This window comes from Lethenteron reissneri, chromosome 51, assembly GCF_015708825.2.
Source record: "Lethenteron reissneri isolate LAM-NWPU_2019-01 chromosome 51, ASM1570882v1, whole genome shotgun sequence".
NCBI lineage: Eukaryota > Metazoa > Chordata > Hyperoartia > Petromyzontiformes > Petromyzontidae > Lethenteron > Lethenteron reissneri.
The window spans coordinates 2,265,133-2,553,490 of record NC_083829.1 but is presented as its reverse complement, the minus strand read 5'-3'; the positions used below and the strand labels follow the sequence as shown (position 1 = coordinate 2,553,490).

The 288,358-nt window shown below is 47.9% G+C and overlaps 5 protein-coding genes and 3 non-coding genes across 12 annotated transcripts in view; 3 read left to right on the top strand and 5 right to left on the bottom strand.

The window, feature by feature from the left end:
- The window catches only part of LOC133355588 (class E basic helix-loop-helix protein 41-like), a 13,969-nt gene extending 7,195 nt beyond the window's left edge, over positions 1 to 6,774 (bottom strand). The window contains 3 exon segments of the mRNA XM_061572934.1: positions 1,284 to 1,391; positions 6,344 to 6,407; positions 6,515 to 6,774. Of these exon segments, the coding sequence (XP_061428918.1) occupies positions 1,284 to 1,391; positions 6,344 to 6,407; positions 6,515 to 6,591 (249 nt within the window). The 5' untranslated portion in view covers positions 6,592 to 6,774.
- Positions 6,775 to 96,614: 89,840 nt separating this feature from the next.
- RPS23 (ribosomal protein S23) lies at positions 96,615 to 100,845 on the bottom strand. Its single transcript, XM_061572989.1, has 4 exons — positions 100,761 to 100,845; positions 98,525 to 98,684; positions 97,807 to 97,927; positions 96,615 to 96,831 (listed from the first exon to the last, which is right to left on the bottom strand). The coding sequence occupies exons 1-4, from the start codon at positions 100,762 to 100,764 to the stop codon at positions 96,685 to 96,687; spliced, it is 432 nt and encodes a 143-aa protein (XP_061428973.1). The 5' UTR covers positions 100,765 to 100,845; the 3' UTR covers positions 96,615 to 96,684.
- A 689-nt stretch (positions 100,846 to 101,534) lies between these two features.
- Positions 101,535 to 119,837, top strand: LOC133355402 (V-type proton ATPase subunit S1-like). Its single transcript, XM_061572675.1, has 10 exons — positions 101,535 to 101,703; positions 105,546 to 105,669; positions 106,159 to 106,230; positions 107,291 to 107,484; positions 108,639 to 108,679; positions 110,540 to 110,625; positions 111,433 to 111,713; positions 112,901 to 112,963; positions 113,960 to 114,251; positions 115,804 to 119,837. Exons 1-10 carry the CDS (start codon positions 101,567 to 101,569, stop codon positions 116,017 to 116,019), a joined length of 1,506 nt encoding a protein of 501 aa, XP_061428659.1. The 5' UTR covers positions 101,535 to 101,566; the 3' UTR covers positions 116,020 to 119,837.
- A 721-nt stretch (positions 119,838 to 120,558) lies between these two features.
- LOC133355672 (U4 spliceosomal RNA) lies at positions 120,559 to 120,699 on the bottom strand. Its single transcript, XR_009756729.1, has one exon. It is a non-coding gene; the product is annotated as a U4 spliceosomal RNA (small nuclear RNA).
- Positions 120,700 to 121,034: 335 nt separating this feature from the next.
- On the top strand, positions 121,035 to 137,169 carry LOC133355580 (uncharacterized). 4 transcript variants are annotated; one of them, XR_009756702.1, is made up of 10 exons: positions 121,035 to 121,261; positions 124,544 to 124,975; positions 125,364 to 125,596; positions 126,225 to 126,334; positions 126,465 to 126,528; positions 126,873 to 126,940; positions 127,506 to 127,636; positions 129,662 to 129,780; positions 130,693 to 130,841; positions 132,431 to 137,169. XR_009756702.1 is itself a non-coding variant. In XM_061572925.1 (9 exons), exons 2-9 carry the CDS (start codon positions 125,533 to 125,535, stop codon positions 132,534 to 132,536), a joined length of 783 nt encoding a protein of 260 aa, XP_061428909.1. In that variant the 5' UTR covers positions 124,588 to 124,975; positions 125,364 to 125,532; the 3' UTR covers positions 132,537 to 137,167. The 4 variants fall into 4 exon arrangements, 1 of the variants encoding a protein (XP_061428909.1); XR_009756701.1 differs by having other exon boundaries at positions 121,037 to 121,261; positions 125,369 to 125,596; positions 127,534 to 127,636; XR_009756700.1 differs by having other exon boundaries at positions 121,039 to 121,261; positions 127,534 to 127,636; positions 132,431 to 137,168.
- On the bottom strand, positions 122,769 to 122,909 carry LOC133355692 (U4 spliceosomal RNA). Its single transcript, XR_009756749.1, has one exon. It is a non-coding gene; the product is annotated as a U4 spliceosomal RNA (small nuclear RNA).
- Positions 123,848 to 123,988, top strand: LOC133355671 (U4 spliceosomal RNA). Its single transcript, XR_009756728.1, has one exon. It is a non-coding gene; the product is annotated as a U4 spliceosomal RNA (small nuclear RNA).
- Positions 137,170 to 157,131: 19,962 nt separating the features above from the next.
- On the bottom strand, positions 157,132 to 276,353 carry LOC133355403 (semaphorin-3D-like). Of its 2 annotated transcripts, none has more exons than XM_061572676.1 (18): positions 275,873 to 276,353; positions 208,336 to 208,503; positions 195,790 to 195,950; positions 191,154 to 191,216; positions 190,332 to 190,451; positions 189,044 to 189,137; positions 188,172 to 188,300; positions 186,374 to 186,516; positions 185,918 to 186,032; positions 184,655 to 184,724; positions 182,121 to 182,265; positions 181,163 to 181,382; positions 177,834 to 177,922; positions 175,967 to 176,008; positions 173,943 to 174,100; positions 172,365 to 172,426; positions 166,641 to 166,774; positions 157,132 to 163,950 (listed from the first exon to the last, which is right to left on the bottom strand). In XM_061572676.1, the coding sequence occupies exons 2-18, from the start codon at positions 208,475 to 208,477 to the stop codon at positions 163,435 to 163,437; spliced, it is 2,403 nt and encodes an 800-aa protein (XP_061428660.1). In that variant the 5' UTR covers positions 208,478 to 208,503; positions 275,873 to 276,353; the 3' UTR covers positions 157,132 to 163,434. The 2 variants fall into 2 exon arrangements, with proteins under 2 accessions (XP_061428660.1, XP_061428661.1); XM_061572677.1 differs by having other exon boundaries at positions 173,943 to 174,097.
- Between the last annotated feature and the right edge of the window lie 12,005 nt (positions 276,354 to 288,358).

The following is a 288,358-nucleotide window of genomic DNA, read 5'->3' as shown; positions in this document are numbered from 1 at the left end:
TTAATAACATGTTCATTATTTTTTCCAGTATACCTAGACATTTTTTAAAGACCTTAAGACACTTCGTGCATAATTGCCAACTTTTAATAAGACCGTGACCTGCCCTTTAGGCAATTATAAAATTAGCTGTCTTGTGTAAAATGCCTCATGCATAACTAAGTCGTCTACTGTGTGTTTTATGCCTCGCTGATACAAATATTCTACAATCTACAGCAATGCCAAGAAAAAAAAGCTAATATTTCAAGACAGCATAATTACTTTCAAAACTGTAACGCAAGCAAATAAAAAAAATTCAGAGGGAAAAAAAAAGAACACTTTCCATATTTTGAGAGAGAAAAAAATGTGCATGCTTTTAAAATAAGTATTAATTTGTTCTCCTTCTCCTCCTCCTCCACATGAGGTGCAAAAACTCTGCGCCAGCTGTGCTTTCCCAATGAGGTAGAGTGGGAGGGAGGGATTGGAGGGAGAGAAAGTAGAGTGAGGGAGGGAGGTAGTGTGGCACAGTGGTTGTTGGGAAACGTGTCCATTGCTAGGAAACGGTGGCAACGGTGGGATTTTGAGTCGCCTGCTGAGTGGAGGACAAGGGATATCAGGGAGCCACTACGCACTCAAGACAATTTTTCATTATGCGACAGCCACTTCTCGCCTGCTTTATAATAGATGTGCTTTCATGCAGGTGGCTGGCATTTACAATAATTATCTGAAATTGATGTCCATTATTGAGATGTCCTTTTTGTGCGAGAAAATCCATCTAAGGTGAATTCTATGGTTCATTTCAATGCATCATGAACTCACGTGCAGTCAAAATACTACATTTATATCTGAAATAATGCTTCTGATTACAAACATTATTATATAAGTGTCTGAGTTGAATTCGTATTGACTTCTGTTCTGCATTTGTGTTTTTGCTATATGTATATACTGCTGCCTATATACAATTACAACATTTTAATAAGACTGTTCTTTTACTTAAAATTTCCAATCATGTTTCAACAGTTTTACTGATAAAAAATATATTATATACTATATAAAACAAACATCATACAATTTCCTTCTCCTTGCATGAACTGCAAATCCAAAAGTAAGTGTCATGTTTGATTGAACAAAAATAATCGCATACAAGTTTACAAAACCATAATTGTAATGAACAAGTATTTTAAGCAGTGGAAAATGAACATACAAACCTCAGCAAAATCCAATCAATACAAGCTCATATTATACTCCGACATATAAACAGACACAGGTTGAAGTAATATTAAACACAGAATTTGTGCAGGACCTACTGATAGTTTGAGATGTTCAGGGAGCAAATCTTTAAGCTGTGCGATGCACTCATTAATGCGATCCCTCCTTTTCTTCTCTATGAGTCGATGTGGTAGCTTGTATGCCTCCTGAAAACAAGCAAATCACAAAACATTAATTTGACATGTATAACAATAACAGTTAACTTTTGTAGATACTTCAGATGTAACTTTGAAGAAAATAAATGCTGCTATTGGGTTTAGTTAAAAATACTCAAAGAAATCTTTAAAGACGAGGGAGAGTTCGAAACTTCCTTTTATATTGAAAACAGCTTAGAATGTTTTCTTACTGATTTCTATCTTTCAAGGTTATTTCTATCTTTTTGGGTTGCAGGAATAGGCCATAGACTGTCTAATCACAGTACAAGGGGTGGCCAAATTTATTGACAATACACGCCACATATCAACAACGTCATATAGCTAAGAGCCATGGACGCCATCCACTAAAAAGCTGTTAAAATGATAAAAAAATATGAAAAATGAAGTGCTCTAGCAGAGCGTGTTTAAATAACACGGTTGGCTACGTATGGCGCGAAAGAAGTTCAACATACAGGAGATACAATTAAGGGCACGTTTTCTGAGCAGGTCATGCGGGGTGGTCATGCGGCCGACTTTCTCATGGTTTTGAATTTCTGAATACATATGGGAGCAGTGTACTCGTGTTTGGCTCTGCTGCCAGGGGCACTGCCCCTGGGCAACTCCTAATTCCATAGGTTGTTCCTGTTTCTACAGAAATAAAGGTACATTAAGAAGTTTAAAATAAGCTGTGGTATCTACCAAGCCACAATTGAATTGCCCGGAAATTGAATGCGGCTCATGAGCCATAATTTGGCCACCACTAATATTGTACAAAGTAGTATTCTCTACTCAGTTATCAAAATGGTGCTATACATTCCACAAGCACAGTTATTAAGCTGTTTGAATAGAACGTGTTAAAACTTGTCTGGAAATTTATGCTTGGATATATTTGGTTGACGTACGTAATTTTTTAAATTTAACTGCATGTTTTATTTCGATTTAAAGCTTTCGTGACTGCAAGGATTCATATTCTTGGTTCTTTCGGTAAAGTCATGTAGAAGGGAAATAATAAAATAATGAAAATAAAAAATAACATTTTCACGACGTTTCGATTGCAACACAAGCAATCATCATCAGGTGTGAAAACCACAGCAAGAAAATTTGAAAAAAAGTGGCGTTTTATTATTATTTTATTATTTCCCTTCTACGTGACTTTACCGAAAGAACCAAGAATATGCATGTTTTATTTTAGCCATGAGGGCTTTTGGAGACAGTGCGTGTAGTTTTGTTATTCCTCCGTTGAAGGAGCGCAGGATAACAGTGGTATACTAAAAGGTCTATAATTTGGGTTGCATTGGCCACAATCGCACTGTGCTTTGTCTCTGATTTCCATTTATGAAAATTTGCACATTGGCCTGTTGATGTTCTGATGTGGTTGTCCAAGCCAGGATAAGCAATGTATGAGTCTCAACTGAGGTGTTTATTCTGACCATCCACATTCATCCTACATCGACAGTAAAATATGTCCAGGGTGTAGCAGTAACCATTGTGAAAATTGCTCAATGTAACTACTTTAAAAATGTAACCCAATGAAAGTACATAGTCATCACCCTGGACGTCTCAATGAAATATGTAATAATGAAGTGCCACGATGACTGTAAAAGTATGTGTCTCACTTTGTAAATGACAGTAGCCTAATAGCCCCTCGTGCTTGCCAACTCCCCCCAGATTTAGTGGAGAGCTTACAGGGCTTTAAATTGACGGGCATCTGACCCCCGAGGCAAGGGCACATTTATTTAGTTTTTTGCTAATGGCACCCTCGATAATCCATGGGTGTTTGTGTCAAAGGAAAACCAAAGGATTACCCAGCACTGTCCCCCGTACATGAGTGAAATGGAATAAAGCGCTAAACGAGCACACGTCACACTCGTTGCTGCAATGGATCAATGCTCTCAGTGTACGCAAGTGGTTTGCTTGCAGTCGACACATGTCCACCGGTATACACAACCGGTTTAAGCTTTGTAAAATAATGTAATGTAAGCAAGTCATTTTATAATTCGACATTTAATTGAAGAGGATAATGTCGTTATTCCGAGCCGTTAAGTTATCGTTTACCGAGTTGTTGTTTGTGTACAAATAAATAGTTTCTGGGCCACTTGTTTCACAGGCACTTTTGGTAAAAAAAAAACAATCCCAAGACGACTGAAATGTATGTTTCAAGCAGAAATTGTTCAAGCAATTAATTTATTCTCAAATCATTAACTTTTTCTCTAGCATACCTTTGCATTAATTCACAAAATGTAGATTTCATTATTCACCAATACATCATAAAAACTCTTGTCCAATATTTACTAAGATACTATTAGAACTTAGGGGATGGGTGAAATTATATTTTCATCAAAATTTCATTCTAGTCAGTTCAAGTATTTGAATATAAAAGTAATTCCCAACGGTCTATCTGAAAATTATTTTCAGTAAATGTAAAAAGATTACTGCTGTGTCAAATGCGTTTTGAAGAATATTAGGAAAAAGCTAATCTCATATATGTGCACGTTTGTAATAAACTTGCAGCTATTTGTTTTTTCAAGAATGTCTTTCAACAACACAAGTGGTCTGGATGAGCCTCATGATTGTGTGCCAATTTTTCAATGGCCACACACCTGCTGTTTTAAATGAGAAACATCTTTCTCACCTGCATCGTTGCTCTTACATTATAAATGTGCTTTCCTAACTATGGTGGGACGTAAAACTCCGGCGACCATAAATTAGCCTGTTATTGTGCATCACTTCAGTTCTTTGCAAATAATCTCCTCTTCTGCAATGTCAAATTCCACAGTACTACTTCTGCTTTTGCCTCTGACCAAAGCACCCATAATGTGAACTGATCTCATCAGATCTTGAAAGCTAAGCAGATATTATTACACTGTTTTTGATGGGCAACGACCATGCATAAAACCGGTAGTTATAGACTGAGGGGGGGACACTTTGTGGGCAGCAGAGAGCAGTGCAGAGATATAAATTGTTGTACTGTATTGTATCCCCATGTCTATGTTCCACATCATCATAAACCCGCATAGACCAGTGTCGTGAAATATCGTCAAATAACCCCCACGACTCGTCCAATGTGGGGAGGATTTACAAGCAGGGTAGATTCATGTCTATATAGTCTTGTTTTCAAATTGGTAGTGATTCATAATTCTATAATATGAAAAATTAGTTCTGGTTAGGGGTTGGTTATTTAATTTCAGGGTATTGGGTTTGAGCCACAGTCAAGGTCACCACTTTTTTTTAAATGCCACACAAGGTTAATTACGACCTTTATGTCTGCAGGATATAATAGATCAGTTGCTAAAACATGAAGCTGCACAGCTAATGGGGAAGAGTTTAAATCTTTGCCAGGGTCGACTCAGGTCATAGTATATCATATCCCTCTGAGGCTTAATGTGATTGTTTAATCACGAGATTTGGCTTACACCATTGGGAACCACCACGAATATCGGCTCAAGACTTCTCACCGTTAACAACGCAGATAGGAGACCCGCAAAATTATGCCCAAGCATTATCCAGGCTCAATCCAAGCATTATCCAGGCTCAAAATCTGCTTAGCTTCCCAGATATCTGAGACCGGGCGAATTGCGGGATATGTTCATGCACAGCTTTAAGCAAATTCAGAATTTAGAATGTTTATTTAAACTTGAGGAATCCGATGAGCTGTAAAGCGGTGGTCCAGTCGGGGCGGGTAAGAACGTTCCAACAAACAATACAATTAATTCTAGATTTGAAGCTTTCGTGACTGCAAGGATTCATACTCTTAGGTTTTTTCGGGTAAAGTCACGTAGGTAAAAAATAAGTAAATAATAAAATAATAGAAATAATAACAGAAATAAGTTTTGTAAAGATGTCTAATTAAGTATTTTTTTCAAAACATTAAATTACAGCGATGACGTGCCATGTATATTATACAAAACATCATCATTATTATTTATATTATTTACTTACTTTTACCTACGTGCCTTTACCGAAAAAACCTAAGAGTATGAATACAATTAATTCCCTTCCTGTTTGTATCAATCTCTCTACAATGCTACCAACAATCCCCAAAGCATATCTCTTCATATAGCAATAGGTTTTTTTTTTAATAAAGGTGTCAGTTTTTGTACCAGTTAAAAGGGTAAAAACCTATTGCTATATTTTGCCACTGGTAAAGGAGGTCTCATAGTGCATATCTCTTCATATTGGGCACCAAAGCGTGACAGCTGAGCCCCTATCTTAGACTTACGAACACTTACTGCGATTTTGATTTAAAGCTTACTGCCATGCTTACGTGGGGCATTACAACAGCACAAACATGCTCCAATGTAAAGGAGCATTGCGTTTAACAATTTGCTATTCATTCAATGAGATTTATGTAATCGCCTGCCACCCAAGGCTCCCCTTGCAATCGCGTGGGTTCTCTCACCCGAGTTAAATGTATTTGTTTTAAACAAAGGTGTTCCATAATGAAAGGCCATAGCCCGAAACGTCGGGCAGTAGATTCGTGTTGAGTTGTTTACGGAAATTGTGCATCGCTGCCGAATGTTTAATAATAAAAAATGCATTAACTTAATAGAAGTTCAGATATGTTCAAATGTATTATTGTAATTGTTGCAAACTAATAAAAAAATACACGTTAATATGTTAATGTTGTAAATAAGGGAGGTCAAAAGTTTTGTAAAGATGTCTAATTAATTTTTTTCTCAAAACATTAAATTACAGCGATGACGTGCCATGCATATTATACAAAACAACACATTACACATATGAAAGCATATTTTATATTTTACAAATGAAATATTAATTCACTATTGAAAAAAAGCATCAGCCATGTACACAATTTAATTCGCTTATTGTTTGAAAGGGTACAGTCTGGCAATTGCCATCAGTAAAGAGTGCATATTTGTGGTTAAATTGCTTGCTTATTTATAGTTAACACAGTACACACTTTAAGGTATTTAACTTAACGATAAGTAACGTAAGAGGCTCACTTTGCTGTCTTCTCTCCGAAACGCGAGGCCGCCTTTGCAGATGAACAGCGGCGGGAACTCCACGCTGCATTAAACAAACAAACAACTTAACACCATCAACAACAACAGAGCTAAAATCCTATAACGTCGTTAACTTATTAACGAAACAACACCAAACACTCGCACCCCCACCTCCTCAGGTCGTGCAGGTCCAGCTCGTCCCCCTTCACGGAATTAAAATTCGGGACGCGGTGATCCATGTTCAACATTTTTTTTTCGCGCAATCGAATTGCGAGTTGAATTCTGAGGGAAAGTGAATGGCTCTCCGTTAATATACTCTATTTTAGATATATTTCGTACATGAATTGCAATTTATAACCCCCCCCCCCCCCACTATTTGCTTTGCGCGGGAAAGCGAAGAGGCGCCAACGCTGCTGCTGCTGCTGCCTCGGCTCGCCGCTCTCCTCCTGCCGTGTCCGACTCGCGCGCCACACGGGGAGGTGGGGCACGAGGGGGGGGGGGTACAGAGGGGGAGGGGTAGAGGGGGGGAGGGGTAAAGAGGGGGAGGGGACGTCCCCCCCACCCGTCGTTACCCCCCCCCACAACCCTCTTTTTACCCCCCCACCCCTCTTTACCCCCCCCCACCCGTCTTTACCCCCCACCCCTCTTTACCCCCCCCACCCCTCTTTACCCCCCCCACCCCTCTTTACACCGTCACGTGACCGTCCGCGCGCGCCATGTGTGCGACCAGACGAGACGCCCGCAACACGTGACCCCCCCCGCACTCCCCCCACCCGGCTCGCCCCCCTTTCCGCCCACGACCGCAGCCCCCCCCCCTCATCACACCCCACCCCACCCCCCCGTTGCCCTCAATCAACACAGCTAGCCCCGCCCCCTCACCGTGGGCGAGCCCCGCCCCTCGGCTCACGTGCCCTGAACGTGCGGTGCCTCGCGTGCAGGCGGGTGACAGTTATATAATTATTTAGCTACTTTCTCTCTTTTTAAAGAGGCACTGCACAATGTCCCCACACCGCACTACGCGTGCGTACGTGTAGCGTAACAATTGCACAATTACATAACATGACCATGAAAATAAAAAGGCCGTCCAGTATTGAGTATTATTGGGGTTTTTATTTTCTTTTCTTTAAGCCATGGTTGCTGAACTCGGTTCCAAAACGTTAAGCGCCAGCAACAGACATTATCACTTTTAAAGTTCTATTCGTCAATTCCGAAGAGATTGTTCCCGCTCGCTCGAGCACTGAGGTGGTGCTCATCTGCTCTTTACACACCCGAGGCAGTGGTGGAAATTGCTCATTCCTACGGTGGGGACGAGGACATTCATAACTAAAATGTTGACTTCACCACAAAGTGGTGTTCGTTTTATCGACCTCGGAGAAATGATTGGCTCAGTTAATCCCCCGACCGGGAATTTAACTCAAAACCTTCCACATGTGGGATTTTTTTTATCGAGCACTGAGCCACCTGGCCGGTTTTCGATAAGCGTTAATGCTTTCTTGAATTCAGCAAGGTTACTGTAAGAACTTGGGCAAACTATTATAAAGTTGAGCAGAGCGAACGAAGGAGCAGCAGAAAGAGAAAGTGTTGTGGCCTGGAGTGTGATGAACGGGTGGGCTGGGTGTGAGTGAGTTGTGGTCTCAAGTATGGGGAGCGGTGGTGCAGCGGTTAGCGCGCCGCGCTACGAACCCAGGGACCCGAGTTCGGATCCCCGCTCACGGCCAACACCAGCGACGATTATCTCAAATGGTCCTGGGCCTCCCTTACTCAGCCTCAAATATGTACCTGGTGCGGTGTTTAAAAACATCTCCACTGGGGAGACAAAGGCGGGCCGGCGTAGTGCTGGGAACTCACCCCTCGTGTACCGTGCCAGCCTTCTTAGGTGCTCGCTAATAGCACTTTCCCCTACAGCTTGTTAAGGCGATACGGAAGATCTTTATGCTTGCAGTGTTGTTGGTGGTGGTTGAACACAGTGCGGACGAGACGACAGTCTGGTAGACGAAGCCCTCCACATGGGTGGAGGAATTAATGAGTATAGTTCCAAAACGACAAATGGAAAAATAATAGTGTGCCAAAATCATCAGCCATGGTTATTCCACTGCTGAATGAAGACCTCCCCAAGTCACCCCATCGGTAATTCTGCGACGTAATAATCCACCGAGCACCTGAAAACGAGCTGATTTCATCACTCCATCTCCTCGGTGGATGCCCTATACACAGTAAAGTACTTTATTACACCGTTAATACACAACGTGTGCTCTTTAATACCCCCATAGCAGGTCTTGGTTCAGCAGAGCCCCAATTACGAATGGTAATTTGTACGAATAGGAATATGTGGATCACCGCGGTGATGTCTCAGGCTAATGGACCAATCAGATTCGCAGGGTTTTAATGAAGAACTTCATAATGCTGATACACTCTGACAGCCAGACTAATGCCAACTAACAAGACACTATAGATATATTGTAATCCAAGAAGACGCGTTAAAAAACACATTAAAATAACAGGGAGTCAAAATAGGGTATGCTGGGAGGTGGATCATGAATACAAAATTTCACCCAGAGATGTCCATTGAGTCTCAAGACCCTTTTGTAAGGGTCCTGTGTTGGGTGGTTTGGCCAAAAATATATTGACAAATGTGTGGCTTGATGTGGTAGGAAATCAGACTATTATTATTATGAGCACTTCTATCTATATAACTCACCTTAAATCTCAATGTCATGAGATATCAGAAGCTATACAAGGCTGCTAAGCAGATCGTTACCATAAAAGCATAAACATTATCATGGCAACATCAATAGCAGAACTGACCGCAGTTGGGGTGGGAGAGAGGGATTTTTTTTAAAAATAATAATAATAAAAAGATCCATGTGAATGTCAAAGATAAAAAAAATCAAACCACAAAAAAACTCATTGAAACTGCCCCTTTAAAGGCACACGTGAGCTCACGATAGCCATGCGTCTGCATGTGTTGGCCCAATCGTGATTACAAAAGGGAAGCCAAATCTAGATTCGCAGCACGTGGGGAGCCAGTGGAGCAGAAATAAACTGGCCCTAAATAAATATCCCACAGACTCGTCCAGAAAACTCTCCCTTGGAAGGAGACACGACACGAAGCCGCCCCACAATGTTGGCGACAGCGTCTGACGTGTGTGTGCCTGCGTGCGTGTGCCTACGTGCGTGTGTGTGTGTGTGCCTGCGTGCGCGTGTGTGTGCCTGCGTGTGTGCCTGCGTGCGTGTGTGTGCCTGCGTGCGTGTGTGTGTGCCTGCGTACGTGTGTGTGTGCCTGCGTGTGTGTGTGCCTGCGTGCGCGTGTGCTTGTGTGCCTGTGTGACTGCGTGCGCGTGTGCGTGTGTGCCTGTGTGCCTGCGTGCGTAAACGCGTGCTGTGGTCACTGCGGTCAGCGCCGCGCTGCGTTTACGAACCCGACGACGCGAGTTCCCTTCCCGCTCACGGCCCACGCCGGTGACGATTTACCTGAAACGGTATTGGGCCTCCTCCCCGAGGTCGACTCAGCCTCAAATGAGTACCTGGTGCGGTGTGTAAAACATCGCCGCTGGCAACTCATCCCTTCGTGTACCGTGCCGGCCTTCATAGGTGCCTGCTAAGAGCACTTGCTATACAGGGGTGTTTGTAACATCTGAATACTGAGAGATTCATTATCCTCTCAAGCGATCACTTTTAGGCTAATCAGTGTTAATTGGAAGACATGAAACGCAAGGAAGCAATGGCTAGGGGCCACATTGCCCCAATACTCCAATCGCTTCGCTAACTCTCAATCCAATCACATATCAACTTGAAGATGGCACTCGTCATTTTAATGGCCGTACCTTTGCCTACCTCCCATCTAGGGTTTGCTACCTGCCGAGATTTTACCCGGTACAGTGCAGGAATTGGCATCTGTGTTCAGGTGGCAGGAATAGATTTGTACGGAGTTGTGGTCGCGGTATAGTGTTGGACTACATTACAGTAAACTGGACAGGCGTGACTGAGACATACTGCCGGGTTTTGTCTAAAATGGAAAAGTTGACCACCTTTCTTTCACTTCTCTTATCACTCTGATATACTCCCCTCCACACACTCTCCGATCTCTCTCCTCCCATCTCACTAGACTCCCCTTCGCGCACTCTCTCCTCCTTACCTCTCCCCTCTCATCTCACTCAACTCCCCCTGCACGCCCTCTCCTCCCTCTCGCTCCCCTCTCATCTCACTTTACGGTACTTGCTTCCACGCGCCCAAGGGCACCAAGTCTTTGTGTCGACAGACAACTTTCAGTCTGTGTGGGAGGCTTCTCAATCTCCTCTGCTGTCCACATATCTTTGAACACCCCCCCCCCCAAGCCGCCCATGCTATCGACTCACTGGCCCTGTTGAAGCCCAGTCTCAAGAACTGCCTCTGTCTATGACTAACCACCTCTGTCTCTCTCTCTCATGTGTGTCTGTGTACAGCATTTTGAGATGCGGTCGGATTTAGACGCTTTAGTTCCATTGAGATCTGACGGACGTCGTTTTGCGGAGTGGCACGTCACTCAGTGACTCAATTCTCAGCAGCAGCAGGAAGATGTGCATTTTGTGTGCCTGCTGGCCCCTCGCTAGAGGGGTTTTTTCGCAATGATCCACCGCGTGCTGACACTCGTACAAGGCGAAAGTCGCTTACGTCGTTTCATTCTGGTAGGAACCACCTGGTTCCACCAGCCCACAGGGGATTATTGTGTCCGTCCGTCGTGCATCCAAAAATGGGAGGGGTGGGGCTGGGTGGAGAGGGGAGGGTGGGGAGAGGCTGGGTGGGGAGGGCGGGGAGGGGCTGGGTGGGGAGGGGAGGGTGGGGAGGGGCTGGGTGGGGAGGGGTGGGGCTGGGTGGGGAGGGGCTGGTCACCCCGTGGTGCCCTTATAAAATTCAACGTTTAACCTACTCACGCCGGCTTGTGCCCGCCCTCACAGTCGGGCATATTTGCGGAATACACCACGCCGCCGTTGACCCTGGCCATTGACCGAGCAACCCAACGTTCCTACCAGCTCCCTCCGCAGGAATGTGTTTAATTTTTGCCACCAATTCGAGTTGTGTCGTGTGCAGTGTAACACTGGTGGCTCCGCGGGAAGGTTGTGAGGTCAAATCGTGGCCAGGGCGTGGCCCAGCCCCTCGTCCCTCCCTGGGGTGATATAAATGAGTAGCGCTTTGTGAGAAAGATCAACAGTCGTTGTCCTATTTAAAGACTCGCCCCTTGCCAACAGGAATTTAGAGTATTTGCCTGCTATACATTTCCACATGGTAAGCCCACTTCGTGGCGCTATCTTGTATGATCGCCAGGTCGCTTCTGAATAAGAGATGAATATCTCAGTGGGGCTTACCTGGTAACATTTTAAATAGTTTTGTTTTCGTTTAGTCATTACTCATTTTGAGCTAGAAATCTCTGAGCACGCTCTCTGGCATGCTTTAAAGCCTGGAGTGGAGTGAGTGCCAATGTGGAATGGGATTCCATGAAGACTACGAGGATGTTGATATTCAATGCGCAATACGTCCACTGTGTACTTTCGCCTCCGAGCTATTCCCTACTCAATTAAACCACCCTGATAAAGCGATGTTACAAAAACACCGAAATAAATAGGCCTGCCAAAGTAATTTACATAATGTACATTGAATTAACGTTTTACAATTACAGTCATTCATATCTGCAGTGCATTTTTACATACTTAATTATAACTCTATGTGTTTTACGATGTTATGACCATATGCATTACAAACACAAAATACACGCGTTCTCGCATGATGTACGTGTTCACTCTTAGTATGTTTGTACATATAGACTTGGGAGAGTGGTGGTGCAGTGGTTACCTCACTGCATTACGAAACCACCTGAGCTAAATTTCAACCATGGCCACGAGTAATTAATAGCCCAACCTGTCCATAGCATCTACTAGATCCACTCTCTCTGGTTTTTTGTTTTCTCTCTCTGCCTGTGTCCTCTCTTTGTAATTTTCACACTTAAATTCTAACTTAGCAATCTTTGAAATACGTAATCAACCAGGCTATGCGTTAATTGTGTGTTGACCGACTCTCTGTGTTGCATTACATTACATTTCGATATTTTGCTAGGTTAATTAATTTGAGTGTGTCTTTCTCCTAATTTTCAAGCTTGCGTACTGTACCACGTCGTCGTCCACTCATTGACATGCTAATTTTTTCTCTGCCCCCTCCCTCTCTCCGCCCCGCCCCCTCTCTATATTTAAGGTCTCGTCACAGAGACGATCTCTCTCTTTGTGCCGATACGTGTTCTCTCTCTGTGTATCTTTGTGATATCTGTCTGCTTATATGTCTGTCTATAGTTGTCTGGTTGGATTTTTGTTGCTATTTATTTTATACCTGATGATGATTGCTTGTGTTGCAATCGAAACGTCGTAGTATGCTATTATTTAATTTATTATTTTATCTTTATACGTGACTTTACCGAAAGAACCAAAGACTTAAATGAGTTCTTATATGTATGTATGTTGAACTGCTTTTGCAGTTCAAGCGCGCTAATCGGAGGTGCGGGGGAAGGACAGCAAAGGGGCCGTTCATAAATGACGTCACGCACCTAAGGGGGGGGGGGGGGGTCAGACATTTGTGACGATGTGTGACGAGGGGGTGGGGGTGAGAAATGTGACGTGACATCAAAATGCGCAACTTTAAATAAATATAGACAAACACGTTCTACTTAATTAAATCGACCTTTTAATAAATGTTTTCTCCTACAACATCAGAGTGCAGCGCCACATTAAATACGCACTACAATGACAATAGTTTAAAGCGACTTGAAGAATGTTTTATTATTTGTGGGTGAGGGGGCAGAGCTTTGTGACGTCATATTTGAGGGGGGGTCTGACTTTTTGTGACGCCGTTTGACTAGGGGGGGGGGGGTAAAAAATCGTCCAAAATCGCGTGACGTCATTTATGGACGGCTCCAAAGCAGTGTGTCATCGTCGTCAGCAATGGGAAGACAAAGGCGGCTGGGCCAGGTGCTGGCCACATACCACACGTGTCGTTCTCGGCTTAATAAGTAAACAAAAATAACAAAACACAAAAAAACTCAACGCACTTTGTTACTAACGCTGTGGCATGAAACAAGAAAAGCAAGTATATGGGGCGACGTTTCAGGCAATGGCCCTTCTTCACAGCACATAGAGATTCCAGAGGGAGGTCGTAGAGAGGTCGTGTTATTGCCGAGTCATCGTGGCACCTCCAATGAGCAAGGTTGACGACGTACGGTGCGAAAGAAGTTCAACATACAAACATGCGTGCCAGTGCTATTGACGAATGTGTCGATTTATTATGTTACGTGTGTTTCTGCACCGTTGCGAATGTAGTATCACCAAATATTTCGTATGACTATTCGGGCGATCTTTATCTAAATATAAATATTCATATGCAGTAGAGTACTGTAATTCGGGATTGAGTGGTGGCGATGTGGTTGGCCCTCTGTGCTCTGAGCCCGGCGAATGCAATTCCATGTCTCGATCACGGCCACCATCAGTGGCGAGTGATATTGGAACTGATCTAACCCCCCCCCCCCCTGACCCACTCGCCTTTCTCTTCACCAACCCACACTGACCAGCGTGGTGAAGTATGGTCAAACAACACCGATGACTGACAGCTTTGTAGAAGCCCTGGTCCAGCAGTGGATTGACAAATGTCTGTGGTTGGTTTATTCGTTTGCACTGCAATTACGCGGCTATGTCAATGATAATCGGTGACTGCTCTGAGGTTGACGTAAGGGGCAACATATGATGACTGTTGCGGGGTGTTAGGTTTCACCTCGAGCTTAAAGGGTTTAATATGAAGCCTCCACTCCCTAGGCATTAACATGGTTATACTGGACACAACACACACTTGATTCTTCATCATCATCATCATCAGTAGCAGCTACAACATTTCATCGTTCAGTTCTTAAAATATGTTTGCCTATCCCTTTGATTATGACTCCCAAATTCGTACACAATGCAAGTTGGTTACTTGACCTGACCTGAAAAGCGGGCAAATATGTTTATTGGAGAGAACCCCTAGAGGCTGGGGCCTGCCACTGCCTCACTGCCATCTGCGAGTCTCAACTCAAGCGACGTGGAGTGAATACCATACACAGAGTGCGTGTTCGTACAAGCTATTGGAGAGTGGTTGAGGGGGGGGGATTGCAAAATGCCATTCATCATCCATGCAAGGTGGTGGCAAAAACGGAGCCGGCGATCATGGGACACGTCCACGGTTAAGTGAGAGACGGTGAGTTGCTGAAAGAAAAAATATATTCATTTAAGGTGCATCAAATATAATGAGTAATTACATGTGGTGGCATCACGTGCGCTCAGCCATGAAACAAAACACGAAGACGAAGATCCCCAGTATAGCCTTAACAGATTGTTGGGGCAAATGTTAGCGAGCACCTATTAAGGACGGCACGGCACACGAGGGGTGGGTGGCCAGCACCACGCCCGACCGCCTTTGTCTCCCCAGTTGCGATATTTTGACACATTGCACCAGGTAACTCATTTGAGACTGAGTCGACCTAAGGGAGGCCCAAGACCGGTTCAGATGATTATCGTCACCGTGAATTGAACTCGGCTCGCCCGGTTTGTAGTGCAGCGCGCTAACCGCTACACCACCGCTCCCCATAGTTTAGTTACATCAAATATAATCGGTAATTACACGGAGTGGCATCACGTGCGCTGAGCCATGAAACAAAACACACGCAGACACAGAACCCCCACCCCTTCAACACAACGTTGTTTTTGTTGGCAGCGAAAAATGAAAAATAGAAGATTGTCAGAAGGTTTCTGCACATGTGATGTGCATAAGGGATCAGTGTTGCCGAGGGCTGGAGTCAAGTGACTCTGACAGCGCCGGTCAGCCGCTCCCTCCTCGTCTCTCGCGAGTGCCGAGATGTTAACTACCTCGCCTGGTATGCAGGAGGCCGTGGGTTCGAGCCCGACACTGGCGCATGTGTTTATTTGGAGTTTGCGTGTCTCCTCTCTCTCCCCGTGGTCGCTTGGATTTTTCTCCGGGTCCTCTGGTTTTTCTCTCCACATTTAGAATCAACGTGCAATCTTGACTTGAAGCTTTCGTGACTGCAGGAATCCATACTCTTTGGTTCTTTCGGTAAAGTCACAAGCTTATGTTGTGATCGAAACGTCGTGATTTGTTTTATTTTCGTTCGAACTACGTGACTTTACCGAAAGAACCAAAGAGTAATCAACATGCATTTAGAGTATTTGGCTGTGACACATTTCAACATGACTATCCCACTTCGTTCCGCTATCATTTGTGATACCAGGTCGCTTCTGAATAATGGATAAATATCTCAGTAGGGGCTTAATTGGTAAAATAAAAAAAATAGTTTAGTCATTGCTCATTTTGAGCTAGAAATCTCTGAGCACGCTCTCTGGCATGCTTTAAAGCCTGGAGTGGAGTGAGTGCCAATGTGGAATAGGACTCCATGAAGACTACAAGGATGTTGATATTCAATGTACATCCACTTTGTACTTTCGCCTCCGAGCTATTCCCTACTCAATGAAACCACCCAGATAAAGCGATGTTACAAAAAACATCAATAAGCCTGTCAAAGTAATTTGCATCATGTACATTTAATTGTATGTTTGGATTTTGCGTGTTTTCCCTTGAGATTTTTCTACGGGTTTTCCCTCGACGTGCGTTTCGTGTATTTGTCCGCAATACGTGTACACGTGATGATAAAACACGTCGCTCAGTGGGTCTTTCTTACCTGGAAAAAAAAAGTTTCGTTTTAGGGGAGTTTTAGTTCGGCACCACACAGAGAACGACACTCACGCAGTTTGATTGCTACGAATGCACAATGCGATTTGACTCTGTACAGGCAGACCTCGCTTAGCGCTCAGAATGCGTTCTTGGCTGCGTTCGACCTAGGGGAGGCCCAAGGACGGTTCAGATAGGGGCCAGACATTTGTGACGATGCGTGACGAGGGGGGGGGGGTTTGAGAAATGTGACGTTACATCAAAATGCGCAAATTTAAATAAATATAGAATTGTTATAACAACACAAATTGTTATAACAACACTCCTACAACATCGGAGTGCACCGCCACATTAAATACGCACTACAATGACAATAGTTTAAAGCGATTTGAAGCAAGTTTTATTTTCAAAATGACAATATGGTTTAGGGGGGGTGGGCAGAGCTTTGTGACGTCATATTTGATGGGGGGGTCTGACTTCTTGTGACGTCGTGTGACGAAGGGGGGGGGGGGGTCAAAATTCGTCCAAAATCGCGTGACGTCATATATGGACGGCCCCTTAGGGATGCCTCGCAAAACAGACAATTTGTTAAAATATCGATGTTCGCGAAATTCACCACGTTCATTTCTCAGAACGATCTTGGGTCCAGATCACAGCCACGCATGGTCCCGAGGAGCCGTGAAGCTCTCATTCACAGCTGCCACAGCCCAGTGCGAGAGGTCGGGGGGGAGGGGAGGTGAGGGCATTGGCGGAGATAAAGGAACGTGACGGACGAAGTCACGATGAAGAAAGTTCATCGATGAGCGAACACTTGGGCGTGAAATGCGAGAGGCTCGACGATGCGAAGCGACGTCAACCCCGACGCGTGCGCAAGGCGTGAAGGCTTCAATCGGCGCCCGACTGACCGCGAGTGCTTTTGCGACGGCGCATCAGAAACCGTGGGACTGGGAAATAATGGGATGGAACGAAAGCTGACGAGAGTCGCCAGGCACCATGGAGGATGATTGATGACGACGATGACGACCGCCGGGATAAGCCAGCGGGTCGGCAACCACGATAACAAGGAAGAGACATTTTAGTTAGAATTCGCTAAACAACAACACCCCCCACCACCACCACCGCCACCACCATCGCCACCTTAATGTGTCAAGAGCCGCAATGCAATGTGATGAATACGAAACGTCGCGAAGCAGTCGCTTAAAGAGCCGCATGCTGCCGACCACCCTGATCAAGGGGAATGGGGGTTAAACAAAAACAACAAACAACCCCTTAGCTTTCGATTCAAAGCTTTCGTGACTGCAGAGATTCATATTCTTGGTTCTTTCGGTAATCACCTGATAATGACTGCTTGTGTTGCGATCGAAACGTCGTGAGAATTGTATTGTTTCATTTGTATTATTTTATTATTGCCCTTCTACGTAACTTTACCGAAAGAACCAAGAATATGAACCCCTTAGCTATGAAAAAACAAGAATAGGGTTTACCCTTTCTGGCAATTAAACAGGTGTCAAGATGTTCAACCACCAAATGGACACCTTTAATTGAGCTTCTGTCATGATATAGCTGCTCACCACGAGCTATGAATGCGCTAGTGCGTGCATTGTATTTGTACTGGTCGCCTTTTGGCGTTCTCTGGTCTAACACTGGCAGTGAGACTAGGCCATAAAGAAGGCTGTCTCTGATGTAGGCCAATCCGTTTCAAAGACAATGCAGATCTTATACTCGTTGGTTCTTTCGGTAAAGTCACGTAGGTATACAATAAAATCAATCACGACGTTTCGATCGCAACACAAGCGGTCGTCCTCAGGCGGAAAAAAAAATCTAATCCAGCAGTGGAACTGCTGAATCGCTATTTTATTTTCTATTTACTTGACTTTACCGAAAGAACCAAAGAGTATGGAGTCCTGCAGTCACGAAAGCTTCAAATCAAGAATGCATTTCTTATCAGAACGTGTTTGTTCGCATGTTCACCGCAAGTACGTGGGGTTAATGCAGAAACGGTTACATGCAAAAGGTTTCTATTTGGCGTTTGAACATCTTTACACCTTTTTAGTGCCAGAAAGGGGCCGTCCATAAATGACGTCACGCACATAGAGGGGGGGGGGAGGGTCAGACATTTGTTACGATGTGTGACGAGGCGGGGGGGGGGGGGTGAAAAATGTGACGAAACATCAAAATGCGCAATTTTAAATAAATATAGACAACAGGTTCTACTTAATTAAATCGACTTTTCAATAAATGTTTTCTCCTACAACATCAGAGTGCAGCGCCACATTAAACACGCACGACAATGACAATCGTTTAAAGCGATTTGAAGCATGTATTTGGGGGGTGGGCAGAGCTTTGTGACGTCATATTTGAGGGGGGGGGGGTCTGACTTTTTGTGACGCCGTGTGACGAGGGGGGGGGGGGGTCAAAAATCGTCAAAAATCGCGTGACGTCATTTATGGACGGGCGAAATAAATGTTTTCCTTTCATACCTTGATATTGCCAAAAATAGGGTCCAATAAGAACCCCCCCCCCAGCTGCCCTCTTGTTTCGCAGGGTGCACGTGAGGCTTGTGGGTAAAATGGATTCGCTTATTCCCAGCTCAGTGTTGTTGGGTCGTTACGCGCCGCGAATTTCGACAGCGCCTTTGCGTAACGCGCAAAGTGCACAGAAGTGCGGAGTTATCCACCGCGAGTTGGCCACCGAATACTGAGTGGGTGCCGCCACGGCCCCAGCTTGGAGGGAACTTCAACACCAAAGACAAAGATCCCCCGTATAACCTCAACAGACTGTAGGGGCAAGTGCTGTTTGCGAGTAGCACCTATGAAGGCCGGCACGGTACGCGAGGGTGTGGGTGGCCAGCAACCACGCCCGGCCGCCTTTGTCTCCCTAGTGGCCATGTTTACACACAGCACTCATTTGAGGCTGAGTCGACCTCGGGGAGGCCCAGCACCGTTTCAGATAATCGTCACTGGTGTTGGCCTTGATCGGGAATCTAACTCGGGTCACCGGGTTCGTAGCGCAGCGCCTTAACCCCTATACTACCGCTCCCCACCCACACACACACAGCCTGCTCTACACACACTGCCACACAACACACACACACACACACACACACACAACACACACACACACACACAACACACACACCACACACACACAACAACAAGAACGCACACAGAGAGAGGGGAGGGGACAGCTCGCAAACCAAACGCGTGCGCTTTGTTTATTTAAGTCGAGCGCTTCTCAAAGAGCAACACAAATAAACATTAACTTTTTTTTGACAAATCTGGGAAGCGGAATTGAACCGCAAATTGCATTTCAATAATAAATGAGGACAAAATATAAATAGTTGCTTGATTAGGAATGTGAAAGGTGGTATGTCAACTTTGTTTTCTGAACATCTTGCCACGACGCTTTCCAACAATGGGAAATATTGAAATTGTGCTTTGAATCTAAACACGTGTGTAACTTATATCAAACGTCATCAATACATTAACATTAGTAATATTAGCCTACATACCATGATGAGGGTCTCTCCTCTCGAGATACTACATTGTCATTGGGATTGTTCGATCATACTTTACCTTGCTCGTCAGAGCTGCCCTGTGAATGCGAAGAGTGTAGACTTGGTAGAGATATCACAGTGCAAGCACGCTAACCACTGCACCGCCGCTCCTAACCAAAAACGATTCCATAGTACTACGTGAGCCAAGATTAATTTATGGTTAGACCCATTCCGGAATCATGTACCCTTACCCGTCTTATGCGAATTCCTGTTGGGGTAAAACACATTGCTTGGAAACTGCCACAGTTTTAATTACAATGGCGAGGTTATATGTCCCGTAGCATGCACAGCCGTGTATATCGGAATCAGAATATTCGTTTATCCTGGACGAATTCGATGAGCTATGAATATCTTTTTCACAGCTGTTCAGTAGGGGCAGGTCAGAACGTTACGACAACAAACAATACAAAAACAGGATAAGAGTGAAAAGCATAGGAAAGGTAAACAAATCACTTGAAAATACAAATAAAACGAAGCTATTATTTGTTATCTTATTAGGTGTAAGGCCCACTGAACTATATAGCTCTTATTCAGAAGCTGCCTGGCCACAAATGATAGCTTCGCGAAGTGGCTTATCACGTGGAATCAATCTTTTGATTAAAAAAATCAATCCTGCATGCTTTCCTTTAAACGTTTTTGGGAATGTGCTTCTTCATTTCGCGTTGCCGGGATTTGAGCGCAAAATAGCGCAGACGTTGCTTTTACTCCCGGCGTTCTGTCCGCTCGGAGCCGTACCTTCTTGCGTTACGCTGTAAATCGACCCGCGCGTTACATCAGAGTTCTTCAAACCGTTCCAGCGACTGCTGCTCACCTCAAAATAGCCGGTCCCATTCTATGTATTACATCACGCACAAACAAATAATAAAATTAGCACTCAATGTTCCAACTAGTTTAAATATAACAATGCTACGTAAGCCCAAGAAAATATTCATAATACTTTACAGCTGTTTGTCCATCCACGCCGAAGTGTTGAAGCCTGCCCCGTGCCGTTTGTAATTGAGATTGATTGACATGCTGGTTGGTGTGTGTCGGTGGAGAGGCAGGGGCCTCTGCGGGTATCACTCGCCACTGATGTTAGCCGTCGGTTGGGGCATTCAACTCAGCTCACTGCGAATGCGGTGGATGTCTCAACCTGTCCTGGGCCATATCTCGACTTCACCAATCTCCACTGACCAGCATGGTGAAGTATGGTCAAACGCAGCCTCCATGACTGGCGTGGCATTGGGAGGCCTTCTTCTAGCAGTTGATTGACAAAAAAAACGCTTAAAAGTATGACATTAGTATTATTATCCCTGCCATTGCAATATTATCATGACATTCCGTGCAAGATCACGAAGAATAGCGATGACTTGGGGAGGCCTTCATCCAGCAGTGGATTGAGCATGGGAAATGCTGCTGATGATGATGATTGATGGAGTTGTGGCTTTTTGTGTTTAGTTTGTTGTCCTTTCCCTGCTACCTCCAATTAGCACGGTTTGCTACGTATGGTGCGAAAGAAGTTCAACATACAATACCCACCCATCAACCATGCACCCTTACAAGGTGCAGGCCAGGATCACATTGTTACTCTGCACATGTCACCCTCTGAAGATGACCCGTGTACTTTTTCACGAAACCTCGTGCAACTTTAATTTCTGAGAATGTCACGAGTCGTCCTTGCTGGTGTAAAGACACACCCAAGGTCGCAACGCACCGCGTTGCTGAAATTTCTTGCCCTGAATCTTGTAAAGTCCCGTTCTCCCACGACGCCGCGTGTTTTCACAACGCGAAATTAGATACAACGGCGATGAACGTATTAGGGAACGCATTGTTTCTTTTACTGGTAGGAACCTCCTGGTTATACCAGCCCACAGGGGATTATTGTGTCCGTCCGTCGTGCAGGAAGGGGCTGGGTGGGGAGGGAGGGGCTGGGAGGGGAGGGTGGGGAGGGGCTGGGTGGGGAGGGAGGGTGGGGCTGGGTGGGGAGGGGAGGGTGCAGAGGGGCTGGGTGGGGCGGGTGTGGATGAGATGGATGGGGAGGGTGGGGAGGGGCTGGGTGAGGAGGGTGGGGCTGGGTGGGGAGGGGCTGGTCACCCGTAGTGTCCTTATAAAATTCAACGTTTAACCTCCTCACGCCGGCTTGTGCCCGCCCTCACAGTCGGGCATATTTGCGGAACACACCACGCCGCCGTTGACCCTGGCCAACGTTCCTACCAGCTCCCTCCGCAGGAATGTGTTTTTATAACGCGGAAGCGAATACGATATTTAGTTTAGTTTCATTTATTAGGTATAACCCTGTGAGTCACGCAGCTCTTTACTCGGGTGCAACCGCACAAACAAAAATATGAACAAGGAACATCTCAAAATGACTACACGCAAACAGAAAATTTCAGGAAAAAAAACAGCAAAGTCTTCCAGAAAAAGCACCGCATATCAACGCTGTGAGCAAAAATCCCAGTGGGATGCAAGTTAAACAATAACAACCATAAGACAATTTAGATTAAAGTGATCAGTCTTACTCTGCACTACAACAAACAAATATGGCTAAATCTTAATTTGAAGCTTTCGTGACTGCAGGAATCCATATTCTTTGGTTATTTCGGTAAAGTCACGTAGGTAGAAAATAAAATAAATCACGTTTCGGGCACAACACAAGCGTCCATCATCAAGTGGGAAAGCATGGTCTGCTCCTGAGGCAGACTGTTTAAAAAGGTTTGAAATGGGTGTAGCTCAAGGGTCATAAAGAAGTGGGCGGGGCTAGTGATGTTAATGTGAGAAATTAGCATGATGTTAATGTGAGAAATTAGAGGGCACGGAAGTGGCTATGTTAATGTGAGGGATTAGCATGATGTTAATGTGAGAAATTAGAGGGCACGGAAGTGGCTATGTTAATGTGAGGGATTAGCATGATGTTAATGTGGGAAATTAGAGGGCACGGAAGTGGCTATGTTAATGTGAGGGATTAGCATGATTTTAATGTGAGAGATTAGCATGTAACTGTAGAAAAGAATGAGAAGAAGAGCGGCCTCCTCGACGAGGGAGTGCAACCCAACGGGTGTAATCCGAGGGGCCTGTGAGTTTGAGAGTGCAATCCAAAAGACATGTGAGCATGAGAGCGCATTTCCAAAGGCACGAGAGTGCAATGCAACGGACATGTGAGCTTGAGAGATCTAAGAGAGAGGCAGAGAGAGAGACGCACACACAGAGAGTCGAAATAACAGCTGACATCAGCAGCTTGGATGACCAAACTAAAAGTTTACGAAATCACCAAAATGAAGCTAAAAAACGCGACCGAGCGAACGGCACGACGTCGCGCTGTGTAGGAGGAACACGTGACTGCGTGGCTCCCTCGGCGTAGCAACACACGAGGCATCGGGACGCTGCTGGAAGCTTCTAGATGCTGCTACCCACGCGCCTCACTCTTTGTTCAGCCTGTGCGGACGCATCCCACGTGTTATCTTTGGTCTGTGCTTTAACCATATTTTATTTATTATAACGCGATTTTTCCATAAACGCGGTGTTCTTTGGGAACGCAACTGCCGCGTTGATAGGAGAACAGAATGTACTTTACATCTCCTAAGAAACAGGACCAATGGTGGCAGTACTCAAATAAGAGCCATTACACATTCCAGGCACGGAAAACCATCAATTTCAATCAAGGAAGTCACCTCACAGACACTTTGTAGAGGAGGCCATGAACCGCCCCCCCCCCCCCCACGTAAACCACGTGCAGTACTTTAATTAAAATGCAAATGCATCAATTAGCCGGACTAATTGGGGCCGGAGATGGAGTTCAACGTGATTTGCAAATCGTGGCATTATACATTGAAAGCAAGACAGAGAGCGATAGAGCTGTTAAAGAATCATCGAGCACCGAGCGTGAAATTTTCCAGAGGCAGTTTTTATTTTATTTCTTTCTTTCATATATATTTTATATATATAATTGGAATGGTCAGGAGGCGCCTTTGTGGGTTCGTTCTGGGTTTTTGTCGCGTAATTTCACGGCCAAGGCGAGTCTCAAAACGAGCAGCGCGTGATGTTTACTGCCGCGCTCCGACGAAGAAGCCTCCAATTCGATCACAAAAGTCTGGCCCCATCACTTTAAAATAAAAACACGTTGTGTGTGTGTGTGCGTACGAGATTGCATGCCTCGTAACGGCTGGCAGCACGCGTGACTTGTACAGCCCGAAGGTCGATGGGCAGTCAACAACCACTGCTGCTATGGGGATGACCGGAGTGATGGGTTTATGCTCCTTGACGAGACCAGCAAAGCATTGTGGGTCATTTGTGGCAAGTACTTAGTGTGTAGTGAGTGCGACCGTTTCAGTCCTTCTCCCTCCTTGAATCCCTCCGCTGGAATCAACTTCCCTTGAACATTGAGCAACACTACCCATAGTCTCAACGCTACCCATAGACTCAACGCAACCCATAGACTCAACTCTGTCCACATACTCAACACTGCCCATACTCAACACTGCCCATAGATTCAACACTGCACTATAAATTCAACACTACCCACAGACTCAACACTGCCCATAGACTCAACACTGCCCATAGACTCAACACTACCCATAGACTCAACACTGCCCATAGACTCAACACTACCCATAGACTCAACACTGCCCATAGACTCAACACTACCCATAGACTCAGCACTGCCCATAGACTCAACACTGCCCATAGACTCAACACGGCCCATAGACTCAGCACTGCCCATAGAATCAACACTGCCCATAGACTCCACACTACCCATAGACTCCACACTACCCATAGACTCAACACTATCCATAGACTCAACACTGCCCATAGACTCAACACTGCTCATAGACTCAACACTACCCATAGACTCCACACTACCCATAGACTCCACACTACCCATTAACTCAACACTATCCATAGACTAAACACTGCCCATAGACTCAGCACTGCCCATATACTCAACACTACCCATAGACTCAACGCTGCTCATAGACTCAACACTACCCATAGACTCCACACTACCCATAGACTCCACACTACCCATAGACTCAACACTATCCATAGACTAAACACTGCCCATAGACTCAGCACTGCCCATAGACTCAACACTACCCATAGACTCAACACTGCTCATAGACTCAACACTACCCATAGATTCAACACTACCCATAGACTCAGCACTACCCATAGACTCAACACTACCCATAGACTCAGCACTGCCCATAGACTCAACACTACCCATAGACTCAGCACTACCCATAGACTCAGCACTGCCCATAGACTCAACACTACCCATAGACTCAACACTGCCCCTGTCCATTAAGCAGTCCCCCTCCAACACCTCTTTAATTTATTCTCTTAAAGCCTCACCTCTTCTCTATTGCCTAATCTCTTCCCTCCCCTCCCCGTCGCCCCTCCACTCCTTCCCATCCCTCCCCTATAGCCCTGTCGTGATCTCTAATCACCCCTCTATCGCTGTCATCCATTCTTCAATCCTCGCAGCATGCCACTGCCAACTACATCATGCTATTATTCTGCCATTGTTTTGTCAACCATGTGAAGCACCTTGAGTGAATGTGCTCTCTATATAAATAGTCAACTGAAATTAGACGAGTCAGAGCTCGGCTCTGGATCAGCCCCTAACACTAGGCTCAGCTCAAGATTGAGCCGCCCAGCTGCTTGCAAATAAGCGGCTCAGACGTGGCTCGGCGTAGGCTCAGCTCGTAGGGAAATCTCGAGCCACGGCTGGGACCGTGGCTCGTGCCGTCTCAAAATTAAGCGCGCGGTGGGTTTGAGCCGGGTAACTTGAGCCCGAGCCTGAGCCGAGCGGTGACGGTGGCGAGATGTTAACTCCCTCGCCTGGTACGCAGGAGGTCGTGGGTTCGATCCTGACCCTGACGCCTGTTGTATATTTGGAGTTTGCGGTGTCTCTCTCCTCGTGGTCACGTGGATTTTTCTCCGGGTCCTCCGGTTTTTCCCTCCAAATTTACAAACGTGCGTTGAGAGTATTTGGCTGCTAGACATTTCCACGTGAAAATAAGCCACTCCGTTGAGCTATCGTTTGTGGCCAGGTCACTTCTGAAAAAGAGCTGTATGGCTCAGTGGGCCTTACCTGGTAAAAAAAAAACTGCTTAAATAGTAGAAAAAAAATCGAGTTTTAGTAAAGAATTTCGGCCTAGGTCAGAGAGAGCCGTTAGCCCAGAGCTGCTGTACCACGTGTTGCTGAGTGACGGTCACTAATTGCTCATTAAGTATAGGCCCAATCACGTGACTGGCTCAAGCTCGACAGGACGCGGCAGTAATTTTTATTTTTAATTGCGGGGAAATTTGTGGAGGACAATTTTGCGAGTTTTTTTTTTACGGTTGGTTGGGTCTGACTTAATTGCTCGTTTTCAATGTCACAAACATTCTTCTTATTATTAGTAAAAAATACAAGTTACGTAATTATGTGAGTGAGGTTTTTTTTTACCACAAATTCCAGCTGATCTTATGTGCCAGGGCAAGTCTAGTTAAGTATTATTTATTTTATGCGGGCGTTTCTGCTCCGTTATTTCTATTGGAAATAGTGATGCCTTCGATTAACACGGTTGGCTACGTACGGTTCGAACGAAGTTCAACATATACACAAATGAAATGTAACTATATGTAAAGAGTTCATTGCCCGCTTCATTCCTCACCCTTGACGCACTCAAACTCTTCGAGATGTCATTGTCCGTCCATCCTGGTGGCTGCGCTAACTCAGTGGCAAGATGTTAACGTCCTCGCCTGGTATACAGGAGGTCGTGGTTTCGATTCTAACCCTGATACCTGCTGTATATTTGGAGTTTGCATGTTCCCCCGTGGTCGCGTGGATTTTTCTCCGCGTCCTCTGGTTTTTCCCTCCACATTTAGAATCAACGTGCGTTTAGAGTTTTTGTCTGCTATACATTTCCACGTGATAAGCCCACTTCGTTGAGCTATCATTTGTGGCCAGGTCGCTTTTGAAATAGAGCTGTATAACTCAGTGGACCTCACCTGATAAAATTGAAAAAAATCGTTTAGTTTAATAGTTTATAATAGTTTAACACAGAATTCCAGCAATGAGTCAGCACCATCGAGTCGCTGAGTACAAACCACAAGAGGATTGAAACCAGCTTCGTCTCAAGTGTCGTGAGCTGATGATGGTCTCAACCCAGTCACGAAGTGGCTGCACACAAGCACATTACATTTGGATTTCCCTTCACTTGAATTTTTTTTGCCATCCATGTGAGTTGATTGACATGAAAAAAAAAACCTCTCCAGAAATTATTTGCCACCAAATGTGGATGACAGGCCTGTTGTGATGCGGCCTAGCGGTAGCCCACTCGCCGCTTGCTTCGGAGGTTCACGGTTCGATGCCAGTGGCCTCCCCGATTAACACTGCGGTGTGCAACAACCACAACAATACCACTCGCAGTGAACGCGAAAGACCCCGTGACGTTTTTCGCAAGAGTGGGTCGTTGTGTGCCAGCCGGCGTTGGTGACACATTCGGAAAACTCACACCACAGATTACTCAATTTGGGATTATACACAGCAAGTCGCCAGCCTCGACTGCGAAAACTTGGCAACAACCTCCTGGACACCCCCCCCCTGTAATAAGCATAATAATCATAAAGCATTTCGAGAAGTACAGTCATGCAGTTCTGTAAAGATATCACCGTTCGCGGGCGTGTTCTCTGACATTCATTGCCGTAAGAGTTCGATACACATGTAAGGGATGTCAGCGGAAGGATTCCCGCCAAAAGGAGGGGGACAGTGGAGCGGCAACAGTGGAAGGGGCAGGAGCAGGCGAGGAGATATATAAGAGAGAGGGAGGGAACGGGCGGGAAAGAGAAAATAACTGGCGGAAAACGGACGGGGACTTTTGACTTTTCAACAACTTTTATTGCCACCAGCAGCAACAGCACCGGAGGCGATTTCGATATGAAACACAAAAAGTCACCAGAAAACAGAAGAAAAAACCCGCTACAAATCCACGCGCTGTGGCGCTAAAAGCACCGCGCACAACACGAAAGAAAAAGTCACGTGGTGGTGGTGGTGGTCATTGCGCACGCCACGGTGACGAGCGAGCGCTTCAGAAGAAGGCTGGGGACGAGTGTGGACTGGGTGAAGCAGTCAAGGACGAAGCCCCTGCAACCTTGTGTCGCCTCTCCTTTACACAAATGCGCGTGTGTACACGTGTGTTCATCGGTGCCACGACATGACGTTCAAGGCGCACGTGCGATGTTTAACGCGGGGCACCGAACGCTGTTCTCTTTTAATTTGCGGGGTTTTGTCCCAGCAGCACTTTGGAGCGATGCCAGATTAAAATCACGCACCAGTTGCTGGTGGTGGGGGGGAAGCGCGATTAATTTCCCCTGCAAAAGGGCAGCAGCAGTCAGATTCCCGTCGCGGAGGTGGTGATTGCGGTGATGGTGTTAGCGATGTTGATGTTGACGATGCCGTTCTACATACACAGTGCTGTAGGCCACCTACGGATGCGTGACCTGCGCATTACCCTTCGCGGCGGCTTCCCAGAATTCGAATCGCGAGCACGCGCGCCCGAGTGGCCACAAAACACGCACGCGCCGACACGCACGCACGCGTGCACGTACACACACGCACACGCGTACACACACACACAACAACAGCCATTCGCCAATAAGTGGCATGTTAAGGCCACGTGAAATGTCGAATGCCCGCTGGCACGAGGTCACGTGACAGACCCAGGTTCTATGGATTGACTGAGATGACTGGCCGATGCACCACCGTGCCCCCTACCGTGTCAACTCGCTGTGTTTTAGCTACCCGGTGCTTGGCTAATTGTTGTGAGCGTCGCTCCTCTGCCCTACGTTGTTGCTGGACGGTGACTGCCTCCAACTGCCCAGCAATGTCCTTTACCGGCCTCTTCCACAGAGGCCGACCTTGATACCGCTGGTACCAGTCATCGGAAAGTCCACTCAGCTCCGCATCCTCTTGTACCACATCACTCCATCTCTTCTCTAACCCATGCCGTTTCGGCTTAGCCCCCTCTGTGCGACCATAGATAAGCTACTTGGGCATGCGGTGGCTAGGCATGCGGGCTACATGACCCAGCCAATGCAGTAGAAGGAGCTCACCGATGAGACTTTGTCCAGATCTTTCAAGAACTTGTGAGCTCCTCACACAATCCAGCCCAGTAAAACCCAGGATGGATCGCAGGCAGGCCAGCCTAAATGTTTCTAACCGGCGAAGATGCTCCATTAGGGGGGTCCACCTTTCAAAAGCATAAAGAAGGGAGGGAATGACTGCGGCCGAGAAGACCCGAAGCTTCGTGCGGGGCGACAGACCAGGTAGCTGACACACAGCGTTAGGCAGGCCATGAAAATATAATGCCGCTCGACTGATTTGGAGTGAGACCTCGGCTGTCAAACCAGAGCCGGTCATAAGCACACTGCCCAGGTATGGGAAACTCTCCACTCTCTCCACAACTGCTCCATCACCAACGGAGAGCTGATGGGGGGGAGTGTCTGATGGCACAAAATACCCAGGCAGGTGCTTAGTTTTCGTGGGGCTGTTGGTAAGTCTCCACCTCTTAGTGGCAAGCTCCAGGTTCAGCAGCAGCGCGTCCAACTTCTCCTCAGAGTGAGCAGCAATTACCAGATCATCAGCAGACGTAACGTGGTTGACCAATAGGGAGTCATCCCTCGACCGCACCCGGGGCATCGATCAGGCTCCCATTGTATCTGTACCAGATGGAAATTCGTCTGGTACCAGCTATTGAAGGCTTCACGAACTACGTGGTCGAAATAGATGTTAAACAATGTCACCCTGTCACACCCCTGTCGCACCCCAAGGTGTACAGGGAATGGCTCTGACTCCCGGCCACGTAGTTTTACCCGGGCCCTCTCACCATCATGAAGGTCCTTAATGATCGTGAGCAGCGGGTCAGGGACTCCGAAAGCACGAAGAACAACCCAAATCCCAGGCCTATTGATGTATTATAGGCCTTGGCCAGGTCAATAAAGCAGAGATGTAGGTCTAGTTGGAATTCACCTACACTTCTGCTATAGTAGACGGACAGAAAATATGGCATCAGTGCAGGACTGCCCTTTCCTGAACCCACATTGGGGCTCAGCAAGCCTCTCCTTAGCGTGCCTAGCAAGGCGATGTTGAATAATCCTTCCCAGGACCTTTCCAGGCACACTGAGGAGTAAGATGCCCCTGTAGTTGTTAGAGTCTGTGGGGTCCCCCTTCTGAAAGAGGGGAGCCACCAGGGCATCCTTCCAATCCTGCGGAACCCGTCCAGTGGTCCAGACTGTTGTTATGATGTCATGTAGGGCAGTCTGTGCACAAACGTCACCCTCCCTCAGCATCTCTGCCCGGTGCCTTTCCTGGTCTCAGGCTCTGGATCGCCCTCAGTACATCCTCAACAGATGGCACCTCAGCCGCCACTCACAGGGGGTGACTTCTTCCCATATTTGAGGCACACACAGACACACAGATCCCCCGTAAAGCCTTAAAAAACTGTTGGGGCAAGTGCTGTTAGCGAGCACCTATGAAGGCCAGAGCGGCACACGAGGGGGTGGGTGGCCAGCATCACGCCCGGCCGCCTTTATCTCCCCAGTGGCGATGTTTACACACCGCATCAGGTATTCATTTGAGACTGAGTCGACCTAGGGGAGGCCCATAACCGGTTCAGATAATCGTCACTGATTTTGGCCGTGAGCAGGAATTGAACTCGGTTCGCCAGGTTAGGTAGCACAGTGCGCTAACCACTACACGAACGCTCCCCACACACACAGACAAAGAGAAAGATCCCCCATATAGCCTTAACAGACTGTAGGGGCAAGTGCTGTTAGCGAGCACCTATGAAGGCCGGAACGGTACACGCGTAGGTGAGTGGCCAGAACCACGCCCGACCGCCTTTGCCTCCCTAGTGGCGATGTTTACACACCGCACCAGGTACTCATTTCAGGCTGAGTCGACCTAGGGGAGGCCCAGGACCGGTTCAAATAATCGTCACTGGTGTTGGCCGTGAGCGGGAATCGAACCCGGGTCGCCAGGTTCATAGCGCAGTGCGCTAACCGCTACACTACCGCTCCCCACACACAGACACACACATGCGCGCACGCTCGCACATTAAATCGACAATTCCAACATTCTACACAGTTGTGCCTGCACGTGGCAGCCGAATAGCAGCAGCCTTGGAAACATGAGGACATAACAACAACAACAGCAACATCAGCAGCTGCACCAGCAGCCGTTGTCATTCATTGCCAATAACATCACCAGTGTTTGCGCCAGGGTAGGTACACTTTGAGGCCACACTAAGTGGCGAAGGTAATACTGGCAGGTGACAGGACTAATCCTAAACAAAAATCCTGGATCATCGTATGCATCAACCGACTAAGGTGACAAAGAGTCCCCGTGTAGCCTTAACATACTGTTGGGGAAAGTGCTATTTGAAGGTCGGAACAGTACACGAGCCGATGGGTGGCCACCACCACGCACGGCCGCCTTTGTCTCCCCAGTGGCGATGTTTACACACCGCACCAGGTACTCATTTGAGGCTGGGTCGACTAAGCTTACACACACACACCTACACACAACGATACAGGCGTTCGACTTAGCCACACAAACTATCGGGTGAAGTGCTGTTTTCCGAGCACCTCTGAAGATAAGTAAATTCCGTGCAACACCGAATGTGCGTCTCCAGTGCTGATGTGCGCGCACCGCACCGCACAGTTCTTCATTTCTCGCCGGGTCTAGCTGTGTTAGCGACTCGTCGCACGCCTGCTAATCCAGTCGATCAGCAGCCACGGAACGCAATCATGCGAGAAATGAACGTAATCAACCAGGCTATGCGTTAATTGTGTGTTGACCGACCCTCTGTGTTGCATTGCATTACATTTCGAATTTTTTGCTAGGTTAGTTAATTTAGTGTATCTCTCTCCCTGCCTCCTAATTTTTTCAAACTTTCGTACCGTACCACTCATCGTCTTTTTTTTCTTCTTCTAACGGAGCTGACCTAAGAGGGGTACAGACCACGGTTCAAGCTGAGAGGTTCCACCCAAGGGCTGAAAATCATCAGAAGTGTTGTTTTTTTGTTTTCGAGTAAAGCTAAGGAGCTATTTTTCAAGGGCGACTCGGTATAAGCAGGACGTCGGCAAACTCAACAACAAGAAGAGCCATTTCCTTCGATTTCGGTAAACAAAACTAAATATTTGGAGAGCCGCAATGCAATGTGACTCATACAAGACGGTACTTAATGAACGACGGCAAACCCATATTTTTGGTAATCACTTTTTGTTGAAGAACGGCACGAGCGCACAATGATTTGTAATGCCGCATTTACAAATAATTGTTGGGCTTCTTGACGTGTATCGTTTATCGAAAATAATTAGGAGCTGTGTGTGTTTGTTTTCTTTTCATAACTTTGCAATTATTGTGTCGGCAGACACGCAGCAGTCCTTAAAGAGCCGCAGGTTTTCTGATCCCTGGGGTGTAAGGAAACCAACCAAAGGACTCAAATGTGGCTTTTTGTTGGCAGTTGTCTGGGTTCACAGCGCGGGCAGAGCAGTGCACCTCCGATTAGCATGGTTGACTCCGTAGGGTGCGAAATAAGTTATCTTCTGTTAATGATATGTTTTAGCTTTACAGCAATTATACAATTGTACATAGCACGACGATGCTTTGAAAAAACGAATTGGGTTATTGTACGTGGTGTAATTTCGATGCAGCAAAACAAGATGGTTTGTACTCCTTGGTTCTTTCGGTAAAGTCACGTAGGTAGAGAAATAAAATAAAAAATAATATATCACGACGTTTCGATCGCAACACAGGTGGTCGTCCTCAGGCGGAAAAAATAATCCAGCCTGATTATTTTTTTTTATTTCATTTTATTTTTCTACCCACGTGACTTTACCGAAAGAACCAAAGGGTTTGGATTCTTGCAGTCACGAAAGCTTCACATCAAGATTCAAGATGGTTTGATAAAGAGGTCGTATTGTTGGGGGGGGCGACAGAAAGCTGGCGGGGTGGGGGGGCTGAAAGGTAATGGGCCAGCGTTGCGTTGGAGAGACAAAGGGGGGCGGTCGAGGGGCTAGAGGGAGAAGGGGGCCATCGCGAGCGAGTCCTCGGCTCCCACGACGCAGACGCCGACGTCTACAACGCCCGTGCAGCGCAGCAGCGGACAATGGGAGCCGCTCACGAACGCACGGACGACCCTGGCCAGCGGCTACGGCCCTCACGTGGGACTCGCGCAACACGCGCGCTCCGCGTGCGGGTGGAGGAAGCTAAAGACAAATAAATAAATAAGTATGCACGCCTGCGTGCTGGGGGTGGGTGGGGGGTGAAAGGGACAGAAGCGGCGAGCTCCCAGTGAAAACACGGCCAGGTTATGTAACCGTGCTCTGAGCGTGCCGGTCACAACGGAAACGAGGGATATCCTATCCCGGCAGATCAGTGGCTCTCTCTCTCTCTAGACCACCCTCACTAGCCCCCACAAGTCTCCACCCCCCTCGTGCACGCACACGTGCGCGCATGCAGGCACAAAGACCCCCCCCCACCACCACCAACCCCTAACACAGACACACACACTCCCGTGTTGCCTGTAACAAACTGTTGGGGCAAGTGCTGTTGGCGAGCACCTATGAAGGCCGGAACGGTACACGAAGGGGTGGATGGCCAGCACCACGCCCGACCGCCTTTGTCTCCCTCGTGGCGATGTTTACACACCACCCCAGGTACTCATTTGAGGCTGAATCAACCTAGGGGAGGCCCAGGATCGCTTCAAATATTCGCAATCGTTATTGGCTTTGAGTGGCTGTTTATATTTTTAAGATATATATTTTTTATTAGATTTTACCAGATGATGTTGATATTTACAGCAGCCAAATACTCTAAATGTGGAGGGGAAAACCAGAGGACCCTGATCAACAAAATCCAAGCGCCCGCGGGAAGACAGACACATGCAGACTTCAAATGAACAGGCGTCGTCAGGGTCGGGATCGAACCCGCGAATCTCCTCCGTAGCAGGCGTCATGACTCGCTCAGCCCACTCCGAGTCCAGCCAGCCCCCTACCTCGTGCCCAGACACGTGCTCCGGCACACAACGACACTGTGCGCACGCACTTGGGCAGGCCAGCCAGCCGGCCAGCCTTCACTAGGCCCCCCCCCCTGGGCCCCCGCCCCCCCCACTGTCATTCCATCCAATTACTGTAATGGAAGTGTCCCAGGTCACAAACACGACCGCCGAGCTGCAAACAAAGACAAAGATCCGCCGTGTAGCCTTAACAGGCTGTTGGGGCAAGTGCTGTTCGTAGCGAGTAGACACGAAGGCCGGTACGACACCCGAGTGGGTGGGTGGCCAACACCACTCCGGGCCGCCTTTGTCTCCCCAGTTCTGATTATTTACACATCGCACCGGGTTACTCATTTGAGGCTGAATCGACTCAGGGGAGGAGGCCCAGAACCGGTTCAGATCATCGTCACCGGTGTTGGCCGTGAGCGGGAATCGAACTCGGGTGGCCGGGTTCGTAGCGCAGCGCGCTAACCGCTGCGCCACCGCTCCCACTGAGGCTCCCGCGTGACCCCCCCTCCAGCCACCCCTGTCGCGAGGCGGACAAACACTCCTTCTCCTGCTACCGCCGCCACGCACACTCTCACTTAATTATTTACACAGTACTCGTATGTGCGGCGCACGTGTACGGCCTGCGTGCGTAGTAGAAGTCGATTCATTTGTGTGTCTCTCTGTGTGTGTGTGGGGAGCGGTAGTGTAGCGGTTAGCGCGCTGCGCTATGAACCCGGCGACACGGGTTCGATTCCCGCTCACGGCCAACACCGGTGACGATTATATCCGGTCCTGGGCCTCCCCTAGGTCGACCCAGCCTCAAATGAGTACCTGGTGCGGTGTGTAAACAGATCGCCACTCGGACGTGGTGCTGGCAACCCACGCACCCCTCGTGTGCCCTTCCTGCCTTCATAGGTGCTCGCTAAAACTACTTGCCCCAACAGTCTGTGTTGGCTATAGGGAGGATCTTTGTCTCTATTCTTGACTGAGGATCATTGTTTGATGCGATCATCTATTCTTATGTTTACATTGTGATGTGTACAGCTGCCTCTCGTGGCTGGTAGGGTAACATGAACTCATTGTATGCAGTATATATGAATGATAAAACGCATATTCTTCCTTCACGGAATGATTATGCAAGAAACACGTGCTTTAATTTTTTTTATTTCCCAATGAATATTTCGATGCGTCACATTATTTCTCATTTTCAAAGCATACATGCGATGAAATACCGTTATAAATCTTGCTATGAAGTTAGTTTACACACGTGTATTGTATCATGCACCATCTTTGACTCTTTAAAGAATAACACCGTTATGATTGCAGCGCAATCACCACGTTGTTATTCAGACAAGCTTGGTGGGAGTGCCCACATTTTACCCCACCACACGCAACCCTATCATCATTTAAATAAAAAAATATTGATAATTTGACGTATGAGTCCCATTTGGGTCTGAAGACTCTTTTCTTTTGCCCGATATAATTGGCCGCAAATGTATTTTTTATTCGGCCCAACATTCTTTGCAAATTCTTTCCTCCGTGTGTCTGCCGACGTATGCACGTACAGTATATCCCACTTACAAATGGATGTCAGTGTATCAAATATCGTTTATGCAGTGTGGAGGGTGCGAAAGGTTAAGTGTGTGTTTGTGCTTTTCAATATATCCTGTACGTAATCCAGTTTCCGCTTCCAATTTACTTTTCACGTTTCATTTCCGCTCGCCCCGTGACTGTTCTAACGCAGCGAGCGAACGCAGTGGCCACGTTGCCTTACCCCCCCCCCCCGGCTGTTTTGGCAACGCCATCTGTAACAAAAAAACGAAGGTACCTTTGGGAAAAAAATAATTCTGCTTTCTCGGCCCCAAATATGCCAAGGAGAACAAAATGCAAGTACTAAAACACCCCAAACTTCCACAAATAATACCTTCCTTCTCAAAGAGGTCAGAGAAAATCGAACAATGGTGAAGGTACTTAGCGAAAGCGGGTGGCGTTGTGCATTGCGAGAATTATACAAAGCATCTAACACTCATTTCTTTGGGAACTGCTTTTTGTGTTTAGTTTGTTGTCCTCTCCCCCCGCACCGCCGATGAGCATGATTGGCTACGTACGGCGCGAAAGAAGTTCAACATAGATGCATGTAGTTTTGCCGCACCTCAGGGCACCGTATTTACCTAGGTATTTGGGTGCCGCGGTGGCTATGAGATGTCAACTACCTCGCCGGGTCTACAGGAGGTCGTGGGTTCGATCCCGACCCTGACGCCTGCTGCTGTATATTTGGAGTTTGCGTGTCTCTCTCTCATCATCATCACGGTGGCTAGGAGATGTTAACTACCTCGCCTGGTATACAGGAGGTCGTGGGTTCGATCCCGACCCTGACGCCTGCTGCTGTATATTTGGAATTTTCATGTCTCTCTCACCACGTGGTGGCGTGAATTTTTCTCCGTGTCTCCTGAGTTTTCCCTCCACACTTTGAATGAACATCACGCGTTTAGAGTCCTCGGCTGCTGCTGTATATATTTCCACATGGTAAGCCACTCGGATGAGCTATAGTTGTCGCCAGGTCGCTTCTGAAAAAGCGCCATATATCTCAGTGGGCCTTACCTGGTAAAATAAAAAAAAGATTGATAAAATAATAGTTTAGTTTAAGTCGAGGTGGAGGGGGGTGGGGGACGTAGCAGGGACCCATTTCATAACGCGTACTGAGCTGTGTAGCTCTTTTTCAAAAGCGAACTGGCCACAAATGATAACTCAACGAAGTGGCTTATCACGCGGCATTTTAGAGCAGCCAATTACTCTAAACGCATGTTTCTAAATGTGGACAAAAATCCACACGACCACGGGTAGGACACGCAAACTCCAAATATACAAGCGTCATGGTTGGAATACGAACCCGCGCCCTCCTGTATACCAGCCGAGGTAGTTAACATCTCGCCACCGTGGCGCCCCCGATGAAGACGATTCGTGGACAGTCAGTCACAGGCAGCGAAGGAGAGCGACGTCTTGGAATCGTGAAGGCCAGCAGGGGGAGAGGCTCAGCGGCACGGGTGATCAGGACCAGGACATTCCCGACGTTGGGAGCAGCGGCAGAAGCACAGACACGGATGCCCTTCGCACCCGCGGCTCAGTCAGCCGCGCAGCTTCCACTGCCCAGGCGAAGGAGGCTGCTGTGGGGTCATCTTCAGCGCGACTCGACTTGCGATGCAGAGGTCACGGCTTTGGGTTTTATCTCCCGGAGCGGCGATTGAAACGATGGTGCAAAGTCGTTTTTTTAATCTCTCCGCGGCGATGGCTTTGGCGAAGGCCTTCATGTAGCAGTGGATTAAACATGGCTGGCAATACAAATATTGTAATGAAATGGCACATTAATTGCTGTGGTGTTAATTATTTAGTTCGAGCGAGCGAGCTGCGATGTTTGGACTCGGCTGATAGTAGCTCACTCTGACAACGAATGATTTGGTAACACAATGTCGCGGTCACTTCAAATTATTCATTCCAATCACTTGAATCTATCTGGCTTAATATCAAATGTGTCTTGTTGGCATTCCTGTAATGTATTTACATCGATCCCGACACACACACATACACCTTGACCGACGAATAGATTCATTATCGCTGTCACCGATGGAAAAATAACAGATTTCATTTTTTTTACATGATACAAAAACGGTTTATGAAAGTAATACGATTTTGAAAACCAATCACACGGGAGATAACGTTTCCCTATTCATCTCGGCACACACACACAAATAAAACGCGCGCGCGCTTTGTAGATTTAACGTTTCAAATATGCAGTACATCGTGGGGCAGACAAGGTTCGGAGTGGGGTCGTTAAACCATCAGAACCCAAAGGACAAATCCACAGGGGAGTGGGGGTGGTCGGAGGAGGGATCATGTCGCCTATCACCGCTCGTCCCCAGCATCCGTCAATGTTCTTTGGGTCTTTCGGTAAAAGTCACGTAGATAGGTTCAAAAAAGTATAAAGTAAACAAAAAACTACGACGTTTCGATCGCAATACAAGCGACCGTCATCACATGGATGACGGTTCCAATTCGATCTCCCGCCGCTGCAAGTCGAACGCTTTGTCCCTCGGTAATGCCAACAATTGAGCTATTTAAGTCTTTCTTGAACACTCACCTGTTTCATTAAAGTGGGCCTTCTTCCCCTGTTTGGCTCCGGCTCTATGCCCCGTAGGCTCTGTTGAGCCGACTGGGCATCTCTGAACAAGAGCTTTATCGCTCATTGGATTCCTCCAGCATAAATAAATAAATAAAATCTGATTTCCCGCTTTGCATACAGAGCGTATCGGGATCTACGGATGAAATGCGCCGTACAAATGTTAATTGTTATTATTGTTGTTTTGTATTATTCGACGCAAGTTTCCCAGCGGTGTGAACGTGTTCACCACTGTGACGCCGATCGGCACAGGCCGCGTGTGGAGGGGTAAAGTGTGGGTGCTCCCTCCGCTCACCAAGACGTCTGACCAGCGTGGAAGAGTAGGCCAAATGTCAATGTAACTGCAACGTGTTTACCGCGTGCAGAGACGCCCCGAGGCTAACGCGGAGCATCTGGGACGCGCGCGGCACGTGCGGCCTCGCCGTCGCCCTGCGAACATGGCGCGCGTTTCCAGGTCTCGCTCGAGGTGAGACTCAACGTCAGAATGATGTTTATGTGCCCTGGAGAAATCCAATGAGCAACGTAAAGCTCTCTTCTTGTGTAATATAATTCCTGAATTGTGAGCTCGTCAAGCCATGATCGGGGGCTCCTCTCGATGTCCCCCACCCCACCCCTCTCCCCCCACACTCTACCAGAGCACGGCCACCGTTCATCTTCAGCCGGGGCACACTTTTAACGATCGACAACGAGAACAAAAAACCTTCACCACCGCCCCCCCCACCCAGAACGTCGACCTCCTCAGAACTCGGCCCGCTGGAGGAGTCGCCTCCCGCGGTAGCAGCAGCAGCAGCGGCGGCGGCGTGAACGAGCGAGCCATCGATCTTAGACGTCTCATCGGCGCAGCGCTGCTCCTGTCGCCGAGACGCGCACCGTTCCGTGTAGCGCGCGTCGCAGCGTCTCCACGCTCATAAAGCCCCCCACCTCCTGGCCCCCCCTCCTGTTTTCGATTGCGTGCCGGGTGACCCAAGTCGTAAACCAACAGCGAGACCGCGTGTGCCGGCGGCTTGCCTCTCGCGTAACTCCGCAGCGCTCTGCCGACTGTGCGCGCGTGTGTTCGCGTGTGCACGCGCAGTGGGGCAGTGACTCCGCAAGGTCAACTCAGACTCAACGGGTGAGTTGAGTTGCACGACAACGGGGAGAGCATTTGCGATCTGGGGCGGTGAAACCAAAAGGCGGCGTTCGCGTGGGAACACCGTGGACAGGAAGGGCATTTGTCCTCTAAACTTTCGGACTGATGGGGCAAGCCCCTTGCCGTGAGCTCCCCTCAATTAAATTCCATGATGGACCCCCACGCATAGCCCATCAGCATGGACCCCACGCATAGCCCATCAGCATGGACCCCCGTGGCCAAGTGCCCCCACTCGCCCTTCTTAAAATTGCTCCCGCGAGACCAAACTTGGAGTCACCTCGCCAAGCGCAGCCCAGATGGTGTCGTGCCACCACCCCCCTCGCTGGCGGAGTGAGGATACAAAGTAAAGGGTTGCTGCTGCTGTTAAGGTGATGGGGATGAGCGCAAATATCGATATATGTGGGGCTGAAATACCGGAACACTTGGGAAAGGTGAAGGGGGGGTGCGAGACCCTTTTTCGTAAATTAGGTTCGTCATTTATATTTTTAATGAAAAAAAATGTGGTTTGAAAAGAAGCGTCCCCAATGTGATGTAGCCACTGGCAGAGCACACGGGAGACTCGTCCAGCCAGAGGGCTGGCGGGGGGAGGGGGGAGCGGACGATCTGCCCCCGGCTTCACACTCAGCATGGGACCACGAAGAGCGCAAACTTTTTATGTTTTATCACGGCCGAAAGGGGGAGGCGGGGGTGGGCACGTTGGGGTCTGGCCCCGGGCCCCGCGGCGCTTTCACATGCGCTGCGTCTGCGGCCGTCTGGAACGCTCTTCCTCCCGATATTAGGACGCCACCGGGAGCCACGCACTTTTAAATCGTCATCGAGATTGACGAAGTCATCTCTTTATAAAGTGATTTTCGTGTTTAGTTGATTTTCCTTCCCCCGGACCTCCGATTAGCACGGTTGGCTACGTACGGTGCGAAAAAAGTTCAGTATACAGTACATACTCAAGCCGCGGGCCTCTAGGAACCTGTGGGTGGACCGATCGGCCCAAGGTCACGGGGTGACCGGCTGTGTGAGTCCACCACTGGCTGTGTGAGTCCACCACTGACTGTGTGAGTCCACCACTGGCTGTGTGAGTCCACCACTTGCTGTGTGAGTCCACCACTGGCTGTGTGAGTCCACCACTGGCTGTGTGAGTCTACCACTGGCTGTGTGAATCGACCACTGACTGTGTGAGTCCACCACCGGCTGTGTGAGTCCACCACTGGCTGTGTGAGTCCACCACTGAGTCCACCACTGGCTGTGTGAGTCCACCACCGGTTGTGTGAGTCCACCACTGGCTGTGTGAGTCCACCACTGGCTGTGTGAGTCCACCACTGAGTCGACCACTGGCTGTGTGAGTCCACCACTGGCTGTGTGAGTCCACCACTGGCTGTGTGAGTCGACCACTGGCTGTGTGAGTCCACCACTGGCTGTCTGAGTCTACCACTGGCTGTATAAGTCCACCACTGGCTGTGTGAGTCCACCACTGGCTGTGTGAGTCGACCACTGACTGTATAACTCCACCACTGGCTGTGTGAGTCCACCACTGGCTGTGTGAGTCGACCACTGGCTGTGTGAGTCCACCACTGGCTGTGTGAGTCTACCACTGGCTGTATAAGTCCACCACTGGCTGTGTGAGTCCACCACTGGCTGTGTGAGTCGACCACTGACTGTATAACTCCACCACTGGCTGTGTGAGTCCACCACTGGCTGTGTGAGTCGACCACTGGCTGTGTGAGTCCACCACTGGCTGTGTGAGTCGTCCACTGGTTGTGTGAGTCCACCACTGAGTCCACCACTGGCTGTGTGAGTCCACCACTGGCTGTGTGAGTCTACCACTGGCTGTATGAGTCCACCACTGGCTGTGTGAGTCCACCACTGGCTGTGTGAGTCGACCACTGACTGTATAACTCCACCACTGGCTGTGTGAGTCCACCACTGGCTGTGTGAGTCCACCACTGGCTGTGTGAGTCCACCACTGGCTGTGTGAGTCGTCCACTGGCTGTGTGAGTCCACCACTGAGTCCACCACTGGCTGTGTGAGTCCACCACTGGCTGTGTGAGTCCACCACTGGCTGTGTGAGTCTACCACTGGCTGTATGAGTCCACCACTGGCTGTGTGAGTCCACCACTGGCTGTGTGAGTCGACCACTGACTGTATAACTCCACCACTGGCTGTGTGAGTCCACCACTGGCTGTGTGAGTCCACCACTGGCTGTGTGAGTCCACCACTGGCTGTATGAGTCGTCCACTGGCTGTGTGAGTCCACCACTGAGTCGACCACTGGCTGTGTGAGTCCACCACTGGCTGTGTGAGTCCACCACTGGCTGTGTGAGTCCACCACTGACTGTGTGAGTCCACCACTGCGCGTGATGATGATCACCTTGTGACCTTGCAGCCTCTCTCGCCAAGTCCGGATTCGAGGTCTGTTGATGAATGCGACCTGGTGGCTGTGTCTGAGAGCGGATGAGCCCCGTGACCTCTACAGGGACCCGATTGCTATGGTCGCACTGGACAACGATTTCCCAAAGTCCATTTATTCAGGGAAACGTAACGTCAAAAACGCAACGCATCCGTCAGTTACGCTGTGGCTTTAAAAGGAGAAATGCGCGCGCGTGTGTTGCGCAACGTTTCGGGCAATGGCGCTTCCTCGTGGCACATTCTTTTGAGAAAACTGGCAGACAGTGAACTGGCAAACAGTGACCTGGCAGACAGTGACATCCGAAGTGCGCTCGGCATCGAGTCGTCACCGGAGACTAGACTGAGGCTCAGACCCAATGCAGGCAGGGGGCACGTGTGGATTTCAACGGTGGGGGGCGGGGGGGGGGGTCCTGACTGCTACCACCGTGGTGGTGGTGGTTGGTGGTGGTTGGTGGTGGTTGGTGATGGGTAGTGGTGGTTGGTGGTGGTTGGTGGTGGGTAGTGGTGGTTGGTGGTGGTTGGTGGTGGTTGGTGGTGGTTGGTGGTGGGTAGTGGTGGTTGGTGGTGGTTGGTGGTGGTTGGTGGTGGGTAGTGGTGGTGGTTGGTGGTGGTTGGTGGTGGCTGTTGATGGGTAGTGGTGGTGGTTGGTGGTGGTGGTGGTTGGTGGTGTGAATGTAACAGCATTGGTGCTTGAAGCAGCACTCCACCGACCTGGGTTCAGGTTTTCCTGGGCCCCAAGCCAGGACCGTCCGAGTTTTGGGCCTCACCCATGGCATGGCTGCGTGTCTGGCCCACGGCTCGCCAGATCCACCAGCAAGGTGGCTCGTCTGGCTACCGGCGGACTCGTGATGGCCAGCGATGGGGCAAACGTTCACTTCGCGTCGCTCGCGCTGACTTGAGAGCTGAGCTGCATCGTGACAAGTCTCGTGGAGCAGGAGTTAATCTCGGGTCTGCTGCAGGAGCCAGACGAACGATGCAACAGACATCACGGATGGTAATAGCAGATTCAAGGCCGTAATTATAATATATATTGGGGGGGGGGGGACACATCCCCCCCCCCCCCCCCAATATTCAAATATGCTCAAAATGTCCCCCCCAGTATATTGCTATAAAATAGATTTCTGTTTATATAATTGTGGTTATGGTTGTACTTTGTTAATGCCTCATTTCTGCCATTACATACAATGAAACAAGAAAAGGTAAAAAAGTAAAAAACAGTAATGTAATACAATACACTATTAGACATTATTGTAAAAAAATATACATAAAAAGTAAATCCCATGCGTTAGTGAATTTTTTAATATTTTAGGCAGGAAATTCGTTTTCAAATTTAGATTTTTTTTTCTGGGGGGGGGCAGACCCCCTGGAAGATTTGGGTCCCCCCCAATGTTGACTCCATGGCTATGGCCTTGAGCAAATTGTCTAACATGACCTGGGAAATGTCCTACAGGGACTCGATGTGTCCTCCACGTGTGACCTGGCTTTGCCTTCAGGCCACAACTCTCACCGCTGCCAACTCTGAACTGAAACAAACCCAGGAATGAGAAACGAGAGAAGAAATGTGTACGATCCCCATAATATCAGCATGCGGGTGGAAAGAAAATCAAGTCACGTTCTTATTGATCTTGATCAAGGATCATGGGCCACACTTAGCCCATCGTCGAAACCACCACTGCCTCGTTCCTTCTGATCACGGCAAGTCCCTTCTCGACTGGGTGAGACGAGAGGGACACACACGCTCACTCACACACACACAGACATACTCGATGGTTCTTTCGGTAAAGTCACGTAGGTGAAAAAAAACTCAATTAAATCACGACGTTTCGGAGGCAACACAAGCTTCCGTCATCAGGTGGGACAACCACAGCAAAAAAAAACAGAATTACTGTAGTGGAGAGAGCTATTTGTAACAAGCTCACTCACTCACAGACACGCTCACTCACTCACACACTCACTCACAGACAGACACGCACAGACACGCTCACTCACACACTCACAGACAGACACACTCACTCACACAGACAGACACACTCACTCACAAACGCGCTCACTCACACACACGGAGCTTCTCACACAGGAGCTGCTCGCACACTAGAAATCAACCTTCCCCCAATGATTCCAGTATGAAATAGGCACAGCGAGCGGATCGTCGGTGCACGGTTTTTCTATTCGGGAAGCGAGGGGGGAGAGAGATGGACCTTTGCGGAGAACGTGCCACGTGTAAAAGTTGGTCACCCCCCCTGCCCCCCCCCCCAATTCTCCTCCCCGCGAGATCTCCAGCTCCGCAGGGAAGGGGGCAGAGGTCTTCACGAGTACAGTGCTGCTGCAAGGTGCAATTACATAAGAGGGCTCTGCGTGCGTGCGTGCGCGCGTGTGTGTGTGTGGCACAGAAGCCGGAATCGAGACGGCAGACAGGGGGGCGATGCGTGGCGGCTGCGTGTGGGTACGGGTGGTTGGTTGGCACGAGTGGAGGAGAGTCGGGCCCTCGCCGCTGCAATGGCATTGCTGGGGGGGGGTGAGAGTTGCCGTGAATGGCGGGAGAGACGGGGAGAGAGCGAGAGAGTGGCCAGGAGGCATGGGATGATGATGGTGTTTGTGGTGGTGGGTGGGCGGAGGGGGATGATGATGATGATGAGGTTTAATTATTTGGTTTTGTTTATTTATTTATTTCCCGTCACGAGGTTGACACGTGTGGCTCCGCGCGTGCGGCATCTGCTCCTCCAACTCGCACAAAGACAAAGATTCTGCGCTCCCCCCCCCCCCACCGGTATAGCCCACGCAGGCGGTTGGGGCAAGTGCTGGCGGTACGGAGCGCACGGTGTTGCCGCCGCTGCCCCCAACACACTGCCCCCAGCACGAGGTACTTATTTGAGGCCGAGTCAGCTGAGGGGAGGCCCGGTGCCGGTTCAGATGAAGCCGTGGCTTGGTATCGAACTGGAGGGGGGGGGGGGTTCGGAGAGCAGCAGCGCGCTAACCACGACACTACCGCTCCCTACGCATGGAAAATGGCAAAGACAAAGCACCCCCCTGTAGCTGTTTCAGGCTGTTGGGGCAAGTGCTCTCAGCGAACATCGATGACACCCAACACAGCACACGAAGGGGTGGCGTGGCATGCACCACGCTCAGCCGCCTTTGTCTCTCCAGTGGTGATATTTCGCACACCGCCGCAGGTAACTCATTTAAGGCCGAGTCGATCTAGGAGATCATCCAGGACCGGTTCGGACATTCGTCACTGTGATGTAGGCCACGAGCGGTTATCGAACCCAGGACCACGGGCTCGGAGCACGGCGCACTAACCACTGTGCCACCGCTCCCCGCGAGCGCACGCGCGCACACACGCACAGAAGACAAAGATCCCCCGTATAGCCTTAACATAGCCTTGGGGCAAGTGCTGTTAGCGAGAACCTATGAAAGCCGACACGGCACACGAGGGGGTGGGCGGCCAGCATCACGCACGGCCGCCTTTGTCTCCCCAGTGGCGATTGTTTCACGCGCGCACACACGAGGCTGTCACATGCGCGGTCACATGCGGCTTGGGTCTCTGCCCTGCAGTTTGGGTGTTTTCCAAGCCCCCGTGGGGTTTTGCTGGGACTGAATCTATTTTTTTGGATCGTTGGGAACATGTACAGCCATGGTGCGTGGCGGACTAAACATACATCGCTCCCAGCAGGTTAAAGCCCAATCCACCCCCCAATCAAACGCATCATCCTCGGGACACCAGCCTGCAGGATGAGAATGCATAATTTACAATAGGCGTCAACACGTGTCAGTGTAAATATTTGCACTTGTTTAACATTGGCAGTGTTTGTGTGACACAAACTATTGCCCCTGCCATAGCTTTACAATACAAATAAGACGCCTTCAAAGAAGAGCAAATATAATTGTATTAAACGGTTTTGCATGTTCTTCTATATTTGTTATAAAACATAATCTCTTTACCAATGAATACTAATAGCCTGCCTAAGGCTAAGAACCGTATGAGCGTGTAGTGAAATATAACAATGGACCATCATTTGACAACTGCAACCTTTTCAGGATTGATATTGATGCGTTTCATTGTTATCCAGACCACAAGTCATAGAGGGACAAGTAATTCAATTAGAATTAGTCCGTTTTAAAAAAAATGGGTAAATATGATGAGAAAATATATTGATCAGAAATGGAAAATAATATTTAGATAAAAAATTATGATGAAATAGAATCCAGTGGAACTTAATCATGAATTTAAACCGCATGTGAGATTACAATTATAGCGGTGAATAGGTTGGTGGCGGTGGCATAGGCTGTGGTGGTGGTAGTGAAATAAAGGTGGTGGTGCATGTTTCACTGTGGTGAATTGGTGGTGGCAGTAGTGGTGAACTTGTCGTGGTCAATCAGTGGTGGTGGCGCTAGTGGTGAATGGTAGTGGTGATTGCTGATGATTGCTGGTGGTGGTGGTGGTTCTCGAACACATTGGCGGTGACGGTAAGTACGTCGTGTTGAACTTCTATCACACCGCGAGTAGGCGATCATGCTAATAACAAATGCGTCGGCTGGGTGGGTGGGGAAATTACAACATAAATAAACACGAAAAAAATCAGTTCTAAAGAAATTCGTATTTAAATCGAGATTGCGGTGGTTGACGTGCGCATGCAGGCGGTGGCGCGCATGCTTTGGGGCACAAGCTGTGATGATACACCCACATTCTCCCGTCGCTGAGTCAGTGTCCGTGGAGAGGGGGGGGGGGCGAGTGGAGTTTCATGCAGGTGGCCGGTGTCTTCAAGGCTACGAGCGAGCGACCGGCGCGTTACCGGAAGGGAATGCGCCTGCGTGTGTGGACATCGCGACGACGAGATACGTCGGGGGAAAATGCGAATACGTTTTGCGGTTTGCGCATTTCCCACGGCCCCGAACGTCCCTCCGTCACTGCCGCCAATGCCGACGGTCTTGGGCATGCCGGTCATCTTTGCTAACCGAGCCGCTCAGCTCGAAGGGCCTCGCCAGCCAGACTGAAGCGTGAGCGAGGGTGCGATGTCTGCTCATAAAACAATTTCTTGCAGGATGCAAGCGTCTCCGCGTTGTGATGGGGGGGTCCTTCTGTACGCGTGCGTGTACGTATGTTGAACTTCTTGCGCACCGCACGTGGCCAATCGTGCACATTGGAGGTGCAGGGGAAAAACGACAAACGTTTGTGTAGGTGGTAGATGGTGGCGCGTTAAGGGATTGGTCTGCCAGGCTACAGTGCTGGTCCCATCAACCTAACAGGGGCCCCAGCCACCTGGGTTCGTGTCCCGGACAAGGGGAATTTCAGTGGCATGTGGCGAACTTGTCCTGGTCCACGCCTGCCGTCAACTCGGGCTGCAATGAGTACAACTGCGGTGTGTACGCATTTCGGCTGACAGGTCTGGCTGGGCATGGTGCTGACCACACCACCATCAACGTTTGCCAAGCTGGCTGTAATAGAGGCACTCCCTGACCGTGCTCGGCCCCAACAGTCCAATGTGGATAGCCGAGTGATAAGGAGGCAATGGCTGTTTTACGTCAAATAACACGAAATACAGGGAGGGAGGAATTGGGTGCCACACCCAGATACGGTAAAAAAAAATTGACATGGACAATTTTGGGCGGGTCCCTTTCCCCACTGGACCCATCTGTCAGTAAGCTGGTAGCCTGACTGGTCAGTCCCCCCCCCCCAACACCCAACCGTGTAACATGACTTTGTTGAATGAGAAGTGAGAGGAGCGCCGTTCAACAACTCAGGGGGGGGGGGGCACAACACTGTCAATCGCAAACAAAACTGTTAAACGCGAAACGGAACGAGTAACGTTACGTGCTGCTACTATCTATCGTGCATTCTACCCCAGCGCTCGCCCCCAGATCACCCCATTAGGGACTGACTGTGTTCCCCATTTAAAAAAAATGGCGCCCTCATGGTGCTAATCTCCCATGAACACTGCTGTTGTGTGCACATGCGGGGACGAAACTCTGATGCGACGACGGAAGCTCATTTCATGCTGATCTCTCTCCTTAATCCCTCTCCCTAATCTCCCCCATTAACACAACTGACGTGCTTGCGTCCGGGGATGGAATTCCTTTCCAGCTCAGACTCTGCTTGCTTGCCCATCGCCACATAAATAACAACTTGTTGTAACAGCTCTCTCGCTGGTTCAGCAGTTCCACTCCTGGATTATTTTTTTCCGCCTGAGGACGACCGCTTGTGTCGCGATCGGAACGTCGTGATATGTTATGTTTTACTCTTTGGTTCTTTCGGTAAAGTCACGAAGGTAGAAATTTTACCGAAAGAACCAAAGAGTATGGATTCCTGCAGTCACGAAAGCTTCAAATCAAGATCATTTTTAATTTTATTTTTCTACCTACGTGACTTTACGGAAAGAACCAAAGATTATGCGTCCTCTGGTGTTAGACCAGAGAACGCCTTTTGGCACCTTTTGGCGTCCTCTGGTCTAACACCATTTTGAGACGAGGCTCCAAAGAAAGCTGTCTCTGGTGTGGACCAATCAGTTTCAAAGACAATGCATATATTATCAGAGTATGTTTTTGTTTGCATTCTGACCACAAGCATTGTGGTTAATGCAGACATGATTCCTTGTAAAAGGTTTCGGTTTGGTGTTTTAACATCTTAACACCTGTTTTGTTGCCAGAAAAAAGGGGAAACCCTATTATAAAAAAATAAAATCCCGAAAATTAGGGCCAGATATGAAAGCTAAGATTGATCCGAAAATATGACGCCACCAGAGGTGACGGCCCTTCAATGACTTTGACCCACCAATAGTGAGTGTCGCGTGGCTCCGGATGACGTCACTTTTGTAAGCACGGAGAGCACGCGATAAATTAATGTACAACTCAAACGATCCGAAAACACGAATAATTTCCCAAGATTTTCCTTAAAAATCTAAAATCTTATCATTCTTTGGAATCCAAACCCGGCAACCAGAGTAACAAGAGGAGCCATTCTTTTCGAATTTGGTAAAAGCTCAATATTTTGAAGAGCCGCAATGCATTGTGTGGTGAATCCGAGAGACGGTGGTGGTCCCGAATAAATCACGGCCACGAAGCATTAGGATTCGTAGCACCCCCTGCCCTAGCCCTCTGGTGTACGCCAGGAACGGGCTGCGACGCTCCATTTAGAAGGGAGGCTGATCCTTCAGCGGGCGTGGATGCTTAGCCACCTCTTGCCCCTTCGATACTAGGGTGGGGAGTGGGGGAGGGGGGGCGATGGGGAGGCGGCCTTGTCCCCTAATGTATCTCCTCCGGAAAATGCAGTTTGCAACTTGTGGTGTTTATTGTCTGGAACGTAAGAGACTCGTCCCACGCACGCGGGGAGGCTGGAATGTCTGCAGGCCACCCGTCGCGTCCCATTGGCACGCACGTTGTTGGCATGTCGCCTGCCTCGAGAGTTGCACAATTTCGCCGACCACAATAACCGCGCCATTACAACCGAGGGCGGATTCGAGCACCGCGTGACACTACAGCAAAGGCACTCGCGGAGAGAGAGAGAAATGACGACTATTATGACGATTATTTTATTGACTTATTTAAATAGAAAATGCACACTGAGCCCAAATATTTTTTGCGGGACGGTCCTGCATTGTTTTTTTCAAATTTCACCATGTTTGCAGACAATTCATGATGAGCAGTGTTTATGCACGTGGCAGTAATTCTGAGCACGCGGAGAAACCCCCACGTGTGTCCGAGGAGGCAACAATGTATTGCCGTACAGATGGCGATCAGTCCTCCTGCTGTCCCCACGGGAAAAGGGAGTTTGGCATCAGCTGTGCGGTGGTCCACCAACCCTGGCTGCTGCCTCCACAGTGCTGGGTTACAGGCAGCCGCGTGCAGCAGCAACGTAGCACCACCACCGTCAAAGTAGAGCCGTTTCTGGTGGTCCGAGACAGAACGCTACCTAAACTAATTTTTTATTTGCTTTGACCAGGTAAGGCCCACCACTGAGATTTCTAGCTCTACTTCAGAAGCAACATGGCTACCGCAAATGACAGGCCAATGAAGTGGCTTATCACGTGGAAATGTATTGCAGCCAAATACTCTACGTTTCTAAATGTGGATAGTAAACACCAGAAGACCTGGATACAAAAAAATCCACGCGACCACGGGGAGAGAGACACGCAGACTCCAAATATACAGCAGGCGTCAGGGTCGGGGTAGGACCCACGACCTCCTGTACACCAGGCGAGGTAGTTAACATCTCACCATCGGGACACCTGGGGACCCGCTTGTCACGCCAATGTACAGGCCGACTATGGGTCCCTCTTGACCTCGCTGTGAGCGGCCCTGGGTTTAGAGCGGACGGCTCTCAGTGTCTTCTACTGAAGGGCAGGCGACGTGAAATGGCTCGCTCATTTTTAGGGGTTCTTCTGCAACTTTGCGAACTTTTTCCCACCAAAAGTATTTTATGAACAAAACGATATCAGGTACACAACACAGAGGATATGAAAGGGGTTTGACACCAGTACAGACACATTAAGAATTGCAGTGCAATGGAAACATGTCTTAAACCGCATACTCTTTGGTTCTTTCGGTAAAGTCACGTAGGTATAAAACCGCATGTCTTAATAAACTCTACAACCCCCTGGTGTCTTCCTAAGCTCTGATACCCCTGTAGGAGAAGGGGGGCAAGGGAGGGGGGGCAGGGAGCGGGGGAGTGCCTCAATGCCCTCATGAATGATCTTCAGAATCAATGTCCACTGGAGGAGAGCTAGTGAAGGGGTTCTATGTTTGGTGGTGAGCTTCCTCCCTGCCCCTTAGTTTTGCACTTAGATGCTCTGGAGCGGCACTTTTTGACAATCTATTGGCCCATTCCTGCAGCGTCGGGGGAGCGTGCTCTTTCCAGTTGGCTATAATGGTGCGTTTTGCCATAACATTGAAAATTTGGAAGAATGTATTTGAAAAGGCCTTGAGGTTTCAACCCCAACAGGAACGTTTATGTTGAGGGCGAGATGCTTGTTTTGTGAATGTGGTTAAAGTAGCAAAAGTAAGCATTTGAACATTCCCAAAAGGCAATGTCTGTGTGTTTGAGGGTTGTCGGGGGGGATCGTGGGCAGTTGGAGGAGGTTGTCTTGTCGATTTTGGCTCTTCTTTGGTTAGTTAATGATATAGTCATTGATACATTTAAATTGGGGTTCTCTGAGGGGGCTGAGTAAATATTTCGTAGCACACTCACCCAGATGTTGTCTCTTTTGACACCCTTTACTGGGGCACCACTTTGGGACCTTTTAATTGTGGAGAACCATCAGCAGCCGTTCCTCTCACGAACCTGTACATAACATGCTAATCTCTCACATTAACATCAGGCTAATCCCTCACATTAACATAGCCACTTCCGTGCCCTCTAATTTCTCACATTAACATCATGCTAATCTCTCACATTAACATAGCCACTTCCGTGCCCTCTAATTTCTCACATTAACATCATGCTAATATATCACATTAACATATCCACTTCCGTGCCCTCTAATTTCTCACATTAACATCATGCTAATCTCTCACATTAACATAGCCACTTCCGTGCCCTCTAATTTCTCACATTAACATCATGCTAATATCTCACATTAACATATCCACTTTTGTGCCCTCTAATTTCTCACATTAACATCATGCTAATCTCTCACATTAACATGTCCACATACGTGCCCTCTAATTTCTCACAGTAACATCATGCTAATCTCTCACATTAACATATCCACTTTTGTGCCCTCTAATTTCTCACATTAACATCATGCTAATCTCTCACATTAACATGTCCACATACGTGCCCTCTAATTTCTCACAGTAACATCATGCTAATCTCTCACATTAACATAGCCACTTCTGTGCCTTCGTCGAGGAGGCCGCTCTCCTATCTTACAGTTACACGCTAATTTCTCACATTAACATCACTAGCCCCGGCCACTTCTTTATAACCCTTGAGCTACACCCATTTCAAACCTTTTAAAACAGTCTGCCTCAGCAGCAGACCACGCTTGTGTTGCGCCCGAAACGTCGTGAATTGTTTTATTTTATTTTATACCTACGTGACTTTACCGAAAGAACCAAAGAGTATGGATTCCTGCAGTCACGAAAGCTTCAAATAAAGAATGTACATAACAGTGCACTGATTTGTTGTTGCTTGAATTATTTAGACGCATTGTTCATGCAACCTCAACATTACATGAATGCATGTGTAGAGGTGATACGCGCTGGGATTAAGGATCGTATGCACAGTGCGTGATGATTGGCTGTGTAGGTGGTGACGCGCGCTGACGGTGGAGGATCAGGGGTCAGCGCGGGGTCGTGGGTTACGGGGTACCGATTGGCTGTGGGCGGTGACGCGCTGAGAGGGAGTGATCAGGTGGCAGCGCAGTGTGATTGGTGGAGTAATGTTAACACGCGCTGGGGAAAGCGGATCGTAGAGAGAGTGCGTCGTGATTGGGTCATTAAGGAACGACGCTCACGTCGACGCCGCATCAGCTCCGTCCCTCGTGAGCAGGGGCTATAAAAGGGGATGCACACAGGCGTAAGGGCAGTGTGTAACCAGCGAAGAAGGAAGACGGGGATGAAGACCTAGAGCCCTGCGGTACCTAGCCCCGCTGTCCTAAGGGGACCGGGACTCTGTGTAACCCAGAGGCGAGTGTAGTGGGTGTAGCCATAGGTCTACACGAGCCGAATGTACTATGTGTAGCCAGGGCATAGGGCTTACACGAGTCGAGTGTATTGTGTAGCCAGAGGCATAGGGCTTACACGAGTCGAGTGTATTGTGTAGCCAGAGGCATAGGGCTTACACGAGTCGAGTATATTGTGTGTAGCCAGAGGCATAGGGTCTACACGAGTCAAGTGTATCGGGTGTAGCCAGAGGCCTAGAGCTTACACGAGATTAGTGGAGTGTGTCGGAGGAAGAAGAGAGACCACACGTTGTATTGTGATACCTAAAGGATTTAATAAAAGTGTGTTACCCGTCAAGAAGTTCCTGCCGTCAATTCCCATACTTCAACTGGCGTCAGAAGTGAAACGGTCCTCCAAGCATGGATACAAGGAGGAACCGTCGGACCCACGGGATTGACCACGAGGACAACCTCGACGACGCGGGCCAGCGGGCATCAGGGGGTGAGGAAGAGGAGCTGCCCACGGGGCAGGATCCACCGACGGCGCCGGTCGAGCGACGGGGGACTGACACCGTGCTTCGCGAGGCACACTCCCGTCTGGCGGAGCTGCTGCTCGCCGCCGCGTCCATCTTGGCGGAGATCAGCTCGTCGGGAGGAGCGGGGACGGCGGCCGACGTGCTACAGGGTCGCCCTGCAGATTCCCGCCAAAACGATTTGGCGATTCCCGCCATTTCATCCGCTCCAACTTTTGGCGGGAACGGCCATCACCACGTGGCAGCGGTTCTCCATGCGCGGCCGCTGACGTCACCAACGCGCGCGGCGGACCGCCATCACACACCCGCCACTGGGGCCGCCATCTTACACACCGACGGGGGGGCAGAGAGGAAGCACGAGGAGGAGGACGACTTTATCTTTCAGCAGCGCCTTCCCACGTTGTCAGCATTCAAGGTGGAAGGCGGGGATTGGAGCCAATTTCAGCGCAGATTTTTGGCGCATCAAGAGATGTCCGCCTGGTCCGATGCTACGGCACTGCGGGCACTGCCTGCCATGCTGGACGACAACGCGCTCGCGGCCTTCACGTCCGCACGCAGGTCGGACCGCTCCACGCTCAAGGATGCGCTGGCTCTCATGGCCAAAGTCTACGGTCCTCCCTCGGCGTGCCGCCATCATTTCTACGCAAGACGGAAGGCGGACACGGAGACCGTGCTCGCCTACCGCACGGCGTTGCTCGCTCTCGCTGACGCCGCGTTCCCTCGTATGGACGAGGAGGGCCAAGATGCGATGGTTTTGGAGCAGCTGCTCAAGTTGGCGCAGGACCTGGGGGTCCCCATCAACACGGCCGACGACACCGATATTTCTTCATTACGGGTCGCCACGAGCATGCAAGCGCACGAGGTCCTTCAACGAAAGCAGGGGGTCGTCTGCAACGCTGCCGTGGCCTCAACTCCGGGTCCGGTTGACACCGTGCCCCAAGTCGTCAGCCCACGAGAGGACGCGTTCATCGCGGGACGAGCGGGGGACTGGAGGTCGGGGGGTCGTTCGCCTCTGCGAGCGGCCCGCAAGCTGGAGCAACCGAGATCTCCGACTACTGTCATCACCTGCTATAACTGCGGCCTTCGTGGCCACGTGGCCTCCGGTTGCCGCGCCCCACGTCAGCGCGCCATGGGACCTCGGCTGGACGACGACCAAGGCCCCAAGTCATCACTGCAAACCCCGGCAAGTCGCGGCACCTCACATGCTTGGCCCGCATACTCGACACGTATGGGTCGTCGCGTTGCGACGAGGGAGAGCCGAGTAGAGTTCGGGGATTCGGTTCGGAGAGGGGGGTTCGGCCGGGACCGGGGAGACATTAAATGGTCGGAATTGGGGCACAGAATAGTGGCTGCCTCAGCGGGTTCATCCGTCGTTACCGGATCGATTGATGGGGTCGAGGTCAGGGTGTTAGTGGACACGGGGGCATCGGCGACTATTATTTCGGATCTCATTTATAATATTCTCCCGGTACAATGTCGTCCGCTTCTTCCGGTGGATGTGCCATTTTACGCCGCTAACGGGGGATCGTTGGGCATTATCGGTCAGATTAGGGCGTCCATTTGCATTGGTGATATCAAATTGTCGGGACCCGTTTTCGTTTCATCTTCCCTGGCGGTTCCTTGCCTATTGGGCACTGATTTTTTGGCGAAAATGCCCATCAAAATTCTCATTGATCAGCGTTGCATTGAACTACCATCGGGTCGCCGTATTTCATTTTTGACGAGCCCTAATGTAATTCGGACGGCGTGCGCTACCATTCAGGCGTTAGCAACACAGACCGTGCACGTGCCCCCGGGTTCACAAATGTTGATTCCCCTCCGGTTACGGAAGCCATGGGGGAAGGAGGCCTCGGAACAGGCCATGCTTTTGGGTCCTTCTAATAGGGCTGTTGGAGGTCTCGATTTATCGGTGGCTCACACTTTGGTTGGGGCAGACAGGGATCCGTTTGTCATGGTTTTAAACGCTGGGGCGCGGCCGGCCGTCATTCAGCAGGGCACCGTGCTGGCTCACGCGGCACGGGTCCCTGCGGAGGAGAGGCTGGTTGCGCAGGCTGATCCGAGCCCCACGAATAGCGTACCATCAAAGGAGGACCTGGATTGGATTGATATGCTGTGCGCGGACTCTGACGATTTGTCAGCGCTACAGTTGGGTGCGTTGCGCGGGTTGCTGATTGAATTTTCGGATGTCTTCAGTAAACATAAGTATGATATCGGATGCACGGACCTGCTACGCCACCACATTGAAACGGGCGATGCGGCACCGGTCAGGCAAAATCCCTTCTGACTGAGTCCTGCTGAGAAGGAACATGTTCAGTCGGCAGTTAACGATATGCTGGAAGCCGACATTATTTCGCCTTCTTCCAGTCCTTGGGGAGCACCTATTGTGCTCGTTAAAAAGCAGGACGGGTCCCTGCGATTTTGCGTCGATTTCCGCCGCCTGAATAAGATCTCGGTGGCCGACGCGTATCCGCTCCCCAGGATGGACGAGTCTCTCGACGCATTGTCCGGTGCGCGATACTTTTTGACTCTTGATTTATTGTCCGGATTTTGGCAGTTGCCACTCGACGAGGAGTCTAAGCCTAAGACTGCATTCCGGACTCCAGGGGGCCTGTTTCAGTTTAACCGGTTACCCATGGGACTTCACTCCTCTCCTGCGACGTTTCAGCGTCTTATGGAATTGGTTTTGTCGGGCTTGCAGTGGGAGACGTGCCTCATTTACCTTGACGATGTCATTGTTTTCGGTAAAACGTTCGAAGAACACCTCCAGCGATTGAGAGGGGTGTTCTTGCGAATGCGATCGGCTAAATTAAAGTTTAAACCGGCCAAATGCCATCTTTTTCGTAAATCCGTGAGGTACTTGGGTCACATTGTCGACTCTTCGGGGATTTCTACCGATCCTGCGAAGACGGACTGTGTCAGTTCGTGGCCGACGCCCACGTCAGTGTCAGACGTGCGCAGTTTCATCGGTTTTGCTTCGTATTATCGCCGATTCGTTGAGCACTTCGCCACCATTGCAAAGCCCTTGCACGCTTTAACGGCAAAAGGAGTGAAGTTCCGGTGGGGACCGGAGGAGGAGGCTGCATTCTGCTCCCTCCGGGACGCCTTGGTAAGGGCCCCACCCTTGTGCTATCCGGACTTTGAGAGTCCCTTCTTGCTAGACACGGATGCTAGCAACACGGGCATTGGGGGAGTGCTGTCCCAAGTCGTTGGAGGGGTCGAACGGGTGGTCGCCTATGGTAGCAGGGTGTTGTCGCCGGCAGAGCAGCGCTACTGCGTCACCCGTCGTGAACTACTTGCCATTGTTTTTTTTGTACAACAATTCAGGCCATATCTCTATGGTCGTCATTTCACGGTCCGGACGGACCATGCGGCGCTCCAGTATTCATTACGGGTTGCCCAGCCCTCGGGCCAATTGTCGCGGTGGTTGGAAGTCCTCCAGGACTATCAGTTCACGACTACGTACCGTAAAGGGTTGCGACACACGAATGCCGATGCCCTGTCGCGGTTGTTGCCTTGTCACAAATGTGCGTGCTTATCGGGATCGGCGCGCTGTAAACCTCCGGTTACGGAAGGTAGGGAGGCGTTGGTTGCGACCGCGAGCACACCAATTGGGGATGGTCCCGCTACCCCAGGGGGTCAGGACTCGCTGCTCTCACTGTCGTTGATTGAGTGGGGCCGTCTCCAAATGGCGGACAGCTCCCTGCTGGCATTGCGCCGAAAGACGGAGGGTTCCGAAGGTAGCCACGACCGAACTGGCTCCTACGAGCTTAAGCAGGGCCTGTTGATGAGATGGGACAGTTTGTCCCGGCGGCATGCGATTGTGGTGCCTTCTGCTGTGAGGGGGAAGGTTGTCTTGGCCGCACACGAACGCCTCTTGCATTTGGGAGTTAACAAAACGCTTGCCCTGCTTCAGCGTGACTATTATTGGCCGGGAATGGGGGGTGACGTGGTGAATATTCTGAAGGGTTGTGTTGAGTGCGCCAGACGGAAACCACCGCCCGTGGCAGCTAATCCACCGCTGCAATCTATTCAGGTCTCGCGCACTAACGAGCTCGTTGCACTCGATATTCTGGGGCCCTTTCCGGTCACGCCTAGGGGTAATAAGTACCTGTTGGTGGGGGTCGAATATTTTACCCGGTGGCCTATGGCGTGGCCACTCGCCAACCAGTCGGCGGCGGCTGTGACGGACGCCTTTGTCCAGGGCTACGTCCTGGACAAGGGGGCTCCCGAACGCTTGCTGACTGACCAAGGGAAAAATTTTTCGAGTAAATTACTGCAGGAGGTGTGCGACCTGTTGGGTACCAAAAAGGTGCGTACCTCCCCGTACCACCCGCAGACGGACGGGATGGTGGAGAGGCTTAACAGGACATTGACCTCTATGCTGTGCCAGCAGGTGTGTGAGTCGCATGTTGATTGGGACCTGCAGGTCCCTGGGGTCCTTGCCGCGTATAGAATGGCCCCCCATGCAGCTACGGGGTTTTCCCCGTTTTTTCTAATGTACGGTCGGGAAGCCGACCCGCCCATGGAAACGCAGCTGGGTCTGCCCGCACCACGAACTAATTCTAAATTGGCAGAGCATATTAAATTTAATATTCATAAACTGACAGAGGCAAGGGAGGCCGCACGGCTTAATTCGCGGGCTCGCCAAATTGCGAACGAGCGGTTGCGGGCACGGAAGGTGTCCGTGCACAATTGGGAACCAGGTGACAAGGCCTGGCTGCATTGCCCTCAGGCACCTTTGGCCACGTCGCCTAAATTGTTGAAGCCGTGGCGGGGACCCGTGGAGGTCGTGCGGGTGGCACGCCCCCAGTGCGTTCAGATAAAATGGGGGAAACGCCGTTGGTACGTCCACCCCTCCCGACTGAAACCGTTCTCGCCTCCGTATGGCCTCCCCTTGTGTCGTGAGGGCCGAGCATGTGACGTGACCGACGACCCTGAGGGGGAATTGTCCTTGCCTGCTCCTCACATGTCTCCGCCTGATCCGCTCCCAGGTGTCTCGGAACTGACTGCTGCCGACCACCGGCGGCCGGATCTTCACGGCGGGGCCGGTCCTTCCAGGCCCGACCCGTGCCGTCTAGAGCTGCCGGAGACACCGGACGGTCGCCAACGTCCCGTTCCATACGACGGACCGGCCAGACGGACTCGCGCTAGGTCGCGCTACTTTGTGTAACCTACCACGTGCGGAGTCGAGGCAGCCGGAGCGCCTCGGCACTGCGTGGGTCACAGTGACACTTGGCGCGTTCGTTTTACGGTGTTCGCTTTTATTGTGTTGTTCGTCGGGCTGTATATTGCTTCATATTTAAGGTTGTGTTATGTTGTTGTTGTTGTGTTACGGGGCACACTGGGATGTGGAGTTCTTTATTACTGCGTTGCGTTATGTTGTGTTGTAGGTTAACAGCCGGGCCGGCTGCAAGCTATGTGGGAGGGGGTGATGCAGAGGTGATACGCGCTGGGATTAAGGATCGTATGCACAGTGCGTGATGATTGGCTGTGTAGGTGGTGACGCGCGCTGACGGTGGAGGATCAGGGGTCAGCGCGGGGTCGTGGGTTACGGGGTACCGATTGGCTGTGGGCGGTGACGCGCTGAGAGGGAGTGATCAGGTGGCAGCGCAGTGTGATTGGTGGAGTAATGTTAACACGCGCTGGGGAAAGCGGATCGTAGAGAGAGTGCGTCGTGATTGGGTCATTAAGGAACGACGCTCACGTCGACGCCGCATCAGCTCCGTCCCTCGTGAGCAGGGGCTATAAAAGGGGATGCACACAGGCGTAAGGGCAGTGTGTAACCAGCGAAGAAGGAAGACGGGGATGAAGACCTAGAGCCCTGCGGTACCTAGCCCCGCTGTCCTAAGGGGACCGGGACTCTGTGTAACCCAGAGGCGAGTGTAGTGGGTGTAGCCATAGGTCTACACGAGCCGAATGTACTATGTGTAGCCAGGGCATAGGGCTTACACGAGTCGAGTGTATTGTGTAGCCAGAGGCATAGGGCTTACACGAGTCGAGTGTATTGTGTAGCCAGAGGCATAGGGCTTACACGAGTCGAGTATATTGTGTGTAGCCAGAGGCATAGGGTCTACACGAGTCAAGTGTATCGGGTGTAGCCAGAGGCCTAGAGCTTACACGAGATTAGTGGAGTGTGTCGGAGGAAGAAGAGAGACCACACGTTGTATTGTGATACCTAAAGGATTTAATAAAAGTGTGTTACCCGTCAAGAAGTTCCTGCCGTCAATTCCCATACTTCACATGTGTACACTACACTTCTACCTGTGACCAAATGACCCGAACTGCACCCTATCTCATCACCTGCACCCCATCTCATCACCTGCACCCCATCCCATCACCTGCACCCCATAGCATCGGAACTCAGAAGCTCACCGAGGTTGTGCCTGGATAAGTGGCTGTGATGGGGCTATGTGGTGGGCAGCAGAGGGCAGTGCAGAATACGATCTATTGTTGTGCCGTACGTCATCTTCTGAACCATCGTTTATTCCACATGATTTAAAATGTAGGTGCTGTGGGTGGCGCAGTAGACAGAGCACCGCGCTCCTAACACGGAGCGACCTGGGTTTGATCCCTGGCCACGTTTACTCGCCAACACAAACAGACCAGTAGTGGTGAAGTACGGTCAAAATAACCCCCACGATCCCGTGCAGCATGGGCGAGGCCTTCATTCGGCAGTTGATTGACACAAGTGGCAGTAACCAGGATCTCTGCCGCATCACCGATTACCCGCGGCGTTAACGTAACGTGAACAGTAACAGGCATTCACAGTGCAACTTCCAGCCAGCGGGCAGCAAGCCTCGAGTTGAAATCCTGGTTGAGGATTATCTCAGCTTGCCTTCTACGCGCGGTGTTCCTGTCTAAACTAGTTTCTGCCTGGATTTTGCCCATGAGCGTTCGACAACAGCCACCCCGATGTTTACAGGGCCTATGGACCGAGGGAAAATCACTGGAAACAATCTTCAGATAACTCTCTCAAGGATTTTTAAATTTTGATTTAAAGATGTTTTGAGAGGTGCCGTGAGTCGGGATGCTGCTTCGTAGACAAATTGAAAAGCCTCTGCACTCGGCACTGAGGCATTCAAGCGGTTAACCCACGGGACAATAGGCTTGAGGCCAAGTGGTTCTTAGCCTGGGGTGCACGCTGTACCCCCTGGGGGTGCGAGACACGGCCAGATTTGTGTTAGAAGGTAAGGGGCCGTCCATAAATGACGTCACGCGATTTTGGACGATTTTTGATCCCCCCCCCCCTTCGTCACACGGCGTCACAAAAAGTCAGACCCCCCCTCAAATATGACGTCACAAAGTTTTGCCCCCCCCAATTTTTTTTTATAAAACACGCTTCAAATCGCTTTAAACTATTGTCATTGTAGTGCGTATTTAATGTGGCGCTGCACTCTGATGTTGTAGGAGAAAACCGTTTTTAAAAGTCTATTTAATTAAGTAGAACGTGTTGTCTATATTTATTTAAAGTTGCGCATTTTGATGTGACGTCACATTTCTCACCCCCCCCCCCCCCTCGTCACACATCGTCACAAATGTCTGACCCCCCCCATAGGTGGGTGACGTCATTTATGGACGGCCCCTCAGTAATCGAAAATACAAACTAAGCACGGGCACATGAGTTGCAACTACTTAGTTTCATCAAACCCTATGCATTAACGTTCTACATTATTTTAGTTACGATTGGAAGCCCAAGGGGCGCAAGGCTGCAGTGAGATGTGAAGAACCACCGCTCTTTAGGCTTTCACGTTTTGCGAGGCCTCCATTTGGCATTGAAGCAACAGGCGTTGGAGACGTTTTGCATTTGGATGACGGTGACGTCATTCACGGATGACTTTGGCCACAGCAGCTGAAGCTGGAGGGGAAGAGGAAGACGAACACAAGATGTTCTCTAAATAAACGAGCGCCGTGAGTGATGTATGCTTGCAGACTTTTCCTCGAATCGAATTGGTGTGTTGATTTCACGCGTAAATAGGTCCGTGCATATGCTTGATGACTTCATACATTTTTTTGGCAAAATAACCTCAAGTATTGAAACTAATCTATTTTTTTTACAAGGTAAGGCCCACTTTTTAGCTCTTCTTCAGAAATGACTTGGCCACAAATAACGACAAAGTGGCTTATTGTGTGGAAATTTATAGCAGCCAAATGCTCGAAACGCACGTTTCTAAATGTGGAGGGAAAAACCAGAGGACTCGAATAAAACCCACGCTGCCACGGGGAGAGAGAAACGCAAACTCCAAATATACAGCAGGCGTCAGGGTCGTGATCAAACGCACGACCTCCTGTATTCCAGGCGAGGTAGTTAACATCTCGCCACCGTGGCGCCCTTAAAATATAATCCAATACTTGGGCCCATTTCTCTCTGTTAGCCGTATGGCCTGCATACCCTAAATCCGACCACGGCTACAACTTCAGTCGTTCAAAAACAATTGCTCATCTGACGGTCAAACTGCAAACATATTTTGCTTACATACGGAAGAGGTGCACGGATAAAGATGCAATTACCATTGGCAAGTGTTGAACGGTCTGCGTGGCGTTGGCCACGGAAGCAAGGATTGAAGGTCTGACGTCATACATCTATATCTCTCGAAAATGCAAGCGACTTCAAACATCACGTCCTCGGCTCATGCATTGATCCCTCGGCCTTCGTTAAAAAAAGTTATCCACATAGATAGACATGAGTGAAACAGACATCAGACGTGATCGAACAACAGTAGCAGACATAACGCCTATACAGCAAGCGATGGCCGCCAATGTCAGGCATAACTGAATCCTCCTCTTGATGGAACGGACTTTATGGATAAAGTCCATTCCATTGGATACAGAGCTGCATTCATCTGCCCTGGTTGTACGTATGTTGAACTTCTTTCGCACCGTACGTAACCAACCGTGCTAAAACGGAAGTTCTGGGAAGGACAGCAAACTAAACAGAAAAGGCAGTTCTAAAGAAATGAGTTTCCAATCTCGCAGTGGCTTCCTCATATCGGAAGTAAGATCGTTCCAGACGGCCGCGTAAGGGCATCTGAAAGTGCGCGATGCGGTGACCCTCTTTGTTCGATGGCCAGCCAAACGAAGCTGCTGCTGCAAGGATGACCGGAGTTCGCGTGATGGTCGATGCTCCCTGACGAGATCATCAGGGTATTGTTGACGCTGTGTAAACGTATTTGACGTTGCATGAACGTACATTGAAGCTGCATGTGGTAGGTTGTTAAATATGCGTTTGCACCTGTCATGGCGTATTCACACTATGTGCGTGTCACTTGACATCCTGGCAAACTGAGATTTGCATGGTAACATATTTTTTAATGAACAAAAAAATATATATATTTATTTCCCTGCTGCCACTTCGTACGATGTAAACTTTGCAAGGATAGACTAGTCCGTTGTCACGTGAATATGGAATTCACCATTCCTGAAGATTGGCCACCACCCCTCCCAAGCCGTGTGTCCTGTCCAAGGCAACTTATCTTTCTACACAGATATTAGCGGAGATGTAGTGGCATAACGCGCTGGGTTAGCAAAAGGTTGAGGTGAGGTGACACTGGAGTGGCAGCAATTAGGGGGCGAAGCAGGGATTGTGAGAGTGCAACTGAGGCCGCGCAGGTGCAAGCGTGGGGACATGGATTAGGCACCAGAGAGGCGGCGGCAATTAGGGGGCGAAGCATCGACTGAGCGGGTGCACCTGGGGACGAGCAGGTGTGAGCGTTGGGGCACGGGGTAGGTACCAGAGAGGCGGGAGATGGAGGCGATAATTGTGGGATAGCGCGTGCAGGAGATGCCGTGGAGACGCCAGCTTAATGGGGGGTATGTGAGGACCTCAAATGAGGAGGGATATATAGAAGGGAGTATGCGGACCAGCACGGGGTCGGTGCTCAAGGGATGAAGAACACAAGAGTCGGGGAGAAGACGCCTGGGACCTCGCGCTCCCCACCTCGTCTTCCCCAGCAGTGTTGGCTGATCCCCTGCTGGGGGCAGGGACGAGAGCGGAGGTGTGAGGGATGCAGGACAGGATAGCGGAGTATAGAGTGAGAGAGAGAGTGGAGGTGAGTAGGGGGAAGTCGGGGAGTTCGGAACAAGGGTGTGTGTGTGTTGGTGTAAGTGAGGAGCATCCACACTGGATGTAAGGTAATAAAAGTGACCACGGGAGAAAAGTTAAGAGCGTCCGTGTTAGTACAACACTCCACATATATAACGTCTCGAATGTGTTCTCTAATCTACGCGTTCCTCTTTCTATCCGAGAGGGTAATTCGAAGCGTGCATTTATCCATGCTCCGTTGAGCACGATTTAGTTTTTGTTCCACTTTCTTTACCAGTGTCAACGTGTCTGATCCGTGTTTAAACTAAACTATTATTTTTTTTTACCACGTGAGGCCCGCTGAGCCCTCTAGCTCTTTTTCAAAAGTGACCTAGCCACGAAATGTTGGCTCAATAAAGTTGCTTATCACGTGGAAATTTATAGCAGCCAAATACTCGAAACGTGTGATGTTGAGTCTAAATGTGGAGTGAAAAACCATGGGACCCGGAGAAAAACGGGGAAAGAGACACCACAAACTCCAAAGATACAGCAGGCGTCAGGCTCGCGATAGAACCCACGACCTCCTGCATAACAGGCGAAGCAGTTAACATCTCACCATCGTGGCACCCCATGTCACAACAGGTGATGTTCACCGACTGAAAATATTCATCTTTCGGCACATCGGCGTGTGTTGCTTCTCGTGATCAAAATCAATCAACCACGAACACTCAAACCTCACTCGCTCACACTCGCTTAGACGCATGCAAAACGCTCCTGGGCAGTTTGGAGGCAGCCGTCCTCCTGCATCAACGGCGTCGCTGCTCATCACAACGAGCGGAGCGACAGGAGGATAAAACGCAGCGAGTAGACACAGTGGGTGGGCAACAGACACTGCATCTGTAAGTCATCTCAGTCAACGCACGGCACCTGGGTCTGTCCCGTGACCTCGTGCCAGCGATTCTTCGACACTTCACCTGGCCTTAAAGTGCACCTGGCCTGGCACGTGTGACGTGGTAACCTCACCGTCGCTTCGTGGCGAAGTGCGGATGTTGTTGTGCGTCAAGTGAGTGGGTGGGCGTGGGGAGCGGTGGCGGAGCGGTTAGCGCGCTGTGCAACGAACTCGGTGACCCGAGGTCGATTCCCGCTCACGGCCAATGGCAGTGACGATGATCTGAACCGGTCCTGGGCCTCCCCCTATAGGTCTACTCAGCCTCGAATGAGTACCTGGTGTCGTGTGTAAACATCGCCACTGCCCCAACAGTCTGTTCAGGCTAGAGGGGCGATCTTTGTCTTTGGTCAGTGTGAACTTGCCTTAACAGTCTGTTTGGGCTATACTGCGGGTCTTTGTCTTTGTCCTGTGTGTGTGTGTGTGTCACTGTGTGTGTGTCACTGTGTGTGTGTGTGTCACTGTGTGTGTGTGTGTCACTGTGTGTGTGTGTGTCACTGTGTGTGTGTGTCACTGTGTGTGTGTGTGTCTACTGTGTGTGTGTGTGTCACTGTGTGTGTGTGTCTACTGTGTGTGTGTGTGTCACTGTGTGTGTGTCACTGTGTGTGTGTGTGTCACTGTGTGTGTGTGTCACTGTGTGTGTGTGTGTCACTGTGTGTGTGTGTCACTGTGTGTGTGTCACTGTGTGTGTGTGTCTACTGTGTGTGTGTGTGTCACTGTGTGTGTGTGTCACTGTGTGTGTCCAGTGTGTGTGTGTGTGTCCACTGTGTGTGTGTCCACTGTGTGTGTCACTGTGTGCGTGTGTCACTGTGTGTGTGTGTGTCACTGTGTGTGTGTGTACACTGTGTGTGTGTCACTGTGTGTGTGTGTCACTGTGTGTGTGTGTCCACTGTGTGTGTCCTGTGTGTCCACTGTGTGTGTGTCCACTGTGTGTGTGTCCACTGTGTGTGTGTACACTGTGTCACTGTGTGTGTGTGTCCACTGTGTGTGTGTGTACACTGTGTGTGTGTGTCACTGTGTGTGTGTGTGTGTCACTGTGTGTGTCCACTGTGTGTGTGTACACTGTGTGTGTGTACACTGTGTGTGTGTGTGTCACTGTGTGTGTGTGTGTCACTGTGTGTGTGTGTCACTGTGTGTGTGTGTGTCACTGTGTGTGTGTGTGTCCACTGTGTGTGTGTGTCCATTGTGTGTGTGTCCACTGTGTGTGTGTACACTGTGTGTGTGTGTGTCACTGTGTGTGTGTGTGTGTCCACTGTGTGTGTGTGTACACTGTGTGTGTGTCACTGTGTGTGTGTGTGTCACTGTGTGTGTCCACTGTGTGTGTGTACACTGTGTGTGTGTACACTGTGTGTGTGTGTCACTGTGTGTGTGTGTGTCACTGTGTGTGTGTGTCACTGTGTGTGTGTCACTGTGTGTGTGTGTGTCTACTGTGTGTGTGTGTCCACTGTGTGTGTGTGTGTCCACTGTGTGTGTGTCACTGTGTGTGTGTGTCACTGTGTGTGTGTCACTGTGTGTGTGTGTCACTGTGTGTGTGTGTCCACTGTGTGTGTGTGTGTCACTGTGTGTGTGTGTCACTGTGTGTGTGTGTCACTGTGTGTGTCCTGTGTGTGTGTGTCACTGTGTGTGTGTGTCGCGCCCGTGTGTGTGTGTCCCTGTGTGTGTGTCCACTGTGTGTGTGTGTACACTGTGTGTGTGTGTGTGCACTGTGTGTGTGTGTGTCACTGTGTGTGTGTGTGTGTCCACTGTGTGTGTGTACACTGTGTGTGTGTGTGTCACTGTGTGTGTGTGTGTCCACTGTGTGTGTGTCCACTGTGTGTGTGTCCACTGTGTGTGTGTGTCCACTGTGTGTGTGTGTGTGTCCACTGTGTGTGTGTGTGTCACTGTGTGTGTGTCACTGTGTGTGTCACTGTGTGTGTGTGTCACTGTGTGTGTGTGTCACTGTGTGTGTGTGTCACTGTGTGTGTGTACACTGTGTGTGTGTGTGTCACTGTGTGTGTGTGTGTGTCACTGTGTGTGTGTGTGTCCACTGTGTGTGTGTGTCCATTGTGTGTGTGTCCACTGTGTGTGTGTACACTGTGTGTGTGTGTGTCACTGTGTGTGTGTGTGTGTCCACTGTGTGTGTGTGTACACTGTGTGTGTGTGTCACTGTGTGTGTGTGTGTCACTGTGTGTGTCCACTGTGTGTGTGTACACTGTGTGTGTGTACACTGTGTGTGTGTGTCACTGTGTGTGTGTGTGTCACTGTGTGTGTGTACACTGTGTGTGTGTGTCACTGTGTGTGTGTGTGTCTACTGTGTGTGTGTGTCCACTGTGTGTGTGTGTGTCCACTGTGTGTGTGTCACTGTGTGTGTGTGTCACTGTGTGTGTGTGTCCACTGTGTGTGTGTGTGTCACTGTGTGTGTGTGTCACTGTGTGTGTGTGTCACTGTGTGTGTCCTGTGTGTGTGTGTCACTGTGTGTGTGTGTCGCGCGCGTGTGTGTGTGTCCCTGTGTGTGTGTCCACTGTGTGTGTGTGTACACTGTGTGTGTGTGTGTGCACTGTGTGTGTGTGTGTCACTGTGTGTGTGTGTGTGTCCACTGTGTGTGTGTACACTGTGTGTGTGTGTGTCACTGTGTGTGTGTGTGTCACTGTGTGTGTGTCCACTGTGTGTGTGTCCACTGTGTGTGTGTGTCCACTGTGTGTGTGTGTCCACTGTGTGTGTGTGTGTGTCCACTGTGTGTGTGTGTGTCACTGTGTGTGTGTCACTGTGTGTGTCACTGTGTGTGTGTGTCACTGTGTGTGTGTGTCACTGTGTGTGTGTGTCACTGTGTGTGTGTGTGTCACTGTGTGTGTGTCACTGTGTGTGTGTGTGTCTACTGTGTGTGTGTGTCCACTGTGTGTGTGTGTGTCACTGTGTGTGTGTGTGTCCACTGTGTGTGTGTGTGTCCACTGTGTGTGTGTGTCCACTGTGTGTGTGTGTCACTGTGTGTGTCACTGTGTGTGTCACTGTGTGTGTGTGTCACTGTGTGTGTGTGTCACTGTGTGTGTGTCACTGTGTGTGTGTGTGTCCACTGTGTGTGTGTGTGTCACTGTGTGTGTGTGTGTCCACTGTGTGTGTGTGTGTCCACTGTGTGTGTGTGTGTCCACTGTGTGTGTGTGTGTCCACTGTGTGTGTGTGTGTCCACTGTGTGTGTGTGTGTCACTGTGTGTGTGTGTCACTGTGTGTGTCACTGTGTGTGTGTGTCACTGTGTGTGTGTGTGTCACTGTGTGTGTGTGTCACTGTGTGTGTGTCACTGTGTGTGTGTCACTGTGTGTGTGTCACTGTGTGTGTGTCACTGTGTGTGTGTCACTGTGTGTGTGTGTGTCCACTGTGTGTGTGTGTGTGTACACTGTGTGTGTGTGTGTCACTGTGTGTGTCACTGTGTGTGTGTGTGTGTCACTGTGTGTGTCCACTGTGTGTGTGTGTCCACTGTGTGTGTGTGTGTCCACTGTGTGTGTGTGTCCAGTGTGTGTGTGTGTGTCCACTGTGTGTGTGTCCACTGTGTGTGTGTGTGTCACTGTGTGTGTGTGTCCAGTGTGTGTGTGTCCAGTGTGTGTGTGTGTGTCCACTGTGTGTGTGTCCACTGTGTGTGTGTGTGTCACTGTGTGTGTGTGTCCAGTGTGTGTGTGTGTGTCCACTGTGTGTGTGTCCACTGTGTGTGTGTGTGTCCACTGTGTGTGTGTGTGTCACTGTGTGTGTGTGTCCAGTGTGTGTGTCCACTGTGTGTGTCCACTGTGTGTGTCCACTGTGTGTGTGTCCACTGTGTGTGTCACTGTGTGTGTGTGTCACTGTGTGTGTGTGTCCACTGTGTGTGTGTGTCCAGTGTGTGTGTGTGTGTCCACTGTGTGTGTGTCCACTGTGTGTGTGTGTGTCCACTGTGTGTGTGTGTGTCACTGTGTGTGTGTGTCCAGTGTGTGTGTGTGTGTCCACTGTGTGTGTGTCCACTGTGTGTGTCACTGTGTGTGTGTGTCACTGTGTGTGTGTGTCCACTGTGTGTGTGTGTCCACTGCGTGTGTATGTGTCCAGTGTGTGTGTGTCCAGTGTGTGTGTGTGTGTCTCTTCTGTGTGTGTGGGTGTCCACTGTGTGTGTGTGTGTCTCTCCTGTGTGTGTGTGTGTCCACTGTGTGTGTGTGTGTCCACTGTGTGTGTGTGCCTCTCCTGTGATTGTGCGTGTGTCCACTGTGTGTGTGTGTGTCTCTCCTGTGTGTGTGCGTGTGTCCACTGTGTGTGTGTGTCCACTGTGTGTGTGTGTCCACTGTGTGTGTGCATGGCGGACGTGCCACTTGCAGCACGGAAACTTTTCTGTTTGGTTTCTCCGCCCCCGCGGGCTGGCCGCTGCGCTTCCTGTTGAGCTCACAACCCCAAGCAAGCAAGCGGCGCGGATGAGATTTTACAAAAATAAAATGAAGGGGGGGTGGGCAAGGGGTGGGGGGGGCAGTGGGAAGGGAAATTTTAAAAAGCGGACTCCCTTAAAAACCATAACCCCACCTGCCCTCTCTCTCACCCAACTGAAACGTGTTTAGAAATCGTTGGAAGCTTAGAAATCCTTGGAAGCTCCCCAACCCCCACCACCAGTGTGCATTAAAGCAACGCGTTGCTTTGGCATTGCCTGTTGATTCACAAGACACATTGGGGATACAAACAAAGATGATCGAAAGTCGCCCTGCCACTCGCTGTTTCTGCCACAGTTCTTGGATATTTTTTTTCTAAAGATAAATTATTTTAACACCCCACCCCCCGCTTTCCCACGTAATAATACCGTTCCGTTTTAATGTGATGCTCAACGGAAAGATGTTTTATTTAAAAGAAAAATAAATACTTTGTAAGTTCCACCAAAGCCACTTGGCAAAACAAATATTTTTTTGGACGCGTTACAATATTTAAGATGAGAAAAAACTGAACTCCGAGAAATCGTGCAAAATCTATTTAAAAAAATTGCACAACATGGAATAGTATACAAGAGTAATATTGATATTGATACAACATATTTGTTAAATATTCATTTTACAGTATATGACTGTATTAAATGAAAGTATGTATTTACATTTTAATATACATTTGAAAGTGCATTAATAGTATAGCATGATATTAACTTAGTTTAAATTACACTTATTACCTACTTTATAGCTGATATCCATTTCAGTGATGTTACATATAACTGGTAAACGGATTGTGAAATTGTAGTAACTTCGATAACCTTCCCGATCATTTTTCTATTTTTAGTGATTAAAAACAATTTTACTTTCATAGTCTCTCTGTTTTTGGCTGATTAAAATATTCATACCGGCTTTATTTTTCTATTTTCTTCGTGTCAAACCAAATGCGATTCCTCCTTCGATGTTTAATATTCCCTCAATTCGCCTTGTGGACTTACTGTGCGCGCGTTAAGAAACAAAAACATCCTCAAAAGAACAAAAGTCGCTAAGCGACTCGCAAGTAAAACGAACAAAAATGTTGCCTTTCATTCATATTTTCTGCAGTTTCCTTTTAACATGAGGATCAAGGTCAAAAGGTCATCACCGCGGCCCAAGGCTGCCCGTGACTGCCGCACGTTCGCCATCGCTTCCTTCTGCGTTCGAGCGTCTGAGCTTTAGTGTTTTTTTTTTTACTCGAGGATAATTTAAATGAAGCATTAATGCAAATCTTCTTGGTTCTTTCGGTAAAGTCACGTAGAAGGGAAATAATAAAATAATAAAATAAAACATAATACAATTATCAATTATCACGACGTTTCGGCCACAACGCAAGCAGCCGTCCTCAGGTGAAGAACAGGTCTGTCGGAAAGAAAGTGTCTGAATGAAGATGACCATTCAGACATGAACATTCAGACGCTGTCTTTCCGACAGACCTGGTCTTCACCTGAGGACGGCTGCTTGCGTTGTGGCCGAAACGTCGTGAGAATTTTTAATTTTATTATGTTGTATTTTTATTATTTTATTATTTCCCTTCTACGTGACTTTACCGAAAGAACTAAGAAGATGAATCCCTGCAGTCACGAAAGCTTTAAATAATCATTAATGCAAAGTTGACGTCCTCCCTGACCCGTCCGCTAATCCTGGCCACAATCACGCCACCGTGCAAACTACCAATGGTGCAGCGTGCACGGTTATTGATTCATTTACTTGCCTTCATTTCCGTAATTGCTCTAAATAGGAACCAACACACACAAAAAACTTGCACCCCACCCACCCACCCCGTCATACTGGGAAGTTGGCGAGGCACTTCCAGGGATTTTCGCGCGACCCCTGCGTGACCCGCTGCACACTCACCCGGGTCACTTAGGGCGCTTGGCGTGGGCAACTGGCGGGTCAAGCTGAGCTAGATGGGTTGTGGGATATTTGTAGGGGCCGGTTGCAGTGAGTGAACTGCCACGGAAGAGGGGCTGGGCGGGCGATATTTGCCGTGAGAAGTGTTTTTTGTTGTTGGCGTATGTTCTGCTCCCCCCCCCCCACTCGTCTTGCAGTGTGTGAGTGCGAGAGTGTCTCTGCGCGTGTCTCTGCGTGTCTCTGTGTGTGTGTCTGTATGTGGGGGAGTGGTAGTGTAGCGTTTAGCGCGCTGCGCTGCGAACCCGCCGATCCGAGTTCGATTCCCGCTCATGGCCAACACCCAGTGACGATAATTATCTGAACCGGTCCTAGGCCTCCCCCTAGGTGGACTCAGCCTCAAATGATTACCTGCTGCGATGTATAAACATTGCCACTATGGAGACAAAGGCGGCCGGGCGTGGTGCTGGCCACCCACTTCCTAGTGTGCGGCGTCGACCCTTCACAGGTGCTCGCTAACAGCACTTGCCCCGACAGTCTGTTAAGGCTACACGGGCGATCTTTGTCTTTGCGCAGAGCAGAAGTATTGTGATGAGCTCTCTGCGTTGTGAACCAGGTGACTCGAGTTCGATTCTCGCTCAGGACCAATAACAGTGGCGAATATATGAACTTGTCCTTGGCCTCCCGTAGGTCGACTCAGCCGGAAAATATCACCTGATGCGGGGTTAAAATGAGCACTGAGGAGGCAAAGGCGGTTCGGCGTGATTCTGGCCACCCACCCCCTCGTGTGCCGTGCTGCTCGCGAACGGCACTTGCCCCCACAGTCTGCTGAAGGCTATACGGGGGATCTTTGTGAGAGAGTGAGAGAGAGAGAGTGTGATTGTGTGAGAGTGGAGTTAGTGCATTCTTCCGTTGTTCTGCACGAGATCTACAATTCTCCTCCCAGGGCTGAAACTAAACGCCGGTTAATTGGACAAATATCCCGATGGTGAAAAAATAACCCACGAATGACTCAACAAGGATTGCACGCAGCTACTTAGCGCCCCCTACCTGCGAAAACTTGGCAGGACCCTCCTGAAAAAAGAGAGAACTTCCAGATGATCAGTGAGGGCGTTTCTGAATAATGTCCGATTTTTCAGATTAGCCGTGCACGTGAGATATTTAACATGAATTAATAGCTGATGGATTTTCCCTTTTAAGACTACATTAATAATCTAAAAACAGTGATGCATTGTTATTGTTGTTAATGTTTATTACAAGTTACGTGCTCAAACCGAACAAATATCTTGCTTCGGTTAATCAGAAATCCTCGTGATCGCCTCTACAGTACAGTAGTTGCATATCTTTACAACAGTGGGCGGAGATTGATTGATGCTGATTGGCGTGGCTCTGCTGCTGTCCACTTAGTGGGCCGAGTCTTCTGCGCGGGAGCAGGAAAGTGTCATCACTGAGCACGCGCATCGATCGGTCGATCGTTAGTTATCCATTCTAGAGATCCGCGGAAAATGTACACGTTTGGATTATCCGCGATTTGTTATTTTCCGTGGCCATCCTCCCTGTCATCAGCACGGATAATCGAGAGTCTAGTGTAGTTACCAAGCAACGACAGTGGGAGGAAGGGGGGGTATGAAACCATCATCAACTCCGAGGTAACAGTTACAAACATTCCTTAACACGTGTAGCCCCCCACCCCGACTTACGAACCGTTCTACTTACGAACGGTCTCAGTTTTTATTTTAGTTTACACCGAGACACGGAAAGAGGAAGGCAAATGCATTGGAGGGCATTCGCATGTTCATGGCATTCAGACTGTGTGAAAATAAATAAGTGGGCTTGGCCAGGACACGCGATGGGATGATGGCCCGTGGTCGAGAATAATTAATCTGCAAAGTCTTGATTTTTATTTTACCAGGTCAGGCCCACTGAGCTATACAGCTCTCTTTCAGCTCAACGAAGTGACTTATCAGGTGGAAATGTACAGCAGCCAAATTACTCGGCACAGATGTCGATTCTAAATGTGGAGGGAAACACCGGAGGATCCGCAGAAAAAACCCACGCGACCACGGGGAGAAATATGCGAACTCCAAATATAGAGCAGGTGTCGGGGTCGAACCCACGACCTCCTGTATACCAGGCGATGAAGTTAACATCTCCTAGCCACCGTGGCGCCCCTAATAATGGAGTGATAGCCAAGGGATGAAGCTCCGTCCGAGAGCACGTCTACCGGGGAGATGGAGCGATGAAATGAGCTCATGTGCTGGTGCTGGGTGGATCATTACATCATCGCTTGATAGGGATGGCAAGCGGCTTGGCAAAGCCTTCATCTAGCAGCGGATCGACTATGACCGATGATAATGATGATGATGGCGATATTGAAATTGGGGCAATATTTACACATTGCACGGAATGTCTTCACAAGACGAGAAAGAAATATGAACATCGATAACTCGTCTCCAGAGAGCGGTCGGACACTGGGTTGCACACGTGAACCAGCATCGCAGTCGATTGACAAAAGACCTACACAGTATTTCGCAGCGTTTTCCTCTCTCTGGCAACGTTTCACGATAGACGCCGCTCGTCGACAGCCTGCGGGCACTTCCGTCGGGTGAGGACGTCTCGTGACCACCTTTATTTTGTGTGTGTGCGTGTGCATCGCGGGTCACCGTGGGGGGAAGCGGGGTCACATGCGTCGTCACTGCAGACGGCAAACCACACACGCGCGCGCGCGTGCCCGCTGCTCCGATGTAATCTCACAGAGTGAGTCACGCCACTCGGAGGGACGATTGAACCGACGCGATACGCCCACCATCGTTGAACGTAGTTCTATGTCTCCCTTACTCGGGAAGGGTGGCGGTAGCGCTGGGAGTGTTGGTCAACAGGCCTGCAATGTGGTGTTGTTTGGTGGCTTTTTTTTGGGGGGGGGCTGCTAAGACGAATGGACCAACAATGGCCGTCGCCATTATAATCCATGATGGAGGTTTGTGGGTTAGATCGCGAAAATAGAAATGTGTCGTTAAACCGCCACCACCGGACACAGCCGATTAGTACGGTTTGTCACGTAAACAAAATATGCCAATTTGTTACTTGTACAGCGCAGCGGTGTGTTGGAGAGTAAACCCACAACATTTGCAATTAACACACCGATGTGATGAACTAGTAACGAATTGGTTTGTTTTGGCATGTTGTGTTCACGTGACAAACCTTACTAATTGGCTGTGTCGGGTGGTGGCGGGTTTAACGACACATTTATATTTACGCAATCTAACCCGAACACCTCTATTATCGATAATATTGGTCACGAAAGCCTACGTTAGAAAAGATTTTCCCCTTTTTTCTGGCAACAAAACAGGTGTTAAGATGTTAAAACACCAAACTGAAAACATTTACAAGGAATCATGTCTGCATTAACCACAATACTTGTGGTCAGAATGCAAACAAAAAACATACTCTGATAATATATGCATTGTCCTTGAAACAGATTTTTGGCGTCCTCTGGTCTAACACCGTTTGAGACTTGGCTCAAAAGAAATCTGTCTCTGGTGTAGACCGATCAGTTTAAATGACAATGCAAATAATATCAGAGTATTTCTTTTATTTGCATTCTGACCACAAGTATTGTGGTTAATGCAGACATGATTCCTTGTAAAAGGTTTCAGTTTGGTGTTTTAACATCTTAACACCTGTTTTGTTGCCAGAAAAAAGGGGAAAAAACCTATTCTTATATTTTGATACTGGCAAAGGAGGTCCCATGATGAAAGCCTACTGACCATTGTTATAAATACCACCTCGTGGTCATGGACAGCGTTCACAAACTTGACAGTTGCTCGTTCGTGTGTATCGAAGCAATAATGGGTCAGGAAATATGTCGCCAATGCAGAGCACGGTTGGCTACGTACGGTGCGAAAGAAGTTCAACCTATATACATACAGCAGAGGAAGAGGATGACCGAGAATAAGATGGACTTATTCTCGAGAAAAGAAGAGTCATGGGTTCATCAACAACAACAACCGCCATTCGCCACTAAGGGGCGGTGACGTCACCACGGTGCTTGTGCCAGGCTAGGTGCACGTTAAGGCCACGTTAAGTGTCGAACGCCCGCTGGCAGGTCACGGGACAGACCCAGGTGCCATGGGTCGACTGACTGAGATGAGTGGCCGATGCACCACTTGCTGTGCTTTAGCCACCCGGCTCTCCGCTCGTTGTTGTGTGCGTCGCTCCTCTGCCCTCTGTTGTTGTTGGAGGGCGACTGCCTCCAACTGCACAGTAGCGTCCTTCACGAGCCTCCTCCACAGAGGCCGATCTTGACACCGCTGGTACCAGTCATCAGCAAGTCCACTCAGCTCCACATCCTCCTGTACCACATCACTCCATCTTTTCTCTAGCCCGTGCCGCGCCCATTAAGCCCCCTCTATCCGGCCGAACAAAAGCTGTTTAGGCATGCGGTGGCTGGGCCAGCCAATGCAGCCTTGCCTGCCGGAGAAGCTCACTGATGAGACTTTGTCCAGATATTTCAAGGATTTGTGAGCTCCTCACACACGATCCATCCTGGTTAATGGTAAGGCCCCACCTCTTAGTAGTACGCTCCAGGTTCAGCAACAGCGCCTCCAACTCCTCCTCTTAGTGAGTAGCAATCACCAGATCGTCGGTATACATAACATGGTTGAGCAATAGGGAGCCATCCCTTGACCTCACCCGGGTATCGATCCGCCTCCCATTGTATCTCTTCCAGATGGAAATTCTTCCGGTACAGCCTTCGAATGCTTCACGAACTACGTGGTCGAAATAGATGTTACATCATGTGGGAGTCGTCCCACCCCTCCTTGTCCAGCACCTCCTTGTCCCACAGCTATACGGGTCATCTTTGTCTTCATATGAGAGAGAGAGAGAGGGAAACTCGGGTATAAGCCAAAGTTAAAATGTGAGCCTCAATAACTATTCCATGTACACTTCATAAGTTTACATCAATGTTTTATTTTTTTCTCAGATGTAACATTTACATTTAAAACACCTGAGTTTTGGCGAGATCAAGGTCGGCCCTGTTAAATTTGCTGTGAGCGTTTCTCTTCGGATGCGATGGAAGCTCTTATTTGCTCTCTTCTCTTCTCGGATGTGAAGAAATCTTCAAAGTGACGTCTCGTTTTGGGAGCGAAAAGAAGCCTCCCCGTTGACGTGAGCTCAAAAGCGAAAATTGTTAAAAACGTAATCATTATTCCAGCCATTCCAACAAAGTATACAGCCATAGCTAACCACCCGGACGTTGTCATCATGCAACGGATAACCAAATAGTGAACGTGCTAACGTTAAGAAAAAAACGCCACTTTTTTCAAATTTCTTGATGTGGTTTTCACACCTGATGATGATTGCTTGTGTTGCAATCGAAACGTCGTGAGAATGTTATTGTTTTATTTTTATCATTTTATTATTTCCCTTCTATGTGACTTTACCGAAAGAACCAAGAATATGAACCAAATAATTCTTATTATTCCAGTTATTAAACAAATATCCAGCTGGAGCTAACGAACTGGACCTTGGTTATCATGCAACGGATAACCCTCTTAGTTGGCTGTGTCGGGTGGTGGCGGGTTTAATGACACATTTATATATTTACGCCATCTAACTGCAGAAGACCTCTATTATGTCTCATATCGCCGTTTGCATTTTGTTTGTTGGTGGGACTCGCTGAGCCCCCGTGCACATCGGATTCCTCAAGTCAAAAAAAAAATCTGATTCTGAATTCGACGGGAAAGTGTTTCGGCACCTCCGATTCGCACGCTTGGCTACGTACGGTGCGAAAGAAGTTCAACATAAGCACGTACATACGTTACAAGCTCGAGCAATGCTCGGTATCGCTGATCCTACATATGACGTTTTAACCGATCCCACGAACAATTAATTCCGGGAGTGATTCCAGAATCAGAATCTTAATTTGATATTGGAGGAATCCGATGAGCTATGAAGCTTTTTTCACGGATGTCCAGTAGTGTTATTAAAGCAATGGCATGTGTCAATATCAATATCAGAATATGTAATCACACAAAAGGAATCTGATGAGCTATAAAGCTCGTTTTCGTAGATGCCCAACAGTATTTGAAGTGTGTATGTTGAACTTCTTTGTCAACGTACGTAGCCAACCGTGCTGATCTCACTCATAAGCCAAGCAGGCTGGCCGTGGGATAGTGCTGGGAGAGGTAACGATCATCCACAACCGATTGTTGTTACGGGCTGCTGCTGGCACCATGTGGTGGGCAGCAGACGGCAGCGTTGCAACATGAAACATTGTTGTACTGCACTGTCTATGCTCCCCCCGCCTTCAACAGCCAGCGTGGTGAAGTATGGACAATTAGCCCACACGCCCCGCACGGCATCGGGGAGGCCCTCATCCAACAGTGGATCGATCACAGCAAAGCCGTAGCCATGGAGTCAACATTGGGGGGACCACATCTTCCAGGGGGTCTAGCCCCCCCCCCCCAGATAAAAATATAAATTTGAAAACAAATATCCTACCTAAAATATTAAAAAAATTCACTAACAAATGGGATGGACTTTTTTTATTACAATGTCTAATAGTGTATTGTATTACATTGCTCTGTTTTTTCTTTTTTACCTTTTTTTTATTGTATGTAATGACAAAGATGAGGGATTTATAAAGAACAACCATAACCACAATCATATGAACAGAAATCTATGCATTGTTATATGAAGGCAAGTCCAGATATTGTGGCTAAGGTTTAACTAATTTTTGTTTTTATTTACATAGCATAGACATTTTAAAAAACATTGTTTATAGCAATATATTGGAGGGGGGACATTTTTAACATATTTGAATATTGGGGGGGATGTGTCCCCCCCACCCCCCAATATTTAATATAATTACGGCCTTGGATCATAGATGATTTAATGATGATGGTGCCCCAGTCCGTGTGGGACGCTTTATCAGTCGAAGTTTTTAGGGAACGTCTGAAAACACGTTCATTTTCTCTTGCGTATCCGTCTGTGTCGGGTTGTTTTCCTCTAAGTTTTATCGTGAAGGGATTTCACTGGGATTGTGTTGTAGAGCGCCTCGGGGTCTTGCGTGACTGATTCTACGTAAAACTGAGATTTATTACCTACTTACTTGACTCTTGTAGAGGGGTAAGCCAAGAGGATGTGTCGATCAAGGAACAAAAGAAAAGCAGCGAGAACTTTCCGGTGTTGAGAAAGGTAAAAGTGGGGGAGCTTAAACAGAAAACATCACTGGACAGGAGTGGGGGATCACCGTTCGGGAGCGAGAGAGTCGTGGGTGATGATCCCACCGAGGGAGAAAGCGGAATTGGAAAACTCAACCTCAACATTCCTGGAAACTGCATATTCTGCGAGGCTTTTAAACTTAATAAAGTGGGGTTTTTTGTTTGCTAAAGGCGGCTGCTCTTAAGCGGAGGCAAACGAGAGTGTGTGTGTTAATAACCACTGGTGTAAGTGTCACGTGTGTGGTAGAATGGTTGGAGCACGCCCTGTATTGGTTGTAGTTGGCTCCGCTTCGTCTGTGAGGGTGGCACAGCGAGTGGCGCGCTGCCCTACGAACCCGGCGACCCGAGTTCGATTCCCGCTCACGGCCAACATCGGTGACGATTGTCTGAACCGGTCCTACCCACCCCCCTTCCCAGATCTAATCAACATCAAATGAGTACCTGGTGCGGTGTGTAAACATCACCACGAGGGCGACAAAGGCGGCCGGGCGTGGTGTTGGCCACCCACCCTCTCGTGTGCCGTGCCTGCCTTCATAGCTGCACGCTAACGGCACTTGTCCCAACAGTCTGTTAAGGCTGCACGGGGGATCTTTGTCTTTGTACCCGTCCGTGTTCAGACGTGGCTGGCTGTTAACGCAATCACGTGCCAGCATGCCTCCGTACTCATTAAGTCTTAATTAACCCGGCACACACACAAACACACACTCCCCCCCCCATGCGTTAGCGGTACATCAAAGCACTCTAGGAGACGGAGATTTGCGAGTGAGAGATGCAGAATAAAAAGGAAAATGAAAGTGACACATGGGACTGGGTTTTTGTAGGCTTGCATGTTGGTGCTTTCGACTGAAGGCGCGTCCATCATAAGTTCTGCCATGTCGCGTAATCTCAGTTGTGACATTAACGATGCACTTTTAAACATCACTTTACATCTCTATATTTGATTAGTTTTTCACTTTATTCGAGGAAGAACCGCTGAGGTGTATACATTTTTTATGAGATGCCTGTCGTGCTTATGAAAGAATGATGATGATGATGATGTTTTTAACGGAGCTGATACATTGATAGTGTACCCGTCACGATGCCACTGTCTTCCATCCAGGAACTCTTCACATATTTTCACGGAAGCTCTAAAATCCATCAATGAATTGCTATGAAACTTACCGCACAGCTCACCGACAGCGGTGTCCAAATGTGCGCATGTTTTTTTGTTGTTGCCGTTACTGCTTTCCAAGAATCTAGTTTTGATGGCGTAGTTTGACTCTTAAGAACTTGCGCAGACGACGCGATGCTTGTGGTGCCGGAATGGATGGCACAATTCAGAGGGTTCCCCGGTTCGATTTCATTCCACCTCCTCCCGGTGCGGGTATCACAGAACTCCCACGGAAATTCCTTTAAATGACCTCTGCGGTCCACACGCGCACAACAACAACAATAACACAAAACCTCAACACGTTTTTCAATAACACTGCATTAAGAGGAAGATCTATACCGAATAAAGAAGCAACGTTTCGGGCAATGGCCCTCATTCACAGCACATACATAATTTGCGAAGGATCATTACCCGAAACGTCGCCTATTGTTTAAATATTTCTAAGACAGCGTTATTGACGAAGTGATGTGTGTTTTTTTTATTGTTGTTGTGCTATGAAGGAGAATTGCCCCGAAACGTCATCTCTTACGTGTTGTGTATATAAGGTCCTGTTATTGACGAATGTTAGTTTAACACCGTAGGCTGTCGCGACCAATATTATCCATATGAGGTCTTTGGGTTAGATCTCATGAATATAAATGTGTCGTTAACCCCGCCACCACCCTACACAGTACTCGAATTGTAAATGTTGTGGGTTTACTCTCCAACACACCGGTGTGCTGTACTAGTAATGGATTGGCGTGTTCTGTTTAACGTGAGAAACCTGACTAATTGTCTGCGTCGGGTGGTGGCAGGTTTAACGACACATTTATATTTACGCGATCTAACCTCAAAAACCTCTATTATGGATTTTGACGAATGTGTTTATTTGTTTTGTGATAGTTAATTGTGCTCGTGCACCACTGCCATCAGCAGCACCAGAATAATAATGATGATCTTGACTTAAAGCTTTCGTGACTGCAGAAATTCATATTCTTTGGGTCTATCTGTGAAGTCACGTAGATAATTTCGAATAAAATAAGAAAAAACTACGACGTTTCGATCGCAACACAAGCGATGACGACTGCATATGCTGCGATAAAAAGTCGTAGTTTTTTGTTATTTTCTTTGGACCTATCTGCGTGACTTTACCGAAAGACCCAAAGAAAAATAATGATGATAATGATGATTACATTGTCAACACGGTAGAGGGCGGCACTTTCCCACCCGCTCTGCACATGTGAGTAATACAGTTCCTTTGCATGACGGTTAAAAATCTATTATTTAAATTATCATCGCTGGACTATAGCCACGTTATTTGAATATGTCCACATCTTCTGTTGTAGTCGTAATCGCCACGGTGATTGGGGACTACTCACAGTCACTGTTGAAGACAAGAGTCCAGTTGCGGCGCAGAGAGATTCCATCTCTCGGACTCCTCCGTGCCACGGACGGAGGAAGGCGCTGGCGAAATGGTAACGCCGAGTTGGCTGAGCGAGCCGAGAACATGAACTCGCTCCATTGGAGTTGTCTGTGTCTGTGGAAGGAAGGAACACCTCACACAGGCACACTGTCACTCGCCCGTCGTTTTCGTCGAAGGGCCGCGTTGCCGAATGGCGAGTGTCGGGAGAAATTAATGTGCGTTTTAATATTTCTTTGATTGTCTGTTATTTCCATGACTGTTGAATTAGATCAGTCAATTAAAAAGTTGCTTCGTGCGCTTTCATGATTGTTTGTTTTGTTTGGAGGGGGTGGAGGGGGTGTTCTTCAATTGTAAATTAAAACTTTCAAGCTGACGCGAAGTCGAGGACCCTAATTAAGTTGATTTCCACAAGGAAACAACACCCCAATACATCCGTGGTGGTTACGTAAAAAGCTTCACACATGGGCGATCAATAATGAAATAGACGTACTCTACAGACAAATACGTCAGATTGATATATATATAGCATCTTCGTTCGTGCAAATTGCATCTCTCACAATCGCTAATGAACCACAGACAACGCTGGGAGGAGGCAGGAGCAGCCAGGCAGTAGTGAGCTGGCGCTATCAACTTCTGTCCAAGCTTTGTTTAACACGTGGCAGACTTTCGCGACCAATATCATCCATAATACAGTTTTTTTGGGTTAGATCGCGTAAATATAAATGCGTCGTTAAACCCGCCACCACCCAACACAGCCAATTAGTAAGGGGTTGTAACGTAAACAGAACGTGTTTATTCGTTACTAGTACAGCAACACCGCTGTGTTAGAGAGCAAATCCACAACATTTACCATCTGACAATCTGATTGTAAATGTTGTGGGTTTACTCTTCAACACACCGCTGTGCTGTACTCGTTACGAATTGGCCACGTTCTGTTTACGTGACAAACCTTACTGATTGGTTGTGTTGGGTGGTGGCGGGTTCAACGACACATTTATATTTACGCGATCTAAAAAAAAAGATTATATTATGTCCAAGCTCTGGTGTGCTCTGTATGTTAAGATGTTTTCAGGCAATTTAATTAGTGTTTATACGTGAAGGTTTATGTGAATTATAGTATTATCTTTCTCCCTACCAGTCCTATAAACTTTCTGTGTACCCCTACCAGCAAATAGGTTCTATATTTTTTACAAGCCACGTTTTTTGGAATTTTTACCAGACTGCAAACATGATAATGCGGATTTGCTATGTATGTACTCAAAGCTCACTTATTTTCCCGAGCTCACACCACGACCCCGTAATCTCCCCCTCATAACCACCACCTTTAATGTTCCCTCTTCATAACACATCCCTGCGGAGGGAGCTGGTAGGAACGTTGGGTTGCCCGGTCAATGGCCAGGGTCAACGGCGGCGTGGTGTATTCCGCAAATATGCCCGACTGTGAGGGCGGGCACAAGCCGGCGTGAGTAGGTTAAACGTTGAGTTTTATAAGGGCACCACGGGGTGACCAGCCCCTCCCCACCCAGCCCCACCCTACCCACCCAGCCCCACCCTACCCACCCAGCCCCTCCCCACCCAGCCCCACCCCTCCCATTTTTGGATGCACGACGGACGGACGAACACAATAATCCCCTGTGGGCTGGTGTAACCAGGGGGTTCCTACCAGTATAATCATTACGTGACGATCACTCATTCCCCATTCGTCCATTCAATCCATTCATCATTAGTTGCTGTCAACAATTTCCCTTTCACCAATTTCCCTCTCACCAAATTCACGAATCACAGATTCGCCGATTGCTTCCTCTCATCTATATAATTCACCGCATCTCCACCAGTAGATTAATCTGGACCGTTGTTAATTATTTGTAAAGCGCCTTCATCAATGCGCTATATAAATTCCGTTTAGATAAGATAAGATCTTCTTGCGATGGAAATCCCGCGCGACCGCACCCCACGTGGCCACCACGACCGCGTGATTCGTTGAACATAACCCCCTTGGAGATGCGACGCGTACACCCCCAGGGGTACACCAGTAGGGGTACACCCCCAGGGGTACACCCCCCAGGGGTACACGTGCTTCCAGACGACGAACCGCTGGGATGGAGCGGTTCACATTGGAGAGAGGGGAGTTTGAAAACAGGAGAGAATGCATCTGAGCAGAGACACGGGTCTGCAGGGATAGGTATCTAGGCTGATTAATATAATTTGAGTATGTTTTAATTTAACGATGTACAATTACAGTTTATATTCATTTTAAGGCAGTGGTTCTTAACCTTTACTGCAGCCTGCAACCCGTTGATTCTCACTCGTTAACCACTGCATAATGTTGATACATTCATTGGTTCGTGGAAACAAACAAGTCGCAATTACGTGCACGTGTTTTCGATTGTTTACTTTATTTAAAAAATGTGGCCACGTCTCGCACCCCCAGAAAGGGCATCTCGCATCTTCCAGGAGGTGTTTCATGCACCCCAGGTTAAGAAGAAGAACCATTGGTTTAAGGCCGCAGTATGATTGTCGAATGTGTTGAGTTCAGTTAATTTTTTTCATTTATGCTGAACAAAGTAAGGGGTAAAGGTGATTTAAAAACTTAGTATTTTATTTTAACTGCCACGTCGGGAGATTGAATCGAACCCGTGACCCCTGGATTACAAGTCCAGGGCACGCAACGTTACAGCAACAGCAGCAGCAGCCCATTGCGTAATGGTGATGAACAGCATTATATAACCTTCATTAGAAAATAAAAAAAATTGCCCAGAATACATTGTCGCAAATTGCTGCAATGTCTACCCCATTTGTGACCTCAATCAGCCAGGCTCTGTCTCACACAAGGGATAATAAAGTCAATGGTGGCCGTCCTGGTAAAACCGTAACTTAATTATAAAAAAATCCCCATTCTCGCGTGCCATTCAAAGCGTCTCCTTTAACAGATCATTACAACAGGACACGGCCGCACAATCACCCACACCTTGGCAATGATGGCCAAACCACACCGTTGATTGGCTTGTCGATGCGTGGTTAATGGAGTCATCGGTGCATTTGTGGAGGGATGAATTGATGAAAAGCTGTACATTCACAATCACGCGAAGGAGTCATCTCTACATATACGGCATGCTTGTATTCATATTGATCGTTGTTGTTGTTGTTTACTACATTATTATCGAGTGGGAGACCTGTCGATAATTAAACTGGAAGGGCAGTGAAGCTGTAAGTTGCCAAATAAATCCACGATTTAGTTTCACTTTTGTCGGATTTACTGGGTCCGCAGTGAGGCAGACTCTAGGCCATGAGGCCAATATAAATAACGCCACAAAGACAAAGCTCCCCCGTGTAGCCGTTAGCAGGCCGTTAGGGCAAGTGCTGTTACCGCGTGCGAGGGGGGTGGGTAGGTGGCCAACAACCACCCCGACCGCCTTTGTATCCCCAATGCTGATTTTGTTTACACATCGCAGGAGACCCTGGTGTTGGCCGTGAGCCGGAATCGAACTTGCGTCACCGAGTTCATAGCGCAGCGTGCTGACCACTTCACTACCGCTTCTCAGACACACGCACGCACATGCAAGACGCACATGCACCGTGCATAATGATCACGCTACCGTGCGCGCACGCACACTGCCCATGACCACCACTGTGTACACATTGCCTCTGTGCGTTCCCAGCAACAGTACAGCGTGCAGACACGAACAATATTTGGCAACGTATAGCCACGCGGTCACTCCACCGTAGGACATCATCCCTCCTCGCCATTTACGTGTCCTGCCCGAGCCAGACTTTTCTTCGGAGTTTGAGTCATCGTCTTGAGTCTGCGTGCAAATTTTCCCCTAATCCACGCCATCAGTTTATTTGAATGACTGCATAATGAAAGATGTGTGAAGGGAGGGTCATTGCCCGAGCCGTCGCAGCATTAATGATGAATGCGCTATGTTTTTTACCCGGGCGTGTGCACCAATACCAATGCATTATCACACATTCAAAAATATGTATATATACATTTTTAAAAATAAAGACATAAATGATTTAAACGAATGGATGAAGAGGGGTCAGTGCACGAAGCGCCTGCGTATTGCCTGCGCCAAAGTGTCGCGAATATCCTCCAATCCGCGTCCACAGTTTACTGCGAATGGCAACGTGAACGAAATGCATCGTTCGGTGAACGAGGCGTCGACTGCGCGCGAACGAACGGACGGATGGACGGATCACGTGGGCACGAGCCATGTTTGTTTGTTGTAGTACAGAGTTAGACTGATGGCCTTAATCTAAGTTGTCTTGTGGTTGTTTGACTTGCATCCCACTGGGATTTTTGCACACAGCGTTGGTGTACGGTGTTTTTTTCTGCAATATTTTGCTGTTTTCTCTTGGATTTTTTGTTTGCACTCAGTCACATATTAACGTTAAGATGTTTTTTGTTCATGTTTTTGTTTGTTGCGGTTGCATCCGATTCAAGAGCCGAATGGCTCACAGGGCTACACCTAATACATGAACTTGAACTCGTGAGTTGCAGGTCGGGAGCTCGAGTCGACTTTTCGTCCGGGCTCGTGCAAGTGACGTCACCTACGTGACTTTACCGAAAGAACCAAAGAGAATGGATTCCTGCAGTCACGAAAGTTTCAAATCAAGATAGGACAGCGCCCTTCATTGCAAGGCCTCCGGGCCGCTGGCGGCTCCTGGCGGCCTTCAGTGATGCCGCTGACGTGTGGCCCCCCGGAAAAAAAAAACATTTAAAAATATACCCCCCCCCCCGCCCCCCCAACACCATCATCGTGCTGTCAAGTAAAACCCCAATAGTCTCAAATGATGCGTTGCGGCTCTCACATGTCTTATCGGCCAAAGTGCTCCCTCTGAAACGAGTGAAGGGCACTGATGTGGTAACGTGTCGGAGTCCGTGGCGTCCCCCCCCCCTCGGCCCTCACTGATCGTTGGACACGAGGCGCTGTAGGAACGAGCGCGCAGCGTGGCTCAGTCGTAGCGGTCACGAGTCGTTCGTGATCCACGTCACGCGCGGGCTGCGTGCGCGCGGGACACTTCCACAGGGATCGCGTGCCCAGCGATCGTCACATTGGATTCAATGCCCCGCGGAGTCATCCGGCCACTCTCGTGCGCCGATTGGTTTACGTTCACCTCCTCCCCCCTCCCCTCCTCGACTCTGCTGCCTGCTAGCCACGGCTGCCGTGTGCGGGATAATGATGACAAGCGCATTCGCTCTCCATTTAATTCGTTTCTGCACGCGGCGCTGTTCACAGAGCGCACGTGTCCCTCCGTGTGCGCGCCGTCAATATGGCACGCGCGTGTGGCTTGTGGATGCTGCTCGAGGTGATGGTGGTGTCACGTGGATGGGGGGGGGGGGCGCAGTGGTTTAGCGCACTGTCCTTCTTCACACACGCGTGTAATGGCCTACAGCCCTTTGTTAATCCAACTGCTGGACGAAGGCCTCCACATCGATTGAGTGGCGAACGCTTTATTGCGTTGTGAAGGAAAACAAATGATCAAATCCGTTCCGTCTGCTGAAGATCACGCGGCACCGTCGTGATTAGCAACTCCGATTAGAGCGCGGTTGGCTACGTCCGGTGCGAAAGAAGTTCAACGTACGTAACAAATAATTAGACTCATATCCGTCTCAACGTAACAAAAAAAAACGATTCTTATACAACTGCACGGCCGTCTGTGTGCGAATAATTCCAGCAGCATTGTTTCAAGACAAGCAACAAACCACTCCCGACCGGCTGCTATAGAGGCGCCCTGCTGTTCGCCTTCGCTCGTGTGACCACGCTGCAGACATGGCAAGCTCGGAGATGAGTGGGAAAATATAATTAGCCATCACGGCCTGGGCCACAGCCCAAACCAAGAGCTCGGCTCCATCCGATCTGTGTTTTACGAGCCAAAGGCAACGGTCCAAAACATTCCCCCCCTCCCTCCAAAAAGCAACGTTTACGATGCTCTAAAATGAAAAGTCAACAGTTGTGGCAACGTGCCCTCTAGATACGCAACAGCCGCACGCGCACACGCGTTCGCGTAGCCCTCGGAGTGGACTGTGTTCACGCGCCCGCCTCTATACCGGTCCGAGTCGCGTGTTCAGTTGACGCCACTCGAAGGCGCAGCCCTGCAACTGCCCGATCGCGACACTGCTGGCGGAAGGGCCTTCACTGGAGAGGGCTCGAGAGAGTCGTGTTCGATCTACTTGGTACGTTGGCCTACTTCTTCCACGTTGGCGAGCTGTCTTGGAAGAGGGTTCCAGCTACCCGCAGTTTACCCCCCACCGTACACAATCAGACCATCAACGAATTGTCGCGTACGTTTATGCTTCTGGGTTGACACAGTCGGAGAGGGGGGGGGGTTAAGATATCTTCCCGCATTGTTTGCCGTGCCGAGTGAAGATGTTGCTGTGGTGTGAATGCATTATGAGACTTCCTTTGCCAGTAGCAAGATATAGTAATAGATTTTTACCCTTTTATCTGGCTACAAAACTGACAAATTTTTACAAGGGATCATGTTTGCATTAACCACAACACTTGCGGTCAAAATGCAAACAGAAATACAACTCTGTGCATACATTATCAGAGTTGTCTTTTTAATGCAAACTGATCCCTTGTAAAAAGGTGTCAGTTTTATTGCCAGATAAAGGGTAAAAACCTATTACTATTACTATGTGGTGTGAATGGTTTAGCACGGTGGACTGGCGTCGCTTAAATAGATTATTAAGTTCACAACACAGGCATCGAATCGTATTCATCACACGCAATTGCGGCTCTTAAAATATTGCGGCTTTTTGTTACCGAATTCAAAAGAAAAGGCTTTTCTCGTTTTTATTGGTTGACGACCCCTGCCCTCGGCATGCAGAGAAACGGCGGCTACTTGCAAAGTGCCGGAAAGGTCTCAACAGAACGCAGCGCGGTAATCCGCCTTACCCACGCAGCACTTTGCATTCGCAAGTATACGCACGCGGGGTTGAGTACAACTGAACGAGACGAGGATGAATCCCATCTGCGGTCGCCTCTCCCTTTGTCCCACCGATTCCTCACAACTTTGCTTGAGTTCCGTGGCCTTACCAATGCACAACACCACGGCCGCCATCTCTCTTTTGAGCTGGTGGTCGAGGCAAGGCTGAGAAGAACATGGCGCGTGTAACAGTGGCGGTGGTCGCACGTACGCGCATGCAGCTGTCCAAGGCAAATGCAGAAGGGTGTCGTGCCCCCTTCCTGATGTTTGCGAGCAGCACCACAATATTTTTCCGTGCGCTCTTGGCTACGCACGTGGCCTGCAATTCAGCACTGTGAAGGATGAGGAAGGAGGATGAGGCGGCGTGGGTTGATGGACCGCATTCAATGTCGTGCAACTCCCAAACTCGATGGTTGTCGAGGTCGCCATCTCCTGGTTTTGCCAGGGAATGGCAGTACAGCCAAGTGAAATGTCCAACGCAGAAGATCCCTTGCGGGGTTTGATTGTCCACGAAGCTCACGGTCCACCCTAAACCGCACGCGCTGCACAAACCATGGCAGTAGATGCGGATACCTGATGCACACATGGAAACATGTTAAACTCTCCAGTTGTGTGGTCGCTCTGGACGGCGCCGTACAACGTGTAACGAAGCAATGCTCGCCGATCCACAAATACGAAAGAGACATCGCAGCCCATACAACTCCACTACTCCTGACCGCGGTTATCTGGGCTTGACCACGTGGATGTGAAATTCGAAGTCGTTGCTCTGCATCTACATCAGCAGCCGTACGAAAGGAGAAGAAGTACACCAAACAGATTTCTCTGCATTGTTGCCTCCCACTCGTATGAACACTCATTAAGTTGCGTTGGCCAACCCTTCAAGTATAGGACCACAGAACTTGGGGCAATTCATGGCGCCGGCTCCCGCGTGTCTGTAGTTCCCCGCCCACCTACTGGACATCTCTGAAAATAGAGCTTCATAGCTCATCGGATTCCTCCAGGATAAATACAGATTCTTGATATGGATTCCTGCAGTCACGAAAGCTTCAAATCAAGAAAGATTCTTGATTCTGAGTTTCCCGCACCTCTGAATCATCCTCTCTTTGAATCATTCTCTATGTATCCCTCTCACTCTCTCTATGAGAGTGAACGAAATCTGTGCGTTACGCATGTGCGTATTTGTATTTGCATTCTTTAATTTTTTGTGTTCAGCCTGCACGCATTTCTCCGCTGTGATGGGGCTTTTTTTCTCATCGTTTACAGAAAGTTTTTTAATTACACGTGGCAAATGCGGTAGCGTCATTCTGATGTAGACGCCAAATAAGCTGAGACTTTACGAGACTCGTCTTTAAAATGTATCCAGTGTGAACATCCTTGGGCAGTAATTAAATACTCATGCAGCAACACGATCATCACGATCATCATCATGTCCCATGTGTGGCTGATGATCCCATGTCTCTTCTCGAGCACGAGCTTCATCCGGCACTGACTACACACCTACACTCCATCTGCTACTATACACCTACACTCCATCTGTACTACACACCTACACTCCATCTGTACTACACACCTACACTCCAACTGTACTACATACCTACACTCCATCTGTACTACACACCTACACTCCATCTGTACTACACACCTACACTCCATCTGTACTACACACCTACACTCCATCTGTACTACGCACCTACACTCCAACTGTACTACACACCTACACTCCATCTGTACTACACATCACCGTGTGGTACGGCACCTGCACCGTGTCCTGCCGCAAGACTCTACAGCGCATAGTGAGAGCAGCTGAGAGGATCATTGGTGTCTCTCTCCCGCCTCTACTGGACATTTATAACACCCGCATCACCAGCAAAGCAATCAAGATTGCAGGTGATCCCACCCACCCATCTCACAGCCTCTTCAGCCTGCTGCCGTTAGGGAGGAGACTGCGGAGTCTTCCAGCCAGGACCAGCAGGCTCAAAGACAGTTTCTTTCACCAGGCTGTCAGGAGACTCAACTCCCTCACTGCTCTACCATCACTCCCCCCTCTGCCCACCCACCCCCCTTTGCCCCCTGACCCTATCCCCCACACACACATTCACTCGTACATCCTGATCTCTGGACTGAACATTGCACTACATCGCACTATCACACTGGTTTAAATATCTTATTTCTTTAAATACTTTTTTAAATAATATTTTACATTTAAAAAATTCTTGACTGTTGTTTATTTTAAGTCTATTACATTTTTGATTATTTATCTTGTGTTGATCGCCGATTGTTTATTGTTTATTTATGTCTGTTAATTGTGATTAATTTTTTAATTGCTTGGTTGCACCGTGGGACCAAGAGAGAGGACTGTAATTTCATCTGTGTTGTATGTCATGCATGTAACACACTTGACAATAAAGTGACTTTAAGACTTTAAGACTTAAGACTCCATCTGTACTACACACCTACACTCCATCTGTACTACACACCTACACTCCATCTGTACTACACACTTACACTCCATCTGTACTACACACCTACACTCCATCTGTACTACACACCTACACTCCATCTGTACTACACACCTACACTCCATCTGTACTACACACCTACACTCCATCTGTACTACACACTTACACTCCATCTGTACTACACACTTACACTCCATCTGTACTACACACCTACACTCCATCTGTACTACACACCTACACTCCATCTGTACTACACACCTACACTCCATCTGTACTACACACTTACACTCCATCTGTACTACACACCTACACTCCATCTGTACTACACACCTACACTCCATCTGTACTACACACCTACACTCCATCTGTACTACACACCTACACTCCATCTGTACTACACACTTACACTCCATCTGTACTACACACCTACACTCCATCTGTACTACACACCTACACTCCATCTGTACTACACACTTACACTCCATCTGTACTACACACCTACACTCCATCTGTACTACACACTTACACTCCATCTGTACTACACACCTACACTCCATCTGTACTACACACCTACACTCCATCTGTACTACACACTTACACTCCATCTGTACTACACACCTACACTCCATCTGTACTACACACTTACACTCCAACTGTACTACACACCTACACTCCATCTGTACTACACACCTACACTCCATCTGTACTACACACTTACACTCCATCTGTACTACACACCTACACTCCATCTGTACTACACACCTACACTCCATCTGTACTACACACCTACACTCCATCTGTACTACACACCTACACTCCATCTGTACTACACACCTACACTCCATCTGTACTACACACCTATAGTTCAACTGTACTACACACCTACACTCCATCTGTACTACACACCTACACTCCATCTGTACTACACACTTACACTCCATCTGTACTACACACCTACACTCCATCTGTACTACACACCTACACTCCATCTGTACTACACAGCTACACTCCATCTGTACTACACACCTACACTCCATCTGTACTACACACCTACACTCCATCTGTACTACACACCTACACTCCATCTGTACTACACACCTACACTCCATCTGTACTACACACCTACACTCTTTTCGGTGACGTCAAGTACGGATGTAGCACTGTGCTGCGTATATTTATCTTTGACCGTCACTTTCTATAAAGAAACGTCGTCATATTTGAAGCGACAGTGCGAAAAAATATATCTTTCCAATCGACCTTCTTCCGCGTGAGTGTAAAAATCACCCGCTCATGATTATTTTATTATTAATGACGGGTGGGGGGGGGCATGTGGAGTGACGTCATGCGCGTTACACACATTTCTGGGCTATTATAGTAGCAATACCCTGAGTCGTTCCTTTCGTGTCTCGTCACACCACCTCAGTCGGATCATGGTCCCGCAAATCCTTCCAGCTTCGCACGGCTCTTTGGATGATTCGAAGCGCCGTTAATTCCTCTTCATGGACCCCCCCCCCCCCCCCACGTACGTTGATTCATTTTAAATCGTTAATCGGCAGCTGTTGGGAAAAATAAAGGACGCAATTTTGGGTTTCGTGTTACGAGACCCGTGTCAACGAAAGGTGGGGCCGGAGGAAATACGACGACTCGTAATTTGCACCCATTACAGCAAAGTCGTCTCCAAGCGCAGAGATACGACGGAGGAAACGGGAGGGAATGCATACTACCGTGTGCTAGCGCTAGCAATGCTTAGGATGGGGATGGTTTAGTTGTATGTGTATGTTCTATATTGGGGGGTTTGTTTGGCTTTCCTGTACTTTGCACGATCATGTTGTTGTTTCGTTTGTTGGTGTAACGTTATAACCCCGTGCCCCTTACTGGACTTGTGAAGAAGAGCTTTGATTTGAAGCTTTCGTGACTGCAGGAATCCATAATCTTTGGTTCTTTCGTTAAAGTCACGTAGGTAGAAAAATAATAGATCACGACGTTTCGATCGCAACACAAGCAATCGTCATCAGGTGGGACAACCACAACAAGAAAAAAACCTGGTGAAGTATGCGGGGTAAAGAAGAGCTGTATTGCTCATCGGATTCCTCCAGAACAAATACATATTCAGACTTTCTGATTATTGGCCCAGCGACGGTGGCTACGCAGGTGGCCTGTAACCCGACCACGTCCCGTCCAGCGCCCGCTGAGATGAATTGGCTTCTAGCTACCGAACGAATACGTTACATGAGGTCGCGCTCACTACACACGAAGCGCTTGCCACAAATGAACCACGATACCTCGCTGACCTCGCCAAGGAGCACGAACCATCATCACTCGAAACCGGGTCATCCTCGCAGCAGCAGCAGCGGCTTTAGGCTGGCCATCGAACAAAGGCGGTCACCGCATCGCGCGCTTTCAGATGCGCTGCTGCGGCCGTCTGGAACGCTCCTGCTTCCGATATTAGGAAGCCACTGGAGCTATGCACTTTTAAATCTAGATACATACTAATTTCTTTACAAGTGCTTTTTGTGTCTAGTTTGTTGTCCTTCCCCCGCACCTCCGGTTATTGCGGTTGGCTACGTACGGTGCGAAATAAGTGCAACATACATGCAGTGCATTCACTCCAGCTCTGTGGAGGCAGCGAGGGTTGGTGGATTACTGCTCCAATGCTGCAAAACTCCCTCCCCATGGGCGTCGAGGGGCCATAGCCTGGCTAGCCAGGAGAAGCGGTACAGCAAATGTGGACTTCAGCTATTCCACGTGCTGAGGAAAGTGTTGCGGGCACGTCTGCTCTGGTCTCCACACACGTGTAAACACTCAATAATTGGCTGATGACACCTTCATATATAGAGGACGCGGGTGGAATCTGACGCCGGCATATCACGTGGGGCTGCCTTCCCGCCTGTCCGCACTTCCTTGCGCCTCTGAGTTGAATAACGCTGTGAGATACAATTATTATTATGAGCGTTTCACATTAGGGGCCGTCCATAAATGACGTCACGCACCTGGGGTGGGGGGTCAGACATTTGTGACGATGTGTGACGAGGGTGGGGGGTTGAGAAATGTGACGTCACATCAAAATGCGCAACTTTAAATAAAGATAGACAACACGTTCTACTTAATTAAATATACTTTTAATAAATGTTTTCTCCTACAACATCAGAGTGCAGCGCCACATTAAATACGCACTACAATGACAATAGTTTAAAGCGATTTGAAGCATGCTTTATTTTTTTAGGGGGGGAAGGGGCAGAGCTTTGTGACGTCATATTTGAGGGGGGGTCTGACTTTTTGTGACGCCGTGTGACGATGGGGGGGGGGGGGGAGGGGGAAAAATCGTCCAAAATCGCGTGACGTCATTTATGGACGGCCCCTTACCAATGTCCCCGACATTTCATTGTGACTAAATGCCCCCCCTCCACACCAGAATGAGATGTTGGAGCCCACTCACTAAACCAGAGTTAAAATAATTCTCACGACGTTTCGGCCACAACGCAAGCAGTCGTATTTTATTATGTTTTATTTTTATTGTTTTATTACTTCCCTTCTAAGTGACTTTACCGAAAGAACCAAGAAGATGAATCCCTGCAGTCACGAAAGCTTTAAATCGAAATTTAAACCAGAGTTATTTAGTTAGATGTTGGCCCGTAGCCTTCTTGTCTATTGTGTACCGTATCTGCTCATCTCACTGATCTTGTGTCTCAGTGAGCCGTAGTTCGGCAGGTCGCTCCAAGACGCTTCGTGGGACACATCTGGGCTGTGTTGGGCCGCAATGTCGTTTTGGTGCTCTACGAGATGTTTTTTTTGTAAACCTATATTGCGCCCTGGAATGGTAGCGGAGGTGTTGTCGTTCAAGTGCATTTTGTTTAACCAGGTGACGCAACTCAATGGACAAGGGCAATCTGATTTCCATGTGTGACCTTCGCCATGGTAGCTAGATGTTAACTATCTCGCCTAATATACAGGAGGTCGTGGGTTCGATCACGACCCTGACGCCTGCTGTATATTTGGAGTTTGCAAGTTCTATCTCCCCGTGGTCACGTGGATTTTCCTCCGGGTTTTCTTTGCACATTTAGAAACTTACGTTTAGAGTATTTGGCCGCTGCTATACATTTCCACACGATGATAATCCACTCCGTTGAGTTCTAATTTGGGGCCAGGTCGCTTCTGAAAAAATAGCTACACCGCTCAGTAGGCCTTACCTTGTAATATAAAAAATATATAATAATAATAGGGTTTCTACCCTTTTTTCTGGCAACTAAGGTGAAACCTTTTTACAAGGATTCATGCCTGCATTAACCACAATACTTGCATTTGACTGCAAGTATTGCGGTTAATGCAGACATGAATCCTTGTAAAAAGGTTTCAGTTTTGTTGCCAGAAAAAGGGGAAAAACCCTATTATTATATTTTGGTACTGGCAAAGGAGGTCTAATGATGAAAAAAAAAGTTTAGTTCAGTTCATGAGTCTACCAGTAGGGGGCAGTGACTGCTGATTGTTAGCGATCAACGCACCGCAGTAATAACCAGGGCGGATGCTGGATTCGATCCGCGTGAACCTCTGTGACAAGCGATGAACGCTCTCTCGCTAGGCCATGCGTGGTCACTTTTCCAGCGGTGGGGAGGGCTCACGTGTTGACATATGGAGGAGGGGAGTGTTTTACAATTGTAATCACATGGTGACACCTGCTGCCTAGGAAACAGAAGCACAGGTACGGCCACGGTTAAAGTAACAACCAATAAGAGAAGGAGGTGTATCTGGGGCAAAGGAAACAGGTGGCGTTAGCCGAGATACTCAGAGAACCTGATGGAAGGTTCCACGAGAGGGCGTGGCCGGAGGCGGAGCTTAGCCACGCCTGGGGGGATATAAGGGGGAGTAGACCCGGGGCCCGAGGTTCGTGCGTGGATTCTTGGGTCCTGGCTGCGTCGCTGCTCGCCGACATCTCTCTCCGTCGTCTGGCCACGTGGAAGATTCCCTGCGGGGTTTCCATCGCCGTCATCATCACGCCGCCAGCCAGCGGCGTGGCCGAGGGGCGGTGGGACCACGCCGAGTGATCGGCTGTGTGTAGCCAGTAATATCGAAGTGTTGTACTCAGAGTGAAAAGAATAAGGTTGGTCCTGTGTTGTGCCCAGTGTGAGAAATAAAAGAAGTACCCTCTACTTGATGTGTCATGGAAGTCGCTCATTACACAATGATGCAGAAGGCTCCTTCTTCCACTCGCTGTGATATTGCATGTTTGAGCCGCGTGTGTTGGTGCCAGTACTTCCGTCTGTGGCAGCTGTGTTCCACTGCGCGGTGGGGGGCAACGTTCCGCTACAACTCTTGAAGCACGCGCAGTGCTTGTACATGGCAGCTTGACTAACAATTTATACCAGCTGCTGGGATGCTTACACAAAGGGAATTTTCCGCTCTCCGTCTCTAAACATTCAGCTTGAGTTAACACCGCAGTCTCCCAATGCAGTTAGGTGATTTTCCGATTTTTTTTTTCGGGGGGAGGGGGGTGAGATTGCGTAAATATAAATGCGTCGTGAAACCCGCCACCACCCGACACAGCCAATTAGTACGTTTTGTCCTGTAAGCAAAACGTGCCAATTGGTTACTGCTTCAGCACATCGGTGTGTTGGAGAGTAAACCCCCAACGTTTACATTTCGAGTACGACGTTTCGTTGGTGATTGCAACCAGCCTCGTCAGGCGATTTGCCAGAACTGTGAAGAGGTCTTCCTGTTTCCGGTCTTCAATAGAAGGCTGTTGTCATCACGTGTCAGCCTATCATGTGGGAAGATCAGAAGAAGGTTTCATGTGATCATACAATGCAGTGTTCTTCTTCAACGCAAGGTCACCGGGGGCCACTGTGGAGGCCCCTGGTGGCCTTTCGCGCGGCTCCCGACAATTATAATACACACATAATACACAAATAATACACACATAGTGAAGGCACCCCCTATTATCGTGCTGCTGTCAAACCCCCGATGGTTTCAAATGGTGTGGCGGCCCTCACACTGATGATGTCTCGTCGGCGAATTTGCCACCCCTCCGAAATAAGTGAAGAACACTGATATAACGTGAACTTGCAGGGAGTTGGAGCTGCGAGGCTGGTTTATGGTGCCCTCTAGTGGCAACATTAACACGGGAGTGAGGAGCCTTTCTGGCTATCAGGAGTGTTCGGCATACCGCCGGTCTCTTCTAAAACAACCCGCTTGTTTGTCTGTAACGCACACCGGGACACACAGGAAAATATAACAAAGTTTGGCCGGGTGATGAAGGGGGTTATGACGTCATACCACGCTGGTGAGGTGGGGGGGAGGGGCTGATGACCTCAGAGGCACTGGGATGTTGGGGAGCGGAGTGCCGACGTCACGAAAGATTGCGATGAAGATGTGAGGAGTGATGACGTCACACCTCACTGGTCGAGTGAAGGGATGACGTCACGCTGGACTTGGGTGGTGGTGAGAGGGGTTGAGGTCACGTGACAACGGGTAAGTGGACAGGTAGTGATGACGTCAAGAGACGCAGGAGCGGTGAGCGGGCGGTTTATGACGTCACGCAACATTGGTGAGGTGTCGGAGTGATGATAAAACGTACATTTTCACCATCCTTTTACTACAGTTCCATGGGTTCCTACCATAGTGATTACATGACCCAGGTTGTAATTACAAATACATATATAAAAACGAATTAATTTAATAAACACTTAATGGGCAAGCTAATGGTTCATTCCGTGTTGGGTGCAACATCTCTAGAGGACCTACAACTTTGAGTAACGTCAGCCACTGGTACGCATATCACTCGACAACAGGTCGCAAACGGGTTTTGATTCCTTACCCGTACCCGGCCACACCAGGGTCCCTGCCCATACCCTACCCGAAACCAGTGACTCACGGCCTACCCCTACCCGGCCGCACCAGGGTCGCAAACGGGTACGTTGAGTCATTGCATGTCGACTTATGACTATTCACACAGCTGGCTGTCAAGTTACACATTTGCCAGTTCACCGTTAAAATGTTGGCCATTTGAAAAACAGCCTCGTTGCCATTAAGTACAATGTCGACTGTTGTCCCGGGTTTAATTTCACTCACTTGTTGCCCTAAGCCCGTTATTTTCAACTTAAAAATGGCTTTGAAAAATAACTTTTTATCCACAAACATCAAATTGCAAAACAATGGTCAATAAGTGTATACAAAGCATGAGACACCCATGTGTTAACATGCCCTCGTGTGAATCATTAAAAAGACCAACATTATTCTATTTCTTTGGATAAAATGACATGTTTTAGATGTGCATCGGGTGCCGCAGTGGTGGGATGTTATCTGCCAGGCCTGGTAAACTGGAGGTCGTAGTTTCAGTCCCGACACTGATGCCTCTATATTTGGAAGTTTGCATGTTCTCCCCTTTGATTTTTCTTCACATCCTCCATTTTTTTCCTCCACATTTAAAAACACAATATTTGGCTTCAAAACATTTCCACAAGCCACTTCGTTGGGGTATCATTTGTGGCCAGGCCACTTCAGAAAGAGCTTTACAGCTCAGTGGGCCTTTCCTGGTAAAAAACAAAGTGGGTCCTGGAAAATTAAGCTGATCACATGTGAGCTGGAACCAAACAGTGCAGAGCTTCTACAAGAATTACAGGGCAAGACCTATTATGGGACAAGACCATGCCATGTGGAGGTACTGGGTTGCCCGGATGTGTCAATGACTACTAAGTGTGTGTTACAGAACCATTCGCACAATGACCACCAAGACATGAGTAAACTGTGTCCATGGGTTTATTGATGAAACTGCACAAACGCGCCTGCGCACACATGGCAGTGTGACGCTTTATGATCGGGGCCGCTCCTTCTTCTCCTTGTAGAGGGCGAGCAGCGACACGTTGGCCACCTTCACCACCTTGAAGCGAACGCCGGGGATGTCTCCCACGGCGTGGCCCTTTCGGCCGAACCCGGCCACCAGGACCTCGTCGTTTTCCTGCGCGAGGGCGAACGGTTGCGGGGATGGAGAAGAAAAAAAAGATTCACAATTAAAGTCAGAACAATCTCAATCGCCAATAGAGCCAACGGATGCTGCAGAGAGCACAAATGCAATTCGAACGGCAAAATAATGCACGCGAGGTCAGCATGGTGATATTTCCTACGTTGATGCTGTTGTCGATGAAAAGGGACATTTGCCAAAATGTACATCGGGACCAAAGGTTTGAACTGGCAATGTTGCCGAGACTGTAATTTGGGCTGACCAATATTGACATGTACATGCGTATGTTGAATTTCTTTCGCACCGTACGTAGCCACACGTGCCAATTGGATGTACAGCAGAACAATATTAGATACAAAACGCTAAATATATATCTTATACATCTTGGATATGTATTTTGCTTGTAGCTTGAATATAAGATATATTTTGCTTCTTGCGTATTCTTGCCTATTGCTACAACTAGGCAGCATCCCAAATGGGACCCTGGGTTTGTATCACTCATGAGAAACTAATTCCTTTACATAGTAACGCTATTCACAGCATTGCAATGCCCTTGGGACATCCAATTATGTAAATGAAAGTAATATCACTCTCGCACGAATGGTGCCTTTGATGTCTTTTCTTTACTGTTAAAGCTGTGGGAAAAAAAAAGATTTGAGTTTTTTTGGTTGTATCTTCCGAAATAAAATGCTTGCCAAATTATTCTACATCGAGGATAAAGAGCTGAAAACAGTGACCCTTAATCAGAATACAAATCTGTTGCAGCAGTTTTGACCATAACCATGAGTTACTAAACTCCCTTCACAGAGTTATCTATGTATTTAAGAAATTTCAAAATGAATTTTTTTTTACATCGCATTTTAACGAATTTAATTCGTATCAGTTGCACGCATGCAGTGTTATTATTTTTCAAGTAAAGAATGCATAATTGTTAACATGCAGTAAACTGTTTCATCGACCGAGCCTGGTTACCTCAATGAAGTTGAGGCAACCATCGTTGGGGACAAAGGCGGTGATCTTCTTCCCGTTCTTGATGAGCTGTACACGCACACACTTGCGGATGGCGGAATTCGGCTGCTTGGCCTCAACGCCGCTGTCAACGGAAAGAGATAATAAAGCAGAAAATCATTTTCAAGGTACAATTCAAGTCAAAGAAAGACAATCATTATTGATTAAGGTAACAAGTGCAAGTATATGACCATTGTATTCACAATGACATGGTACAAGTTTAACATCTCCCTCTCAATATTAAAACATGACCTAAAAACTCCCATTAACCTACCCGCACCCTCAGATTAGCATGGTTGGCCCCGTATGGTGTGAAAGAAGTTCAACATACATAACAGCGTGCTACAGATATTTTTTTTGCAGAAAAGCTTCACCGAATCCAAAGACTTTCACGAGGAACCTGCATTAGAATGTAAGGCCAATTCCATTCGGAAGTTTCACAAGTGGCAGAAAACCAGTGCCCAGTGAGAATTCACTAGTCTCCTATCATCTCCTGGTCATTATTCCAGTTACTGCCTGTGCTCCCCACCCAGCCACTACAACCTAACACCATGCTAATCGGAGGGGCGATTGGCTACGTTACGGTGCAGAAGTTCAACATCCACACGTACATAGGCACAAACACACGAAACGCACGCTTGACATTCACTCCACTTCACTCGCTCCCCCCCCAACCACGTACATCTTTTCGAGGACGATCCCCTTGGCGTGAGAGGCTCCGCCAAACGGGTTGGCCTTGAGCGCCGTGCCCAGGTGAGCCTTCTTGTAGCTCTTGTCGGACCAGCGCTGCTCGCGGCGCAGGTTCCTCAGCTTCCTGGCGGTACGCAGACCTCGGCACTTACCTGGGCACAACAAATAAAACGCACATATGATCACATTACACTCGAGGCATTGGGTGGAAGTGGCAAGTGCTATTTACGATTCACCTACAGTGTGTCCTCAAAATACCATGACAATTTAGGGGTGGGCTTCCCTGGTATATCCATTTTTTAAAAACAAAACCCCTCTTATTTCAAGTCCAAATATGGTCCATTTACAATTTCATTTATATTGCTTGTATATTATACGAATATATAAAACAATATACAAATGTAAATAAGCAATTAAAGTACCTAAAATCACAAGCCAATTCTCGCTTTCTTCACATAGCCACCTTCTATTACCAATAGCACTACCGACTTGCCAACTGGTGGCACGAATTCCACGTTAATATGGCAAGACCCAAACTCACTGTTTTACTACTATCGTTAGTTGTGCTTCCCCCGCACCTCCGATTAGCACGGTTGGCTACGTACGGCGCGAATGAAGCTCAACATGCTGTTCGCATGTTAGGCCTCTACCCAAGCCGCTATCTCGCACGATTCTGCGATGTATGAAACTGGCGTCTGCACACGAGCTGATTTCATTTGCTTCACCTCCTCGTCAAGACGTCCTCAGAAGCGTTCCATTACTTCTCATTGCAATCGATACGTGTTAATATAATAAAAGGCTGCTCTATACCTAACAAAGGCCGTTTTCATTTTGGTTGTCCTCTGGAACGCGTTCCATTTCTTGGCTGCCACTTGCATCCCACTGGGATTTTTGCACACAGCGTTGGTGCCTTTTCTCGAAGATTTTTGCCATTGTTCCTGGATTTTTCTGTTTGCGCATAGTCACTTTAAGATGTTTTCTTGTTCATGTTTTTTGTTTGTTGCGGTTGCACCCGATTCAAGAGCCGAATGGCTCACAGGGCTACACCAAATAAATGAAACTGAAACCTCCAAATAGTCCGTGTTAAAAATGCAATAATCACAGCACGCGTGTACGATACTTGAGCACTGGCCCTGCCACGTGCATGAGCGCATCGCCGCCACATGGTTAGCAAAGGAAACGAATGCCCCTTAAAATATATACCCGCAGTATCAATATATTGGGTCACGACATAGTCGGTAATATGATGAACGTGCACAGCTCTTTGTCAACCAAGTGGTAGATGAAAGTCCCCCCCCCCACCACCGGGGCCATTCAGGTGGGTTGCTATAAGACCATAACTCATCCCACTGGTTTAACACGTAGACTTTCGCCACCAATATAATCCATAATATAGTTTTTTTGGGGTTTGATCGCGTTAATGTGCCCCTAAACCAGCCACCACCCGACACAGCCAATTCGTTTCTACAATCTGAAAACTCAAGATTGTAAATGTTGTAGATTTATATTCTTGGTTCTTTCAGTAAAGTCACGTAAATAGAAAACAAAAAATCTAAAATAAAAGCAAAAAACCACGACGTTAAGATCGCAACACAAGCGATGTGACTTTACCGAAAGAACCAAGAATATGAATTCCTGCAGTCAAGAAAGTTGTAGATTTGCTCTCCAACATACCGGTGGTGAGGTTGTAGTAACGACTCGGCGTGTTCTGCTTACGCGACAACCCTTACTAATTGGCTATGTCGGGTGGTGGAGGGTTTAACGCCACACTTATATATTTACGCGATCTTACCCCCCAAAAAAACCCACATTTACGGATTCTTCACCACTCTAGTCAGAGAGGGCCTAGTGAAGGCGGCGCCGCATAGACGCTTGTGAGCATACCACAGTCCACACAACAAGCGTTGTGGTGGTGGTACCACCTCTCCACAGACGACACAACTACGACGACGCGAGCTAGAATCGCGACAGCTGCTCGCGGTAGGGCGAGGCGGCCTCTTCAGCGCGCCTGCTGGGCGGGTGCAAGCCGCCATGTTGAGCGAGAACTCCACACACACCACGCGGCCTGGCTAACCCACGCACGCACGGGTCTCTTTCACCGCCTACTTCGCTAAAAACATCTCGCGCGCGGTCGCCAAGACTCGGGCGTCTCGGCGAAGCGTTCTGAGCGCGGCGATCCGGCGCCAAAGTCGCGTTCGTGGCGCTTTTCCCGCGGCGCGGATGCTCACCCATGGCGGCTCCACGTTCTTCACGGGGCGGAAGAGAGAGATCCCAGAAGCCCTTGCGCCAAACTCAACCCCGAGGACCCCCCCCCGACCCCCACCCCCTGACTCCCCACCCCCCACCGCCAACTTTAGGTGACTAAAAAAACTCCTGAGCGTACACCACAATTAAACACAATTAAACTACTGCTTTTTATTTGAGCAGGTAAGGCTCACTTGAGATACGTAGTTTTTTTTTTAGAAGCGACCTGGACATTATAAATGGTGGCTTGTTGTGTGGAAATTTATATCGGTCAAATAATCGAGTACACAAAAATAAATCACACGCACCCGTACTATATCTTGACATAAGAATTAACAGTTATTAAGGTCCTATTTTTGTTTAATTTATTCGGGAGGAATTGATTAAATTTGATTTTGATTAGTTTAATTAAATTAATTTAAAACTCACCTGGGTCCTTCGGTTAAATTGAACAGGCACTTTCTAGGAGCGCGGCGGATGCCTATGACCTCGTGAGCGGCACGTGACCGACAGCAGGGAAGTCGACATCGGAGCAGATTCGAATCACTGTCATTCCGAATTGCGCGGTTCGATTCACGATCCCATTCCTGATTATCGCCTGCACTTTCAAATCCATTCCATCCCATTCGTTGTGAATACGTATCCTAAACGCCATATACGGCGCGAACGATCTGAATAACCACCCCCCTCAAAGTAATCGATTGTTTTGCGCGGTTAATTGACACGAATCGCTAACGCAATAATCTAATAACGCACGATTCCGCATAATCGATTCTCGCCCCACTGAACCATGGCGTCGGCTGCCACTGCGGCATCAGCGTCCGTGGGGAGATGGAACTTCGCCCTGAGTCTCGTCCTTCTCGTGCTGTGCCTGCAGCGCTGCCTGTGTGTAGACCAAGTGCCCGTGCTGCTGTGGTCCACGCAGAGGCGAGTGACTTTGTTTGTTTGTTAAGTTGTTGTTGTTGTTCTGTGTGCGAGGTTACCGGGTGTCAGCGGGTCCATTACCGCCTTTGGCCACCACCAACATCGCTACAGGAAATCCTCACACGAGTCGCTGATGTTGGCTTGTGTGTGAAACGTCGCCGCCGGGGGAGACAAAGGCGGTCGGGCGTGGTGTTGGCCAGCCACACAGCCTTGTGGCGCCGTGCCGGACTTCATTCAGAGCTCGCTAACAAGTTTTTTGTTTGTGTATCTACGTGTACAGTGCTAATCGATATGAATATTGATTGGAAGCTTTCGTGACTGTATGAATCTATAGTCTTTGGTTCTGTCGGTAAAGTCACGTAGGGAGGTTGCTTGTGTGTGTTGCGATCGAAACGTCGTGATCTGTTATTGTTTCTACCGACGTGACTTTATTGAAAGAATCAAAGAGGATTAATCGATATGGTTAGAGATGTTAAAATGTTAAAAGTCCCATTGCTGGATTAGCGTCTCCCTCACGGCACCATCGGTGGTTAACCACTGATTGACTTTTTATTTAATTGTCGTTTATGTCATTAAGCGCTGGGAGTGTGTTCGGTTGTTATATTGAAGTTAAACAGTTTTTTCTCTCTCGACAATACTTAATTTAGTATGAATGTTTACTACCTATGAGCCATTCGCCCGGGTTGTAGCAGATCTCGTCAGAACTTTAGCAAAGTTGAGAGACTTGATGGTGAATGAGCGCCCGCCGTACCCAACGCGACGTAGGAGTTGAGTGGTGGGCACCAGGGGGCGATGTAAAACAATGTTGTACTGTACGTCTATGCTCCCCGCATTTAACCCAGACTGGCTTGTGTAGTTCAGTGCGGTCGATCATTTTATTCCGCACCGGACCGTCCATATATGACGTCACGCACCGGGGGGGGGGGGTGGGGTCAGACATTTGTGATGATGTGTGACGAGGGGGGGGGGGGGTTTGAGAAATGTGACGTCACATCAAAATTCGCAACTTTAAATAAATATAGACCACGCGTTCTACTTAATTAAATAGACTTTTTAATAAATGTTTCTCCTACAACATCAGAGTGCAGCGCCACATTAAATACGCACTACAATGACAATAGTTTAAAGCGACTTGAAACGTGTTTTTTTGGGGGGGGCAGAGCTTTGTGACGTCATATTTGAGGGGGGGGGGGTCAAAAATCGTCCAAAATTGCGTGACGTAATTTATGGACGGCCCCTAACGCGGGCTGATGGTTAACACCACCGGTGTCTACACGGTAGGGATGTCAAAGCCAGGGGGGGTAACAACGTGCGGGGCTTGTGGTCTCCAATGAGGAGCATGGCCAGTTAATCGCTGCGAATCAAGCAAAGTCGGGAGGCCTTCATCCAGCAGTGGATTGGCAGAGGGGCTGTCCAAGTACAACGTGCACAGATTGTGGATCAAGTCGGCCTGGTTGGGTCGATCCATGGCCGAGTCTACTCGCCCTTGACAGAAGAGCCGTCTAGCTCAGCGGGTATTTACCACGGGAAATAACACCGTGACACTTCCTTGTATGGAATCAGAAATCATTAACGCGAAATCTTGACTTTAAGCTTTTGTGACTGCAAGAATTCATATTCTTTGGGTCTTTCGGTAAAGTCACGTAGATAGGTTGAAAGAAAATAACGGTGTTTCGATCGCAACACAAGCGGTCGTCATCAGGAAAAGAGGTTAGCCTCTAAAGGCAAACTTTATAAAGGTACATCATGGGACCTCATTTGCCAGTACCAAAATATGAGAATAGGTTTTCCCCTTTCTTCTGACAACAAAACAGGTGTTAATATATTCTTGGTTCTTTCGGTAAAGTCACGTAGAAGGGAAACAATAAAAAAATAAAAATATCAAACAATAAAATTCTCACGACGTTTCGACTGCAACACAAGCAATCATCATCAGGTTTCCCTTCTACGTGACTTTACCGAAAGAACCAAGAATATGAATTCCTGCAGTCACGAAAGCTTTAAATCAAAATGTAGGTGTTAATACGTTAAAACACCCAACTTAAACCTTTACAAGGAATCATGTGTGCTCACCCCGAGCTCTCATTACTCTGATAGTGCGTTGTCTTTGTGTTGTACGCCTTTTGGCGTCCTCTGGTCTAACACCGTTTGAGACTAGGCTCGAAGGAAAGCTGTCTCTGGTGTAGACCAATCAGTTTCAAAGACAATGCATATACTATCAGCATGTATTTTGTTTGCATTCTGACCACAAGTATTGTGGTTAATGCAGACATGATTCCTTGTAAAAGGTTTCAATTTTGTGTTTTAACATCTTAACACATGTGTCATCAGCATAGGCGGGACAGCTAATGTAAGTGATGGTACTCGTAGAAGGCAACGACGGCGCTGGTGGTGGGTTTCCACTAATTAAAGGCTGCCAAGTAATTGCTGCACCTCGCTTCACACACTCGCACTGTGAACGGTGGAGGTTGCTGCTCGAGGTGATGGTACTCGTAGAGGGCCATGACGGCACTGGTTTCGATGGCTAGACAAAAGCCGCTGCTGCTGCTGCGCGGATCACCGGAGTTCGCGTGTCGGTTTACGCTCGTTGACGAGGTCAGCGAGGTATTGTAGTTCATTTGTGGCAAGCGCTTTGTGTGTAGTGAGCGCGACCTCATAACTTATTCGTTTGGCAGCGGCACTGGACAGAACACGGTCAGATTACAGGCCGCCTGTGTAGCTACCGCCGCCGGGCCAATAATCAGAATTTGTATTTATTCTGGAGGAATCCGATGAGATATGAAGCTCTTTTTCACAGATGTCCAAGAAGGGGCAGGTAAGAACGTTACAACAACAAACGAAACAAAAACATGATTGTGCAAAGTACAGGAAAGCTAACGAACCCCCTAAAAAACATACAGATAAAACTAAACCATCCCCATCCTAAGCATTGATAGCACACAGTGGCATGCATTCCTCCCGTTTCCTCCATCGTATTTCTGCGCTTGGAGACGACTATGGCGTACTGGGTGTGTAGTGACTGGGAATGTCACTGTGTGGTGCCGGGCCTGCGAGGCCACGGCGGGATGTCTACTGTTGTGTGTACACCCCGGACACGGGGTGTAGTACCAGCCCTAGTGGGGGCTTGGGGGAGCGCTGGTTAAGCGCGGTGGCACCACGCACAGCGTGCAGTGCGGGCTCCCGTTGAGAGAGCGAGAGAGTGTCAGCCAGCTAGGGTTACGTTGGGGGCACGATACTCTGGCTGACCTGATGATACTGGAGGGGGGCCACCGGTGAAGGGGGCCAATGGGTGGTCACATGGTCCTGGAAGAACTCTCAAGAGCCGTCGGGCAAGGGGGCGAGAGAGATCGAGAAGGTGGGCGGGGCGAGAGGCAGAGCCAGCCCCAGCCCGGCCCGATATAAGGGGGGCCCTGAGAGGGGCTCGGGGTTCTTACTGTTGGAGAGGCAGGAGATCCACGTCAAGCTTGAAGAAGCCTCCAGCCACGCGGTCCAGGACACAGCTTGTGGTCCGGACCGGGATAGTGGAACCGTGTCTAGTCCCGCCGTAGCTTGGTTAGTTGGGTGGTCACCACCCGCGAGTTTGTTGTGTCAATAGCTTGGAGTATGTTGTGCTGAAAGTTTAATATAACGTGTTGCTCCCAAGACAACGTCTGCGACTCAGTTGGACTCACTACAGCTGCATCATACATTTTCAGTCGTCGTTTTTCCTACGGCTCGCCTTTCGTTGACACGGTCTCGCATGGGTAACACGAAACCAAAATCGGAGGTGCGGTATAGTGGACACCTTGTTGCTATGTTATTTTAATGAACTGTTCCTGTCTGTTTGCGGCCTGCTCCTGTTTCAGTTCGCTGTGGAGCTCTGAGCCACCACCACACGTGGGCCACATCGTGTCAGAGTCACAGCTGGAGCAGCAGTTCCTCAAACCAGTGCCTCGGAGCCAGCTCCTACTGCTCTTCATTCAGGACAAGGTGATCCGTGGGTCGCGAGTTGGAGTGGCCATAACCAGAGGCCTCAAACCTCTCCTGCACCCTCCTGAGCTCTCTGGCATTTGCAGAGGAGTTAAAAAAAAAATTTACCCACTGAGCTATATAGCTATTTTTCAGAAGCGACCTGGCCACAATAATTGATAGTTCAACTAAGTGGCTTATCACGTGGGAATTGATAGCAGATAAAGACTCAAAACGCACGTTAATTCTAATTGGGGAGGGAAAAACCGGAGGTCCCGGAGAAAAATCCATGCGACCATGGGGATGAAGACACGAAAACTCCAAACATACAGGAGTTTTCGTCGGGGTCGGGATTGAACCCACAACCTGGATACCAGGCGAGGTAGTTAACGTCTCGCCACTGTCGCCTGGATCTTTGCACGTCTACTGCCTGCGACCTACCGTGTCCATCAGTTTACCTGTAAAGCTTGACCACAAACTAATTTATGTTTCATGTTGGTTTTTCTTCAGCTGAGCGTTGACGACTTCACAAGATTTGGTGCATTTGCTAAAAGGAATGAAAATGCCTTCTCAAGTGTACAGGTACAAAAATAGGCTACTTTTATTTTTAGGCTGAATTGGAAGCGGAGCTTTAGGTGTGAGCATAGCATTTCTATAATACAAAAGAGTACATTTATTGCATATCTCCTTGATGGTGTTATTGAAATAAAATATGAACAAAAACTTTTATTGCGTGACTTTTGTACGACCCATATTTACACATCCTGTTAATAAATTTAATACACTGCTTATATTTCTATTCAGATTTCATTAATGATAGTAATTGTAACCTATGATGAAATAACCAGCAGTGCTCCCGATCTCATCAGATCTCAGAATCTACGCGAGGTTGAGCCTCTCCAGTACTTGGGTGTGTGACCACCCTGTACAAGACCAGTCGTTATAGGCTGCAGGACCACGATATGAGAAATAGCCGGCAGTGCAACAACATCTATAATGATAATTGGTTCTTTACCCTTCTATCTGGCAACAAAACTGACACCTTTTTACAAGGAGTCATGTTTGCATAGACCGCAATACCTGCAGTCATAAATACAAACAAAAGACATAACTCTGATAATGTGCACTGTCCTTGAAGTTGATTGGTCCACACCCGAGACAGCTTTCCTTGGAGCCTAGTCTCACATGGGTTGGACCAGAAGACGCCAAAAGGCGCACAAACATGACTCCTTGTAAAAAGGTGTCAGTTTTGTTGCCAGATAGAAGGGTAAAGAACCAATTATCATATTTTTACTGGCAAATGAGGTCCCCATAGTGTAAACATCTATAATGTTACCATGCGTTCAGTGCGTCCATGTTCATGCTCCCCACCTTCATCAAACCCCTCTGACCAGTGTGGTGACGCATGGTCAGAATAAGAATATTTATTTATACTGGAGGAATCCAATGAGCTAAAAAAACTCCTTTTCACAAGATGTCCAGTGGTCCAACAGCCCTTGCAACCCACACAATGTGGGGCAGGCCCTCACCAAACAGCGGACTAACACGAGCGATAGTTAATTCCCCTGGCAAATGTAATTAGCAGCATGCACACTTGTTAGCCTTGCCTCATGCGAGACGCCGCACTATTCTCCTCGGGCAGACGGCGCTCAAATCGTCGCCGTCCTCGCTCGTGCTGCCCGCCGTCGATTGGTGGGCCGCCAACGAGCTGGCGTCGAAGCTGAGCCAGCGCACGGCCGGTGCCGTCACGGAGGTGAAGGACTTCCCTGTTCCGCTGGCGTCCCTGACTCGAGACAGTCCGGGGCTCACCGTCGTACATCTCCCAGCTACGGCAAGGTGATCGCTCGGGACGATTCTACGCGTGTGTGTGTGTGCGTGGTGTCTGTGTGTGCGTTCGTACGGGGAGCACATAGCCTGGCACAAGAGTTGTGGTAACGTCACCGCCACTTAGTGGTGAATGGCAGTTGTTGCTGATGTGTGGGGAGCAGGGGTTGGCTACATATGGTGCGAAAAAAGTTCAACATATATACTGCGCTATGGACCTGACAACCCGAGTTCAATTGCTGCTCATGCTTAAGACCACTCACAAATACCCAAACTGGTGCTGGGGCTACCTGATGTTGACTCAGACTTAAATGAGAACCGGGACCAGATGTGTAAACATCAGCATTGGGTAGACAAAGGTGGCTGGGCATGGTGCTCGCCATCTACCCCTTCATGTGCTATGCTGGCCTTGATAAGTGCTCGTAAACAGCACTTGTCCCAACAGTCTGTTTAAGGCTATACTGGAAGCAGTCATGATTTTTGTCTTGTTGAAGTGTAAATATTAGATTGCATTGCAATTACAATTGCAATTTTCATATTGTCCAAATGCAATCGCGTCTCGGATGTGTCACAAAATAAATGTAATAAAGGTTAAATTTATCTTGAACAATATTGAAATAAAACATCAGCTGGAAAAAAACGATCTATCAAGACTCAACCCACCAGGTCAATAGAAGTCAAAGAAATGAATATACAACATCAGGAAACATTTTTTTAATTTAAATGGAGTTAATACAGTGCAAATGTAATTATAACGGAGAAATGTTTCAATAGTTTACTTAAACATAAAACGGATATATGTTTGTAGAGGTACACGACAAACTAAACGCATGAAACCCCTGGGGTAGGAGGTTGTAATCGAGAATCACGCTCGCAGAAACAGATAAAACAACAGATTGTCTGCAACTGAGTATGACACTTTCAGAAGCAGATGGACAAGATTATTTTAATTGAAAATCACTCTCCCGGAAACATTACATAGAACATTGTTTGGAGCTGGCAATCGCACTTGCAGAAGGGAATAGGCATAAGCCGAGACAAACGCAATTGGAGGTTGGCCATTTGTCAGCCCATGTGGGTATATAGCCAAGCCATTGCTAAGTCCAATTAAGTGAATGAGTTTTGTGAGTTTGTGCAAAACGTCGCATTCATTTTTGTGTTCACAGTGCAAGTGAGGAGGCACGTGGAAGGGCACTGGCGAAAAATGGTAAGTGCTGTGTCCAACTTCCTCTCATTATAAAACACGGTCACGTCATTAGAGGTGTATAGATGTATGAATAGACGCGCGAGTGAGTCTTAATGTTGACATCAATATTTTGTCAAGTTCATCATTATTGAAAAAAAAAATAGGTACATATAAATCACTTGCCGCTAACCAAATCACCCAAAATGCACCCAGTCTTATTCGAATCTCAGAAGCTAAGCGGGTTTTGAGCCTGGATAGTGCTTGGATGGGCAAACAGGCACAAACCGGTTGTTACAGACTGCTGCGAGGCTACATTGTGGGCAACACACGGCAGTGCAGCAACATTCATTGTATTGTATGGGTAGGGTGAAAGTATGGATCATTAAAACGTGAGTACAGAAGTACAGTACAACAAATAATGTTGCTCCGCTGCCTTCTGTTTCCCACTGTGTAGCTTTGCAGCTTCTATAACATATCTTAAGTATGGTGGTCGTCTAGCCAACCACTATCCAAGCTAAAACCTGCTTGTTTTTTGTTGCCTGGCAAGATCTGGCACATTCCGGGTTATCTAGTGATGTTTTAAACACATGGCTTGAAGAGTCTAAGCTACCGTCGAGTAGTATGCGTGTTGCGATTATGATGTAATACGGCGCTCATGGGTTAATTGGAATGAAGGCAGATAGCAATGAATGTTGCCTATTGCACAACTTACCCATTACCATGGTGCAATTTTTGTATGCGGTAAGGAGGAGCGGTGATTGCGGATGAAGATTTAAATGCATTACTGCACTATGGCCCTTTACAGCTGCTGTAAATGTTTAGACAAATTTACAGCTGCGTTACAAAAGTCTTTTCACAGCTTCTTGGCTTTGCCATGCAGCAATGATAGATCATTCATCAGCGGGGCAGAAATGACAGTCAGCATTTTTAGAGCAATATTGTCTGCCTCGCCCCTTCCTGTTGTGTACGTGTTGTTTGGACACTCATTAAATAAGGAATAGTGCGGCAGTGTTGTGGCAAAATCAATGTCAAGTCTGCATCTTGTAAATGAGCTGAAAGCAGCTAGATGGAGCCAAAGTGTGAAATGGATTCAGAGTACAACTCTATCACTTTCCACATTCGCAACATCAAATGCACACTGACTTTCAGGAAACATCTAAAGGCCTCTGTCTGTCTGGGTCAGGCTTACGAGCATCCCTGAGCTTGGCTCCGCGCCTCCGAGTTATTGACTTGTCTGCAAAATCTGGCACGTTATAAATATCATTATATTAAGAAAATTTACAGCGCTTTATATACTGCTGGACAAAGGCCTCCCCTCCCGCACCTTCATGGGAGTTGCTTCACCGCGCTGGTTAATTTGGATCCGTTCATGGGCATATCTAGGATCAGTTCAGATATCAATTGCCACGGATGTTAGCCGTGGATAGAAATCAAACTCAGGTCACCGGGTTCATAGCGCAGTGCCCAAACCTCTCCGCCACTGCTCCACCCCAACATCTAAGCACTAACATGGTTATTTTGTGTTATGTATAAAGAAAAGTTTGCGTAAAGGTGTGCTTGAACTAAGTTGTTTTACATTTTAATATATATTTTATCTGTGGTTAAGATGCCCATTAACGTAAAACGTGTTTGTGAAAACTTTAAATGTATTCTATTGCACAGCGTCATTTGGTATTTATAAAGCGTTATGTTAATAAACACAGAATGTTACACACATTCTACGCCTTGATGTGATGTTCGCAAGTGGGCGTAATAGCCATGATATTATAGCTTAGCCGCGTGTGTGTGTGCAACGCGCACGGTCAAAGTCCCAGGCTGTTTATAAACAGCTGACCAAGTCATTGAGTGCCGAATGTCGGGTATGGGTTGTCATTTGCACAGATAAAATCATTGGCCAGGTGATGAAACTGCTTGAGGAAGGGGGCCAGTCCTTCACAGCCGTGTACACGGCAAGCCGGCCGTCCAAGGTTTGTTCCCGCATCACATCTTCGTGTTAGAGAGAAACGGCCCACGGAAGCAGCTGTCATGGAGCTACTTCTGAAATACCTTCAAGTGACCTCTATTCATCCTCAGCCGTGGTCTATTCACTGCTGGATGTAGGCTTCCCCATGCCGTCGCCACTCCTCCTATAGCGTTGACATACTGATGGGGCAAGTGCTGTTTGCGAGCACCTATTAAGGCGTGCACGGCACACGAGGGGGTGGGTGGCCAACGCCCACACCCCTTGTCTCCCCAGTACTGATGTTTTTATACACCGCACCAGGTACTCATTTAAGGCTGACTCTACCTAGAGGAGGCCCAGAACCAGTTCAGATAATTGCCACTGGTGATGGCCATGAGCGGGAATCGAACTCAGGTCACCAGGTTCATAGTGCAGTGTGCTAACCGCTAGCGAATTTGTTGTCCTTCCCCCCCCCCCCGCACCTTCGATTAGCACAGTTGGCTGCGTATGGTGCGAAAGAAGTTTAACATACATATGAGGGGGGGGCGGGGGAAAAATGGCAAGGCAATGTAATAAAACACCACAAATGAAATAAATTACACGTGACATGCGAGCTTGTGAACTCACGTCCCTCTGAACAATAATCCACTCCCTCCAGTTCCCGGAAGAGGGGGGCACAACCCCCCCGAGGACACCCGTCCCCTCCTCCCGACTCCCACGCGCCTCACACTCGCCTCCGTAAAAACTGTCTTCGAACGCCCGTGTAGTGTAGAGTGTAGTGTAGTAGCGTATAGTGTGTAATAATTTTTTGTTATTTCTTTATCTCGATCAGGTGCCAACGGGCAACGACTGGGGACGGGATGAGCTGGCGGCCGACTGGCACGTCAACCGCCAGCTGCTGCAGGCGGCGACCAAGGCCCCGCCGGCGCCCGCCGGCTCCCACGCGCCGCTCGTGGTGCAGAACGGCACGCAGCCGTGCATCGCCTTCTGGGCCCGCCGCCTCCTCGTCGGCTTTGGCAGCTCTGCCGCCGCCACGTACGACCTCACGAATGCCACCTTCGTCTCGGGGCTGGTGAACAGCAACGCGTCGGTGTGCGACACGGACAACTCTACGTAAGCGCGCGCGCTCCAAAAGCTGCGAGCTAAAACATTGTCTTTGTTTGTGTTACCAGGTGAGGCCCACTGAGATGCGTAGCTCTTTGTCAGAAGAGACCTGCCCACAAACGATTGCTCAACGAAGTGGCTCATTGTTGTGCGGAAATGTATAGTAGCAGCCAAATACTCTGAACGCGCGGTGTTGATTATGTGGAGAGAAAAACCAAAGGACCCGAAAGAAAAATCCACGCGATCACGGGAGTGGGGGGGGGAGAGAGGTTATGCAAACTCCAAATATACAGGCGCCAGGGTCGGGATCGAGCCCATGACCTCACTAAGCTTCATAGACCCACTTAGCTTATATGGCTTTTTTTATAAGCAACCTGCCCACAAACGATAGCTCAACGAAGTGGCTTTTTGTTTGAAATTTTATAATAGCAGCCTCATACTTTGAATGCGTGGTGTTAATTCTAAATGTGGAGGGAAAAACCGGAGGTGCTGGAGAACCACAGGGATGGAGACACGCAAACTCCAAATATACAGACGTCGGGGTCGGGATCGAACCCACAACTTCCCGGATACCAGGCGAGTTAGTTAACATCTCGCCACCGTGGCGCCTGAGGGAAAGTGAATCCCAGTTCAAGCAAGCCCGGGACTAATCTGAGTGGTTTCCTGGTAAAAGGAGTGTGGGTCAGTGCCCGCCGTTGCTTAAAATGTTAAGGCCCAGAAAATCGTACTTCAGATGCTGAACTGGGGGGCACAACATTCACTGGGTTCAAGTATCTTGGTGGGTGAATATCTGAAATAAACATGCTAGTTATTATATGCCGAAGACAAATAATGCTAAACATTAACATGCAAAATGCAAGCGTTGAATTTGCTGAATTAACTAAAACTGGGTTTTTGCTTTTTTATCGGGTTATGTTTACAATTTGTAAGTATTTGGGAAATTTCAACAGGTTTACAATAACCATTAAGTCATAACAATACATGGCAATTAAAAGGGGCTTTTTTAGGTATTGCATAAAGCCTGCCACGAAATAATGCTGAGCCACTATTAAAGTCCTATCGATGCCTCTTACGAATTTTTATTGCCCGTTTCTGTGCCCTATACATTTATAGCGTATGTGGAAACAGTGTCTGATAATGAATAACCACTGTTATTAGAGATGGCGCTGAGCTGTGTTGTGTCTCTTTTGTCTCAGGCTGGTCCTATCTTACTCAAACTTGAGAATCTCCAATCTGCCGGTCACCAACTTGAACATTGAGTATGTATCATTGCCACCTTGCGAGCACCAGAGTGAACGTGTTCGAAAAGTCACGCGCACGTGCATACATTTTTATCGCTTTGCAACATTTATATGCCTTCTGAAATATTTAGTTGGTGATAATAGCGTTACATTCAGAGCAGGTTTATACGATAGTTGAGTTCATATTGGATCATCTTTCAGAGCATTATTGTGACCCCGTAGTACAGACAGTATCACAGAGCTAATGCATGAACACTTTCAAGCTGAGTTGGAAAGCATTAAAAAGTATAAGTTAATGTTACAACAAAGTTAGGAAAAAGTATTTGCTTTTATATGGCATTTTTTGTGACTCAATTATAAAGTCAAAGTTTTCGAAGCCAGCCTAAATGGAGAGCCGTTACGGTTTTGGCAGATGTCCGGCACACTGAAGGTAATAAAGTAATTTAAAACATGTCCGTTAAGTTTCATTACATTTATACTGCAGTTTAATTAGATTTATGCAGCAGTTCTCACACAGCGCTATCAACTCCAGCTGCCCAGGTTCGGTTTCTGGCCACCGCTAACATCAGTGGCATGCGGTATGAGAACTGGTCATGCCCACCCCTACTGCTCATAAACCCGCACTTACCAGTGCGGTGAAGTATGGTCGAAAAACCCAAATCACAGACACAGCATTTGGAGGCCATGGTGGATAGAAAACTGCTGTAATTTAATATTATGCTGTTATATTCCATTTGTACATTATTACCACGTAAGACGTTTAACGCTTAATAGCTTACAATTGAATGTTTACAATTGAAGACCCAAAAAATTACAGAGCACATCAGCAAAGCATACGGTGTCAAAGGAAACATTTGACTAAATTCAATACAATAGAGAAGTACAGTGACTGTATACATTTAAAGTTGCTAGTGCCTATCAGTACACGCCTGCCACCAAGGGCAGCTTAATTAGCACGTCAACAGTGTTCCGTTTGGAGGTTTTAACCGCGTTTCAACCATCTCCCGGTTGCAGAATAAGGCTTTCCCAGCGCCATTACCCGGTGTCCAACCGGAACTGGATGACGGTGGAGCAACTCATCATGGAGGCTGTGAACGAGACGGCGGGGGGCGGCGCCATGTCGTGGAACGCGACGGAGCAATACGCGGTGCGCTGGGCGTCCAACCCCTCCGAGTACTCCTACAGCTGTGGCGCCGTTGACTCGGAGCCCCGGCACAGTGGCATGGTGCTCATGGGCAGCTTCGGCCCGGATGCCTCGCCCGCGGAACGCCAGAGGCAGATCCACTTCTCCATCGAGGGATTCCAGGTACCCAGGCCAGGGGGGGGGGGTGAACGCATCACAAAAATCGGTTTGTTTGTACGTGTGTAGAACTTCTCTCGCACCGTACGTAGCCAACCGTGCTAAATTGGAGGTGCGGGGGAAGGACACCAAACTAAATACAAAAAGCAGTTCTAAAGAAGTGAGTTTGTTAATTTAGATGATGTAAAAGTGCATAGCTCCAAGTCGCTCCTAATATCGAAAGGAAGAGTGTTTCATACGGCCGTATCATCATCATCGCCATCATACACGTATGTATGTTAAACTTCTTCTTGGTTCTTTCGGTAAAGTCACGTAGAAGGGAAATAATAAAATAATAAAAACAAAACATAATAAAATACAATTCTCACGACGTTTCGGGCGCAACACAAGCGTCCATCATCAGGTGGGACAACCACAGCAAGAAACAATTGTTGAAGTGGGCAAATGGGCTGCTGTGACAAGAGGCTATATACAGTGAGTATGTTGAACTTGCCACCGTACGTAGCCAACCGTCCTAATTGGAGGTGTATTGGAAGGACAACAAACTAAACACGAAACGCAGTTCTAAAGAAATGAACTGCTTATTGGGATCTGGTGAGAGACGCCTCAGGTTAACCCCTTTGCAAAGTAATTTAATCAGAGGAGATAACTCATGCGTACGCATGGATTATGAAATGCATTCCAACTTTGGGGTATTTAATTAGTGGGATGGAAGCCAATGTGTAGCTGTCAAAGGAAACGTCTCTAGGTTTTAGATAAACCTTTGGTGAATGTGGCCACTGGCTTTATGTTATCACAATTCTAGTAATTTTTCAGCAGTGGGGGTGCTATGCATTCCTGCCAATGTATCGATCAAATTCTGACCAACAAAGCTGGTGGCTTAAGATGTGAGATGATGCATGGATGAAGTTAACATTTGAATATTCGGTGTTTTGCTCACAATTCTTTTGAGCTCCGTAAGGCTGTGAACTCAGGGACATGTTCGCTATCAGTGTCTGGAACGTTTTGATGTTTACGCTGGAAAAAGTTTTTGTTTTTACCAAGGTCCTTCTGCGCGTCATTCTTGTAAAACAGCTTTAGATTGAATATTTCTTACCCACGTTGCTAAATACGACCGAATCGCTACACGCTGCAGAAACAACGACGGCACAATGCGGCTGCATGCATGCCGAGCGTTATAATGCTATAAAAATTTTTTTTTTATTTTAAGGCTCACTGAGCCTATGCAGCACTTTTTCAGAAGCGACTTGGACACAAATGATAGCTCAGCGAAGTGGCTCATTATCACGTGGACATTTGTAGCAGCAGTCAAAATACTCTTACGCGCATGATGATTCTAACTGTGGAGGGGAAAAATCTACGCAACCACGGGGAGAGAGACGTGCAAACTCCACGTGATACAGCAGGCGTTGTCAGGGTCGGGATCGAACCCACGACCTCTTGTTTCACAGGGGAGGCAATAACATCTCGCCAGCGCAGTATTCACCGTGTGACATTCTGAGGTTGGTATCCTCATGGTGCGCGTGTACCCCACACCCCACGCCCCCACCCCACACAGATCCAGGGCTCGGCGGCGATGCGTAACGGCACAGCGTTCGCCTACGCCAGCGACTGTGCCTCCTTCTTCACGCCCGCCATCTGGATGGGCCTCGTGTCGGGCTTTGTGCTGCTGCTCGTTCTCACCTATGCCCTGCACATGCTCTCCTCCATCAAGACCATGGACCGCTTCGACGACCCCAAGGCGCCCGGCCTCTCCATCCCGCAGACGGATTAACCGCTCGCTTGCGCGCGTGCGAGAGAGAGTTAGAGAGCGTTAAACCCAGACGCTCGCCGTTATTACGACCCACCCACCCCCCTCCCCCACTCCCTCCCCCCTGTAAAATGCGGCTGATAATTACACTCCCAAAGTTGCCGAAATTTAGTTCGTGTTCAGTTGATTGTTGTATGCATTCAATTTGTAACAGATTAAGGGATGTGTATATATGTATACAGGGTGATCCGTTTATAGATACTCTGCTGATTAGTTAAATTACCCTCGTAATTATGTTCAGCACGTGATGGGATATTGTGAAAGCGGTGTCTGTCTGCATACCTTACAGGGAGGGGAGTTGTTAAGATTCAATTTGTGTATTGGTGAGAGATGCGCAGACGCCTTGAATTAAATCGAACGGTTTCCCTAGTCTCATTATTTTGGTGGGGTATCTATACATGGATCACGTATAATACAGTGTTGATTGTAGGGGGGGGAAAGTCAAGCCTTTGAAAGATTCAATTTTGTTTGTCAGTTGGAAAAGACTGACCTTTGCTCAAAGGTTGCTGCATTTATTAATTCGGTCATGCTCCATGAATATGGTGCCATCAATTTTGCTGTGAGCATAATCAGTGTAACCCAGGCTGCGAGTAACACACGGGTGAATATTGACTTGCCTAAATTGCCTGGGTGTCGTACTCTTGGGTGACCTGGCTCAAGTGTACGAGTCAAGCTACTTTTGTCCGCTGTAGCAGCAGCAACAGCGTGGAATCTGTCTTTGTGGGCCGGGTGTCGTTTGGAATGGGAAAACCGGACCAGATTCTGAGGCCAGTGACCTGGATGCTGATTGGGACTCACTGCTGCCACCGCCGCCCGCCCGCATGCTTGCGAGGACAACCAGAGGTGGTCAATTTGCAGTGCTTTTGACCTCAATCCACTTCAGGTTTCATCGTCAGCCAATCAACGTGTGTGTGTGTGCAATGATGAATTGAGTGACTATACATTTTATGAATGGGAAATACTGGTAGGTAGATTTGAGCTGAGCAGTGAGGAGGAGAGAGGATGTTTGCAAACGATTTGGAAGATGAGTTAATTAACTCGGCATGCACGGCATGTCGCGTAGGTGGCCCGCGTTTATTGAGAAGGGCACAGCACGTGGCTTGGCACACCCGTCCAAACATTTGTGCTTGGAGGCAGCTGCGTCCCTCGTCCCCACAATGTCTCACCTAAAGAAACCTCGGCAATGGGTTCGCTGCTCGTATTTAAAAGTTAAAGTCGCAATTTGTCCATGAGAAAAGTTGTACACAAAATAACCAACATTTCATGCTTTAAACGTATCGGAAGGCTGCAGGAAGAACATTTAAAGCATATTACAGTTGCCTTGATGATGAGCGGTGATTTTGTGAGAAGCCGTTAAACCAGTGCGCAGCATTGACGTGGTACATTGTGTTACAGGGCAAACGTTTTGAATTGCCACTCGTTTTAATTTAAGTGTACTCATTATTTGCTGTGTTGGCACGCGCCAATCCAGGAAAACACCCCATGCCGTTTGGTGGTACGAGCAGAGTACAAGACAGAGTCGGCACTTTAATTGGTCGTGCCAATGGCTGGTGAACCGAATTGGAGAGATGTACGATATTGTGTTGATTACATAAATGTTTGCGTGCTTATGGACCAATCACTGTCTGCAATTTACCTGGCAATTTTCCTCCCCCAAAATGGCCAACCCGTCACTTCAAAAGTTGGAGTTAAAAAAATAAACTTGACCCACTTACGTCATCGTAATGATACATTTACAGCAACATCGGTGTACAACGCGTTGAAGGAATAATTCGGATGTTGAATATGCCATCTAAAATTACGGGCTCCAAGTCCCACTGCACTCAAACATCAGTTGTAAACAACATTCTGAAACATCGCCCTCTGTTGGAATGGTTTTAAACTGCAGTGTTCAAACTTGGCCAGCTAGAATTACAAAATCAATTGCATTGCCCAGGTGACACCACTGGCACTTAGAAATACTAAACTACAATGCTTACAAGGCGTACGTGCCAGCAGCTTAGGAAAGATTTTGTTTACAATTGAATGCCTCTTCCGCTGTTGTATTGGGTAAAATGTGTGCCTTTTGAACTGTCAGAATGTGCCTGCCAAGACGCAACTTGCACGCATGTTCCTTAGTGTGATTTATTTTAATTTGCCACATGACGTTGTTTACTCCTTGGCAATGAATTGCCTTTTTTCCTAATCAAGAGTTTAAATAAATCCAACTGGAAAGGCAAATATGCCGAGAAATTTGACAGGTTTTTTTTTACGCTGGCAAGTAAATATGTTTAAGCCATCGTTGGCCCACTTATATAGATGGGTGTGAAACGCATAGTTTTTTTGGAAAGGTGCCTTATTATATGAATCGGAATCCCTAATAAGCAATAAAAAAACCTAATTTGTGATTGCTGGTGTGCCAAATTCATCGGAGGTCCCATTTGAAAGCTGCAAAGACCCCGATATTTAATAATTATAATAAAACAGAGAATCGGCCTTGCCTTCTGAATTTTTTTTCTAATCTTGTGCTTATGTCGCACGATAATGTGATATTGTTAATTGTGCTGTGTTTAATTGTCAGTTTTTGCTACGGGTTCCTGATCTATGCAGATGCTGTGCTTTTACGTTCACTGTAGAATGTGCTGTAGTTTATAGGCAAACAATTCTTCCCAGTGGCTTTGGGGGAAACACGTTTGTGTATTTGCGTGGCATTGCAATACTGCACTGTTTCGTGTGTGTAGCCATACACGGCTTAAACTGATTAACACCAAAGGTGTGCTTTCACTGGGCAGAGCACTCTGTCTTGGCGCTTCCAGGTGGAAGTCAGCTCCTGTGTACCGATGTTGAACTTCTTTCGTACCGTTATGTAGCCAAGCACGCTGATGGACGGTCCCTGAGCGTTCGGCGGGCATTTCAGTTTGTTTCAAGACGGCGGTCATTCTCTACAAATCAGATCTTGAAACGATCTTGACACTGTCCACCTCGTGCTCAGCGAGGCAGCTCCGTGAAAGCGCCCTGTGCCCTGTGGTGAGCTGTGCGCTCACGGGTCGCTCGGTAGAAAAAGCGCTCCGAAGCATTCCGGGCCATTAAGCGCAACAACCCTTGCCAGTATTTGCATAGCGTAGTGGCACGTAACGCATCACCTAATTGAATACAACGTCGCATACGCACCCTGACCAAATGAATCGTCAACAGCCCTGTGCACTAATTGTACGTGGCAGAACTGTTAGTTTCTCTACATGTTCACATATCTGACGTTAAAATATCCGCCGAAACGTCAGGCCCCATCGAGTCCAAGATGCGACATTATACCGCTCTACGTAATGAAATCTTGAGTATCCTACACATTCACATTGCTTTGAGTGATAGTGCTGTGCTCGACTTTGTGAAATTTAACTTTAATTTCTAACATTTCACTGTTCACCAATCCTAACAGCAGATGATTTAAACGTAAATATGTATTGGCTTGCAAATATAACGTTTAGGCAATTATCGTTTGCGGATCCATGTGGATTGTTTCTTATGCAGTGACCTACTTTGAAAAGATTTTAAAACAAAGTAATATGTTGTAAATGTTTTTTATGCCTAAGAATAACGTTTGCAGATATGATTTCTTCATTTCGCATCACTGTACTACTGATTGTCACTGTAAATGTGTCCAAGAATGTCGTGTCTTGTTTTACGTGTGTCCTGGTAATTCTGCTAACAAGACGTGTGTTGTCAATGTCATTTCTGTATTGCTGAATTGCCTCTTGTTTAATCCAGGATGAGTCGGATGTAATAAAAATACAGGTTCCATGTGACTTTAAGACAATTTATTCCTTCCTGATCGTTGTTGCCTTCAAATGCATTTGCAACGGTGTAACCTCATTACAACAACAGTGCCTTTGCCCATAGCAGAAGCCAACATGTAGCATATAACCAGATGATCCTAAACTTATACCCGATCCTGTCAAATGGCAGAAGCTAACCTGCATTGAGCCAGGTTAGCACGTACATGGGTGTACTGCATATGTGAGGCTTCGTGGTGGCCAGTAGATGAGTGGTGAATTGCCTCCCTTGTGTATAGGTGGAGGGTTTTCTTCTGGTTAACAAAGTATATATTTGAGGAATCCGATGAGCGAAAAAGCACTTTTTCACAGGTGTCCAGTAAGATTGCACTGTTATCCCACGCATCATGCCGGAACCTAATTAATGTACTTGGCCAAACATCCCAATGTAGCCAGGCACTCTTAAAATAATGAGACTCGCATCAGTGAAGCGATGAAATGCCTGCTCGGGATGGAACGAGTCGGAGCGGATTTAACCCCACGGCGCATTCGACTGTTTCAACTGCTGCACCGGAGTGAGATTTGAGCCGGAGAGATTGTGATAGCAATTCGATGATGAAAACTAGTAAACATCGCAGGTACCACATTGATTTAGCCCACCGCGTCTGTTGTCAGATCGTGTGAGAATACCTGGTTGATTGCAAGACTATTTCGCCACGCTAGAACCGCATTCTCTTTTTTGTTAGAAACAAAGCTCTCGAGAGAGCTTGAAAAAATTGCCGACACTGACTATATTGCAAGTCAGCGTGGCGGGGTATTGGGAAAAGTTTTCAATTAGCAATAATCGCGCCTCGGATAAACCTCATTGGCTACGATACTGCCACTGCGCAAAGCTGGTTTGTTACAGCCCCGACCGGTCCCTCTTAAGTGACGCGTCTCTGCCTTAACGCCATGGGTCCAGTCGAATGCGTAACGAAACGTCTGTAAAAAAACAATTATACTTGCTGAAATGCTACACGTACGATTTAATTGTATATATTATAATATTTGTATGTGAACCATAATCCATTTACTATTCTAATTTGATGAGAAACTGTGCTGACAATTTGCGTACGTCTTCCCGCATGTGGTTGCTGGACAGGATGTGACGATTGGGCCTTGGTGACGTAATTGGAATGACCCACGTGACTCCAAAGGCGTGTCTGCTTAACAAGGAAGATGGTTCTTCTTGGTTCTTTCGGTAAAGTCACGTAGAAGGAACGTAATAAAATAACAAAAATAAAACATAATAAAAATAATTCTCACGACGTTTCGGCCACAACGCAAGCAGCCGTCCTCAGGTGAAGACCAGGTCTGTCGGGGAGACAGCGTCTGAATGAAACACCACCACGCTTGGAGCGTCTATTTAAGCTGGGTTGGAAGGGGGGAAGGGCTGCTTGCGTTGTGGCCGAAACATGGTGAGAATTATTTGTATTATGTTTAATTTTTATTATTTTATTACTTCCCTTCTACGTGACTTTACCGAAAGAACCAAGAAGATGAATCCCTGCAGTCACGAAAGCTTTAAATCGAAAAAGATGGTTGCCCACAACATTATTGACGAAAGCGTTGAGTTTGTTTTGTATAACACCGCAGCGGGGAGTTAAGGAGTTGTAACGTCTGTGGCTAAACGAACCTCGAAATTGAATTTTACCTTAGCACACGTAATACGCCAGAAGATGTAGTAAAGCTTAGGGGCCGTCCATAAATGACGTCACGCACCTGGGGGGGGGGGGTCAGACATTTGTGACGATGTGTGACGAGGGGGGGGGGGGGAGAACTGTGACGTCACATCAAAATGCGCAACTTTAAATAAATATAAACACGTTCTACTTAATATACTTTTTAAATAACAATGACACTAGTTTAAAGCGATTTGAAGCATGTTTTATTTTGTGGGGGGGAGGGGGGGCAGAGCTTTGTGACGTCATATTTGAGGGGGGTTTGACTTTTTGTGACGCCGTGTGGCGAAGGGGGGTGGGGGGTAAAAAATCATACATGGCGTGACGTCATTTATGGACGGCCCCTTCGTACAACGCCGCTTATCATTTGCTCACGCCGCTGCCGTCTCAAATCTGTTTTGTACTTTGGCTTCCTCCGCGACGCTGGCCAGAACCGCCAGATGTTATTACGTTCGGTGAGCCCCATAAACGCGCGACATTTTAATCGATAATCACTTGGGGCGGTTATCGAGTTAAGAAAGCAACCTTAATTCTGTACTCTTAGGTTTTTTCGGTAAAGTCACGTAGGTAAAAAATAAAATTGAAAGTTAATAAACGTAATAATGGAAATAAAATAAAATAATAAATCACGACGTTTCGGAGGCAACACAAGTCTCCGTCATCAGATGGGACCGTCACAGCTAAAATTACTGCATCAAGTGAGGAAAATTCCAAAAGACCAGCCCTTAAATACAAGTTAGGGGGGGAGGGGCTTATCTGAATGTGGTAACCAAGAAATGGAACGTGGGGGTGGTGGGCGGGGCTACAAGAGAAATTGGTCAACGTCGTCATGTGCAAGAAAACAATCGGTGTACCTCGACCTAAACCGATGTTGGTTGAGAATCCCAAAAAGCAGTATTGTTAAACGCTGGGGATGTCCACACTCGGTAAAGTAGAAAAGTACCTGTCAAATAAGATGGTACAAATATGTGTAGTTAAATCTTTTTTACATGGTTAATAACATATTTCCAATGATTACTCAGTTTGTACCCATCATCACGGTTTAGCTGTGACGGTCCCACCTGATTATAGAGAACTTGTGTTGCCTCCGAAACGTCGTGATTTATTATTTTATTTCCATTATTACTTTTGATTTTATTTTTTACCGACGTGACTTTCCCGAAAAAACCTAAGAGTACGAATCCTTGCAGTCACGAAAGCTTCAAATCCAGACTTATTTCTGTACTTTGTTAAGAAAATAAAGCTCCCGAAGGAGCTTGCAAAAATTGCCGACACTGACTATATTGCAAGTCAGCGTGGCGGGGTATTGGGAAAAGTTTTCAATTAGCAATAATCGCGCCTCGGATAAACCTCATTGGCTACGATACTGCCACTGCGCAAAGCTGGTTTGTAAACCCCGACCGCTCCGCTCTTAAGCGACATGGCTATACCTCAACGCTATGGGGTCACTCGAATGCTAAATTAAACACGTAAATAATGCACATGCAATTTGAATGAGTACTTTAATACAGAAACTATTTCGGTGCATATATATCCACTCGGAAATTAAAACTATAGGTGTTCAATTATATTACTTGCAAGGAACTTGCAATTGTATACGAGGCCATTGGTCCAATGGCTTCTGGGAGGCATGTATTCGCTCCGCCACCTACCGGATTGCATTGGGTACAGCAACATTTGGGACACTTGGTACAGCAACGATGTTAACCTACAGCCGAAACACAAACGCATCGTTTGTACACGGCAATGCGCATTTGCCGGGCGGACAATATCCGATTGGTGGGGTAAAGTATGAGTCCGTAACTCTAAACATCACTGCTGGCGTGTGGGCTATAGGTGACGTGTGAAAAAATAAAGTTTTATATTTTTGCTCATGAGCAACATACAGCCACGGTGCAACTTCTTGGTTTTAAGTAGTGTTGGGACGATAACATCTACTTACATTTTTTTGCTGCGAACAAACGACATTCTTCAACACTGCCACGGCTTTATTACCCGCAGACCTTTCTAAACAAACAGGAAAGCGAACACCCCTTTGTAACGTGCCGATTGAGTCACTAAAGCAGCCCCAACCATCACCTCCCGCCTGTCTAGCGGCGACCTTTCAGAAGAGGTACGGGACATAATCACATCAAATTAGTCGAGTAATTGACGACGGTTTTTCATTCAGTGTCGAAATATATCAACTCAAAATCTTTAGTGTACTATGTAAGCAAGTGAAATGTTTTTTTATAGATGTTTATTTTTGCATTCGCGACTGACCCCATAGCGTTAAGGCACGACCGCGTCGCTTAAGAGGGGAGCGGTCGGGCGTTACAAACCAGCTTTGCGCAGTGGCAGTATCGTAGCCAATGAGGTTTATCCGAGGCGCGATTATTGCTAATTGAAAACTTTTCCCAATACCCCGCCACGCTGACTTGCAATATAGTCAGTGTCGGCAATTTTTTCAAGCTCTCTCGAGAGCTTTGTGATCTAATAAAGTGAAGACTGTTCTGTTGTAGTGGTGCATCCAGGGCGCAGTGGTTTAAGATCGTGTTCTCGGTCGGGTTAATCATTGAATTGCTTGACTTAAAGCTTTCGTGGCTGTAGGAATTAATATTCTTTGGGTCTTTCGGTAAAGTCACGTAGATAGGCTGAAAGAAAGTAACAAAAAACTACGACGTTTACATCGCAACACACGCAGTCGTCATCGTAGTTTTTAGTTATTTTGCTATTTTCTTTGACCCAAAAAACACTGAGTTGCTTTGAGACTTTGGTGGACTGTAACCTAAGTATTTTTTATTCTTTTATATATTTTTTTATTTCCCTTCTACGTGACGTTACCGAAAGAACCAAGATATTAATCCCGGAAGTCACGAAAGCTTTAAATTATAATTTGTAACTTAAGTAGTTTTTTAATGAAACATTGCCGGATTTAAAAAATACGTAAGCAAAGGCTTTCTCATCATTTTAAGACTGCCAACCCGAGGACGTAATTAACTATGTTCCAACTTGCATTGTCTTTGTTACTGCCTTTAGGCGTTCTCTGGTGTGGCACTGGTGGCGAGACGAGGCCATGAAGAAGCCTGCAGTACTTGGTGCCTTACAAAGGGTACCTATTTGGTGTTTGAACATATTAAGAAGTGTTTTATTGCCAGAAAGGGACAATTGTTATACTTTTCTTCATTATTTGATACCGGCGAACAAGAAGAACGTCCCATGGATAGAAATCGTTTCCCAAACGCGACGACCCGAAATGGACTCGCCGCGTAATTGGTCGAGCAAGGGTCACGTGGGGTCGTCACTTTTCGAGTTGCCATGACGACAGAGGACCCGGCCCACGTGACCTTCACCGGGCCTCCTCATTGGACAGAGCCAGCGCCCCCCCTCCCCCCGCGTGGGGTTGCCACGGTAACGCGCAAGGCCGATGGTGGAATGCGTTCAATTGCTTAAAGTTCGTCCTAATTACGGGTAAATCGCACGCTTCGCCACGTTCGCGTTCTGCACGCATTGTTTATTTCTCACCTTTGGGGTATTTTGCCTGCAATTCTTAACGTGGCGCAGTATAATCGCTTAAAATCCCCGCAGGCCTTGTCTAGGATGCTAGGCCTGTGTCTATTCTGATCGCCGCGCTGTGCAAATCGATACATTGTCGCGAACGGAGCGTCACGTTTCAGTGCAATAATAATAATAATTCAGTGCAATAATAATCATTTACGCCGCGGTGAATGTAGCTGCCTCTCGTGGCTCCAGTCGGGGTGCGGGTAGAGGAGAGAGGGGGGCGGTGTTGAATCTTTAACAAGCAACGTGCGAATGGCCAAGCGTGGGTTCTTACACTTCGATTCTCCTGCCGTTTCAGCGTAGAAATCAACATTTAAGAGACGCGTCCTCACCGTCGCCAATAGCCAAGCTATTATCTCCTCCACCGCCCTACCGGGGGGAGAGGGCAGGTATCCCGCAAGCTCTGCGGGCAATGGTTGATCGCCTAGACTTGTTGTTGTTGTCGCTGCTTTGAGCTTCACCTCGCCATGACTGCAATCGCCAGGAGCGACCCACTCAGAGTGCCTCACACCTACGACGCTCATTGTCAAGGTGAACCCCTCGGCCGGTCGGCCGGTCGCAATTCAACGTCTCCCCCCCCCCGCTTGCCCCCGTCCCGAAACCATCGCTGAGTGCGACACATGGTGATGCGTTTGTTCCACTTTGTGTTTGATGCCATCTCAGTTGCTGCTGATTGAACCGCACTTGGCAATTACCCTCGTTGTTTGATTGTTGGACGGGACTTTTTATGGCATCATAATGATGGCCAGATTAGGCTCACTGAGTCTGATTTTGTGTTGTTTTTTTTCAGGAGGTTCATGTATTTGGATATTTGCCCAGTTCCATGAGTGAAAGTGTGTGGCATTGTGTGAAGATTCTGGAGTAATCCCGGAGATTTACCCTCCCATACACGTTTTACAGTAACGGAGCTTAGCCGCTTTCCTTCTGAGATGTGATGAGGTCACGGTGATTCTGTCACGATTAGCAAGGTGCCTAAGGCAGTGTGTGTAAAGTTGCGTGCTTAAGCGTCCGCGTTTGGTTGTTTGCGAAGCTGAATTGAGTATAAAAGACGCTTAGAACAGTCCATGAACGTGGTGGGTGACAGGCCGATCTAATGTCGTGAGTGAGTGAATGATGGCTATGTACTACTTCTGACTGCCCGTGTTCTGCCCTTGTTTAGTGGAGGTGTGCATTCAGGAGCCGTGCTCTGTCAAGTATCTGGACGAAAATGAAGTGTCCCAACGTATTCTTGCACTTTGCTTCAACCTTGACCTCCTCATCCGCACCGAGGTCTGCTATGTTTATTAACCCTGTACACTTGGTAAACATTTGTTAGTAATTTAATGCGACCCTTGGGGGGGGGGGGGGGTACGTGTACCCAAGAATAATAAGTGTTTCATTGGTTGATGTCCGTTCATAGCTGCAACAACAGCAATCGTCATTGGAAACCAGCCCTATAGAGTCAGATGCTTTTCAAGCGGAGGGTGAGTGCATTGAGTCCCCATTTTTTTGGGCATTAACATTTTTCACGCGTCTGGCAATTCTATGAATTGTTATGGTTTTGAATAATTATTTATTTAAAAAAAATGTGTTTCCTTTTCTTCTTGAACATTTTACTGTTTCATGTTATTTCTCGTATTTGTAGCATTAGCATATACTTATCATACATTCTTACACGTGATTTGATGCATGTACCGTAACGTGAGTTTTCAGAATCAATAATTCTTAAATCGAAGACGTCACATAGTTGCATAGTGCTAACAAATTGTGCCATTTGTTATGTCATTAGGTATGTTCCATTGAAACACTTATTTTACCTGTTATCTAGCTGCGGATGTTTTAGAAAAAATAACAAGGACACTACAGCATCTGCCTCCACCGGTTCCTGAGCTTGAGGTAATATGTTCATCTTTTTATGGCTGTTAAAATGGTGTTAAGAAATGTAACATCAGTATAAGTACAATTCCAGGAGATGGAGCTGTTTACATTGCCATTTCATGGGTTTACAATGTACCCCTTTCTTAAAATTAGTGGGCTTTATTTAAATAGAAATTGTATAATCAATAGGATAAATAATAACTTATGTTTGTGGTTGAGATCAAGGGAGATTTAATTTGGAGATTAAAATTCACATTGCCTTCTTCCAGCTGTCTAATTTATCTTAAGTTTTCCAAACTTTTTTCCCACATAGGATACGCATAACATCAAAACTATTATTCTCATGACTGTCTAAAGGTTAGCGCGACTAAGCTGTGTGTGTGTCTGGTGGCATCTGTGTGCTAGCATAACACAGCACAAGACGGGGGAGCGATTAATGCCCACCAAGTGTCTTCCGTTCAGTTTGTTAATTCATAACTACAGGTCATATTTTATCTTTAAAAAGTCGTTATCAATTAACATTTTTTTACATTGCAGCGTTATTGTCCTTGCCTTTTCCATTTAATGCCTTGTGTTTGAGAAGAGTGACATTTTGGCACTTGTAATTTCAGGATTATCTGGACAGCCGTGGTCTCTCGCTCTTCTTCCCCCGAGTGGAGGTTTACATCATCCACGGCCGGCCTGTAGACATGCTGGAGCAGCCTCCACTTGACGGTGCAAACTGCAACATTTCGAACGTTGGCTTGAATCGGTCATGCCCGCTTTTAAGTTTAGTTACAGTCAATTCTCAGATTATCTGGGTTAATTTAGTCTATTTTTTACGATTTTTATTTTACCAGGCAAGGTCCACTGAGCTATTATATAGCTGTTTTTCAGAAGCGACCTGCCCAAAAATGATAGCTCAACGAATTGGCTTCTAATGCAAATGTATAGCAGGCAGATATTCTAGACGCATATTGATTCTAAGTGCGGAGGGAAAAACCGGAGGACCCGGAGAAAAATCCATGTGGTCACAGGCAGATAGACATACAAATTCCAAATATACAGACATCAGGGTCAGGATCGAACCCACGGCCTCCTGTATACCATTTGAGGTAGATAACATAATGGGTGGGATGACCCAGAAACATAAGTAATTTAAGCTATACACATATCTTAATTGTTTACATACGTAGAAGGGAGGGAGAAGACAGGACGTGGTGTCTGATTTTATTGTGATGGGCTTACTTGAAGCGTTTGTGCTCACGTGGAAACTGAGTCACAGGCCCCCGAGGAGTGAGAAGCATCGAATTAATAAGCGCAAGAATGAAATGATAATTGTTTTTTAACCTTTTATCTGGCAACAAAAGTGACACCTTTTTCACAAGGAGTCATGTTTGCATAGACCACAATACCTGCAGTCATAATGCAAACAAAAAACATAACTCTGATAATGTATGCACTGTCCTTGAAGTTGATTGTCTTGGGTGTGGAGTTATGTTTTTTGTTTGCATTATGACTGCAGGTATTGTGGTCTATGCAAGCATGACTCCTTGTAAAAAAAGGTGTCAGTTTTGTTGCCAGATAAAAGGGTAAAAAACCAATTAGCATTTTTTTTACTGGCAAATGTGGTTCCAATGGCGCAAAAATGAAGTTATATACGTTTCTGCAAGCACAGTTAATTTGCAACTTGTGTAATGTGCCCATGGGTAACCTAGACTTAACCGCACTTTGTGAACCATTTATGAGGGAACACAGCATTTTTGGCCAGCTGTCAGTTTTGCGGCATATCTCTTGGCATCATGTGCAATGCTTGCACATCATTTTCCAGTGTGTGGTGTTCCATATTCTTTGATGTGCTGCTCGAGATGCTTGATGATTGATCCTACGCGTTAAACTGTGCTTAAGGTTGAAAATTAATGATCTTGCACTGTATTGCATTTTGAGCAATTTATATGTGAGGATTTTGTAGTCTTTTTTTCACAAATCTTGACTTAGAGCTTTCGTGACTGCAGGAATTCATGTTCTTTGGGTCTTTCGGTAAAGTCACGTAGATAGAAAAAATAACAACAACTAAATAATAAAATTGAAAAAATAAAGTGAATGAAACACAAAAAACTTTTATTTTTCATTCACGTTATTTTTATTATTTTGTTATTTTTTTCTATCTACGTGACTTTACCGAAAGACCCAAATAATTTTTTTTACAAATGTAATGGTAAATGTTATATAGGCATTGCTTTATGATGTGTTTTGTTGCGTGCAATCATTGGTGAGATCGGGTTATAAGACCTTTTGATTTGCTACACTTGAGAATCTAGTGTCATTCTGAGTGGTCGCCTGGATTCGAAACCGGATTCCAATTTCAGCGGCGCTGCCTTAACCACCCAACAGACTCAAGGCACTTTGTGTTATAGTCTACATCATAGTACAGTAAAACCTTTGATTGCGAGTAACTTAGTCTGCGAGTGTTTTGCAAGACGAGCAAATTTTTAAAATAAGTATAAATTTGATAAACGAGCGAGGTCTTGCAATACGAGTAGTACGTATATACGTTTTGTCTGCCGAGCGTCACGTGATCACAACTGATATACAAGTGCTTTGATATACGAGTTCTTTGGATTACAAACACGTTCCCGGAACGAATTATGCTCGCAATCCAAGGTTTTACTGGACCTCTTCAGTTGCGCATCTTTTTTTCATGAAGCTTCAAAATCTCCACGATTAACTGATGGTGTTATGTAAAAAATATTTTTTCAGATTACTTTGAAAACGTGTGCAGACTAAATCAGATACTGGTTCTTAGTCAGCAGTTGCAAGGCGATGTATATCAACTCAATAGGCATAAATATATCGCACATCGCATCGCCGTTCTCTATGTAAGTATGAAAAGTAACTCCCTACATTTTACAGGGTTGTGGTTTAATGAGGTTGAAATGGTCTCGTTTTTAAAAGAAATATAAATATATTCGTCTGTATGCACAAAAAAGACATGGAACAATTGAATAAAACCAATACTTATGTTGACCAAACATTTATAAGATTGTGTGCATAATAATTGATTATTTATATTTGTAAATGTTTTATGCGCTCGGTTCACGAGAGATTTTTCATGCACCAGAATAGCAAACAGAAATGAGTTTTGAATCGTTTTAAAGTGGGACAATTCATCAAATCTCTGGGGGGAGTGAGGGGGTGCATGCGTACATGCCTTCTGCACAGCACATTGCATTCCTTCATTTATCTTGGAGTAGCTATTCAGATCAGTAGGGAAATACGTTGTAAGGTAGCACTCATTACACACAAAGTGCTTGCCACAAATGAACCTCAATACATTGCTGATCTCGTAGAAGGAGCATACACCATCCTTCGAACTCCAGTCATCCTCACAGCAGCGGGTTTTGGCGAACCATTGACCGAAGACGGTTACTGCATCGCGCGATTCCAGATCCGCTTTTGCGGCCGTCTGGAACGCTCTTCCGATATTAGGAAGCCACTGGAGCTGTGTACTTTGAAATTTGGATTGAAAATGCATTTCTTTAGAATGGCATTTTGTGTTTAGTTTGTTCTTCAAACCTCCGATGAGCACGGTTGGCTACGTATGGTGCGAAAGAAGTGAAACATCTATGCATGCTGTTTAAAATCCAAGCATTTAGGTCAGGCATTTTACATCAACTCCACGCACGTGCATGTGCTACCGATACGCATGGCTGCATTTTATAGTTCACATAAATTGATATATATAAAAATAACAGTACGGAATGATCAATAAATGTGTCCGTGCTTTTCAGCGAGCGATGCACCAGATGGGAGACGTCGCCCTCCTGGCTGCCTACAGGAGAGACGTGGAAGCTCGCTTCCCCAGAATTAAAGCCTGCCTCAGTGTGGAGGAGCCCGGGGAAGGCCCACCACCGACGCTCCCAGACCACCACGCCAAATGGTACGTCGCGCTGTTAAGGTGAAACGGTTGAACTTTTCTGCGCAAGAGTGAGTGTTCGGATCGGGGATCAGAATCTTGATTTAGACTCGGGGAGGAATGCGATGAGCTATGAAGCTACTTTTCACAGGTGTCCAGTATGGGCAAGTCATCAGGTTACAACAACAAACAATACAGGAGTGCACAATAGAGAACATGATAAGCATATTCTTGGTTCTTTCGGTAAAGTCACGTAGAAGGGAAACTAAATAATAAAAATAATAAACAATAAAATTCTCACGACGTTTCGATTGCAACACAAGCAATCATCAGCAGGTGGTTGCTTGTGTTGCAATCGAAACGTGAGAATTTTATTGTTTTATATTTTTATTATTATATTGTTTCTCTTCTACGTGACTTTACCGAAAGAACCAAAAATATGAATCCTTGCAGTCACGAAAGCTTTAAATCAAAACATAAGCAATTAACTAAATCTAAATGAATAATACATACATTCATTACACGAACAAAGTACCACATTTTTATAAAAGATTTAATAAATTATTTATTTATACAAGTCCGATTTATCAAGATTGGGCAAGGCAGCAAAAACAACAACAAAACGGTCCCAGGCCACACCAAGATCACACCACACAGCAGGAGCCCCTCAATTAAATGGCACACGAATGGCCGTGCACACCAGGTGCTCTCTGCTGGAGAACCTCGTGTGTGGCGGAGGCCGAGCGCCCGGGTCGAGCTCAGGGCCACACGGCTGCGTCAGATTCCACCGATGCTGTTGAGACTTGGGGATGGCAAGGGGGGGCTCGCTTGGGAGCCGTGCCAGAATGATCCCCAGGGGTTGGCGCCAGAGGGTGGGTGTTACTGAGCGCCGTCTCGGCATACGCTTCCACACTTGGCTTTCCTGAATGTAACTTTGTTGTACTCTCAAAATGTTGAACATTCCGTCGATCATAAACTCTGCTGTTTGTTGCTGCTGTTTTGCAAGCCGGTTGCTCATGAATGGCCGATTCAGTAGAGGCTAGGAGGCCTTGCTCTGTCATTGTGCCTGTGTGGCCCAGCCCAAAGGATGTTCACCGAGCTTGGGAGGGATCTTGGAAAGGAAGTGCACGTGTTTAACGCCTTCATCTACCTGCTGATAGTTGATAAGTCATCTCTAGTGAGGAATCACAATCGGCCAATCCATTCAACAATTTAGCCGACTCTTAAGGGATGCTTATACTGTGCTAAAAAGCGTACGGTACTTCTGTTTTGGGGGGGGATTTTTTTTTTATTCTTGTCTTATCCTTGCACTACTCGTTTCTTGAGTTGTTGCTCTGGAGACCCGGGGAGATCGATGATCGATGTTGGGTCGCCGCGTCTGTGGCATCTGTTGCGATTTCTCACTCAGCCGAGCGGGTTGCGTGAAGTTGCCATCTTCCACACCGTTGTTTCTTGAGTTAGAATATTATTTTAAGACATCATTGTTGTATTTTTTTCATCACAATTTTTCAAAGTGCAAAGAGGCGTTGTGATTTATTTTATTATAATTTTTTACTGACGTGACTTTACCGAAAAAAACTAAAAGTATAGGCCTTGTCCTGTTTGTATTGCAGGCTGTTACAGCTGACAAGTGGGCTGGTGAAGAGTCTCCTGTCCCTGCCCTACGAGCTCTCTGAGGGGCTCTCTCCAGCAATGGCTCTGCTCTCTCACACCTCCTGATGGTTCAACATTGGTACTGTGGCTGCTGCAGTGGTGGCTGCCCGTTGTGCAATGCGAGACACCGGGTCTTACGCTTGTGAGAGGTAGAAGCAACACATGATAATGCCACTGCCCTCTGATGGACATTCACACTGCAAGTAGACAAATATGCATGAGATGAACAAGACAAGCCACACAATTTATTTGTAAAATGGCTATGAATTGATAATTGCTTGTCTTCAAATGGGGAAAAAGCCTCACCACTCATACTTGCAAACATAATGTTGGCATTGATATTCATAACACTGGTCAACAAAAAAAAATTCTGGCCTGGACTTTTGCAGCTGTTTTAAACTAATTTCAGGGTGCTGATTCCAAATCTGATCTCAGATTTGCTCTATCACATCATTTTTATGCTATCGGCATACCCCATTTTCATTGATTTTACCCGAAATTAACTCTGTCACTTATGATTGAAAGTTGTTGTGAGTCAGTGACTGCTTTAGTGTTAAAAAATGGTGCTGTATTTTTAGGATAGTGTGTTTATAATATAATTTTATGTAGATATCCACATTTATTTAATATTTTTCTTCTGCAGTTTTTATTGAAAATGCAATATTTGATATCTCAAAAATCTGATGTGATAGACAAAAACTGATGCCAGATTTGGAATCAGCACCCCAAAATTACATTAAAAGCGTTGGGAATACCTTATGCCAGAAAAAGTGTGTTGACCAGTGTATAATTTGTCATTGTGGTCCTTTCACCACTTAGCGGGATTTATTTAAAATCAATGTGCGTGAAAGTGCTACCTCTAGGCCATGTAATACAGATTAGTGAGAGGAGATATGTATGAGCGTAGCCAGCAACTCCGTGCAGTTGTGCAGTCACTGCACGTTGCTGTGTTATTGTAAGTATAACATTTCCGAATTATAATGCAGTACAATTAAAGCAAGTTTTAGATTGTGAGTTCAACTATTTTTGCTAACGTTCCCTGACCGGTGTGTTGTGTGTGAAGGACTGGGTGTTTCTGTGTGAGTTTAGTTTCTTGTACAGTGAGTAGAGTGCAGATCTGGCAGATTGAGAGAGTGGGGATTTGCCACTTGAAGAGGGTGCAGGTTAGACCTCTTAAAAGGGAACTGCACTGCATTAGTGTTGACAAAACCTCGACAAAAAAAACGAGGGGCAATTGTGCATTACTTTAGGATAGTTAGAGATATGCTTTGAATTCATAAAAAATAATATTTTACAAATCCTGTCAACAAGGTAATAATGGTTTGTCATTTAGTATAGTTTAGTATATACGAATACACGATTTTGTCGTCAAAATTTGTGTATTTTTGTTCTTATAAAGGCCTACCTACACGCACTGCAAGGAATGCAATCCTGTCACCAGTAGTAATTTGCACCAGAATTTAAGTGGATAGGATCCATCATCAGACCCCAGTACGTGCATGTGCACAGTATCTGCAGTGTAAAATTGTTCCACTAGAGAGCAGCGTGGTGTTACATTGCTGTTGCTCTCACACTCGTATGTGGCCATTGGTTTCCAAGCGGTGAATTCACGCGCTCTGGGTGCTGGAAATTTCACCCCACATTTGAGAAGATATAAATTTGAGATAATGCAATGTTGAGGTGCAAGCTCCATACACTGTCAGGCTTAAAGAGACCCCCTTTTGTCCTTTGAGGGATGTGTGTAAAACTCTGTTCATGGAAAATAATGTTCCGTGCAATTTTGAAAAAATAACATTCTCCGACACTGATTTGTTAGCACTGATGGGGCTTTGTGTCTTACATTGATTGCACGGTATGACGTTTGTCATTTCCTTACAGGAGTGTTCTTCGGCTATGTTTTTTTGTGGGCCACTTAATCAAATACGCGTGTGCTGGCAATGTCTCGCACAGGCATGACATCGTACAGTATCTTGATGGACTGACATCCGTATGTGTGACTTCTAATCTGTGTCTTATCGCCAGGACTCGGCTCACTCGTTTATCTCGCTTTCATTTCATCTTCATTTCTTGTCTACAACTCTATTGTCTCTTATCTCTCGTTTATCTCCTTCATCTAACTCATCTGTATTTCATCTCACTCGCTAATCTGCATGACATTGCCACGCGGTAGCATGTTTCTCGCCACTTCTTGCAGAAGTTCGCGGCTCGGTTCCAGTGGCTGCCCTGATAAACACATTCCTGCGGAGGGAGCTGGTAGGAACGTTGGGTTGCTCGGTCACTGGCCAGGGTCAACGGCGGCGTGGTGTATTCCGCAAATATGCCCGACTGTGAGGGCGGGCACAAGCCGGCGTGAGTAGGTTAAACGTTGAGTTTTATAAGGGCACCACGGGGTGACCAGCCCCTCCCCACCCAGCCCCACCCCTCCCACCCCCCACCCAGCCCCACCCCCACCCAGCCCCTCCCCACCCACCCTCCCCACCCAGCCCCTTCCCACCCTCCCCTCCCCACCCAGCCTTCTCCCCACCCTCCCCACCCAGCCCCACCCTCCCCACCCAGCCCCTCCCCACCCTCCCCACCCAGCCCCTCCCTCTCCACCCAGCCCCACCCCTCCCATTTTTGGATGCAGGACGGACAGAATAATCCCCTGTGGGCTGGTGTAACCAGGAGGTTCCTACCAGTGTAACTGTGGGTGTCATTACCGTAATATCGCTTTACTCCGTCAGCTTCGCAGTGGACGTTAGAGAGATCCCCCGACGTCATGCGCAAGAGTCGGGTCATTATGTCAATAACCTGCAGATCGTTCAATTGGGATTGTACGTAACAATCGTTGCACTCTTCTGGAACACTGTTCCAGGTTACTCTTGCAATTGAGACTATCCTGATTACTCTCTTCGAGTCCTCACCTGGTGAACAAAATTAACTTGAAATGTAACTTTGTCTTGGTGAGCGAAATCTCTCGCTGGGCCAGCCCACAGGCCACCATTTCGAGAATCTTGCCTTATGCAACATTCACAAGTATTTTATCATCATATCAAAATGTCTTAAACTGCACTTGTAAATATGCAAACTGTATACTGTAATGTACGTATATTCCTAAATGTTGATAATCTTAATGTAAACATTGTTGTAAACATTCATGTGTATATTTAATAAAATGTTTTTTTTTGTATTATTGCCCATCTGTTAGTGGCGCACAATCACGCTCATGAAGTTCAATTATAAACTAAAATTACCCTAAAGTTGTGTTGCTCTTAGGGACTTGCCCAATAGTAAACTGGTCATTTGATGGTAGGTTTGCCCAAAACGTGCAGGCAGCCCAGAGTACCAAGGATAACATGTATTTGCAAATGTCAAAATGCATTTTGCCCTGACAGCAGGCCCGTTGGCTTCCATCCTGCTAATTCAACATTTCTGAGAACCAACCCACTTGGGAAAGTGTTTAAGAATACATTCATATGCATGAGATTTCTTCCTTGTTTTATTTGAAAGGTAATATTGATTGAGCAGCCTTCAAACAGCGTTCGGAAAATGCGCGGCAGCTCCTGCGTAATTTCTAATTTTATGCTATCACTGTTGTGGGCCAAGTGCAGGTCTCATCCCAAGGCAATGCATTGACTGTGAAAAAATTATACAATAACTTAAAGTTACGGAATTATTTAATTCTTACACCTCGAGCAGTCAGCATCTGCCCATAGGTTTACAATGTCTCCCCCAATGTTCTTAAAAAACGATTATATGAATGTTCCAGATCATTCCAACAGTTTTTCTTATTAATGCTCCTTTGACCTGACCAACGTAACCATTTAATTAAAACAAAATGATTCACGCCATTAAATGTCTGAAAAACAATATGCACGAAAATATGATAATATGTAACAAAAAAAATTATTGGAAATATAAATGTGACCTTTGCATGTGGAGCTACTGGGAATATATTAGATTTTTAATACCATTTGACGACTCCCAAATTGCAGTCCTCATGCCCCCTTATCACCAACCACGCACGAGCCAAGAACCTCTTCGTTTGCTCCCTCCCACCACTGCCAATCTCACTGCTCGCACTCACCAATCTCATCACTTCATCTCGCCACTCGCTCGCCAATCTTAATTACCCTCTCCGCACTCACAAATCTCACCCCATGCATCTTCTCACCACTCGCCAATCTCGTCAATACCCTGTCATCACTCGCTAATCTCGTCACACCCTCTCCCATCACTTACTCTGACCCTCTCACCACTCATTCGCCAACCTAATAACTCACCACTTACAAATATCACCGTGCACCAATCTTGTCCATACCCTGCCACAGTTCACGACTAATCACACCCTCTCTGCACTCATCAATCTAGTTGCTCGCTCTCAACTCGCCCATCTGCACCACTCATCTCTGCGCACTTGCCAAGCTCACAACTTGCGTGGAGGCAGGAAATCGTGGAGTGGCTCCTTCACAACCTCAGCTCCGGTTCGGGACTCTGGAGTGTACCGAGTGACCCCAGCTGAGCGAGTGACCCCAGCTCCACTCCAGTTGTAAAAACTCCACTTGCACCTCCAGGGCATCGGAGTCAGAGCTGGAATCTGTCTGCCCATCCCAAATGTGAACCAATTCGATATAAACAACGTACACGAATTGGAAAAAACCCGTCGATTCTGACACGCAAAATGTGATGCATTTATCGTGAACGAGAAGAATCTGTGTTGATGAAGAATCAACGCTGATGTTACACATGTAGTGTTAATGTTATGCGGTACGGTACAAAACTGAGAGACTGGGTTTTTTCCCATCAAGAAATAAAATAGAGAACATCGTGTCTTCTTCTTCTTGGTTCTTTCGGTAAAGTCACGTAGAAGGGAAATAATAAAATAATAATAAAACATAATAAAATACAATTTTCACGACGTTTCGGCCACAATGCAAGCAGCCGTCCTCAGGTGAAGAACAGGGCTGTCGGAAAGACAGCGTCCGAATGAGACGGACGCTGTCTTTCCGACAGCCCTGTTCCAAAAAGATGAATCCCTGCAGTTACGAAAGCTTTAAATCGAAATCGTGTCTTCTCTAAATGTGGAGTCGTGTTTTGACAACACTGGGCAACTATAATTTTCAAAGTCATTACACGTATCAAATTCACATCGCAACGGAAAAGAATAATGTTCCAGACAAACGTGGAGTTAAATCGAATGTGACAACCCGTAACCTCGTTTAGCAGTCCATTACATTTGTATTATTGTCATTGTATTACACATTTATATATTACACATACTTTTAATATCGTTGAATGGTCGGTGTGAAATCTTTCCACTAACAGCCAAAATCCGGGTATCGGATCTCAGCGCCTGGAAGCGTTAACGATAATATTTGCAGTGGCATTGAACACTCGTCCTGTGCAAGCAAAGAAGCCAACCCTTGGTCATTTGCCGACTTAAGTTTTTGGCCAGACGGTGAATGAGCCTTCGTTTAAATTAAACGCTCCCAAGTAATATGTGCTGCACATACACCAAACGTAATAATGTGCTGCTTTACCACGAGGCTTTCTTACGTGTTTTTTTTTATTCTGCTCTTACTTTAACCGCTCACTTTCTTGCCCAAATCACAAGCGAGCCTATTTTCATCGTCGTGTTATAGCTTTGCCTCTGAGCAAGTCGCCTTGTCAACGCCACATCTTGTCAGACCTCGGAAGCGAATCAGGATTTTTGAGCTCGCCTCGTGCTTGGATGGGCGACCACCACGCGTGGCAGGCGTGATGGGCTGTGGCCCCGTGGATCGAAGAGGGCCGTGGAACAAAACACGTTGTTGCAATGCACATCTATGTTCCCACATCTGCACCGGCCCACCTTTACGAACCTGCATTGGCCAGCACGGTGAAGCATGGTCAAACAGCCCTCCAGACAAGCAAGGTGTGCGGGGAGGGGGGTCAAAGGGCTGAATTGTACACTGTTTAAACCTTTAAGCAAGTGTGTCCTCCATCCACTTTGAAGAGTGCACCTTTATATTTACGCGATCTAACCCAACAAAAACCTATTATGGATAACACTTGCCCGCTTCACATACAGTCTCTGTTATTTCTATTTCTCCGTGAAATCCCCGCTATAGACGTGGTTCAAAAACATGAAGGCAGCTCTGAATAATTCAGTCACCAGTGTCAGGATGATTTTATTGTTGAAGTCAAGTTGCGTCGTGAATGCGAGTAATGGTCCTGCTACTCGTGTACAATATTTATTTTCCCGAATTTGCCACAACGGCGTATGGCAGTTCATATCCTATGAACAATTGTGACAACTTTACGAATCTAAGTAACGTTCACAAATGGGTGGAAATTGCTCTGGCGTGTTATACGCAGCCGGTGCTAAGTGGTCACGTGTTGCGAAGGCTCTCGGTCTGAGCCCAGAGGCCGCCCCGATTAATGCTGCGACCGTATTAACCGTGAATAGACTAAGCGCCGTCTGCTCCACGACGGATGTTAACGATCATGTGGCGTTATTTGAAAAGGAGTCGGCTGTCTGTTTGCTGAGTCATCGTCTAAATCAGCGGTTCTTAACCTCTACTGCAGCTTTGCGCCCGTTTGGATCGCAATCTTTAAAAAAAAAGATGTATAATGTTAATAAATACATAGGTTTGGTGAAACAAAGTAGTTGTATTTACGTGCCCGGGCTTAATTTGTCTTTCGATGATTTACCTTCGAAAAATATCCGGCATTTCTCGCACCCACAGAAAGGGCATCTCTCACCCCCAGGCTGCGTGATACACCCCTCGGTTAAGAGCCAGTGATCTAAATTTACCAAATTAAACAGCAATATATATGCAATTAATTGGGTGAAAACACGAAGCAATTTTGTTCCCGAGTCAACATTGTACTCATCTGCGCTAAGAATGGCACGAACACCAAATATGCGAATCACAATAAACGTCTCTCCTTGTACCAGGCCACCTTGCAAATTCCAGAGGCTTGAAATTAAATTGCATTCGAAACTTTATAATTGCAGATTTTATTGCATTCGACTTTTTTTCCAAACAGTCTGCGCTGACCGCTATAGAAGCCTTCTCACAATAGAGCCATTCATAGCCTACATTTAGAAGCATTAAATAGGCAAATTGTATTTCACGCAGAACATCGACCATTGACATCCCTGCACAAAGGGAACCAATTTTTCCCCCGGTAGCGATAATCATCGGTGGCTTCTCTTAGTCGAGACTGTCAGCCCGTGTTCCCATCACCATGCGCAGGATATATGATGGACTTTGACGGGATAATTGCATATTCGCTGAGGAGCCGTGACTGTTCTTCACTCGGCCGTGAGTGGCACTGACTGAGCTCAATAAAAAAAATATACATTTTACGGTAACTTAATAGGAATGTAGTTACTCGAAGCCATAATCTGTTGTGGTAACATTGAGTTTCATTCCTTTGCCCAGGCTTTTTTTTTTTGCGTTTGTGCGGCGCAGCTCTCCGATGTGTTGACACGGGCGTCGTACGGCGCGGTGTGTGTGTCACGTGTGGCAGCAGCGCGTGTTGGGAGCTTCTTCAGGAACTCACATTAAAAACCGACACTCGAGAAACTCGCTCCCAGAAGGTGCAGTAGCAAAAAATTCACCCGTAAAAACAAAGTTTTTCACTATAAATCATTTATTTGCGTGGCATCGGTTTTATTTTATTATTCATTTCTGTTTTTCTTGAGTAAGAGTTTAATTTTTATCACATTGGTATTTTAAATAAAATATGCATTTTTTTTCTTCCTAAAAAGTGTAAAATTTTGGAAAAAATTTTTCACGAAAATTAATTGTCACGCACAACGAGTCTGTGTGCAAAATGTTAGCTCGATTGGATCACGGGAAGTGGGTTAAAAAACGACCGAAAGATTTGCACAGTCATAAGCAAGCAAGCACCAAAGCACGCAAGCAAGCAAGTAAACTTAATATAAAGGATTTAAAAACGTCGGACATTGTGCCAACCGAACCCGGTCCAACCGGAAAACCCATCGGAAGGCGATTGAGATTCATTCAGTAGTAGACGGAACATGACCCGTGATCATTAAAATACAAGTGACCTCGGATAGTGTCTGTAGCACGAAGCTACGCGTGTACCAATATGTGGAAATAGATGTCTCCCGGCCATATGAATGTGGAATTTTCACCCAACGGTTTCAGGGCTGCTAAGAGAGAGAGATCAGCGCTGCCCCGTTGCTCACCTCGGCAAGGCTCTTCGACTTATTCAAATTGGCTGTTGGAAACAAAAACAAACGCGAAACGAAAGAATACATTCAGTGACGCTTGGAGGAAGCGACAATGCCTGCAGATGTTTGGTTAATGCACGGCAATGCAAGGGCTCTTGCGGCTGAGTGCTGGTCACCTGATCCAAAAACAACTCTGCTGAGAATCTAGTGTCGACAAACTCATCACAGATTGCGGGGGGGGGGGGGGGGTAGCGGTTAGCACGCTGCGCTACAAACCCGGAGACCCGAGTTCGATTCCCGCTCACGGCCAAACCAATGACGATTATCTTAACTGGCCCTGGGTCTCCCCTAGGTCGACTCAGCCTCAAATGAAAACCTGGTGCGGTGTGTAAACATCGCCACTGGGGAGACAAAGGCGGCCGGGCGTGGTGCTGGCCACCCACCCCCTCGTGTGCCGTTCCGGCCTTCATAGGTGCTCGCTAAGAGCACTTGACCCAACAGTCTGTGAAAGCTACACAGGGGATCTTTGTCTTTTGGGTGCACTTACATGGGACACTACACAAAGTCATCTTCACCGACATCTAATAATGATTATAATTATTATTGTTTAACGCATTCCATTATTAGTTGTAGCAATGAAAATCGGCCCATGCGGAGATCGATGCTCGAGGTGAATCGTTTCACTGCAGGACCGCGAGAAATCGCTTCGCCTAAAGTCGGCCTTCATTCAGCAGTGGACTGACCAGAGCTGCTGCTGCTGATGATGATGATGATTATTAATCATTGGAATTTTTACAAAGTCATACATATAGTGCGAAAATCCTTAAGCATATCGAGGCAATCTTATCAAGCAAATAGCATGTTCAGGGCAAAATTTAAAATACAAAAAATCAATAAACAAAAGGAGTTGGGCAGATTTAGCAGCGGCACGATTCTGGGACACAAATCAAAATCGGCTATCGGCAACCCCACCGATACGATGATGACATTAAATACATTGGCTGGATGAAGAGCAACGTTTCAGTCTGTATCCAGATTAGTTTAGCAAGAAAAATGGCTTCGGTTGTGCGGTGGATTGCTTCAATGCCTCCGTTGATTTTTTTCGAGTTCAGAGCAGTTCATTGCCATGCATGCGGTGGATGGTCCGTTCAGTGTTTCCACAATGCCGTTGTGGTCCGTATGAATGCACTGTGATGTGTGTATGTAGGCTGAACCTCTCTCGCACCGTACGAAGCCAACCGTGCTAAGAAATGAACTTTCAATATAGATCACGTAAAAGTGCACGTAGCTCCAGTGGCTTCCTAATATCGGAAGGGGAGAGCGTTCCAGACGGCCGCAGAAGCGCATCTGGAAGCGGTGACCGCGTCTTTGTTCGATGGCCAGCCACACGCCGCTGCTGCGAGGATGACCGGAGTTCACGTGATGGTCGATGCTCCTTGACGTGATCATCGAGGGGTGCAACAACGGAGGCAACAAGTTATGTAGCCAGGGCGAGAGTAACGGTGGGGGGGGGGGGGGGGGGTGATGCGTTGGACGGAGAAGGAAGGACAAAGGCTTGGGGTGAAACTCTGGAGCTATTGATAGCTAACTACTCAACAACGGCGGAAGAGGAGACAATGGAAGGAGGCCTTGGGTCTGGTTGTGGAGAGGAGAAAAGATTCAGCGTTGCGGATAACCAGGAACTGGGGGGGGGGGGGGGTGCATTCCATGCATCATGGGCAGCAGAGGACGTAGTTCAGGCTGGGTAAATACACATTTATACTTACGCGATCTAACCTAAAAACCTTTATACTGAACTAGCGGTAAGTAAGTACCCGACTTACACACAGACATCGACCCACACACATAGAAACACATCGACTTACACGTACACACGCACATCTGGACTCACACAGACAGACATATAATGAATAGGTAAATACATAACGCCTTTCTTAGTTGTTCATGATATTCTACGCACATCTCAACACGGCCAGTTAACTTTGAACAGATGCGGCTGTCTCTGTGCATGCTTTTAACTTAACTCGCCCAGAACATGCCCCCCCGATCTCATCAGATCGCAGAAGCTAAGCAGGGTTGAGCCTGGATAGAGCTTGATGGGACACCGCCGTGCATGGAACAGGAATAAGAGGCTGCGGTGGAACTACATCGTGAGGAGCAGAGGAAAGTTCGGTGACACGTGTTGTTGTGCTGTACTTATATGCTCCGGCGGCTCCATATGCTCTTTATCTTTAGCGTGGAGAAGTTTGGTCCAATAAATTAATGTAACCGACGTGGAGTGGGGAGGCCCTCATCCAGCAGTGGATTGACATCCCTGTATAGATATAAATATTGTTCTTGGTCCTGAATTGTAAGCGAGAAAACCCCATCGTAACAGAAGAGAAGTGCCGCTGCTGCCGCTGGAAGTTCATGGACTCAGCTGCCTCGGCTACAGAGGCTGGATGAGGATCAGGAGGCTGTCCCGGTGATGATGAACATCAGGTGCAGATCCAAGCGATTGAGAACAAAACGAAGAAGCATGGCGAGGAATACGACTCCTAGGTCGCAATCATTTCGACACAATACGCTCGACCAGGACTCGCCAACACGCGAGGCGCGTGCGGCTCTTTCAGGGATTGCTTCGTGACGTTCATTAAGGACCCATCGTCTCGTATTCATCGCATGCATTGAGGCTTTTGAAATATTTAGTTATTTTTTTTTACCGAATTCGGAAGTCAAATGGCGCTGCTTGTTATTTTTGTTGCCGAGCCCTGCGCTAGACAGACACGTATCAATACAGACACGGCAGGCAGCAGATATTCATATGTTAAAAAAATATATGAAGTAATTTAAGACCCTGTGGTTTCTTTGAGGGCCTCGGTTCTGGCCACCACGTGCGTGTGTGTTACCGAGAAGCTTTTGGCGCAGACCGTAGATTAAAGTGGGAAATCGATGACCCCAGGATGGAAGGGGGATCCGTCCCAGCATCGCGCGCACACGGATGAAGGATTTCCACGGTGTGTGTGCGTTAAGGATTAAAAACTCATTACGCGCATAATCACAGCTTAGGCACGTGGAGTCTGCGGTAGGGGGAGAGTCGGGGGGGGGGGGAGACGGAGGCACGGGTGAACATTTAAGGAAAGTAGAGAAGAAATTTGATGGTCCGATTAAGGCCAGACATTTTTATAAATTTAAAACGGCGCGTGGAAGCTTCTGAGAGACGTGTTACTCGTTAGGGAGCGGTGCGCGTGTGCGCGCGTGCGCTTAGATGAGTGGACGAGGTCCTCTCGGTCATAGATTTTAATGTTTCATTTGTGCTCCAAAAGTCGCACTCAGTAGCATCACGTAACCTCGAGTGGGGGAAAACTGAGACGTGAGTGGTATCGGGATATAAAAAGTGAATGGTATTTCGCCTATAAAATGTAAACTGTTAGCAGCGTTGGCACGCCGTGATTGTTGCCATACTCGGCTTGCAATCCAGAGGTTGCTGGTTCAAATTTCTGCATGCATGTTGAACTTCTTTCGCGCCGTACGCAGACGATCCTCCGCCCACCCAGCAGTAAGAAATGGGTGGGTGCACCGCAATCGATGGGCAGAGCGCATGAGTGGGTATAGTACTCTCACCTCTTACAAGACGTCTGGCCTGGCTGGAAACGTTGGCCAATTGTTTGTACGTGTGTATGTTGAACTTATTTTGCACCGTACGTTGCCAACCGTGATAATGTGTTTGTCCGAAATACCGTCTAGATCAGGGGTGGGGAACCTTTTTTCTGCCAAAGACCATTTGGATATTTATAACATAATTCGCGGGCCATACAAAAGTATCAACTTAAAAATGTAGCCTGTTATATTTGGTCAAACATTTAATTAACTCACCCCTAATGTGATGGCTGGAACTGCGTCTCTTTGGCGAGGCGTGTGATGTTAGCTGGTATTGATGATGTTGCTGCTACTCGAAACTGCTTTTTTAGGTTTGCTCCTAGATTTATTGAATTTCGAGTCCCGCCTGCGGTTGCCTTGGCAGGGCCACACCAAATGATTTCGTGGGCCTCATACGGCCCGCGGGCCGGACGTTCCCCACCCCTGGTCCAGATAGAGGGGGTTTCTTCGACCTCCCCCTAATGGGGGACCATCCCACCAGCAGTGGCGTGAGCAGGGAATTACAGGGGCTGCGCCTTTACCTTGTAGGTGACAAGATCATTATGGGCCCCCGCCCCCCTCCAACCTAACACACCATCCCCCCCACCCACCCATCCGCGCCCATCCGGCGGCGTGCTTTGTAAACATCTCGCAGCATTCATTAACAGATGGCAGTGGCATCCGATCCTCCAAACCCCCCTTTGTAATTTGCCACCTCGGCGATTAAACGGCGTGACCCTTCAGGGCCCCAGACAAACCCCCACCCCCTTCTACCGTGGCTGTCGTCTTTTCAGGTGATGGAGACGACGATGGGGGTGGAGAGAATCTCACAAGACAATGGCATGAGCTCATCTCTTCTCTCATAAAATACCCAGATGTCAACGTTCGATCTTAAGCCTCCGCTTTAAAAAAACAAAACCTAAAAAATCTAAAACACACAGCAATCACGTTTCGTCGGCTTGACCTCCTGTGTTTTGATTTCGTGTGCTGATATTAAAGGTGCATTGAAAAATTATAATACTCCGATTGATGCTCCTGCTGTTGTGGAGTGACTCATGCAGCCAGCTATGGCTGCAAGGTTTTGGTAGTACATGTTGTTTATGTCATTTATTGTGAAAATTCCGTCACAGTTCCTATGATCACTGTTACATTGCTTTCATGGCTTTATTTTGGTGATTTCGAAAAGTTTATTCGTTTAGCCATGTTTGTTTGTTGTAGTACGCAGAAAGACTGATGGCCTTAATCTAAGTTGTCTTGTGGTTGTTGTTGTTTTACTTGCATCCCACTGGGATTGTTGCACACAGCTGTTGGTGTACGGTGCTTTTTCTGCAATATTTTGCTGTCTTTTCTTGGATTTTCTGTTTGCACTCAGTCACATATTCCCTTTAAGATGTTTTCTTGTTCATGTTTTAGTTTTTTGTTTGTTGCGGTTGCACCCGATTCAAGAGCCGAATGGCTCACAGGGCTATACCTAATCAATTAACTTGAACCTCAAACGTCGCAATGCAGCGTCAGCTCGGACGCGAGTCGAACGGCGGCTGCAAATTTCCTCCAAATTTCGCGGTCGTCAGTCGGGGTGGATCCCTGTGCCCGCCGAAGCGACGGGCATCAGATGTCACGTGGAATGGGGCACGCGGTGGAGAGAGCGTCAGGTTTACCGGCCCCGTGGAAATGCGGCTCAACAGAAGTGTTGCCCCCATTCTGCCAGTGATGGCGGAACACAAGCGACAGGGCGGACACGCGTGAAGCAGTAGGTCACGTGGGTTCGTAACAAGGCTGTAATTAATATATATTGGGGACATCCTCCCCCAATAGATTGCTATAAAATAAATTTCTGTTTATATGATTGTGGTTATGGTTGTACTTTATTAATCCCTAATCTCTGCCACTACATACAATGAAACAAGAAAAGGTAAAAAAGAATAGAGCAATGTAATACAATACACTGTTAGACAATGTTGTAAAAAATAAATAAAAAGTCCATCATCTTCTTGGTTCTTTCGGTAAAGTCACGTAGAAGGGAAGTAATAAAATAAAAAAGAATAAAACATAATAAAATTTTATTAGTAAGAAATAATAAAAATAAAAATAAAACATAATAAAAATTTATTATGTTTTATTTTTATTATTTTATTACTTCCCTTCTACGTGACTTTACCGAAAGAACCAAGAAGATGAATCCCTGCAGTCACGAAAGCTTTAAATCAAAAAAGTCCATCCTATGTGTTAGTGAATTTTTTTATATTTTAGGCAGAAAATTCGTTTTCAAATTTAGATTATTTTCTGGGGGGGGACCCCCACACCCCCTGGAACAATTGGTCCCCCCCAATGTTGACTCCATGGCTACGGCCTTGGTTCGTAACGTGTCTGTTTGGCGGACCTTCTGCAGCGTGTGTGTACGTACCTATGCTGAACTTCTTTCGCACCGTACGTAGCCAACCGTGCTACTTGGAGCCTGGCATCACCTCTGCGCGCACGGGATCTGTTTGCACCGCGTACGCGCGAGCGAGGGAGCTTGAACGCGAATCGACGACGTTTGTACAACACACCCTTCATCGAACGCCAGCAGCAGCGGCAGCAGCATGCGGGAAACCTCACACGGTTGAAGGAGAACGTGAGCTGCTCCATTCTCAGATCCTGAAGTGGCTCCTAGCGTGCGGGGAGCGAAACGTCGGACCTCGTGCACAACGGCAGCCGGTCACCATCATCATGATCACGACCCATGGACAGAAAGCCCGTAGGTGTCTACTGCACTCTTCGTCATTTTCTTGGTTCTTTCGGTAAAGTCACGTAGAAGGGAAATAATAAAGTAATATTTATTTATTTGTTTTATTTCATTATGTTTTATTTTTATTATTTTATTATTTCCCTTCTATGTGACTTTACCGAAAGAACCAAGAAGATGAATCACTGCAGTCACGAAAGCTTTAAATCGAAACTTAGTCATTTGTTTCCACTTTCCTCTCCGTCTTGTGCCAAAACGCTCAAGTAGCGGCCACATTATGAGACCTCCTTTACTAGTGGCAAAATATAGTTGTAGGTTTTTACCCTTTAAATTGGTACAAAACTGACACCTTTATACTTACAACTATAGCGGCCACATCTTTCTGGCCCCAATCTCTCACGTCGTCCTCAAGACATTCTCTGTTAGGTCTTCCTCTCCTCCCGGTCCCTTCCATGTTTTGTTTTTCCCCAAACAACACTTTGAACATTTTCCTGTCGTGACCCATCCTAAAGCACGTGGTCAAACGGCGACGACACGCGGCACAACACGAAAACGCATCAGCAGAGTCCATTTTTGTTTTTGCCTTGAATTCATCTGCCGCACATCTTGCGAGGTTCCTGTGAAGTCAGCGACAGCAGCACCCCCTGGGGGCCACGTGGGGGCCTCGTGGGCCACGTGGGCCCCCACGTGCCCAGCGGAGCGGCGGTGGCCTCCACGAGACGCAGCGGCTGCATTTCTCTCGTGCCCGCTGCTGGATTGATGGGTCCCACGTTACCGAGACGAGGCCAACATCTCGACCGGGCTAATAGGATGGTGAAAATAATATAGACCAAAGTCAAGTAGAAAAACGATATTTTATTTTATCAGGCAATGTCGGCTGAGCTGCTGGATGGCTCTCTTTCAGAAGCGACCTGGCTTTCACAAATGATGGCCCAGCGAGGTGGCTTATCACGTTGAAATTTAGAGCAGCCAAAATCCTCGAGACGCGTGTTTCATGAGGTCAAACGCGCATTCATTCAGTTGGTCAAACATCCCGATGCATGGCCAACCAGAAACAAGGTTCCTGAGATGCATTCGATGAGTCTTTCCTGGGTAAAGAAATAAGAATAAGGATAACCCACCATCCTACGCAGTTAGAGATGTGTTCTCCTCACTCCTATAACGTTTATCCGCAAACGCTGGTAGCGAGGAGTTGAAAGAAATCCTAAATGGCAAAGGTCAAAGTTGGAACTCCTTCATTCCAACGAACGCTTAGGACCTTACATTGAATTACAGCAGCTATAAAGGGAGCTGGGGGAAGCAGAGAGCCACTCACACACACACGTGCGCCCATGCTGTACGTGAATACACCTACTACAAAAATCCCCCGTATAGCCTTAGCATGCTGTTGGGGCAAGTGCTGTTAGCGAGCACTTATGAATGCCGGCACGGCACACGAGGGGGTGGGTGGCCAGCACCACGCCCGGCCGCTTTTGTTTCCCCAGTGGCGATGTTTACACACCGCACCAGGTACTCATTTGAGGCTGAGGCGACCTAGAGAACGCCCACGACCGGTTCATAAAAATCGTCACTGGTGTTGGCCGTGAGCGGGAATCGAACTCGGGTGATCGGATTCGCAGTGCAGCGTGCAAACCACTACACTACGGCTCCCCACACACACACACGTGTACACATGCTGTATGTGAACACACACACAACACGTGTGCCCATGCTGTATGTGAACACACACACACGTGTACCCATGCTGTATGTGAACACACACACACATTACATGTGCACCCATGTTGTATGTGAACAAACACACACATTACACGTGTACACATGTTGTATGTGAACACACACACACATTACACGTGTACACATGCTGTATGTGAACACACACACTTGTACCCATGCTGTATGTGAACACACACACACACGTGTCTCCCGTGTGAGTGAGTCCTGCACCGTGAATGCGAGCCAGTGTTTAACCAGTAAGAGGAGGTGGTGGCGGCGACTGGTTTCCAACACGTTTAATTGAGGTGGATGCCGCCTGCACGGAGGGCTGTACGTCTGCACGATGGCTCGATCCCACGTGTATAATTATCCCGAGCCGTGCCGCTGGAGTTATTAACGATCGCTGGAGAGCGGCGATGCAACGGGGGGGTTAGAAAATAAAATCCAAACGAAACCTCCGTCCCAGCGATTTCCCAGCCTGATTGTACCAACGATTAAAATATTTTACTTTTGCACGATGAAACGTTTGCATCATTATTACAAAAATAAATATTAATAACACAAAATAGGTTGATTGATTTGGGAGCAACTGCAAACCTCTTTTTTACATTTGAAATTGACATTTCACGCACATTTGGCTGCACAAGAAAGACATTTTTCGTAAAGAAAATGCAATTTTTTGTGGAACTGTGAGTTTCAAAACTCAGCACTCGGTAATGCTTCATTCAACACAATGGGTCTCAGGGAGCGCCAAGGGAGTTTCTCTCCATCAGCAGTGGCAATGAAATTTTTTTGCTAATTTGATGAATGCCACGGGTAAAGCGTAACAGGTAATGATATATCCAGAAAAGCCTCAACCAATCCTCAAGGCTTCATTTTTTATTGCCAGGAGGCTCTTGCTTGCGGCATTTGGTCAATACCTTACTCATGAAGCATCTTTACACGTGGACATCGACACCACAGCGCCCAATTTACAAAGGCAACGAGCCCCCCTTATAGCCTCAATAACCCTTTGGGGCAAGTGCTTTTAGCGAGAATCGAAGACTCACAATCTAGACCGGGCTACAGGAGTACTGCTAAGTTATTGGCAAGAAACCTCCATCTAAACGACGGGGCTCTATCCAACGCGCGCAAAAATATTGGATGGAAAAAATAAATCTGGGTTTTTGTGGAGAGACGTGGGTAAAAGCCGATCGAGTGAGAGCAGATACCCACACTTTACCCCACACTGCAAGATAATGGTGAAACTTGTCCCATATTACAGCCACCACGAGTGCATGGGCGATAGCAGGAATTGGTACCACCAACATCAGCACAACTTTTATAGTATCACTTGTACTAACTGTATAGCACAAGGAAGAGTGAACTCCTTGACAACCTCACTCATTCCAAACGATGAACACACAATTCACAATTCTTGGCAACGTAAGGAAATTGAAACCGCTAAAGTTGGATCATCTCAGGTGGTGCCGGGACGAGTCGAATGCCCCGGCTCTGGGCTCATGGACTCCGCATGGTGGAATGTTGAACCCAGTGGCTCAGTGCGGTGTTTGCACCGCGGACACAATGACCTCGGTGTCTGGTGCAGTGAGGCGGCTATCGTTCTTAGCAAACTGCGTCCGCAGACGCCTGGCATCATGGTGCCACTGCGAATGGACAATGAGGTGGACTGGGGTCCCGTGAGGACACGGGGCAGGCGGGGTTAAAGGTCGAAGGGCAGAGAGCAGGGAGCAGTGGGCAGAGGTGAAGGAATGGAGTAGAGCCAGGGGTAGTCTGTATCTTCTGGAATTTTTGGAAAATATGTTGAACGTTGCTTTTATTATTGTTGTTGTGACTAAAAAGACAGCCACGGACTAGAATGAATGTCTAGCGCAAACCAGACCCGTACATTTCACAAATCACTGAAACAATCAAACATTGTATCTATAACAACAATAAAATATTAATAAAGAAAACTCACTTTTTTAAGACACACCTACACAAAGATCCCCCGTATAGTTTAAGCAGAATATTGGGGCAAGTGCTGTTAGCGAGCACCTATGAAGGCCAGCACGGCACACGAGGGGATGTGGGTGGCCAGTACCACGCCCGACCGCCTTTGTCTCCCTAGTGGCAATGTTTACACACTGCACTAGATATTCATTTGAGGTTGCGTGGACCGAGGGGAGACCAAGGACCAGTTCAGAAAAATCGTTACTGGTGTTGGCCGTGAGCAGGAATCGAACTCGGCTCACCGGGTTTGTAGCGCAGCGCGCTAACCGCTACACTACCGCTCCCTCCACGCACACATACACACACACACACATACACACACACGTCCGCCAGATCAATAAAATCTGTAAATGATGAGAAATCCCGTCACAACGGAAAAATCTACGCAGGCCGGAAAACAACAAGTCAATCGGTGTCATCATTTGCCCAAATTTATTGTGATGCTGTTCTTCAGAAACTGCTGATTGTCTATTGCATAAAGTAGCTAAGGCTGCGTGCTTTTCGTACACGTTTCTGTGAGTTGTTTGAAACCTACCGGATTAACATTTTGCATTCATATGCAGTGGGGGGCGTGGGGGAGGGGTGGCGGGGGGGGGGGGGAATGCGTCTTATACCGGCAGAGAATAAGATAATCAGTTTGATTCAAATTCTTCCACCTGAACAGAAACACATGCGACGAAAGAGCTTCAGCCATTTGTGAAACAAAAGCGAAGGGCCGCCCCCCATGGGCCACGCGAAAATGTTAAATCCCTTCGGGGACCTTAAAGGATTTCTTTGATACACACATAGGATTTAATTTAATTTCATCAGCGGTGTTTTTTAAGTGGAAAGTCCTGCAGGAGTGAGTCTCCTCCCATCGTAAAAGAAACACACGACTTCACAAGAAAGAAAACACTGCGGGGAAAAAGGCTCCACCGTTGCTTCCACCGAACATTGTCGAGGTTTCGGAATTGCAAATATGCTTCCGTTCAACAAAACAAAAAGACCTGCGAAAGAAAAATATCATTCGTAGGTCAGTAATCAATCATCATTATCAACCATCAATCATTATCCAGTTCAAATGCCGTTCAGGGAATCCCACTTTTGGGTGTGGGCGCGACCGGCAGGGCACGTGTTTGTGTAGCTGATTTTGTTCTGAGCGGAGCCCAAATATCAAATTACATTTGCCCTGCGAGTTAACCGCATGTCAAACCACAGGCTAGAGATAACTTATCACGCGTACTGACATCTGCGTGCCTGACCAGGGCGCAGGGCTCCCGTCTTGATCTGTGGCACGAGGTGGTCTGCCACAACACCGCCAACACCACGGCACATCGCACGGCATGAGATCGGACAGTTTTAAAAATGTTTATAATATCACAACAATTAAAGTTGACAATCGTTGTTGCCAGGCTCACGGCTACTGCTGTTGACAATCTAAATGGCTGTTGGGGTTTTTTTTCGGCGCAAAAAAATGTTCGTGACCTTTACTGTCAGGGTGCGCAGATTATTATTTATTTTGATCACGGAAAGGTCACGAAATAAGGTGGGAGCATTGCCACGCCGACAAATCAGTTTAATTTCTTTAAAGAAAAAAACATTTGGAAAATCCGTTTCATAACCGTTTTTTACGTAAATATTTAAATTAGTACAAACATAGAGAACAAGCAGATAGGTTCTTATACTTTTTTTGCCATTTCGAATCGACTTGGATAGAACCGATTAAAAAATAATCTACAACGTAGGCGCCTTTCTTCCCTACCCACCCCATAGCCTCACACCACACGTGGGATATTGCAAGTCTGTGTTTTCAGCGCATTGTTTAACGAAACTAACTAAAGTAAATGCCTCATCGAATGTGTTTCACCAGCCGTGTCCAAGATATCACGGACCCCGTTCCAACTCTCGCTTTGTGTGACCACTGTGGCCTCGCTGCCGACATCGCAGCCTTGCCTGCCTCTGTCACCGTGAAGAGAAGCTAAGGTCCCCCCACCCCCCCGTGTTTCCACTCAATCGTCCATGGGCGCCAGACGAGATACTTCTCTTTGGCGGTTCCAATGTATTGATGTGGAGGCCAATCACGTATGTACTGTAAGCATGTATGTTGAACCTCCTTCGCACAGTGCGTAGCCAATGGGTGTAAGATGACAGTGAATTACGTGAGGAGTGAGTTCTCAAGTAATTCACTTTGATTAGCCGTATAAATATATGGGCGCCACTAAAGTGGTCGACCAATTTCTGCTCTGGCCCATGGATGATAGGCAGGTCTGGCTTTGTGCCCTCTAAAATGCCAGGCCATCCGTCGAGAAACGCTGTTCCGTGTGCGCCTGTCTCACATCACTCGGCGCGTACGGGGGTGGTTCTGTTCGAGGTGCTGCGTTATGGTGGAACCCGGCAGACGTGGTGGGAAATTAAGACGATTGGACATTGCTACTGCACGCTGCTACTCGTCGAGAAGGAGGGGGGTAGCTGTGGGGTGGAAGGTGGAGGGGGTGGCCCTGGGAATTGAAACTCAGCACCGTATGAGCCCGCTGTGACTCTCCCTCTACAGAAGAAAGCATCTGTGGCCTTGTTCAGCGGTTCGGGACTTTAAAGTCGTTGCTAGGCGGCAGTCCGACAGCATTGGCATCCAAAAAAACAAAGCGTTCGTTTAGGAGCAGAAAAAAATGTCCCGCTCGTGTTTAATCAGCTGCTGCTGCTGCAGCAAGCCGAGCGAATTTATCAGCCTTTGGGGGCCCTACGCAGAACACTCGTTTTGGGCCCTACGCTTCCCTCTTTTACGAGATGCGAGTGAGATGGCAGAAGAGATATATACAAGAGACAGAGGTCTGATTAGATGAGTGAAGGGACATTCATACGAGACAGAGGCAAGGGAGAATATAATCTTGATTTGAAGCTTTCGTGACTGCAGGAATCTATACTCTTTGGTTATTTCGGTAAAGTCACGTAGGTAGAAAAAACAATAAAAGATCACGACGTTGTGTTGCGATCGAAACGTCGTGGTCTTTTATTATTTTTTCTACCTACGTGACTTTACCGAAAGAACCAAAGAGCAAGAAAGAATGTTTATTTTATTTTAATTGGCCTGCTATGTTTATTGTGATCTTCGGTCAGTTTCTTTTTTTGGGGCGAGGACCATTGAACTAAGACGCATGCACGTTTCTCAATTCGAGTCGACATTCGGTGCATCCTCATTACTATCCATGATTCTGGAGGGGGCCTTGAGCCCTCTTTCGGTCCTAATCTCATCTTGGCTCGTGCCCTGCTGCCACCACTGCCGCCACATCCGCCGCGAGATGTAAAGGAACCAGGGACCCGCAAGTTGGAGGCAGAGGACGGCAGAGAGGGTTTGGGGCTCCGTTAATCCCCAAACTCTCTCTCAGCAGCTCCCCTTTCCCAGCAGCCGCTGTTGAATTCACACACGTGTCGGGTAGTCCGCCCCCCACCCCCCCACGAGCAACCCGATAGGCGGCTGGATTTTTTTTTCTTCCAACAGATGTCTTCTCGTGCCGCCGCGAACAGACGAGTCGAGGCTTCCACAACCCGCTCCGGGGCGTGTACGATCGACCGCGACCCCGCGGCCTACGCGGCTTAGCTCGGGGCATGTGTTGCCGGAGTTGTTTTTTTTTCACTACAAGCCATCTTACACGCCTTCCCATAACTCCCGTGGCAAAGGTGGGACACCTTTTATGTGGCGGTTCGGGGGGAGGCTCCCGGGGTCTTTCCCCGGAGAGGCCACGGTACCGCCACCCCGCTGCGGCTTCACGTCTTCGGAGGTCAGGCGAAGCAGCGCCCGACCCCGGCTGATGTTCGCCATCGATGGCTGCCGGGGATGAATCAAGTTGAGGTGGCCGCGGTGGCTCAGAGGTCAGAGCGCTCAGCCTGGTTTCGAATCTGAGCTTGAAGCTGCCCAGCCGTGGTTAAACTCGGGTTTCAAGACCAGTGAGTTTACGGTTTCTAATGACCGTACAAACAAGGCATCACAGGTATATAGTTTTTTTCTCTGAATGTGGCGAAATTGCAGCGCTGAGAATTAAGAATAATGGGTTGACTGTCGCGCAACAAACAATCTCAATAGCAGAGTGCGTTTGTGTGGGTGTGTACACGAGTGTGTGTACACGTGTGTGTGTGTAGTCAATGTGTGTGTGGGGAGCGGTAGTGTAGCGGTTAGCGTGCAGCGCTACGAACCCGGCCACCCGAGTTCGACTCCCGCTCACGGCTAGCACCAGGTGACGAATACCTGAATTGGTCCTGGGCTTCCCCTAGGTCGACTCAGCCTTAAATGAGTACCTGGTGCGGTGTGTAAACATCACCACTGCGGGGAGACAAAGGCGGCCGGGGCATGGTGTTGGCCACCCACCCCCTCGTGTGCCGTGCCGTGCCTCGCTAACAGCACTTGTCCCTACAGTCTGCTAAGGCTATGCGGGGGAATCTTTGTCTTTGATCTTCGTGACACGAGGTGCAACCGCTAACACCCCGGGTCTCACTCGTGAATCGATGCATCATTGCTCGCCTTACTCACGAGGCGCGCGCGCGCTCTCTCCTGTGTAAGGAACAATGTTAATTAAAGGACACCGATACATCAATTAATCCCACAACAGCGCGAGAGAGGGCACGGAGCCGTGAAAGCTTCCAGCTTGTTCACAGCCGCGGTGTCAAGCCGACGTTCAGGCTGCTGTCCGAACAGTCGTTAAGATCCCATCCCACGTCTGTCTTCGGTAACAGGAGAGGAGGTTAATTGTTGAGTTCCAGATGAAATTCCACTTCAGCTCAGTGAGATCTCTGGCGTGGAACAGCCAATTCATGAACATGTTGCCTTCTCTGTCGGGGTTGGATGTGCCTGTAAATGATATGCATGCGCCTCCGTGGGTGTTTCCAGTGCAGTTTGTGTTTTGATTCCAGTAATGAGCTCCATGCGGCTTGACACTCATTACCCCCCAACCCGCTGTTACAATTCGATTACTCCTCGTGGGTTTAGCTACTGGAAAATCCTGCAGGGCAGCCCCTGTCTCATCGCTTCTCGGAAACTTGGCAGGATTGAGCCCTCGGATGGGTGACCTCCAGAACGTACCATCTGTAATCGGCGCGGGGCTGCAAGGTGTCCAGCAGATGGCAGCACAACAATGGATCATTGGATGTATCTGTGCGACGTTTTTCGAGTGTTCTCCCATCTTTAGCATGCGATGCGATTGCAACGGTCAGCACACCGGACTTGCAACCCAGAGGTCACCGGTTCAATCGCTCTGGCGCGGTAGTTGAAGAAACGGGTGGAAGTCTTTTTTTTTAAACGTCCCTGACTCTTTATCCGACCAGCAGCGTACGTGGGTCACATCACAGTCAGTCGATTGCGAGGCCACGCGTGGTGGGGGAAAGTGTGGGTCCTGTGGCCTCTTCCAAGACATCTGGGCCAGAGTGGAAAAGTAGACCAAAATTACCCTTTAGAGGGACATCTTATCGATCCCTCTAGAGCAGTGGTTCTCAAACTCGTTTGTCTACTTACCAAGTTGTTGAACTTTGTTTCAACCGAGTGAACACCCCGCCCCCTGGCTGACCCAACATGGCTCTGAGAAATAAATGTATGAATAATGAACGTCGATATTTGAACCAATTGTCCATGTTTGTGAGGTATCATCCTAACTAGCTAAATACATAACGTCAAGCGAATAAAACTAAAATCAACGGAAGCTCTGCAAGCATCACGTGATGTGTTCGCGCTCGCTGGTTACCCTTGTAAACCAACATTATTTACGATCAATGACTTTACAAAGGTCTTTTACATCGTTATCGGTTACCACACGGATTTAAATAGTATCCTCGTCATTTTATATTGGCAGATGCATACGCGATTATTCACAAACGACTCTCTCGCGTACGAAATAATTTCAAGCATTCTATAAATCATCTCGTGTAACCACCCCCCTTGGGACATTGTCCCCACGTGGTGTATCCCCCGGGGGACCGCGTACCCCCGGTTGAGACCCACTGCTCTAGAGCCTGTGAAGATTTACTTTAGAACACTGACTTAATATGTGCCTAGTGCGGCTTTGTGTGCGTGTGGCGGTGACATCGTCCTTGGCCACCGTACGGATTTATATCTTATCGTAGTTATTTTATATTGGCAGATTCATGCAGGACGTGATTATTCACCGGCGTCTCTCTCGTGCACGATATAATTTCACACGTTTATAAATCACCTCGCGTAACCCTCCCTGGGACATTGCCCACGTGTACCCGTGCCTACCCCCGGCTGAGTTCCACCTCGGACACCCCTCCCGCTCCTAGTCGGGTGAGCGAACAATCTGCAGATTTTACCTTCAAAAGTATTCTATAAATCATTTTCTACAGAACGTATATAATGTTCTTGCCGAGGCTGCAAGAGTTCAACGAACAAAAGAGAGAGAGAGAAAAAAGACAAACGGTGATAATAATTTCAAGATGAGCGCGAGAGATTTACAGTTCTCAGCGCGAACTTTATTTTCCACGAGCCCCATATATTTACACACAGTTGAAGAGTGAAGGGGAGAGATAATAAATAATTGGGCACATCTGCTGCAAAGCGTATCCTGCAGTGGGAAAACCCCCGCATCATTCAATCCGCCGCAAGCCACAGCCTCTGTTGTACAGCAGCAGCACCCCCTTTGCCTTACGCAAAGCGACAGAGATTATCCCGTACAAGCGCTAATCCAACATGAGAAGTCGTGTCTTTATTTTTTAAACCATATGTGAGACACGCGATGAGTTGTTTGGTGATACTCCGTTGGCAGGGGTGCACAAGTTATACAAATAAACCCAACACATTCGTAAATAACGCTGCCTTAGACGATGATGGCAATGACCCTTCGGCTAGAACGGCAATAACACCAAAGACAAAGACCCCCCCCCATTCCCCCGTGTAGCCTTAACAGACTGTTGGGGCAAGTGCTGTCAGCGAGCAGCACCTATGAAGGCCGGCACGGTGGCGCACGAGGTGGTCGGCGGGCAGCACCACGCCCGGCCGCCTTTGTCTCCCCGCAGTGGTGATGTTTACACACCGCACCAGGTACTTATTTGAGGCCGAGTCGACCTAGGGGAAGCCCAGGACCAATTCAGGTGTTCGTCACTGGTGCTGGCCGTGAGCGGGAGTCGAACTCGGGTGGCCGGGTTCGTAGCGCGGCACGCTTAACCATGACACTACCACCGTGGCGGCATCCACTTGCATCAACATGCTCGAGAAAGTCAATGGCCCTATGAGAATGTAACACCGTTATACATATAGATGTATTCACCTTTTAACGCCACAATGTTATCGACGAATGCGTTGCGTTTCGTTTAGATGCTGTATCCACTGCGAGTGACGCACGGCCACGGACACCGGGAGCCCGAGTTTGACTCCCAGCCACGCCGAGTGACGAGTCACAAGCGATGATGACACATTCAGCAGCCTGATGAAGTGTGGTCAAACAACCTTCCACGACCCACAGCGGCACGGGGCAGGCCTTCAGCCAGCAGCGGATTGACAAAGCGCTGTCAATTATTCGGTCTTGTTCAGCTGCGGTGGGGGGGTTGATGGACCTTGCCCGTTAACTGGGTAACTTCTTCGTCCTGTGGAAATCTTTTGCACAAGGACGGGCCTCTGTGAAGCGTTACAAGCGGGGACGCCTGTCACGAGATAATCTAATAATAAAGCGCGCGGATGGATTTCTTCAAATTTCGAATTAGAGTCAAAATCCTGCAGGGGAACCAAGAATTCATTCACGAACGTTGAACAGACACCCGGCGATACAATAAAGACGTTACACAACGAGGGCTATTCATTCATTCACACGTTCCAGACCGGCCCCGGGTTTAATCCAGGTCTCCTCCTCATGCGTGGCTGCCTTTAGAATCAACACCACATCTTGTACTCCCGAGTCGGACCCCCCCCCCCCCCCAACTGGGCAAGGTTTTGTTCTCAAGCCAAGCTCAAGGAGCAGTATCGACGGAACCCCTCTGCCAAAGTCTACAGCGGCATTAACCGGCTGTGTGTGTGTGAGAGGGGGATTAAAAGTCAAAACCTGGGGGTGGAGTGGTGGTGCAGCAGAATCGTGCGCTGTGTTATGAACCTCATGACCTGAGTTGGGTTCCTCCTGGCCATGAGTAACGTGAAGTTGACCAGCGTGGTGAAGTATGGTCAAACAACCCCCCCCCCCCCCGACAGAAATGTATCCAGAGGCCTAAGCCATGCATTGATAAATGCCCGCAAAATTGTATTAATGAGGAAAATGGCCAGTACACTGGACTTGAAATCCAGGCAGCACAAGTTCCATATCCTGGCACGGCAAGTTTCTTAAATCCTCCCCCCCACGTCTATCCAGTCCACCCAGCCGTATACATTGGATGCATCATAGTATGATGATCGGCAAGTCGTTTGCGGCGGGGTAAAGCGTGGGTAATTCCAACTCCAAGACGTCTGGCCAGCGTGCAAGTGTGGGCCACGTGACCTCTCTTAGAGGGGACTGTCTAGAGCTCCCTTTCACGAAGGCCGTTCCGCCAGCAGGAGCGTGAGCGAGCAGTTGCAGGGCTGCGCCTTGACCTTTTATATAAGTTATCTTGTGATCAGATTAAGCCACGGTGCGTTCAATGCAGACAATAAGTCATCATGTTTCGTACCATTTGTGACACTTTCCAGCGTGACGCTTCGATGTCTTGCGTTTGATTGAGAGCCGAACGATTAATCAGTAAAATAATAATAATCATGTAAAACGGGTTTAAAATAGATCAGCAACAGTACCAATTTTAAATAATAATAAAAATTAATAGCAACAACTCCCATTTAAGAAATGTCTAATCTACTGGTAGCATTTAAATAAAGTTTTAAGCATATACAAATGAGAAAAAAATGCAAAATGCGTACAATTTTACTTTTTTTCAGTTTCAAAGTTCGCAGAAATTAGTAAATATGCTTGTACGTGCAATTATCTGTAATTATTTCACAATAAACTAGACGAACCCTAACAACTACGCCAGACATTCTTCTACAAAACATGAATGCTTATCTTTCAAAGTGATTTTTTGTTTAGTCTTTATGACTTTCATATTCTAATAATATTATAATTGCTCTTAATTACATCCGGCTGTTTCTATTATTTTAGCCGGAAAGCAATGTCTCTAGACTCGATAGCTATCATTACTTTTAAGTTACTAGCAGACTAATGCTCGCGCTGCAGGCCTGGGGTGCTTAGCCACTTTGTGTCACCACAGGGACAGATGCCACTGGGGATGCCCGTTTGGATGTTTTGAAATGCGACGTGAGTCGCTTGTTGAAAGTAAACCACTCCCGCTCTCTCTCTCTCTGAGACTCATCAGCTCTATCAAAACGAATCGTTCTTATCCATAAATGCACACTTACAATTGATTTTTTTCTGTGAGCTTCAAATAACATAGTAATATTATACCGTGCGTTTCCCCCGGAATTCTGTTTTAATAAAGTAAAACAAAAACTACCCCCTAAAAGTACGGGTAAAATATGAAACGTAAATTCAATAATTCAATAGGCTTGGTGAATCGCACAAATATTGCGAAAATCCCTTCCTGAGAGCATCGAGGTGCCATAGCCTGGCTCTCCAGGGGCAGGAGGTACAGCAAAGTGCAGACGAAAATCATCTGCGTGGAATAGTGTTCTCAATTCACTCTGAGGAGTGGGGGGTTTTTTCAGGCGCTCCGGCTTCTTTCCCACACGCATTCATTGGCCGAACGCACATCTTAACACATTCCTGCGGAGCGAGCTGGTAGGAACGTTGGGTTGCTCGGTCAATGGCCAGGGTCAACGGCGGCGTGGTGTATTCCGTAAATATGCCCGACTGTGAGGGCGGGCACAAGCCGGCGTGAGTAGGTTAAACGTTGAGTTTTATAAGGGCACCACGGGGTGACCAGCCCCTCCCCACCCAGCCCCTCCCCATGCACGACGGACGGACACAATAATCCCCTGTGGGCTGGTGTAACCAGGAGGTTCCTACCAGTATAAGACTGCAGACCTTGGGCAATTGTTGTTGGCACTGGCTCACTATCTGACGACTGCCTTGCAGCTTGTCGATGCTTCCTCAGCGATCGCCAGATGCGATGTGCGCGAATGACGGCGCTACATATACAACGAAACATTGTTGCGATTGTGAACCAAATCCAAAATACTGACGGGGGAAACTTTTTTTCGGAGAATGTTTTGGTGGTTGGGCATCACTGCTCATGGGCACCGAGTCCATCGCGAGCAGGCAGTAAAACGTCGGAGAAAACGAGGGGGCTCATGGAGCCGCACGCTCGATTAATATTGCCATGGCTTTTGCAGTTCAATCACGTGGCGCTTTATCTGCACCGCAAATGACCCACAACACCCCTTACAAGACACCCCTTCACCCCCAACCCATGTGCACCGACTCTCAACGGGTTGTGTGTGAGCCGCTCCGGCAATGCGCCTCGGGGCTTCGCGAGTGGACCTTGCGAGTCCACGCAACTTATCGCGTCGCCCGTCGCGCGCGTAACGCGAGGCCGCTCACGAGGGAGGACGACATCGCTTAAGCACTCACAATTGGCTGCAGGATTTCAAGCCTAAGACGTTGGCTGCAGAGACTCATTAGTTGCTCTCTGGGATTTTATTTTGACCAACAGCTTCCTCGCCCTCTCCCCCCACCCTTGCGTCACTTTGTGGTGGGTCAACAACAGTCGCCCCCATGGAGAAAATGGCCCCAGCCATGGGAACGTGGAATTTCCACCGCGAGCTCGAGGCTGCCGGCGGAGCTAAGCGCGAGCCCACGGCTCATTGGAGTGAGCCGGCGGACGCGGCCCTGAACAACCATCACCTCGTGCTGGCTCTGTCGGGGGCCAAGCTCACGCTGCCGCCGGCAACACTCGACTGCCATTCAGCCACGAGGATGCCACGCCGCTGACGACGCCGCCGCTTACTACACTGCTCGAGGTGATGCGACTGGCACAGCTTACCTCACCGACTTATCCCGTCACCAAATCGTCTCCAAGTGCCCGATCTCATCCGATCGGGCAAACCAAACAGGGTTTTAGCTTGGAGAGTGATTATTTATCACCATGAACCATGAGAAGATAGCCCGTAGGTGTCGACTGCACGTCTCGTCATTTGTTTACACTTTCTTCTCTGCCTTGTGCCAATATGTTCAAGTAGTGGCCACGTCCTTCTGGCACCAACCGCTCATGTCGTCATCGTCAAGCCATTCTCTGTGAGGCCTTCCTCTCTTTCCGGTTCCTTACATTTTTCTGAACGACAACAAGAACACTTTAAATGTTCCTATTGTTGTCCATCCTACATGTGTCATTATTTATGATTAATGGATTCCTGCGAACCCAATATTACAATGCTCATCTATTCCATGGTGATGTATGGAACCAATATATCCGATTATCCACATTATCACCCACGATTTTTCTCCCGTTATACGTGGGGGCGATTTTTTCTTACAAATTGCGGATAACAGGAAGAATGGGATTGCTGGTATTTAGGAGGTTTCTCGGACTTTATAGCTTCGGCGGATAACCGGAGTCACGGGTAATAGGGTCGTGGATTGGAGCTCTGAAGAATATCTACTCAGGAGTGCAGATTTATTACAGCAAGTTAAAGGTGAAACAATAACTTTTTGACTGCTACCATAGGTCACGATGAAATGAAGAGTTAATAGAAGGTAAATGTCTAACTCGTGAGGCTGTGTATACATATAATACTATTTTTTTATGTATTCGCCTTTCGCGTGCGTGCAGTGTAACACACCAAGTTGTAGTACAGGCAAGTGGACGTGCAGGCATGACATCTGTATAATCAGAAGTCTACGTTTCACCAGTCACCTTTTGCAAAGGCGTCCAATTATACGCAAAGTAGATTACAAACAAACAAAACATACCCGCTCACTTATCGTAATCCCTTCATATTCCAGTTGATAGAAACTTAATGCAAGGTTGAGGCACATGGAATGTCTTTGGCTAAATCTGATTCTTGTGCGTATTTGCCATTTGAACATGAATATTATTCGGTTATTAACTTAAAACGAATAGTTAATCATTACTAGTGTATCACTGTTGCTCACTTTCGTGAGTCTCCTTTAAAAGGATAGCGTATAGAGCATATATATATATTGTGTGCCGTGGTCAATGACGGAATTACACTTTAACTATTGTGCATAGAACACACGTAAAAAAATATGTTGTCATGCTTAAAAATATGTTTTGTTCAGACACAAAAATAAAACGTGCAATTCACGAGCGTTATAAATTGAGGAGGGCCATTTCCGACCTCGTCTGAATTTTCTATCAGACTCAGCAACAAATATCCTGTTGCTTACATTTAGTTTCGAAAGCACATATTGAGAGCTGACACGTGAAAGATGGGTTTGATAAGAAAAAAACATTCCTTTTCAAATATATTGCCCAAAAGTGTCCATTTTAATTGATCTCTTATGTTATTTATTCTCCAATTAAATTTACTAAGGCATGCTGTATCGAGATATTTATCAATAGTATTTTGTTTACCTGTCTACGAGGGAGAAAACACTACTTCATAAAAACAGACTAATTACGAATATCATCACATTAAATGTTATACAATAGAGCCAGTAAAAGCCTATAAGCCCCCCCCTCCCCGCAAGAACATCTGCAAATTTAATCTTACGTCCCCCCCCCCCTTATTTTCAGCATCAAAGGAATTCAGCCGCATTCATCAGTGACGTATTTTCTCTTCAAATAATTTATTTTGGAGCGCTAACCGACCCAGGCCTCCACCACCACCGCCGCCACACCTAACGCTGTCCGGTAGCCCCGGTCACCGCGGCAGACCTGTGCCTGTCGCGGCGATTCCTGCTCTTGATCTCTCTCTGCTTCGTCTTGCCGGCGCTGTCTCCATCGAAGACGTCGCCGGTCACCCCCGTCGGCCCTCCTCCTCCGCCGCCCCCCACCGCCGCCCCGACGGGCCTCCCCTTGACAGACCGCTTGCGCCACAGCTGCTCGCAGTAGCCGTCGGGGCCCAGCGAGGACGGCGCCCCCAGGAGCCTCATCACGTCCTTGTACCGCGCGCGCAATGGCGGCTTGCGCTGCGGCGGCGGCGGCGGGCCGTCGCGCCGACCTTTGACCCGACCCCCGAGCTCGTCGGGGGAGTCCGAGAGGTCGCCGGGCAGGACGCGCAGGGCGACGCGCGTCACCGTCTGCGAGAAGGACTTCTCGCGAGCGCGGCAGTAGTATTTGCCGGCGTCGCGGCGGTGCAGGCGGCGGATGAGCAGGCCGTGCTCCGTCTTGGCGACGCGGTCGTCGGACTTAACCTGCACGGCGGCGCCGTGACGACGGGAGGAGAGGGAGGAGGGAGACCGATCGCTGGGTGACCGAGAATGGCCCCGTCGTGGACGATACAAGCGACGATAATAATAAATAAGCCTCCTATGAGAATAGGGTTTACCCTTTCTGGCAATAAAACAGGTGTTAAGATGTTAAAACACCAATCTGGAAATTGTTTGCAAGGAATCATGGCTGCAATAACCACATACACTTGTGGTGAACATGCAAACATAAAACATGCTCTGGTAGTATACGATGTATTGTCTTTGAAACTGATTGGTCCACACCAGAGAGAGCTTTCTTTAGAGCCTAGTCTCAAACAGTGTTAGACCAGAGGACGCCAAATGGCGAACAGCACAAAGACAATGCTACTATCAGGACTTCTAGATTTGAAGCTTTCGTGACTGCAATGATTCATATTCTTAGGTTTTTTCGGTAAAGTCACGTAGGTAAAACATCAAAATTATTTTATTTTATTTTGATTAATTTTGATGTTTTACCTACGTGACTTTACTGAAAAAACCTAAGAATACTATCAGGACATTCATCGCTCGGAGTGAGCAGCTACATCCCTTGCCAGTATTAAAATATGAGAATAGGTTTTACCCTTTCTGGCAATAAAACACGTGCTAAGATGTTAAAACACCAAACTGAAACCTTTTTGCAAGGAACCATGTCTGCATTAAGCCTCAAATAAGCCTCCTTTCATTACCTGTTCCGCCCCCCCGCCCATATGAAATATAAATATATTTCAATATAAATCACATCGGCCATGCGACCTGCTGATGAGACAGCGAAATGTCGAAACTGGTCCAGCATTTACTTACATTTTCTACTTGTAATGATAGATATGAGAAGAAAGGAGTATTGTCTGCTGGTTTATTTTGTTAATTTGCCCTCTCCACAATACGAATTATACTCTCCACGATGACATCAATGGTTATTTTCGTACACAGGCGCGCACTTTTTTCCACGCTTTCCAACATGCGTTTGTCCGCCGAAGTGTTTGGTTAGCGATAGTAAACTGCAACGCTTGCGCCAGCCACGGGAAGCCTCGCCCCCCTCCCTTAGGCCGCCACGAGACAACGGGGAGCCGGGGTAGCGGCTCCACTGAGTGAGGCACGGCGAGTAAACACTCGGATCCACGTAGCCAGAGGCTCCGTAGGCTTAGTCCCTCATAGTTGAGATGATGCTTCCGGTCATGTCGGATCTTCTTTACGAGAGTTATTGTGCCCCTTTGATACAGACGGACGGACGGACCGAGATGCGTAAACGCTTTTAAGTTTAACTCGAAATGGCGCCGATTTGATTAAAATTGGCGCCATTTTTTGCGCCGTCTGTCACGCCGCTGCTCGATCTGCCCAACTCACCCTTTGTTTTTCTTTGGTTTGATTATTTACGTTGCCTGCATGTATATATATATATACAGTATATACTGTGTGTACGAACTCCTTGAGTTCACATGGCGAATTTGTACAGCCTCTAATACTATAACAGGATGCTGGCAAGACGGTTAGCACACTGGAACTGAAATCCCAGCGGCGGCAATCATTTAGAAGTTTCTTAAATCCCCCATCCAGCAGTACGAGCGGATGCCTCACAGTTAGTCGGTAGGTCCCGAGGCCAATGAGGAAGAGTAGGCCAAAAATACCCTCTATAGGAGCTTTCAAGAGGTCCCTCTAGTTTCGGTCTATTCTGACAGCAGTGCCGTGAGCAAGCATTGCAGGGCTGCACCTTTATCACAAAGAACGTTCTAATTATTATTATTATTTCTGGCCATGCGGGATGTGTTCGTAAGGAACATCTGCTGAACTGTGCAGTAAGCATTACGTGTTCCCCAGGGGCACAGGTCCCTCGGGAGCGCGGTTTTCTTGCAACGTAGCGTTTGGAAGACACTTTTCAAGCAAGACGCTGATCTTGCTCCGCTAATTTGCTCATTGATGTGCCCATTACAGCCACTTTTATTATTATTATTAGAATTATTGTTGCGTGAGTATTTAACTATTGTTAGAGATAGTCCAAGTGTGTTCATTTCAGGTCGGGTTGCAGGTTGAGCACTTCTTCTCTCAAGCGGTCAACTCGTGGAGGGAGTAAGGCCCAGTTGGTAGTGCGTCGCAAAAGCCGGAGATTCTCAAGACGACGCAGCCCAACCCGGAAATCCACACTTGGATTACAAGCGGCTACCGAAACTTACGCGTTAAATCGTTATAGATGGTTACATGAACATTGGATTGTAATGATGTCACGTCAAACTAAACAATGTTTATGTCACCAGGTAAGGCCCACTGAGCTATGTAGCTCTTTTTCAGAAGCGACCTGGCCACAAATGATAGCTCAACGAAGTAGCTTATCATTGTGTGGAAATATATAGCAGCCAAATATTGTAAACGAACGTCAATTCTAAACCTGGAGAGAAAAACTGGAGGACCCGGAGAAAATTCACAGGGAGAGAGAACATGCAAACTCCAAATATACAACAGGCATCAGGGTCAGGATCCAACCCACGACCTCCTGCATACCAGGCGAGGTAGTTAACATCTCGCCACCATGGCACCCACATATTCTTTAAAAGGAATAATATATTATTAAGATAAATGATTTCTTTTGAAGCCACAGGGTTATTGATGAGCGTGCTGGGTTCTTGTTGCTGTGGTTCGTGCTGTCTCGATGACCTCACCTCTTCCCACACCTCTTCACGCGGGTGCTGGACGAGCCAAGTGGTGGACGCTTGCCGGGATTTTGGCCGGCACTCCAGGAACGTGGCGTTGCTCTCTACCCCAAACACCACTTTTTCCTCCACGTGTTCTCCCTCTGTGGATGAAGCGGAGGATATAAGAAAAGAAAAAAAGTTTATTTTAAGTCTCCCTTTGTCTCTGCATCATCCGGCTGGCGATGTGGGTTTGAGCTGTGATTAGAGGGCTTAACTCACTATTGGATAACATAAAATAAACTTCACACACACAGACTGCTGTGTGTTATTGCGCACAAAAGAATACATGGTGACGGTATTAATCATAATCATCATAATAATGCCGTTTTCTTTGAATGTAAATGAAAGGTCTGCAGTTCACATAACGATCAAGAATCAACCCAGCCCATCAGCCTACCTATCCACGCCGCCAACGTCAAAACACACACACGAGTGCCACTTTGTGCGACACCAACAACAACTGCCCCCCTCCCCCCGTAGTAGCGTGGAATTACCACCGCTCCTGCCTCTGATCGCTCCAATAGAGATTCGCGCGCCACCAGCCCAGCGCTCGCTCTGAGCCAGGGGACGCATTTGGTTGTTTAACACGAATGCCCTCGGGGTTGGAGACGCTCGGCAGGAGATGGAGCAACGAAATCAGCTCACGTGAAGCAGCTGCGATGGATTTGTTCCATCGCGAAATCCTGAGAGACGGCAATGGCTCGGAGAAGCCTTCATCCAGCAGTGGTTTGATCTTAGCTGCTGCTGCTGATGATGATGATGAGGAAGTCCCAGTCGGTAGTCACTCGATCAAATCTGGATGGATATCGTACTGGGTCGACCGCAGAATGGGACTTGAAACACCTACGCTGTTGGTCATGAATCAACCCCACTCGAATTGCGGTGATTTTCGAACAGATTTCTCTCTTGCAATCGGTATTTACACCTGAAACCCATTATTTTTTTGGGGGGGACACTCAACCAAAGAAATAAATAAATTGCCAACTATTAAATGTTATAGACTTCAGTTTTGTTTAAATTCCAGTCTGATTGTGCAGGAATTCGCACACATTTTTTTTTTTACGCCACTCTTTTAACATTCGGTGGGATTCCTTTGGATTTTGGGAAGAGGATTGTCCTCCGCGATTGTGATGTGCTCCTGCCCAAGGGGTTGCTAATTGTGAATCATGGCAATGTGATTGCACCGTAATTGCTTAACAAAAGCGTTCCACGGCTTCCCCCGAGGAATAGGCGCGAGTCCCGCGCGCGCGCATACCATCGGCGTATTTTCACCATTACTCATTTTCATGCAAAAGTTGCAAGACTGTGCTTGGAAAACACTTCCACTGTATAGGAAACATTTCCAGTGAAAAAAGTGTCGGAAAAAAAAGAGGTATTTAAAGTATGCGCAGACCCACCAACGTATTTCCTTATTTATCGTAATAGTAATTGCAAACAAAATCTCAACATATTAATCAAAATCACTGTGACCTTAAAAGAAATAGAGTATATATACCAGGAGACGCTTTGGGCTATGGCCCTTCTTCATAACACATTGATGTTGCTATTCTTTAAGAGTATTCGGCTGCTGTACATTCCACATAAATCTTGATGTGAAGCTTTCGTGACTGCAGGAATCCATACTCTTTGGTTCTTTCGGTAAAGTCACGTAGGTTTAAAATGAATACATCACGAGGTTTCGGGCGCAACACAAGCGTCCATCATCAGGTGCTTTCCCACCTGATGATGGACGCTTGTGTTGCGCCCGAAACCTCGTGATTTATGTTATACCCACGTGACTTTACCGAAAGAACAAAAGAGTATGGATTCCACATAAAGCCACTTCGTTGAGCTATCATTTGTGATGGCAAGGTCACTTCTGAAAAAGCGCTACATAGTAGCTCAGTGGAGCCTTACCTGGCAAAATAAATGTAAAACAAAAGTTGATGGATGTGTTGCGTTGCGTTGTTAACTGTGATTGTGCACCACTGCCAACGCAGCACGCCCAATGAATGTGTTTAATATGTAAATAACAGCGCCCTAACAATGCACTTGTTGTGGGGGAGTGGGGGCGCAGTGCTTAGCGCACTTTAAGGAACTTCATTTGGTGCCAGTTCAAGGTGACCTCATGTCCTCATCACTCAAATGAGCTGGGAATCCCGTTTACAGCCCTGGGCCAGTGGTGAAAATTTTACATTCCTATGATGGGCGGCGGGGCAAATAATATACCCACAGGACGGCCACTGTTAACTTCCCCACAAAGCGGTACTCGTTTTATACATCCTGGAGAGATGATGGGTTGAGTCAACCCCACAACTCGGATTTGAACTCACAGCCTTCTATTTGCGAGGCTCTCGCTCTACCCGGTCCGTTCATGAATTCTATTCGTGTGGGGGTAGAGTGGTGGTGCAGTGGTTATCAAACCCAGCGACTTGAGTTTGAATTCCGAGCCACGGTGCTGTCTAAACTATTTTTTCTATTTAAACAATGTTTTATTTTAGCAGGTAAGGCCGACTGAGCTACATAGCTCTTTTTCAGAAGCGACCTGGCCACAAATGATAGCTCAGCGAAGTGGGTGGAAATGTATAGCAGCTAAATAAATAAATAAATACTGTGAACGGCCTGGTGTTGATTCTTAATGTGGAGGGAAATACCCGGAGGACCCGGAGAAAAATCCACGCGACCACGGGGGGAGAGAGACGCGCAGCACTCAAAATACAGGGTGTTTGAAAAGATGGACCAGATTTGACATCGCTATATCTCTGCAACCACGAATCGCCCATGAATGAAACTCTTACCACTTGAAAGGGCGGGGCATAGAGAGGGCGGGGCATAGAGTTTCAAATGATTACCGCTAGCTGCCTCTCCCAGCGCACAAACAGCCCCGAGCCTCAGTCATTCGCAAGACACACTGCCTCAACGTTGGATAGGTCGCACGGGACCCCAAGACTTGGCGCTACACTCTTGGCCACCCTTGTGGAGATACGTTAAAGACCGTGTTTTTGTGCCACCATTAGCGAATAACCTGGATGACCTCAAAAACAAAATCATGGCAGGGTGACTTCAGTGGAAGAAGACACTTTGAAAAGCGTTTGGGACAAATTCAACCGAAAAAACCTAAGAATATGAATCCTTGCAGTCACGAAAGCTTCAAATCTAGAATTATCATCTCGATGTTGTCTGTACAGGTGGAGGGCACATAAAGCATTTATAAAATGTTTATTAAAATGTGATAACTCATTAAACCGTTTGTAACTTTTTGTGTAATTGTAACGTGTTGCCATCGTGAAATATACTGCATTGAAATTGGGTCAATCTGTTTAAAACACCCTGTATACAGCAGGCATGAGGGTCACGATCAAACCGACAACCTCCTGTATACCAGGCGAGGTAGTTAACATCTCGCCACCGACCCCTGCCCTCACCAAACGCAACCCACATCGACCAGGGCGGTGAAGTATGGTTAAAACAATCCCATTGATCCCAGCATGCGGAGGCCTTCACGACAAAAGGCTGACCAAATACTCTCTCACTGCTCTGTCAACAATTCAGACCAAAGACTCTTTGACTTTGTCCGAGTTATAAATATACTGCAATTGGTAATGTTTAAATAGTAAATGAAAGTAGATTCCGACAAAATCTAAGTTTGCAAAAATATCCTGTAGGATCTATATAATGTAATTTACGATTATCTACAGCGTCGTAGTTGTTTTAACAAGAAAGAGTAAAATGTGTGTTTTTTATTTCGCTGGAAATGGAAGCTTTATGTACACTTCACAAGTTGTGTATTTCTTTCCGCTAGAAGAATAGTTCTCTCTAAAGTCAACATCGTCGATTGGGGGGGGGGAGGTCGGTGCAGGCGGGTAACACCACCACTCCACTCGCAGCATTTGATATAAACAGCGCCGCAAGTATAAACGTAAGTATAAACAGTGCCTCAAGTATAAAATAGTTCTTATTCAAGGCTGCGGTGGCCACACAACGAGTCACAGTGTTTGCCCTTTCCGAGGGGGGGGGGGGGGCATTTCGTTGACATTTCGTTGCCTTTCGGTGTATTAACGGACGACACCACGTGGCCAGCCTGCAGAGAGTGAGACGGAGGGAGAGAGTCTGGCAGCCGTTCAGCTAAAAATCACGGGTACACATTTACTGGGGGGGCCAAAGAAGAAAAACGAAATAAACAAAAAAAGACACCTCCGCCCGGTGAGAAATAATTCACGGTAAAAAAAAGAAGGCGCAGCCCCTGCAATAGCTGGCTCGCGCGACCCGCTGGCGGATCGGGCCTTCGCTCGAGGGAGCCCCAGACAGCCCCGTCTCAGAGGGTACTCTCTGCCCACTCTTTCACGCCTAATTGTGGTGAACCAATTGATGCCGCTGGGTGCATAGAGGCAGCGGGGTTGGTAGAGGGGGGTGGTGGTTTATAAAATATGCTCCAATGGTTCAACCAGGGAGTCGCACCAATAGATTGTCAGGAGGTCGTGGGTTCGATCGCGACCTTGACTGCCTGCATACTTGGAGTTTGCGTGTCTCTCTCCCCCGTGGTTGTGTGGATTTTTTCCCGGCTCCTCCTGGTTTTTCCCTCCACATTTTGAAAGATGCGTTTAGAGTATTTTAGCTGCTGTTGATTTCCACGTGATAAGCCACTTCATTGAGCCATAATTTGTGGCCAGGTCGCTTCTGTAAAAGAGCTGCATAGCTCAGTGGGCCTTACCTGGACACATAAAAAAAAAGTTTTTAATTTACTCTAAAAATATTTTAGTTTACTCTAAAAATATTTTCCAGCCAATCAAACCATTAAACATTCGCAAACCTGGTCAAAATACTCAAGACAAACCTAGAATCATGCTATAAGACAATTGATCAAATATTACACGGAGTAAAGCACTACATGATCGTTTAATCGCACTATCTAATTGTATATCGATAGAGTGCCTCCACTGAAAGGCGCTTCACGTAGTTTCAAAAATGGTGACAGAATTTAATTATTTAGATGGCAAGGGCGTACGAGGTTTGAGGAATGAGTGACCGTGACAGAGTACAATGTATCCAGTTCACCAAATATGTGCGCGTAATAATCGTTTATTATTAATACAAAGATCTTTGTTTGTGGTGGAAAATACAAAATTGCTGTGTTTTCCACATTGGGGATATTCTGTTTTTAGGGGAACTCGAAAAAGTCGCCAGATTTGGCGACAAACACCTCTGAGTTGGCAGCGCTGTAGAGAGACCCTGGGTGGTGGTGAATGTGTGTGTGTGGTGTATGTGTGTGTAGTGCATTGTGTGGTGAATGTGTGTGTGGTGCAGTGTGTTGTGAATGTGTGTGTGGTGCAGTGAGTGGTGAATGTGTGTGTGTGGTGCATGTGTGTGTGGTGCAGTGTGTGGTGAATGTGTGTGTGGTGTAGTGTGTGGTGAATGTGTGTGTGTGTGGTGTAGTGTGTGGTGAATGTGTGTGTGTGTGGTGTAGTGTGTGGTGCAGTGTGTGGTGAATGTGTGTGTGGTGCAGTGTGTGGTGAATGTGTGTGTGGTGAATGTGTGTGTGGTGTAGTGTGTGGTGAATGTGTGTGTATGTGGAGTAGTGTGTGGTGAATGTGTGTGTGGTATAGTGTGTGGTGAATGTGTGTGTGTGGTGCAGTGTGGTGAATGTGTGTGTGGTGCAGTGTGTGGTAAATGTGTGGTGCTGTGTGTGTGTGATGCAGTGTGTGTAGGACGCACCGTTGAGATCCCAGCAGTGTGTGGCGGGGTTACCGTGACGCACGTCCTGCCTGCGTGCCCGCCTGCCCATCCACACGCACGCACGCGGTCAGTCACGAGATCATCAATTACAGGAGTATGAACAGCGCACGTGTGTGCCTTTGTGTGTCGTGGGGGACAAAGACAAGAGGAGTGGTCAGCGTGTTGCGCTACGAACCCGGCGATCCGAGTTCGATTCCCGCTCACGGCCAACACCAGTGACGATCGTCTGAACCAGTCTTGGGCCTCCCCTAGGTCGGCTCAGCCTTAAATGAGTCCCATCGGTTTGTAAAAATCGCCACTAGGAAGACAATGGTGTGCTTGCACGTGGTGCTGACCACCCACTCCCTCGTGTGCCGTACCGGCCTTCATAGGTGCTCACTAACAGCACTTGCCCCAAATGTCTGTGAAGGCTTTATGGGGGACCTTTGTCTTTGGTGGTGGTGGTGGGTAGCAAAATGCACTAAGATCCTAGTGAAGTGGGCTCAATTCCCAGCTGTGCATGACAACATTGGCATTGATATATGGGTCTTCCCGCAAGTTCCCGCAGCCTGAAATAAGAACCCGGTGTGGTGTATCCAGTTTGGCAATGCAGATATGGAAAACACTATTTCTGTACTTTAAGAGAAAAACACACAAAAATATTATTAATACATGGGAGCACAGGAAAAACGTGTCCATTGAAGTTGCGTTTAACGACACGTGCTCCGCTAGAATCTGCATAAAGCATCATATCCATGTGCTCGTGTCTGTTGAGCTGGTGAATTTTAGGGCTTAGGACTTGGTGAAGGCTGTTTTAGTCTACGTTGATTTCGTTTCCCTTTGTAAAGTGCAAAACGGCTGGTTTAGTCTGGCATGGCTTTATCTCGACTGTTTGTGATGGTGTTTGGTCTGATCAACTCTGGCATGTCCTGAGAAAATCTGATCCAGTTTGGTCTGGTCCTATCTCGTCTGTACTGATCTGGTCTGGGCTCATGTGGTCTCAGCTCATTTTGCCTTATTGTTGACATAATGGAGGCTGTTCTGGGCTAAGCTAGTCTGATCTAGCCTGCTCTGGTTAGATCTGCTTTTCTCTGGTTTGATCCCGCCTGTTCTGGTTTGATCTGGTTTTCTCTGGTCCGATCCAGCTTGCTCTTGTTAAATCTGGTTTTCTCTGGTTTGATCCAGCCTGCTCTTGTTAAATCTGGGTTTCTCTGGTCTAATCCAGCCTGTTCTGGTTTGATTTGGTTTTCTCTGGTCTGATCCAGCCTGCTCTTGTTAAATCTGGTTTTCTCTGGTTTGATCCAGCCTGCTCTTGTTAAATCTGGTTTTCTCTGGTCTAATCCAGCCTGTTCTGGTTTGATCTGGTTTTCTCTGGTCTGATCCAGCCTACTCTTGTTAAATCTGGTATTCTCTGGTCTAATCCAGCCTGTTCTGGTTTGATCTGGCTTTCTCTGGTTTGATCCAGCCTGCTCTTGTTAAATCTGGTTTTCTCTGGTTTGATCCAGCCTGCTCTGGTTAGATCTGGTTTTCTCTGGTCTGATCCTCCGTTAGTTCTGCGCCACTCGTGGCTGGACTTACCGCTTAGCGGTGGGGAAGTATCGCGTGCAGGCGCTGCCGTCCCACGCGCAGTAGGGGTCGCGTGCCAGGCAGCACTCGGAGCAAGCGCGCCCGTAGCTGGAGCAGCGGTGCAGGGACAGCTGCGCCACGCCGGTGCGGGAACCCACGTACAGCTGCTGCTGCGCTCGGGACACGACGTAACGCTCGCTTAACTGCTCGACGCAGCGTACACGCAGTAGCGGTTCGTGGTTGCAGGTTAAAGAGGGCGACAAAGTCCACCTCGGGGTGCTTCCGGTCTTGGGAGATGATGCGTGCACGTGGATTCGCTAAGCAACTGGATTGAGATGGCAGCCGCTTTGCAATCAGTGTTTCCTCACGCAGAGACCCACAGACTGACATAGTGACCCATAGACTCGCATAGAGACCCATAGACTCGCACAGAGACCCATAGACTATCGTAGAGATCTATAGACTCACATAGACACTCATAGACTCGCATAGAGACCCATAGACTCGCGTAGACACATATATGGACCCACTGAGAAACTAGAATGTGATGTCACTGGATTTGTCATGGGCGTTTTCTCACATAGTGACCCATAGACTCACACACAGGGTTCCCACAGACTAACACCGCGGTAACACCTTTGCCCGCTTGCTGCAGAGATTGTTACAGAAGAGCCCACCGGTCGCCCCGGTTAATACCGCGGGTACATTGACCATACAATAACCATACATTTTACCATAGATTGACCATACATTAACCATACATTAACCATGCAATACGCGGTGCTGCCGCCTGCTTCACAGCAGGCGCTCAAGATCCCGCGACGTCATTGGGCCACGTGTGTCAGCGTCATTGGGCCACAGTTGAAAATTCTTTGCAGATCGCCTTGATTGGCGAACACCACGCACGGTAACCAACATTGCCCCTTCCACTACACGAATGGTGCGAATGGGAAATGTGCTCATGATTTTATTTGATCGACTTTTCCACCTTTACATGCATGGAGCTATGATATCCACTTTTTACGGGTGCCTTACACATCTAAATGAGTATTTATTAGTGGAGCGCTGACTGTTCAATGCAATGGTCAAATCCTTGCTGCATCCCTTGACCGTCACGGTTATTGCGAATAAAAATAAGTTGATTACCGTGTTCCGGTTAAGGGATACAGAATAAATATTTAATTCTGTGCTAAAATGTTAGCTTTTAGGGCTGAAAGTAAAATTAAAAATAAATATGGCACTTGCTTTTCTTGCTGCGTCTTAGGCATGAACTGTCTCAAGTGATGACAGATATTATTTGAGACAATACAATGCTCTTTCGACAGGGTTTCTTGTGAAAACCGCCGAATAACACTGTTCACATCCTGTTAACATTATCTTCATTTTAACATTACTGGAGACATCTAAAGCCCCAGTCGTGCTTTGGAAAATAACTCGGTTACATGACAATACTCTGCGTAAAACACATCTCGCATAAGACAGCACTATCATTCACTGCACTGCAATGTCTCACATTTTTTTTACAAATATACATAAAGGAGTTCATAATATTTGTCGCCTATTTTATTTTTTAAATGAGCTGCCCCTTGCTTCTAAATGTCACGTACGTCCAAGCAGTGCAGCCAAAAAAGCAGTTTTTCGTCTAGAGTGAAGGCACTCAACGTGTTTAGCTAACCAAGCAGCCAACTACCAGCATGAATACAGCTCCAGCAACACCGGCGTTAACTGCGTGCCACATGCCACATACGAGAGCTCAGCAGGGTGGATTGCTTTGCTTTAGTACGACAAAACAGGCCCTAGCGTCCATTAAACCAATAATTGACACGCGGGGATTTGACACGTGACCAGGGTCACTGTACTACTGTCTAGTCACGTGACCAGAGCGACTGTACTACTGTCTAGTCACGTGACCAGGGCGACTGTACTACTGTCTAGTCACGTGACCAGGGTGACTGTACTACTGTCTAGAGTCACGTGACCAGGGTGAATGCTTGTTACTGTCTAGTGATGCTGGTGGTGGCACTTGTGGAACTCACCCGCTTAGGCGATATTTTCAGAGACAAGATCGGAGTTGGCTCCTGCAATGTGTGCGCAACAATAGGGGTTATGGAATAACAACAACAATAACAACAAAACAACAACACATCGTCATACTGTATTAAAGCTGTGTTCGTGACTGTTTTGCCCCAATTGTTTGTTTTAATGTCTTGTCGGCTTGATGTCATGGGCGGTGTCTACTTCTTCCAAGTGTTGAGGCTCCGCAAACCCTTGCAGGACCAGCTACCTCCCCCCTCTCCCGACGATGTTGTTTGGGCTGAGGGGTTCTCGGTCCCAGTTGACCTGATCCTGGGGGGTTGGATACCAGATCCCCATTCTTTCCTTTAAGGAGGTAAAGGGCTTATACTGCTGCAAGCTACTAATTTGATCATATTGAAAGGCTGATTTAAGATGTGTGGTCTGCGGAGGCACTTTCTATCTCATCAGCACGTGACCACCACTCATGAAACGCTTGGGTGTTACCTGACATTTCGATTTAAAGCTTTGTGACTGCAGGGATTCATCTTCTTGGTTATTTCGGTAAAGTCACGTAGAAGAAAAGTAATAAAATAATGAAAATAAAACATAATAAAATTATTTGTATTATGTTTTATTTTTATTATTTTATTACTTCCCTTCTACGTGACTTTACCGAAAGAACCAAGAAGATGTTACCTGACATGTTTCCAGAGAGGCCAGGATGGTGTAGGAGTGTCAGGGGAAGGATTCCCAGGAGGGTTAGTGGGAGGGGTGATCGAGGAGATATAAGAGTAGAACGGGCGGGAAGAGGGGGCCTTTGGCGGGAACGAGATTGGGATGGCTGGGGACAGGTGTGGATGGGAGAAAAGGATTAAAGGACGAACCACCTGCAACTGTGTGTCTGCTCTCCTTTACAATGGTACTGATCCAGCTCCTGACAGTGGAATGGTAGCCTATCATCTCCAGCAATCACTTTCATGTTCTACGTGCACAACTTCACAGCGATCGCCTCGTGTGTCGCATTGAGGGGAGGGAGGGTCGGTCAGTCTTCTTCCTTTACCAAAATGGCCTTGGTCAGAGGAGGTCATAGATGGCTCCCCCATGGGACCTCCAGCACTTGATTATTTTAGTTTAGTTAAATAAAAGCGTGTAAATAAAAAAGAAGATGCACAGGATGGTCCGTTTATAAATAGCCGACTAAATTGCTTTAATAATTTTTAATTTATAATTTATAATTAATTTATTTTAAATTTTATCATTTTTATTTTTTGTTTTCTATCTACGTGACTTTACCGAAAGAACCAAGCAAATAGGTACTCTTTGGTTCTTTCGGTAAAGTCACGTAGGTATAAAATTAAATAAATCACGACGTTTCGGGCGCAACACAAGCATCCATCATCAGGTGCAAAAGCCAAGAATATGAACCGAGCATATCAATTCCTGCAGTCACGAAAGTTTTAATTCAAAATGTATAATGGCCCCCTTTTAATACTGTAAGCAAATCAGGCTGGCTTTCGTTGGACAGAGTGTATTAAACGACTGAGATACAGATTTAAGGGATAGAATGTATGTATTAAGATTGTCGAGGGCATTGAAAGATTATTGGAAAAATAAGAATAGGTTTTACCCTTTCTGGCAATACTACAGGTGTAAAATGTTCAAACACCAAGTAGAAACCTTTTGCACGGAATTCAGTCTGCATTAACTGCACGTACACGTGGGTGAAAATGCAAACAAACACGCTCTGATAATTATATATGCATTGTCTTTGAAACTGATTTGCCCATAGAAATATAATTTCTCTACCTTATTTTAGTGGAGTATCTATAAACGTATCACCCTCCGCACTCACACGGATGAGTTCACACAATCACGCAGGCTACACACCTTGAAGACTCGCAGCTCTTCCAGGATGACCTCCTCCGCCTCCCAGCTGCTCTTACTGATGCTGATCGCCTTCAGCACCGTGCCAGCATCTTATACCAGGAAAGACAAAGACAAAGATCCCCCGTATAACTTGAACAGACTGTTGGGACAAGTGCTATTAGCGAGCACCGATGAAGGCCGACATGGCGCACGAGAGGGTGGGTGACCAGCAGAATGCCCGGCCGCCTTTGTCTCTCCAGTGGCGATGTTTACACACCACACCAGATACTCATTTGAGGCTGAGTCGACCTAGGGGAGGCCCATGACCAGTACAGATAATCATCAATGGTGTTGGCCGTGAGCGTGAATTGAACCCGGGTGGCCAGGTTCGTAGCGCAGTGCGCTGACCGCTACGCGACCGCTCCCCGCACAGAGACACGCGCACACACAGGAAATATTTAACTACATTTAAAATGCGCACTTTATTTTCCATTCTTCTGCCCTATGCCTAAATGAAGTGAGCAACTTTATATATGCGTAGATATGGTCGGTGAATGGGAAGTGCAGGGGGCAGTGCTGGATCCATGGTCTGTCTACGCTGACTGCAGTCAAATTTTTTGTATAAATACGAACATACACGCCCTTCTTCCCCGTGTTGTATACAAGCGGACACGATGTCGCCCTCAATCGCTGTGCATCGCAGCCCCGATGACTCAGCGTCTCCATGGGGGTCACGGCGGTTCGGGACGGCGCGCCGCGGTGGCTAGGAGATGTTAACTACCTCGCCTGGTGTACAGGAAGACATGGGTTCGATCCCGACCTTGACGCCTGCCGTATATTTGGGGTTTGCGTGTCTCTCTCATCATCATCACGGTGGCTAGATGTTAACTACCTCGCCTGGTGTACAGGAGGACATGGGTTCGATCCCGACCCTGACGCCTGCCGTATATTTGGGGTTTGCGTGTTTCTCATCATCATCATCATCACGGTGGCTAGGAGATGTTAACTACCTCGCCTGGTGTACAGGAGGACATGGGTTCGATCCTGACCCTGACGCCTGCCTATATTTGGGGTTTGCGTATCTCTCATCATCATCATCACGGTGGCTAGGAGATGTTAACTACCTCGCCTCGTATACAGGAGGACATGGGTTCGATCCAGACCCTGACGCCTGCCTTATATTTGGGGATTGCGTGTCTCTCATCATCATCATCACGGTGGCTAGGAGATGTTAACTACCTCGCCTCGTATACAGGAGGTCATGGGTTCGATCCAGACCCTGACGCCTGCCTTATATTTTGGGTTTGCGTGTCTCTCTCATAATCATCACGGTGGCTAGGAGATGTTAACTACCTCGCCTCGGAAACAGGAGGTCATGGGTTCGATCCCGACCCTGACGGCTGGATATTTGGAGTTTGCGGGTCTCCCTCTCCCCGCGGTCGCGTAGATTTTTCTCCGGGTCCTCCGGTTGTTTCCCTCCATGTTTAGAATCGACATGCGCTTACAGTATTTGGCTGCTATAAATGTCCACGTGATAAGCCACTTTGTAGAGCTATCACTTGTGGCCAGGTTTTTTTGAGGCTTTGTGGCCAAAGCTTCACAGAGTCTCAAGACTCTTTTTACAAGAGGGTCCTGCCAAGTCTCTGCAGTAGGGCTGACGTTGCAATATATAATGTTGCATACATTTCAAAACACTACCATTTGATACACAAACCATTTATTATACTTGCACTGTCCTGATTATTAGTTTCTGTTTACGTCAGATCGTGAATTGATTTAACAGACAAAATACCTCACCTAATGCCAGTCATAAAATATAACTCTCTCTATGTTTTTGAAATAATGTAAATGTCACTGTGACAGAGAGGAGACCTTCATCCAGAGCAAGTGGATTCACCATGGCTGCTGCTGCTGCTGATGAACTCCTGAGAAATTCGTCATCATCATCACCATCACGAACCATGGGCAGAGAGCCCCGTAGGTGTCCACTGCACATTTCGTCACTTGTTTCCGCATTCCTCTCCGTCTTGTGCCAAGCAGTGGCCACATCTTTCTGGCACAAGCTTCTTACGTCCGTCGTCGTCGAGCTGATTCTCTGTTCGGCCTTTGTCCGACACGACAAAAAATCGAATCCAACTAAAATCAACGCGGCCGACTCCGGCATTGCGCTCGAGCCAACTGCGACTTAAACACCGACGTGACCTCACTTGACCGCGCTGGAGTCGGTGCCAAATTCTGGCGCGCTGTCTGCATTGGCAGCCAGAAACCGCCGTCCCCTGCCGTGCAGCACGGAGGCAAAATCAACACGCGTCTCTGCGTGGTGGGGGGGCTGTGGGCCTGGGAGGGGGGCGCAGCAGAGGAGACACCGGGGCTGCAGACGGCACGGAGGGGCCCAGCGGAGAGAGCAACTCATTCATAGCTCCTCAACGGAACCAGTGTGGGCCCCAAGGAGGGGGGGGGGGGGGGGTCTGCCCAGTGCAATGTGAACGCAGCAATCAAGATCGCGGACGCTTGGCCCGCCAACCCATTCATCAGATCGCTTGGCTGCACGTAAAGTCTAGCTTAATAATTCTAGGTAGAAAATATATACTCTTAGGTTTTTTCGGTAAAGTCACGTAGGTAAAAAATAAAAAAATAAAATTAATAATAATAAACAATAGAAAAAATAATAGAAATAAAATAAGAAATCACGACGCTTTGGAGGCAACACAAGCTTCCGTCTTCAGGTGGAACCGTCACAGCACAATTGCTGTATCAAGTAAAAAGAAGTCCCAAGAGACCCGACCTTATATATATACTGGTTGACGGGGGAGGAGCCAGGATGGGCCGCGGGAGAGGAGTTGTTGTGAGATGGTTAGTACGGCTGCTGCTGCTGCTGGGACTGAGCCTTTGTCATGTAGATGGCAGAAGCAGAAAAGCAAGTCAGGACCAAACAGCCCCTTGCTATGCTGCTGGGTGGGTAAAACTCAAGGCAGGCCACCAGCGTGTGAAAAAAGAAGCTAAACATGATGAAACAAAATTGGCTGTCTATCAGTAAACTGTACGGTAACTAAAGAATAGTACCTGTCAAATAAGATGGTCCAAATATGTGTAGTTAAATCTACGTGACTTTACCGAAAAAACCTAAGAGTATGAATCCTTGCAGTCATGAAAGCTTCAAATCTAGAATAGAAAATATATGTTTGAGGGATACGCTCCCAATTTTCCAGATTAATCCAACGTGAGGCTTAGATAGGAAATTTCGGACGACCCGAATTGTTTTTGTGCACGGGAGCAAAACCCACGACCTCCAGTGTACCAGGCGAGGCAGTCAACATCTCCTGGCCACGCGGCGACTGCTCCCCGCGTACCCGTGCCGAGGAAGAAGACGCTGTAGGGGCCGTCGTCGGCCTCCACGCGGTCCACGGCGATGGCGGTGACGCGGGCGGCGCCGGCGAGTGTGAAGGCCGGGCGGCCACGCGAGGGCCGCACGGCGTCGTGCAGGAGCGGGTGGGAGCGGGCGAACGCCAGCATCTCGTCGGGGAAGTCGCGCGTCGAACGCAGCTGCGGCTCGTACGTGCGGCTCGGGCACTGGTGGAGGAGGGGCGCGCGCGGAAGAGTGGAAACTGTTTTTATTGTGAAATGCTACGTTTGTTAATTAAGTACCGGCTTTAATTTGTGTGTGTGGATGCGGCCATGGTGTAAGTGGCCAGCAGCGCGAATTGGATTTAAAACTAGTAACTATTTTTGTTTTACCAGGTGAGGTCCACTGAGCTATACAGCTCTATTTCAGAAGCGACATGGCCGCAAATGATAGCTCAACGAAGTGGATTATGATAATTGTTTTTTTACCCTTCTATCTGGAAACAAAACTGACACCTTTTTTTACAAGGAGTCATGTTTGCATTGACCACAATACCTGCGCTCGGAATGCAAACAAAAAACATAACTCTGATAATGTATGCACTGTCCTTGAAATTGACTGTTCCACACCCGAGACAGCTTTCCTTAGAACCTAGTCTCACATGGTGTTGGACCAGATGACGCCAAAAGGCGCACAACTCGAAGGCAATACACCATCAGAGTTTGAGACTCTAGGGGTGTCAGAGGAAGGATTCCCACCAATGTGAGGGTTAGTGGGACGGTGACAGGAGAAGGGGGAGGAGTAAGCGAGGAGATATAAGGGGAGAACGGGCAGGAAGAAGAGGAGCTTTGGCGTGAACGAGATTGAGACGGCTGGGGACAGGTGTGCATGGGAAAAAAGGATTAAAAGACGAACCCCTTGCAACCTTGTGTCGGCTCTCCTTTACACATGCTTGCAATGCTCACCATGCCGGGCCTCGGGTAAGGAATCTTGCCCTGGTATTTAAGCCACTGGTGGTCTGCGCCCTCCCGATGAGAGAAGGGCCCGTTGAATACGGCGCGGATGTCAGGCATGGTGTATTCGCACACTGCTGATCCGCGGAAAACAGAGCTGTATGTAACCCACACACACACAAACACACAGACAATCTCTTGTATCCTGAAACGACGAATCATGCCGGCATCAGAAAGGCTGGATTTTGTTGTTTAAATGTTCTGGATCACGCTCGGCTCATGAGAAAGTTAAAGGGTTCGGGCTACCTGAGTGGTGGGCGGAGCTACCTGAGTAGTGGGCGGAGCTACCTGAGTGGTGGGCGGAGTTACTTGAGTAGTGGGCGGAGCTACTTGAGTGGTGGGCGGAGCTACCTGTGTAGTGAGCGGAGCTACCTGAGTGATGGGCGGAGTTACGTGAATGGTGGGCGGAGTTACCTGAGTAGTGGGTGGAGCTACCTGGGTGGTGGGCGGAGTTACCTGAGTAGTGGGCAGAGTTACCTGAGTAGTGGGCAGGGCTATTGGAGTCATGGTCAGGGTTGGCATAGGAGTGGGGAGAATTGGCATTGGAGTGGGCAAGGCCAATGAGTAGTAGGTGGGGCAATTGTCACTAGTGGCCCAGTGAGTGTAGCTTTATAAAAGTGATTTGAAGCTTTCGTGACTGCAGGGATTACTCTTTGGTTCTTTCGGTAAAGTCACGTAGAAAGAAAGTAAATTAAATAATAGAGTATGACGTTTCGATTGCAACACAAGCAACCGTCATCAGGTCGAACTAAATTTGAGAGAGAGACAAAACACAGACACGGAGACACACAGGCAGACACACAAGCAGAGAGAGACACACACAGAGACACACAGAGAGACACACAACATAGACACACAGAGAGAGACAACACAGACACACAGAGATACACACAACACAGACACACAGACAAACACACAAGCAGAGAGAGACAGCACCGAGACACAGAGAGACTCACACAGAGACACACAGAGAGAGACACACAACATAGACACACAGACAGACACACAAGCAGAGAGAGACAACACAGACACACAGAGAGAGACACACAACATAGACACACAGAGACACACAGAGAGAGACACACAACATAGACATACAGACAGACACACAAGCAGAGAGAGACAACACAGACACACAGAGAGAGACACACAACATAGACACACAGACAGACACACACGCAGAGAGAGACACACAACATAGACACACAGACAGACACACACGCAGAGAGAGACAACACAGACACACAGAGAGAGACACACAACATAGACACACAGACAGACACACAAGCAGAGAGACACACAACATAGACACACAGACAGACACACACGCAGAGAGAGACAACACAGACACACAGAGAGAGACACACAACATAGACACACAGACAGACACACACGCAGAGAGAGACAACACAGACACACAGAGAGAGACACACAACATAGACACACAGACAGACACACAACATAGACACACAGACAGACACACAAGCAGAGAGACACACAACATAGACACACAGACAGACACACACGCAGAGAGAGACAACACAGAGACACAGAGAGAGATACACACAACATAGACACTCTGTGTGTCTCTGTGTTATCTTTCTCTGCTTGTGTGTCTGTCTGTGTGTCTGTGTGTCTGTGTTTTGTCTCTCAAATTTAGTTCTACCTGATGACGGTTGCTTGTGTTGCAATCGAAACGTCGTATTCTATTATTTAGTGTATTTTCTTTCTAGATCGTGACTTTACCGAAATAACCAAAGAGTTTCTAAAAGTGGGTGGAGATGACAGAGGGGAGGGCTACCAACCATTTATTTGTATTTTACCAGGTAAGGCCCACTGAGCAAGATAGCTCTTTTTCAGAAGCGACTTATACAACGATGGATGCATCTCTTTTTTACCACGGCGTCATATTTGTGCAGATGCAGAAATGTTCTTGGGAATCCCACGAGTGGATATCGAGCATTTTGCATCAAGTTCACTTTGGAATTCCCTCCCGTCGTTACTCTTTTCGGAATGTCTCCTTCTTTCATATGGCATGGGGGGGGAGCAAAAGTTTGTGTCGATGCTGTCATCGTTGAATGTTAAGGTCCTTCAAGTAATCCAAGGCGGCAGTAGACGCTGCACGGATTGCAGCGATACCGCCAGGGTGCGCGTGGATGCCGCAATTTCATATAACCCTGCTCAATAATAATTTAAAAAAACACGGTACATCCACTATCTTTTACAATTTTTATCGCGCTCTTTGTTGCTGCCGTTCAATATTTTGGGGGCTTTGGGCCTGTGTTCAGCAATGTGTGTCAAGTAAACAAATAATGAAAACCGTCTCCGACTCGGCGAATCAAACTGTGGGTCACCAGGTTCACGGTGCAGTGCACTACCCACAATGCCACCAACTTCTCCGAATCCCTAAATCACAGGGTTACGTTCACAGATGAAAAATTTACCAAATCCCCATTTCACGGGGTCCCGTGTCTCGTCAGCATTACCTGGACGTGGTAAAGACTCCGTACAGAATGGGGGATTTCTCATCCTTCGTTTGAAGCAGGAATACGTCTTCTGCAACAACAACAACAACGACACCACAAAACCGATGAACAAAGAAACGGAGCAAAGCGTTACAGAAAGAAAAACCTCGCGTCGTTTCTCTCCCCGCTTAGTCGGCGCAGAGCCCGCGCCGTGGCAGGTCTCGACAGTCGTCAAGTTGTGAGTTTGACACGCGGTCGGTCGTCGACTCCGCCCTTCACAGCGTTCAGGATCGACACAATGAGCACTGCTTGTGTGTGGGCGGGGTACGGCTGGCGGGTGCTTTTGTGGGCAAGTCATCAGCAGCTATGGAAATATCGTGCCATAGGAACGTGGAATTTCCACCACTCGCTCATTGCCGTAGACGTGACACGAGCGTGGTCCCACGCGAAACCGAATTTCGGCTTCACTTTTTTTTTGGAATTGGAAGCCCGTAATGGCAAACGCCCGACTTTTATTATCCCGCACGGGGATTGCAAATTGGAACGTTGCACGACGCACGGGGGCAGCGTTCACCCTGGGTGGTGTCAATCCTCTTTGGGGGGCGTGGGCGCTGAACACATTTATATTTTGGGGGGCGGTGGGGTGGTGAGGGCTCAGGTAAATGTTTAAGTAATTGTCTGTTTTAAACATTAAGTCCCAATAAAAACGAGAGCTTCCCTCGCATTCGATGTGTTCTCCTCTGGCTCGTATTATGCCTCCCGCTCCTTTCTTTAACGCCTCGGTCCATTTCGTGCACACGGCAGTGACGGCACCTTGAGACGTCTTCGTTTTGTGAAAGGTGCCGAATAAAGTTCCGATTATTTAATCATCGTTACGTGATGTGTGAGAGAGAGAGCGCAAGGTTGCCAGTAGAGGCGGGAGCTGTAAGTGACATAAAGAGACAGACAAATATCCCCCATATAACCTCAAAAGACTTTGGGGGCAAGTGCTGTAAGCGACACACAGACAAAGACCCCCATATAGCCTGATCAGACTTTTTGGGGAAGTGCTGTCGGTGACACAAAAACAAATATCCCTCACATGTAGCCTCAGACATTTGGGGCAAGTGCTGTAAGTGACACAAATACACAGACAAAGATCCCCCTTACAACCTCAGCAGACCGTTGGGGCAAGTGCTGCAAGCGACACAAATACACAGACAAAGAACCCCCGTATAGCCTCAACATGCCTTTGGGGCAAGTGCTGCAAGCGACACGCGCGCACGCGCTCACTGCTGGACTCACGCAGCTCGTCGAAGTGCGTGTCTATGCCGTTCAGCCCCGGCACGGAGCACACGATCCGGGCCTTGAGGAACGTGGTCCACTTGTTGACGAGGCTTCGCTGCCCACCCACGTCGTTCTGCACGGAAGCGTAGAAGCACTTTGTTAAGGCACGGGAGTGTGGGCTCCGTGTTAACACGTGTGATGAGAGTGTAGGCACCGTGTTAACACGTGGCAGGGGAGTGGGCTCCGTGTTAGCACGTGGCAGGGGAGTGGGCACCGTGTTAGCACGTGGCAGGGGAGTGGGCACCGTGTTAACACGTGGCAGGGGAGTGGGCACCGTGTGAACACGTGTGATGGGAGTGGAGGCTACAACGTTATTTTTGCACAGACGTCCAGTAGGGCACGGGGCAGAGGGGAGGGGGAGGTCAGCGACAAACGCTCGCGAGAGCCCTCGAGTGACGGGCGCGGGGTCGTCACCTTGCACACGCGAGCCACGCGCGTGTAGATCGCCTTGTCCTTGCCCCCCGTCTCCACGGCGACCTCGCGGAAGAAGAAGTACACCTTGTCGTCGTCGGGGCTGCTCGTCTCGGGGATGGCGAACGCTCCCACGAACTTGGGCTCTAAGCGGCGCGAACACCCCGAGACGCGGCTTGAGACAGCGACGAGGGCACAAGCGCTGCGATCGACGCACAGGGATCTCGGCGAGAGGGAATTCCGGCGAGCCCCTCTACGGGGTGTTTTTGGCCTACTCTTCCACGCTGGCCGGACCTCGTGGAAGAGGTGGGGGTGGCAGCACCTTAACCCACGGGCGGATCGTTGGTGTCCCGATGTACACTGCTGGTTCGGGTACAGGCGTCGTTTTAGCTGCCGCGCCTGGAGATCGAACAGGCGACCTCGCGGCTGCAAGTCCATCGGTGCTGACCCCAGGGGGTCGGCCACCAAAACAACAAGAACCATTTTTGTTTTTCAATTGGGTAAAAAAAACCCCTCAATATTTCAAGAGCCACAATGTTTTTTTTCTTCTCACGTGAACGCGAGACGGTGGCCCTGAATAAAATAACGTCACGAGGCAGTCGTCAAAGAGCCGCTGGTTGCCGAGCCCCTGTGCTGACCGATACGCAGAGGCAGCAGCCAAATAGTCGGCACTTAAGGGACACAATTGTCTCACGTCAGGCCTGGTATTTTATGGATATTCACCGTAGCAAATATGACGATAATTTTGTTGTTGTGGTTGTTTTTGTTTTTGTTAATCTCGGGCCCTGTTTAGAAGTTTGAAATGTTGGCACCACCTCACATGAAGATATTTTTCAATCCACCACTGGCATATACATCCACACCTGCGATTATCACGGTTGGTTTACGTACGGTGCGAAAGAAGTCCAACATACGTACGTATGTACATGCATAGCCCTTTCTCAATCCACTGCTAGATGAGGGCCTCCCCGACCTGTGCGGGTCGTGGGAGTCTTTTGACCATCATCACGAGTGTTGTGAACGTGTTATTATTTATCAACGCCGCGTTCCACACAGTTTGCAATCTTGATTTGAAGCTTTCGTGACTGCAGGAATCCATCCTCTTTGGTTCTTTCGGTAAAGTCACGTGGGTAGACTTTACCGACAGAACCAAAGAGTACAATTTGAAATGCCCAGCGTGGCAACAAATAACCAAGCACTGACCGGAGGGTCACAGCTCTTGCATCCGGACAAATGACGGCTTACCCAACAACACAGGCCCTCCTTGACAATGATGCACTCCTAACAACAATGACCATCGCTGCGAAAACAAAGTTGACCTCAGCGAGGCTCGCACGAAGGTCAATCGTCGGGTCATGTTTTTGTTGCAAACATCCCCCCGGGAATCTGTTTTACATTTTTTTTAGCCCGGGATTGCATCATCTAACCCAAACATACATTAAAAATAATACAACAACTTCCCTGTCTATGATTGGAGGGGGAAATTGTCAGCGGTGGGGGGTGGGGGTAGGGGGGGATGGGGGGTGGGGGGATCGGGGGGGGGGGGGTGATGGAGAGGACATAGCAGAGCAGCCAAACACCATGGAGCCGTGCGGATCTTAAAGCGTGGCTTTAAAAATAATCTCACCGTGCCGGTCCGTACTAAGAACGGGCCCAGCACGGCCTGAGTCTGAGTTCAAATGTGCCATGAGAACGCCGCGCAAAAGTCTCCATCGTGACAGGCAACACCAGTGGAGTGCTGCTCGTTCGCACGGAGCAGCGATAGGGACGGGGGTTGAACGTTTCCTCTCGCGCTCCTGACCGTTGAGCCAAAGTTTCTCGTGCTGCTCCGTGCGGATGGCCGAGCGGTCCGGCCACTGGCTGAGAAATCTGGCGAAGGCGACGTCCTTCCCCATGAAGTCCCACGCGGCCGCAGAGAAGAGCTTCTCGTCTGCGGAGAATCATGCACGCGCACGCACACACGCAGTGCACGCACACACGCACGCGCACACACGCACGCACGCACGCGCATGCACACACGCACGCACACACACACGCACACACACGCACGCAAACACGCGCACGCACACAGACGCACACACGCACGCACGCACACACGCACACACACGCACGCACACACGCACGCACACACGCACGCGCATGCACACACGCACGCACACACGCACGCACACACGCACACACGCACGCACACACGCACGCACACACACGCACACGCGCACGCACACACGCACGCGCACGCACACACACACACGAATCTCGCGGTCTGCCGTCTTGGATTGCAAAAACGCACGCATGGGGGCATTGAACGTTGAGTCAATGGGCATGCAGGCACAAGGGATTCATATTCCAGCAGGGGTCTCATCCACTTAACAGTTTGTAAAGGCTACAGGGGAATATTTGTACGTGCACTTATACATACAGATGGTTGACGGGAGCGGGCAGCATCTGTTTGGACATGACTCTCTGCTGATGTTAGCCGAGGACCATACTTCGTCATGTTGGTCAGTACAGATTGGTGAAGGCGAGGTCAAAATCTGGTTCAGATATCCCTCACCAGGCCCAAGAAACGAACTCAGGTGGGCGGCTTCACATCGCAGTGCGACAACCGCTGCGCCACCACTCCACGGCACGAATGAGCGGCTCAAACCGCGCGCATTTGTGAGCGGTCCCCACCGGCCATGATGGACGCTGAGGGCTGGAGGGGGTCAAAGGGACACTTCCCCAGACCAGGCTCCAGGCTGTGCGGCTCCAGTCGGAACACGGGATCCTGGGAGGAGAGGGAGGGGAGGGAGGGGAGGGGGTTTATGTTGGGTTCATATGGGAGGTGGATGGATGGCTCAGGCAGACGCTGCTGTTCAGTATGGCACGGTGTGCTCATTGTCATCATCGACATTATCGTTGTCTTCATAGTAATCATTTTCGTTGTCATTTGTCGTTGTCGTCATCATTGTCATCATCATCATCATCACTGCCACTAGTCTCATCATTGTCATGAACACTGTCACAAGTGTGATCTTTATCATGATCACTGCCACTAGTCTCATCATTATCATCATTATTATCGTTGTATTCGACATCATCATCGTCTTCGTCATGATTATCAACAATCGTTAAACGTTCCCAATGCACAGCCCCTCGGAGCACGTTTGGAGGGGTCTGCCGTGAACCAGTGATGTGAGCTGTGCGAGAGTAAAAATGTGTCAAAAGAAAAAACAGAACGGAAATGTTTCGCTCTAAAATAAACGTAAAGAGATCATCTGAATAACAAAGAATCAGGAGCAGTGAAATAAGGATGAACTTGTTAAAACAAAACAAAAAATGGCATTAGGTTTCAGGCAACATTTTAAATAGTTAATGACAAGAAGTAACCGGGTCGATCAGGGGTCAGAACGCTGAGCCGTTACCTCTGAGAAATCTGGGCAGCCACCCGCGATGAAACCGTGTTCTCAAGCGGACTGCGTTCATGGTCTCAAGCCGTCAACTATTTGATTGCACCAAACTAATATAATTACATTAATATTTCTTTCACCTAATCCGGCTTTTTACATCTCTGAGAATGAGCAAACTGATTGCAGCGCTCAGGAGACTGTGGCCCTCGTGTGGATACTCTCCCTTCTATGCCTCTTTCCAGGCTGCACCGCGTGTCATTTGGCACGATGTCCGACGTTCGACTCCACATCCTGGGAGCTTCTTCAGCAACGTAAGAATTCGTGTTGTTTTTTTACCACCCCAGCACGTGGAAGGAAACGTCGAACAACTGCGCGGTACAATCCTAAGACAGAGCGGAGAGCTATGTACGCACATATGTTGAACTTCTTTCGCACCGTACCTAGCCAACAGCGTTAATCAGGGGTGCGGGTGGAGGAGAACAAACCATACACACAAAGCGGTTCTCAAGAATTGAGTTTTCATTTCAAAATAAAAGTCCCCTTGTCGTATTGCGCTGCCCCGGTTGCTGTACCTCCACCTTCTGCCCGAGGTTGACGTAGGCGCAGATGGGATTGTACGCCCCGGTGCCGCACACGTACAGGTGCGTGCGGTTGTACGGCTGCAGGACGCGTACGAAGTTTGCACACTCCGTCTGAAATGAGAACAATTTTACACGCGCGATGTTGCGCGCGTTGCCGTATGCGAGCAGCAAAGTGGGTAGGTGCGTGATGAATCGCTATCTTTTCCCTTGGGTTCAATGACTCTAAATGCGCATTATCTTGTCGGCTGTCAGAATTCTAAGCAAGGTTGAGCCAAGTTGGCACTTGGGTTGGGTGACCACCGCCCGGGTTTTTGACGGGTTTGGTAAGCCACGAGATGTGGTCACAATATGTTGGGAGCCGAATGCCACCCCCCCCCCCCCGTAAGTTTGTGAATTCTCTGTGGCTACTCCGGCTTCCTACCACATGCCCAACACGTGTGAATGGAATTTGGCCAAAGATCCGAATTCAGCACGTGCTTGAAAAAAAACAACAGTTCTGAGACTCTGGAAGGATTTTCTGGGAAAATAAATGGCATTAAATTTAATTACTTGGATATGCGAGGTTATTTCTGTAGAACAAACATAAAACAAAAACATTTAATATTTGTAAGATTGTACATCGGCATGTATATTTATTTGATTCATTAGCTAATAAAATAACAGCATGTTCGCTCGAATTAAAACAACTCAAACCTTTGCACATTATATCGGACTTTAATCTCCCAATGTTACCCGGTAATTTATTTTCAGGAGGTTGAAATTCCTTCTGAGCTTTCATTTTACATTTTAAGTTTCCCCGGTGAAGCAACTCACAAAGGGGTTCTTGCCAGCGTGGCGACACATCTCAGACTTGTCTCTTGAAGGTGGCCAATAAATCTGGAAGAAATGAAACGCATTTTATTTTGCACGCGATCGGCCTGCAACGTGAAGCAAGGCCATCTAAAGTTGATGATCGATTATTCGGCACTGCGCAATTATCCGGCTGCTTCCAACGTTATCCGGTGGTCTTGAGCAGATCCGGCAAAACCGCTACAAAGGCTGAAACCAGTCCGGCGATCGGCATAACGTGTGTTACAAAGAAAGTAGCTATGCTTGATTTAATAGTGTATACGCTACATTATACACTACATACAACTTATAAAATGAAGCACATGCATCACCCTATGCAGAGTCTGCGAGATTGGAGTGGTAAGTACGGTAAACACAGTAACTTTTTTTAAAGGAGGATTTAAATTATTGCCTATTTGTATGCTTATTTATGTCAATTTCATATCGTAAACAAAATGAAAACACTAAACAAATAACAACACCTAAAAACACAATGTCATGCATAGAATGTGAAAAAATAAGCAATTTTAAATAACGTTGATGAGTGATAATCGATGACCTACTGTTGATAATAGATGATCGACTGTATGTTGAAAATCGATGGTATACTGCAGTGACCATGGTGTTTACACGGAGCGGGTGTACATTTGCCAGTGTGAATTTGTTCATCATCATTGTCAACTGGTCCACAGAAACATGTTCGACTGCGATATTTCACTTCGTCGTGAAAAAAAAAATACAAATTGAACCGCACGTTTTATGAAAGATCGCCAGCGTCCACTTAGCCAGCATCTTATTTTGTAAGAATGTAGTAAGCAAAAGGGGGGGAGGGGGGGGGTTGGCACACGCTGAACAATTTTCAAACGCGCACACAGCAGCACACGTTTATCCTCAAACAAATCAACTTCAGTGAATATTTTAAAAACTTTAGAAACTCCTTTTTTGTTTTCCACATAATGCACTAGCTTGATACAAGGTGGTTTGGGCTGTTGCCGTTCTTTATTATTACTGCTAATCCTACATAGTACACTAGCATAATATGGCTTTGAGACCCCGACCGCCTACACATTCCACAAGGAGTGACTAATCCCATATCTGCATTTGTCATCAATATGCTAAATTCCTCTGTTGATGTGTAAACTCATTTGTCAAGGCGCTCTCCTCCTCCCACCCAGCTTAAAATACGCTGCCAAGCTTAGCAGTGTTCATTGGGACGCTGTCTTTCCGACAGCTCTGTTTCTTCACCTGAGGACGGCTGCTTGCGTTGTGGCCGAAACGTCGTGCGAATTATATTTAATAATGTAAATTTTATTTTATTTTATTATTTCCCTTCTACGTGACTTTACCGAAAGAACCAAGAATATGAATCCCTGCAGTCACGAAAGCTTTAAATCGAAACTTCAGTGAACGTACATCAATCTCAAAATTATATTTGGAATGCACGCAGTTTCACGGTTTTGCGATTGTATCATACGGCCGCCTGCAGTGAACGCGCGATACAATGAAAAAAAACGCACGCTCAATTATGTACGTGTTGACTTTGCAAACAAAAATAACTGAGCTCATTTTTACCGAGGGGCTGTGCCACGTCAAATTGTGCAAACAAAGAAGAATTTCTGGGGCGATTTCATAAAAAACAAACCAAGCCCCCCCCCCACCTCTCTCTCTCTCACAGAAAATGACAAAGAGACCCCGTACAGCCTGAACAGACTGTTGGTGCAAGCGCTGTTCGCGAATAGCACCGATGAAGACTACAGGCACTGTGACACACGAGTGGTTCGGTGGCCAACACCCCAGTGGCGACGTTTACACACCGCACTCATTTGAGGCTGAGCCGACGTAGGGGAATGCCCAGGACCGGTTCAGATAATCGTCACTGGGTGTTGGTGGCCGTGAGCGGGAATCGAATTCGGGTGGCCACACGAGACACGCACACACGAGACGCGCACACACGAGACGCACACTTTTAGCGGTAATTAAAAAAAACATCTTGCTGGGCGCTGCCAAGTTTGAGCAGGGAGAGGCATCGTCGCACGCGGGGGCAGGGGCGGTCACGGCGATGCATGCAGCTCCCTTTTCACACCGGAATATTTCACACCGCTGGAAAGAGAAGTTCGCTCCGTGATGGCGCGGGGCTGGGGGGTGCTGACCGACGGTGAAATTTGACGGCGTAAAGATGGCCCAGCCACACACACACACCTCTCTCACTACGAAGTTCACCGGGGTCTCGTAATCGCAGCCACGGCGAGGCCTGCGCTTTAACAATTAGCCGCGTCGATCTGCTCCCAGGCTCGAGGGCTCGTTATAGTTCGAGGGAGGAGAAACACACACACGCAAAAAAAAACCCAAACATGTTTTGGGAATGTGGCGTCCGAAGCCATTAGTGCATACCAGTAGTGTCCGCCCGTACGTGCGTGTGTGTGTGTTAGAGTGTTTAAGACTTGTGCGAATGCGTGTGTGAAGTGAATGTTCTAAAATAAACACACGTGCGCACGCATCTACGTGAGCGCGCGTCCGATTCGATTCTGTGTGCCCGGTTAAGACGTTTTGTGTGTGTGTGTGTCCAGAGCAAGGGTCACTGTTGTGGTTGTCTTAATTAGGCCGTGCTTCGCTGATTGGGCTGTGTAGACAGGGTCGCAATGACGCAGGGGTTTCATGGGCTGCAGATCGGAGGCTCCGTTCGGCTTTGTAACTATCGAAGAGCAAGTCTGCGGCGCGACAACACGTCCTGAGAGCGCCACTTGTGGCAATCAAAACATCCGTGGTATCGCGACGCGCGCTACAACCTCGAGTGGCGTGCCGAAATGACAACAGTGGCGCCCGCTTTAATTGTTCGATCGGGGATTGTGCAGTTTCGCGTAACGCATTTCAGAACGCCTGACGCACAGCGCGAGATTAACAGCGACTGCAAGCGTTTGGCTTCGGGCACGGGTGGAGGTAAAAACCGTTTTTAAGTGAAGGAAATTAATATCCCCCAAATACAAAAGAGGGAGCGACACCCCTCCCCCCCCGACGCCCAATCCCATAACAGCCCCGCCTCCCCCATCATCGAACTGAACCGGGCCCCGTTGTCTAGACTCGAGACGCCGTGCGCCTACCAGCCCACGGCGCGCGATGACTCCGCCTGCACGTGTGGAGGTTTACTCTGGGATCTCTGGTTCCCCCCCCCCCCACGTGCAAATTTACTGCAAACGACCAAAAAACATCCCCAAGCAAGAGCAGCCCGGGCCTGCCCCCCCCCTCGCACGAGTCTTGAGTGGTCGTCGTCCGAGGCTTTTTCCTCTGGGCAAACAAACTAATCACATCAACTCATTCTCGTTACGTCGTGAGAACATTCGAATAGCCACTGTGGCACAGAGGTGTACACATCCACCCGCCCCACCACCACCACCCTCACTCTTGTAACGCGCCACGGAAGGTATCCGCAGACCGCGCGGAACTTGCGGGGCTTGTGGGGCTTGCGGGGCTTGCTCTCCCCACATGCCTGGTGAACATGGGATGGATCCCGCGCCAATGTGTACGTTGAAAATACGAACCTCGCCCCCCCCTACCTCCTCTGCCGCGATGCGCGTTGTGACGAGCCTAGTGGATTGTTTCATTTCAAATTAAACATTTAAAATGTTGCCACTATGGCAATCGCAATGGCCCAGCTGGGATGAGCACGTTGGTCAAATTGTTCTTCTCGTCATCACCTCGGTCCATCATCAATGTCCATCATCAATGGGCATTGGGATCCTAGGATGGAATGCGAATTATAAATTTGAATTATTATATTACGAAATAGGTGCTACTTTGTGTATTTCAAATGTAATAGTTTAGGGGGCCCCAATTTTGTTAATCGATTCCTGTTCCTTGACTGTTTCACCACCAACAATAGCCCGATGCCAAACACTCTGTTGTTGTTGTTGTTGTTGTTCACCCCTTGGTTGTTTCACATGAGCACGGTTGGCTACATACGGTGTGAAAGAAGTTAAAACGCACGTACATGAAGTGTGATATGCGAATTGCAAAACGTAACTCAGAGTTAAAATGAATTTAACTGGTCGTGACACACGTGGTCATGCTATGGCTTTAATGATCAAATAACACTATAGGATGCGTCACCGCTGCTCATTATAATCGTCACGATCCATGGGCAGATAGCCCCGTAGATGTCCACTGCATATATCATTTGTTTCCAATTTGCGATATGTCTTATGCAACGTGCTCAAGTAGTGGCCACGTCTTTCTGGCACCAATCTTTTCTGTCGTCGTCGTCAGGCCATTCTCTGTTGCGTCTTTCCGGTTCCTTAACATTTTTCTGAACAACACACATGTTTAATTGTCGTGTAGTTGTCCATCCTCGACATATGTGTCCAAACAGTGCCTCATCACTGCAACATTTGCCCAAGACATTATGAGGCAATATATATAAACTATTTAAATTGAGGGACCTTGCAGCCACGACCTTACTGGACATGTGTCAAAAAGAGCTTCAGAGCTCATCGGATTCCTCCTCCGGCAGTCGAGATAAAGATTGTGATTTTGAGCCGTGCACACAACGGTGGCATTTCAACAATAATCATCATCATCGTCGCCGCCGCCGTCATCATCATCATCGTCCGGCCGGGGTGGTTGGCACCTTCTTAGGCGCGCGGTTGAGGTTGTCCAGCTGGAGCATGTAGAGGTGGTCCCGCGCACCCACAATCAGCCGCCCCCGGTCCTCGTCCACAACCATCTCGCGGAACTCGGAGCTTTCCATCGCCAGGGCCAGCACCAGCGAGCTGTTGGTCGCCTGCAGCTCTGCGTCGTTGGGGTGGTGGGGCAGGGGGCGATGGAGTGGGGGAGGGGGCGAGGGGGAGAGGGGGGTCATAAATATCGTCCAGCATTGATGGCACATAAATATCAAAGAGAAGCGTGGAGAAATAAAGATGACCACCACACCTATCCCAAAACGCTCGCCACCCTCCCCCAGGTCCTGCAGACATGCGACCTCCAAGATCTACCGTGACAGCCTCTCACGATCTGGCCCCAGGTCTTCACCTTGGTGACCGCTGCCTGGGTAAGCGGACCTCCTCCTTCCTGCGTGCGTGACTTGCCCAACACATGCATCTTCTCTTTTTTGTTACTCTCCAAAAATGCCGATTTACAGCGTGGACAGATGCGTGCTTTGAATTACATTCCCGAAACAGAAATGAGTGTTTGTAACCTTGGTCCAAAAAAGAAAGGACCGTGTCACTCTGCGTCCGTAAGCTGCCGCCCCACCGGTCGATTAATTAATATTAACGATTAGCAACGCCCGTTCCGGCCCACGGAGCGTGATGCAGGAGATGGAGCAATGGCAGGGGCTCGCTCGCGATATGCCTGGTGGATCGCTACATTGCAGAACTGAAGGAGGCATGGGTGGTCGGCTTGGCGAATGATTCGTCCAGCAGTGGGTTGATCACGGCTGATGATGATGATGATGGGGGACATCCTGGGTTTGAATATGGGCAACCGACCGTGATGATGCTGGGCTCTCAATTTGTCGAGGGGTGATGATCTCAGCCCAGTCGTCTTTGACTATGTGTAATTATAAAATTGCCAGAGAGGGTAAAACTTGATCTTAATTTTGATACTGGGAAAAAAAATGTCCCGTGATATAAACGCATTACTTTACGGGGTTGTTTTTACTTGAGCAAACTCCAACACTGCGGGCTATTTTCTCTCTCAAGTCCATTGCCATATGGGGAGATACGACTCCCAGTATGGATAATGGGTAATTGAAGGGACTTTATAATTGGTTTGTGTCATGTCAACATCCAAAAAAAACAAATTCTCTCACATGGGGTGGGTGCGGTGTTTTCCGTGGCATTTCTGAATGGAAATGTCTTGCGTTGCTTGAATGGTTCATGATATGGCACGAGTGGTACAACTGGAATATAATTGTTTTTTTTTAAATGCAAGATACAACAATAAAATTACTCTGATCAGTGACACTGTTGTCAAAAAATTCACATGATCGAAAATTTCGGGTAAAATTCCAAGATATTTATTTGAAGCACTCTTTAAAACATTCTCAGCCCTTTAAAAATGTACGTCCGCTCGCTTTTAAGCGGAAGTCAGCGCGGGGTTTGTTTCCTATAAAAGAGGGAACTAAAACAAAACTGCTGTCTGACATACCAGCCATGACTGACGGAACATAGATCAAGAATAGAAAGAGCGATTAATCCAAGGATAAAAACAACAAAGATCGGAACGAAATAAAACGAAGGGTTGATCTACGCCCGACCGCTGCCGCGAATCTGTCCTCAGAACGTGAGGGCCCTGAGATTAACGGCGAGGGGAAATACGCGGCCTTGCAGACGTTGATAAAGAACAGATCCCCGTGGGTGTGTGTGGGGTTGCCATGTGCCATGCTGCTCTCTTGAGATCAAAGGACGAGGAGGGAGGAGGAGGAAGAAGAGGAGGGAAAGACGGGGAAGGAAACCTCCTCTACATCACGGGGCTCGTCCCCTGCACGAGCCTGGGAGTCGCATACGTGTCGAGCGGAGAATAGGAGACGGAGAATAGGAGACGGAGAATGGAAAACAAAAAATATGAGACAGAAAATAGGGAATAGAGAATGTGAGACAGATAATAGGGAATAGAGAATGTGAGACAGAAAATAGGGAATAGAGAATGTGAGACAGAAAATAGGGAATAGAGAATGTGAGACAGATAATAGGAAATGAAGAAGAGGAGACAGAGAATAGGAAATGGAGAATTGGAGACAGAATAGCATTTGTTATAAAGGGGCCCTAAATAAAACAAACTAAAAAAGATTTTAACACACAATGTGTAACTTGCATAGTAAAGTTACTGGATTTTTTCATTTGTTATACAGCCAGATAATACGGCAAATCGCTAACTTTGAACACCCAGTCGTTCATAAAAGTTGAAGGCGGTATAGTACTCTAGTAATAGAGCAAGTGCAGAATCACTGAACCGGAATTGATAGCTTGAGAGCATTTAGCGCGGGGCCCTTGAAAGTGCGGGGCCCGTAGCATTTGCAGCTACTTCTGCTACTGCGATGATCCGGCACTGCCCACCCACCCCACCGCCTCCTTCGCCGTGCCAGCGAGAAGAAGCCTGCGGCTGTGTGAATGGACGGCGGTGCAAATTGCAGCGGTGGTTGGGGAGCAAAAAAAAATACAAAGAGAGACGTGACATGGGAAAGGCGGCGGCGCGGGCGGGAGTGGCGGTCTGTTGAGGTCTTCCTCTCCTTCTTTCGTGCGGCTGCTGATGTTGTAGATGAGCAGCCGACGGCTGCAATTGTGGCACTGAGGTGGCCGGAGCGGCGGGCGTTGTCTCGTCGCGACGTCTCCCTTCCCCGTATTTGTGGATCGGGAAGGGGGGGGCATTGCGTTGTGTTACGGTCTCTGCTGGATGACCACAGTCGCACACCGCCCGGAGAGTTTATTTATTTGTTGTCCACATTGAGGCATCAGCGTATCCGCATCTACTTGCCGCCATGGTTTTGTGCGGTGGATGCGATTTTGGGTGGACTATGAGGTCGTTGAGTGATTTTTTTAGGGCCCTTTATACATTTAAACGATGAAATTAATCACGCGGCTTCTGGGGTGGGGGGAGGAGAATGGCCTCGACTAGGGTGAGCTCTAGAGAGCACCCCCACCCAGTTGAAGGTATTTTTTGGCCTACTCTTCCACGCTGGCCGGATGTCTTTTAGGAAGTGGGAATACTCGTGGGAGTACCCAAACTTGACCCCAACACACGCGACCTGTCGGATCGACTGCGGTGCACCAATTTGTTATCCTGCTGGGTGGACTGAGGCAAGGGGATTTCAACTAAAGCTAAACATTGTTTAATTTAATTTTACCAGCTAAGGCCCACTGAGCGGTCTGGCCACAAATGATAGCTCAATAAAGTGGCTTATCACGTGGAAATTTATAGCAGACCCCAAATGCTCTAGAAGCGCGTTTCTAAATGTGGAGAGAAAAACCGGAGGACCCGCAGAAAAACCACGCAATCATGGGGAGAGACACGCAAACTCCAAATATACAGCATGCGTCAGGCTCGGGATCAAACCCCCGATCTCCTGTATACCAGGCGAGGTAGTCAAAATCTCGTCATTATGGCGCCATAATTGAGGAAAGCTGCATCAACGTTTCAACTGCCACACCAGGAGATCACAGCGGCGGCGGCGAGGGTTGTCCGTTTAGTTGACAAAATAAAATCCCACGAATCGATGGACCTTCTTGAACGAAATATTTTCTGAGGAGGGGAAAAAACCCTAGACCGGTTTAGACCTCTCTGAGTGCCATCAGCAGGGTGTGTGAACCGCTTAGCAAATGCTGCCAGGGTCACGTGATGTTCTAGTGAAGAGCCATCAGTGAGGGAGGCCATTCAGAGCAGTCCAGAAAAAAACCAGTACAAAATCTGTCTACACTGCCTTGCCAGACTGTGGGTTTATACATTATCCAATTAAACACACAAACAAGCATGAACATGATTACGCAGACAAAATAAACAACTCGATCCTGCTTGTTTTGATTCTGTTCGGGACAATCGGCCAAGGCGGCCACGTCACGATGTTGTGCTCTGTGATTGCTGTTGTTATTGTCTGAGCATCCCCCCATGTCAACTTGGTCTGAGATGAGATACGTGGTGCGCGTGTAAGCGTCAGCACTGGGGAGACAAAGGTGGGCGAGCGAGCGTGGCGTGCTGTTAGGTGCTCATGAACAGCACTTGCCCCCAGTGGTCTGAACGAGGCTATACGGGTGCTCTTTGTCTCTGTAATGAAGAGTGGCTCAGAAACTCCATTCACTCGATCCCTCCTTCCCCCCTTGCCTCCTCAGGGAGGTAACGCAAGCCTTTTAAAGTCGTTACCTTAATTTGATCAGAATATTTCGTGGGTTTTTTTTGCTGTTGAGTGTTACATTGAACGGCAATAATCGCATTACGCAACTGTTTGTTTCGTTATTTGATTGAAAATGGTAATTCCATAAAGGATGACGGTGATAATGATTCATATCAACAAGAGCCTTTATTTACCTAGAAAAGCACGGCCGAGTCTCAAGACGGGTCCTTAGGAGGATTCTACGTTGGGATTGTATATTATTTTTTTACACCTTCATTACCGTCTTAGGATTCAGGTGACAGGAAACTAAATTAGTGGAGGAAAATCCACCGTGTATGTTGAACTTCTTTCGCACCGTACGTAGCCAACAGTGCTAATCGGAGGGTGGTCACGCAAAACTCCACACAGATGCATTCAATAATGCGTGGTTAATCTGTCATCCCATTGGTCAGCTCAGCATAAGCCTACAACAGCTGACGTTTGCAGGTAGTCCAATCAAAGTATTAACTCGGCTCAACCCTGGTTAGACAATATTTATCATCAAAGATTCCCAAATAATTTCATCTTGTAAGCACATAGATGATGATGATTTCGTATTGCCAATCAAGAGCAACTCATTAGAGATTCAGTTCTGGTATGAGTATTGACATACATATACAAGTGGATAGACACAAAGGTGAAATCATAAGTATACAGGCCTTTATTTAGTCAGAAAAGCTTCACTTAGCCGCAATAATGGTTTTTAAGAGAGTCACGCCGTTGAGCGTTTGGCAATTTCCTCTTTTAAGGAGTGCTGCTTGAACATTGCCGCATGAGTGAATCCCCATTATATGGGGCAGTGTACAGCATCATTGAGTGAGTGGACAGCACCACACCTGCCCATCATGTGGAACTTTATCGCAGGCAAATACTCGAAAATATAAATAAGTACCTAAAGCAGCCAAATACACACTGCACAAGGTACTCATTTAAGGCTGAGTCAACCTAGGGGAGGCCCAGGAATGGTACAAATAATCGCCACTGTTACTGGTGATTTGAACTCGGGTCGCCAAGGTTCGTAGCGCAGTGCGCAAACAACTCCGTTACGACTCCCGAAGACAAATACAAATACAAAGATCCCCCGTATAGCCTTAACAGACTATAGGGGCAAGTGCTGTTAGCGAGTAGCACCTCTGCAGATCGACACGGGACACGAGGAAGTGGGTGGCCAGCACCACACCCGGCCGCCTTTGTCTCCCAAGTGACGATGTTTCACACACCGCACCAGCTACTAATTTGAGGCTGAGTCGACCTGGGAGAGGCCCAGGAACGGTTCAAATAATCATCACTGGAGTTGGCCGTGAGCGGGAAGCGAACTTGGGTCGCTAACACACACACATACACGCGCTAAAATAACATGAAGTCATGTTCCCTTTCAAGTCCTGCACTTAATGATCCCTGGATGTTTGACTGAGCCCCCCTACAAGTCAAGCATCACTCCCATGTGTGAAGATCTCTGAGTGTCTCACTACTCCCAGCTTCGAGAAAGTCAATGCTCCAGGGTTGTCAGAGAATTCTACGATACATCATTCCGTGGCAGAGTTGAGTAACGCAAAACAAGAGCGCATTAGCAGGGTGGCGAGCCTGGGTTCCATTCCTGACTCAGGCACCTTTTCTCTGCGGAGTTTTGTAAATTCTGCCCCTGTTCTGCATGGATTCCCGCTGGGGTTTCTAGTTTCCTCCCATAGCTAAAGAGCATACAACTTTGTTGTACACTATACACAACCACGCTATACACTACTACACTACTACACACTACTACACTATACACTACAATATACACTACACTATACACTACTACGCTATACACTGTATTACTATACACTACTATACACTACTACACTATTCACTACGACACTATACACTACTATACACGATACACTACACTATACACTACACTACTATGCGATACACTACTACACTATACACTACTACACACTACTACACGATACACTACTACACTTTACACTGCATTACTATACACTACTATACACTACTATACACTACTACACTATACACTACTATACAGTACTATACACTACTATACACGATACACTATTACAGTATACACTACACTATACACTACACTATACACTACACTATACACTACACTATAAACTACACTATACACTACTATGCGATACGCTACTACACTATTCCCTCAACTATACACTACACACTATACACTACACTACACACTAATATACACTACTACACTATACACTACACTATACACTACACTATACATTACACACTACTAGACACAGACTCCAGGTCTCCCAGGGGAATTCCCAGGCGTCCCCGTGCCAGCCGAGCGACATCGTCCCGCCAGCGTATCCTGGGCAGGCCCCGGAGTCTTCGCCCAGCAAGGGCCGAAATAAAATGTCATTGATTTTTAGAGTCGCAGTGTTGAGAAAAACACGTGACGGGTTTATATCCACGAGTGAACTGCAGTCGATTCACGTTCAAGCAAATCTGAAACTGAGATCGCGTTGATCGTCGAATGGCGATGGTCAATATCGTATCGTCAGAAAATAACCTTCGCGAGAATCCTACCCGAGTCTATTCAATCAACATGTTCAGGAGGTGAGTATGGCAATGTCACTCCTGTAAGCAACTGTAACCTCTAGTTGCCCGCCTTGCAGGCCCTTGGCCACGAAACACGTGGGAGGCCCTTGGTGGTCCCTCTGCCAAGTACAGGCCGGGTTCAGGCTTGCTTAGCATCCAAAACTTGAGAACATCAGGTGCGTGTAGGTCGACTGCTAGGGTCAGTTGAACTCTGTAGGTCGCATACATTAATCAAGCAATTAAGTAATCGATTCGTTGATTTATCAATTAATTGATTAATTAACTCGTGTGTGAGCGCGAATTTCTGTCTCGCCGTGTTACTCGATGTTGGGTCATGCCTACGGCAGATTGTTAGCTGTGGATATAAAAAAGGAAATATAATTGCAATGATAAAATTGTCATTGGTTTACCCTCGCGTGCAATTTGCGTAGGTTCCAGGCTTCAAGGGCGCAACGCGCGGAGTTTTAAACACCGCGCGTTAGAAACATTGAGCTTCACGACCCACAGCGGCGCGTCTGAATTAAAATGTTGCATTTGTTTATTTTTACAACAAATAAAAAAAAATAAGATTCAGGGGCTCTGCGTTTGTGCCATAACGTACGCGGAGGTGCGTAACGTGCTCTCGGTGTGTGGCTGCGAAACCATGACATGATGGACTTTTCTGCGGACTTCATTCCACATGCGTTTGCGTGTGACTTCATTGAGTTCACAACTTCGTAAGGTAAGAGGGCTTTTGGCTTTACGCTTCAAGAAGCGCCTCACCTGTGAAGCTACGCAGGACCGGTGCCGCGTTTGCTACCGCTAAGTTCCAACAAAGAAGCCCTTTCTTGGCGTGCCAAAGAATTCCGTGCGACCCTCCACCCACCCATCCACCCACCCCCCACCACACCACACACTGTTTGAATTAGTCAACGAAAAACACGCATCCCCATCGCGCGTGCCGCTTCCATCATAATTGTCTGACCCCGTTTCGCGCGTCTGAAAAACACAACAACAACAACAGCGAAAACGAAAAGCGTGCAAAATGAGCGTGGAGATTGACGCGAGCGTGACTTTATGAGACGCAGGAAGAGGAACTCACGGATAAGGGAACGCGCGCACAGGTTAGATTTGCATTCCCTCAAACACTGTGAAGAAAAGCCAAAGTGGGCTTGGGTCGGAGCGAGAACGTGTGCGGAGGAGATGGAGCGACGACGACGAGGAGAGATATTCTCGCGAGCAGCAGCTGGATGAGAAGGCCTCCTCCCAAAAGCGGTCACCATCTCTCGCGATCCTCGCCATTCAACAATCCACCCAGCACGCAGCTACTGCTGCTGCTGCTTCTGTTTCCAAGTTGATATCTCGTCATCGTCGTCAATCCATCTCATCGTGAGCAGCAGCAGCACGGGGTGGATTGAGGGGGGAGGCTTTCTCATCCAGCAGTGGAATGACCAAGGATGATGATGATGACGATGACCTCATACGGACACAAATCTCTGGACACTGCGCGCACACGTGCCTTGCTGCTGATCGTCAATGACACTGTGGCCTTTAATATAATTAATGATAACCGACGTTTCGGGCAATAGCCCTTCTTTACTGAACGGAAATGAAGAAGGTGCATTGGCTGAAACGTCACCTATTATTTGGTGCGGTCAATTGCCTCTTTGTTGTTGCAGTTAATTGTATTTCTGCACCACTGCCGATGCAGCGGTAGCAATCATAATTAGTTTTTACTTCAACTAACCAAACGTAACGCAACTGCTGAAAAATGAAACAAAAACATTTGTGGTGGGGGGTGGGGTGGCGGGTGGGGGGGCTGCAACAACTCATATTTTTACAATGAGAGCCGCAAAATTCCTGACAAATGCTGTTGATGGGATCGCTCGCATTTCAACGGTGGCTATTGCTGCTGCGTCGGCTGATGCTGCTGCTGAGTTTAATTTGCGGGCTGTGTTTCCCCCCTTCCGTGCTCCATGCATCCCACGGAGCGAGTCGAGCATACGAGACCGAGACGTGCGTGTGGACGCGCGCGCGCGCTCGCAAAATAATATCCACTCGCTTGGACAATCTTGCCCGCCGTTAATTACTCGCCGCCAGATTAGTAACATAAGCTGCGGTAGAAAATGTGTCTTTTTTTTGTTGTCGCTCATTTCCGAACAAGAGAAATATTCTCCCAATGTGCTTTACTCGTGCAAGTAAAATATTTACGTTGCAATTATTTATTTTCCTCCCCCTGCAGCTAATTAACTCGTACGTTGACGTACTTATTATATACGTGAACACACTTATGCGTGAATATACTTAAATATACGCAAACTGTCAGACGGAAAATTACTGGCACCGGATTTTGCTGTCTTCCCGCTCTGCCTGTGGCTTCAATTTACGTGAATTGCACTCTGTAAAATAAAATAGCAATTATAATAATTACCTGCAATGCTTCATGATGCATTAACGCGTAATGGGCTTGGTTGTCCCCCCCCTCTCCCCTCCCCCGCTGACAAGATACATACAATGAGCCACAATGAGCACGATGGGCTACGTTCACACTCGCTGTGTAGTACGAAGCGCCACGATCCGTCGAGAGGAGCGATGCTGTGAGGGCAGCTCATATGAAAAGGTAAACAGCCCACAACTTTCCTCCGGCCATTCATCATTGCTCGATTATTCGTGCAGTCATTCACGCTTCCTCGCACCTCATTACTCAGAGTAAATTGTCGGTGTTCCGAGACTTATTTTTTGTAATGTAATGGCGGTGGCGTGGCTTTTTGTGAATAAAAGCTGTTTGTTGGAAAAGGTCCCCAAAGAAGTAGGTGATGTTATTTATTAATTTACTTTCGCTTTCTTTAAATATTTCAGCAGGATTTGAGTTTCATTCCCATGAAAATTACCCAGCTGTTTTATCTCATGGCTTGGCTTATTTAGCCTTCAAGTTACAGGTAATCACAGTATTGATACATCGATGTGTGGCAGTTGTATATATTATATATATGAAACCATGGCAAATGTACACAACACACTTGTTATTCTTAAATCATATTCTCCATGTGGATGGTGAGTGGATGGTGCAGCAGGAATGATGTCAGTGTGCAGAGCCTTGAGCCAGCCCCACTGAGATCCTGAGTTTCATATCTGAGCAGCCACCCGCGGCTAAGCCGGGGCTCTTCAAGTCTAACGAGGTTGATGGCCTTGGTCTAGAAAACAACTGTGGTGTTCCACTTCATTCAGCCGACCACCACAGCGCAAGGGGAACCTGCCTTTAGAGAGCAGGGGACATGCACTGCCCGGGGGTGGAATGAGACAACCCGATTCAAATGACACCCAGCAGCGCTGACGATCTGCAGTTTGAAACTTCAGGGGGTAGTTTCACAACCTGTTGGGATCCTCCGCTGATGGGAGAAGTTCTAAAATTAAATTTCTTTGCCTTGTAACACGACTCCGTTCGAATATGTATCTGGTGATATACGGGCAGTCCTTGACTTACAGACAGGTTTCGTTCGTGAGACTTGTTGGACTTTAATATCTCAGGAACTGCCGGTACATGGGGGGAGTGGGAGGAGGTGCAGTGGTTATCACAAAGTGCCATGAACCCCGCAATCTGAGTTCGATTCTCGGACACAGCGAACGGCTAACATTTGGCGAGGGCATCGCTGACCCAGCGTGGTAACGTACTGACAAGTCTCTCCTCTGGCCGGCACACGCCATGGGAAGCGCTTTGGAGGGAAGGGTCGGTGGATCACGCAGATTTGTGAAACTCTCAAAACTTCCCGGGATGTGACGTGGACAGGTGATGGCAGTAGAGAAAACAAATTTTCGTGTCAAATCCATCTCTGCGGATCTTTGCGCATCATTGCTTTATTTTCACGGGGGGAGGTTTTTTTCCGGCTACTACAGTTTCCTCCTACAGGAAGAGACGCACTCGTGACAGCACGAGTTGGTAAATCACAAGCATCGGAAATTTGTCTAAAACCCTCCAAGGTGGCAGCAGCAAGACGCTCTGGAAAAATTGATTTGAGACTCAGTGAAACCCATTTCAGGATACATAGGTAATTAAAAAAAAACACGCTTTAATGAAATGTACCGTACTAGTAATGGAAGAACTCCACGATTCCAGGAAGTGGCCCCGAAGCTTGCCATAACGTAAGGGACCGTGGTCAATTACAGCCAACGTCAGTTTACCGTGGACAATTAGACCCAAGCCGAAACATAACATTTAAAAAATAATGTTAAAATATGTTATTTTTATTTTTTATGATAGAATATAGTATTGTCATCAGTATGACATAAGTATACCAAGTTTGCAGTCAATACCACATTGGGAAGTGGGTTAAAATTGAGTTACAAGATTTGAGGACACAACAACAATGACAACAGCAACGACAACAGAGTGAGTTAAATAAAAGCGTGTAATAAAAGGGAAGTATTCGCATTGCACTTCTACAAGGAGGGAGCAGCCTGAACGGTGGCCGAGAGTTTTCTCATCGTTCCGATCGCTGCTTGCCGAATGTACAACGACTCGTGGTGGGATAAAATGTGGCCTGTCCACTTGCGTGTCTTCGCAGCAATCAGTCCAGCGCGGCGGAAACCACGGCAGTGCTTTTCGTAACCCCCGACAGCTGGAAGCACTGCGCCTGGGGTTCACGTAACAAGTGCAAAGTGAAGTCCCCCACCGCCTTTCCCCCAGCGAGTTCGTCTTAATGAGTGGCTGCGGGAGACATGTAATCTGCAGTCGTGCGCGCGGGCACGTGGGTTTTTTTTTGTGTTAAATCAAAATCATCGCGTGCCGTTTCTTGTCTCTGCACGCCCGGGCGGGGCCCCCTTCGGCTTCTGTTTTCTGTCGTGCTCTGTTACTCCGCCGCTATGGATGGGGGGGCGGTGGGCACTTGAAACTCCCAATGTCGTTGTGCTGAATGAGGAGCAGCGCTTCAACAAACACATCGGCACGCTCATTCCTGTGACCCGCGCATTGTGCAAGAGGGTTGTACGTTATTCCACGGGCATTGTGTAATCGCGCACGCACGCACACATGCGTGCACGTGCACACAGACAAAGATCCCCTCCCCCCGTATAGCCTTAACAGACTGGTGGGGCAAGAGCTGTTAGCGAGCACCTATGAAAGCCGGCACGGCACCACGCCCGGCAGCCTTTGCTTCCCCAGTGGCGATGTTTACACACCGCACCAGCTTCTCATTTCAGGCTGAGTCGACCTAGGGGAGGCGCAGGGCCGGTTCAGATAGTCGTCACATGGTGTTGGCCGTGAGTGGGAATCTAACTCGGGTCACCGGGTCTCCACCGCCGCGACCACACGTGCACGCACGCACGCACGCGCCCCTTTCGTGAGAAATGTCCCCCATGGTGTCAAGGGAGCGTGCAGGTATTTGCAACCGCAAAGAGTCGAGCCTGAGACCACGACCACCGCTGCCACCGCCGCGGAGACCTCACCACTTGGCCGCATTCCCTGGGCCCAGCCGAAAACATCGCACGGGAGGGATATAAAGGACAGGGAGGGGACCGCAGATCGTGACTGAAGGAAGCCCTCCGTGCAGCCTTCGCGAGAAGAAAAAATGAAGCCACGAACGGGGGACCAAGCGTGGCGTCTCGCGTGTCGAGGCAAGACGAGCAATAAATAAATAAAGTCCCCACTCGGCACGAGAAGTTGACTAATGTCCAGGGTGACGAGGTTAAACCGACTGCCGTCCCCCCCCCCCGGCCACACAGCTGTTAACGCAATACGGGGCCCGGGGGCTTGGCATGCTGGCATACCTTTGTAGGAGAGTTTGATTCGAGGGATGGGCGGCTTGAGGGAGCTTCCTCCACCCAGCAGCAGCAGGAGGACGGGGAGCAGCAACGAGGCGTGAAGCGTCGGGCAGGACCTGGGCCCACAGCTGCGGCGAGGCGTGGCCATTGTGCGAGAGGCTTCAGCCTCTTCGGCTGAAGGACAAAACGTGCAACATCGTCGGCTGATTAGTTGTTGTTGTTGTTGTTTTTGTTGTTTACCCAGCAGGTCTGCGATGTGTTTTAAAGTTGTGCCGGTGATGTTTCACGCCCCCTGGCTTGAGGTGCGAAACGTCGGACCTCACGCGGCACAAGCCGAAAGCGCACGGGAGAGCTTGTTCAGCACATTCTGTTCCTAACTTGTGTTCTGACTGTGCTACGTCTATCGTGTCATAAGACAACAACAAAATACACTCGGATATCTTGCAGAACGGTGCGAAATCAGTTCAACGTACATACACACAGAGCAGTGCGACCAGAAGTGGACATCACAGAACTACCCCTGATATCCCTTCAAGCCACCGCTGGTCCGCACGGTCGAGGGCAACGCTTTTCTACCCGCTCAGAGGGACGTCCGTCGCATGGGCAGTCAAACCCGACAATTTCAACGCTCGGAGATGGGTTTTAGGCAAAATGAAGTGCAGGAAGCAGATGTAACGTGGCGCGGTGTTTCAAGGCCGTAATTATAATATATATTGGGAGGGACACACCCCCCCCCCAATATTGAAGTATGCTCAAAATGTCCCCCCCAATGTATTACTATAAATAAGAATTGCTATGCTTTACAAATAAAAACAACAATTTGCTAAACTTTGGCCATAATATCTGGACTTGTTTTTGTTTTAATCAATGCATAGATTTCTGTTTATCTGATTGTGGTTATGGTTGTACTTTATTAATCCCTAATCTCTGCCATTACATACAATGAAACAAGAAATGGTAAAAAAGTAAAAACAGAGCAATGTAATACAATACACTATTAGACATTATTGTAAAAAAAATCAATGAAAAGTCCATCCCATGTGTTAGTGAATTTTTTTAATATTCTAGGCAGGAAATGACTTTTCAAATTTAGATATTTTTCTGGGTTTGGACCCCCAGACAACATGGAAGATTTTGTCCCCCCCAATGTTGACTCCATGGCTAGGGCCTTGCAGTGTTTGCTTGCGGTCACCGGTGACAGTACTGAGAGAATTCGGTTCGATGGCAGGCGGCTGAAACCTGGATTCAAATCCAGGTTCTCAGAAGTTCCGGCTCGGCGCTTCTGACCCCGGAGTCACACGGTCACCTCCATTTCTGTCCTCTCATTAGCGTATTATTATTTCAAGACGAGCATGGGCAATTGTGATCAGCAATACAATTCTCACATATCTCGCATGCCACGTGGCATTGTTAACCTCCAGTGAGTACCAAAGCAAACTTTATCCCACTAAGATTTAAGGTCCACGTATCCTGGATAACATTTCGTCGTCTAACTCTACTCGGGAGTGACTGCGTGTGTGACCTCGCCATCAGTTGATGCTAAAGTCGCCCTCCTTCCACTCGGCCTCATCACCCACAGAGGGAAAACCTCATCAACACGAGGTCCCCCTTGGCCTGAAGAAGCCTTACGTACATCTGGAGCTATGCACATTCAAATCATCTAGATTGAAAACCTAATTTCTTTAGAAGTGCTTTTTTGGCTTTAGTTTTTAGTCCTTCCCCCGCACCTCCGATTAACGCGGTTGGCTACGTATGATGCGAAAGAAGTGCAACATACTTACACCTACATCAGGTGAATCTGATGGCAGGCGAGGCTTCACGGACCATGCTGCTGCTCTTACTGCTGCTAGACATTCTGCTGCTGATGCCGTGCCAGCTGGAGCTGCTGTTACTGTTGCTGTTGCTGCTGCGTATTAGTTGCTGCTGCTACACAAGCCTCCTGAGTCTGCATTAAAGTCGTTGGTGCCCAGTCACAGTCTGCGTGTATTAGATGCACCATCATCCTGTTACTCCTAATTCTACGCTGATCGGGTCGGGGAGGTGAGCGGAATTACGCCGCGACTGGCAAAGATGACGCACGCGCAGACACACCAGAATGAAGTTAAAATAAACTATTAAAACAAAAACATTTCATTACGTAAGGTTCTTTTTCAGAAGCGGCCTGGCTGTCACAAACGATAGCTCAACGAAGTGGCTTATCACGTGGAAATGTCTAGCAGCCAAATACTCGAAGCACATGTTGATTCTAAATTTGAGGGGAAAAAACGGAGGACCCGGGGGGAAATGCACGCGAACTCCAAATATACATCAGGATTTAGGGTCGGGTTGGAAACCACAGCCTCTTGTATACTAGGCGAGGTAGTTGACATCTCTCCACCGTAGCGCCTTAGATTATAATTCAACGTTGAACTTTTTCGCACCGTACGTAGCCAACCGTGCTAATCGGAGGCGCGCAACTGAAATAAACTTGGACACACTTATCGGTGTTTTTTGTTTGTTTGATACCTCAAACGACCCAAACACAGCACAATATTGGCTCCCGTGATAACAGCAGAACAGCTGAGCGACTGCACACATGGCGGGGGGCAGGGGGGGGGGGTGTTTATATACACCACGTATGTTTGTTTTGCTTTGTTTCTGACACATTCAGGGCGGCCCCCAACAAAATAAGTTGACAGATTGCAGAGGCGCTGCTGGCTGGCTGGTTTTTTTTTCTTGTTGGGGAAAATTTGCAGAATCAGGGGTGTGGGGAGAGTGGTATTGTGGTAATGAGCGTGGATCGGCGAAGTAGTTAGTTGGGGGGGGATGGTTCTGGGCTGCTATTTTGGCAGCAGTGGTCATGGTTCTGACGAGAGGGTTTACCAGGGGTTAGCGCTATACGCTGCACCACGAACCCGGGGCGCCGAGTTCAATTCCCGCTCATAGCCAACGCCAGTGACGATCATCTGAACCGGTCTTGGGCCTCCCCTAAGTCGACCCTGTCTCAAATGAGTACCTTGTGAGATGTGTAAACATCGCCCCTCGGGAGACAAAGGCGGCCGGGCGTGGTGCTGGCCACCCATCCCCCTCGTGTGCTGTGCCGGCCTTTATAGGTGCTCGCTAACATTACTTGCCCCAGCCCGTTCGGGGGATCTTTGTCTTAATTGTGGTAATGAGCATGGGGCGCCGAGGTGGTGGGAGCGAATGTGGTCCTGGGTGGGTATTTTGCCAGCAGTGGTCACACTAATGGCGAGAGGTCTAACAACTGTTTCCAGGAAGAAAAAAAGCCATTTTAACCGAGCTCCAAAAACATTTTTTTGCAAGCCCAGCATGGGGTCCCAGTGCTTTGAAACGTAGCAGTTGCAGTCTTCACACATCTGCACAATAGAGTGAGCAAGTCAACGTGAGACGGCACGGTGTCTCCCCCCCGCTCGGGTGAGCAATGTGATGAAGGTATCTTCAGGAAGTGAGGAAGAGTAAGAAGCTCCCACCCAGCATGCGGAGCGAAACGTCGGACATTACGCACAAACAAGGCACGCGGTACAGCCTACAGAGCCATCAGGGAGCGATGTAGCACGAAGATTAAGATCCCCTTCTAGCTTGAAACAGACTTTTTGTGGAAGTGCTGTTAGCGAGCACCTATGAAGTCCGGCACGGCACACGAGGGAGTGAGTGGCCAGAACCACGCCCGGCCGCCTTTGTCTCCCCAGTGGCGATGTTTACTACACACTGACCCAGGTACTCATTTGGGGCTGAGTCGACCTAGGGTAAGCCCAGGACCGGTTCAGATAATCGTCACCGGTGTTGGCGGCCGTGAGCGGAGAATCGAACTCGGGTCGCCGGGTTCATAGCACAGCGCGCTAACCACAGCACCACCGCTCCCCACACAACTGTGACCACACACGCAGTTGGGAGCTGAAATCTCTTCATCGGCCAGTACACTTCAAGAGCCGTTGTAGAGAGATAATTTTTCTCGAAAATGTTTCTCTTGTCTCAATTTTTAAGAGAAGGAAAGTATATATGTATGTGCAATTCCTTCACATCTGCCGAGCGCAGAAGTGTTTAATTATAAGGGGAATTAAATATCCTTGAGTTTATTATCTTGGCGTTTTTCCCTGCACACCTGCCACAAGACCGTAGCCCAGCCTCTGTAATACGTTTTTTTTTTATTATAGAGGTTTTCAACTGCGAGGGGCAATGCAGCCAAACCCAGCAGTTCATTTTTTTCCAAATTGCCAAGCTTTCTGGGTGTTTCACATCCAGCCATCCGCATCGACGATAATCACCGTAATAAGCACAGCAGCTCATAGACGCTCATGACCACGCAACTCAGTCTCTATCCATCCGCCACGGAGCCCGTGCCTGATGTCGGCGTCGGGCGCCACGATGGCCCAACGTCTTCTTGGTTATTTCGCTGTCTCCCCGACAGACCTGGTCTTCACCTGAGGACGGCTGCTTGCGTTGTGGCCGAAACGTCGTGAGAATTATTTTATTATGTTTTATTTTTATTCTTTTTTCTATTTCCCTTCTTCGTGACTTTACCGAAAGAACCAAGAAGATGAATCCCTGCAGTCACGAAAGCTTTAAATCGAAAAAAGATGGCCCAACGGTTATGCCGGTTCGCGGAATGTCCCGTCGGGTTAAAACCTGCGCCGCCACACCAACAACGAATGTCAACTCATCGAAGACGCCTTCGTGTCTCTCTGCATACAAACTCGCACCCACCGATTGTACGTGTGTGAGTCGACATTGCCGAAAAAACGGTGATCCGTTTTCGTTGTTGCCAGGGCTCAGGCTCAATGCTTGAAACTTCGTGCAGCTTCTCCGCCTTGGTGGCGGGCTGCGCCGCGCTTTGTTCGGCACGACGCCCGACGTTTCGCTCCACGTGCCGGGAGCTTCTTCGGCTCCTGGACGGCGAAACGTCGGACATCATGCTGAGCTATAGAGCACAGCTGCGACAACATCCACCCAGTCGTTACGGCCGTACGTTTAAACAGAGGGGACGGCTGAGTAAGAAAATAAAACTAGAAACAATTTTTTAAATATTATACCAGGTCAGGCCCACTGAGCAACATATATTTCTTTCAGAAGTGGCTTGGCCACAAATCATAGGTCAACGAAAGCGGACTTATCGTGTGGAAATTTATTTCAGCCAAATACTCTAAATGCATATTGATTCTAAATGTGGTGGGGAAAACCGGATGACCCGCAGAAAAATCCACGCAGTCACCGAGGCAGAGATACGCAGACTCCAAATATACAGCAGCTGGCGTCAGGTTCGAGATCGAACCCACGACCTCCTGTATACCAGGCGAGGTCGTTAACATATCTTAGCCACCGTGGCACAACGCTGAGAAACTGAGATCATGGTTGCCACAGCTTTCAGTGCTACTTTCCCATCAAACACTTAAACATTCACGTGCCAAATCTGCACAAGCACACTCTCATTATAAGTCTGTTCTGAAACTGCTCACGTGTTAATAATCAGACGCCAAACTACAACTCCTCATCCTCAAATTGGTGTAATTGTAAGTAAGGCACACACACACACATTTCATATAATGACGAGCTTCATTATGCGCACCAGAGTGACACAGTAATGCCTGCAAAGTAAAATAATTGCTCTGCATACCCCCCAAGTCAGCCGCTCGCAAAGTAGGTCCACTTCCCCCAAACATCGGTCCACTCTCGAGGAAAAGGTGAGGTAGAGACGCAGCCCTGCAACCGCTCGCTCACGCCAACTGCTGGCAGAAGGGCCTCTGCTCGAGGGAGCTCTGGAGAGGCCCTCTAGAGGTGATTTGGCCTACTCCTCCACGCCCCGACCTGCCGATCGATGGACTGTTTCGCTTTGATCCGTTTGGGCCTCTCCCAAGACATCTGGGCCAGCGTGGAAGAGTAGGCAAAAGTCACCCTCTAGAGCGGTGGTTCTTCACCGTTACTGCCGCCTGCACCCCTTTGGTTCTCAATCGTAATAAAAAACAAAGTTAATAAATACATCGGTTTGATGAAACAATGCAGTTGTACTCAGGTGCCAGTGCTTCATTTGTGTTGTCGATGATTTACCTTCTAAAAAAAGACCTGACCGTGTCTCGCACCCCCAGAAAGGGCATCTCACACCCCCAGGAGGTGCGTGCACCCCCCAGGTTAAAAACCTATACTTTCGATAATGACCCTCGTGGGAATCTTGTGTGGAGGAGCAACGCTAAGTGCCTTCTCCGGGCAAGGAGATAATGCTCCGCTGTGCTACACACAGGCCCGATACGATGTACTTCCTCGTGAGACGTGGTTGCATGAAGATGCAATATGGATCCAAACTGCGTTGTATCGTACAAGCAATGCATTTCCAGGGCGCAGGTTACGCGGTGGTAACACTCGTGCCCCACAGCAAGAAAAAGCTGGGTTCGATTCCTGACTCAGGTGTCTTTCTGCGTGGAGTTTGGCATGTCTCGACCTCCGTTCTGCAATGGGTTTCCTCCAGCCTCTTCGTTCCCTCTCATGCACTAAGTACACACACACACACGTGCTGGACAATTATCTCCAAATTACTTAATTGGGATTACACACGGCAGCAATATCGCCTCGTTATGTGAAGAGCTTAGCAGGACCCTCCTGGTGAGCCTTTCCTCGTTAGACGAGCCTAAAATATATATCTATATATATAAAATCGTTCATGTCTGTCTGTCTGTGTGTGTGTGTGTATTTCGGCCCATACGCACTTTCATTGGACGGCGGTTGCCCCTGGCAACGGCTAGCCACGCCTTCGCCGCTTTCATTGGACCTGGCAACGGCTAGCGACGCCTTCGCCAAGGGCTGCAGTTTCATTGGACGGCGGTTGCTTCTGCCAACGGCTAGCCACGCCTTCGCCACTTTCATAAGCTCCGTATTTAATTAAATAATAGCCATTACACAGTATTGTTGGAGCGCTGAGGGGGGGGGAAGGAACGCCACCCGTACCCTGCCTCTTCCAAGCCGACAATTTTAGGCGAGGCCGCAGGCTTTGCACGCTACTAGGCCTCGACACCCACCACGCCACTCTGAGGTAAATTCATCAAAGTTTTTCCTACTCTTCACTACACCCCCACCACAATGTGTGCTATTAATATTACTTTTAAACCCAACGCGCCAACAATCGATTACTTTAATGTTCACTGTACAAATACTCATTAAGCTGGGTGAGCGTACTGCCAGTCTATCATGTACACTGTAGCCTGCTTATTAAGCTCAGTGAGCGTACTGCCACTCTATCATGTACACTCTAGCCTGCTTATGAAGCTGACTGCGTGTACTGGCAGTCTATAATGTGGACTGTAGCCTGGTTATTATAATCGATTCTTTATATGTTCTTTGTACAAACAGTCATTAAGCTGCTTGAGCGACCCCAGTTCGATTCCAACTCACGCCCACCACCGCTGACGATTATTTGAAACGGACCTGGCCCTCCCCTAGGTCCACTCAGCCTCAAACGCGTAACTGCTGTCGTGTGTGAACATCGTCACTGGGGAGACAAAGGCGGCGGGGCATCGTGGATCCAAGTCCCGGGCGAAGCCGGGTCATGTGTATGTGTGTTTGTGTTTATGTGTATGTCTGTGTGTCTCTATGTATGTGTGTATGTATGTGTATGTATGTGTTTGTGTGTATGTGTGTGTGTATGTATGTGGGTTTTTTTTATGTCTTTATGTGTATGTCTGCGTGTCTCTATGTATGTGTGTATGTACGTGTGTGCATGTGTTTGTGTGTATGTATGTGTGTGTCTATGTATGTGTGTATGTGTTTTTGTGTATGTATGTGTGTGTATGTATGTGTGTTATGTGTCTGTCTGTGTCTGCATGTATGTGTGTGTGTATTGTGTATGTGTTTGTGTGCATGTATGTGTGTGTTTGTGTGTATGTGTATGTCTGTGTGTATGTATGTGTGTGTATGTGTGTGTTTGTGTGTATGTGTGTGTATGTGTTTGTATGTGTTTGTGTGTTTACGCTCGCATTACACAAATGTGTTGCTGGTCTAAGGCGTTCCTCGCACAGCATTGCCGCTTTATTTTTTCAGTCGTTTACTGCCTTACGCACCCTGAAAGTCGTGTGTGTCTGCAGCAAGCGCGTGTATGTGTACCTATGGACGCGCGCGCTTGTGTTGTGTAGGGGGAACGGTAGTGTAGTGCTTAGCGTGCTGTCTGTGTCTGTGTGTGTGTGTCTGTCTGTGTGTGTCTGCGTGTGTCTGTGTGTGTGTCTGTGTGTGTGCGTGTGTGGTGTGTGGGGAGCGGTAGTGTAGTGCTTAGCGTGCTGTCTGTGTGTCTGTGTGTGTGTGTGTCTGTCTGTGTCTGTCTGTGTGTGTCTGCGTGTGTCTGTGTGTGTGTCTGTGCGTGTGTGGTGTGTGAGGAGCGGTGGGTGTAGTGCTTAACGCTACGCTGCGCTACCAACCCGGCGAACCGAGTTCGATTCCCGCTCACGGCCACCACCGGTGACGATTATTTGAACCTCCCCTAGGTCCACTCAGCCTCAAACGAGTAACTGGTGTGGCGTATTAACATCGGCACTTGGGAGACAAAGGCGGCCGGGCGTGGTAGATCCAAGTCCCGGGCGAAGCCGGGTCATGTGTATGTGTTTATGTGTATGTCTGTGTGTCTGTATGCATGTGTGTATGTATGTGTTTGTGTGTATGTCTGTGTGTGTATGTATGTGGGTTTTTTTGTATGTGTTTATGTCTATGTCTGTGTGTCTGTATGTGTGTATGTACGTGTGTGTATGTGTTTGTGTGTATGTGTGTATGTGTGTGTGTATGTATGTGTGTATGTGTTTCTGTGTATGTATGTGTGTGTATGTATGTGTGTTATGTGTGTCTCTGTGTGTCTGCATGTATGTCTGTGTGTATTGTGTATGTGTTTGTGTGTATGTATGTGTGTGTTTGTGTGTATGTGTATGTCTGTGTGTATGTATGTGTGTGTATGTGTGTGTGTGTGTTTGTGTGTATGTGTGTGTGTGTATGTGTTTGTATGTCTTTGTGTGTTTACGCTCGCATTACACAAATGTGTTGCAGGTCTAAGGCGTTCCTCGCGCAGCATTGCCGCTTTATTATTGCAGTCGTTTACTGCCGTGCGCACCCTGAAAGTCGTGTGTGTCTGCAGCAAGCGCGTGTATGTGTTCCTATGGACGCGCGCGCGTGTGTTGTGTAGGGGGAACGGTAGTGTAGTGCTTAGCGTGCTGTCTGTGTCTGTGTGTGTGTGTCTGTGTGTGTGTCTGTGTGTGTGCGTGTGTGGTGTGTGGGGAGCGATAGTGTAGTGCTTAGCGTGCTGTCTGTGTGTCTGTGTGTGTGTGTGTCTGTCTGTGTCTGTCTGTGTGTGTCTGCGTGTGTCTGTGTGTGTGTCTGTGTGTGTGTCTGTGCGTGTGTGGTGTGTGAGGAGCGGTGAGTGTAGTGCTTAACGCTACGCTGCGCTACCAACCCGGCGAACCGAGTTCGATTCCCGCTCACGGCCACCACCGGTGACGATTATTTGAACCTCCCCTAGGTCGACTCAGCCTCAAACGAGTAACTGGTGTTGCGTATTAACATCGGCACTGGGGAGACAAAGGCGGCCGGGCGTGGTGGATCCAAGTCCCGGGCGAAGCCGGGTCATGTGTATGTGTGTATGTGTTTATGTGTATATCTGTGTGTCTGTATGCATGTGTGTATGTATGTGTGTGCATGTGTTTGTGTGTATGTATGTGTGTGTGTATGTATGTGGGTTTTTTGTATGTGTTTATGTGTATGTCTGCGTGCCTGTATGTATGTGTGTATGTACGTCTGTGGATGTGTATGTGTGTGTCTATGTATGTGTGTGTATGTGTTTCTGTGTTTGTATGTGTGTGTATGTATGTGTGTTATGTGTCTGTCTGTGTGTCTGCATGTATGTGTGTGTGTATTGTGTATGTGTTCGTGTGTGTTTGTGTGTTTACGCTCGCATTACACAAATGTGTAATGCGGGTCTAAGGCGTTCCTTACACAGCATTGCCGCTTTATTATTTCAGTCGTTTACTGCCGTACGCACCCTGAAAGTCGTGTGTGTCTGCAGCAAGCGCGTGTATGTGTACCTATGGACGCGCGCGCGTGTGTTGTGTAGGGGGAACGGTAGTGTAGTGCTTAGCGTGCTGCCTGTGTCTGTGTGTGTGTGTCTGTGTGTGTGTATGTGTGTGTGTCTGTGTGTGTGCGTGTGTGGTGTGTGAGGAGCGGTGGGTGTAGTGCTTAACGCTACGCTGCGCTACCAACACGGCAAACCCAGTTCGATTCCCGCTCACGGCCACCACCGGTGACGATTATTTTAACCTCCCCTAGGTCGACTCTGCCTCAAACGAGTAACTTAACTACTGTAGCGTATTAACATCGCCACTGGGGAGACAAAGGCGGCCGGCCGTGGTAGATACAAGTCCCGGGCGAAGCCGGGTAGTACAGCTAGTATATATATACAAATATTGTAGAATCTTGGCTGTCTAATTGCCTCTTGGAAACGAGTTCCCATCCGAACATCTGCACCTGAAATGATCGCTTGGAAAACAGAGGTTGCTTTTGCATCGTAATGTCAATTTCACCGGAGCACACGCCCAATAAGCACGGAGTTGAGCTCCATTAGGGATATACAGCGACACCAAGATGATGGTATTGATAACAATAATTACTTACAGAGCCTTTCAGCAGTCCATCCAGAGTTGGACAAAGGCCTCCCCATGGCATGCCAAGTCAGCGGTTTTTTTTTGGCCATACTTCGCCATGTCGGTGAATGCCGTTTTGTTGAGGGGTAGGGGCACCCACAGGGACCACGTGGGATATCACTCACGACTGACCTTAGCTACGGTCAGCAATTAGACCCAGACCGTCGGGTTCTCATCCCGCAGCGCGCTAACTACCGCTGCACTACTGCTTCCTCCCTCCCTTTATTGCAAAAAAATAAGGAAATTGATTTTTTTGTCAGGGCCCAATTAAATGCAGCCGGCCACACGCAATAGAAAACGACAAGGCCAGTGAATGTTCAAATACTTCCCCTTTATATTCGGGGCAAAGCTACCTCAGCCTGGGGCTTCCATCTCAAGAGACTGAAACGGTTTCTAATGCAGCACTAATTAGTTTAATTAGTTTGGCTCGACTATATAAAACAATATATATCGTTTGGTTACAGGCAGCTGCGATGTTGATTGAGTTAACGCGAATCGGACATGTGACTTTGGCCAAACGTACACAAACAGAAATCCGGCTTACTAATTTCGGAGCAAATTTGTATTCCCTGTCCGGGGAAACGCGGGGATTACGTCGTCACGCCACGAACGAACTATTACGGAGTCCGCTTTATGCCCTCGACTTTTTTTCTCCGGGACCCGCTTACGTCGTAATTTAATTCATGAACAAAAAAAGACGACCTTTTTTCTGGGGCCTCTCCGAGACAAATACTCGAACACGATTCAATTTCGCTCAAAATCCGACCGCTCTTATTTTATTGAAATATCGCGACCGTTTATTGTGGCGGGGGCAAAGTTATTCGCAATTCGACTCTTCTCAAAATGTTTACGCAGAATATGAAAACACGTTGCATGATACGCGCACACACACACACAGCGACTGCTCACACTCTACAACGCACGCGCCAGACTCTTTTACCATTTTTTTTACCATTTTCGTTTATACCTTTTTTGCAATATGTTCTTTCAGCATAATCCTCACTTTAGTTCCATATTATAAAGATAATTTAGTTATATACTCGACATTATGTGATGCGTTGCTATTGCTTTCCTTAATTATCTATTTATTTTTGTTTAAAAGTTTCACCTTTGCTACGTTTGCCAAGGAACCGATGCTTTTGTTGATGAAACCCGATTCAAGCTCTTCTTAGCTCACAGGGTGCTTCAAAATAAACTGAAAGTAAACTGAAGAAAAGTGGTACCAGTCGAGGTTTTGAGAAAAGGGGTAAACTGTAACTTGGATGAATAAAACATCACACCTCGGATTCGTCTTTTTAAATCATCTGAATAATAAAAGAAAACATTAAATGCCTACACAACTCGCCACCACGTGTCACACACACTGCCTTATAACAGAAATAAAAAAACACGAGATTGACGTTTTAAGCAATGGTCCTTCTTCAGAGCGGTTAGAGAGAGGGGGTAGAGAGATCGACTGACTTACAGTGAGAGAGTGCATGGGGTTGCCTTGGTTTTAAATTTCTCCATGCCACTCTCCCTGAAATATGTTAACGTATGTTGCTTTATATAGTGCCAGTGGCTTGTAGGATTGTATTTATACAAATTGTCATGATAAAATAATGAATTTCACGATATTGATTATCGCAATATCAGCTTCACTTACTTTTTGAATTACATTTGGCATTAACTAACATTCTGGATTTGTGCCTTGCTGTACTTCCAACTACACATAAAGATTGCTTAAAGATTAGTCAACTGCAGTTCACTCAACATAAGCCTTGCCAGACTAGTCATCTAGTCATCGCAACTTTCCAACCTAAAACGCCGTTTTAAAGCGCGCATGCTGTCAGAAATGCATGGCGTCACAGATATAACCATATACTGTATAATCAGTTTATCCATAAATACTTTTACAAAGCACTGATTAAATGGGTGATACATATGTATTTACCTATATAACTTGAATTTTGTCAAATATGACTATTGTTAATGCATTCAAATTTTCAACAGGAAATGAAAAAAAACCGGGACAAAATAGCAACAATTATCTCGATATGACAATATCATACTTTACTGACGGTTATCATGGTTCTTATATCGTACAACGTATCGTATCGCCCTGTAGTGGCAACGCTACTGTGTCTATTAAATGATAAGCAAAGGCCCTATTATGTATGTTGTATAATACCATCATCCGCTGCTGAATGAAGCCACCCGGCACCTGCCACTCCCTTATTATCCGTTGGCCATCGGCCGTAATCGCGTCCAGCATTGCGTTGCGTCCTGCCCCCCCCCCAAATGCACGCCTCCGTGCCTCTCTGCGTCTCTCAACGTTAATCCGCGCCCGCACCTCTCCGCGGCGATCGTGTTTCTCTTGGAAATGAATTTGGGCCTGGGGCTTGCGGGGGAGCGCTCTCTCCCCGATCAAGTCTTGAGTGTAAACGCGAAAATGAAACCGAGATGTAAAACGTGTTTTTTAAACTAAACAGAAAAAAAAGACTTTGCCGTTTAAAAAAAATGCAACAATTGGTACAATTGTAAAGGGCACAGAATTGCAGGAACACCGGTTCATTTCACGCGTAATCGAATGCTAATGGTCTGCAGTCACGTATGATTTCCCCGAAAAAACCACTCATGGCCCAGTAACTTGGATTCGTTTTTTTTGTTATGGCCATTGTGCAGTTTTACATTCACATTTAACAACAAAAAGCGCCTTCACGTTCGTCAATATCACTGTGGCCGTTAAATAAAAAAGTCTACGTAACGTGACTTTTGGTGGCACAATTACCCTTTCTTCATTTGCACACAGAGGCGCCAGAGACATGGAGTAACTTAGGGTTTGAGACCATCTAACACTACAGGGCTTGTGATGAAGATTCAATTCGCAAATGTTCCCTGATGACCAGTTTTTTTTGTAAAAACAGACACGTGACTAGTCACACTATTAGTAGCTATTGAGTAACAGACACACCCCTTCAATAGTCAACAAGTATGACGAAATAGACCAATTTATAATGAAAGTCAAATTATGTTCACATTTTCTCATTTAACCTCGAGCTAGAATCACTGGAGGTGTATTTGTCTGACTGTCGAAGACATTTCACAATCAAGGTTTGTGGGTTAGGTCGTGTAAGTATGGGGCCGTGCATAAATGACGTCACACGGCGTCACAAAAAGTCAGACCCCCCCCCCCTCAAATATGACTTCACAAAGCTCTGCCCCCCCCCCAAAAAAACATGCTTCAAATCGCTTTAAACTATTGTCATTGTAGTGCGTATTTAATGTGCCGATGCACTCTGATGTTGTAGGAGAAAACATTTACTAAAAAGTCTATTTAATTAAGTAGAACGTGTTGTCTATATTTATTTAAAGTGGCGCATTTTGATGTGACTTCACAAATGTCTGACCCCCCCCTAAGGGCGTCACGTCACTTATGGACGGGCCCTATAAATGCGTCGTAACCCTCCACCACCCGACACAGCCTGCAAGGTTTGCCACGTAAACAACGCACCAATTAGTTACTACTTTAGCCCACCGGTGTGTTGGAGAGTAAATCCACAACATTTAATCGCTGCGTTGTTTACGTGACAAACCAGACTGGCTCTGTCGGGTGGTGGAGGGTTACGACACATTTATACTTACGCGATCTAAACCAAAAACCTTTATTATGAATAATATTGGTCGCGAAAGCCTACGTATTAAACTGTATAAGATAGTGTTAGCTACTCAATGTCTGCTAATATATAACTTGTGGTGCATTAACTCTAAACTTTGATCAACTTATTTTTTTAAATGTCCCAGTTTTCCCAGTGTGCAGTGCGATCCCTGCTATTAAAAAAGGGCCATTGATTGAAACGTCAGCCTTCTACATATTTTGCTATTGTAAAGCATGTCAATAACAAATGTAGTGCATTTAGATATCATGTATACAATGTAAGTGTTTTGTTTTTCAGACGGCCGTAATCATTGAATTCGTATTATAAAATTATCCTGAGATAACTTCATTTGGGGGAAAAAAAATACAAATCACATAAATAATTATATTCCGCAGCCCTTTTGTCAATCTCCTTCTGTGTGACGGCCTCTCTATGCTGTCGGTCTTGGGGGGTTCAATTGGCCATACTTCACCAGGCTGGTCAGTGCCGATTGGTGAAGAAAGGGGTCCACTCGAGCAGGCATCACTCGCCACCGATGCTAATAGCCGTGGTCAGGAATTCCACTCAGGTCACCCGACTCGCAATGTCACTTGCACAACAGCGCACTCGATCAGCGTCAAAGCCGGCGGATGTCACCGCAACATTGCAGCAGCAAAAAAAAACTTTAATCGTGGAAGAAAAAAATAACACGTACTTAAAAAATAGTAACAGATGCGGCCGAGCCCGTGTGTACCTTTAATATCCTGTTCTCAAAAGTTTTTTGACCCAGCCCTATGTAAACACAGCGTCCTGTGTATGCGTTACAATGAAAACAAGCAAGCTCCCGTCGTTACGTCCCGCGCGGGAGAGAGCTCGCGGGCAGCAGCAGCAGCAGAGGTAATAATCACGCGACGTGGACGACACGAGGTGGGTGCTGGTGAAAGTTGTTTCTGGGGCCACACGGCACGGGTACCCCCCCCCCCCTACTGGGTGAAGGAGTCCCACAAAGGAGCCTTGGCACGGAGCCCAGATTGTGCCGGGCTCGTCAGCAGCATCAGTTAGCCCAATTCTCTCTCTCTCTCACACACACACGCACACACACGCGCGTTCGCTCCCCACCCCATCTCTCTCTCTCGATCTCTCACGCTAACGGTGCACGTGCACGCCTCTCTCACTCTGCAAAGCTGCACTGGCTCGTCTTCGTTCCTCACACCTGTACCACCTTTACGAGTGTTTGTTGTGCGTGTCGCTGTCTGTGGCGGTGGTGTAGCGGTATAGCGCGCTGCGCTACCAACCCGGCGACCCGGGTTCCATTCCCGCTCACGGATAACACCCGTGACGATTATTTGAACTGGTCCTGGGCCTCCCATAGGTCGACTCAGACTCAAATGAGTATCTGGTGCGGTGTGTACACATCGCGTCACTAGGGTTTGGTTTTTGGCCACCCAACCCTTCGTCTGCAATGCCACTCTTCCTAGAAGTTGTCCATAACAGAGGTTTTATTCGGTTAGATCGCGTAAATATATAAATGTGTCGTTAAACCCGCCACCACCCGACACAGGCGATTAGTAAGGGTTGTCACGTAAACAAAACGACACATTTATATTTGCGCGATAAAACCCAAATCACCCCCGAGTATCGATAATATTTGTCGTGACAGCCTACGTGTTAAACTTCCTAGATGTGACTCGCTAACAGCACAGTACGTGTGTATAATAATAACAATACATCACAGCCATGAGTCAATCACAGCCGTGGTGTTCATAGGGGTTGTTCGTCCGGCTGGTCATTGCAACTTGGTAAAGGACCGTTTCATATGTCACTCACCAGTTGATGTTCACCGTGACCGGGGATAGACCTCGGGTTGCTGGGTTCATAGCACAGTGCGCTAACCACTGTGCCCACCACTCCACCCCTATGTGCACGTGTGCAATTGTATGCACGTGTTTGTGTGCACGTGTCTAAGATTTACTATGCATATACGTGATTATGCATGTCTTCTTTTTAACACACATGTGGTTATATTCGTGTGGATGAACATGTGTTCGCATGCCTATCCTTACGTGGTGTGCAAGTTTCACCTTGCAGCTCGTGTACGATGTGCACGCACACACGTATTGGTTGTATATGCGTGCGTGGACATGAGCAAAACGGTGAGCATATTGCCTTGCGCGCAGTCACGCTTTTCCCAGCGTCAGCGCACGTGTGTAATGTACGAATGGGTATAAGTTTCATTCTTTGTTTTATTATTAATAATTTACGATGACGGGATTGTGCTGACCCATTGGGGCGCGGAGAACAGCTACCACATCGCGCACAACTGAAGTCGTAACTCTCAGCTGTCTGCCCGTGCTCCTGCAGGGAGAGAGAGCAAACCGTGAGCGCTGACGGGAGCCAGCGTCTCGGGCTTGCTGTGGATTCATTCGTCGGGTTTGATGAAACACCTCATTGAGTTTAAGAGGTTTCAATTGTGTTGTTTATTTAACCCATTATGCACTTTACAATGACGTTATATATATTTATGTATGCACTCCAAACTAGCATTCACGTGCACATCAGAATACCGTTGAGTAGGGGTGGGATCATTCACCCAACCCGCACACCCCCCACCGACTCCGTGGTGCGTCGTGTGCAGGCGGTGTAACTGCGCCATGGCCCACGAGTCGGTCGGGGCCCAGTGGCTGGGCTATGAAGAGGCATTGGAAGGAGGGGCCCCATTTTATCATCAGAATATAGATTCTCTACTGGAGGAATCCGATGAGCTATAAAGTTATTTTCTCACAGATGTCATTCCTTGCGCCAGGGTCCCCGGGGCCCAGAAACTTGGGAAATAGTTGCGATTGAGAAATGCGATTAAAGAGTCAATTACTAAAACATGTTGTTGTTGTTTACAATGCGGTGAATGGTAGCGCCTCTCGTGGCAGCAGTGGTGATATGAACCCATGACGTACCATATAGATGATTTGAAAATAACAACAACCATTCTTACAAACACAAGTCCATGCATGTGTCATGAATTTCATCGATATCCATCGACGACTTGATGCATTGTCACACCTCAAGGATCAAATGATGTAAAAGCTTGTTTAACACGAAGGCTTTCGCGACCAATATCACCCATTATATAGGGTTTTGGGTTAGATCGTATATATATAAATTCGTCGTTAAACCCGCCACCACCCGGCACAGCCAATTAGTAAGGTCTGTCACGTAAAGAGGACATGCCAATCCGTTACGAGTACAGCACACCGGTGTGTTGGACAGTGAACCCACAACAACATTTACAATCCGAGTAGCCATGACGTTTTTTCTGGTAATCACAACCAGCATCATCAGGCGACAGCCAGAGCTGTGGAGAAATCCTCCTCCTGTTGCGGTCTTACATAGACGGGGGATGAATGTGATGTCGTCACTGGAAGGCAAAGTCTCTCTCCTCACTTGGGTCAGCGTTCGTCTATGCTTTCAGCACCGAGCCAGTGGTGGTAATTCCACATTACTATGGTAGGAGGCCAGTCAGACCGTAGCAGGACTACGATTACAAAACATTACGCTAATGTGCGTGTTTAAAATGTTGTTAAATGCACTTGTACACAGAAGTTGTTATTCAGATAACGAATACAAAAATATAGAGAACAAAAACACTACGAAACGATTAATAATAAATAAAATGTTGCCTAATATGAAAACTAAAAAGATAATGAAAGATACATAATCGTGTCCAGTGTGTTATATTCGACTTACAAGCTGAATCTCTTAAATATAAATATATAATTATGCCAATTTGTGTATACTCATACATGCTTCTGTTAAACACAATATGTAAAATAACGTATACATCAACAGATTAACATCGATACTTAAGAATTTTGCGTGGAAGAATAGACATTAAAAAAAAATCATATACATCTCGTATGTCATAGGCTCATGGGATCACTAAATCCAAATCGCGGAGACCCACATTCATGAAGAATCTAAACAAACCAACCCATTCTTGAAACAGAATTGCGACCCCAAATAGCGTAAATTCGTCCCACATCGCCTCCACGCGTTTCTATATCCACGGACAGCTGATACATTTTCACGATACGTACAAAGCACATTTTACGTATGCACTTTAGCCAACGTTTGGTACGATGCGCGTACGTATCTTCAACGCAGCAAGTGGCACATTGTACGCTAACAGGTTGACATAATCAGAACCGTGCCAAGCTGACTTTTACAAATGCCAGCACCGTGACAGATGAGTGCATTGTTATATTCGTGCTTAAGAGAGGGAGGGAAGTTTTTTTTCGAGGTAGCAAGTTAATAAATAAAAAAATACATATAATAAGATGAATAAAAAGCAATTCATAAGTCTTTAACGAGTCTGGCTTCCACTGCCGGCTAAGCACGTGCTGCTTGCCGTAAGACGGGCCCCTTCAAGCCTTGAGCCTGCCTCTCGCGTCACGGCCAACATTGCAGTCAGGAAAGTGCCGATGCCAGCCAGGGCCTCGTCCTTGCACCCTGTGGAGCGAAACCACGACCAGCTGTTGGGACGGACTGGCTGCAGACCAAGGAAGCTGATAGCACGCAGGGCCCCCCGTCTCTCCCCCACCACCCACTCTCGCTCTTCCCACTATTGCCGTGCCATCACGGCCGTTGTTTCTTGACTCACTCATTTCGACACCCAGGATGAACGAGAGCTGCAAAGGGAAAGCTGGGGTTTGTTTTGGCGTTATTCCGTGGGTGCGATGCAGTTTTATTGCCGTGTAGACTTTCAGAACGTCAGCAACGCGATGGCGAGATGTTAACTCCCTCGCCTGGTATACAGGAGGTCATGGGTTCTATCTCGATCCTGACGCCTGCTACTGTATATTTGGAGTTTATGTGTCTCTCTCTCTCCCCGTGGTCACGTGAAGTTTTCTTCGGGTCCTCCGGTTTTTCTCTCCAAATTTAGAATCAACAACACGCGTTCAGAGCATATTACTTGCAAACATTTATTCAGTTTTATATGGTACTTTTTTATGCTAGCTGACAAAATGCATCTCTAAATGGGCCAGCGTTTCATAAAAAATACTTGCCTGGATTATCTACTCAGTGTCAGCTTCGTTAAACCCCAACCATTCCCGCCCCACAGCAGCAAAGCCACGGAACGCAAGGTGCGTTATTATTATTACTTCAACGTTTTCAACCAACACCTCGAGCGCACGGTCAAAGAAGTACGCAGTAAAAAAAACAGACTACCTCGTGGCCGCCGAGGGAGCGACGCACCCCAGGCTTTCGGAAATATCTCGGGGTCGACTCCGAGCCCAAGAATATGCCCGTCTGAGGTCCGTGTTGCTTGCCAAGAAGGCACTTGAATGATAAGGGTAACGTTACATAGCCAGGGTAACTTTACAGAGGAAACAGAGGGAGGGTAACGTTGCAGAGCAACAGAGCAAGGGTAACGTCACAGAGCGAGAGTGGGGTACGGGTGGAAAGTGAAGGTATGGAAGGCGAGGGATGCTTCGTGTCAATGGGGCTTAGAGTTTGAGACATTTTATGGAAATATTTATCCTGCGTACTGCTTTACATCGCAAAGTTATATTTGTTTTCCGTGCGCAGCGTTTCACCAACGCAGCAGTGAAGTCAGCTCGCGTGCGGGTCCTGGGTCGGTCGTGGGAGATGGCGATGATGGGTGGGTGGGGCGGCCTTCATCCAGCAGTGGATTTGTGATGGCTTCTAACGATGACGTTGATGTTGGGGAGCGGTGGTGCAGTGGTTAGCACACTGCACTACGGACGTGGCAGCCCAAGTTTGATTCCTGGACAATGCCAACGTTCAGGGGTGAGTTATATATATTCATGAGTTATATCTCTGAGCCCAGTACCCAGGTGCTCCCCACTAACGCACACTGACCAGCGTGGTGAAGTATGGCTAATGGGTTTCATCCACCAGTGGCTTGGCAAAGAACTGAACATTATCACATTTTGTTATACATTGATATACATCGACAGTATCATGTTTATTGTTTCATTATTGTTGACCCAGCTACATCTTATGTGTTAGAAAAAACGTATTGTTTTATTTATACTGCAGTGGAAAAGTAGCCCCACAATAGTGGCTGAATCTACACGCTATGGATTGAAAATGAAAAGGCTTCAAGAAATAGCAACACAATGATGGCGATTACGATCACTACCTCGTTGGGATAAATTACCATCCAGTAACTTGTTTTGTTATATGTAGACACTACTTTTGTTTGATATTTCAATTTAGGCCGTGTAAATTTATAAAATTGGTTATTTGTGTTCTCAATTCCCAGAAATGTGTTTTTTTCTCTCCTTGTCTCTAAAATGTAAGTGCATTGAAGCGAACACTCGTCTTAAAAATCAGTTTGGCAGGTACGACGGTTCGATTTACCTACTTGAGCATTCGCTCGTGTTTAATTAAAATGAAAATAAAAGGCAAAATCTAATTTCACGCTCGACTGAGCGCGCACTTCGAAGAGCAATCGAGATGCAAAGTAGGAACTTTGTGATGTCGAGCCGACTTTCAAAGAGGGAGGCACCCTTTCAAAATAATCGTCTGGGCAAGGTGCCTTACAATTTCCGTTGGAATGCCACATTTAAGGGCTCCTGTACAACCAACGCGGCGCGGCTCCAACAATTGGACTTTAAGGAGCCTATTGGCTGAAAGGGACTTTCACACAGAGGCGCCCAATTTTGACCTTAAAACCCAGAGAGGCTCCAGCACTGGCAGAGACTCTCACAACAGGGAGCCTGGGGCTCGACGACTATGGTTACCCCCGTGGTAAAGACTTGGGTGAGTAAAGTTTTGTTTAAGTGGACTAAAATATAATCCTCCCCCCACCCACCCCAAGCGTGCGCTCTCAAGAATTTTCGCCGAGCTTACGTCCCACCTTTCACCACGTGTGCAGTGTTCAACATATATTTAAAGTTTGGGCAAACAATAACAACAACAAAAATGTTGCTATCTAAAATAAAACCACGAATCTACCCCTCGACGTTTTCAAACAAAGTCGCGTTGTTAAGCCACCGCTTACTAAACTGTTGCACCTGAAGCGTAATCGGCCTTTGTGTGACTGCAGTGGCACCTCCTCCGAGCGGCTTGCGTGCGCACTCTCAACGCCGTTCACGGGGGCAGAGAGGGCTCGTTTCTATCCTCAGTGTGGATGCACGGGCGGACCGGCCTATGGCTCGATCGTTCAGCCGCAAATGTGAACGGGGTTGTCGGTGCCGATGAAAAACATTGCACAGATAACCGACTGCGCTTGACTGCAAAGACACACAGTGCAGACGTGAGGCTCCTTTTGTGGCGTGTTGCATAAAAAAATCACGGTATATCTGTATACAACCTAACGTGTGTGTATGCCTTTTTCTTTCCCAACAAATTAACTGTGGAAATAATTGTCTACTCAGGGAAGCCTCACTGAGTCTCAATGCTCATATTCAGGAGGATCCTGACTTTGGGAGGTTTGGCCAGTCTTCTCAGTGGTAGCGCCACGGTGGCTAGGAGATGTCAACTACCTCGCCTGGTATACAGGAGGTCGTGGGTTTAATCCCGACCCTGACGCCTGTATTTTTGGAATTTTCATGTATCTATCTATTTGGCTGATATGCATTTCCACTTGATTTGAGCTATCATTTGTGGCCAGGTCGCATATGAAAAAAAAACTACGTAGCTCAGTGGACCTCACCTGGTAAAAAAAAAATGGTGAAAGTTAGTTATACATAATCAACGATTTTTGGGTTTAGATCGCGTTTATTTATAAATGTGTCGTAACCCTCCACCACCCGACACAGCCAATCAGTAAAAAATGTGTCACGTTGACAAAGACAAATAGTTCACTGCTTTAGCCCACCGGTGTGTTGAAGCAACAACATTCACAATTTGAGTACGTTGTTGCTTGTGAATGTTGTTGCTTCAACACACCGGTGGGCTAAAGCAGTGAACTATTTGTCTTTGTCAACGTGACACATTTTTTACTGATTGGCTGTGTCGGGTGGTGGAGGGTTACGACACATTTATAAATAAACGCGATCTAAACCCAAAAATCGTTGATTATGAATAACATTGGTCGCGAAAGCCTACGTGTTAAACAAAGTTAGTTATAGTTAAAGTGGAGGGAAACCAGAGCTCGGAAATAGCGCGTGCATGTGTCAGGGGTGCTGTGGGAAGGGCGGGGGGGGGAAACACTCAAATCTCCGCACAGACAGCTTCAAGTCACAGAATGGCCAATTGCGTTTCGTCCATGTGTGCTGCCACTTCCTGGCAATTCCTGGTGTGCCTACAGCGCCTCGTGTGCCTACAGCGCCTCGTGTGCCTACAGCGCCTCGTGTGCCTACAGCGCCTCGTGTGCCTACAGGGCCCGGTGTGCCTACAGGGCCCGGTGTGCCTACAGGGCCCGGTGTGCCTACAGGGCCCGGTGTGCCTACAGGGCCCGGTGTGCCTACAGGGCCCGGTGTGCCTACAGGGCCCGGTGTGCCTACAGGGCCCGGTGTGCCTACAGGGCCCGGTGTGCCTACAGGGCCCGGTGTGCCTACAGGGCCCGGTGTGCCTACAGCGCCCGGTGTGCCTACAGCGCCCGGTGTGCCTACAGCGCCCGGTGTGCCTACAGCGCCCGGTGTGCCTACAGCGCCCGGTGTGCCTACAGCGCCCGGTGTGCCTACAGCGCCCGGTGTGCCTACAGCGCCCGGTGTGCCTACATCGCCCGGTGTGCCTACAGCGCCCGGTGTGCCTACAGCGCCTCGTGTGCCTACAGGGCCCGGTGTGCCTACAGGGCCCGGTGTGCCTACAGGGCCCGGTGTGCCTACAGGGCCCGTTGTGCCTACAGCGCCCGGTGTGCCTACAGCGCCCGGTGTGCCTACAGCGCCCGGTGTGCCTACAGCGCCCGGTGTGCCTACAGCGCCCGGTGTGCCTACAGCGCCCGGTGTGCCTACAGCGCCCGGTGTGCCTACAGCGCCCGGTGTGCCTACAGCGCCCGGTGTGCCTACAGCGCCCGGTGTGCCTACAGCGCCCGGTGTGCCTACAGCGCCCGGTGTGCCTACAGCGCCCGGTGTGCCTACAGCGCCCGGTGTGCCTACAGCGCCCGGTGTGCCTACAGCGCCCGGTGTGCCTACAGCGCCCGGTGTGCCTACAGGGCCCCGTGTGCCTACAGGGCCCGGTGTGCCTACAGGGCCCGGTGTGCCTACAGGGCCCGGTGTGCCTACATCGCCTGGTGTGCCTACATCGCCTGGTGTGCCTACATCGCCTGGTGTGCCTACAGCGCCTGGTGTGCCTACAGGGCCTGGTGTGCCTACAGCGCCTGGTGTGCCTACAGGGCCTGGTGTGCCTACAGGGCCCGGTGTGCCTACAGGGCCTGGTGTGCACCTGGTGGTCAAGGCACTAACCAGGCTCAGGCCTTGCTTTGCTCACGACACCCGATGGGGTCGGGCACACTCAGGCGTAGTTTAGCCATAGACAACCAATAATTACGAACGTTTATATTTGTTTACGTGGTGCGCTTTGTGTTTGATATATCAGTTGGCACAATGAGGTTAACCTTTTAACAACAAGGGTGAGAGTTAAGAATAGTCACCGCTGTTGGAATGACACACGATGATTTTACCTTTTCAGATTTCGTCAAAGAAACTCCCGTGAGAGGTTTGCGTGTACAATTAAAGAAACTCCCGTGAAAAGGTTTTGTATGCAATTAAAGCAACTCTCGTCTGGGTATACAAATGCACAAGTGCATTTTATGGAGCCAGAATGTTCCACTGCTTCGAAGAAGATGATTTGGCTCCTCGTCGAACTATCCATCTCATTCAATGATTCCCAGAGCTACACGTTACATTCACTTCCTTTACCACTTCATTTGTCTGCAGCTCTCCGAGCTTTAATACATCTTTAAGCAGAAATCATTGTGAGCACCCTCCTATAATATATCTCCCTGGGAAGTTTTTGCAATATCTCCAAACTTATAATAAATCAGTAAAGTATTGAATCCAAGCCAACTGAAATGCCAGGAAATTGAATTTGAGGTCTCGGCTATAAAATAAATCAAATGTACCAGTCTAATAATCTTTGATAAAAGTCCATTAAAAGTTAGATTTTTTTCTAATCTACTTCATCATTTAGTCGTACACTCAGGAGAATAATAAATTGATTTACCACTTAAAAGTGTTTCCATAAGCATAAATCTCATAGCAAAGCACAGTTAAAAAAAACAACTTTTGTGCACCGACTCTCGAAAATTGAATACAGTCCCGCCGTGAAACCCCGAGGCAGTATTTGTGTCCTTGGTTGTGGTGGCGACTCCACACATGCCTGTGGCCTCGTCAGGTGGCACTGTGGGTGCCGTGGGGGTTCCGGACAACCACCAACTTTGTCGGGCCGATAACGAGACGCTCCCCCCCCCCACAAAATTTTGGGGGCAAAATAAGTCAAGGCATTTTTGAGTCGGCGTTCTTTCTTCCCCCAGCACCACCCCTCCCCCCCCTCATTGAGCAAGGCGACGCCAATGCCGACCAGGCTGACGACGGAGCCCCACGCACACAGTAGCGCCATGGCAGCAGGGGTCACTGGCGACGCGTGGGACAGGATCCGGGGTCCACGCTTGCTTTGTTGACTCACTTCCAGCCCAACTCGTTTCTCCATTGTGGCCACTTTGCTCTCTTGCCCTTTCCTCTCTTGCTACTGTCTCCCGTGCCCCCCCACTCCGCCCCCATCTCTTGCTTGGCTCTCCTCGAGCTCTTCCTTCCACCTCCTCCTCCATCGTGGCCAAGGGACTGCAGCAGAATCTCACTCGTCCTTTATGTACGTGTGTGTTGTTAACTTCTTTCGCACCGTACGTAGACAACCGTGATAATCGGAGGTGCGGGGGAAGGACAAAAAAAAACTAAAGTAGTTGTAAAGGAATTAGTTTTAAATTTAGATTATTTGAAAGTGCATAGCGCGAGTGGCTTCCTAATATCGAAAGGAAGAGCGTTCCAGACAGCCACGGGAGCGCATTTGAAAGCACGCGATGCGATGACCGACTTTGTTCGATGGCCAGCCACAAGGATGGCCGCAGTACACGTGATCATGTATTCATAATGAAGGTTTTTTGGGTTAGATCGCGTAAGTATAAATGTGTAGAAACCCTCCACCACCCGACAAAGCCAATTAGTAAGGGATTTGTCGCATAAACAAAACGCCAAATAGTTACTAGTATAGTGTAGTGTATAGTGTAGTGTGTAATGTAGTGTATAGTGTAGTGTACTACTTGAGCCCACCAGTGTGTTGGAGAGCAAATCCACAACATTTACAATTTGAGGTTCTTTCGGTAAATAAATCAAATCAAGATGAGTACGACGTTTCGCTGGTAATTGCATCCAGCATCATCGGGCGATTTGCCAGAATAGTCATCGTGTATGCTCCTTGTGCTAATGCACTTCGCAGTCGTTGGTGTGATTGTGTTGCTGAGAAGCCTACGCAAAATATATATACACATTAATACCAATACTATGATTAATACGCTTGTTTTTCCCCCAGGACAGCCTCACTGAGTCTATTTCAGGAGGGTCCTTCTTAGTTTTCGCAGGGGGCTGGGAGGGCAGTGTGATGATTGCTACGGTCCACTCTTGCGAATGACGGCACGGGGTATTTAAAGTCCATCGTGAAGCAGACGGCGCGTCGTCTTTGCCAGCTAATTCTCCCGGAGTAATGTGTGTATGTACGTTGCACTCATTTCACATCGCGTGTAGCCAACCGTGCTGGCTGGGGCGGCCACTGGAATGAAAACGTGATGGAGATAATGATACTAATAACAACAAAAATACTACACAGTAGCCGCACAAACAGCTGGCTCAGTACCCAGTCAATCGGCCAGTATTTGCGTAGATTTAATATCGCAGCAGAGCAGTAGATCCCTTATCTGTAACAATGTAGGGTGGGCGGCAAACGCCGCAGGAAATTACTCGACTGAGATTGCACCCAACATCCGTGGCCAGAACACTGGCAGGCGATGCCCATTCGCAGTTCAGGTGGCGAGTCGCCTCGTGCCGCACTGGCACGGCTGTTACCTGGGGGTGCTCCCTTCAAATGCGTTGTGAGACGTGACGATGAGACGGCCCCGGTGATTAGGAGAATGGGGGCACTCTATAAAATAAAATAAAACAAATCATGACGGTTATCCAATCTGTAATGTCACTTGCAGCCACCAGGAAACTGCTCACTAGCGCAGTGAGCCTCACTCATTCTCAAAAGGGGGAGAGGGAGCGCGGCACTTTCCCCGATACGACATCATCAGTGTGTGAGGTCCGCCACACAATTGAAACCATTGGAGGTTTGACAGCAGCACGATGATGATGATGATGGGGGTGTTTTCACTTGTTGTGTATTGTCGGGGGGCGCACTTCAGTGGCCCGCGGGCCTTACCATGAAGAACGCTGCGCCCGCACAATTAACAAAGCAAGACAAAGATCCCCCGTATAGCCTCAACCGACTGGTGGGGCAAGTGCTGCTTACGAGCACCTGTGAAGGCCGGCACGGCACACGAAGGGGTGGGTGGCCTTTGTCTCCTAAAGAGCGATGTTTACACACAGCACCAGGTACTCATTTGAGGCTGAGTCGACCTAGGAGATGCACACGACCGCTTCAAATAAATCGTCACTGGTGTTGTCGTGAGCGCGAGAATTGGACTCTGTTCGCCGTGTTGGTAGCGCAGCGTGACCGCTCCCCCAATGAACAGCACAACTCTACGCGTGCGTCAGCCGCCCGCACCTTCGTAGCGGCGTCAATCGAGATGCCACAGAGACCGAGTTGGTTCGTCCGGGTTGGAGACCGCCCTGAACACCACCATGGGGCACGGTGAGAATTACGCTGTTCAACAAATGTCTTCTTCTGATGACCAATTTTTTGTATTAGGTTGACGAAAAGCTAACTGACAGCGGCTATTGAGTGACGGACAAACCCCTTTCGTATGCCAAAAAAAAACCTCAATAAACGAATTTATATCAAGAATAATATTCTGATTAAAAAAATCACGTGGCAAGATACCCCCCCCCCACACACATACCGCCTCCTCTCACAGCGGCCACGAAGTCTTCTCCAGGAGTCGTGCCGCTGGTAACAATTCACGAACCCGCATCATCGGCCGTCCGCCGCTTGGAGCGAATATTGTTTGATAAGCCGCGGATCCGGCAGCGCACAGCCCGATCGCGTCGATGAACTCAAGGGCGGTGGATCTTTCCACACACCCCCCCCCCCCCCCCGTGTGAAATATCCAGGGCGGCCAGCTGAACGCGACCCACCAGCGCAACAAAATAAAATAAACTCAAAACTCCACACACGCCGAATTCCCGCCGGTGCGGGCGCGCGAGCGAGCGGCCCCCCCCCCGCACCCCCCCCCCCCCGCAGCGCCTCGCCTCGCCCCGCACGCGGAGCGGTTAGAGCAACGCGACTCGACTCTGTCAGGGCAGAGGAGTGGCGGCGGAGGAGAGCGAAGTGCAGGTTGATCGTGGCGGTGGCGGTGGGGGAGCGGTGGTGTAGCGGTTAGCGCCAGGCTGCGCTAAGATACCCGCCGACCCGAGTTTGATTTTTTGCTCACGGCACAAACACCAGCGACGATTATTTGAACTGGTTATGGGATGTTGGCTATCAACAACAAGGCAACTCCTATGATTAATTGGGTATGGGACGCAAGTGTAGGATTGATCACCCTGTCGCTGGCCGCCTTTGGGGAGGGTGTATAGTGTGAAAGGCCGAAACACCCGAGGAACCAAAGGTTCACTACTGACGATGCGCTCCCCAAATTTCACCGGGCTCGCTGTTCATTAACTCTTGGAAGTGCTTGCACAAAGGATAGTAACATCTCATCCTGTGTTCTTGGAATCTGGGCATCCCCTAGGTCGACTCAGCCTCAAATGGGTAGCCTGGGTGCGGTGTGTAAACATCACCGCTAGGGAGACAAAGGCGGTCGGGCGTGGTGTTGACCACACACCCGCGCGTGTGCTGTGCCGGCCTTTATAGGTGCTCGCTAACAGCACTTGCCCCAACAGTCTGTTATGTCTATAAGGGGGATCTTTGTCTTTGTGTGGATGTTTGTTCGTGTGGGGAGTGTATTGGTTAGCTCCCTGTGCTACGGGGGAGGGGGGGGGCGATAAAATAGGTACCGCTTTGTAGGGAAGTAAACAGCAGTTGCCATACGAGGAGACTCACCCTCGCCATAGGATCGTGGAAATTCCAGCACTCACTCAAAAGAGAGAGGGATGAGAGCCGCCTCAATTCTCACTTGACCAGGAATCACTTCGACCCGCGTGCTGTACTGATACTACCCGACTCAGCAGCCACCACTACCCATCTCGCCATACATCTTCCTCTTGCCCTCTGATAATCAGCTATAAACTATTTGTATTTTACCAGGTAAAGCCCCTTCTGAGATGTATAGCTCCTTTTCAGAAGCGGCCTGGCTTTCACAATGATAGCGCAACGAGGTGGCTTCATCACCACCATCATCATCACGTGGACATTGATACAGCAGCCAAATGCTCTCAGCGCGTGATGCTGATTCTAAACGTGGAGGGGAAAACCGGAGGACCCGGAGAAAAATCCACGCGACCACGGGGAGAGAGAGAGAAACGCAAACTCCAAATATACAGCAGCAGGCATCGTCAGGGTCGGGATCGAACCCACGACCTCCTGTATACCAAACAGGATTCTGTGGAACCCACGGGTCTCCGTGTCGCATGACGCGTTTATAAGAAAAGTCTCTTTGTACAAACGTGCAGCTTTAAACACTTATAAAACATTTTTGACACCCCCCCCCCTCACAAATAAAACACCTGTACACACACTGCGTGCTGTTTAATGCGAGGTGGGGGGAGAAGGGCAGGCTGGCGATATTAACAAGGAAATTAAATAAGGCATCTGGTTAGCTGTATCAAACACAGTGCCTTTGTCAACTCGTGCTCATGAGATTGTGTGTGTAGTGTGTATAGTGTGTGTGTGGTGTGTGTAGTGTGTGTAGCGTGTGTGTGTAGTGTGTGTAGTGTGTGTGTGTAGTGTGTGTGTGTAGTGTGTGTAGTGTGTGTGTGTAGTGTGTGTGTGGTGTGTGTGTAGTGTGTGTAGCGTGTGTGTAGCGTGTGTATGTTGTGTTTGTAGTGTGTGTAGTGTGTGTAGGGTGTGTAGTGTGTGTTTATAGTGTGTGTGAGATTGTGTGTGCAGTGTGTGTGTGTAGTGTGTGTGTGCAGTGTGTGTGTGCAGTGTGTGTGTGTAGTGTGTGTGTGTGTGAGATTGTGTGTGTATTGGGGAACGGCAGTGTAGCTGTTAGCGCGCTGTGCTATGAACCCGGCGACCCGAGTTCGATTCTCGCTCACGACCAACACCAGTGACGATTTTCTGAGCCGGTCTTGGGCCTCCCCTCGGTCGACTCAGCATCAAATGAGTACCTGGCGTGGTGTGTAAACTTTACCACTGGGGAGACAAAGGCGGCCGGACGTGGTGTTGGCCACCCACTCCTTCGTGTGCCGTGCCGGCCTTCATAGGTGCTCGCTAACATCACTTGCCCCTACAGTCTGTCCAGGCTATACGGGGGATCTTTGTCTTTGTGTGTAGTGTGCTTGCGCGCGTGTTTGAAAGTTGATGTGCTGTAAGTCTGCCTCTACCGTTTGCTGCTGCAAGCAATTTGGATCAATTATTAAAAAAAATCTAAATTAAGACGAACAAAAATAAAATAATACTTCTCAAATCAGTGGGAAAGGTCTTGATTCCCTTTGAGTTGCTAACTTGCCTCTAAATTGGGCTCAAGAATTGACTTTTTGTGGTAGACATTTTTACCTGCTTGTTGCTTGGTTGTATTGACACAATTACATACAGCGATGTGATGTGCCAGAGCATATCAGCATACGAGCGAATGTGCCGAGCATGTTTCGTGTTTAATCCGTGCGTATTCCCTTACCAATGAAGTACGGACCAAAACGTGGACACTGACAGAGAACATTTTAAGAAAAGTTCAAAAGTACGCAACAATGCATGGGAAGGTGCGTACTCGGAATTACGCTGAGATGTAATCGAAGTAAAACAAAAGTCGTTTGGTGGTGTTTTTCAAAGTATCGACACTAATTATAATAACAAAAGGCCACGGTGTAACATCCAACATAAAAAAAAGAAAATTATTTCCAATTAAATGACCAAATTACAGCTCATAATCCCTCATGGCTCAATATCACTTGAAGATAAATACTGGCACTTGCCATGGGAACGCGGAATTTCCACCACTGACTCAGAGTCGTCTCCCGCCCCTTTGCTGAGCAACGAGAGGGGGCGGTGTGAATGGGCGCCCCTCGGCCACAAGTGGAGGCAGTCGGCGATGACGGCTGCACCTTGCTGATGGTTGCCAACAAGGTTGGATCTGGTCTACGGTTTGCATTGATGTCCTTCTACTGTCCACACTTAAACAAAACACATATCTAAACCCACAACCTCGGCAGCTCTCTTCAGCTGGATGGGTCATCACCAGGCCAGGAGCAGAATTTGTCCATGTGAACGGTGGTTTTGCTTTGATATGCAACAAATGATGAGATCCCCGTTCAATCTTGCTTGATGAAGATGCGTGCAACGCATGCAGTGTGAGTACTGTGTGTTGAAAGCCTCCACGCAAATGTTTTCATGACCGTTGAATTACTTATTCATGTTGAGGAAAATGCTGAAACTAACTTTTGTCCATTCCCTTGTTGAAACGTGAAAGTACGAAAGAGGAATATCATTCAATAGACGTGTGGGTACGTGTACAAAGGAAGTATTACAATGCTTCGTTGCTGCTTCCAGCTTAAATACTTCATGCTAACCACAATAATAATACATCAATGCTGACCGTATTATTGTTTTCAAAATGACTAAATCGTTCCCACAATGAGCACAGTTGGCTACGTAGGGTGCGAAAGAAGTTCAACATGACATACGCCACGACTTAGGGGGGACAGCCCCGTGTCACTCAGACCAGGACAGAAACCCAACCAAACGAAACGCTCGTCATGAGAACTCTGTGGATCATTGCACCAAATGACCACGTTCAAATGAGTCGTGACGAGCCGCGCGCAGGTAAGTAGCCAGCTGAGACAAAGGCTGCATTTGCACCGTGACATTTTACGAGCCACTACGCAAACAATGGAGTTGGTTTGCCCGGGTGGGCCCAGTGGTTATTTTGCACTGCACTATGGACTCCCCGCGTGAGTCGAGCTCGAGACGAAACGCCGAGAGGGGCGGTGGCGGTGGTTGGGGAGGTGGGCGCCTCGCATCGGGGCACGGCGGATACACCCCGGGAGATCTCGGCGGGGAGATACGCCGAGGTCCCGGTGACGGAAAGGGGACAGAAGGAAAGGGAGGTGAAGCGGGCTCCCGGGGGAGGGGGCATCGCCAGATCGCCCACCCTGTACCCCAACGGCACCTTGAATATTCCGTCCGTTCGTCCAGGAACAACGAATGGGGTTGCACTCAGCGACCCACGCCGAGGAGGTCACGGCAGGCGGACCGCTCAGCGATCGGGAACGCCCACTAACTCATGAGCTTAGAGTCACCCAGACTCAACTCTTTAAGATTAAGCTGCAATTGAAATTGAAGCTGCAATTTAGATTAAAGCTGCAATTTAATACGCCTTCAAAGTGTGGTCGGTTGACCGTAGCCAGACGTTCTTTGATGTGTTCATTACAAATTCCACTTATTTAATTAGTGTCTATTGTTGGGGTTTTTTTTCTTCCCCTTGGATCGGAACAGCAGGCTGTGAATGTCATTGAGGTAGGAAATAGAGTTCGGTGCAAAAGGTGAAATATTGTAACCTATGTCAGTTTTGTACCAGTTTAAAAGGTAAAAACCTACTACTACTATATTGTAACCTGTGTGCTATTTCGCTTAGCTCCTTGGTACCACATCTGCTCCGTATAAACGTCTGCGGGTTGCAGCGGAGTCAATTGGGACGCAGTCAATTGGGACATATTCATCGCCGCTCCTAACTGGGTTATTTGAGCGATTTCCTTTGTGAGCGGCGCGTAACGCATCCGGATTCCACAACGGACTCGATGTGCTGCAAGAAAAATGAAGCATGATCATCATCGTCGTTGTTGTTATTATTATAGTCGGGTGAGTGGGGGGTTGTAGGGGTGCGCGCACTGCACTGTGAACCCTGCGACCTGAACTCTGTGGTGAGTCCCCCCCCTCCCGTCACCTCCACCTCACCCCCTCCTTTCACCAACCTGCACTGACCTGCGTGGTGAAGTATGGTCAAACAACAACCATGACTGGAACAATGGGGGGGGGGGGTCTATCCAGTAGTAAATGAATAAAGATTTGAAAATACGTATTATTACTATGTAAAGTAATATGACAATGTTTGCTAGTATTGCGTACACATGAATACATCCTATATATATAAAACATACTTAAAATATCACGTGATTTTAATTAACGTACTACATTCTTCCGTAAAATGTAGTTATGTTTCAAAGTACTTCAATGAAACATGATTTTGTTTGTTTGTTATAATTACACAAATGGGAGAACAAGCACAGGTAACATTATAATAAACATCTGAAGGGTTCAGCTACACTTCAGCGAGCGCAGAGAGCGGCAACGGCTATTTTTAAAACAACGGCAATACTTTTCGATGGCTTTTCAATGGGTATTTTTTCCCCAGCATTATAGTTGCGGGTACAAAACTCATTTAAATAGTTATAGATTTGAAGCTTTCGTGACTGCAAGGATTCATACTCTTAGGTTTTTCGGTAAAGTCACGTAGGTAAAAAATCTAATTGAAATAATAATAGAAATAAAATAATAAATCACGACGTTTTCGGAGGCAACACAAGTCTCCGTCATCAGGTGGGACCGTCACAGCTACATTTACTGTCTCAAGTGAGGCAAAATTCCAAGAGTCAAGCTTGAAAGCGATGGGTATTACCTTGTTATCGCGGCTTCTCTTGAGGAAGGCCAGCGTCTCGAGAAGCTGTGACTTCTTATCTCGTTGTCTGTTAAAAACTCTAACAGATAGGTGAAATTCCTCTCCGTAGAGGGTGTTAATTCTAGATTTGAAGCTTTCGTGACTGCAAGGATTCATACTCTTAGGTTTTTCGGTAAAGTCACGTAGGTAAAAAATAAATAATAATAAATATAATTGAAATAATAATAATAGAAATAATAATAATAGTAATAATAGAAATATTATTTCCATTATTTATTTTAAATAGAGCAACTGCAGATTAGAGCTGGCCGACAAGACTACTGAGAGTGTGGAGACGACGCACAGCAAGACACGGGGGGATTTGAGAACGTCTGAGACAAGGAGTGAAAGAGCGAGAATCCGAGAGAGAGCGGTGGTTGAGACACGCGTGGTGGTTCAGATGACACGCGCAGAGTTTCAGACACACGCGGTGGTTCAGACACACGCGGTGGTTCAGACACACGCGGTGGTTCAGACACACGCTGTGGTTCAGACACACGCGGTGGTTCAGACACACGCGGTGGTTCAGACACGTGCAGAGTTTCAGACACACGTGGTGGTTCAGACACACGCGGTGGTTCAGACACACGCGGTGGTTCAGACACACGCGGTGGTTCAGACACACGCGGTGGTTCAGACACACGCTGTGGTTCAGACACACGCGGTGGTTCAGACACACGCGGTGGTTCAGACACACGCTGTGGTTCAGACACACGCTGTGGTTCAGACACACGTGGTGGTTCAGACACACGCGGTGGTTCAGACGCGCGTCTCAAATGGATCCGGGGTGATACCGAACGTGACGTCACACGCACACGGAGCAAGAACCAAGATGAAGGACAGCGATGTGCTGGATTTGCGTAGGGGAATGCTCTTCTCAATGTGCTGTGCAGTAGGTCCGTTGGCCGAAACGTCGCCTACTGCTGCGTATACTCGTTCTTCTTTGACGAATGTGTTGAGGGTTTTGTTGTTGTTGCGTATTTCAGTTCAGGGTTGATAAAAAAAAATGAGTACCACCTGCAGAGAGGCTACACCGCTTGTTGGACTTGAACAATGATTGTCCTGTCCTCGGCCGTCACGCCATCATCGACAGCAGCGAGCAGCCGTGGTCAATCGACTGCTGGGATTGAGGCCTCCCCAAGCCTTCACCATCTCCCATGGCTCCACGGCGCAACGATTTACGAGCTCACGCCACCGCTCCATCTCCGCGGCAGACGTGCTCGCGGGCCGCGTTCGCTCCGCTGGCTCCCGCTCCGTCGCTTCTTCTTTGCAAAGCGTCCCAGCGCAAGCCCCTTGGCGAGTGTTCTCTTCGCAGAACGAGACGAGACGTCTCGAGCGAGGTTGCAAGTTCTCGAATCGGCGCGTTTTTCTTCGCGTCTCTCGGTGCCATTCCGAAGCGTTCACCCACCCGGGCTTCTTTTGCGAACTTTCCAGCATTTATAGTCTTTGGGTCTTTCGGTAAAGCCACGTAGATAGAAAAACAATAAACACAAGAAAAATAATCATAATATCAGCAGCTCTCACCTGATGGCGATTGCGTGTGTTGCGATCGAAACGTCGTGATATTGTGATTATTTTATTTTTTATTTGTATTGTTTTACTATCTACGTGGCTTTACCGACAGACCCACAGAAAATGAATTCCTGTAGTCAGGAAAGCTTTAGGTCAAGATTTTTCCAGCCTTTGTTCCATTTTGTATTCTCGACCCATATGTCGTAGCAGGGAAAATTAGCTCGCTAAACATGCGCTTCATACGTATGCATTTACGTACCGTGTGTTGAACTTCTTTCGCACCGTACGTAGCCAACCGTGCTCGTCAGAGGTGCGGCCCGTTGGGATGTTTTTTTATGATTTCGTTCATTTGTCATCAACACGATCCATGGGCAGATAGCCGCCGTAGGTGTCCACTGCACATGTCGTCACGTCTTTCCACTCGCCTCTCTGTCTTGGGCCAATGTGCTCTAGCGGTGTGCCTCGTCGTTCTGGCACCAACCTCGTACGTCGTCGTCAAGCCATTCTCTGTGAGGTCTTCCTCTATTTCCGGGTTTCCTTCAAAATTTTCCGAACAACAACAACACTTTCCATTTTCCTATTGTCGTGTATCCTGGACGCGTGTTCAAAAAGTGGCAGTCTCCTTCTCATCACTGCCCGCATCATCATCATCAGGTCTTCTTCTATGTGAAACCTTATGCTTACTTTCTCACGAGGATGTGGAATTTTTGCCCCTGGCCAAGACCCACCAGCATTCAGCACAATTAATAAAATGACGTGGAGTAAAAATGTATGTTTTTTTGACAGCGATCGACGACTGAGTCATTCGTTGCTCTAAGGCCTGCCTGTGTTGCAGGATGATCTGAGCAGCGCGCTGTCTCCCGCGCCGGAACTGCGCACCTCCGACGAGAACGGCTGGCTACGTATGGTGCGAAAGAAGTTCAACATTTATACAAAGAAAAGGACACACACCCCCCTCCCCCCCCCGCCGTAGCCTTAATCAACTGGTGGGGCAAGTGCTGTTAGCGAGTAGCACCTGTGAAGGCCGGAATAGTACTCGAGGGGGTGGCCAGCACCACGCCCGACCACCTTTGTCTTCCCAGTGGCGATGTTTACTACACACCGCACCAGGTACTCATTTCAGGCGGAGTCGACATAGGGGAGGCCCAGGACCGGTTCAGAGAATCGTCACCGGTTTTGGTCGTGAGCAGGAATTGACCTCGGGTCGCCGGGTTCGTAGTGCAGCGTAGCGCTAACTGCTACGCCACCATTGTTCCAGCCATGGTTGTTGTTTTTGTTCTACATGTATGTTGATACTTATACATGAAATACCTCTTGCTTGAGACCGCTTAACGTGGGATTCAGATTCGCAAGAGTCTCACCGCGTGAGTTTGGGCAACAGCTTTAACCGCGGATTGAACTTTGCTAGCGAGGGTCACGTGTACGCACAGCAGGACTAAGAGCCTCAAAGACGTGCATCATTTGTTTCGCTGCGGCCCATATGCAGACCTTGAGAAAGAGTTGAAGGGCTGCGATAACATGTTTCTCGCTTGTAGCTCCGCCATCCAAGCCAAAGGCCCGCGCACAATCAATGTTTGTCAGCAATAAATTCTGCCCACGTGTTTCCGTCGTTCGTAAAAGTATATACAACTCGTGGGGCGTATTGACCAAGAGGGTAAGCTAATGTTTAAGTACGCCAATAAAGTAATCGTGAATTGTGTGTATTGTAAAACTGCAGCCTTGTGTAATGTATGGGTTATATGCTATGTAACACTATGCAACACGATTTTGTTCCTGGGTACTAAGTGTTATTTTCTGATTGCTTATGCCTCAAAAGTATAGAAAACGGCTATTATTATTCTCCACAAACTTTGCTTTTGTGACCAAGACTTTACGTGAAGGAATGACACAAATGCACACCACGTTTTCCCATTGAAAATAGGTAAATTTCAAAATATCAATGTCCTAGTCACAAAAGCAAAGTTTGTGGGGAATAATAGCCATTTTTTGTACTTTTGAGGCATAACCAATTAGAAAATAACACTTACTACCCAGGAACAATTTTTTTTGTGTGACATTGTTATCCATGCGTGATATGCGCTAGCGCGTCTTCTTCTTCTGTGTGACCGGTGTGGATTCAGAAGCAACATCTCCGATCTCACACACAGGCGGTGGTGCCGGACCACCGCGTCGCGAGCCACAGATCGGTGTATCGCCTGCTGCGTGTCTCCTTCGTGTCTGTGCGGCTAGGGATTTGCCTCGCGACCTGTTGCGCAGTTGCTTCTGGATGACCGCTAGTTGCTGATCGCGTTGGAACACATTGCCTGCGCGGTGGGTGAGCGCGCTGGACTTGCAATCAAGAGCTCCATCACTTGTCACCCCTGTCCACCCGGCAGTATGAATGGGTACATGCGGTGACGTTATTATGCTCGTAGAAACTGGGTCGGGGGGCGGTAAATTTTAATTGCTCGCACCAGGGCACGTTCCAACTTCGCTACGCTACCGCTAAGTGGGGCAAAGACGGTGGGACCTGATAACCGCGAACACGACGAGACGCAGCACAGAGCAGCTGTGCGTCACATTGTGTTTAAACACCACGACAGGGTTTTGTTGTTGTTGTTGTGTACGGTGCTGTATGCGGTGTGACGATATCCAAGGCGTTGATGGGCAAGGAGATTTGCATCAGACTGGGGGTCGTCAAACTCGCCAGGGGGCACAGGGGGTGGCTGGCACCAGAGCCGGATTATATCCTCGTAGCAAAAGTAGCTACACATGTAGTAGCTACATGTGTATTAGTAGCTACATGTGTAGTAGCTACATATGTAGTAGCTACTACACTTTCAAGGGCCCCGCGCTAAATGCTTTCAAGCTATCGATTTCGGTTCAGTGATTCTGTACTTGCTCTATTACTATAGTACGATACTGCCTTCAACTTTTATGAACGACTGGGTGTTTAAGGTTAGCGATTTGTCGTATTTTCTGGCTGTATAGCAAATTAAAAAAATACAATTAGTTTACTGTGCAAGTAAAAAATTTGTGTTTTTAAATGTATGCCGTAGAAACGTATACGCTAGCTCCACTTATTTGTTCTGTTTACAATTTATGTGCTGCGTTATTATATCGTGGGTGGTGTTGCGCTGATGAGCATTTGATATCGTTGCCTGCAGCTGCGTAGGATTTGAATTCGCAGTGACATCAGCGGAGGAGAATCACAGGCGAGCAGTCGGCTCAGGACGGGCTTCTAAATCTGCAAGCCGTCCGTGTGAACATCAGCTAACCTGACCTTTGTTTAATCGGGTGAATGCCCACTGAGACACGACGTCTCCTTGTTGAGAGACGAACGCGAGTGCTGTATATTCAAGAAAACAACCGGATACTTTGAGCGCCACGGTGGCGAGATGTCAACTACCTCGCCTGGTCTACAGGAGGTCGTGAGTTCGATCCCGACGCTGACGCCTGCTGCTGTATATTTGGAGTTTGCATGTTCTCTCTCCCCGTGGTCGCGTGGATTTTTCTCCGACTCCTCCGGTTTCCCCCTCCACATTTATAATGAACAGGCGTTTAGGGTATTAGACTGCTATCAATTTCCCGAAGATAAACCACTTCTTTGAGATACCTTTTGTGGCCAGGTCGCTTCTGAAAAAGAGCCGATATAGCTCAGTGGGCCTTACTTGGCAAAAAAAAAAAAAACATGTTTCAGTTTATAGCAACTGAGCTGGGAAATATATTCAAATCCCATGTATGTCTGCATGTCGACCTTTCAGATTCACTCCTGCGACCAGGTCGTCTTGAACGCTCAATTAATCGACTACAGCGCAAACCGTTTTAAAGTTGGGACATCGCTTTGCAACATCTTAGACGTCGGAGGATACGCGCGACATCAAGAGCAGACCGCTGCGCGTCAAAAGGTCGCATTTGTGAACACGTGTTCAGTGCCAACGGAGGCCAGGCTCGAATACTGCACGAGGTTCGGGTGGTTAATGGTCAGGGCAGATATACTATTCGGAGTCGAACTTGATATAAATAGTCAAGATGGCCCAGCTCCACTAATCATTCACTGCATTCAAACACTGAAACATTTTTGTTATTTTTAAATTTTTAAATAGTGCAAAATTCCCAAGCAGCGCTCTCGTATATATATATAAAACATATTCTTGGCTTACACAAAGAGACGTATTTATTTGGGTCACGACAAGCCACAACCTCGACGCAAGCAAGCGGCGCTTTTGTTGTTGTTGTTTATTGCTGCTGCTGTCACGGTGACTCAGAAGCACGCACCTTGCCGAGTGGTGCCGACGTTCAAGTCCTCGGCACGGATTTGACTCCGTCCCTCCCTCCATACTCACCCACTTCCTCCCTCCATACTCCCTCCCTCCATACTCACTCCCTCCATACTCACTCACTCAATCCCTCCATACTCACTCACTCACTCCCTGCCTCTCTTGGCTCGAGAGCGCGCGCGCATTCCAAGCCGTCTCCGCTCTCACTCCGTCTCAGCGGCTTATTAAATCTGCCGCGTCGATTCGTCCGCCACTTGCGCCGCTGGCGAGCCCTCCAGGGTCCCTCGGTGAAGCGTGAGGCCCTCGAGCAGCTGACGAGGGCGCGGCGAGAAAGACGCCGCCGCGCGCTCGCGCCCTCCCCCCACCCCACCTGGACCACCCCGAACAAACAAGCTCAGAGACAGGGACTCACGCGTAGACACGGACGCGTGCGGAGAGCTGGGCAGGTGGACATAGGTAAGTAGGCGCACAAAAGTGGGTGCTCAAATAGATGGGGCGGGCATGCGCGTGTGCACAAGCAGACAGGCGAGTGGATAGACACGCTCTAGCGCAAATAAATGGGCTGACGGAGAGACGCAGCATAAACACAAACTGACGCGTGGATATTTATGCAGCGCCGATGGGTAGACGTGTGGGTAGTCTTTTCGCACGCGGAAAATCACAATCTCGCTCGCATACACACACACAAAACAAAACAAAGATCCCCGTATAGTCTGAACAGACTGTTGGGGCAAGTGCTGTTAGCGAGCACCTATGAAGGGGGTGGGTGGCCAGCACCACGCCCGGCTGCCTTTGTCTCCCCAGTGGTGAAGTTTACACACCGCACCAGGTACTCATTTGAGGCCGAGTCAACCTAGGGGATGACCATGACCGGTTCAGGTAATCGTCACTGGTGCTGGCCGTGAGCGGGAATCGAACTCCGGTCGCCGCGTTCGTAGCGCGTACTCGCGCACACAAAGACAAAGATCCCCCGTATAGCCTGAACAGACTGTAGGGGCAAGTGCTGTTAGCGAGCACCTATGAAGGCCGGAACGGTACACGAGGGGGTGGGTGGCCAGCACCACGCCCGACCACCTTTATCTCCCCAGTGGCGATGTTTACACACCGCACCAGGTACTCATTAATGAAGAACATCAGGACCCCGGCTAATAAGCGCCCGCTGCCTACAGGAACAGGCCCTAACAGGCGCCAACGCGCGGTGATTTACTGCGGAATAACGGCCGCACATAATTCCCGGTTCCACCGCAAGGCCCATTGCACTACAATATCTGGGCCGTACATCACGGCGAGGACGTCGGTGCTGCGTGCGTCGTCCGGATGCCGCCGGCGGTGGGGCTGGCGATTGCCGGTGGCCACCCCCCCGTCCACCAGGGGCCACTAAGAGCCACCGGGAGCCTGCCCCGAAATCCTCCCAGCGCTGAGGTTCTGGCAAAGCGACGGCCCGCGTCTAAAGCGGTTTGCGCTGCGAGTCGATGAATTGAGCGTTCCAGACGAGACACAGAAGTGCGCCTGGAAGCTCAACGTGACATTTGAAAATGACTCTTGCAAGAATTGCCCAGATCAGTTGCTATAATCTACAACACTTTTTTTTATAAACATTCTTTTTGACCAGTTAAGGCCCACTGATATATGTGGCTCATTTTTTCAGAAGCGACCTGGCCACAAATGATTAGCTCAACCAAACGGCTTACCACGTGGAAATATATAGGGGCCAAATACTATGTGTGTATATGTATGTTTAACTTCTTTCACAAAGTACATAGCCAACCGCGCTCATCGATGAATAAGTGTCCTCCCTTGTGGCGAACGGCATGTGAATTTAAATAGTTTGTGCGTGGTGGTGTATGCATGCCAGTAATATCGTGTATCCATGCCCAGTAACCATGTATATATCTGTGTGTAAGCAAAGGTTGTGCTGTGGGGAGCGGTAGTGTAGCGGTTAGCGTGCTGCGCTACGGACCCGGCGACACGGGTTCGGGTCCCGTTCGCAATCGAAAAGATCCCGGGCCTTCCCTAGGTCGACTCAGGCTCGAATGAGTACCTGGTGCGGTGTGTAGTAAACATCGCCACTAGGGAGGCAAAGGCGGCCGGCGCGTTTTGTTGGCCACCTTGTATGCCGTGCTGGCCTTCGCTGGCATCTCGGTTAACAGCACTTGCCCCAACAGTCTGTTAAAGGCTATACGGGGGATCTTTGTCTCTCGTCTTTGCAGGGTTGTACTGGGGGGTGCTAATGGGTAGGAGTGGGGGGGGGGGATGCAGAACTCAGGGGCCCTCACGTGGCCTCCAGAAACCTCTTGGCAGCCCTCTGCGTGTAAGTCACAACTGTTCTACAATAGCATACGTATAGTGGTATTCACGGTTCCCACTGAAACTCATTTTCCAGATTGAAAACGCGTGTCTTTATAACTTCTTTTTTGCGTGTTAGTTTGTTGTCCTTACCCCCCGCTACGTACAGTGCGAAATAAGTTCAACGTGCATACGTGCGTACGCACCCCACTTGGCAGTCCATTGAATTGTGGAGATTCAGGGTGTGCGATTCTATGCCCTTAATTGTTCTTCTGTTTAACGTCTAACATCGTAAAACGTCGCCGTTCTGACGTTTCCCACCCGTGCCGTGATGCCGATGGCGCAATCAGTCCCGTGCGCACGTCAGCCGGCCTTGATGTTCATTCCATAATTAAGTAATAGTCCTTGAAACCACAATTTTTTTAAAAAATTGATACCCCATGTGTATTTTTGGGACAATTTAGATTGTCATTTTGAGAAAGGGCCATCATGATAAATTATTTGCTGCGTTATTTATGACGTATTTACGATACGGCTTTTCAAATTCTTCACTTGTTGATAAATCTTTGGAGATTAAGACAATTTCAGCCATTGGAGGAGGTCTTTGAAATGCCAGGGATCTCTCAAATCTTTTTTTTCTTTTCTTCCAATGGGCAACACTTACCAGCAAATGACCTGCACACCCTTCGTAGGAAAAAGGGGAAGACAATCACCGCCCCCCCCCTCCTCCCCCTAATCTAAAGCACACATTCTCGCAGGCAGAAACCAGATGATTTGTGGTCAATTGATGGAACTCTGCACGTAAATCCAGGCACCGCCGCCTTCAATGGCACATGGGAGGACAACCTTTGAACTTTCGCTGCCACCTTCACGCTGGCGGCGCTGGCTGTAGATGTTGCAATGAAAATGTCGCTCTTTAATTGATGATTTCTCTCTCTCTATCTTCTGTTCCCTCCTCGTGCCCTCTCCCCCACTAAGCAGAGGCCCAGATGCTTTGTCATTCCGCACGCAAAACTGAAAACAAATCGCATTAAGAAGTCCATTTAAGGTCTCGGAGGAATTACAAAAAAGCCACTCCGAATCGCCAGGGGGCATTTGTTGAGGTCCTGCGGGCGCGATAGCGTTACGGCGTAAAGATTTGCCAAGTGGATGTCCCGTCATCGAGGAGGTTCACAGCTGGGGGTGCGAGAAACGTAGAAACGTGTTCACTCCGGTGGCGTCGATGTTGACCCCTCGTGAACATTCCTGACGCCGTTCGCAATGAACGGGCTTTCAAACAAAGCTTTCAATTTGCCGCAACATTAATCACTCAGACAAAAAGTAAACACTCCCGACTGCCCAAATGAAACATCACGCACGTATCAATTCGTCGATATTAATCGATTATCGCGTGCACGGTAGGTGCATCTAATTGTGCGTGAATGAACAAAATCAGAGTGCGTGCAAACGATTTGCAAAATGTACACATCCGTGTGACATTGCGGGTACTCCAGTGAATAAGAATCGACACAACGACTGTGGGTAGCACGAAGGAGAGGCAATTCAAACGAGACGGCCAAACAGAGACAGCAGCAAAATCATATTGTTGTATCAAATTGTAATGCCGGATAATGGCAATGTATAGATTCGCTTAGACTGTGCGTTGGAGGCGCGGTATGAATAGTGAATGGTACCAATGCATATTTTTTGCTCACACAAAAAACAACATGAACTGGTTTAAGAAAAAAGTATTTAGCTAATTATTCGCATCAATGATTTAGCTGTCACGGCATGAACAACAACAACTCATTTCCGTACGCCTTATTACTTCACACAATAAAAAAACTGATTCAAGTCCCAAATGGCCTTGCAATACAATGCTCACAAGACACTGGTCCAACATAGCATGTGCTTCTCATTACGGCGACCGAGTGGCTAACGATTTTTCCAGAGTAAATCGTCCCAGGCTTAATGAAATTGCGCTCTTGCGATGCCCAACTACCGTTAGAACTGAGCCGGACGACGCAAGTGCCGTCCGTGTAAATCAGCGCAAGCGACGCGTCCTTAATCGGACGTCTCCCCGCGTCTCGCCAAGTCGAGGCGAAGCGGTGGGTGGTGGTGGAACCAGACGACGCAGGCGACGCACGCCACAGCGAGTTATCGTCGTGAGACGCCGTCGATCGCTCGGACTGACATGTGCGCAACGTCCCCCCTCGATCACAATCCCAAAGCATTCTCGATGCACGGTTTAGTGAGAGTTAAATAAGCAAAAATAATCTTGATTTGAAGTTTTCGTGACTGCATGAATCCATACTCTTTGGTTCTTTCGGTAAAGTCACGTAGGTAGAAAATTAAATAAATCACGACGTTTCGGGCGCAACACAAGCATCCGTCATCAGGTGGACCAGCTTTTACTACGAAACCATGACGGACGCTTGTGTTGCGCCCGAAACGTCTCGATTTATTTTATTTTATGCCCACGTGACTTTACCGAACAAACAAAAATTTGCGTATTCTTTTTAATCTAGGCCTTAGCTCGGCGCAATTTAAATTTGCACGCGAAATTGCTGTTGTGCTTAGACTTGATTTGCTACACTTAAAATGTGTGTTTTTTCATGGATATTCTGTGAACATAAAATTTTGTGAACATAAAATGGTTTGATGTGAGCCAAGGTAGCGCTTGTAAAAAAGAGGCGATGGTGTGTCACGTGTGTCATGGCTTTATTTCATCTCCCGGTTAAATAAAGGAGAGCCGACTCACTGGCGGACAGTAGCACTGGATATTGTAATGATCTCTAAACAAGTCCACTGCAGTCCTTTACCAAATAAACATTCTTACAAATAAAACAAGCTCCATTATCTTCCTGCATATGCCAATGCGGCTAAGGGGCTAAACATCAATGTCGAGGTCTGCTACGTGCGACGAGAGGGCTTCGGGAAACAGTCCGTGTCGTTTTGCTATTCCTCCTACTTAGAAGGAGCTTTAGAGAATCTCTTTAAATTTCGATTTATAGCTTTCGTGACTGCAGGGAATCATATTCTTGGTTCTTTTGGTAAAGTCACGTAAAAGGGAAATAATAAAATATGAATAATACAACTATTTTATTGTTTTAATAAAACTATTTTTATTATTGTATTATTTCCCTTCTTTGTGACATTTTTATGTTTATTATTTCCCTTCTGCGTGACTTTACCGAAAGAACCAAGAATAAGAATCGATTTAAATAAAACGTCCAACCAAGAGATGGCATTTCTCTAGGTGGGCAAAACATTTTTTTTTTGTTTCGTATGGTTTGGTACGTATTTTGAACAACCGTAAATATTGTTACATGAAGCAACCTGCTTTTAGTTAACTGCAATACGTTTATACACGTACACTGTAAAATAAAAAGTTATTATGTAGCAGTAGCAACACTATAAATGGACCATCAGGTTTATTGCTTTTTTGCGATAGTATAAACAAGTTGTGTGCCAAAGCTATGCTCGCCAATTGGTGGTTGTAAATTTCAATCGATTATCCTAAAAATAAAGTCAGTAGATGACCTCCTTTTAAAATAATATGGAAGAAAATATTAATTCGAAAAAACTGCCCACTGCTCTCTACACACTATATATACAAACAAATATTGGACCATGGCCAAATTTGGTCCATCAACCCACGAATCACTCGATTGGGATCAACCACGCAGCAGCCGCAATCATGAAGAAGCGACGTGCAAGCCGGTAAGACTGCCATTCGTAACTAAATAAATGTATGTCTGTATGTTGAACTTCTTTCGCACCGTACGTAGCCAACCCTGCTAATTGGAGGTGCGGGGCAGCACAGCAAACTAAACACAAAAGCAATTGTAATCAAATCAACATGATCAACAAATGCATTTCCCGTGAATGGATTTGGGCACGTGCAGAGTACGAGGGCTCCCTTGCTGTGCAAGTGGCTTCAGTCATGGTGGAGTGGCCTCACTAACACAAGCGGTGACCACGCTCCAACGGCTGCAATTATTTCAGAGGCATAGTCCAGCCAGGACGAGTGCTCCTCACACAACAAGCGACGTGTCGGCAGGAGGGAGACTCTTTTGTTCACGTCGGCGAGGAGTATTAACAGGACCGCTCACCCACGGGACAACGGCTAAGGAAGCGAGCGAGTGAACGAGTCAATGAGCGAGCCAAGTAACAAACCGGTGAGTGAGCAAACAGGCAAAACGAACGATCGAGCGAGTAAGCGAGCAAATTAACGAATGAATGAGTGAACGAGCGAGCGAGTGAAAAATGGAACAAGGGAGCGAGTAAATGAACAAGTGGATGAGCAAGCGAACGAGCGCGTGCAAGCAAATGAGCAATTGAACGAGAGAGAGAGCAAGGCGAGCGGGCAATCGAAGGAAGCGGTGAGCGAGTGAGACTAGTTCTAGCGACCTGGCCACATACAGACCCTGCCGCACTCTACGCCTGCATCCATCACCGCTCATCCGGGAGTTTTGACAGCGGAGACATTCCCTCCACACGCGTGCAACCGACGTTGAGGCAACACGGGGGCACCCTGCAAGCGCCTGCCATCACCATCAACACTTGCCATTAATATTATTTGGGTCTTTGGGTAAAGTCACGTAGATCGGTTCAAAGAAAATAACCAAAAAATTATCAAAAATAACAAAAAAACTACGACGTTTCGATCGCAACACAAGCGTTCGTCATCAGGAAGAAAACAGAGGCATTCATTAATACGGGCATTAATACGGGCAGAGAGCTGGTGTTGAGCTCTTCTTAAGCCCAGTGCTCAACAACCCCATGCAGCTCTAATCAATCACCCGCACTAGCAAGCTGTGCCTTACATGTACAATAAAAAAAGCAAGCTCCTAATTGTGTTTTCATTTAATCGCTGAGCGCCGGTGCTCAGCAGCATTATTCACCCGCCGCAGACGAACTGGGTACCCCCGCTCACCGCCACCACTGCCGCCCCCTACCTCGGGGAAGGGGTCGCGTCGCGCGAGCGGTTCCACGACGCGCGAGCCACGTGCGGCATCAATCACGACGGACGGACGACTCCGGAACAACGAGGCCCTTTCTTCTCGCCGAATCGGCGTGGCGCCGGCCATCGTGAGCTCAGCGCACCACGTCACCGCCAACTTCAATCCGCAGCCGCGTCGGAGTCAGCCTGGGTTAACTTAAACGGTGACCGGGCAAGCGTTGCCACTTGCATTTAAGTGGTTTTGTGAGCCCGTACGGATGGCTGTCAGTTGTTGTTTTTTAGAGTGTGTGTGGGGGGGGGGGGGTTGAGCAATAGTACGGGAGCAATAGAACCTGGGCAGTAACATTGTCCAAGAATGCTGAATCACGCGCACAGAATCTGAGTTTTCTCCCGCTGTGATCTAGGAGATGTATGGGATGGATCGACGACAAGAGGGAGAAGGATAGGGGAAGAGGAGGAGGAGGAGGAAAGAAAGGAAAGGATGAGATGGCGGGAATAAATCACGTACCGGGGAAAAAGTCAGATAAGGAAATAATCAACAGAAGGGGAGTGGGTACCCCACTAAGCCACAAGTGGTCCCTGCATGAAGAGCCACTCGGTGTTCAACGTTGGCTGTGGTGATGTTGTGGCGTGTCACGGAGTTGTGTCACTGAAACCCTCTTCCCAATTCAATGACATCTACGTCATATGTTTTTTTTCTTCCTATTTTGCTCTGATTACGTACTGCTCGAATGACGTATTGCTGGTACGTCATCTGAACGGAACCGAAAGAAAAAATAAAGTAAAATAACTTTTATCGGTACTGGGGTTCCCACAAGGCCACGCGGGAGGGTGTGTGACACGGTTTAGCGACAGCTATCATACAGTGCGGTTGTGTTGCTGCGATGAGTACAATGTCTTTAAAAACAATGGCGCTACTACACCTCTCTAAATAAAACCAATACCGAGCCGCTTGCACGTTGTGAGATTCAGCGGTGAACGGGACACCCACCCTGCAACTCGCAGACGTCGTGGAACGGGAGAGGGTTCGTGTCATCATCCCTCACGGCACTCTTCGCCGTCACGAGGGGTGATCACAATAATGCCTGCGGAATCTTGACGACGACGACGCGATTGAAACAGCGGAGCAATTTCCAACGTAAACACACCGACTGTGCTGGACGTGGAAGATTACTCCTGCGGTTTATTTTCATTTTATTTTAAACAGCATTCATAAAATGCACTGTTGAATGAAGGCCTCCGCGCACTGTCGGTCACGGGGCGTTGTTTGAGCGTAAACTCGGTCACGCTGCTGGTCCCTTCACGGGCCACAGGTGGATACCAGCAGCAGGTTAGATAGCGCTCACCACCACATGTTAAACGTGACCGGGACTCAAGCTCAGATCGCCAAGTTTATAGCCTAATGCACTAAACCCTGCACGACAGCTCCCCTCCCCCCCATCCTACACATAAAGATGAGTTCAATGAAATTGTGCTATTTTTACACAAGTCACCGCGACTGTTGTGCTACGTGCGGTGCGCACAGTAGCATCCTGCAGCCAGTTTACCACAGCACCAGTTTACCGCTGCACCAGTTTACCGCTGCACCAGTTTACCGCTGCACCAGTTTACCGCTGCACCAGTTTACCACTGCACCAGTTTACCACTGCACCAGTTTACCACTGCACCAGTTTACCACTGCACCAGTTTACCACTGCACCAGTTTACCACTGCACCAGTTTACCGCTGCACCAGTTTACCACTGCACCAGTTTACCGCTGCACCAGTTTACCACTGCACCAGTTTACCACTGCACCTCAGAGACGCGTGAAGAGGCGTCGTCCACTCGCGCTGCATGTGGCACCGTGCTAATCGCGAGGCTTTTTAAAATAAAATATCCCAGGGGGATTCTGCGTTCAACTGATTATTTGTAAGCAACAACAAAGAGGTAAAGTTGCAGCTCTGCAATTGATCACTCAACGCCACTGTTGGCGGAAGCCCACGAGAGGGAGCTCTGGAGAGGCCCCTCTTGCGGGTAATTTTTGGCCAAATGCACCACGTTGGCCAAACGTCTGGGACGAGTGGAGCTGCGCACACTTCACCACACCGCACGCGACCTCCCGATCGGCTGTGCTGCACCGATGCGTACTTCTGAGTAGACATCGTGGGTGGGTCGACACGGGTGGGTGGACAAGAGTGGGTGGGTTAGGTGGGTGGGTTAGGTGGGTGGGATGGGGGGGGGATTTAAGAAACTTGCCCCATGGTTTCAACTACTGCCAGGAATTGGTGACCTCTGGATAGCAATTCCAGTGTGCCAACCATTACACCATGGTTGCACCAAGATGTTTTAGCACGTTAACATAAAATACGTAAGTTTATTATGCATTATCATTATTTCTTATAATTTTTAAAACATAGCTCATTATAATTCTTAAGAAATATTTATAATGAATAATAATACAATTACGTGTTTTTATTTTTAATGGGGTATTTTAATCAAATGGCCTTTTCCTCAACATTTACATATTTCACAATACAAAATTATCATTGCGTGTTGTTTTGCTTTTCTTCTTATTCGCTAAAAAATATTTTGTTTTTGCCGCAAGGCACATTCACCAACCCCAATGGCGAGTTTGCCTCATAAAAGTGTCAGCGGTCACGTGTGCGGTGCTGGGGCACGCCACACCGGCGGTCGAACAAATCACGATCTCCTCTTCCTCGATCTCACTCTTCCGCGCCCTTTGTTGCGTGCGGCAGCCAGCAATCACTTACCCGGGTCACAACCTCCGAAACGTCGCCGGTAAACACGCGCGGTGCATTCCTACGCCGCTATTTTGGCAAATTATCAAAACCTCCCTGCCTGCAGACATTCTGGCTTCTTTATATCAAGTTGCCGGGGTATTTTTTTGTGTTCCGGAGGTATCTTGGCAAATGTTCAATTTCGATTTTGTTCGTTTTTTTTTGGGGGGGGGCACATGAAATATTACAACGTACTTTACAATGATGAAAAACGACTTAAAGTTTGTTTCGCGGTATATCCTCTGCCAATTGTTAATTGTAATTGGTTGTCGGAATATTTAATTAGCAAAATGTAGTTTGTCATTCCTTACAGTTTAAAAACAAGAAAACCGACAAAAACCTCGCCAAATTCACCGAATATTATTATTAAACGAGGAAATGCCGCTATGAATGATGGGTTACTGTTGACCCGAAATGCCCAAGTCTGCCTCTCGTTGTAAGTGGCCGTCCATAAATGACGTCACGTGATTTTGGACGATTTTCACCCACCCCCCCCCCCCTTTCGTCACACGGCGTCACAAAAAGTCAGACCCCCCCTAAAATATGACGTCGCAAAGCTCTGCCCCCCCCCCCCCCCCACAAAATAAAAAATGCTTCAAATCGCTTTAAACTATTGTCATTGTAGTGCGTATTTAATGTGGCGCTGCACTCTGATGTTGTAGGAGAAAACATTTATGAAAACGTGTATTTAATTAAGTAGAACGTGTTGTCTATATTTATTTAAAGTTGCACATTTTGATGTGACGTCACATTTCTCAACCCCCCCCCCGTCACACATCGTCACAAATGTCTGACCCCTCCACCCCCCCTAAGTGCGTGACGTCATTTATGGACGCCCCCTAAGTGTATGTTAAGTATACACAGAGTATGGTACACTGCTTGTATATGCAGTTGACGGCTCATATCCACCACACTTGTTCATGGAGAATGTAACAGACAAACAACTTTACATCTCAGCGGTTTGAGCAGTACCGCCTCAACCCACTAAACGCACAGCACACACACAGCCACCGACAGATCGCAGGACTGATTAGCGTCATCTCGAATCTTTACTATTTTTTCTACTGCTATGCTCACGTTGTCGCGTATGTTGTTGCTGGCACACCGATGTCATTTTCATTCTAGTTCGTAACACATCTCTCAACACATTTGTTCATAGCGCTGCCTTAAAAAAGGTAAAGTGACGTTTGAAGTGATTTATGTATATATACAAAAATACCGGATTAGCAAAGTCCAACTCATCCACCACAGCTCTCTGGCCTCTCCCTTCATGGGCTCTGAAGAAGGACCGTTGCCTGAAACGTCAACTCTTTTATATTTTTCCTTCTCAGGCCACAGTGGTATTGACGAATGTGTTACATATATTTTAGATATTTGTGCTTGTGCACCGCTGCCAATGTAGCATCACCAAATAAATGTTTTAACGCAGAACGTATCGCGTAACGCTGTGTTTACTGTTGTCGCTGTTATGGCTATGAATACAAAGATGCATATTTAATGCGTTCCAGCCCGTCTGTCCATTCTTAAAGGAGGGGGCCACTCTGGCTCTCATGGACATGATGCATTTTCAATTAAACTAAAGTTTAAAGTTGCGTTGCTATCAGGGACTAACGCTATGAAAAAAACTGTCACATTGAATATTTGGCTTTTACAAATATTGAGACTTAATCCAGAGCACAAAGTCTCCTGTATCTACAAATATCCAGCTAAGTTGTACCCTGACGGATGCCCATCAGCTCCCGCGCTGCTAAAATCCTTACAAAGGCAAACGCGTGTTGGAAAGAGTTACGCAATCACTGCATAGGCACGATTCTTCCCAGCCTGTTTAAATATTACTGGCGTTAAGATTGGGACTCTTGCCGCTTCATCTAAGAAACACAAACGGTGTTTTACGTGCTCAACTACACTGCAGCGTGGGCGGGAGGGACACGTGTTAACAGTTTGTTTGACACGAAGTAGTTGGCTTTCACGACCAATATTGTCCAAAATAGTTTTTGTTGGGTTCGATCCCGTGAATGTAAATGTGCCCGTGAAACCCGCCACCACCCGACACAGCCAATTAGTAAGGTGTGTCACGTGAACAAAACGTGACAATTCGTTACTAGCACAAACACGCCGCAATCTTGGAGAGCAAACCCACAGCATTTACATTTCGAGTACGGACGTTTCGCCGGTAATTACACCAACAACAACAACCAGCTTCATGTTGACGATTTGTTTGTGACTTGAGGGCGGTGGGCAGATTGGATAAACAAAACTTGAACGTCAATAAATACTAACAACGGCGGGAATTAGAGCAGGAGAGAAACATTTCAAAATACCTCGACCCATTTCCCAATGGCCAAATGGCCAAATAAATGGCACACGGACCAACCCGCTGAAAAACTGCATGCAAAGACAAAGATTTCCCGTATAGCCTTAACGGACTTCAGAGGCAAGTGCTGTTAGTGAGCAGCACCTATGAAGCCCGACGCGACAGACGAGGGGGTGGGTGGCCAGCACCACGCCGACACAAGACAAACACAAAGATCCCCCGTATAGCCTTAACAGACTGTAGGGGCAAGTGCTGTTAGCGAGCACCTATGAAGGCTGGAACGGTACACGGGGGGGTGGGTGACCAGCACCACGCCTGACCGCCTTTATCTCCCTAGTGGTGATGTTTACACGCCGCACCAGGTACTCATTTGAGGCTGAGTCGACCTAGGGGAGGCTCAGGACCGGTTCAGATAATCGTCACTGGTGTTGGCTGTGAGCGGGAATCGAACCCGGGTCGTCCGGGTTCGTAGCGTAGCGCGCTAACCGCTACACTACACACACACAAATCGGGTGTAGGGGGCATTTAGAAGGAAGCAAACGCACGGGTGGGCGAGGGGGGCGGTGTTGGCGGTTGCCGGTGGTGCCGAGACCCACGACGTGTGTAAGGGAGCCCCCGCGTGTTTGTGATTATGGGGGGGGGGGGGGGGGGGTGGCGCGAGACACGGGGGTCTGCGGGTGCGGGACAATGGCCAGGCAAGACTCCTCCCCGGGCGGGTCCGGGATCCGGGCTCAGACGCATCGCCCCTCTCACCTCCTCCATCCGCGGGGCACAGCAAACACCGCAGATGCGCGCCTCCCATTGTGGGAACTCTTCTACGTAAATAAATAAATAAACATTGACAAACGTGGGGGGGGGGGGATGTCCTTTTTTGTTTTTTTGCGAACGCGGAAATATTTTTTGTGAAAAAAAATACATCACCATAGGTTTGCCTGAAGTATTAACAGACTTTTTCTTTTTTCCAGCAAGGTTTTTACGGTCATTCATTAGCGACGGCGTCAAATGTAGTTTGGGGAAAATTCTCTCACTTTTCCACTCTTGTGGCGAAGCTCGCCAACAGAAAGGGGTCACATTCTTCGATGAAATATCGGCTCGTGGTATCGTTTAATCTCACTCTGTGCACTTCCCCGTCGGTGGACAGGAAAAAACAAATCACATCGCCCACGCTGCACTTTCATAACACCGGAGCTAAGTGCTTCGTGATGATTAAGACGGGGATGGATCGTGCGAAAACTCATTTGGAAGCAAGAGAGAGACCGAGCGGCCGACTTAGATTTCGTGGCGTCTCTTTGCGTAGAGTTCTGCCCATTCGTGTTCACTCTGGGGTAAAAGTGAAAGAAGCAACCCTCCACTTATTGGCTCATGGCACGGGTGGAAGATAGTCCTTCACGAGAGGGAGCTCAAAAGGGCCCCGTTAGATGGTGTCTGGCCCACTCTGCCTTGCTGGCCAGACATCTTGGAAGGGGTTTTGTTTTTGCTTGATTTTGTTGGACAACTCCGAGATGACTTTACTGGTGTTCAAGAGCAATAGCTCATTTTAAAGGTCTCGTTCTCATTAAAGGGTGCGTACTGAGCGAGCATTTTACCGCTACTTTGATTTGTGTTCAAAAGAAAATTTAACAAAATGCCACGAGCTGTCTGGGTCACTCAGAGGTTAAATCACTGAGCCATCACCGCTGGGATGCTGAGTTCAGGTCTGGGCAGCCACGCGTGACTATTCCGGGTTCTCGAGTGTGGACATCGGTGGAGAAGAGCTTCATAGCCCATCGGATTCCTCCACTATAAATACATATTCTTGGTTTTCTCTGTAAAGTCACGTAGAGAGAAAACAAAAATCTAAATAAAAAGCAAAAAACCCACGACGTTTCGATCGCAACACAAGCGGTCTTCTTCAGGTGGAGAGAAAAGAGGGGGCATGCTTCCAAGTGCATCTGCTTTTAAGGGCTATACATACATATTGTGATCCTGAGTGGATGGTTCTCGGCCCGGTCACCAACGACTGCACACAACGGATGGTTTTTCGACTCAGCTTTACAACAAATTCCAGCTCTCAGAATGGAAATATTGGTTTGACTGCCAGACGACAGCGGAGAGTGTGGGCAAAGCCTGAGAAAAACTAGATTCGAAGCTTTCGTGACTGCAGGAATAAGTCTTTGGTTCTGTCGGTAAAGTCACGTAGAAAATCAAACCAAATTATAATAGAATACGACGTTTCGGTTGCAACACAAGCAGCCATCATCAGGAAAGAATGAATGATTAAACACAGACACGGAAACAACATAGGCAGACACACTTGCAGAGAGAGACACACACAAAGACACACATGCAGTTGTTTCCGTGTCTGTGTTTATCATGAATTCATACCTGATGATGGCTGTTTGTGTTGCAACCGAAACGTCGTATTCTATTATTATTTGATTTGATTTTCTACGTCACTTTACCGACAGAACCAAAGAGTAAAGCCTGAGAAAGTCTAGTGGCAGGTTTGTCGTGGAGAGATCCTGTGAAACTCCTCTACCAGAGCTCTCCCCTTGTTTTCTGCGATATTTTACCAATCGACTCTTCGCCTCGTCACGTTATTGCCGATAGACTAATTGCTATACTAATTGGTGAAAAAAGAGATCAACGATACGTACACAACTAATAGGTAAGCGACAATCCTTTGTAATGTAATGTGGGTTCATCCCTGAAAGCCTCAACTTTCGGGGATATAAGAATCGATTTCTTTCGTACGGCTGCCGATGTCAATGCAAAGCAACGACACCAATTCCACATGCAGGTGGTCAAGCCCAGAAACAACCTCGTCAGGAGCGTCGGAGTGTATCGCTGTGATTTCTCCCTCGTTTTCGTGGAGCATTGCGTCGCTGTACGTTTGCACGGCCTATTCTGAATGGCCACAATCGGATACCACGCCTGGAGATTTTTTTTTTATCTTCTTGGTTGTTTCGGTAAAGTCACGTAGAAGGGAAGTAATAAAATAATAAAATAATAAAACATAATAAAGTAATTCTCACGACGTTTCGGCCACAACGCAAGCAGCCGTCCTCAGGTGACGGCTGCTTGCGTTGTGGCCGAAACGTCGTGAGAATTATAATAATTTAAAAATGAAACATAATAAAATCATTCTCACGACGTTTCGGCCACAACGCAAGCAGCCGTCCTCAGGTGACGGCTGCTTTCGTTGTGGCCGAAACGTCGTGAGAATTATTTTATTGTTTTATTATTTTATTATTTTATTACTTCCCTTCTACGTGACTTTACCGAAAGAACCAAGAAGACGAATCCCTGCAGTCACGAAAGCTTTAAATATTTTTTTTTACATTTGTGCATCAGGCATCCACTGCCCTGGTTTTGTTGCAGTGGATGCGGTTCAGCGTGGACCGCGAGCTTCGTGGAAGACCAAACCCCAGGGATCTTCAGCGTTGGGTCCTTCGCGTAGAATAAAGACATTCGATAGGGGGAGCCTCGGCGTGAATGATTTTCCCCACAGGGTGGGAAAAAAACGACGAAAGCTCAAGACGCAACGTAGCGCCGATCTCTACGACGCAGTGACCGAACTGCCCGACAGAGCAACTCTATCTCACGGGTGCGCGTGCAGCCATGATTTTGATTCACTCGGGCGGTGGATGAGGGGCGGGTTATCGCCGATTCCCTCGTTTTTCTTTGGCTCCACTCTTCGTGCTTTATTTGAGAAGAAGTGACATCTCAAATACAAAGAGGCGATAGACCGCTTTGTTTATTAAATTTCGAAGAGCTGAGCGCGGTGCGCTCACGTCAACCCAAATGTAGTGACTGTACCATCAACTGTTGAAACCCAAGTAGCTCTACCTTTCAAAAGCATCATGAATCCCATTGCACTCTGACTCGATTAAGCAAATAACACGTTACGATAATATGATAACAACAACAATAAAAGTGTCATTCATTTACCCGGCAAAGTTGAATCACAAGACTCCGAAACTCAGGACGTCTCAAGACACTTGTTCAAGTTGGGTGCTGCACAGAGATTGTTGGCTTGATTCCTCATTGAGAAGTTTTCATAGCGGGTACTATCAGGAGGGCATTTGCACGGTGGTTTTGGCGCTGTGCTACGAAACCAGCTACCTGAGTTCATATCCTAGCTGCGGTCAACATGGCATAGGACGTTTGGCATGGACCCTGGGCCCCCTCCTAAATTCCCCCCCCCCCTCTTTACAGCCCAGTGCATGAGCTCTTCCAGCCCCGTGGCCCATTGTGCAGTTGCACCACCTGCACACTCGATAGATAAAACCATTCATACAAATCCAGGCTGCGGCATGCTGCGATGTGCGATTTTTTCCGCCGTAGTTTGGAGGTGTTCAACTTTCGTGTGGCTATCCGAGGCCGAGCCGTTTCTACCAATTGCCAAGCATGCCCGAGTATTGCGTCTTAAATGCCTCTGCTCCGGTGTGGGTGACTGCGAGTGGGAGAATAAAAAAAAGTGTGGGCATAGAGCCAGAGAAAATCACCGTGACCATGAGAGAGGCGATGGAGAGGGGGGGACATTCCATTTGTTACGCCGGCTTTGCTCGCCGCTCCTAAGCGCTCTTCCAGGCGTCGCTCGCGTCTCCGTGAGTGAGAGGCGTGCCGGGGTGGGCAGGGAGACGCCGTGCGTGAAACTCTGCCCTGCAGGCGCCACCTTTCACGAGCTGTACGGGGCCTTTTCTTTTTAAACGGAACCGTTGAGAATCCAGCCGTGGATTGACAAATGTATTTGAGCTATCATTTGTGGCCAGATCGCTTCTGAAAAAGATTTACATTGCTCAGTGGACCTTACTTGGTAAAATAAAAAAATAGATATTTTATTAGTTTTACATGTGGAGTTAAAACCCAGTTTCTTTTTTAGTTTGTACCTGGGAAGTTAATGTTGGTGGGGATAATTAACTACAACGTTGCATTCATAGCACCTCAAAGGATAGCCACCCACGTAGCTCGGCAGTAGAGCACGTGGCTAGCAATTGGAAAGTTTCTAGTTCCCATCCTGGTTGGGGATTGACTCAGCCCATCATCATTCCTCACAGGGTCCATAAAATTAAACCCCCCCCCCACAGATTTTCAGGGCCCTCAAAATCCGTGGCCCCAGGCTGCAGCCCACAACGGCGAGTGTGGGCAGAGAACGGGAGGGTTCGGAACGGCGAATCCACGAGTCGACAAGGACACACAGCCGCGGGTTGCATCACCGCCTGCACGGACGGCCGCTCCGTTTGAAGGCGCCTGGTTTTCCCTCGACTGCGCCGCGCCTCTCTCTGTTGCGGTTGTTGTTGCTTGTCGAGGAGGACGCGTGACGAGCTTAACGGAGCGTGGAGCAGCGGTGAGGTGGGGGGGGGGGGATGGGGCTCCCTGGATCGCGTGACTTCGCACGCCTCGTGGTGCCGGGCGATCGCCGGCTCCTCTCGGTGGCACCGACCCAGCCGCGCTCGACACGGCTCGGTCGCGTCTCGGGTTTTAGCACGAGAATGGGTGACCGTATCTGTCCAGGCATCTGCTCGTCTTCGTTGAAAACACTCGCAGAAGAGCCGCAACTTGCTGCTCGCTGAGATGGCACTCACAGATTATGAAGCTGATGATTTGCATGTATGTACGTACGGTGTCGAACTTCTTTCGCACCGTGCGTAGCCAACTGTGCTAATTGGAGGTACGGGGGAAGGACAGCATAGAAATGTACAATGTTGCGCCCAGTTCTTCATATCAAATCAAACGTTGTACCGCGAATTATAATGACATGCTACATCCATCTTGCGTTTTTTGTATCCTCATAATTGGTATAAAGCTGTTCCTCGGATTATAGGAACACAGTATACGGTGGTTCAATACTATAGGAGGATTATGGGTAGGCGTACTTTGTACACAGTTGGTTTGCTGCCTTACGCCGATGACCCCTACGCCAATGACCCCTACGCCAATGACCCCTACGCCAAGCCACCCCAGTCAGCGATCTCGCGAGAACTGAAGCGACTCATCTGGAGTGAGCCTGATCTCGTGAAGCTAAGCAGGGCTGAGCCCTAGACAGTGCTTGGATGGGCAAACACCTTACTTGGGACAATTGCTATAGGCTGCTTGCGGGGCTGTGTGAAGCGGATATGGCTAACATCAGTGGTGAGTGATATGAACAATTCACCAACCCACGCTGACCATCGTGGTGAATTATGGGAAAAATAACCCCTACGACCCACTCGCTACGGGGAGTCCCGCATTCAGCCCAGGTTTTTTACAAAAAGGGCTGGTACACGTACCATCACATTATGATTGTTATTATTTCTGCCGAAACATTTTTTGCTTGCACAATCTAAGAAGAGAATCAAGCTACAGCTGGTACTTACACAGTCGCTATCTTCACGGGGTGGGCGGTGGGGGGGTTTAGAAGCGCTACCCGTAACGAGCGTGGGTCTGTCTCGGGTTACAGAGCACAGAAACCTCCTCCGTCAGTCGGATAGTAGCAGCAGCAGCAACAACAACACAAACCGAAAAGCCACTTGGAAGGAGCTCACCGTCGTGTGAGGACGTTCGGAAACGACGGCGACTACGGATGAGCGACAGTCGGTGGGGGGGGGGGGGGTTGTAGGGACCCTATCGGTTGCACGGGAGACTGAGCAGAGAATGTCAATCCCGTTTCGCCCGAGGTCCCCTGGCCGGCTACCGGAGTGGAATGGATTTTAATCGGTCCATCTGATGGCCAGACGTGAACCCGAGATGGCCAAGCCGGCGGGCGGTGGGTGTCCTCGGACTGAGATCGCCCAAAGGCAACGGCGAGCCAGCGGCTCGCAGCACTGCCGCCGGAAGGGCCTCCACTCAAGAGGAAGCTCTGGAGAGCCCGCATATGGAGGTGTTTTGGCCTACTCTTTCATGCTGGCCCAATGCCTTGGAACAGGTGGGAGTAAACCCAGAACGAATTTCTCTGGAGCTGCTCTTTCTTTCAGATGCTGCGTCAGTAGCCGATGGGTGTGTAATAATGTAACTTTGGAGCGGTAGAACTGCTGTTATCCGCGAATATTAAATCAAGACACTTGATTGGCAGGCGGTACACGAGAATAAATAACGACTAAAACACTCAACACACCTGTCAATAACACAGCGGTGGTAAAAGGAAATATATACAACATGAAACGTTTTGGGCAATGGGCCTTAGTCATTGCACATGGATCCGATTTCGTTTTACGCAATAACGTTTCTACGATTTCAAACGAAACTAAACTATTTTTTTTATTTTACCAGGTGAGGTCCACTGAGCTACGTAGCTCTTTTTCAGAAGCGACCTGGCCACAAATGATAGCTCGGCGAAGTGGCTCATCACGTGGAAATGTATAGCAGCCAAAATACTCTGAATGCGTCTTTCTAAAATGTGGAGGGAATACCGGAGGACCCGGAGAAAAATCCACGCGACCACGAGGAGAGAGAGAGACACACGCAAACTCCCGTCAGGGATGGGATCGAAGCCACGACCTCCCGTATACCAGGCGAGGCGGTTAACATCTCGCCACCGTGCCAGGAACCACCAGAAACCATTCGCTCGGAGTCTGTCCGTCCATCCCAGCGCCCGTTCGTCGTGGACACGAGAGGCTGTGTGACCGCTGTCCGTCCCAGCGTCAGTCCCAGCGGCCTGAACCCGACACGTCTCCCCTCATTGTAATTTGTGTGTGTGGGCTTTTTTTGCGTGCGCACGTTTTTTTGGGTATTTTCCTGCCGTGGCATTTTTTTAACGAACCTCGCAGTTTAACTGTCGGCAGCGGCGGCGGCATGAAAAGAGAGCCGGAGGAATTTATAACGCCGCCTCGTAGCCGACGAGGTAAAGATGCAGCCCTGCAATTGTCTTGTTCACGTCACTGCTCTAGAGACCCCCTTCCCCCCCTCTTCTACGTATGCATGTTAAGACTTATTTCGCACCGTACGTAGCCAACCGTGCTAATCTAGAGGGTTTTGTGACTTACTCTTCCATAGCGGCCCGGCATCTTAGAAGAGGTGGGAGTACGAAGGCAGACTGTTGGAACAAGTGCTATAAGAAGTAGCACTTACAACAACAAGAGCAGCCGCCATTCGCCAGTAAGTGGCGGTGACGTTCATCACGGCGTCTGTGCCAGGCTAGGTGCACGTTGAGGCCACGTGAAGTGTTGAAGGCTCGCTGACAGGAGGTCACGGGACAGACCCAGGTGCCATGGTTTGGCTGACTGAGATGACTGGCTGATGCACCAGCTGTGCCCTCTACTGTGCCAACTTTCTGCAATACCGCCGCCTGGGCCTCCGCTCGTTGTTGTGAGCGTCATATCCTCCGCCCTCCGTTGTTGTTGGAGGGCGACTGCCTCCAACTGCCCAGTAGTAGCAGCGTCCTTCACGAGCTTCCTCCATAGCGGCCGATCTTGACACCGCTGGTATCGGTATTTGGCAAGTCCATCGTTTTGTACCGCATCAGCTCCAACTCTTTTCCAGCCCGTGTCGTGCCCATTTAGCCCCCTCTATTCAGCCAAACAGAAGCTGCCTGGGCATGCGGTTGCTGGGCATGCGTTCTACATAACCCAACCAATGCAGCCTTGCCCACCGGAGGAGCTCACTCATGGGGCTGTGTCCAGGTCTACCTACGCTGTACCTCTCATACCCGACCTGCCGATCGACTCGCTGTGGTGAACCCATTTATAGCCCCCGTGTGGACAGAGGCGAAAGGGGAATTTAAGAAACGGACGCCGAGGTTTCAGCCGTCATATCGCGAGGTACAAGTCGCAACCTCTGGATGGCAAGTCCAGTTGTGCAAACCATTGCACCAGAGCAGCATCCCGTAGTAAATATAAACACACAATTACAATAGATGACTCCACGTGTTTTACAACCCTTGATTATCGCTGGATGAAGGCCAGATTGGCACCGAGGAGTTGTATGACCATACTTCACCACGCCGGTCAGTGAGTGTGCTGGTGAAGTCGGTGGAGCCCAGGTCGGGTGCAGACATTCACTCGCCACGCATGTCGCATACGGTTGGGGTTCATGGCACACTGCGCTAACCACTGCGCCACCATTCCCCCCCCTGCTCACCCCGTAGGTGCTCCGCTAGGGGGAGCTCCAGACAGCCCCTCTACATGGTGTTTTATCTACTCTTCCTCAATGTCATGCCACAGGCACTGGCATTTATATTCATTATATTCATTAAAAAAATTACATTTTGGAATATGTCCAATTAACAAATTGACAAACATTTTGAACTAATACTTGGTTGAAATTGTTGCCTTGGGGCATACCACAAACGCCAACAGCCAGTATCCTAGGCCCGCTGGGGGGACATTACCCATCCATCGGTCATTTTAATTAATCACAGCTACGAGCACAACCCTGAAGCCGCAGACCCATCATAAATCCGGGCACGCCATCGCCACGACTCACCCTGGTCATCATTCCGAGGCTCATCGGGGGCTGAGTCTGGTTAGCGTTGAATGGGCGCAGTGGTGCTGCTGCCCCGTGTGGGGGGCCCGAAGCAGAAATGTGTGTTTGGACGCCCGACCGTTTAATGTATAAACTCCGAGTGAGACAATATATATATACAAAATATGCACAAGAGACAACTGCCGATCGAGCGACATGAAAGAAATCTCGACAAAAATTAGAGCTGTATATTTAGTCGGGAGAAAAGATAGAGAGATGGCAGACAAGAAGGAGAGGAGAGATATTAATTGGCGTGTTTGTGTTAATTAGCTCGGTACATTCACGAGGAGCTCAATAGTGAGCTGACATTTTATTCGCTATTATAAATGTTGACTTAAAGCTTTCGTGACTGCAGGAATTCACGTAGATCTACGTGACTTTACCGAAAGAGCCAAATAGTATTATATATTTATTTTTTTATCTCTTTATCAATCCAGGGACCCCCGCCCCATTGAGCGGATTGGGTTCCTGAGCTTTTGTGTGGTTTGTTTGGGGCCAAGCGCCTCCACTGAATGGGTGACCGCTGCAGAAAGGCGCTCGCTCAGGGGGCGAGGGAGTGCCCCCCCCCCGCCCTCCCCTTTCTCCCGGGTCGAGTTCAACCGATTTATCGACTTCCACCGAAGAGGGCCCCCGTGATGTGCGAGGCGCTACCTTTGACACGAGACTTTAAATCTCAGTCGCCGTCAGGAACTCCGCGACTTACGTTCGTCTGATAAGAAGAGAGGCCACCGACCTCGGCGTTCTCCCACCCCGCCCATTCACACGTCACCGCGGCTCAACTTGCCTCGCCGCTCCTCCCCAATGCAGAGCTCACAGTGAGCGCTCGATTGGCGTCACGGTGGCGAGATGTGAACCACCTCGCCTGGTACGCAGCACGTCGGGGGTTCAATCCAGACGCTGACACCTGCATATTTGGAGTGTGTGTTTTCTCCACGTGGTCGCGTCGATTTTTCTCCGGGTCTTCCGGTTTTCCCTACACATTTAGAATCATGCGAATTAAAAGTCTTTAGGCTGCTATAAATTTCCACGTGATAAGCCACTTCGTTGAACTATCAGTTTGTGATCGCCAGGTCGCTTCTGAAAGAGAGCTACGTAGCTCAGTGGGCCTTACCTGGTAAATAAATAGTTTAAACAAAAAAAATTGGAGAGAGATCCCCACCTCCCCGCTTGTGATGTTTCTCTGTGAATGGGCGCACACGCAGCTGAATGGATCTGGTCTGGCGCAGCAATGAAATGAATTGAATGGATAGAATAACGTCGCGAATTATTTTCAGCTCTGGCGGTAAAATTAGCAGCGACACGTTAACCGCAGGTACCTTGGACACAAGAGACACTGAATACGAGTGAAATGAATAAAACGCAGGCCATTACGGAATTATGTAACGCAGTATGAGCCAAAGCATGACAAGTGATTTGCATGTTTAAGGAACATTGATGGCGCTTCGAGATGTTCCTGCATAAAGGTTAAAAATACAATCAGATGTCTCTATGCCCAAATAAGTGGTGTGTGTGTGCATGTTGAATCTCTTTCACAACCGGACGTAGCCATCCGTGCTACTCGGAGGTGCGGGTGTGTGGGGTTGGGCTACGCCCATTATCGGCATCAGCATTTGTTTGATATATTTTTAATTTTTATCAGCGATTTTAAATAAGTGTTTCTTGGGAAACGGTGTGTTTTACCACTGGCACTATTCATGACTAGCCTTGCACTTTTTATCATTCCTTACTTAGCTCAAAACTTTTCAAAGATACATTTTATATTTGAAATTATATAACTTCTTACCTTTTTTTTACATTTTTGCTTTTAATTATTCATGTATTCTTCTCTATTGTGTCTGCCATGGGAACGGGGTGTTTTTTTCATTGATGAGCCCCGGCTTAGGAGTTGCTTAGCACATCAGGGGACTTCAAAATAAACGGAATCATCGACAGCCACGGTCAATTCCCTGTTGGATGAAGGCCTCCCAAAATCCGTTGCCACGTATCGTCAGCAACCCCCCCCCTCCCCCACCAGAAGATTCGCGTGAAGACGATACAATCGCTCCATCTCCACAATGGACGTCCTCTCGGGGGCGTTGGCTCCTTGGGCTGCCACTCCGGTGTCAGGTTCGCCCACGTGGCTATAATGGCCCATTCAAGAGACGTGTCTTGCCCAAGACCACTCACTTTTTATTTTTAAACCGCCAACATATTCACTTTAGACTGGAGGAATCCGATGAGCTATGAAGCACTTTTTTCACAGACGTAGGTAGAACCAAGAGTATGGACCCTTGCAGTCACGAAAACTTCAAGTCTGAAAGATGTAGGTATGTATGTTGAACTTTTTTCATGGGCTACGTAGCCAACCGTGCTAATCGGAGGTGCGGGGGGGAGAAGGACAACAGCAGATGTCCCGTAGGGGCAGGTGACAAAGTTACGGCAGCAGTACAAAAAGCGATGGGAGTGCAAAGTATAGGAAAGGTAAGCGAGTCACGAGATAAACTTGCTCGCGACTGATGCCTGCCATGGCTGGGAATGCATCTAAGGGTCGCCAAGGTGCATAGCACAGTTGCGCTAACCACAGCACCACCACTCCCACCCAAGGGCATCATTTTTTTAATCGAAGAAATGTGGTTTGTAATACGATGGCTGCTTGCAATGAGACGTTCAAACGATCAATCACTGCCGTTAATTGCTGCTGCCCACCACATTAAAGTGTCTCTCGGTGTACGTTTGTTTAAGCAGCCGGAGTAATGAGTTTATTACCACCCAAGGACTCTGACGTTCTCAGTTTGGCATTGCCTAGGGCCCCGCCAATCCAAACGAAAGCAGTTTCACACGTGGTAGCCTTTCGCGGCCAATATCATCCATAATACAAGGGGGTTTTGCGTTAGATCGCGTAAATATATAAATGTGTCGTTAAACCAGCCAGATTTGGCTGTCGCCTGATGAAGCTAGTTGTATTTACTGGCGAAACGTTGTACTCAGATTGTAAATGTTGTGGATTTTCTCCCCAATACACCGGTGTGCTGTACTAGTAACAAATTGGCACGTTCTGTTTACGTGACAAACCTTACTAATCGTCTGTGTCGGGTGGTGGCGGGTTTAACGGCACATTTACATATTAACGTGATCTAACCCAAAAAAAACTTGCATTACAAACGAAAGCATTCATCATCAGAACATTCCGTGACACACGGGGGGTGGGGGCGAGGGGGCGGGGGCAGTATGCTGAACTTCTTTCGCACCGTACGTAGCCAACCGTGCCAATCGGAGGTGCCACTGGTTCGTCGTGCAGTCGACAGAGAAATGCGTACCGGGGGGAGGGTGTTCTACAAATCATCACAAATTGCATCGCATGGCCACGCGACCTTCACGAACATGTTAACATTCTACATTTCACTTTGCGCACCCTAAAACCGGCACAAAAAAGTGAAAACATGTTCACATCACGTTCGAGTTGAGAGTGCACGCAGCACAATTGAGACTGAGGGTTTGCTGAAAGCGTTTTCGAGTCCCGCGCGTTGAATCCCGAGGTGGTTTGAAGTCACGCACCATATGTCTTCTGCACGATCATCTGGCCGATGTTTGCAGTGCAGTCGACAGAGAAATGCATACAGATGCACTTCAAGATAGACACGCTGCGAGAGAGACAACCTCAAACAATCGTATGCCGAGAGGGACTGCTTTTTTTTTTATATGATAAATCAACAACCAACGCAGAGTAATTGTGGACACAGAGACCTCGGGGATTCCGCTGCAGGGGATAAAGGTCAGCGCCCCGAACGTGAAATCCAGAAGTCACCGGTTATGTTCCAATGGTCGCGACTTCCTTAAAACTCCGAACCCCACCCCCCCCATCCAGCGGTATAATTTTGGTGGGGGTACACCCACGGTTTAGAGGGTTTGGGGGGTGGTGGTGGTTGGTTGGGGGTGTAAATGTGTGAGTAATCCCACGTCGTCGCGAAGATGTCTGGCACAAACGTGGACAAGAGTCGGACAAAATCACTTCTCCAGGGGTTCTAACGAACTCCGTCTAGCGGGGGGGGGGGGGGGGTGCACCCTTCCACCAGCAGTGGGATGGGTGGCCAAGTGAGATCGGAGAGGAATGCTCTCGCCAAATTTACCTAAATCAACAACAGCCACTGGATACAGCAGGGGCGCCGAACAAGCCAAGAACTCACGGTGGTGTCCTTTTCGATTTCAAAAAGCACATTTCCACTGTAAAAAATATATATTACCGTATAACGATTTGTGCACTTCCAATGGAGTGCATATGCTCTCTGCGTATCAAACACATCTATTGCTTCTGTTATCTATAATAGTAAAGCTAAAAACGGAACTCATATTCTTTGGTTCTTTCCGTAAAGTCACGTAGATAGAAAATTAAATAAAAAGAAAAAAGAAAATTCACGACGTTTTTTTTTCTTTCTCTCTGCCGGATGACGACCGCTTGTGTTGCGATCGAAACGTCGTGAGTTTTTTTTATTTGTTTAAATGTTTTATTTATTTTCTATCTACGTGGCTTTACCAAAAAGAACCAAATAATATTAATTCCTGCAGTCACGAAAGTTTTAAGTCAAAATTTTAAAACGGAAATATTTTTTTCTTTTATGAGGTAAGGCCCACTGAGCTATGTAGCTCTTTTTTCAGAAGCGACCTGGCAACCTACGATAGATCAACGAAGTGGCTATTCGCGTGGAAATTTATCGCAGCCAAATACTCGACACGAGTGTTGTTGTTTCTAAATGTGGAGGGGAAAACAGATGACCCGGAAAAAAAATCCATGCGACCACGGAGAAAGAGACACGCAAACTCCAAATATACAGCAGCAGGCGTCAGGTTCGGGATCGAACTCACGACCTCTTGTATACCAGGCGAGGCAGTTAACATTTCCTAGCCACTGTGATCATGAGAGAGAGAGAGACACGCAAACTCCAAATATACAGCAGCAGGCGTCAGGTTCGGGATCGAACTCACGACCTCTTGTATACCAGGCGATGCAGTTAACATTTCCTAGCCACTGTGATGATGAGAGAGAGAGAGACACGCAAACTCCAAATATACAGCAGCAGGCGTCAGGTTCGGGATCGAACTCACGACCTCTTGTATACCAGGCGAGGTAGTTAACATTTCCTAGCCACTGTGATGATGAGAGAGAGAGAGAGACGCAAACTCCAAATATACAGCAGCAGGCGTCGGGGTCGATATAGAACTCACGACCTCTTGTATACCAGGCGAGGTAGTTAACATTTCCTAACCACCGTGATGATGATGAGAGAGAGAGAGACACGCAAACTCCAAATATACCGCAGCAGGCGTCAGGTTCGGGATCGAACTCACGACCTCTTGTATACCAGGCGAGGTAGTTAACATTTCCTAGCCACTGTGATGATGAGAGAGAGAGAGACACGCAAACTCCAAATATACAGCAGCAGGCGTCGGGGTCGATATAGAACTCATGACTTCTTGTATACCAGGCGAGGTAGTTAACATTTCCTAACCACCGTGATGATGATGAGAGAGAGAGAGAGACACGCAAACTCCAAATATACAGCAGCAGGCGTCAGGTTCGGGATCGAACTCACGACCTCCTGTACACCAGACGAGGCGGTTCACATTTCGCCACCGTGGTGTCCATAATGGGCAGCATTGGTGTACCGAAGCTCAGTGAAGTTCACAAGTTCACTTCGCGAGTCAAGCCCATTGAGCTCGACAGTTCTTCTTCTTTTTTATTATTATCAAGGGCGACTGAGCCAGCGACAACGAGCGGCAGCAAAGCGCTACGAACAAGAGTGATTCCACCGTCCGCGCGCGTGGAACTCCGTTCGCACCGTGCGTGGCCAACCGCGCCCGACGGAGCTGCGTCTGTTACCCCCCTCGGTCTGTGACAGAGAGCACAGAAGCAATGGTCGAGCGAGACACTTTGAGACAGCCACGCGAATAGGGCCCTCGCATATTTATTATTTTGATCTTTGGTTCACAACCGAAAGGGCAGTGTCGGTGTAGAATTACATCACGTTCAACCCCGGTTCTGCGACCGCCCGCGCGTACTGCGACGGCGGATAACCGAAACATTCCTTTCATCCGAGGTCCGATGAAAAAGTGCACATACCGTGTAATTGTACCATAATTAGACAACCCTCCTGCCCCCCAGCTAAGCCCAAATACAACATCACATATCTGGAATTGTTACAATTCCTGGTTTCAAGTGGAAATAATCAGGGGCTCAGGAGAAAACGCAGCAGTTATAAACAGGAGGGCGGAGGAAATGTCAAAACGCTGCGTTACAAAGCCGATGGACTCTAAGCCCAGACGTGCTATCCAAATGTTACATCCAATTCCCCTCCCATAAATGAGGACTTTCCATTCCACTAAGCCTCAATGTGACAGTTGTTACCAAACTGTATACATAAAATCATCTTACGTTTATATTCATACGCACAGACAAAATATATATTGCAGTACTCGTATAGGAGCTTAAACAATTATGATGTCTACATGAGAACTTTGGAGGTGGAGAAAAAATCCTCCTGTCATACGTTGGCATGTGTTTGCAGAAGAGCAAACGTATCCTGCATGTGAATTATCATTATTTTAAGATATATGAAAAGAGAGGCATTTCAGCAAAGTGTCAGCGCGCGCGCGCGTGTTTTTTGTTCATCTCGAAGTGAGCGCACGCAGTACAACAAAACAGAAGCAGAGCGCGCAGCGTGTAACTTCTCTCTCGAGCCACCTCAGGGTAATAAAATGATCCCAACTTCCAACAAGCCATCGCGATATCACAGGGCCGCCAACACACACCACGATGCCATCCACAACCGCGGTCCAACGAAGTTGTCCTTACCACGTGTCTCAACTGCTCACACCTTCTCTTCAGAGGAACGCCGTGCCGCCACTGCTTCAAGGCACCATCGGAGTACTTTTGCTTCTGTGGGTTTTATTTCTGTATTCTTATTATTAGTATATCCCCCAGCCCCCTCTCAACCCCGCAGCACCCTCCCTCCCTCCCCCACCCCCCGTTTCCCTACCGCTACACAACTCTCATCACCACTGTGGAATTGACGCTCGAGCCATCCTACCGCAGCCTCGGCTATCGATGGATCCGCGGGTGGGTGGAGGTGCTGCTCGCTTGCGTTGGCCGCTCACGCACGCGCACACACGCACGCGCACACACGCGCACACACGCACACACGCGCACGCACGCGCACACGCACACGCGCACGCAACCCCTTGTGCCGGCTTGCCGGTTCGGCGCTCGCGACTTTTTAAAGAGTGGAGCCAGAAAGCGCGTGGACGTCAGTGACGGCGTGGATTGCAAAGGGTGTGTTCGGGGCTTCTGGCGATGCTCGTGTGGGTGGGTGGGGTGGGGGTTGCGTGGCTGCTGGCTGCTGGCTGGGTGGGTGGGTGGCTGGCCGGGTGGGTGGGTGAGCGAGTTCAGGCGTGTGCGTGACTCGTCGTGTTTACGAACCTTCGTGAGCGGTTGGCTACGTACGGTGCGAAATGCGTCCCACGTACGTGTGCGTGCGTGTTGCGTGACAGCATCTTGAGCAGTGGCCAGTGATCGATGCCACTGTTCAATGAACACAGCGACCTGAGTTCAACTTCCAGCCGTGCCTTGCCATGAATGGCGAGTTTGTAACCCTTGGCAGACTGGTGGGGAAAAGTGCTGTTAGCGAGCACCTAGTAAAGCGGAGGTGGATTGTGTGGCTTGTGCCATGTGTGCCTGTCTTTGTCGCCCCAGTAATGCTCTTTAACACATTGCAACTGGGTATACTCGCTTCAGGCTGAGTCAACCTAGGGGAAGACCAATACATATTCTGATTCCAATTATCACTGACATTAGTCACGGCTGGAAATGTAACTCAGATCACTGGATTCAAAGTGCAATGTGCACACCACTGCATCACCACTACCCACGCATACATACTTAAACCTACACGTGTACTGATATAGATCTCTGCTGGTTTAGATAACATAGTTAAACATTTTAAGGTGTAACAATAGTGGAATGGATAAAGGATGAGGTTATGGATTTTTGGGATTGGATATATTTAAGCCGTACAGTCATCATAATGCTACATGCATCAATAATAAGTAATATTTAAAAATACTTTTTTTTAAACACGCTTTAATGAAATGTACCGTACGAGAAATGGCAGAACTCCACGACTCCAGGAAGTGGCTCCGAAGCTTGTCATAACGTAAGGAGCCGTGGCCAATTACAGCCAACGTGAGTTGAGCGTGGACAATTAGACCCAAGCCGAAACATAAGATATAAAAAAGATTACTTAAAATATATATTGTAAATTTTTAACGATAGAATATAGTGTTGTCATCAGTATGACATACGTATACCAAGTTTGCAGTCGATACGACATTGGGAAGTGGGTTAAAATTGAGTTACAAGATTTGAAGATACGACAACAGACAGAGTTGAGGATACAACAGACAGAGTGAGTTAAATAAAAGCGTGTAAAAAGAGGAGTCTATTTAATGCCCTAAACAAAACCATGAATGCTTTATAACCCCCTACTGTGTGGCCAAATATTAGAGACAGATAAAGTAGTGTACCTACAAGACGCACACAAAGGCCACACTGCACAACTTGAGGGGCATTGAAATTCCATAAACAATTCACACGCATGCACAGCGCTCGGCATGCACGTTTTTGTAACATCATAATTGGAAGCATGTACACGGTGAGTTAATACCTGAAGAAAATATTGTTTGCAAAACAAGACGACCGTTGGCGTAGGTATTTCCACACAGTTGCCATTTTCTCTCTTCTTCTCCAAGGTCCATATCATAATACCTCCGGCTGGGGCTACGACAAACCCTGACACGGAGCGATGGCACGCGTGCAATTCCGCGCAATCAAAACATTTGCCAAATCGCTGGGGGTTATATCCAAGCAAAATATATCAAATGAAATGCCACGGGCTCGATAAAAAAAAAAGTACGTGAAAAAACATTTTAGATAAGAAGCAAAAAAAAAACCCCCACACCCACGCTCCCACACACATTGCAGCATAAAAACAAGAAGATTAGAAACACTTTACTGACACTCAGCGTCGGTTTTTTTGGGGTTTAGAAATTGTATTTTAACGACAAAAACTATTTTAAAAAAGTTTTGCTCACTGAGTTTCTGTCATTCAAAGCTCAGACTGCGGATGCGATCGCCCCCCCCCCACCCTCCACTTCCCTTGCCATTAAAGACTTCAGGAGAACTCGGCAAGCTAAACCAGCTCCGCGTATTTTCATCAGAGAAAATAACCGCCCCTTTCGATTTAAAGCTTTCGTGACTGCAGGAATTCATCTTCTTGGTTCTTTCGGTAAAGTCACGTAGAAGGGAAGTAATAAAATAATAAAAAATTAAACATTATTTTATTATGTTTTATTTTATTATGTTTTATTTTTTATTATTTTATTACTTCCCTTCTACGTGACTTTACCGAAAGAACCAAGAAGATGAACCGCCCCTTTGTTTGTCTGAGACATTTTTTTAATCATTAATCACCGTTTCTCTTCAACGATTAACCGAATGTATTCGAAGAAGCGCATTACGTTCGATTATTAAACCACGGATACGCATTTGTTTGCGGAGGCATGACGTTTCTTTTTGAGAAATTATAGATTGTAACAAAAAATAAACATCTTAAAGTGGTTATGGTTACTGGAATCGAAACCCGCTTAAAATGAAACCGGGCCTCTTTGGAGAGGTCTTGTTGGCTCAGATTCTAGACGCATAAATATAAAACGCAATTGCTAAAATTGTTTAAAATAGGCAATGAAAAGAAATAATAAATACTCTGCAATGCATATATATATATACCCACTGCGCACGTTCATAGTTACTTAAGTAGATATGCCACGTATGTAGCAACCTATACACATGCCACGTGTATCCACAGGCCCACAGTAAGTTCGGTAACGTAGTCGTGAAGAGGCTCACATTCTGTTTCAGTTTCAGTTTTTCAGTTTCATTTATTAGGTATAGCCCTGTGAGCCATTCGGCTCTTGAATCGGGTGCAACCGCAACAAACAAAAACAAAAACATGAACAAGAAAACATCTTAAAATGACTGCGCGCAAACAGAAAAATCCATGAAAAAACTGCAAAGTCTTCCAGAAAAAAAGCACCGTACACTAACGCTGTGCAAAAATCCCAGTGGGATGCAAGTCAAACAACAACCACAAGACAACTTAGATTAAAGCCATCATTGTATTTCCGTACTACAACAAACATGGCCAAACCACAAAACGTTTTCGAAATCACCAAAACAAAGCCATAAGCAATGTAACAGTGATCACAGTGAGCGCAACCTTCTTCTATACGACAGGAAACACAACTTTAAAGATTTTATTTTTATTTTATTTTACCAGGTAAAGGCCCACTGAGCTATGTAGCTCTTTTTCAGTAGCGACCCGGCCACAATTAGTGACTTATCACCGTGTGGAAATGTAGGGCAGTCAAATACTCTAAACGCGTGTTTCTAAATGTGGATAGAAAAACCGGAGGACCCAGAGAAAAATGCACACGACCACGGGGACAACACGCAAACTCCAAATATACAGCAGCAGGCGTCAGGTTCGGGATCGAACCCACGACCTCCTGTATACCAGGCGAAGTAGTTAACATCTCCTAGCCACCGTGGCGTCTCCAGACCAGACTACACAACCGTTCTCAATCTTGATTACGGTAGGGTTGGCACGAGAATGACTGCACGCAAGCTATCTCTCTGTCTCTCTCTCTGTCTCTGTCTCTCTGTCTGTCTCTCTATCTCTCTGTCTCTCTCTGTCTCTCTCTGTCTCTCTATCTCTGTCTCTCTCTCTCTCTGTCTCTCTCTCTCTGAACGGCACAGATCAAAATAAAGTGCCCTGACATCCTGAGCCAGGCAGAATTCAAGCTTTGGTACGATATATGTGTGTGTGCGTGTGGGTTATTATGTTCATTTGAACAAATCACATATGACTATTGCTTTTATTTTTACAAATGTTCAAACTGACTCCCATTAACGTTAATGCACGCATGAATGATCTTTTGAAGTGAATTTAGGACTTTTTTCATTAAAGATTACAGCTGTGTAATCTTTGAACGTTAATAAATAATGCTTGTTATCGCGATCAATGAAGGGCTCTTGGTCGAGTTTTGTAACACGGCAGATTTACGGTGACCCCGCAAGAATAAGAAGAAAATGTTATTTTCTTAACGACAATAGATAAAATATTAACTTCAAGAATGAACAATTAAAATGTTTTATAGACGGTGGTTAAATAAATTAAAGAACCCTATGTGTCCTGACTTTTGTGCCACCTTGTACATGAGGCAAAAAAAAACCCGGACCCACGTGCGTTGGGATATTTAATGAAAGCCCCTGTGCTGGATGACACGAGAAGGTTCCACATCTAGTATCCATGGCACGTTCATCAATTTGTCAACTAAAACCGATTCTTGAGCTGGCTGGGTGGCTCAGCACTGAGCTGGCCACCACCGAGAATCTGGGTTCAAATCCAGGTTGCTGCCTCTGAATAAACCGAGTTTTCAAGCGCATCTTGGAAAATCTGCCAAATTACATTGAAGCAATGCCGTTCTTATATTCAAACGAAACGTCGCACACTCATTCTGCTGTTGCTCCATAACATGTATCAATGCCTCAGCCAGATTCGAAGACGCCCACTAAGAAGGAAAGGCAAAGCTCGCTGACGAATATGCCAATTGCGCAGCAACACGCACATTACAACGAGCGCGACTAAGTTGGTGGTCGCGTGGCTCAGAAGTTAGCAGCACTGAGCTCGTACCGCTGGCTTTCTGGGCCCGAATAATCCAGGCGGCCTCCTATGGATAAAGCAGGTTCTGACGTGCAGCTGGTCCACCACGTGACCACACGCAACAAGAAAACACCATCGCATTAGAAGTTTTTCAGTTTCAGTTTCATTTGTTTGGTATAGCCATGTGAGCCATTCGGCTCTTGAATCGGGTGCAACCGCAACAAACAAAAAACTAAAACATGAACAAGAAAACATCTTAAAGTGACTATGCGCAAACAGAAAAATTCAGGAAAAAACTGCAAAGTCTTCCAGAAAAAAAGCACCGTACACCAACGCTGTGCAAAAATCCCAGTGGGATGCAAGTCATCCAACAACAACAACAACAACCACAAGACAACTTAGATTGAAACCATCATTCTAACTCCGTACTACAACAAACCAAAAAACTTTTCGAAATCACCAAAATGAAGCCATAATCAATGTAACTGTGATCATAGGAACTGTGAGATGTGGTTCTGCACTTAATGTGGTTACATTATATCTCTGAGAATGAAAACGTTGGTCTGATTGTCATGCGACGAACAATACTCTCATACGCAGAGCGGGTGGGCAAGTGCTGCCCTCTGCTGTTATGTGGACCAGAGGTCACTTGAAAGGCTCTCAGATGTAGCTCTGTGATGTCCACTTCCGTGGGCCGTTCTCTAACGTGAAGGCGTGGCACCACTCTGCGAGAGATCCGAATGGATTCTTCGGCTCATGGTAGCACATCGGGATGGAATTTGGGGAAACCTTTTTGTCATCTTGTTTTTATGCCCACGATACAAACACAGTCTTCTTCTTCCTAGCGTTGTTCCCGCTGTGGCGCAGGGTCCGCTTTTCGGCATTGTCTTCTCCATTTGGCTCGGTCGAGGGCATCTTCAGGGGATGCGTTGACCGTCGAAAGACTCACCGCATGTAGAAGTTGACTACGGTCTATACAAATAATATGCGAATGCAACCTTTAGGATAATGCAATGGACGAGACGGAACAAACAACATGATTTAATATGAGATGGGCATGACAAAGGAGACATAATTACCCAATACTGAAGTGAACTTAGAACTCCGAATGGTGGTAACTCATTTCACTGAGAGCTACTTTTTTAAATTGCTAGTATCTAAAACCGAAGACACCAAGATTAGAAATATGCCCTCAAGAATTAACTTATACCATTATCACACGCCCCAGAAACTGCCATTATTGCTTATTGTGCAGGGAGAATTCCTGAATATGGGAAAGCCCCTGGACTGGGCAATACCGAGGGATTGCTGTTTCATTGAAATGCAGTTCTGTATTGAGGTACTCTGACGCGGTTCTGTGGCGAGGGGAGGCTTTTAGTGGAGCAACGCCATCGCACCCCCGATCTCGTTTCTAATTTGTGACATCAGATTTCATGAAATGTTTAAATCGTGAGCAGGCCCATTAAAAAAAGAAGCAGAGAAGGACGCAACACACCTCAGAATCATAATGGTTCAGAATAAAAAAAATCCGTATTAATCCTGGAAAAATTCGATGAGCTATGAAGCTTTGTTTCACAGATGTCCAGGACTCAGATTGAACAGTAGGGAGGAATGATGTTCTGGAAGAGAGGTGAAGGGTGTCTCTTTTTCATGGTCACACTGACTCCATAGACAGTGGTCCAATGAAAAGCTCAAAATTGACCCCCAAAAAACCCGAGTGTCCAACACAACAAAGGCTCTTTTGCAGCACCCTCCTTTTTTCACACGTTTTTATTGGCACCCCTACGACCCAACCCAGTTCCTCGCGGATCCTTAACGGATGTCCCTTCACCACCTTTGATGGCACGGCGACGGCTGGGTGAGTGGGTAGGGGCGGGGGGGGGCAAAGGTCACGCTGACAGCTCCCACGACCCTCGTGACCCCCCCGCCCGCCACCCCCCGTGGTGTCAGCCACACGCTGGACCTTCCAATCGCGTCTCTCGCAACGCGGTCAGTAGCCGCCGCTACGGGCCGCCGATCCGGCCGGCGCCGGACGCAGAGCGACGGCCGAAACGAGTGAGACGCAATCCGAGCCGTGGGATGTTGCCGGGGCTGTTGCGAGGGAAGGAATCGATCAATCGCTGTCGTTTTTATTTAGCCAGGTGAGAGGCTCTTGAGATTATTTGGAGCCTGGGGTTCGGAAATGATAGCAGCGCACAGTGAATCGTGACCATCTGTTGTAATGAACATGAGTAGGTGGCACACTTTGGTTAATGCCCTAAATACATGGATGCGTTGCGGAGGAAAGCCAATGATTGCTTCCATGTGCACCTGCTCAGAGACGGTTGTAATGACCGCTATGCCACAAGCCTACTGCTGTGGTTAGGTATTTTAAGACTCTAATATGTATCACTATTTTATAAACGTAATTACAATTACGTTTTTAGCCGGAAGTATGAAATATTTTTAAGCGTTGTTTTCATATTCAATTCGATTTGTAAAATGTCCACACATCTATTTTTCAACATTATTTTACAAGTCACAATTTGGTGGTGATGCCAGTGAATGCTTTCCTAATTTTTGTTAATTAAATCTGCACAGTGGTGGTGGTAGTCGTTGTTGCGGTGATTGTGGTTCACATTTGAGTGGCCGATGTGCGCTCCTGGTAACCCAAGTGAGAACAGTTCCGTGTCTATTAATGTCCCTACTTCGTCCGTCGCTTATGTACAAACATCCCGAATGAACGTGTTGTTAGTGTTGTTGGTTTCACCAGAGAAAAAAAGTTCAGTACTCATTAAACATTCAATGTATCGTCTTCCTTTAACCCTGAGATCTTCAATATTGCTGGGCAGGCAATTCACGGGTGCTTTTCCGAGGCGGCTGAGTTCAAGTTGCTATTCGCAGCCTTGACACTTTACAGCTCACTGGTGACGCAGATGTCGACAGAGGCAGACACTATATTTGTCAACGCAGACTATTTGTCCATGCGTCGTATTCGTCCCTTCTGTGGTGTCTAACCGGTCACATGGCTGCAGCTGTAATGCCGCACAGCAACAACAACACCATCAAATGTCAAGGTCATTAATTGCTCAAATAGGGGGATGAGGCGGCCCCCATCTCCCCTGGTGGACAATTGCACATTCCTATGGCCGGGGGGTCAAGTTTATCGACAGGAGAACTGCCATTGACTTGCCCACACTGTTGACTTCGCCAGTAAAAGTGGCACTCGTTTTACCCACCCCCGTTGGGATGATGTGCCGAGGTGGATGTGAGCTCGCAACCTTCCACATGCGTGCCGCTTGCTCTTCCACTGAGCCACCGGGCTAATGTTTAGCGCAAGAGCTGGAAAATATTACTTGAGATTTATGCCGTATTAAAACTCGGCAAGGTTACGATTTCATTATTATATAACAAGGAGAAAAAATACGCACACTTAAATATGTTCCGTGTTGTTATTTAAGTTGACAGAGACATTCTGAAATCGCCAGCCTAAACGAAATTTTAAAACCCAAAACTCCGTGCCAAAAACAATTTTAAGATTTTTTTTGGCAGTGTCATCATTTAGACTCGCGCTGGATTTACATACCATGATATCTGTGCAGTTCAATTTTAAAACCACGCTGGTCCCCAACATGCAGCAAGTTAAGCACGTTAAACCGTCGCTTGACAATGCCAAGTCTTTGAGGAGATCCTCTGCTAAGTGGACAAAAGAAAGTTAGAAAGTATCTCGTGGTCAGAGGCAGAGGTCGGCAAGCAGTAAAAGTAGCGATGGAAATTCCGACCACCGGCTCAAGTTTCCATGGACGCAAAATTCTTAAACCTCTTTTGTGAAACTAGAACTTAAGGGGGAAAAAAAAGAAAATTAAAACCTGACACCATAAAATGAGGGGCATGGGGGGGGGGGTGAGAGGGAGAGGGGAGGTAACGCGTGCTTCTTATTTTTGCAGACGGACAACTCACGCTGTGCATATCGCCCGTGTCTCAAACGTTTCTGAAATATTATACAGATGGCTGAATTGCATGACGGAGCCGATGATGACGACGAAGATTATTATTTATAATAATAATAACCGCGGTGATGATTTCATTGAAATTGTGACACGCGCCGCGGGTGATGTCATCCGGCCATCAACAATGAGCTCGCTGTGTTTAGCCCACGGAACGCACGGCCGAATTTAGTTTTTTTTTCTTCTAATCGATGACGGCCGCGCGATCATTTCTGATGGATCTTATAAGGGTGTCACTTGCCTCGACGGTAATTACGGTGACAGCCGCAACATCTGCAAATGATTCCATCTCTCCCTCCCCTGCCCCCCCCGCCTCCTCCCTCCCCCATCATTCGCGGCGTGTTTCACGGGGCGCTACTGAAGTCACAGCGGCGGCGAGGACAACGCGGAGGGAGCTCCCCTTCCAACTCGACGTGGTTTGCGAACCGGCGTGCCACGGTTACCTCGCTCCATCGCTCGCTCCATCGCTCGCTCAACCGGTCCCGCGAAAGGAATGCGATGGAAATAAAGACGCGAGCCAAGTTTCATTTTTTCAGAGTGGCCAGGCGGCCGCCGCTTGCTTGATCTTCGAGATTCGTAATTAACCGCGACGCGACCTGGCTTTGACCGGCCCAGGTATTCCTGTGAACGAGCGAACGAACGCCTTCTCACCAATATTGCCAATGCGCCGTTTGTGCGTTTTGCATGAGAATGTCTCGGGTTTTTTTTTTCGCATGTTGCCTGATCCGAGTTCAATTAGCGCTCACGGCCAACACCAAGTGACTATTATCTGAACCGGTCCCGGGCAACCCCTAGGTCGACTCAGCCCCAAATAAGTACCTGGTACGGTGTGTAAGCATCACCACTCCCTCGTGTGCCGTGCCGGCCTTCATAGGTGCTCGCTAACAGCACTTGCCCCAAGCGTCTGTCACAAGCTATTCGGGGGATCTTTGTTTTTGGTGTGGGGGGGACGGGGGACGGTGGTGAGGCGGTTATTGCACATCACGCTGCGAACCTGGCAGCCTGGGCTCGATTCCCAGGCACGGCGAGCATCGGCGGCGAATGGAATTTTCGCGTGTCCTGGACCTCCACCCCCTCCCCCCCAGGTCGACTGATTGATTGCCTGGTGCGGGGGGGGTCTGTGTGTGTGTGACCGTCAGCGTTGGGGAGACAAAAACGGCCGGGCGTGGTCGTAGCCGCAGAGCCTCCTCGTGTATCGTTCCGGCCTCAGCAATAGGTGCTCGCTAACATATTGATGACGGTGCTTTTTTAATCGTCACAATAAGTGGGACATCTGGGGTTTATCTGAAAACAAACCAATTGCGCACATTGTACTACAGTTCATGAGAAGACAACACAACCAGCATGTACTCATTTCAACTCACACGGAACACAGCCTCCCACTTTTCAATTTAAAAAACCTTTCCTAAAAAAAAAACGCGGTTTAAATGTACGAGCCACAGACACGTGTCTCGACCCTCGAGGTCTATCAGCATGGCGTAGCTAAGTTCTTAATGTCATCGCAAATACATTGATCATATTGTCAGGGCAAGTGTTGTTTTATTAAACAAAAAACGTCTCCTTTCCCAATTTGTCACGACAACAGAGCATCCATTCAGACCGCTTGCAGGCCAGAACATCAGCCCATGTCAGTGTTCTTCATTGCAAGGCCCTCGGGCCACTGGCGGCCCTTCAGTTGCGTCTCCCCATCATCATCATCGTGCTGCTGTCAAACCCCAACAATGGTTTCAAATGTGTGACGACCTCACACACCGATGATGTCTCATCGGCGAAAGTGCCCCCCCCCTCTGAAAACGTAGTGAAGAACACTGCCCAATGTGTTAGAGCAGGGCTCCCCAACCCCAGGGCCGCGGACCGGTACCGGCCCGTGTCCTGTTAGGAACCGGGCCGCACAGCAGCAGGAGGTGAGAGCGGTGAGTCCGCGCGTGGAACCCGCCCCCATTGTTTTATTATTCACCAGTTCCATCCGCGCCTCTCTCCCGCACTGCGCACTCGTCTCAGTCACAGTGTTGGTGAGCCCACAAGCTCTAACCCCTAGTAGCCACGATGAGTCAAACACAAACGTCGCTGGAGAGCTTCTTTGAAAAGGGGGAAAGACCCAATGATGACCCCCCCCCCCCCACTCCGGTCCGTGAAAACAAATTGTCTTCCACGGAACTGATCCCTGATGCCAAAAAGGTTGGGGACCGCTGTGTTAGAGAACAGGCCGCGGAAGCTGATGTCACAGAACTACTTTCGAGATCATATCGTCAAGGTTGTCGCGTGTGGCAGTCAAAGTTTTACAAGATGAAAAAAGAACTCAAAGCAGGAGTGAAGTGGTCAGGGGTTTTGGCTGTGGAATATTATACCGGGTTTGAAAACTAATTTAGGGCTAATTTGTGGATATTTTATTTACAATTGATTTATTTTTACCCAAAAAGTGAGGGTAGCTTGACCATGATCTTGAACATAGATGGAGATACTCGTAGAGATATTTACCGGAAAGGTTCTGAATTAAGTGAAAATGTAAAGCTGATTTTATTCCAGAGTGACATTGCCTCCGATTGTAAAACAAATAGGGACGTTACCAGTGTATCCAGGATGAGAAGCAGGTTATTTATCATGATGGTGATGTGGGCATGGGGCTTCATCTAACAAGGACGAATAGTCATGAATGTTTTATGAGCATGTTTCCCCCCCAATGGATAAGTGAACGTTTTGTGAGCATGAGTTTTTATTGCTATTGGTTTATGGCGACATAGCTGCACCTTAATTATTCCCTCGGTCTGTATATAAGCAGTCCAGGTAGCGTGGGCAAAAACACAGCCGCGAGCAAGTGCAGGGGTCAAGACGAGATCACAGGCATGACTTGAGAGAACCAGGTGGTTGACCCTTGAGGTGGTTGACCCTTGAGGTGGTTGACCCTTGAGGTGGTTGGCCCTTCAGGGTAGCTGGACCTTCAGGTGTGACAGCTACGGGCTTCTCAAGAGCAAGTGGACACACCGCCAGTGCGGGGACCGCTTGGGTGCCGGGCGTGAACACCATGGGCATTGGGGAGGGGGGGCATGGTGTGGGCATGGTGTGGGCATGGTGTGGGCATGGTGTGAGCATGGTGTGGGCATGGTGTGGGCATGGTGTGGGCATGGTGGGGGCATGGTGGGGACATGGTGGGGGCATGGTGTGGGCATGGTGTGGGCATGGTGTGGGCATGGTGGGGGCGTGGTGGGGGCATGGTGGGGGCATGGTGTGGGCATGGTGTGGGCATGGTGGGGGCATGGTGGGGGCATGGTGTGGGCATGGTGGGGGCATGGTGGGGGCGTGGTGGGGGCGTGGTGGGGGCATGGTGTGGGCATGGTGTGGGCATGGTGTGAGCATGGTGTGAGCATGGTGTGAGCATTGTGTGAGCATGGTGTGAGCATGGTGGGGGCGTGGTGGGGGCATGGTGTGGGCATGGTGTGGGCATGGTGTGAGCATGGTGTGAGCATGGTGTGAGCATGGTGTGAGCATGGTGTGAGCATGGTGGGGGCGTGGTGGGGGCGTGGTGGGGGCATGGTGTGGGCATGGTGGGGGCATGGTGGGGGCATGGTGGGGGCATGG

Bases quoted from the DNA above. Each gene is read 5' to 3' on its own strand.
- RPS23 (XM_061572989.1), bottom strand. The intron at 97,928-98,524 runs GTACGTGGTTGG...TTCCGTTGACAG, and splicing joins GGGATCGTCCTCGAAAAGAT to CGGCGTTGAGGCCAAGCAGC. The intron at 96,832-97,806 runs GTAACCAGGCTC...GCCCTCGCGCAG, and splicing joins GTTGCCTCAACTTCATTGAG to GAAAACGACGAGGTCCTGGT.
- LOC133355402 (XM_061572675.1), top strand. From the start codon at position 101,567: ATGGCGTCGGCTGCCACTGCGGCATCAGCGTCCGTGGGGAGATGGAAC. The intron at 107,485-108,638 runs GTGATCGCTCGG...TTGTGTTCACAG, and splicing joins CATCTCCCAGCTACGGCAAG to TGCAAGTGAGGAGGCACGTG. The intron at 112,964-113,959 runs GTATGTATCATT...TCCCGGTTGCAG, and splicing joins GTCACCAACTTGAACATTGA to AATAAGGCTTTCCCAGCGCC.
- LOC133355580 (XM_061572925.1), top strand. From the start codon at position 125,533: ATGACTGCAATCGCCAGGAGCGACCCACTCAGAGTGCCTCACACCTAC. The intron at 126,529-126,872 runs GTGAGTGCATTG...CCTGTTATCTAG, and splicing joins AGATGCTTTTCAAGCGGAGG to CTGCGGATGTTTTAGAAAAA. The intron at 127,637-129,661 runs GTGCAAACTGCA...ATATTTTTTCAG, and splicing joins GGAGCAGCCTCCACTTGACG to ATTACTTTGAAAACGTGTGC.
- LOC133355403 (XM_061572676.1), bottom strand. From the start codon at position 208,477: ATGGCCACGCCTCGCCGCAGCTGTGGGCCCAGGTCCTGCCCGACGCTT. The intron at 182,266-184,654 runs GTAATGCTGACG...GGTTACATACAG, and splicing joins GGAGTCTTTACCACGTCCAG to CTCTGTTTTCCGCGGATCAG. The intron at 163,951-166,640 runs GTGAGGTCATCG...GCCGCCGTGCAG, and splicing joins GTGAAGAGGTGTGGGAAGAG to GTTAAGTCCGACGACCGCGT.